General features: G+C 41.4%; 9 protein-coding genes, 1 long non-coding RNA gene and 3 other non-coding genes across 35 annotated transcripts; 5 read left to right on the top strand and 8 right to left on the bottom strand.

Moving 5' to 3' along the window:
- Positions 1-19,965: 19,965 nt before the first annotated feature.
- Positions 19,966-22,366, bottom strand: LOC117901966. The gene has a single exon (XM_034812947.1). It carries the CDS (start codon positions 22,325-22,327, stop codon positions 20,006-20,008), a length of 2,322 nt encoding a protein of 773 aa, XP_034668838.1. The 5' UTR covers positions 22,328-22,366; the 3' UTR covers positions 19,966-20,005.
- An 11,493-nt stretch (positions 22,367-33,859) lies between these two features.
- Positions 33,860-34,287, bottom strand: LOC117901972 (holotricin-3-like). Its single transcript, XM_034812977.1, has 2 exons — positions 34,189-34,287; positions 33,860-34,118 (listed from the first exon to the last, which is right to left on the bottom strand). Exons 1-2 carry the CDS (start codon positions 34,198-34,200, stop codon positions 33,936-33,938), a joined length of 195 nt encoding a protein of 64 aa, XP_034668868.1. The 5' UTR covers positions 34,201-34,287; the 3' UTR covers positions 33,860-33,935.
- Positions 34,288-40,528: 6,241 nt separating this feature from the next.
- LOC117901970 (holotricin-3) lies at positions 40,529-49,508 on the bottom strand. Of its 21 annotated transcripts, none has more exons than XM_034812957.1 (5): positions 49,448-49,508; positions 49,193-49,381; positions 49,130-49,150; positions 40,693-40,725; positions 40,529-40,650 (listed from the first exon to the last, which is right to left on the bottom strand). In XM_034812957.1, the coding sequence occupies exons 1-5, from the start codon at positions 49,457-49,459 to the stop codon at positions 40,573-40,575; spliced, it is 333 nt and encodes a 110-aa protein (XP_034668848.1). In that variant the 5' UTR covers positions 49,460-49,508; the 3' UTR covers positions 40,529-40,572. The 21 variants fall into 21 exon arrangements, with proteins under 21 accessions (XP_034668848.1, XP_034668855.1, XP_034668853.1 ...); XM_034812964.1 differs by having other exon boundaries at positions 49,253-49,381; XM_034812962.1 differs by having other exon boundaries at positions 40,529-40,725; positions 49,193-49,253; positions 49,326-49,381.
- Positions 49,509-57,901: 8,393 nt separating this feature from the next.
- Positions 57,902-59,651, top strand: LOC117901967 (E3 ubiquitin-protein ligase KCMF1-like). Its single transcript, XM_034812948.1, has one exon. It carries the CDS (start codon positions 57,998-58,000, stop codon positions 59,507-59,509), a length of 1,512 nt encoding a protein of 503 aa, XP_034668839.1. The 5' UTR covers positions 57,902-57,997; the 3' UTR covers positions 59,510-59,651.
- Positions 59,652-66,094: 6,443 nt separating this feature from the next.
- On the top strand, positions 66,095-71,909 carry LOC117901048. Its single transcript, XM_034811659.1, has 5 exons — positions 66,095-67,043; positions 67,099-67,247; positions 67,306-67,519; positions 67,588-69,581; positions 70,764-71,909. The coding sequence occupies exons 1-5, from the start codon at positions 66,104-66,106 to the stop codon at positions 71,892-71,894; spliced, it is 4,428 nt and encodes a 1,475-aa protein (XP_034667550.1). The 5' UTR covers positions 66,095-66,103; the 3' UTR covers positions 71,895-71,909.
- A 23,720-nt stretch (positions 71,910-95,629) lies between these two features.
- LOC117901971 (glycine-rich RNA-binding protein blt801-like) lies at positions 95,630-96,098 on the bottom strand. 2 transcript variants are annotated; one of them, XM_034812976.1, is made up of 3 exons: positions 96,009-96,098; positions 95,807-95,953; positions 95,630-95,740 (listed from the first exon to the last, which is right to left on the bottom strand). In XM_034812976.1, the coding sequence occupies exons 1-3, from the start codon at positions 96,018-96,020 to the stop codon at positions 95,636-95,638; spliced, it is 264 nt and encodes an 87-aa protein (XP_034668867.1). In that variant the 5' UTR covers positions 96,021-96,098; the 3' UTR covers positions 95,630-95,635. The 2 variants fall into 2 exon arrangements, with proteins under 2 accessions (XP_034668867.1, XP_034668866.1); XM_034812975.1 differs by having other exon boundaries at positions 95,630-95,953; positions 96,009-96,097.
- Positions 96,099-142,434: 46,336 nt separating this feature from the next.
- Positions 142,435-269,285, top strand: LOC117901965 (protein outspread). 2 transcript variants are annotated; one of them, XM_034812946.1, is made up of 12 exons: positions 142,435-142,749; positions 217,231-217,311; positions 252,729-252,794; positions 255,108-255,684; positions 263,895-264,235; positions 264,271-266,670; positions 266,741-266,875; positions 266,946-267,085; positions 267,707-267,856; positions 267,928-268,042; positions 268,271-268,682; positions 269,053-269,285. In XM_034812946.1, exons 1-12 carry the CDS (start codon positions 142,579-142,581, stop codon positions 269,253-269,255), a joined length of 4,791 nt encoding a protein of 1,596 aa, XP_034668837.1. In that variant the 5' UTR covers positions 142,435-142,578; the 3' UTR covers positions 269,256-269,285. The 2 variants fall into 2 exon arrangements, with proteins under 2 accessions (XP_034668837.1, XP_034668836.1); XM_034812945.1 differs by lacking the exons at positions 142,435-142,749; positions 217,231-217,311; positions 252,729-252,794; ... (1 more) ...; positions 263,895-264,235; positions 268,271-268,682 and having other exon boundaries at positions 269,053-269,188.
- LOC117901973 lies at positions 229,806-239,087 on the top strand. Its single transcript, XR_004649349.1, has 3 exons — positions 229,806-229,816; positions 230,262-230,267; positions 238,814-239,087. It is a non-coding gene; the product is annotated as an uncharacterized LOC117901973 (long non-coding RNA).
- LOC117901968 (alcohol dehydrogenase-related 31 kDa protein) lies at positions 245,008-246,236 on the bottom strand. Its single transcript, XM_034812949.1, has 3 exons — positions 246,095-246,236; positions 245,425-245,829; positions 245,008-245,362 (listed from the first exon to the last, which is right to left on the bottom strand). Exons 1-3 carry the CDS (start codon positions 246,188-246,190, stop codon positions 245,024-245,026), a joined length of 840 nt encoding a protein of 279 aa, XP_034668840.1. The 5' UTR covers positions 246,191-246,236; the 3' UTR covers positions 245,008-245,023.
- Positions 246,344-248,226, bottom strand: LOC117901969 (alcohol dehydrogenase). Its single transcript, XM_034812951.1, has 4 exons — positions 248,209-248,226; positions 247,322-247,444; positions 246,849-247,253; positions 246,344-246,780 (listed from the first exon to the last, which is right to left on the bottom strand). The coding sequence occupies exons 2-4, from the start codon at positions 247,412-247,414 to the stop codon at positions 246,514-246,516; spliced, it is 765 nt and encodes a 254-aa protein (XP_034668842.1). The 5' UTR covers positions 247,415-247,444; positions 248,209-248,226; the 3' UTR covers positions 246,344-246,513.
- Positions 269,286-270,252: 967 nt separating the features above from the next.
- Trnap-agg lies at positions 270,253-270,324 on the bottom strand. Its single transcript has one exon. It is a non-coding gene; the product is annotated as a tRNA-Pro (tRNA).
- A 219-nt stretch (positions 270,325-270,543) lies between these two features.
- Positions 270,544-270,615, top strand: Trnap-agg. Its single transcript has one exon. It is a non-coding gene; the product is annotated as a tRNA-Pro (tRNA).
- Positions 270,616-270,859: 244 nt separating this feature from the next.
- Positions 270,860-270,931, bottom strand: Trnap-agg. The gene has a single exon. It is a non-coding gene; the product is annotated as a tRNA-Pro (tRNA).
- Positions 270,932-288,358: the final 17,427 nt, after the last annotated feature.

Here is a 288,358-nt window from a genome sequence, read left to right as displayed (position 1 = left end):
AGTTTTTTGAAGTCTTAGGGACAGTAACTCGAGGATTCTGGGTAGAGTCTCTAGGCAGAAATTCATGCATAATAGTGTGCTCAGGCCATGCAGCCGGTTCCAAAGCTTGGGATACAAGAGAATCGGGAAGAACAATTTTGAAAGATGAGATATTACGCTTATGTGGCATATCTGACGGCGACTAAAGATAAGAGCTTAGATGTAGTTTGACATCATCCGGTGTGGCTTCGGGAATAAGACGAGCAATTAAGACGATATTACGCTTATGTGGCATATCTGACGGCGACTAAAGATAAGAGCTTAGATGTAGTTTGACATCATCCGGTGTGGCTTCGGGAATAAGACGAGAGACAAAGATTGCTTTGGGGGGGACCACCGCGCTGAGTGGAACTCCAGAAAAACAAGCTGGTGGAGCTACTCCTAAAAGTCTCAGGGCGGGAGCTGAGGAGCTGGAAGAGGCTGCAGATCCATCACCATTTAATGCTAATTGCTGTAGTGGATGCCATCACTGGCAACTGAGTCCGAAGTTAAATTGACAAGGGTATGCATTTTTGAGGCAGCTACTATGTTGTTAGGCGTGAGAAAGGCTGGATCCTCCGATGGCGGTTTGACGTCCATCGGTGAAGGTTGGCCACTAGGAGTAGAAAATGAGTCCATCGGCTGTAGGTGAGAGGCTGGCGTTCAATATTTTCCTCCTTGGTGACTAACTCAAGAGTTTGATGCCCAGAAATTGCGATTCCAAAGTAAGGAACTTCTCGTTGAGAGCATTGAATTGCTTCCGAACATCTTGGAAACCATTCCTCGTTTGTCTCACAACGGTGCGCATTTCCGGCTCAATCTCCCGGCAGGCCAAACATGACCAAGAAAGACCCATGCGTTTAGTTATAAGGTCATTAAGACGTCCTAAGTGACCACCTCCAGCACATTTTGTATGAGCGAAATGATCACAAAGCCAGCAGCTGAGGTAGGAATCAACGTTAATGGTGCCACCAAATTCAACAGCTGTTGGGTCACGGTGCACAGTGAGAAAGAAGACGCACTGAAGACGCAGCAGTTGAGTATGCAAGTACATATGTATGTACATATGTATGTATGAACATATATACAGGGCACACGGCGCAGCCAAGTGACGAAAGCTAACGGCGAACTCCAATAAAGCAAAGCAAAGACGCCGAGATATTAGAATGCAGGCGGCGTATGGGGAGACTGAGAGTGAGAGCAAGAGTGCTGCTCGTGTTAAATCCAGAGAGTGAGAGTTGCAGAGGCGATGCAACGGATTATGCGCGAGAACGGTGAGTGCCAAAGAGCGATGAGTCGATGAGTCAAAGCAACCGATCGAATTGCAATAACATTTTTCTATACAAAAACAATGCAACTCTCCACTGTTAGATGTCTTTACAGATGTTTTTTCGGGAGCCTGTGGCTCAATTCAATTAAAAACACTGAGTATACACAAGTTTTATCAGGTACATATGAAGATGTGTGTAACTCAGATACTTAAGACCAAATTGAGATATTACAATTTAAGTAAGTTAATTTTTTTATTAGGCGAAAAATGCTAGAGCGATGCAGAAACACGAACGGCTTGCTTGAAGCTTGGCTTGTATTTTTTCTCCGAGATAATTGCTTTAAAAATATGTAATAAATATACAAAAAAGCTTTCTTTATGAAACGAAAACAATTTTTTCTAATATTTTATTTACGAATGACTAATTCTAGAAAAAGTTTCTAATCATTTTTTAACTCATGCTGAATTTGTATTCCTTTTATGAAAGTGAATTTTCCATAGCTAAGAACAGAATAATTTTCAATTTAATCATCATTCCTTTTGTCGCCTAAATGGAATATTAATAAAAGTACTTTGTCATAAATGTAAATAATTCCCCACAAACACATTTATGACCCAATCAAGGCAACTGGTTAAAAAAAAATACAAATAAATAAGATAAATCAAGTACCCCCAAAGGGTGAAAAAAATCCAAACTGGGAATCATGTCACAAAATATTGTTTATATTCAGAAAAATGTATTGTTAAATGCACCTGCGGCATAGACATAGAGTGAAAGAGAGATGAACAAGAGGGAGAGAGAGACAGAGCGATGAATAGAGTGACCAGGTGTATGTATTTTCTGTAATTTTGTGACCAAAAACAAGCCGACCCCCGTTCTCATGTGTGTGTAATTTTGGTACAAACATATACATAGATGAGCGAGAGGGCGCTGATGTTTACATTTAGGGAGGGAAAGCGAAAGGGAGAGCGAGCGAGCAAGAGTTTAGTTTTGGGTTTTGAGTTTTGTTGACCATTCAGCCCCTTTGGTAAATAAAAGCTGTAAGCCGTTAGTCAAATATTTGAATACAGAAGCTTTAATGCCATTCCATGCGCGATGTGGAGGCACTTAAGGCTATAGAGCTGCACCCCAACACCCCCACTACCACTGCAACCAGACATACACACACATATGCACATAGTATACGTACATACATACATACTTGCATTGTGTATATGTATGCACAGAAAACTGAACAAGAACGACAAGGACAAGCGAGAAAGTTCAAATTCAATTACCTTTCAAATATTTGCATTTTGCGACACAAACTTTCATCATAATGGTGCACAATGGGGCCCTGCCCTGGCTGCCTGGCTTCCTGCCACTCGAATGCCACTTGAAAGAGCAGCCGCCAGGTTGTGGGTGGGGTAGGAGGGATGCCACTACTACTGCTAGTGCCAGGGTCCTGGAACGATAAAGAACGGACCGACGGGAAGCAGCACTCAAAACAGTTGCCGCTAATGTCGGCCTTCTTCTCTTGCCAACGTCGGAGTGAGGTTCGGCAACGACAATGACGTTAACTTTTGCCGCCTACTGTATCCGTCGCACCACCATTTCCATTCCATTCCTTTCCTCTACCATCCACCCACTTTCAAAACAATTACAAAACAAAGGACACTGCCGCCTGCCAGCAGCCTGCATCGTTGTCGTCGTCGTCGTCGTCGTCCTCGTCCTCGTCGTTGAATGTCGAGCGCATAAAAAATACCTAAATAAGCCAATTTCAAAACAGAAATTGTAGCAGCGCTTGTACCGCTTTCCTCACCGTTTCCCCTCCGTTGCGACAACGCTTCCGTTTCGTCTCGTATCTTGTATCTCAAACCACGGAAACGGATCCATGGCCAGACGAGGCAGCAACGGCGGGCGCAAGGCCTGTGGTTTGGCATTCTTTCAATGCCACTAACTCGGAGAAAAATTACTCGTAGATAAATTATCTGAATGTACATTCGGCTATTTTGAGCCTTTACCAGAAAGTATCTAGATCCTAAAAGATGCATTGAAACTGTTCTTATTAATTTTTAGTGGAGCAAAATTTTGAAATACACTTGTAACAGTGTGAGCATACAGAAGTCTGGACTCAAAACTTGGTTGCCCCATCTCTTATGGTTTCCGAGTGCTAAGCGCTCATACGGACGCACAGACGGACGGACAGACAGGCATGGAAATATCGTCTCGGCTATTGATGCTGATCAAAAATATACATAAATACATGTACATATGTACTTTATAGCAGGGCTCGGGCCGGCCCTATCCCTGGGGTGCGGAAAAATGCGCTGCTGCTGCTGCGCTGCCCTCACGTACACGCGTACTACAGTGATTCGTACCAATACCAATGTTCCGTTTTGCGTGCGTCTTCACACACAAACGCAAAAACGGCTCGTTAATTGTATGGGTGCCGAGCCCTGCTTTATGGGTTCGGAAACGTTTCCTTCTCTGCGTTACATTTTTACCCACTGTTGGAAGCTACCGAGCTTTTTCGGCAACTCTGACTCCCCATTTACAACAATTATTCTCCGTATTTAGTTTTTGATATATTTGTTTATTCGAATTTATACAATTTAAAGGGGCGTGGCCTTGAACTACGATTCGGGTTGTTAAAATGTGCAATGATTTAGAGCTCGTTTATAAAAGTAGGGGGTTCGAGTTGGAATTTTGTAGAAATAATTTGGACTGCTCGGAGAGATGCGCGGCGATCGACAATATTTTAGACTGGGACAAAGAAAAGGTCAAAGCACTGCAATATAAGCAGTACGGAGGGTGCAGGGTGCATACATACATATGTATGCGTGCGCTTCTATGCACTGTGAGAGGGAGCGATGAGCGCGAAAATGCCATATCAATATAAGAGAGTATAAAGAGAGTGTAAATGTAACCAAGGCTAGCTGATTTTAATAACTACATACATATGTATGTACATATGTATTTGCTTCTGCTCCGAACACCCACAAACACAATATACAGTATTTACTCTTCGAGTATCGGGTATAATTATCCCCGCCCCTTTCCGGCCCCACAAAGGATCAAAACTCTCATAATCACAATTTTAATTGTAGAAGAATGTCCATATCTATCAGAACCCCGAATTAAGATTGGCTCAGATCATTATTATAGCTAGAATGAAGAAATTAATTTTCAGTGGCCTCCCACACCCCTTTCAGCAACTTGGCTAATGCTTGCTTGTTGTCTTTCTTTCTCGCTCGCCAACTCTGCCTCATGCAGTGTGTGCCTCTGGGGTGGCGAGCTGAGTTGGTGTGGGAAATGATTTAGATAAAATATTTGGAAACAACGTAAAATACATAAGGTTACATATGTACATATGTATGTATACATGTGTATCACCACCAAGCAAACGGTACAAAAACAATCTGTTGTTGGCTTTGTGCTATAAGTCAGGTTATGCTCTCAGGTTCTTACCGTGACACTCATGTAGAAGTACAGTCCCAGATCCCTTCCCCGGCACACTAACGCGAGGTCGCATGTCTCGTCGTGCTCTCTGGTCTTTACCGTGACACACGCGTCCTAGCGCTGCCCCGCGTGGCCGCTAATCGGGACCACGCTCTCCGGTCGCATTGACTTCTCATATGACATTTCTCATCTAACCCAACAGCATAGGACGCGCCTCTATCTGTCGAAGTTCCTTCTATACAAATTTCTTGTAAGACCCTGACCAGCCCTGAGTTATCACCCCGGCCAGAGAACTTCTCCTCGTTTTTTTTGTTTGAAAACAAATGTTTTCACTTTTACTAAAGAAATCTTTATTTTAAGCCACCCTCCAGAAGCCCGTTAAACTTGCTATTTATCACATACACATACACATCTTTATCGATCTTTATCGCAATAAAATAAATAAATAATTGTATATTTTTCTAATATTTAGTTCTAGTTTTACTAATAATTATTTCGCACAATCTGAATAGGCATGTTAATCTGATGGTAACTTGACAAATTAATTTTTCCCCGCCCCAAATGAAAAAATGTGCAAATGTAGAACACAAATGTATCATCTCCCGTTGGCGAGACATTGAATATTTTATGCAACAGGAGGGGGACCGACGTACACCGTAACTATATTTGCATGCTGAATTCTTAGCCACGCAGCCACGCAAAGGAGGGACCAAGGCCCAGGAGCCAGCACCCATCACCCAGGACCTGCCTTCTGGGCAGAGCTTTCTCTCTGCATGGAAAATGCAGCGGCCAGAGTCGCGTCCCATGTGCGTGTACACCGTAAAATGAGACTCGCATCTGCATATATTGTATGTGATATGTACATACATACATGTACATACATGTATGTACATATAGTATATGGGGAGTGGGTAGGAGTATACGATGCATTCTATGAATGCCCTTTGGCTGAGTAGCATCATATAAAATGCATAGAATTTTCCCTTTAGTCGATGCATTTTGCGAGTCAAATTTAAGTTATGCATATATACTCAACGGAAAGCCAGCAAAAGCAAATGTTGCATAGAGATACCGACAAGAATGAGGGTGAGGGTGATTGGGTACCTTCCTTCAGAGTGTTTCCTCTGCAACAGAGTGAAATGTGACTGAAATCTTGGGCTTGAATTGGCTGCCTATTACTATATGGATATTATGTATGTATGATGTCTAATGCCTGGGCCTACATTTTTTTTCCCCCAGAAGTCAGTATGTCAGTCGCAGCACAATGGAAGCGTAGCTGTCAGCCAAAATGAAGTTGAGCTGAGAGCAAGATGCGCAGCAGTAAGGATAGGGACAGATGTGGATGTAGATGCTAATGCGGAGGTAGAGTCTGGGCGGCTTCTGCTGCGCCTGGGTGACATGTGCAGCCCCGCACAGAAGATGCTGGGCAAACAATAAAGGATAACATTTACACAGCCCACTCACCCAGAGACGCACACACACACACTTACTCGTTCTCTGACAGTGGGGTCATAAAATCCTTTCGGCCAAGTTTGCTTTTGTCCTCGCTGTCATCGTTGCAGCCTCTCTTCTCTTTGCTTCTCTTGCACTACCATTGTCTTTATGCCGGTTTAATCTGCGTCAAAAGGCTTGAGTTATTACAAGCCAATCCACGCCCATTTAGACTGCAGTCTGAGCTCCCATTAACCGCCCACTGGTAAGCAGTGCCTAGTGCCTGTGCCTGGTCTGAGCCCAAGTCAAAGGCTTATCTTTGGTCAACGGCTTTTGTACCTCTAACCTTATCAGCTCTGCTCTCATCGGTTGTCCATTTTGAAGTCCACTAATGAGCGCCCTCAGAAGGCTATGTGTCCAAGGATTCAAAAGCCATTTAATATGTAATGCCTCAGATAAGCGCTAAACATTTAATTGGATGTACGGACGGAACAGAAGCGCGTAAATGAATACAAAAACAAAGAAAGCATTTTGTGTTACCCAACAGACTGGATAAAACAATGTATACAGTTAAATAAATGCATTTTCCACTACAGAATAAACTTTTCCATAATATTTATAAAGTAAAAATATCTGCTTCAAATCCTTTTATAGCCAAAACCCAACATTTTCTGTGTTGTCTGGTTGCAAGTGAAATTCCAAAAACTTAATTGGCGATTACCTGAAAACATTTTCATACAAAAACTACTTACCAAAAAGCCTGCTGGTGGTAACTACAAAATAAGAGAACGAGAAGGGACGTGTGAGACGCTTCTTACGCGTCACAACTTTTATACCCGGCACTCAGAACTACATCAGCCCCTTGGCGGTTATTTGTCAAATTTTACATTTTTTCTTCATCTGTCATCTACATCAACAGCACGGCTCACGCCAACACGCTCCTTTAGCTCACCACCCTCCCCTATAGACACACACTGCAGAGTCGCGGCAGAGGCAGAGGCAGAGAAGTGTCAGGGGCAGAGGCCATAAACAGCGCGAAGCAGAGTGTGAATGCTGAGGGACGGGGTGGGCTTGGACACTGCAAAATAATTTCTTCATTGTGGCTATAATAATGATCCAATCGTATCTTAATCGTATCGTATCTTTGGTGATCTGATAGATATGGTCATTCCCTACGGAATGGCGTTTTTAGTTTTCTGCTATCTTCAAAATTGTAGATTTGGGAGGTTTTCGCCCTTTTGCGGAGGCGGAAGGGGGCGTGGCTTATTTTTGAAATACACTTGCAACAGTGTGAGCATACAGAAGTCTGGATGCAACATTTTGTGGCTCTAGCTCTTATAGTCTCTGAGTACTAGGCGCTCATCAGGACGGACAGACTGACAGACTGACAGACGGACAGACAGAGAGACAGACATAGACTCGGCCATTGATGCTGATCAAGAATATATATACTTTATGGGGTCGGAAACGTTTCCTTCTGTGCGTTACATACAACCGGTTTTCGCACAAATACAATATACCCTATTTACTCTTCGAGTACCGGGTATAATAATATGCATAAAAGTAGCATAAGCTCCAATTAAAATGGAGGGGATAGAAAGGGAACATAGACTGGGGACAAACATTTGAAGTCTTTCGATGGCTTTGTTCTGTCCAATAGCCAAGAGGGAGCTGCCTGCTAATAAACTTATTTCTCATTTCCAATTCAAATGCAAAATTCTGTCCCCTCTCTGTGTCTATCTGCTGGGGAAATTGGCTTATTCCAATCAACTTTCATGAAACAATCGATTCTGCTAATTGTAAGTAACATAAGGCGCAGATACTGGGGAATGGAGGTTTAAGTTCACAATTGCAGCTAATTAACATACGAAATCACAAAAAACTATTCATCAAAGTAGACCCCTGAATACTTAGACGTCAAAAATTCTCCCAAAAATAATAACTAACTTTATTTTATTGTACATAAAAGGATCTTCCATCCAGTCTCCATGGAGGGGGATCAAGAGGCATGAACTACATACATACATACATTCGTTTTCCGATTTACTCAAGCTGGTACAGACGCAAGTGCATCAAACTAAGCAGGAACAAAAACAAACACAATGAAAAGCAGCATCTGCCGGCGGCTGCCAAGCCTTTTATCGATATAAAACTAAAGCTTTATTTCCACACGCAAACAGTTCGTGCTGACAAGTGGTTCCGTGTAATAATTAAATACCTGAAAGTGATTGGTAAGGACACTATTTATGTGGGTTGGGTTTTGCCAATTGCGATCCCTAGACAAAACACCAAAACGAGCAAGGGCGAATTCGCGTCACTGCGAATTCAAAACCCGAGAGCAAACGCAATGAGAAAACGAAGGAGAGCGAGATGAGAGCGTGAGCGGACAACTGATCGGCGAGAGAGCGCTGAGGGGTTTTTCTATCCAACCTCCGACGTAAAAGGTTGTGTGCGAGACCAGACCACGAACGACGCAGATATCTAATTCTTGTACCGTTATACCATATTTAATCACATATTAACCTTTACTTATACTTACTTAACAATAAACAAAAACCCCCACATTTATGCATTCGACAGATGCATTTATTAATAAGGTGGCGACATCCGCTGTGGTGAGGACCATACCACTTCGTTCTCACTGCGCTCTCTTGGCACTCCTTGTTTGCAGTTTTCATGCATACTGACGGATTGTTAACTAAGGAGTGCTGATGAAGTAGAAACGTTACCTTATAAGTAAATTCACCTTTTACAATGTTGGATGACCGAACATCAATTTAGTTATTTCGTCCACCCCACCAGTAGCAACCGATATATTCACTGTACTCCTGGTCTTGGGCATGGTCTGCCTGCTGCTCATCTTCTTCGGCATAGAGTTTACATAGAAGGAGGGGGCAGCTGCGTAACGAAGAAGCCTAACCAAAGCTCTTACATATTTTGATTTTGTTGTTCAAATTTTGCTAAAAGAGCGCGTTGGCGTGAGAAGATATTTAGATGTACATAGATGACAGATGTAGAAAAAATGTCAAATGTAAAATTCGTTATACTGCCTGAGTACCGGGGTTGAAAGTTGTAACGCGTTAAACGTGTCTCACACGTCCCTTCTCGTTTTTGTATGAAGTTTGACAGGAATTTTGATTGGCCTCCTGGATACCTGGCTTTACTTTTCGAGTACTCTCCGAAGCAGAAGCAGAAATTGAATGCGCAAGCGAGCCAACAAATCCACCTCACTCTCGTTCAGTAGAAACCATTCAAAGCGTGGCTAGAAGTTGCTATCTAGAGAAGTCCGTTGCACGTAGTGCACTCAAAATTTGTGGAATTATCGGCTTTCATCAAAACCTTTTGCCTATGCGTGTGAGCTCTGTCGCATTTCTTAAGGACCGAAGTCATGGGATTTTTGGTTCCAATTTCGTTGCACTTTTATTCCGCGTTCAATCCCATGTGCATTCAACCTTGCAACGATTCTTTAAGATAAATAAATTCAAGTATGTACATTTGTTTTTTTAATTTTATTTCTAGTTATCTTCCATTGTACTTATCGTTTATCCCATGGCTATCAAAGCGTTCCCATCAAACCCACACATCCACACAGAGAGAGGGGAAGTACCATTCTGTTTCCTGTATCCTGTTGTGTGTTGTAAAGAGCGAACCCTGTTGGATTTTTATTATCTGAACCATAAATAAAGCCGTTTTAGTTGATATTTGTTAAGTGGGCGTCGGTCACGCCCCCTAAACAGTGGGTGCTGAAAAGGAGATGGATTTTGTGTAGGGTAGTGTGTAGGGATTGGAAAGTATGGCAACTAGCTAAAGAGCAAAATAACCGTGTAGAGCAGTATGTGTATGTTTTTGCAGTTGACTGGACTTAGCTGCCGGGTTTAAATGTCCCCCTTGAGTCACCGCCCGACCCCCCTCTATTGCTGTAGCATTTTTGTGAAGTGCATTGCCAGATAACCAAATGGATGACAGCAGCTGGGTTCTGCAGGAAACTCCACACCCTCTCTCTCTTTCAAGCTTTGGCTTGCCTTCAAGTAGCTCCAACAGAGTTTTTTCTGCATTTTTTTTCTTGGAATGGGAAATAATCCTCGTATTGTTGCTTTATGGCCCATGCAGGCCCAGAACCAGACCCAAGACTCTTGTACCCAGTACTCTTGGTAGTTGTTTTCTTGTGGATATTGCACTCCTTCGACTGGACACACTTGTTTGGGCGAAGGAATAAGTGGATCAAGAGCCGTTTCTGGATCTGCTCACTGTTGATGTATTAATTCTTAAGTAGCTGTACGCTCACAGAATGACTTAGCAGTGGAGACCAAAAGTAATGTTAGAAATTCTCGCTCCCACAGAGTGGCTTAGCAGCAAATCTTCTCTAAAGAGACAATTCTTTTTATACCCGGTACTCGAAGAGTAAATAGGGTATATTGTATTTGTGCGAATAACGGTTGTATGTAACAGAAAGAAACGTTTCCGACCCCATAAAGTATATATATTCTTGATCAGCATCAATAGCCGAGTCGATTGAGCCATGTCTGTCTGTCCGTCCGTCCGTCTTGTTTGTCGGCTAGTTCTCAGAGACTATAAGAGCTAGAGCCACCAAATTTTGCATCCAGACTGCGCACACTGAAACCAGTGTATATCAAAAATAAGCCCCGCCCCTTCCGCCCCCCCGTAAAATGACGAAAACCTCCCGAATCTACGAATTTTGAAGATACAGTAAATCTATAAACGCCATTCTGTAGGGAATGACCATATCTATCAGATCACCAAATTGGGATCCGATTGGATCATTATTATAGCCACAATGAAGAAATTAATTTGCAGTGGCTAAACCCACCCTGTCCAGCAGCTTTTGTTGTTTTTTTCAAATTCTCTCATTCACACTCTGCTTCTGCAGTTGCCGCTTGCCGCTGCCTCTGCCGCGGATCTGCCTCTGACGTGGATCTGAATTGTGTGGCTCTAGGGGAGGGGGGGCGAGCGAAAATAGCGTGTTGGCGTGAGAAGTTATGTAGATGTAGATGTAGATGACAGGTTAGAAAAAATTAAAAATGCCAAATGTTAAAATGGTACAGGTACACTGACTGAGAGTTGTGACGCGTAAGATGCGTCTCACACGTCCCTTCTCGTTATGTCTATTTTTTTGTAAGTATTTCTTTATATTCCGTGCCCTACTGTACTACTTTCTGCTCGTTGCTGCAACAATTTTGCGACAAAATTTAATGACACTTTTACACAAAGAGAGAGCGCGACAGAGAGAAGGGGCTGATAAATGGGTTCCCTCTAGCCACCCAGGGACGAGACGAGGCAGGGAATTAGAGTTTCCAAGTTAAATGAAGTGCATCAAACGTCAGTCGATAAATTTAAAAGAAAAAGCTATTCCCTTGCAAAAATAAAAGCAAATAATGCTGCTGCTGCAGCCTGTCCAGGATGGCGAGACGCGCAAGGCGCACACAGAGGAAGGAGGCACACAGTCAGTCGTCAGGCATCGTGGCAAGGACAGCAAGGAGTCAGAGGCAAGAACGACGGCCAATCTCCGTAGCCCCCGAACCCAATCAAATAAAGGGACCAAAGGAGAGAACTCCCGATTCCATGTGCATTTTTCTGACAGCAGCAGCGCTTCAAACGGAAGTCCAAGTGTTGACAGCGTCCCATCTCTCGCTCTCTCTCTCTCTCTCTCTATCTGTGTGGTGCACATAAAAGTAAAAGATGGAGCGAGACAACAGACGCGGGTATCTCTCCAGATACTTTTCGGCTAAGATGGGTGGACAGGGTGATTGGCTACTTAACTCTTTTGCCAAACTCTTCAGTCAGATGGCTGTCGAAAGGTGGGCGTGTCAGCGTATGTTATCCCCCAGCCACATCCCGCATTTGACCCCTAGACTCTCGACAAACTTTGTCTTTTGCATGCTATCGAAACTTTTATAGAAATTCAATTTCAATTTTTTTTTTAAACCTTCTCGGAATGTTGCATATGTCGCCGGGCCCTATTGAAACAATTGCATTTTTATACCCGGTACTCGAAGAGTAAATAGGGTATATTGTATTTGTGCGGATAACGGTTGTATGTAACGCACAGAAGGAAACGTTTCCGACCCCATAAAGTATATATATTCTTGATCAGCATCAATAGCCGAGTCGATTGAGCCATGTCTGTCTGTCCGTCCGTCCGTCCGTCCGTCCGTCCGTCCGTCCGTCCGTCCTTATGAGCGCCTGGATCTCAGAGACCATAAGAGCTAGAGCCACCAAATTTTGCATCCAGACTTCTGTATGCTCACACTGTTACAAGTGTATTTCAAAAATGAGCCACGCCCCCTTCCGCCTCCGCAAAAGGGCGAAAACCTCCCAAATCTACAATTTTGAAGATAGCAGAAAACTAAAAACGCCATTCCTTAGGGAATCACCAAATTGGGATCCGATTGGATCATTATTATAGCCGCAATGATAATAATTTATCAGTGGCCAAACCCACCCCGTCCTGCTTAAGCGCTGTTTATGGCCTCTCCCCCTGACACGTCTCTGCCTCTGCCTCTGCCGCGACTCTGCAGTGTGTGTCTATAGGGGAGGGTGGCGAGCTAAAGGAGCGTGTTGGCGTGAGCAGTCTTGTTGATGTAGATGACAGATGAAGAAAAAATGTAAAATTTGACAAATAACCGCTAAGTTGCAGATGTAGTACTGAGTGCCGGGTATAAAAGTTGTGACGCGTAAGAAGCGTCTCACACGTCCCTTCTCGTTTTAACATGAGCAGGAGAATACGGACTGTACAGACTGGAACATGGTAGCCCAGCATCACGAACTTTTACCTGTATCTAAAAGTAAAACAATAAATAGCATAAAAGAGTAAATTGTTGAAGCCTGAAATCGGTAAACTCTGAAAAAGGGTAGACGAAAGTTTTGCAAATTTTATTAGTTAAAAGCTTGGTGGCGGCTGATGTAACCTGTAAATGTAACATTAAATTAAACTAAAATGTAAATATCGCCCACCTACTCCTACTTGTGTTGTTTAGTCCAATACCCTTTAAATGGCTTCCTTCTAATCAGTAATGCTCTCTCCCGACTCAAGCGACTCGTCACCATCATTCTTTTGTTTTTTTACGCATAATTGAGACTGATTTCGCGTGTTATTTGCAATATATATTCACGCACCTAAAAATACAGTGAAAGACGTGCACTGCTTATATATTTTAAATTGAACACAAAAATGGATATACAGTTGTTTGCTATTGTGAATCTATACTTGAAACTGTTCCTCCACGGCACTTGGGACACGCATATTATTCTTGTATTTAACAATACTGTTATCGTGGATTCTCTCTTTCTCTTTAATTGGAAATAGGCAATTTACGAGCATTGTTTTCTTTTTTTCATCTTCAAAGGGTTGAGCGAAAATGTGTGTGGGTGTGTGAGTGTAAATAGAGCGTGAAAAAGGAGAGGTAAGCGATTTAATTGCAAGGACATTCTTATTTGTTTTTCTCAGTGTAGTACAGGCTGAAAATGTATCATGAATGTACTTGGATGTTCGTCCAAAATTGGATAAAACAATATTTTGACTTGATACAAGTTTTAATTGTACAAAAATAAATTTTCATCATACATATGTACATATGTATCTTTAACAGTTTTGTTCGGCTATTGGGGATCGTGGTTTTGTATTTCGAGTAAAGTTGCATCTAAATCCGGGACTTAATTTGAGTCTTCTTGGCTGCCATCACCTGCCTTATGTCCGCCGCCTAGAAATAGGCCGGCCACACGGTGTCCTGGGTGCAGGGCTTCCTGCTGTCCTTCTAGGTACATTCCGTTACCATATTTTCATACGCCGTAAATTCCGTTGCAATATTGTCTGCTTCCACCAAATACATATGTGTGAAATGGAACATAATTTTTCTGCTGAGTTACTAGAGCCCGTTTTTTGGCATTTATCCAAAAAAAAAAGGACCAGAGCTCTACAAATTGGCATGAATGTTCGTTAGACTAAAGTAGAATTTCGGAAAAAAATTGTGTCATTCGGACCCCGAATACCTCCCGCCCCACACGAACTAAAACCCATTTACGTCGTATTTGATAAAAAAACGAGAAGGGACGTGTGAGACGCTACTTACGCGTCACAACTTTTATACCCGGCACTCAGTACTACATCTGCAACTTAGCGGTTATTTGTCAAATTTTACATTTTTTCTTCATCTGTCATCTACATCAACAACACTACTCACGCCAACACGCTCCTTTAGCTCACCACCCTCCCCTATAGACACACACTGCAGAGTCGCGGCAGAGGCAGAGGCAGAGAAGTGTCAGGGGGAGAGGCCATAAACAGCGCGAAGCAGAGTGTGAATGCTGAGGGACGGGGTGGGTTTGGCCACTGCAAATTAATTTCTTCATTGTGGCTATAATAATTGTCCAATCGGATCCCAATTTGGTGATCTGATAGATATGGTCATTCCCTACGGAATGTCGTCTTAAGTTTTCTTTTATCTTCAAAATTGTAGCTTTGGGAAGTTTTCTCCCTTTTGCGGTGGCGGAGGGGGGCGGGGCTCATTTTTGAAATACACTTGTAACAGTGTGAGCATACAGAGTCTGGATGCAAAATTTGGGGCTCTAGCTTTTATGGTCTCTGAGATCCAGGCGCTCAGCAAGACGGACGGACAGACATACAGACGGACGGACAGACAGACATGGCTCAATCGACTCGGCTATTAATGCTTATCAAGAATATATAAACTTTATGGGTTCGGAAACGTTTCCTTCTGTGCGTTACATACAACCGTTATTCGCACAAATACAATATACCCTATTTACTTCTCGAGTACCGGTATAAAAACTATTCCTGCTTACGAGGTTCTAAAGTTTCGAAAGTGGCCTTTAATTTACATGCAAATTTGTATTGGCTAAATATACACTAATCAACAACTAAGCCTATCAACATGAGTATGTAGAGAAACAAATGGACAACGTCAAAAAATCAACGTTTTTGCATTTCAAAAATTAATATTTTTGAAACGGCAAGCTAAAACTATAAAGTGTTTGGGTACACTTTATTTATGCATTCATTAGCTGTAAAGAATGACAAAGTTTATTACAACCAGATGTAAGATAATTGAGTTGTGTAATAAAAATAAGCACTACCTCTAAAAAAAGGTGTAAAAAAATAATAGATTTTAAAAATTGTTCACAAAAAATTGCTGCAAAAGAAAAAAACGAGAAGAGACGTTTTAGACGCTTGAAATTTTTAAACACACTTGTAACAGTGAGAGCTTTAATAGTCTCTGAGAAGCAGGCGCTCAACAAGACGGACGGACAGACAGACAGACATGGCTAAATCGACTCGGCTATTGATGCTGAACAAGAATATATATACTCTTTAGGGGGCGAAAACGCTTCCTTCTGTGTGTAAAATGTGCTGTTTATAGAGGTATCCAAGTTTTATTTATATTACTATTCAAGTTACAAGTCTCTCAAATTCTGCTTAGGCCGGGTATCCAGCACCGCGAAATATAAAAATTCCTGTCAAACTTCATATAAAACGATATGGGACGTGTGAGTCGCATCTTACGCTTCAGAACTTTTATACCCGGTACTCAGTACTACATCTTCATTATGGCTTTAATAATGATTCAATCGGATCCCAATTCGGTGATCTGATAGATATGGTCATTCCCTACATAATGGCGTTAGTTTTCTTTTATCTTCAAAATTGTAGAGACTTTCGCCCTTTGTGTGGGCGGAAAGGGGGCGGGGATCATTTTTGAAATACACTTTTAACAGTTTGAGCATACAGAAGTCTGCATGCAAAACTTGGTTGCCCCATCTCGTATGGTCTCTGAGTACAAGGCGCTCATAATGACGGACAGACAGACGGACATGGCTAAATCGACTCGGCTATTGATGCTGATCAAGAATGTGTGTGTGTGTGTTACATTTTTTCCCCACTAATACAATATACCTTATTTACTCTTTGAGTACAGGGTACATCTTTTCCAACTGGTAATAATTATTTTATAATTAGAGATCAACCGATGAAATTCCTGGTGAGTAGAAATGTTAGTGTGTTAGTGTTAGAACTGTAAATACATATGAGTGCATACATATCTTAATATTGTTTGTGCTGACAGCAGTGGAAATTAAATGATATATACAAATCAGATATCACATCCATTTTTTTAACAGAATGGTATGTCTTTTTTACCCTCTCTCTCGCTGCATCTCCTCCCTAGTTATCTCTCTATCCATCTTTTTGCCACACAAATTGCATATAAATTGGGCTCATTGATGACACGGCGAGATACGGTGAGTAAAAAAGTAGCAAAAACACTGAATTAACGTAAAAGTATTTTGTTGGAGCATAAATTTCAAATTCACATTTTTCATATCCCCTGCCCCAATGGTCTTTATGTCATAGCCCAGACGCCCACGTCCACAGCTCCACAGCCATCTCCCTGCTCCGCACATCTGTCAGCAAATTAACAACAAAACTGTAACAACAACTACCTGCAAAAGCAACGACAACTTTTACCTTGTCAAATGACTTGCCGTGTGGCAAGTTTTTACTTGTCTGTTACCATAGAAAAAGGTCCTCCGATTTTGAGGAAAGGTTTGCAACGCAAAGAAGAAGGATAATTCTCTATAAAATTTCTTAAAAGTGTTAGTATTTCTCTGAAAAAGTCTTTCGTTACATCATTTGGATGTGCCGAAATGCCTCATTGAGCTTTGAACATTTTTCATCCCAAAGCATCATCGCAGCTCAAACATGTTTCATTGCTTCGATCACCATCTATCGAACATCGAATATGCTTCATCTATCGAACCTCGAAATGGTTTCATCCGAAAGCCACATCGAAGCTCAAACATCTTTCATCACAAAGTTTCGGCGAGTCTGAAACGAACTTCAACCTTTACACTATCTTCGAACCAATCGATCTGTAAAGTGTGTTAAAACCAACACTACCAAAAATGTCTTCTATTTCTTCCTTTTTTTTTTTGTTTGTATTTTTGAAGACATAGAGAGATGGAGAGAGGGAGCGAATAGTCCTGCTGCTCCAGGACTTTATTAAAACTATATATTTGCATGTTTGTTGCAATTTCGTTCAGCGAAGAAAGGCACGACACGAAGCCAAACTTCTTCTCTTTTGGTTAATGCTAATTATACACGGTACTATTGTATTTTTGGTCGGGAAACGTGCGTACCGCACATAAGAAAACGTTTCCGACCCTATAAAGTATAAACGAATGTACATATGTATGTACATACATATGTATATTCTTAATCAGCACCAGCAGACGAGTCTGTCTGTCCATCCGTCTTGATGAGCGCCTGGATATTAGAGACTTTAAATGCAGAGTCCTCTTTTTGAGTAAGAACACTGATGGTTTATTATACCCGGTACTCGAAGAGTAAATAGGGTATATTGTATTTGTGGGGAATAACGGTTGTATGTAACGCACAGAAGGAAACGTTTCCGACCCCATAAAGTATATATATTCTTGATAAGCATTAAAGCCGAGTCGATTGAGCCATGTCTGTCTGTCCGTCCGTCTGTCCGTCTGTATGTCTGTCCGTCCGTCTTGTTGTGCGCCTGGATCTCAGAGACTAGAGCCACCAAATTTTGCATCCACACTTCTGTATGCTCACACTGTTACAAGTGTATTTTAAAAATGAGCCCCGGCATCTACAATTTTGAAGATACAATAAATCTATAAACGCCATTCTGTAGGGAATGACCATATCTATCAGATCACCAAATTGGGATCCAATTGGATTATTATTATGGCCACAATGAAGAAATTAATTTGCAGTGGCTAAACCCAATCCGTCCAGCAGCTTTTGTTGTTTTTTTACATATTCTCTCATTCACACTCTGCTTCGCGCAGTTTATGGCCTCTGCCCCCGACACGTCTCTGCCTCTGCCGTGTCTCTGCCGCGACTCTGCCATGACTCTGCAGTGTGTGTCTCTAGGGGAGGGTGGCGAGCTAAAGGAGCGTGTTGGCGTGAGTGGTGTTGTTGATGTACATAGATGACAGATGAAGAAAAAATTTGACAAATAACCGCTGAAGTGCAGATGTAGTACTGAGTGCCGGGTATAAAAGTTGTGACGCGTAAAAAGCGTCTTACACGTCCCTTCTTGTTTAATTAAAGATATACATAGTTTATTCCGTTCGACTTGGTTTGGCTTAATTTCACAAATTTTACGTTAGATATGTACAGTACGAGATGGTGGCGGCAGCGTTGCCAATTTAGCTTTTTTCTCACTAGATCTAGCGTTTTGTCAACTGCCAAATGCTGGATAAATTTAGCATATTCTGTGCAACAAAAAAAATTACCAGACATTAAATCACCCCATTAACAAAATGGTTCTAATTGGCGAGATGCTGCGGCATTGTAAATATTACATTAATGCATAACATAGACGAGACATAAAAGGGGACCTAACATTACACGAACACACATGTACTCTCTCTCTCTCTCTCTCTTCCGGCTCGTTCTGGAAGGCTTCTCCGCCTCAGGTGTTGTCGCGGGGAAAACTACCCACCCTTCCATGGTCATTCCAGGACCACCAAATCATTACGGAATGACCCCTTCAGTTCCCCGATCACCTATCATTCGGCTAGCCGAAGGCAAAGAATAACACTACTCGACAAAATCAAACTTTTTTCCCGCTTCGAACCAAAACAACTTTTTCTGATAGACTGAGTTTTTTTTTTAAAGAATTATGGTTTTTTTCTATAGCACAACTTCTTTGTAAAGAATTTTTAAAATTTTTGGTATTTTTTTGTTACGTCTTTTTTTAGCGTATCGCTTCTTTTTTCACATAACTCACGTTTCTTACATCTATGTAGTTGTAATGAACTATAAAGCTGATAAATGCATCTATAATGGATACCCAAAAACTCTTTAAACTTACCGTTTAAAAAAAATTAGTCTTTAAAATCAAAAGTCGAAATCATGTGTCCACTATTTTTTATGAACAGATGCACTAATTGAGCGTCGTTTGAAGTATTGCTCAAAATCTATGGAGAGACGGATGAGCTAAAATTTGTCGAGCATCTTTTTATCTCATCTTTTTAAGGTAGCTAATAAACATTAGCATTAATTACAGTTAGTTGTTTCTTCCTAATCATTCCCTTCCCGCTAAATATTCAAAAATAAATACTTTTAATACTCTTTTCCGACTTTTACGCGTTTTCAACTTTCAGCCAATCAAAATTTTCGAATTTTGAAGCAGTGTTGGTTAATGCAAGTACCGGTGCTGTAAATTGGGAAAAATTTATTGTTGGACGGTGTGATTGGTGTTCTTTGTCACTACAGTACCCCTACCCGGATCCCACATCAACGCTACAGAAACAAAATTAAGCATCGAGATGTTACAAGTGTATGCCCCCTTCCGCAACAATCAGCTACATCCACAATCTTGAAGACTGGAGGAAACTAAAATAGCAGTTCCGTAGAGAAGTGCTTTATTTATCAGATCAGCGAATATGGATCAGATTGGATTATTATTTTAGACATATAGCCTACCCCCACCCCTTCCAGCAGCTTTGTTTATTTTTGTTGCTCATACCATCTCGCTCGCACACTCGCATGTAAACAAAATTTACAGTCTGACATTTGAAAAAATCATAAAATAACATATGTGCGTATGTATACGTGTACAAACATACATATGTATGAATGAACACATATACTGACTGAGAACCGGTTTAAATGTTGTGACGCGTACGACGCGTCTCACAAACGTTTCTCCTCGTTTTTAGTTTTAAAACCTCTTCTCATTAGGTATGCAAACGATTTTCAATTAAGGAATCAACGTGAGAAAAACAAGCGAAAACTAACTATGTAAGGAAAAGGTGTATTTTCTGGTCATCTATATTGGCACAATATCTGTGCTCTCGATGACCGATACAATATACTCAGCTATATTGCACAAATGGGAGTAGGTCTGTATAAACAGAGCATCCCGAAAGTATTTCGAATGATAGAGTTTCGACATGACAATGGATTTGATCTCTTCTATCGGGTGCTCGACATCTTCTGCGGCATAGATTTCGAGCAGTTTCTCCAGATCGGCGGGTGTGAATGTCAATGTACACCGATTCCCTTGAGCTACCGCATCGACACCGTTCTCCTCCTCCTCCTCGACCTTCTGAATGAGACTGATGTAGTAACGCTGCAGCTCTGGCTTAAAGAATGAATCCTCGAGGGTGCATATGAGATCCTGCCACTCCTCGATGCCATTGCAGATGACACCACGCACATAGATGTATCGCGTGCGTTGCTTCTGCGTGTCCAGCTTTTCGATGTTGTCAAGGCTGCATGATGGCTTCACCATATTGACGAGAATCCCTGTGTACATTCCAAAACTCCTCTCGCGATTATCAAACGATTCGATGCTCGTAATGTACTCCTTGATGGTGTTCAGACGCAGATCCCATTTACGTTCGCGTGGCTTCTTCAGTTGCTCGTGCAGAGCCTTGAGCACCTCCAGATCATCGAACCGAAAGCAATAATGGCCGGGATTCAACGCATTAAAGATCTCTCGCTCATCCAATGAGCATTCGTAGGGACAACAGGCGGGCTGTGGCACAATCAGGGGCGACATAGTGCCCAGTCTTGTGGTCAATTGAAACACTTCTTCGGTGTTGCCCTTACATATGGCCGTACAGTGGAGCTCCCTCAGTTTGGCGCTGTACTTCTTGGGGGGCGTACAGCAACCGTGCAGGCGAATCATCAGCGACTCCTTGCCGCTGCAAAAGACTCGGGGCTCCACTGTGAGGGACCACAGCTCCACGGTCACGCCCACCTTTCGTGGCTGATACACGACGACCAGATTGCGGGTCTCCCCATGCGTCAGACGAAAGTTCTCAATGTCAAAAAGGAACTCATTGTCCTTGGCCAGCAGCAGGGAGCCACGATTGTAGTAGAAGACGCCCTGCTTCCACGTGAAGGACAGCGTCTGCTGGCCAATGTTTGTCAGCCGCAGGATGTGCTTGCCACTGCGCTCGAAGGGATCACAGGAGAACTTTGTCAGCAGCTCGTAGCATTCGTTGAGGCCTTCAGCAGCGCCAGCGCCAGCTGGGATGTAGTCATTGCTATTGATACGCAGCCCTACCTGCGCCACTTCAGGCTGTCCTATGGTTGGCATTGGATCCTCCTCGATATCCTCCTCGCATTCGCACTTCTCCACAAAGGGCAACGAGGAGCTTTTCGAGATGGTCTTTAGGGTTGGGGCATCCACAAAGGTGGTCTTGGGCCCACCCCGGAGTCGCTCAACACTGATGCCCGACACTTGAAGGTCGTCGAGATCGGGAAAAAAGTCCAGCACGTTGTGAATGTCACAGAACCGGCGCTTGAGATGCTTATCCAAGATGCTGGACTTTAGCCGGGCATGTCGAAGCTCCTGTCCAACTGCCTCTCTGCCAAGGAGCTCTCGTTTGATCACATTTGGCACCCCAATGATCTCCACATCCTTATAACCAACGCGTTCCGCTTTGGGCAGAGTTTCTCGCAGCTCCTGAATAATCTGACACGTGCAGGGATCCTGGAACTCGCGCAGCGTGGACACGGGCTTGGCCATCAGCCGATCGCACCGCATGCGCTCCGCATACTCCAGCAGACGCTTCACCATCTGCTCGTTGCGGTTATCCAGGGTAGTGCGTCGACTAAAGAGCACCTCCGCGGCATTCTTGCCCGTTACTTTCTGCACACGAAGCTGCAGCTTGCGGCGCCGCTGCATCATTTCTCGCCAGTACTTGAGACGCGTGTCGACATGCAGGTCCTTCTTGGATTTTACCCACTTGACAACGGCCTTTTCGCAGCTGGAGGATGTCATGGAGAAGTCACCTCGTCGCTCCACGAAAATCTGCACAAGAATCTCATCCACCACACGTTCTGTGTACTTGCAAATCGGTGACCTCAGCTGGTCCAAGGCATGTGACTTTGTCGTCACTTTATCGTTGGCACTGTGCGATGGCAGTGATGCTAGATTGGCCAGCGTGAAGCGTGAAAAGTCTGGCAAGACCAGAGTTGTGGCCTTGCGACTCATTATCGATGTGGGCGTGCGATTATTCAAGACCATTTGATCCGAGTATTCGGGATTCATTTTGGTATCGATTTGGCTACGCAGCGTCGACTGTCCCCGTACTTTTCGCTGAGCGGCGGCTTCGTGCAGCCAATTTTGATCATTCATTTTGCACGAGTAATTGTAGAGACGGTCTGCTGTTTGGGTATTTTATGTGGGAGATTTGAAAGACTAGCTTATGGATTAGCTTTTTTATAGGACTATAGACGTCTCGCTCAAGGCATTCTTTGAATCGGATCAAGTAATATACGGCAAGAAAAAATTTGACATAGAGTCTCACTGGATGCCGACCTTTTTTAGTGGCTGCTTCGGCACCGATGCTCAAGAAAAAATGTTCCAGGGTTAGCTGCAGTCGTAGATGCGCATTGCCAAATACTTGGTTTTTTTTAAAACACAAATATGTACATCTGTATACATACATATGTATATAAAACGAGAAGGGACGTGTGAGACGCTTCTTACGCGTCACAACTTTTATACCCGGCACTCAGTACTACATCTGTACATTAGCGGTTATTTGTCAAATTTTAAATTTTTTCTTCATCTGTCATCTACATCTACAACACTACTCACGCCAACGCCTCTTTAGCTCGCCACCCTCCCCAAGAGCAACACACTGCAGACTCACGGCAGAGGCAGAGCCAGCGGCCACTGCTAATTAATTTCTTCATTGTGGCTATAATAATGATCCAATTGGATCCCAATTTGGCGATCTGATAGAAATGGTCATTCCCTACGGAATGGCGTTTTTAGTTTTCTTTTATCTTCAAAATTGTAAATTTGGGAGGTTTTTTCCCTTTTGCGGAGGCGGAAGGGGGCGTGGCTCATTTTTAAAATACACAGGTTTCAGTGTGAGCATACAGCAGTCTGGAGCCAAAATTTGGTGGCTCTAGCTCTTATAGTCTCTGAGAACTAGCCGACAAACAAGACGGACAGACAGACATGGCTCAATCGACTCGGCTATTGATGCTGATCAAGAATATACATATGTATATACTTTATGGGGTCGGAGACGTTTCCTTCTGTGCGTTACATACATTCACTTTGTGCCCAAATACAATATACCCTATTTACTCTTCGAGTACCGGGTATACAAATTTAAATATAATAAAATAAATGCGAGCGAGGATCCAGTGCATGTGGTTCATCGTTGCACAAGGTACTGCTCGATAACTGAGTTCGTTCCGGCCCCCGAGGAGCTGATGGCGTAAATGACGGAGTCGGATCCAGTTCTCGTACGGGCCAGTCGTGTCTCTCTAAGATTATTATAAGTTACTCGCTACTTCTGCTTATTTTCGGTGCTCGTTTGCTTGTCGACGCGGAAGGTTGGTTGCAGACAAAATTTCTTTTCAAATTTTTTCAAAATGTTTATTTTTTTAAAACAAAGACTACTATCATGTAGCAATCTATTAAAATTGAAATTATGAAACAATTATTATGTTTTTTCACATTGCTTTCACATGGTTAATCAGCACACTCCATTGTCGTTGCTCTCACACTTACAGCGAGAGCCCCTACACTCGCACTTTTCCCTCGCACGCTCTGCCTATTTTTGCTGACGAGACCTCCTTATATAGTTCTTCATGGAGCCAGACATTCACACACATGCAGAGAGCAAAAATACTTAGCACCATTATGAACAGTTCGTGGGGAACAAACCCACAGAGAGAGAAAGATATACATATATGTATGTGTGTACATATATGTACATATAGTACAGAAATACTTGCTTAAAGAGTGTGAAAGACAGGGGGAGGTTGCGGCGATAAAAATAGCTTTCCGAGAGAAACTGTGGACTTAAACTATGTACTTTCTGCACGTTTCTGTAGATAAAATCGATAAATTCCTTTTCGTAAAAAGAATTTGGAAACTAATTGACTTGGATTTTGCTAAAAGAATCCCACATAAATCGTTAGCTTAAGCGTGTATCTGACAGTTGTGGTGGGGAGTGGGTGTGTCCGGTGGCAAGACGATTTTGGCCTTGCGCGGCCACTTACTCAAAAGCAAAAAAAATAAAAAAGTATGAACAGAAAATGCAATTTATATGTGATTTTTCCCGCTTTTCTAAAATAATTATTTTGAATTTTAATTATGTGTCGGTCGTGGTCGTCGTCGCCTGTTAAATGTCATTAAATGCGGAACATTTTCAGCAACCCCCTTGGCCCCTCCTTCAGCTACTGCTTACCCACTCAACGTTCCCATCGTGCAGCATTCGTCGTCGTCGTCATCTGTGAATCTTTCAGAGTCGGCCAAGCGTCGACAAACACTAACAAGGCGCAAATATTATGCCCACATTTCCTGGCTTTCAATTTAATTTACCTTAAAAACACACACACGCGAAACATACATACATGGCTTATGTACATATGTATGTACAACCTTGGTGGGCGAGGGGGTGTTGAATTTGTCACTTAACTCGCAGAAAAGGTAAACAAACGCTGGCTGCTAATGCCATTTTTAGAAAAGATTATGCTCCATGAACAATAGTCGAATACGTTATTTGATGTCACTCCTTACTAAGCTTCTTTGCTCTTAATTTTGTCCAGAAAATCTCTTTAATTACTGCCCATATACATATGTGCACTACAATTGTCTCTTTCATACATCCATTTACCATCTTCTGTCCATCTCTTCCGTTTTATATCGGTTTCTCCGACTGATTCTGAGCTACACTCTTACCTTAATTTTGCCATCATAGCCCTTGCTTTTACCACGAAAAATTCCCTAAAGTAAAAGAATTAAGACCCAAGAATAAATATACATACATAAGTCATTTTAAAATTAAAAACTTAACTTGTGTTTACAGCGCAAAATGAAAATTGCAGTTCCAGAGTCGAGTTGAGTCGAGTCGACGCTCAAACCCCCCAGAGATCGCATGTTTTGTGGCGTACCAGTGGTTGGAGGCGGGGCATGTTGCAGAGGCCGGGAAGCTGGTGGCGGTGGCAGGTCTTTGCGCAGTCTTAAAGAATTTTTAATTGCTTTAAAAACAAGTTGAATGCCGTTTTATTTATATTGGTGGCCAGAGTGGTTGATGGAAGGGAGAGGGGTAGTGAGCGAGGGTTGGCCGGAAGGCGATGGCATAGACAAATTCCATTAAACTTTTGGCTCCTAAACTGTGTCAAAGTTTTTGGTCCCGGGGAGTAGGCGCTTCCATGGTCCGCTGTCTAAGGATAATTCACTGGAGAATGAGAGACGAAGATACTGAATTTCTGAGACTCAGAAGCGCGCTCTCTCTCTCTTCTTGCTGGGGGAATAACTTTTTGGGCAAAGTAAACTCAACTCTGAATGAAATGAAAATGCCACAGAGGCAGAGTCCAATAGGGTATAAAAAGTAAGACCAAGGGGGATGGGACTGACTGTGGCTGAGATTCTTGGTGAGCAATCAATTTCTGTTGACGTTGACAACAAGGCAAAAGTCCGGCTAAAGTTAAGCCAAAAAAACGAGAGCGAGGCAGAGACAGATACGAAGACGAAACGAAAGGAAAGCCCCGCCACACAGCATGAGAGAGAGGAGGAAACAAATCAAAGTCGATGTCGACAGGAGATGCTTCTTAAGACGCCTGTCGAATTGTTCTGGGTGTCAGCGCGTTACGCCCTCCCTCCAGACCACCCACCGACCCCTAGCTATATCTCAATCTTAGGTCTGCTACTGCTGCTGCTACTGCGGTTGAAGTGTATTTAAAAGTTTGATTAGTTTTTAATGTTTGTGGAGGGGCAAGTTTCTCAAACATCATCATCTTCATTCGCATCGGCATTTCTGTCTTTACCCCACAGTAATTTTTACAAAGTTTTCCATTCAATTCGCTAAAAATAAATAATCTTAGGGACTTTATTACTCTATTGCTTGCTTATTGACTGCCAGTTTCCCAGTACACCTATTAAATTTTTTTTTTAATTTAATCGCTACAGCGAAATTGGTTGGTTGCAGACGATGAGTCCGCATTCACCAGGTACAAATGTTACTAAAAATTTTGAACTCAAAAAAGAGTTGTTTGTCGAACGAACACTAGAAATAGAATGTTGTTCATGTTTTTCTATGGAAATTTTTGGGGACTGTTGAAATATAATTATTTCGACATTAAACGGCAAGCGTGGGCTACCTAGATAGATACAAATTTCTGATATGTGGGCAATTATTCCATTCAGTTTTAAATTGATTTCCGTTGTTTTCTTTACCAAGTGGTGATGATAGAATTTTGGATTTTCCCTTGCATTTAAATATCATGAACTTGATGGATTACTCAGACTTGCGCTAGTTATACAAAATTGCTTTAAAAACTCTGCCAAATCTTTAATTTTTTTCATTTTCTTAAATAGACATTATACTTTCATTCCATTATTTTTTCCTGAAAGGAAACTCAAATTTCTTTAAGCATATTATTTAGTATCATTTTTGGCTCTCAGCATTCTGTTATTAAACATATTTTAACCAATAATTGCAAGTTAACAAAAAGAAAAAAAGTCTTCCTGCCGGCAACCCATAAAAAGTTACATACAACCCGTAAGACCTATTTTTGTTGCTCCTTTTTTTTGGGGACCCAGCAAATGCAGCCATAAATTATGAATATGAATGTCAAGGTAAGAGCTAAGGTGTTTACGTGTGTGACAGCCAACAGAGACAGAAACAGAGCTGCCAAGCTTGCCAGCCCTCGCTCCCAGGGGTCCAATAATGTTAAGAGGGCCGAGTTGCTCTCTCTGTGCGTAAAAGTAATAAACATTTATGGCAGCTACTTAAAAATGGCAGGTCGAAAAAATTATGATAATGATACGTGACATTTGAAAGCAAGAAGAATTTAGTTAGCACACACTTTCTAGCGCACAACTTTTATACCCGGCACTCAGTACTACATATGCACCTTAGCGGTGGCCTTAGAGGCCTCTGCCAATGCGCGAAGCAGAGTGTGAATGAGAGAATGTGTAAAAAACAAATATATGTAAGCTGCGGGACGGGGTGGGTTTGGCCACTGCAAATTAATTTCTTCAGTGTGGCTATAATAATGATCCAATCGGATTTTGGTGATCTGATAGATATGGTCATTCCCTACGGAATTCAAAATTGTAGCTTTGGGAGGTTTTCGCCCTTTTGTGGTGGTGGAGGGGGGCGGGGCTCATTTTTGAAATACACTTGTAACAGTGTGATCATACAGAGTCTGGATGCAAAATTTGGTGGCTCTAGCTTTTATAGTCTCTGAGATCCAGGCGCTCAACAAGACGGACGGACAGACGGACGGACGGACAGACAGACATGGCTCTATCGACTCCGGCTATTGATGCTGATCAAGAATATATATGTATACTTTATGGGGTCGGAAACGTTTCCTTCTGTGCGTTACATACAACCGTTATTCGCACAAATACAATATACCCTATTTACTCTTCGAGTACCTGGTATAATAATCATAATCGGCAATGGCAACGGCAATAGCAGAAGTATGTTTAAAAGGAAAGCAATGCTTAATCTACAAATCTTATGCATTGAACACTCCGAGAAAATGGAATAGCAAAGAGCATCCATATTTAAATTAAAACTTCGGCAAATATGGCAAATATTTAATCTTAGCAAGTTTAATATGTTAGTTCGATTAGAGGGATTTTTTTAAATAAACAAATACTTTTGAAGTAAATTTGAAGTATTGTTGACAATAAATATGAAAATATTTCATTTAATTGTGAAATATATTTATATTTATAAATATATTTATTTTAGTGTTAAATATTTGTATTTTAATATAAAATTCAGTAAATATGTTGATAATAAATATGAAAATATTTCATTTAATTGTGAAATACGAAATTTATATTGATCTTAAATATATTAATTTTAGTCTTAAATATTTGTATTTTAATTTAAAATATATTTAAAATGTTATAATAATAAATATATTTAAATTAAACGTTAACATATTCATATCAACAATTTAAGTAAAACCCATTTTCTTTTTACAATTTGTGGGCAAGTGACATACTTTTTGCTGGTCACAAATTGCATTGTTACGAAATTAACCGCTACAAGCAAAATTTGTGTGGGGTGTGTGGGGGGAAAGGGGCAGAAAAAACAGTTCTCGAATCCGGGCGCTGCAGCTCCTCAGAGAGCAAGCTGCAACCAGAGTCAGCAGCAGCAAAAACAGAAACAAAAAAAAAAACAGCACGAGCAGCAAAGCACACATCCGGTGTGTCAACTGAATAATTCGTTGCATGCACAAAAGGCATGCATTCACATCCGGTTTCCTGTCATTCTTTTTTTGTTGTATGACAGACACAGACACAGAGGCAAAGGCAAAGGTACAGGCACAGCCATTGGCAGAGTAGGCACCTATCGGATTCAGCAAGGGCCAAGGCAGGGGCAATCACTGCAGAGTGGCCAGCCAGCGAGGTCCCTGCAAATGTATGTCTATGTTGCTGCTGCTGTTGCAATTGTCTTTACGGCGTGTTTGGTATTTGTTGAAACTTTTGTTTTGAATTCCTGTGGCCTTGTCGCACGGCTGCATGAGCCAGCAGTTAAATTTATGTTTGCAACACACAGTGGTACAGGGGTAACTCTCAACGAACAATGAAATGCAACAACAACAACAGCAACAGAAAAAAATGGGTTGAATAAAACTCGGGCTTGGTTGGGTGAGGCATGGAGGGCGATTGAGGCTCATAGGTCGCGTGGGAGGTGCGCCTGCAAAAGCAGCGCATAATCCGCTGATTGCTCCCAAGGTTCAGCTTTCAACAATGAAGGACACCACGCCCACACACACATCCTCGTACATACATCCTCTGAAAGTGCATAGCAAGAGAATGGCCAGACGAGAGCAACAACAACTACGAAAAAAAAATAACAGATAGAAAGAGTGACAAGAAGAGAGTGTTACCGTAGCTATAGAGCTGTCGGGTCATCGGATGGGCTCCTCCTGCATGTTCGGGCGCTACTCTTTCGGGTACATCCACTGTAAAAGTTTTTTTTTGGGCACCGCTGCTGCCGTCTTTACCCATTGGATCGCTGGCAATGCCGCGACGACGTGACATCGCACCTGGCCGGGAATCCCGGTTGAGGCTTGAACTTTCCCATAGACAAAGTTTCCATCGGGGTTGTCCCTAGCCAGCATTAATTTTGCATATGAATACGAGGACTGTGTGGACAACTGGATTTGTCCTTGTTGCTGCCAGGGCTGCTCTTGGTTCTTCTCCTGATTCTACAGCGTACGAGCATTCTGCGTCATGTTTATTACATGCAATACATTTTGCCAAAAAAAAAGGACAAGAAGGAAAAAAAGGACTAAATTAAGAGAAAGCACCTCGGTAAGCCCCGTCCCGTGTGTCAGCCTGGAGTGTAACAAGGCTCTTTACGTTCTCTTCTAAAAGCAAAAAGGATGTAGGGGACACGTGGACAGACAGACGGACACACGGGCAGCCCAGAAGCCGGGGATACCATCTCGATTTTCACATTAATTTCCCTTTGAAGCCTCAGCTCTCCGCTCAATTAGCCGTCGCTGTCGGCTCATTAGCAACACGAGAGGCGCGCGAAGCCCCTGAACCCAGGGACACGCTGAGAGCGTTTGCCAGCTGTTCATACGCAAATCCTGTAAAGGAAAAGCACACAAAAGCAACACGCAAAGAATAAGGTTTTCAATTTTCCATTTCCCACTTTCCCGTCGACATTTGCATGAGTAGATTTCCCGGCTCCCCCCATCGATTATTTCCAGGGGAAAATGGGATGAATTTTTTTGAGGGTCTCTGGTCTGTGTGTGGTCAGTGGTTGTACCAAATGCCAAGGGAGTTTTTAAAAGGCCTAAAAAGAGGCTGGATGAGTAGAAAAGAACCTTTGTTATGGGAGAAGAATTTCAAAAGAAATAATATACAAAAAAGCAAAGACTTTGGGTTACAAAATACTAGAGCGGTTCATTTTTGACAGTTTCTTGCCGGCTCGATGTGTTCTCGATCAAACCGATTAAAGCCGAGTTCGAACTGTTCCGCTGATTCGAACATGTCCGCAAACAGAACTCGTAGTAAGTAATATAAATCTAATAGACGGATGTCTCTGGCAGCTCTCTCCATATAATTGTATCTACATTATTACCTGTTTATCTCTGTGTATTCCCAAATCTGAAAGAATACAAAATGTATCTCTTAATTGCATACTGCACACACATACATTACGCGCAAGTTCGAATGAAAACCATACCCCATTCTGGGCAAAAGTATGCAAGCATCTTTGTGGTTTTCTAAATCATTTTCCATGGACCCCTTCCGTTTTGCTCTTGCTGTGGATAGTGGGGTTCATTAGGCAGGAACGGAGTAAATCAAGCAGTGTTGCCAGCGTAGCAGAAAATTTAAGTATAGAACACACAAACACACCGTACATATCGAAAAACACACACATCGTCGCCCCATGAAGAAGGGGTAAAGTAAAACTGCAAACGTTGCATTTGTTGTGCTCTTTGGGGGCAGAGCACACTGCATTTAAGTAAAATGAATTGCTTACAATTTATTTTTGTTGCTTATCATATAAATTGCACTCGTCTGCAAGTCATTATTTGGCACATTTGCGCTCAATGACTGCACATTGTTTCTGTTACTCCTCCGATCCTCAAGTCGGCAGCCAGTCGCCAACTGTAGTGTTAAATAGGAGTGACGAACTGGAAGTTTCCAGATACAGCAGCACTCTTTCGTGTTGGGCGGTTTGCGCTTGACTGCATCTTTGACCTCCTCCACGCGGAGAGGTACACTTTGGTCTGACACTGGTTTTTGGAGTGAGAGGCTGGTTTTGTGGGGCAAGCTGAGCGGCTCTCTGCTACCTGTAAATGCCACTTGAGCTTTCGAAGAAATACATTTTCAGCACATTTTTCGATATCCATGCTTAATCCGCAATAACTTGTGAAAATTGCATGCTTGATAGAGAGGCCAAAAAGGAGAACACCACAGGAGAACAAACCGACATTTTCTGATAGACTGAGGGCGTTACATTTGTTTAAAGAACTATTGTTTTTATACCCGGTACTCGAAGAGTAAATAGGGTGTAAGTACTCTCTTGTGTAAGTGAATGTATGTAACGCACAGAAGGAAACGTTTCCGACCCCATAAAGTATATATATTCTTGATCAGCTTCAATAGCCGAGTCGATTGTGCCATGTCTGTCTGTCCGTCCGTCTGTCCGTCTGTATGTCTGTCTTGTCCGTCCGTCTTGTTGAGCGCCTGAATCTCTGAGACCATAAAAGCTAGAGCCCCAAATTTTGCATCCAGACTTCTGTATACTCACACTGTTACAGGTGTACTTCAAAATTTAAAATTCGAAAAAAAAATAAGGTACAGTTATAAGGTACTGATTACCGGGTATAAAAGTTGTGACGGGTTCGAAGCCTTCCACACGTTCCTTCTCGTTTAGGAAAATCTTTTTCAAATATAACTGATTGATTCTCAAGGGTAACTAAAGCTGTGAGCCATACATAAGCTAGACGCAGCATTTCAAGTGCTGCTGCGTATGTTGCCCCCTCGACAGTCACAGCAACTATATTAAGTTAATCTCATAGGTTTGACCTACGCTTCCGTGCGACCCAAGCTGCTGTTCTTATCGCTGCTTCTGGCACCCACTGCCGCCTGGAGCTATCAACCAGAGATTGAGAGGTTCAAGCAAACAACCCACACCCCAAGTCCCACATCCCAGACAATCTTGTGCCATGGTAATTATTTCGTGTCATTTGCTGAAACAATTAAACTCATATATTGTCTACAAATAATTTCTAGTTTTACTGCTACTGCTACTGGGGTAGTTCTGCTTTCTCCTGTTTTCTGCTTGGATACTCCTTCTTGATTTGGCTTGCTCCCTGGCTCTTTGCTGCTAATGTTATGGTTAAGAAAACTTCTGTAATTAGTATTGGGGGGGGGTAGATTTTATTGCCTGGGAATTGAAATTTTAGCTTCTGCCTCTGAACCCAAACAGAAATGAAAGCGAAACTAGAGAACTCATAACAGTTTTCCTAACCGTATGGAGCGCCTTCAAAGTAGTGTCCCCGCTGCTGCTGTTGTGGCTGTTGTTGCTGCAGTTGATACAAGCCGGAGGCAAAAGATGGACCATAGCCATAACCAAAGCCACCGCCAAAGTAGTCCTGGGTCTGGGGCTGCTGCTGTTGCTGCGGATACAGCTGGCCATAGGGTCCTGGAGTTCCATAGGTATTGCCACCGAGTAGGCCTCCGTCACCGAAATACTGCGCCGATGTCAATGACAAGGCGCTAAATATGATCGATAGCTAGGGAAAATAAACAGAAATAAGTTTCTATGGCAAAAATCCAAAAAATGTTTTGTCCGATTTTAACTTACAAAATATTTCATGGTATTTGCTAATCGGTTGATGTTCCCTTTGAGAAATACTAATGAGAAATGTTGTACTTGTTTTTGGTGCTCAAACTATTTAAATGAATAATTTGAGTACGGATATTGTTACCTGAATCGTTTGGGATTTACCAGCAGCTGCTACTTGAGAACAGATGGCTGAGAATCCTGAGCATATATTCAGGTACCCTAACCCAAAAAAGGCAATAAAAACTATCTAGCGTGGAATATCCTTATCTATCTCTCTATCTATCATCTATCGATTTAGATGACTTTGTGTTGCTCTTAAGTAGTTTATTGTTTAGTATTTGTTGAGTACACTACTCGACAGAATATAACATTTTTTTCTCAAAGAATCAAACCGACTTTTTAAACTTTTTTTAAAATAAAAAAATTTAAATTAAGAAACCAAACATCCTTTTTCTGAAAGGTATGGGGTCTAGAAATGGTCTGATGATATAATTTTTGTTCTCTCGCAGAACTTTTTCTAAAGAATTACAACATACTGGTATAGTTTATAAGGCCTTTTTTTAGAGATAGCGCTTGCTTTTTTCTTTTATCTTAACTTAGAAATTCTAAGAAGCTTATTATATATATTATTATATATTATATATATATATAAAGTGTACCTAAACACGTTGTGGTTTTAGCTCACCGTCACAACTTTTATACCCAGTACTCAGTACTACATCTGTAAATTAGCGGTTTTTCTCAAATTTTACAGTTTTTCTTCATCTGTCATCTGTTTTAGCTGCCTGTCCCTTCCCTAGAGCCGGACACTGCACGAAGCAGAGTGTGAATGTGAAAATGTGCAAAAAAAAAGCTGCTGGACGGGGTGGGCGCAGTCACTGCAAATTGATTTCTTCATAGTGATCCCAATTCAGCGATCTGATAGATATAGTCCTTCCCTACGGAATGGCGTTTTTAGTTTTTATCTTCAAGTTTGTGGCTGCAGGAGATTTTGCTCTTTGTGGGGGCGGAAGAGGGCGGGGCTCAGTTTTGAAATACAGCTGTAACAGTGTCAGCATACAGAAGTCTGGATGCAAAATTTTGTGGCTCTGGCTTTTATAGTCTCTGAGATCCAGGAGCTCAACAAGTCGGACGGACAAACGGACAGACAGACATGGCTCTATCGACTCGACTAATGCTCGGTTTCCTTCTGTGCGCCCTTCTTTGCCTACTAAAAGATGGACGTTCTGTAAAACCAGCTCTTGGGACAACAACTTTCATCCATTTCGGGGTAGAGATTCTATTCAGAATTCAAATCAATTCAAAATTAAATAAAAGCATTGGCGAAACTTCTATTGAATGTTCATAATAAATTTTAATTTTTGAAATTTTGCATCAAGTGGTGCATATAAATGATACATAAATGAACATAAATCTGTTAAAAAATTAGACGTTCTAGTGATGATGATGATGTCCGCCTCCATGATGACCTCCCTTGCCATGTCCGTGACCATGAGAGTTATGTCCTCCGCCCTTTCCACGACCACCGTGACCGCCACCGCCATATCCTGGTCGATAACCGCCACCATATTGGGGCAATGCCATAGAAGCGGCCAGCAGAGCGAATAGAATTAATAACTATTAAAAAAATTAATATGTTTAAATGAACATTTTTTTGTTGAAGAATTCCGTGTTCGGATCTACTCACCAGACACTTCATGTCGTTGGCTGATCCTTTCCTAATGATATCCTGCAGCAGCTACTTTGGTCTTTATAGCCGAAAACGGTGTTCTCGAGTCGTTACCTGGTTTAACTTTCTTCTACCTGTGGATATACCCCTGATTGTTATCTCTGACCTTCTGTTACGGTTTTTCTGTGAAAAGAATATACTGTTTTCTAGGGAATAATAAAATGTAATCTCACCATAAAATGTTATTAAGATGAACAAAGGAAAACCGAAGCTGTTTATTAGGCTGCGCCAGGACAAAGTTCAATTTTTCAAGCGGACTTCCTTTTATTCTGTTCTCTATTAGTTATTAAAACTACAATATTTTTCGTTTTTATACCCGGTACTCGAAGAGTAAATAGGGCTTATAGTATTTTTGCGAATAACGGTTGTATGTAACGCACAGAAGGAAACGTTTCCGACCTCATAAAGTATATACATACATTCTGGATCAGCATCAATAACAGAGTCAATTGAGCCATGTCTGTCTGTCCGTCCGTCTTGTTGAGCGCCTGGATCTCAGAGACTATAAAAGCTAGAGCCACCAAATTGTTCATCCAGATGGTTGTATGCTCACACTATTAAAAGTGTATTTTTTTAAAATGAGCCCCTCCCCCTTCCGAACACACAAAGAGCAAAAGCTCGTTTATTTTTTGCACATTCTGCCATTCACAATCTGCTACGTGTAGTGTGTGGCTCTAGGGGAGGGGGCGAGCTAAGAGAGCGAAAAGTAATGTAGATGAAAGATAAAGAAAAAATTTAAAATTTGGACAAAATACTGTTAAGGTACAAATGTCTTACTGAGTAGCAGGTATAAAAGTTGTGACGTGTAAGAAGCGAATCACACGTCCCTTCTCGTTCTGATCGGGCATTTAATTTTCATGAGCTTTATGGCAGAACTTTTTTTAAAGAATTTTTAAAGTCTAGTTTTTTTTTTAAGGTCTTTTCATGAAACTTAAGTATCTTGGATCTGGTTGTAAAGAACTTTGTTTATCTGAAAATCTTGTTTATGCAGCTAAAACGTGGACCCAAACACTTTGTGGATTCCCCGTACAGTCTGGGAAATATTAGGCTGTGAAATGCACAAATGTTGATTTTTGTGAGGTAACTTTTACTTTAAAAACTCGGGAAAAGAGAAAATTCCCGATTCGTCTTGCCTTCGCCATGACGATCAACAAATCACAGGGCCAATCCTTGACTATTTGTGGCCTCAATCTAGAAAATTCATGTTTTTCTCATGCTCAATTGTACGTGGCATACTCAGGTGTCGGCAAACCATCCGCTTTATTTGTTCTTGCGCCTGACCAAAAAACAAAGAATGTCGTTTACCACAAAGTGCTTGAATGAAAATCCTATTACCATCGCATTGGATCATTGCAACCTATAGAAGATGCACAGCATAGATTCTTGCAAATATACTTCATGGGCAATATGGAAGAACAACTTGACAGGCGTCAAGGGATCAACACAGCTACGAAGAGAGCAATTCTCCAAGATCTGCAGCAAATGCTTCATGAACATCATGCATTGGTCTGGCTGTTCAAGACTGCTTTAGAGCGCATGCCAAGTGATTGCAAATCGGTCAAGTCAATTAAATACATTTGCAAATATGTCACGAAAGGGAGCGACATGGCGGTTTTTGGTATCCAAACATCCAATCCCAACGATGAAATCACGCGCTATCAAGTGGGTACTTTTTTGTTTCTATCTATATAAACATATTATTTTGTATCATTGTTTTACGTTCATCAAAGCCTAAATTAGTTCAGCTAAAAGGTAACACGACATTCATTGACTGTTAGGCGGGGCGAAGTTCGCCGGGTCAGCTAGTTTAATATAAATAATGGAATACGTGGTTGTGTGTTCCGCTAAGACTTGCAAGAAGCAGATCGCCCACGAACAGGCGAACATCCCATGCGTTATCGCCGATAACGTGGTGCACGCAAAATGTATTGGGTTTTCAGGCCTCGTGGGTGACGCAATTTCAAAGCGCAATGGTCTGCATTACAGTTGCGAGGCATGTCGGTCTGTCGAGAATGACATGGTCACGTTTATGAGGCAGACGCGAAAGGGCTTTAAGGAGCTGACCGTGGGCTTTAAGAAGCAGTACGATCGGCTTCTAGCCATTGAGTCTCAATTCAGCGGTTTTAAACTGCTGAATGAGTCTCCTAGGCGCAAAAAAGTCACTCCTCGTGATCTGCAAGTGCCTGACCCTCGACCGCTCGCTGCTGATCAACTGTCTTCGTCCACTCCGATAGTGCAGCAGCTAATTTCGTTTGCCCCTCCAAGGCAACGACAGCTGCTGGTGATCAAGTTTCGGCTACAGAATCGATCATCTCGGAGAACATGCAGCCAGTTAGTACTGTAGCGTCCGTGTCTGTCGAGTCCGTTCCAAAGCCACATCATATCCCATCTTTTTCGATCCCACCAGTTAATAAACGTCCCGGACCACCGGATATTGCCGTCACAGGTTCCAGATCTGTGGTGCCAAAACCTCTGGTGGGAGTCCCACCAAAGCGGCAAGTTTTTGTCTCTCGGTTTGCCCCTGACCTCACATCTAATGATGTAAAATTAAAGCCGATGGCTTAAAGGTGGAGAAGTTTAATTTCTCTTATGCCAGCGAGATAGTTTCTTTCAAGATTAGCGTATCTCCAACTCAATTCGAGACCATTTGCTCTTCCAAATTTTGGCCAGAGCACCTGATAGTGAAAGAGTTTAAGGCTAAGAAGAAAAATAGGCCCCCCATAACTCTTCCTAGTAGTGAGGCCAGTGCTCCTTCCTCTTCTGCTCCATCCACCTCTTCCCACTGCAATTCCTCACAGTCAAAAAACTAATTTCCCTCTTTGTAGCCTATCAAAATGCTCGCGCCTTACGTAGTAAGCTGAGCACTCTTTTTATGGACCGTTTTACATTTTCACCCCATGTTATTGTGTTTACCGAAACCTGGTTAAAGCCGGACATTATTAGTTCCGGAGTTTTGGCAGATCGGTACACAATTTAAAGGAATGATCGTTCGTCTCGGCGTGGAGGGGGGGTTCTGATTGCAGTAAACTCTTATTTCACGTCGGAACTTTTCATAGTCCAGGTTTCACAAGACTTGGAATTCCTCTGTGTTAGACTGATTCTTCCCGGCCAGTCTATTTATGTCACTTGCTCGTATATTCCACCTACTTCGTATGTATTAATATACGAGCAGCACTTGTCCACCTTAAAAACTGTATCATCCTCGCTATCTGACAAAGACCATTTAATAGTTCTTGGGGATTTCAACATGCCAGGTACTGTTTGGTCTTCGGTTAACGAGTCTCAAGTCAACCATGTGAAAAACTCCTTGGGTCGATTGCTTGATCTGTGCTTTGTCTCGGATCCGACCTTATCGTTGTTAACACGAGCACTCCCGCTCACTATTCCTGAAGACTGCTATCATCCTACTTTCGAAGTGTCGGTAGATATTGGACCTACTGTATCGGATCGTGCGGGTAGGCTATCTGAACGCGTCCGCTGCTTTCGTAAAGCCGAGTTTACGAAGCTCATTTAACTTAATTAGGGATTTTGATTGGTCCGCTCTGTACTCGTACACTGACGTTATTGACGGCACAAACATTTTTTACAATGTACTTGACACAATTTTTGACACGTGTGTCCCACTCTCATGTCCGACTAGATCTGCGAAACCTCCTTGGTTCGCCAAAGAGTTATCCAGTCTAAAGAACCTAAAATCAAGACTATTTAAAAAATCTCAAGAAGTTGGTTCTCCCTCTTCTCTTTCTAATTACTTAATAGCTCGGTCAAATTTCACTGTTCTGAATGCTCAATGCTATAGGAACTACCTCCTTCGATGCAGGATACGTTTTTCACAGGACCCCAAACAGTTTTACAGCTTTGTAAACAGTAAGCGTAGAACGTCCGCACATCCATCCTCGCTATCATTTTTGAATATGTCGGCAAACAATGATCAGGCAATCGCCGATCTTTTTGCACAATTTTTTCAAACCACCTATTCCCAGGAAAGCTACCCAGGCCATATGTATCCATATAGTTTACCAAGGTCGAATGGCATTTTCTGCCCTTTGTTTAATGAAGGCTCCTTACTTCATGAACTTAAATTAGTTAGAACTGACCGAGTTCCCGGCTGTTCCATTCTTCTAGCTTTCCCCCCATCTGGAAGGAATCCTTTATAATTCCTCTCCATAAGAAAGGAAGCAGGTCTGACGCTAAAAACTATAGATGTATATCTAAGTTATCCGCTATTCCTAAAATGTTAGAGAAAATTTGAACTCCGCACTTGCAACATCTTTGCAAATCACTTACATATATCTCCAGCTCAGCACGGATTTATACGGCGACGATCAACAACTAATCTTTTAGAGTTCACCTCCTTTATCATTAAAGGCTTCCAAGGTAACTTGCAGACGGATGTTATTTTCACTGACTTCAGTAAGGCATTCGATTCTGTAAACCACTCTCTTCTTGCACAAAAGCTCGACCTTCAAGGGTTTCCGCCCAATCTGTTGAGATGGATTTCTAGCTACCTGTGTTCTAGGTCTCAAAGGGTCATTTTCAAAAACTCCTTATCTTTACCTGTTATGGTTACTTCTGGAGTACCACAGGGTAGCCATTTAGGTCCCTTACTTTTCACACTCTTTATTAATGACCTGCCTTCTGTCTTAACAAATTCTCGAATACTTATGAATGCGGATGATGTTAAGCTCTGTGTCCAGTATAAGGACATTTCATTTCACTCTCGCTTGCAATCTGATCTCAATTGCTTTCAGTCATGGTGTTGTGCAAATATGTTACACCTTAATGACTCGAAGTGCATTGTAATGACATTTTATCTCTCCAGCCCCTTCCTGGCTCCTTATACCCTCTGCGGTAGTTCTCTTGAGAGAATTACATTGGCTGATGATTTAGGTGTTAAACTAGACCCCAAGTTAAAGTTTTCTGAACACATTTCTACCATGGTGAATAAAGCCATGGGTGTGCTTGGGTTTATAAAGAGGTGGTCAAAGGAATTTGATGACCCCTATATAACGAAGACTCTCTATATCTCGCTTGTTCGTCCGATTTTAGAATACGGCTCATGTGTATGGTGCCCTCAGTACAACATACATCAGGACCGTATTGAATCAGTACAGAAAAACTTCTTATTATTTGCCCTACGGGGCCTCAACTGGGATGCAACTGTGAGACTGCCATCCTACCGTAGTAGATTACTTCTAATAAACCTTCCATCCTTAGTTAATCGTAGGAAAATGCTTGCTGTAATTTTTATGCACAACTTGATCAGGGGGCAGGTAGACAGCCCTGATTTGCTGAGCCGCATATACTTTACGATTCCCATTAGACCCACTAGAAACTTTATTCCTTTGTTCCTTCCACTATGTAGATCGAATTATGCCTCACACGAACCCTTTAGGGTTTTATGCTCGGATTATAATTCCCTCTACCACATTATATGCTCAACTAACTCCCTTCCTCTTCTTAAATCTCTTATACTAGCCTACCTCTCCCGTAGTTAGTTTCATTTTAGTTTTGTCTTCTTTCTGATTTTGGTAATTTTTGCTTGCTTAGCTATAGTTGCTCTAGTTTAGTTGTGTTTAGCTCTAATTTTCCTCGAATATTAGCCTAACATCTATCTTTCCTGCATGCTCGCGACCGGTTCGGCGCCCCTCGGTCGGTTTGGCGGGAGGAGGGCTGCGTTCTGCTGGGTTCCGCGCGTAACAGGCTTTGGTGGCTTGGTGCCGCATGGGCCACTTGATGGTGCAGTCATTGCATATCAACGTCCAGACAAGAGAAGACGAATGAAGCTCTTTTTAGAGGGCATGTTGAAACGGACAATTGTTCGTTTTCTTGTTCTACTTTTAAAACTTGTTAGCCCCATTTTTACCTGAAATACAGTCTAAAGTTATCCCAAGTCCCCCTCTGCCATCATCAATATCTTATATCTCCTGTTGTTAATTCAGAAAGGCCTTTTGTGTACTCTGGCATTTAAAGCATGTTTGGCATATTGGCATGATTTGACAGAAAATCTTTCTTTCTTATTATGGGGTGTCCAAGAGAATAGTTTATGGATGTGTGTTTTTTGGCATATTGTTGAGAAAGAACGTTGTACAAGTAGTAAAAAATTTATCATGAGAAAACTGCATAAAGTATGATCCCGAAACTGCTCGAAAAGCAGCAGTCGTCCACGTATGAGTTGCGATCACACGTAACGATGATCAGACGAGGATCAAACATTTTTGGCCTTGCTTTGGGTTGAAAGTATGTTTGAGGTGTTGTCAAGACACTCTCTTCCAGTAAGAATTTGCTTTTTATACCCTATTTATAAATTCATTTTTATTATATTTTGTCGATCAAGTTTGCTTAATAACGTCCGCCATGACCGCCCTGGTTGTGTCCCTGGCCATGTCCGCCCTGGTTAAATCCAGACTGGCCATGTCCCTGCTGGCCATGTCCACCCTGGTTGAATCCAGCCTGACCGTGTCCTTGCTGGCCGAATCCTTGCTGGCCATGTCCACCCTGACCAAAACCTTGCTGTCCATGTCCACCCTGTCCATGTCCCTGCTGGCCGTATCCGGCAGCGAAGACAGCCACGATCAAGGTGAAGAAAATAATCTAAAGAAGACCGAAAGAAGAGCCTTTTGAAACGAACAGAAACTCCTGAATTTTCGAGGTACTTACGAAGAACTTCATGGTGCTGGGGGCTTTGTTTGCTTAGACTTTTGTTCAAATTCTAACTGATTGTTAATCGGCCGGCGACAAGGCTTTTATAGCAAGCGTTCGAACAAAACAAAATAATAATTACGAGTAGGAACGTGTGAGACGCTTCTTACGAGTCACAACTTTTATACCAGGTGCTCAGTAAAACAACTGTACCTTTGTTGTTTTTTTCAAATTGTACATATGCTCTACATATGTTATCTAAATCTACATATGTCACTTTTCACGCCAACACGCTCTTTCAGCGCGCCCCACCCCTAAAGTCGCACACTTCACTAAGCAGAGTGTGAAATGAGAGAATGTGTAAAAAATAAAAAAAAGCTGCTGGACGGGGTGGGGGCCACTGCAAATTAATTTCTTCATTCTAGTTATAGTAATGATCCAATCTGTTCCGAATTCAGTGATCTGAAAGATATGGGTTTTCCCTACGGAATGGCATTTTTAGCAGATTCAGCTCTTTGTGGCCGCGAAAGAAGGCGGGGCGAAATTTTGAAATACACTTGTTATATTGTGAGCAGAGAACAATCTGGATGCAAAATTGGGTGGCTCTATCCCTTATAGTCTCTGAGATCCAGGACAAGACGGACAGACATGGCTGTATCGACTCGGCTATTGATTCTGATCAAGAAAATATATACTTAATGGAGTCGGAAACGTTTCCTCCTCTGCGTTACATACATCCACTTTTCCCCACAAATACAATAAGCCCTATTTACTCTTCAAATACCGGGTATGATGAAACAAACAAAACAAATATTGTTTTGCATATTATACGAATAAATTTATTGCCTATTAATTTGCTATCACTGGCACTGAAAGACGAACGCAAAGGCATGTTCGTTTTGCTTTAGATTCATTTTCCGTGATGATATTACATTTTCTATTGACAATGATTTGACACTTGGGGTCGCGTGACCTGCCATTCCGGCTGTTTGTTTTAAAAACAAACGAAAAAAAACGAGAAGGGACGTTTGAGACGCTTCTTACGCGTCACAACTTGTATACCCGGCACTCAGTACTACATCTGCAAATTTTACATTTTTCTTTATCTGTCATCTACATCAACAACTCTACTCACGCCAACACGCTCCTTTAGCTCGCCACCCTCCCCGTGAGCAACAAACTTCAGAGTCAGGGCAGAGACTCGGCAGAGACTGAGGCAGAGACGTGTCAGAGGCAAAGGCCTCTGCCACTGCGCGAAGCAGGGTGTGAATGAGAGAATGTGCAAAAAACAAATATAAGCTGCGGGACGGGGTGGGTTTTGCCACTGCAAATTAATTTCTTCATTGTGGCCATAATAATAATCCAATCGGATCCCAATTTGACGATCTGATGTATATGGCCATTCCCTACAGAATGGCGTTTAATGCGTTGTCATCTTTTGTGATCTTTATAGAATTCTTTTAGGCAGCAACTGCATTCAGTGTGGCAGCGTGTGCCTAAAAGTATGCGACAAAATAAAACCCAAAAAGATGATCTCTCATGTGAAAAATTCAAGATGATTTATAATCTTTTTGTCGCTATGCACTTTGTAAAGGATATCCATAGAATACTTTTATTGAGATGTGGAATTTTGGAGTGTGCAAAAATGAAAGCTCCTGTTGTCCGATATATGTAATTAACACCAATAGTTTTTATTTTCAAGTGGTTAAGTGGGAGAGACTGCATTAGTATGTTCGAAATTTCTGTTCGAGCTGCCCGAACCGAAGATTGTATGGAACGAACATGTCCGAGCCAACATTCAATTGTGTGTACGCAGAACACGTACGGTCATGGCGATCGTCTTGTTCAGGCATTTTTTCGCTTTTTATCAGATCTACTTTTTTTTTGTGTTCTGTGTTTTCTGTCCGTTGCTCTCTTTATGTTAATAATATATGTAGGTATCTATTTTAATAAAAAATGTATTTAAGAGAAAAGAAAAACAAATTTACAAATACTTTGATCTGAATATAAATCTGGAAAAAAGGCAAAAAACAAATCCTGAGAAGGCAGCTGAAACTACAGACGGTACACGAGTAGTCTAAGTTTTTTTATTCAAAGATGTTACCTCCAGCCAATTAAATGTCCCATTCCTCCGATTTAAAGATCTCGGCTTGCGACTCGATGTGCACTGGATAATAATGGATAATGTGCACGGATAATACTGGCTTTATAGCGATGTCAGAGCGATATTCCTGTATATGTACATATGTACATATACTCGACGGGTATTGATAATTATATTGTATTTGACTCTAGATTGTGATGAAATTGAAAGTCGGACCAATGCTCTTTGATGCTAATAATTAATTATTTTTCTTGTGGGCATCCTTTTTATCGTCTGTGGTAGAAGGATAATACGAATAGAAATTCTATCTACTAATGACGACGAGAGCTTATATTCACAATATCATTTGGATTATCCAAATCAAGACGATTTCCGATGTCTTAGGGGCTATTTTGTAAATTTGATTGTAGTGTCTGTGGCAGTGCTTATTGGAGGTGGTGTGTCGATTTTTGGGACAATGTCGGGACTCGAAGTTTATGACCACCAACACCAACAACAACATCACATTTTCTGCATGGAAAATAATATTTACTCTATGGCGAGAATTTTCTCTAAAATTAAAGTAAATAAATCAATGTGTAGAAAAAATGTTACAACATAAAATTTACTGAAAATTATACAAATATACAATTATTCATATGTAAGTACGTACATACATGGCAATCAATATCATCCAAAAATTATATTTACGATTTATATACTATAAATTGGTTTTAATTCTTATTTTTAATTGTTTCAGTAGAAATTTTAGTTATTTTTAATATAAATTTTCAAAATAAAAAATAAGTGTTAACTATGATTTTTTTAATAAAAATAAAAACAAACAGAGGTTTTTTTACTTTTATTTTAAAATTTGTAAAAAATAGTTATTCCGTAAGTTGTATTTTAAAAGCTGAAAATAAAAGTTAAGTAAAAGCTATAACAGATTGGTTTGTTATTATGAATCTATGCATATTCCTGATCCATGAGCTAATACCTTTCCTGTGATAAATGGCATGTCCTTCAAGGACAAATATTAAGGGTTTTACTATTTTTCTTTATATTTAATTTTGAGCTTTCATAATTTGCTGCAATTATTGGCAAAGGTCATAAATTGTATTCCCGCAATACAAGTCAGCGTTGAAAGGGCATTTTCGGCACCGAAAATTGTGCTTTCGGACCTGCGCTGCAGTTTTTCCGCAAAATTCGTTATGAATGTTTTTAAAACTGAACAAATATTGAATAAATTTTAAATTGAATTAAATATTGAAAGTATTGAATACTTTATATAAATAAGTTTTAATAATTCTAAGATTGCAGTTTTTGCTTTAAAACTTATAACAGTTACGGTCTCTGGTTTTACTCACCAATATTAATACCCGGTACTTGAAGAGTAAATAGGGTATATTGTATTTGGGGGGAAAAAATGTAACACACAGAAGAACATTATTATTGCCAGAATAAAGAAATTAATTTTCAATGAAAAACCCACCCCGTCCAGCAGCTTGTTTTAATACTTTTTTGCACATTCTCTCATTTAACACTCTGGGGCGAGCTAAAATATCGTGTTGGCGTTAGAAGTGATTTAGATGTAGATGACATACATATGTATTTAGAAAATTTTTAACATTTGATAAAAACGACTGAGGTACAGATGTACCACTAAGTACCGGGTATAAAAGTTGTGACGCTTAAGAAGCGTTTCACGCGTAATTCTTCGTTTTTTATTTATTAATTATATACATATTTTATTTTCGGTGCCACATAAAACAACTTCCCTCACAGAAAGCATTTTTATTTAGCTTTTTAGAAGGTTAGTCAGAGTTTTGTGATCTATTAACCCCGATGTATGCCAGACATATTAACAAATTCGGATCCAATTTTAGAAGGTTTTTTCGGAGGCTTCTTATGTTTTCCAATTTTAGAAGGTCCGTGACGATGTCTATAACTGTCTTCATGATGTTCGTTGCTCGAATCATCGCCATCGTCCTCTTTTTCATCTCGTTCATTCCGTTTAGGAAAGTTATTTCCAGATTTCACCAATTGCCAGTTCTATCCTCCGAGGCTTGTACCATATGCTTATCCTAAAGGATAGCCGTACCCAAAATAATATTGTGGGGCCTCAAGAGCAGCAGTCGCCAAACAGAATAGGATTATTAGCTGAAGAAAATATTTTATTGGAAATAACTTATCGACTTTCTCGAATGATTTTCTCAACTCACCAATAATTGCATTTCGTCGGAAGACTGTCACATGAGACTGGAGGAAATGGAAACCCATTTATACTTTTTAATAAGAACTAATACTTTTAGTATTAATTGATTTCCCAGAACACCGAATGAACCTGAATTCACAATAAACTCTTATCTGCTGTTATCATTTCTTCTCTGATCTGGGAACAAAAGCACTCCAAAAGTAGTCAATTTTAAATCATCAATCGAAATGAAATGATTGGTGAGTGGAACCTTAGGTATTGCTGAACACTTTATACAAATTATATATTTCCTTGCAGAGGAGTGTTATTATTGTCTTGGTATTTGCGATATCCATTGCGGATTGGGCAGAAGATAGCCGATGACGCTCCTCAACTCATTAGGACCAATCCTCCACCAGTCTACAAACCTCCATAGAGTCTCGAAGCGGTACTCGAAACGTAAATAGGGTATATTGTATTTGTGCACAAAGTGAATGTATGTAACGCACAGAAGGAAACGTTTCCGACCCATAAAGTATATATGTACATTCTTGAGCAGCATCAATAGCCGAGTCGATTGAGCCATGTCTGTCTGTCCGTCCGTCGGATGTAGATGACAGATGAATAAAAAATGTAATATTTGACAAAACACCGCTAAGGTGCAGATGTAGTACTGAGTGCCGGGTATAAAAGTTGAGACGCGTAAGTAGCGTCTCACACTTCCCTTCTCGTTTTATCTTCAAAACTGTGGATACAGCAGATTTTCGACCTTTGCGTGGGCGGAAGAGAGCGGGTTGAAATGAAATACACTTGTAACAGTGTGAGCATACAGCCATCTGGCTGTTAAATTTGGTGGTTAAATTTGACGGACGGACAGACACACATGGCTATATCGACTCGGTTATTGATGCTGATCGGAAACGTTTCCTTCTCTGCGTTACATCCATCCATTTTTCCACACAAATACAATATACCCTATTTACTCTTTGAGTACCGGGTATAAAAAGGGAATAAGAATAAAGCACATTTGAAAGAGCATATTGAAACGGACAATTGTTTGCTACTTTTAAAACTTGACATCCACCTGTTTGGTTGAAATAAAGTCAAAAAGTGGCCCCAAGTCCCCCACTGGCATCTATCTCTTATTGCTAATTCAGAAAGGCATTTGTATACTTTGGCATTCATTTGTTGGAATGATTTGACAAAAAGTCTCATACAGAAGAATGGTTTGAGATTAAAGTACGGCTCCAATTTGATTTATTTTAGAATTCCTTATCGCCTTTCTTATTGGGTGCGCAAGGGAATAGTTTATGGATGTGTGTATTTTGCATTATTGTTAAGAAAGAACGTGGCAAAAGTAGTAAACAATTTATCATGAGAAAACTGCATAAAGTTTGATCTCGAAACTGCTCGAAAAGCAGCAGTCGTCCACGTATGAGTTGCGCTCACACGTAACGATGATCAGACGAGGATCAAACATTTTTGGCCTTGCTTCGGGTTGGATGTGTGTTCGAAGTGTTTTCAAGGCACTCTCTTCCAATAAGAATTTGCTTTTTATACCCTACTAGCTGACCCGGCGAACTTCGCACCGCCTAACAGTCAATGAATGTCGTGTTACTTTTTAGCTGAACTAATTTAGGCTTTGATGAACGTAAAACAATGATACAAAATAATATATTTGATGAATGATGATGAAAACATACATACAGAATGAGAATAAAAAAAAAATAAAAATAAAAAATAATAATTAAGTACTTCAAACTCATGTTAGGAAAAAATTATTGAAAACTATGTTGTGCAGATTGGGAAAAAAAAAATAAAACTCGGATTAATTCATTAATAGGATTTTCATTCAAGCACTTTGTGGTAAATAACATTCTTTGTTTTTTGGTCAGGCGAAAGAAAAAATAAAACGGATGGTTTGCCGATACGTGAGCATGCCACGTACAATTGACCATGAGAAAAACATGAATTTTCTAGATTGAGGCCACAAATAGTCAAGGATTGGCCCTGTGATTTGTTGATCGTCATGGCGAAGGCAAGACGAATAGGGAACTGAATTCGTTTATACTCAAAGGGCATATCCGTCGGGATCATCGGAATCCTTGGAATAAGAACTTCCTCATCTTTAAATTTTCCTTTAAGTATCGACGCGTGAATCACATTGCTCATCAGTTTTCTTATCACCAAACGCGTTCCATTACACAGTTTTGGTTGGTTTAAATTTCTAAGCATGATGACTACCGAGCCAACTTTAAATTTTAAATTGTGCGGTGGTAAACCAGGCACATCCAAGGAGTTTTAAAAATTTAGTTGGATAATTAGTGGCTTCTTCTTTGTTTGTTACACTATCGATAGATTTGAATGAATACAGAGTACCTACCATTTGATTTTGAATTATAAAATTGAGGTCATCTACATCTTTACTTTTAGCGGCCAAAATTGCTCGCTCACTTAACCATTTAGTATTTTTGTGGTTAGCAATGATATCCGGGAATACTTTGTTGATAAGCTCGTCTTTTGATGATACGAAATTGCAAAAATTTGGAGGAAATGAAATCAAACCGCTCGATTTGTCAACAGGAACACGGCCATTACCGATAGTCAGCAATTGCTTCGAGAAATCATCAGCAGATAGATCGTTCAACAATGCAACTCTCATATTTACAGACAGTTAAAGTTTCTTTACATATCGTCACAAATTTGATGCTTTGAGGCAAGCGTTTATTTCGTCGGCAGCAGTAGATCTTGGAATGACTGGTAGTGTTTGTCGGAAATCGCCAGATAATAAAATCATTGCAACCCCAAAACATCTCGAGTCATCTTTTAATCTTTTAATGTTCGGTCTAGTGCTTCCAATGCGCTTTTGCGCCATTGTGCATTCGTCCCATATGATGATATTTGATGCTACTAAAACTTTGGCCATTGCGGAGTGTTTCGAAATGTTACGTGTCGGTTGTTCAGTAGTTTGAAGGTTTAGTGGCAATTTTAACGCTGAGTGAGCGGTACCGCATCCGTCTAACAATGTGGCCGCTATTCCAGAAGAAGCAATTTCTAATGACATGCAAAATCAATGACATGAGGAATGTCTTCCCAGTTCCACCAAGGGCATCCAACTAAAAAAAAGGCGACATTTCCATCATCAATTGCATTAATCAGAGTATCATAGACTTCCCTCTGCTTAGGATTCAACAGAGGTCCAATGGCAATTTCACTTTACCACTAAGGCAGCACAAACCAGGCGTTTCACCAGCAAACTTCAATGCTCCACAAGATTATTCAAAGATTATTCCTCTGTTCATCTGTACGATAAGCTCGACGATTTCTTGTTTCTAACCTAGCCGTTTCACGGGCTGCCTCTCTTTGCTCTTGTGTTTGAGAAGCACGAATTAAGGCCCTTCTTTGCTCCATACTAACGCGGCGCTGTTCTCGTGCAATTTCTCGTTCTCCATCAGATAATTGACTCGCGATATTCCGTTGCCTAATTGCATTACGGCTTCGCTGGGAAAGATTAGATCTTCTAGGACGCGGCATTGTTATTAAAATGTGCACTCGCATAAAACCACCAAATATAATAACAGTGCCTGAACTTTCGAGACATAGACAATAGCTCAAAGAGTATTTAACCACTACGTATGAATAGATTATCAAGAAAAATCATAGACAACCTATAACAAAGACATTTACACTTTTGTTAACCTGTAGATTTTTTTTGCTTAATCTTATAACTTTTACCAACTGATTTTTTATTCCCTAAATTCCGTTCCTTTCCGATGACTTTATGTTTTTACTGTAGAATAAATCTTAGGTGTTATTTTCGGGAAATAAAAATTAAATAATTAATAAATAATTTTCTAGATTTATAAATTCATTTTTATTATACATATTTTGTCGATCAAGTTTGCTTAATAACGTCCGCCATGACCGCCCTGGTTGTGTCCCTGGCCATGTCCGCCCTGGTTAAATCCAGACTGGCCATGTCCCTGCTGGCCATGTCCACCCTGGTTGAATCCAGCCTGACCGTGTCCTTGCTGGCCATGTCCCTGCTGTCCGAATCCTTGCTGGCCATGTCCACCCTGACCAAAACCTTGCTGGCCATGTCCCTGCTGTCCGAATCCTTGCTGGCCATGTCCACCCTGACCAAAACCTTGCTGTCCATGTCCACCCTGTCCATGTCCCTGCTGGCCGTATCCGGCAGCGAAGACAGCCACGATCAAGGTGAAGAAAATAATCTAAAGAAGACCGAAAGAAGAGCCTTTTGAAACGAACAGAAACTCCTGAATTTTCGAGGTACTTACGAAGAACTTCATGGTGCTGGGGGCTTTGTTTGCTTAGACTTTTGTTCAAATTCTAACTGATTGTTAATCGGCCGGCGACAAGGCTTTTATAGCAAGCGTTCGAACAAAACAAAATAATAATTACGATTAGGAACGTGTGAGACGCTTCTTACGAGTCACAACTTTTATACCAGGTGCTCAGTAATACAACTGTACCTTTGTTGTTTTTTTCAAATTGTACATATGCTCTACATATGTTATCTAAATCTACATATGTCACTTTTCACGCCAACACGCTCTTTCAGCGCGCCCCACCCCTAAAGTCGCACACTTCACTAAGCAGAGTGTGAAATGAGAGAATGTGTAAAAAATAAAAAAAAGCTGCTGGACGGGGTGGGGGCCACTGCAAATTAATTTCTTCATTCTAGTTATAGTAATGATCCAATCTGTTCCGAATTCAGTGATCTGAAAGATATGGGTTTTCCCTACGGAATGGCATTTTTATTTTTAAATCTTTATAATGTATCCATCTGTGTATCCACAGCAGATTTCAGCTCTTTGTGGGCGCGAAAGAGGGCGGGGCGAAATTTTAAAATACACTTGCAATAGTGTGAGCAGAGAACAATCTGGATGCAAAATTGGGTGGCTCTATCCCTTATAGTCTCTGAGATCCAGGACAAAACGGACATACATGGCTGTATCGACTCGGCTATTGATTCTGATCAAGAAAATATATACTTAATGGAGTCGGAAACGTTTCCTCCTCTGCGTTACATACATCCACTTTTCCCCACAAATACAATAAGCCCTATTTACTCTTCAAGTACCGGGAATGATGAAACAAACAAAACAAATATTGTGTTGCATATTATACGAAAAGATTTATTGCCTATTCATTTGCTATCACTGGCACTGAAAGACGAACGCAAAGGCATTTTCGTTTAGCTTTAGATTCATTTTCCGTGATGAAATTACATTTTTTTTTTTTGACAAAGATTTGACCCTTGGGGTCTCGTGAGCTGCCATTTCGGCTGTTTGTTTTAAAAACAAACGAAAAAAAACGAGAAGGGACGTGTGAGACGCTTCTTACGCGTCACAACTTTTATACCCGGCACTCAGTACTACTTCTGCAAATTTTACATTTTTCTTCATCTGTCATCTACATCAACAACTCTACTCACGCCAACACGCTCCTTTAGCTCGCCACCCTCCGCTAGAGCCACACTTTGCAGAGTCAGGGCAGAGTCGCGGCAGAGGCAGCGGCATCGGCAGAGACGTGTCAGGGGCAGAGGCCATAAACTGCGCGAAGCAGAGTGTGCTGCTATAAGCTGCGGGACGGGGTGGGTTTGGCCACTGAAAATTCATTTCTTCAATATGGTGATCTGATAGATATGGTCATTCCCTACGTTTTTAGTTTTCTCTTATCTTCAAAATTGTAGATTTGGGAGGTTTTCGCCCTTTTGCGGGGGCGGAAGGGGGCGGGGCTCATTTTTGAAATACACTGGTTTCAGTGTGAGCATACAGCAGTCTGGTGCCAAAATTTGGTGGCTCTAGCTCTTATAGTCTCTGAGAACTAGCCGACAAACAAGACGGACGGACGGACAGACGGACAGACGGACAGACAGACAGACAGACAGACAGACATAGACTCGGCTATTGATGCTGATCAAGAATATATATACTTTATGGGGTCGGAAACGTTTCCTTCTGTGCGTTACATACAACCGTTATTCGCACAAACACAATATACCCTATTTACTCTTCGAGTACCGGGTATAAAAACAAAGAAAGATTAGACAAATGCCTAAATATTCATCCGTATGAGTACACATACATTTTATTCAGGGATGGTTTATTATACCCGGTACTCGAAGAGTAAATAGGGTATATTGTATTTGTCTGGAAAAGTTGATGTACATACATACATATGTAACGTAGAGAAGGAAACGTGTCTGACCCCATAAAATATTTATAGTGTTGATCAGCATCAATAGCCGAGTCGATACAGCCATGTCTGTGTGTCCGTCCGTCTGGTTAAGCGCTTGGATCTCAGAGACAATAAGAGCTAGATCCACCAAATTGTTGCATCCAGGTGGTTCTATGCTCACACTATTACAAGTGTATTTTAAACTGTAATATGTAAAACGAGAAGAGACGCTTCTTACGCGTCACAACTTTTATACCCGGCACTCAGTACTACACCTGCATCTTAGCGGTTATTTGTCAAATTTTACATTGTTTCTTCATCTGTCATCTACATCACCAACACTACTCACGCCAACACGCTCCGTTAGCTTGCCCCCCTTCCCTAGACCCACACACTGCAGACTCACGGCAGAGGCAGCGGCCGCAAACACTGCGCTAAGCAGAGTGTGAATGAGAGAATGTGCAAAAAACAAAAAAAATCTGCTTGAAGGGGTGGGTTTAGCCACTGCAAATGAATATCGTCATTCCCTACGGAATGGCGTTTTTAGTTTATTTTTATCTTTAAAATTGTAGGTTTGGTAGGTTTTCGCCCTTTTGCGGGGGCGGAAGGGGGCGTGGCTCACTTTTGAAATACATACAGAGCATACAGAAGTCTGGATGCAAAATTTGGTGGCTCTAGCTTTTATGGTCTCTGAGATCCAGGCGCTAATAAGGACGGACGGACGGACGGACGGATGGACGGACGGACGGACAGACAGACATGGCTCAATCGACTCGGCTATTGATGCTGATCAAGAATATATATACTTTATGGGGTCGGAAACGTTTCCTTCTGTGCGTTACATACAACCGTTATTCCCCACAAATACAATATAGCCTATTTACTCTTCGAGTACCGGATATAGTTACAAATGTATTACTGAGTACCGGGTATAAAGTTGTGACGCGTAAGAAGCGTCTCACACGTCCATTCTCGTTACCGCATAAATTTGGTAGTATAATGCGTTGACATCTTTTGTGATCTTTATAGAATTCTTTTAGGCAGCAACTGCATTCAGTGTGGCAGCGTGTGCCTAAAAGTATGCGACAAAATAAAACCCAAAAAGATGATCTCTCAATGTGAAAACTTCAAGATGATTTAGAATCTTTTTGTCGCTATGCACTTTGTAAAGGATATCCATAGAATACTTTTATTGAGATGTGGAATTTTGGAGTGTGCATAAATGAGTAAAAAATGCAATATTCCAAATGTAAGCTCCTGTTGTCCGATATATGAATGTATGTAATTAACACCAATAGTTTTTATTTTCAAGTGGTTAAGTGGGAGAGACTGCATTAGTATGTTCGAAATTTCTGTTCGAGCTGCCCGAACCGAAGATTGTATGGAACGAACATGTTCGAGCCAACATTCAATTGTGTGTACGCCGAACACGTACGGTCATGGCGATCGACTTGTTCAGGCATTTCTTCGCTTTCTTATCAGCGATTGAGTTTCTTATTTTCTGATTTATTGACATATTTTTTATGAATTATCTTTAATCTCTTTTTTTTGTGTTCTGTGCTTTCTGTCCGTTGCTCTCTTTATGTTAATCATATTAATCATATTATGTTAATCATATATGTACACACCTATGTCTTCCTCTCTCGCACTGAAAACTTTCTGTGCAGTAGTGCGCGCTCTCTACTTAGCGGTCGCTGCAACTGTTCTTCGCTCCTTTCTCCGCTCATATTCTTTCGATTCCGCTTTTTGGCACAATGCACTATGGGTAAAAAGCCCGAATTTTTGGAATTAATGTAATATTTTGTGTTAAATATTTGAATGCGACTTAAATTTTAAATATCAAGATAGAATAAAAATGGTTTTAGAAGATTTTTACGGAGTACCATACATTTTTTTGCGCTTGTGAAAAAGTGCGGGCACACTGAGCAACTTGCAGTTTTAATTGTAACTCAATTTCAAAGTTTAAATAAAAGTACAAATATGGAAATAATTGGTCGAGGTATTTCAATTAATTGCTAAGAAATGTTTTTGGATAGTTGTGTGTAGTTTTTTAATTGTCCAATGTTTTCAAGGTTCAAGTTACATGTTATTAGCCAATTATTACACAACAATTATGAGTTCATTTATGCAGAGCTGCTGGAGGTCTGGACCAACAACAATCGTGAAGCAGACTCAATAAAATGAACTGTAGAAAGTTTTGGCGAAAACTGTCTAACTAAACATGAAACTATTACAATTTAAATGAAAATTATCCCATTTATTGCTTAGTTAAACAAGTACTAGGCGAAATGCAATTGTACGTTGGAGCGAATCCAATCAAATAACTTTTAAGCAAACAATCATTCAATCAGTCAATCAAATACATTTTTTTCGAGTTCTAAAACTTTTTAAAGGATCTTTAAAGGATAATAAATGTAGGAAACGAAGGAAAGAGAGAGACACGAAGCGGTCGTAGCTTTGTCGTGTCTTCGTCTGCAGAGAGCGGTCATAGGCTCTGAGAGAGCCGATAGCGAGAAGGAGAGATCAGGGGCGACTTCCCCTCGTACTCAAGCAGTCAGGCATCGTTTTGTTAACGAGCATAATTAAGAATACTATTCTGTAACAAATGTAAACTTGGAGCTACTTTAATAAATATAAGTTCAGCATTACTTGATAAATGTTCACATTGCCATAAAGCAATATAATAAACAACTACATAAATACGACGTAAGTGGGTTCCAATTCGTATGGGGGCGGGAGGTATTCGGGGTCCAAATGACATATTTTGTTTTCTGAAATTCTACTTTGGTCTAACGAACGCTCATGTCAATTTGTAGAGCTTTGGATTAATGCCAAAAAAATTACCCATGGTGGTCTGATTGCTATTTGTTTTGAAAAAATAATTTTTTTTTTTATTCTTAATTTATCTATATTCTATTTATTATATAAATATGGAATACGTGGTTATGTGTGAAGCAGATCACCCACGACCAGCCAAGCATCCCTTACTGGCTCTGCGATAACGTAGTGCACGCGAAATGTATTGGGTTCTCTGGCCTCGTGGGTGACGCAATATCGAAACGTAACGTTTTGCATTACAGTTGCGTGGCATGTCGGTCTGTCGAGAGCGACATGGTCACGTTTATGAGGCAGACGCGAAAGGCCTTTAAGGAGCCATCATGAATCAATTATATAAGGAGGGCCCGTCGTCGGCTGCGTTCGTCGTGTCATTTCCTCTTAGAGTTCCGTGCTTATTTGCTTGTCGACGCGAAAGGTTGGGCACGGACAATTTTGTTTTCGCATATATTAACCCTTCCCTAGGCACAATATGATATTTTCTTTTTTTCAGCAAGAAAGTTGCAATTTATTGCAACTATTCCCGGTACTCGAAGAGTAAATAGGTTATATTGTATTTGAGCGGAAAACCGGATGTTTGTAAAGAATAGAAGGTCTGTCTGTCCGTCCGTCTGTCCGTCCTTATGAGCGCCCAGTACTCAGAGACCATAAGAGATTGTGCAACCACGTTTTGCATCCAGAATTTCGCACCGCCGCCTTGCGCCCACGCAAATGTCGAAAATCGGCTATATCCAGAATTTTGAAGATAAGACAACTAAAAATGTCAATCGGTTGAGAAGGACCATATCTATCATATCACTGAACTGGGATCAGATTGGATAATTATTATAGCCAGAATGAAAAAATTCGTTGGCAGTGGCCTTCCTCGTTTGTTTCTAGGCCTGTAGCGGGATTTCGTTGTTTCACATGCAATATCCATCTTGTCCCTTCCAGTACATTATTTGATATTGGAGAGCATCATATTATCGGTGTGTATCAGCAAAGAACTAAATATTATTATTTCTTCTCTGAATCACAATTTCTTGAGTCGCTGTGCGATTGCAACATTATCAACATTAGGGGCATTGAATCTACGTATGTACGTGATCACCATCTGTTGTTTTATCAGGACTGATGACAATCGAATGATTGTCACTTTCCATCTTGTGCTTGTGGGATTTTAACAATTTCAATATTTCAGTAGGTTATCCAGCTCCCTGACTATGCCCCTGACCATTGCCGAATCGAGGTTATGGTAACCGCAACGTACATCTACACGATTGGCAAGAGCGCGATTTGTGTCCTCACGACCCATGAGGAATATTTGTAAAAACAATGAACCCATTTTGTGGCTTACTTTTCCTTTGATTTTAAATGAGGATCTGTATTGCTGAACATTTGTAGCAGTATTTCTGACTATTTCTGTTTCTCCGAACGATGTCAATCGGGTGCATGAATTGAACATTTGAATGGACCTCAGAAAGACGTTTGAATCTGAATCCGTGCCGATGAGCATCAATGGTTCCGTTGGTGTCTCAATTTCAGTTAGTTGCACTTTTCCTGATTTGACTCCAGTTTATACTTGAGCGCGTGAAAATGGGGACATGCCTCACGCGCATTTTCGTTACCTTGTTCAATTCATTCACTTGTTGACTTGTGCGAAGGTCTATGTAGGACCCCTTGCGTCTTGCAGGCATTGATCACTGTATCACACAAGCAAATTGACTCAATTCACAAAAAACTTAAAAACCGCAGACTAATATTAGATGATTTCGAGAACACAAAAGTTGGCACATGTAAGAGTAATCTTTTGAAAATTGAGCGAACTTTATTTTATGAATGATCTTTTTTGAATAATCTTGACAATCGTTCTTATTTCTCTCCTAAGCTAAAACCGCGAAGCTGCGCTGTCAGTGACGCCGTATATGTGTGTACATATGTACTATATATATGAATATGTATATTTATGGGGAAAAGTGGATGTAACGCACAGAAGGAAACGTTTCCGACCCCATTGAGTGTATACATATATTCTTGATCAGCCTTTTTTAATTACTGCATGGCTTTGGGGGCGTCTTTGGATAGATTTAATTTTTGCAGTGGTTGCCAGAGAAACAGAGAGATACACCTCAAGTGGAGCACTAAAAGGACTAGTCTGTAATTTTTGGTATTCGTGTACTACCATTTTCATTTGCTCCACATACGAAAATTCTATTTATTTAAATATTTTATACATTCATCTAATGTTTCAAAGCAAATCAAGACAGCGACGGCGGACAAAAAACAACAAATTGCAATACATTAAAAACTGAACACTTTTGCATGAGGAAAATCCTCCTCATCCGCAACAAATCTCAGCTTGAGCAGCGTTTTGCCAGCGTTTTAATTGGCAAGGGTTTTAATTACTTTCGAAGTCGCGTCTTGCCGTCAAAAGATTTATGCAAACCCATCAGCTGTTGGGAAATAGTTCGAGGGGTACGAGGAGGAGCAGGAACAGTTGTACAGTTTTCCCCACAAAACATTATGACCGAGGTTTGCAGCTAGCAAACGGACAGGACGTTTCTTCAATCTGCTTAAGCTCGGAGAAACCACAGGACAGTTCGAGGTTCGAGGACTGCTTTTGGGTTAAATAAACTTCAAATTCATTAGACCATTTCGGGTATTAGAATTAGACAGACACTTAATATACTTAATGGTATACGTTTCTTGGTAAATTAGTGGTAAGTCTTAAATTGGTAAGTCAGCTGGACGTTCTTGGTTCTTATGATTTATCGTTGTATTTAATTGAATTAAAACACATAGAAAAATGTTGAAAATTCAACTTAAAATTAAAATTTAACGAAATAAAAATGAATTTAATTTAAACTTAAAATAGTAATATACAATAGCAATAAACAAACATTATCTCGTCCAATTCGTTGAATTGTTCTATGTAGTCTACTATTTCCCATCAATATTTTATGACTTCATCTTGCTGGAAGTGTTTCCACAAACAAATTGAACAATTCAAAAAAATAAATAAAATATAAACACAGACGAACTTTTTTTTGTGTCAAAAACTGACAGCTCACAGAAAGGAAACTTGATCAAAAACACTAAAGCCTCGATTAAAAGGTAAAGTGTACATAGTTATAAATAGCTTAAGTCCGATTCGCAGACCTACTCAATATGCAATAAAAATGGCATCAGTGGAAAGTTCTCATTAAACGTGAATTTGTACCTAACAAAAAGGAGTTATTTAATAAAAAAAAAGGAAAAGAAAGCGTTTTGTTTTACGTCTAATGCAAAGCAAAGTGACTCCAACCAACAACGCAAAGCGCTGAGCCCGTCACCTGTGGCCATGGACGTGGACTCTTCCGCGTCAAAATTCAGACAGACTACGGCCTACCAAAAGCCAATGGGGTCGGGGTGGCGAAATAATCCCGGTCGATTCAATTTGGTCAACGGAACGAATAAAATCACCAAAAAATGTCTGCTGTCGATATTCGGCACAACAACCCCTTTTTATACCCGGTACTCGAAGAGTAAATAGGGTATATTGTATTAGTGCACAAAGTGGACTTACAACACTTTATGTGCAACTCTATTCTGCAACTCACTAGTCTCACTAGAATAGAGCAAAGCTCGCATTAATTTGCTAAGCTGCTGTGTGAGAGAGTACTTTTAAAATAATCGAGCAGCACTAAATTTTATGTCAGTTGCTCGTTACCGTTTTTATGGAAATTCAAACCATTCTGTCTAGTATTTCGACATATATTTTATGCTGCCAGAAAAGTGGTGATAAAAAATAAACTGAGTATCTGGTGATTGCTGAACGTACGACAAACAAAATGCCACAAGGCGACGGGGCCGCCATGGGCCATCGACATGTCCTGTGCGATGGATGCCAGCGACACGAGTTCCCCGGCCGCAGATATTGCTGCCTGCGTTGCCCCAACTACGATCTGTGCGGCGAGTGCTTCGATCAATGTGTCCAAACGGATCACCATCTGATGGATCATCCCATGCAGCTGATCATGCTAGAGCCGCAGCATATGCCAGAGCTGCTGAGTGTCAGCGGGGCAATGGAACAGTTGAACTTGTCCAACTGCTACACCTGCCCGTACTGCAAGGTGATGGGTAACACGGCCAAGGGCCTCATCCGTCATGTGTACGGGTTGCATAGCGAGGACGACAGGCATGTGGTGTGCCCCATGTGCGCCTGCCTGCCGGGCGCCGATCTGATGACAATGCAGAACCTCTCGCGTCACCTACTGACCAATCACATTGACTATGCGAATATCCTGGAGCCACATACGCCACCGCTGACCAGTCTGCCTCAAGACGCGGTCACAAGCTCGCGACAACTGCGACGCCGATCTCGCGGTCATCTACGCCATCTTTACCAGGAACAGAATGCTGCTTACTTCCAAATGGTTAACGCCGGACAATTCGCTGCAGATGAAACACTGCCCGATTTGTCCAATGTGCTGATAAGCCATGATCTAATGAATAATCTACGCAATCTCTACACCGACGAAGCGATTGTCATCATGATGGGGCAAAGAGCAGCTGATTCAGCTTTGAGACCAACTGATAGACTCAGTTCGACTCCCAACACTCATATTCCGGTGAATCCGCATGCTGAGAAACGAAAGAAGGAACGCCGCCCCAAGATAGATCGTTTTCTACTCTCAAAATGGGTGGCTGCTGAGCAAAATCAGTGGGAAATGTCGACGGAAGCTAGCAAGACGCGTGAGCAACAGGCTTTGTTCACCGAACATATACTCCTCTCGATGCTGTGCGAGGAGCAGTTGGAGCTGTCGGGGAAAGACACAATTGAAGATACACTGGACATGAAGCTGTCCAAAACAGACTCAATCGCAACTATCGAACCCAATCTATGCAAGATAGAGCAGTACTTGAAAAGTGAAATGGATCAACAGACCCTGGAAATTAATAAGGACAGACAACACTTGGAAACTGGAACGGAGAATCGCGAACAGCCTCGAGAAAAGGGAACGGAAGTACAGCGCCTAGAAATTGGAACAGATCTACAGCTCCTGGAAACTGGAACAAATCTACAGACCCTAGAAACTGGAACAAAAATTAAGCCGCAACAAACTGGAACAGACCCAGTGCCACTGAAAACTGAAAAGCATACTCAGACCCTGAAAACAGGAACCGGTTCCACACCCAAGATATCCAAGATCATGTCATTGATGGCCGTACCTTGGACTCTGGTCTGGACAAGCGCTCAGACTCCTGATGTTAATGGATGTAAGAAGTTCATTCAATTGATGGGCGCCACTACGGAGGAAACCCAAGTGGATGAAATGAAGAATATGGAGACTGTCGATTGAGTGCAACCTACAGAACTACAACCTCTGAGCTACCCGATTTGCACAAAACACCTGAAATTTATTCTAAAATTTAAGTAACAATTCTTTTTGGTCTTTCTAATATTTTGGATGATTTTGTAATTGTAAGAAACATTATTCCGACTAAACTATACAATAAACAAATAAATAATAAATACAAATCTTTCTCATTTAATTTTTTAATCCGAAGAAGTTGTATTCTATTTTTACCCGGTACTCGAAGAGTAAATAGGGTATATTGTATTGGTGGCAAAAAAATGTAACACAGAAGAAAGCGTTGCCGACCCCATAAAGTACATATATATATTCTTGATCAGCATCAAGAGCTAAGTCGATATGGCCATGTCTGTCTGTCCGTCCGTCTGTCCGTCCTTATGAGCGCCTGAGATAGGGCAAGCAACTTCTGCATGCAGACTTTCGTATCTGTTACAAGTGTATTTCAAAATTTAGCCCCGTCTCCTTCCACACCCACAAAGGTCGAAAATCTACTGTATCCACAATTTTGAAGATAAGAGAAAACTTAAATGTCAATTTGTGCGGAAGGACCATATCTAAGGGATCACCGAATTGGGATTAGATTGGATCATTACAATAGCCAGAATGAAGAAATTAATTTGCAGTGGCTAAACCCACCCCGTGCAGCAGCTTTGATTATTTTATACACATTCTCTGATTCAACACTCTGCTTCGTGCAGTGTGCGGCTCGAGGAGTGCCGAGCTAAAATAGCGTGTTTGCGTGAGAAGTGATGTAGATGTAGATAACATATGTAGAAAAAATGTTAAATGTAAAATGTTGAAAAAAAAACCGGTGAGTACCGGGGATAAAAGTTGCCTAACTCGTTTTGTATTGCTTTAAAACCTGATGTTTGCTTAACCCATTAAGGGAGACACTAGCTTAAGTTGGGAGTTCAAAACACTGAGAAGCACTAAATATCTCTCCCAAAAATTGAACTCACAAATCACAAATGGAGCTTGAATTGAATATTATTAACTATTTCCCTGTCCACTAATGGGTTAAAAAGCCATCGTATGCTCTCATTTTATAGCTTCGACTCTTTCTCTTTCCTATATAACTGTCTTGCGGTCTCTTCCTGTCTGTGGCTCTTGTTCTATTAAATTTCCCTTCCTCGGCGCTCTCGTTGCGCGGCAATTGTAATGCCCGTCTTCCGGTTTCCTGCACCTCTCCTGGTGTCCCTTTCCGGCCATCCTTTGCTGGCCAACTATTCGTAGATATGGCAAGACTAGAGGCAACACCAGCACTCCCATTTTCTGCATTGGTGTTGGTAATTATTTTATGGAGTTTCGCAGACGAGAGCGTTAGCTCCACCCACCACTACTTCTCCTACTACTCACTGTGTGTGTGTGTGTGTGTTGTGCAACTTATGTTTACCAAGTGCGAAAGTGGAAACGTGCTGCAAACATGAAGTTCTTGTGCACCCACTGCCACTCTCCGCACTCCATGCCACTCCTGCAACGTGTTGTACGCTTTATAATAGGATTTGAATACAATGGCATTGTAATGAAATGTACAGCAAACGATGGGAGAGAGTTTTGTGGTTGGCTCACTGGAGAAGATGCTTCTGCTAGTGCAACTGCTTCTGCTTTTCTCCTGTGTCCATTGGCAGAGTACAAGCCAAACATCTGTTCCGCCTTTGTCCGTTTGTCGTTTTGGCCGTGCAATTCCAGTTGGTAATTAAAAGTACAGCAAAAGGCAAACAGTAGCAACAGCAGCAGCAGCGGCAGCACACATATTAAATAACCATTTTACACGTACGAGAGACTGCTGCTGCTGCCTCCATATCCTGCTAATGGCCAAAGCGCAGTCTTCCAAATGCCTTAACATTGGTTTTTATTCGAAAGCAGAACACTTTGGAGTCGCTCTTAAAGCTCCCATAATTAATATACATATAATAATATAATAAAATAAATATATTCCAAACCCAGAAGCTATGGACAGAGAATTCATTCCAGCCAATCAATCAACGCCTGTCGGACCTTTGGTTGGTTAATATCTCAAATAAAAGTAATTGAACTTTTGTTTTTATTACCCATTCGCGGCCAATTCAATCCGATTTTCCTTTGTGCTAATTAACGGAGCAAAGGACGCTCTGTGAAAAATTGTAGAGACTACCACGCAAGCGATTCGCTTACGAAAATTACAGGCAGGGTACCAGGGTACCATTGCTCATTAACCCATTTAGGGGTCGAGCTACCTAATTGCGCTACCATTTTCCATTACCATTTACCCCACTGGCTGTCAATGAAAACTCGTTCCATTTTCGTTTTTATTTATGTTAATTTTCTTTTATTATATTTTTTCCTTTTGCTATATTTTTTTAGAGCGTATAGAGCTGAGGGGCTATGCTCAATTGCTTTTGTAATCAATCAAAGTCAGAAGCATAGGATAAAGATATAGGAAGAGCATCTGAATGGGGATGAATGGTGGTGGTGGGGTAATGCAGCCAACCCCTTTTTCTGTGAAACGTAAACTGGATTGTCATATGTGTTTGTGTGTGCTCTAGATCATGCTAGTGCCGATGCCCATGCTCTTTGTTATACCCGGTACTCGAAGATTAAGTAGGGTATATTGTATTTGTGGTGAAAAGTGGATGTAAGTAACATACATAAGGAATCGTTTCCGACCCCATAAAGTTTACAAATATATTTTTGATCGTTGAAATTATTGAAGGTAAAGTCACCAAATTTTGTATGAAAACTCATGTTATACCACACTGTTACAAGTGAATTTAAAAATTTCACCCGCCCTATGCCGTAATCACAATTATAATAATAGATATATAAGAGTAAACAAAAAATGCATTTCTTTATGGAATGACCATATAGATCATTATCATAGCCAGAATGAAGAAATTAAGTGGCTACCCCTACCCCGTCCAGCAGCTTTGCTTATGCTTGTTTTTTGTTGATCATTCTCGTCCGCACACTCTGCCTCATGCAGTGCTTCTCTAGGGAAGGGTGATGTAGATGTCAGGTGTAGAAAAAATATAAAATGTCAAATGTAAACTTCGAGAAAAACCACTAAGGTAAAATTTACTGACTGAGTACCGGGTATATAAGTTGTGAAGCGTATAAAGCGTCTCACAAACGTTCATACTCTTTCGTATTTCGTGTTGGTGTTTGACGTGACACTTGAGCGACACTTGAAGCCCGATAATTGATATTGTGTGCCGGAGGCGGTGGATATGCCGAGGGCGTGGCCACATGGGTAGGTGACTGTGCTAGCCTGGTGTTGGATGCCTCCGTAATTGCCGTTGACAGGTTTTGGCGGTTTATGCTAAAGTCATTGATTCTTAAAAGTGTTGTGGCTGGGAGTCAACTAAGTTTTGCTAAAGGAATATGAATCCGAAGAGGGGAAAAAACGGTGTAAATATATCGAGTCTATACTTAGATTATTTAATAAACAAAATAAATGTCCCATTCATGTCGATGCAGATTACTGCTTGATTGGAGTTTCTCTTAAATGAGTTACCAAATTTAAAGTGTCGATGAGCATCGACAACTCATAGAAATAGATAGAAACAAAATAAGTGCAGATTGCTGCTGTTTCGAGTTTCACTTTAGAGAGTTTATTTCTTATGGTTTTTTGTTGGCATGCTACCAAAATCAGAGAGCCGATATTCTATCCATAGAATATAAGTTTTCCATGGTACAAGCTTACTCTCTCCAGCATACACTATCGACCCCACACTTAAAGTTTTTGAATCAAATAAGTTGATCAATATGTAGTATAGATTTTGAACACACACACACGCACACACATTAGTGCTAACTGCAGTCTCCAGAGAGGAGCGAGGACTGGGTACATGATAGGTCGGTGCGGTTGGTTTCTAAGGAGAACCACACTCAATTGTCAGCAGAGATATTTCTTAACCATTAAGTGGTACCGCAAATCAAGTGCAGGAATTGGACTTGCAACTGGACTGCAATTCATTACGGCATGGATCATTAAAGGGCGCAGGGGCAAGAACTTTGGAGCAAAGACAAACCGCACGTAAAGTGGCCAACATGCCCAAAACAGGCGTCACCTCGGAAACCCCAAAACCATAGCCCAGAATCAAAGCAAAAGGCAAGGCAGTCACAATCCACACAGTTCTCCCCAAAACTGAAAGTTTGAGCTGCGTACAAAAGAGTTTTCCCCATCGCCCCATCAAGTAATGGATGGAATGAAAATTGGGTGGGTGGAAAACAGGATTGCAAAGTGGGTTTCACGCTGCTTTTCAGATCCATTAAGCACTCAATGATGATAATAATAATGATGATGATGATGATAGAATTCATCAAACATTAGAGTACTTGAACTCGCTTAAACTTTGATAACGATAAAGATGCCGTTGCTTTAACTGATGATGATGATGATGATGGTGTGTGTCGGGAGCTATTTAGTTTTTGCGAATATTTAATGTGCAGCAGAAGCATAATTCAATCTGTCATTCGTGTCAGTGAGAAATTATGGCACAATCCGCGATATCGAGGGCCAAATCCTTTTAATGTCAGTGCTCTCTACATACTTTCAGCCTTCACGCCTTCGTTCCAACCCTTCTCAAACAAGCAACAAGAAAATTTGTTAAGTCGATTCAGTTGATAAAATTTCAGACTGAGACTGACATCTATTAAGCAACAGAGGCATTAATATTAATTTATTAATGCAATATACGTTCCTCCCAGATATGTATATGTAAAACTTTGGAATTTTTCGGTAATTATGTTAGACTTTTTACCGCCAAGGTCTATGACATTTTAATTAAAGCGGCAACCAAAAACCGCAGACAGGATGTGTTATCATCATAGGGCGGCAGCCCACAGAAACAAAATTACAAAGAATAAACGTGAAGAAAGCAAAAGTTTTTGGGTGACAATATCGACGCACTTTTATGTGGAAAGTCTCGCCTGCCACATTGTTATCCGTATCTTGAATGGAAGATGCTCTATACCATAGAGATGGCAAAAAGAAAACTATTCCAAGAGTTTTGACTTATCCAAAGTGTACTTTTTAGCCATCTCTAGGGTGTGAGGTTGTATGTGGGTTTTCTTTTGCTTAAAGTATGATTGCAAGTGTGAAAATATATATGCTAAACGTGCCCCACCAACGTACTTCTGTCTGTGTGTTCCTCCCCAACCTCTTTCCGTTGTGCTCGATGCGTTTTTGTTTTATGACGCGGCGACGTGCTCGCAAAATGAAAAGCACTTGGCGGTCCTCTGCTGCTCCACTCTCCATCCAGGCAGACCGTTCACCAGGCCCCGTCCGTAGTCTCTACACATTCTCACAGTTGGTCGTCCACACATGCTAAATCGTAAAATGCCTCATTCTCTTGCGTTTTTTTTCTCTTTGCCTTACTGTTAAAGTTTTGTTACACTTTATTTAAAGGGTATGTTTAATAGATAGAGCGATGGAAGCTTTATTTTTTAAGTACCTCGTTTTATAATTAACGATTGTTTTACTGATCTAATTTCTAAATATTTTCAATTAGATTCATTAAGATTCATTCATTCATCTCATGCAAAATATGTTCACAAAAAAGTTTAAACTTTTCCTGTTTGAACACTTGGTTCTCGAAAAACCTTAGTTTTTGGAGATCCTAAGCCGGTAAGAGTATTCCCTTAACAGTCGAAAGGACACACACTTATGTATTTACTTTGCTTTCTTTTTTTATAGGAATGAGTATCCTCTATCTTTTTTATGCGACGTGCGCTCTGGCCTGTAAATGGTTGGTCGACAACCATTCCATTCTTATTTGTTCGAACAATTTAAGAAATTATTGCCTCCCATATCACCTATCATCCATAGAAACGCAACGTAGAGCAGAGAACGAGTCCATGCCCTGCCATGGCATGTGTAAAGTTTATAGTAAATAAAGTATGATTGTCTATTGTCGAATGCTGTCGCTGTCTTTTGGTGGTTTATAAAAAAACAACACTCAATGTTTTGCAATCCCTTGTCAGCTCCTTGCTTGTACTGTGCTCTTTGAGTTAATTTAATTTGATTTATATGGATTTTGTGAATGGAAAATCGAAATGCAAATTGGGGTTCGGGGTTGGTGGGGAGGGGAAAATGCTTAAGCCTTGTACTGTATCGCTCGCTCGTTGATGATTGTGAGTGTGGGGACTGTGTCCTTCTGAATGATGTTGTTGTGTGGTCATTAAATTTCCAGCTGTGCCGCCAGGCTTTTGTTCCTTATTGCGCACTCGTATTTGAAGTGTACTTTTTTGCTTTTTGCATACACAATTTGCAATTAATTTAAAACAATTATGTCGGACGAACAGACGAACAACAAAAAATAAAAAATCAACGCTGAATTCAATAAGAAAAACGAAAATATTCTGTGGTTAAATGTCATTTGTTGCCTGTCAACCGCACAGTTTTTCTGCCGCAATTAACCAAGAGGATGGATGAGATTTTCCGGTGTCCTTTAGGCTCTCTGACCACCTGGGTTCCCCAGGATCCAACCCATACTCATTTCCCCTTGAGTCAAATGGAAATAAATTAAAACAAACAAAAAATGTCTACACAAATATGGAGATCAAAATATTGATATATTTTTGTATTATGTTTGTATTATGGAAATGTTCCTATTCCTCATTATGACATCAATATCGATAATGTGGTTGATGGATCATCGTAGTAGTGCTCAAAACGAGGGAAGGAAATGGGATCCCTATAGGTCCCAATGGGACCTAGAGGAGGAGAACATTGAACCAGCAATATACAATCAATCGACTCAATACTCAATGTTAGTGTTGGAGAGTGAAATGAATCCATTCCAAAGAATACCCGAAAGATATCGCAACTTTTTGAATTGGGACAACCAAGTGCATAATTATCAACGCATCAAAAGACACTGGGATCCTGCCCACAATGAGAGCCTCGACTATCGGGAAAACCTAAGTGCATTTCCCAGCATGCGGAGCAAAAGGAAAGGAAAAGTTGAAAAGGTGAAGTATCCTCTAAAACCGCACATAGAGTACAACCGTCGTCCGATGTATGGAGAACTTTATCACATTATCGTCACATTGCCCTCGCTTGGCCGTGAGAAATTTGTAATGAACCTCACGGTCAATACGGGGGACTATCTGATCGATGAGGTAATCGCTGAGCCCTGGGGTAAGCCAAATCCCTGGCATTACACCACCAGATTGCCATCGATATTGCAAATGTATGGCATTCGTGTGGGCAAACTCCCGTACAGACGTTGCTACTTCTATCACACGCACGCCAGTTACTTCAATTCTCTACACCGATATGTGTACATCACGATAACATCCTTCAAGGATCGCAGCAAACTACTGGCTCGGAAGGCCAGACGTGACATTACCATAGTGCTGCCGCGACACATGCACTGTGACCCGTTTTTGAATCTACCCTTCTGCAAGGATCCCAATTTTCCCGTAGATGTCTCACCCCGCTCTCATTTGCAATTCTTTGCCGAGCTGGGAGACGATTGCAAGGAGTTTGAATACGATCATATTGATTGGAACTTTTACGATATAAGCGAGAGACGTAATTACAGTTTTTACAATTATTTAATGTAATGCTAAATCTATTTGACACTTAGATCTGATTGGACACGCCGGTGTTAGCAAGGGTCTGGTGCTCAAGATACCACCATATAAGGTCAAGTTCAAATATACTGTAAGCATGGGACGCTATAGTTTTCTTTTGCGTGCAAATGCACTAATAAATGGCGTCAATTGTGTGGCAAGGGTGAGTATTTAAAAAACTTTTTGTAGAATACAAATCTCAAACTTAAACACAATTCCAGTGTTACGTGAGAATGGTGGCAGTTCATGTGGAACCGAGAATCCAGGGTAACATTTATCGACGTGTCAATGCAGCGCGTGAGATTATTTTGGATGGAGAGAGAAGTCGAGACAGATCGCGGGCACGCAAAGATGATTATTCAAGGATATTCAGTTGGGGCTGTTTTAGCAGAGGTGATCCCAAAAATAAGTACTGCAGGGATAAAATGAGTACTAGTGAGTGCGTTATGAATGCAAGCCAAAAAATTCCTATTCCAATAATCCTTAAATTCCATATCCCACAGAGTCAGTGATGAAAATACCAGCGAACTCCTTACAGCCTGGGAAATTCTACAACTACAGTTTAACATTGTTTTCGCGAATAGATGCCCGTGTGAATGCCACGGACTATCAAATGCTGGAGGTGGTCAACGAACGTACAATCACGCCGCACATACGTTGCCGTAGGAATTGCTATTTGGATGTCTTTGCGCCCATCGATAGCATCCACTTGATGGCTGAATGTTTTGATTGCGATGCCAAGATTTTTAGCTACAAGTGGTATGTTCATACAGATAAATCGCATTCAATGGAGTCCCCATATTCGTATCTCGTTTATCGATCCAACGATGCGGAGCTGCAGATTCGACTAGAGATCATGCTCGTTGATGGGATGTCGGGGGAGGCGCATCTAAAATTGAGACGCAACGATGGCCCACAGAATGGCGAGTGTATAATATGGCCAAATAAAGGATTGGAGGCCTACACATCCTTTTACGTGGGCTGCACCGACTTCCGTACGAACTATCCTCCCCTACAGTTTAGATATTCAATCAGACTGGGTGTTATCGACTCGAATGTGCCCTACAGCCTGTTCAAAACAACACTACCGGCTACCAAAAAGCTATATGTATCGATATGCGATTACCTGGATATGTGCGTGGACGTTACACTCATGGTCAAAGTGCTTAAAACCGATAAAATCGGGATAATAAACGTAAACAATACGCTCAGACACCTACTTAACATAAGGGACTACATCAGCAAGATGCCATACATGCTGAAGCATGGCAGATGGAACAAGGCCTATGTCATAGCACTGGTGGCCGCTCAGAGGATTCATTCCGCCAGCGAAGGCAGAGAGATCTTTGCCCACCTCAATAGGGAGGCCATCATGACGGGCACACAGATCGAACAGCTCTCCGTATTGGCCGCTCAACTGATGAGGCGTTTGTCGCCCATGGACTATCGTGGCGCGGCACTGATTTCGAAAATATTCACCCGCATGAGCCTGGCGTTCGAGGAGATAATTGAGCAACTGGAATGGCTGCATCGTGCGGCGTACAACTCGCTTACCGATCAGCACATGTTCTTCCTGTACACGCTGGCCTCGCGAACGGAGATTCATGCACCGGCACAGTGCAAGACATACGATGATAATTGCAACATGGGACAGAATGTGGGGCTGGAGGAGAACCTGGAGATGGAGGTGGATCCGATCACCCTGTTGCGCATCAATTGGTGGCTAAAGGTCACATGGTATCTGTACAAGTGCATCTATTACCTGGGTGTGCTCGGCACCAGTCGACACCATGCCTACGATGAGGCGATGACAGTGCTCCAGGGCGGCATAGCCTATCAGATGAATGTCACGGAGATATCGCATTCCGTCGTCAATTTAACTGTCGATACCATCGATGGCATACACCATGTTCAGATCTCGACGGCACTCATGGAGGAACTGGACGACCTACTTCGTGGTCGCACCATTCTCTTTCAGATCATATCGCAACAGAATGTTCACAACATGTACTGGTGGTATCCGGAACCGTTGCCCTCCGAGACGAATGTGCTCATTGTTCATGCCTACAGCCCTCTGTATAATTATCCCATGGGCTCCCGCTTGCCGCTCAAACATCCGTTGGTTTACTACATGAACATTTCCGACTTCAGTGCGAATCCAGAGTTCGTCAAATGGATGGCGAATAGCACCATTCAGAGTGCCTCGCACATACACTACTATACGATTCCATTGAGATCGCGAAGTGTGCTGGCTGTGCGCATTGTTCGTGTCACAGATCCCATACGTATTTCCATGAGTTTGAATGAGAAGCCAAAGCTGCACGAAATCAGGGAAAAGGCTTGTCTCGTAACACCCGACATGAAGGGTAAACGCATTTGGATGACCAATAATTGCCCAGATAAAGCCATCGCCTATGTGGGTGTACTAAGTGATAAGTATAAGCTCAAAGATGAAGAGCATACACATGAAGATGGGTCGAGAAAACTTCAGCTAAAGGTAAGTGGATATAAAGACGATTTTATTACAATTTTTAACGCAATTTAGATTACGGATATTCACTTAGTTTTCGAAAGGATTCAAAAATTATTTTTTTTATTTTTATTCAGATTTCGGCAAGTTCTATTTCTTTTCTTACATTTTTTAATTTTTAATAGAAATTTAAATATGTTATACATATGTACTACATATGTAAATATTCATGTCCGATACTTATTTGTCCGATAGGTTTTTTTTTTGCAATTACTTAATTCTTTTTAAAGAGTCTCACAACTTTCCCTCTCCTTTAATTTTTAATTTAATTTTTGTTAAATATTTCTAGATTTGTCTGTATTTTAGCAGCAATATTTTGTTTCCATTAAACTATTTTATACCCGGTACTCGAAGAGTAACTAGGGTATATTGTATTTGTGCGAATAACGGTTGTATGTAACGCACAGAAGGAAACGTTTCCGACCCCATAAAGTATATATATTCTTGATCAGCATCAAAAGCCGAGTCGATAGAGCCATGTCTGGCTGTCCGTCCGTCCGTCTGTCTGTCCGTCCGTCTTGTTGAGCGCCTGGATCTCAGAAACTATAAAAGCTAGAGACACCACATTTTGCATCCAGACTTCTGTGTACTCACATTGTTACAAGTGTATTTCACAAATGGGGCCCGCCTCATTCCGTCTCCGCAAAAGGGCGGAGCTACAAAGCTACAATTTCAAAATATCATCAAATTGAGATCTGATTGGACGCACCCTGTCCCGCAGCTTTTGTTGTTTTTTTCACATTCTCTCATTCACACTATGCTTCTGCAGTGTGCGGCCTCTGCCTCTGCCGTGTCTCTGCCTCTGCCATGAATATGCAGTGTGTGGCTCTAGGAAAGGGGGGCGAGCTAAAAGGAGCGTGTTGGCGTGATTGTAGTGTTGTAGGTGTAGATGACGGATGAAGTAAAAATGTAAAATTTTACAAAAAACCGCTAAGGTACAGATGTAGTACTAAATGCCGGGTATAAAAGTTGTGACGCGTAAGTGTCTCACACTTCACTACTCGTCAATTATTACATTTTATTCAAAGTATTTCTTACTTGCTTAAGAATACAATTAATGTATCACTAATCTCAAGTAATAGTTACTAACGTGCTAACATAACGAGAACTAATATCTATATTTTCTTCCCTCATCAACATCCTGTGTAGCATATAGTTAAGACATTTTTAAATTACTCGGTTCTTCTAGAGACATATCAGTGTAACTCTTGGGCGAATCGCTCGTTGAACCCGGGTTGGAGCACAGATCATTGCACCACAAAATTGGACAATGAGAATGGAATGTTTGTGAAATGCACCTGCGATATCCTGGGACCGCTAGCATCGCGCATATTTCCCGTTGTCGCGGAACGATACATTACGGTGATGGTCCTGCCTATACTGGAGACGAATTGGTATATGTTTACCATGTTCCTGATGCTGTTCCTACTGCTGATGGCTGTACTGCTGTCGTATATTGGTCGGATGGCCGCCCATCAGCATCGGCATGTGCAGGAGTGTAGGCACAAGTCGGTGCGCTTCAAGGAGGACATGACATTTGATTCGGAAAAGGATTTGCTTGTGCTGGTGAGGACGGGTGGCCAGGAGTTCGCCGGAACGACATCCAATATCAAGTTATACTTCAAGTCGAGAGTGGGCAAACAGTCCTCGTATATCATATCACAGGATCCGGCCCGTCCGCGTCTCGTACGGAATAGTATCAATAAAATCACATTGCCTGCCGGCACCGTTAAAATACCCACCCGCCTGGCCTTTGGCATCGAACGGAATGGACGGTATCCGCGTTGGTATTGCCGGACGGTGACTATTATCGATTTGAATAGCGACATGGAGCAGCTATTTATCGTCGAGCGATGGATCGAGGATGGACACACGCCCTTTATTCGCTCCCCCTACTTCACTCGGTCCGCCAATGAAAGGCCCGTGCTGTCGTGGACGCGGCGTTTCCGCAACAGCTTCGAGCAGCGTTTCCTCAATTGGTTTCTGGTGAGCCCCATGACGGGGCCCTGGTTGAGCCGCAATACCCTCTATACGATGACACGATTTGAGCGCTCCTGCGTTTGGATTTGCAATGTCAGTCTAACGATTCTCTTGGTCAGCCTCTACTTTGGACCCTCGCCGTTTGAGGCGGTGCCCGAGGAGGTCCTCAAAGAGGAAAAGAGGACAACCGTCAAAATCCATGAAGTGGTTGCTCTCGGCGTTTATTCCGGGGTTATTGGCATCTGTGTACTTTTATTCTTTGAATTTGTGATCATGCGCTTGCTCTGGCGTCGTCATTGAAAATTAAAAGAATGCCACCTGTATCCCTATCATTGGGTATGTCACACTGTTCCTGGTTTACGGCTAATGGATTTTTCCACGGCTAATTACCATTACTTAAGCCCAGCAGCCGGACAGCCAGGGAAAAACCACTCACACACACGCACAGGAGAAAATGTAAGAAAAATTACATTAAAAATTATTTCTCAGTTCGGTTTTTTTTTTTGCTGAAAGAAAACTATGCTTATGGTACTTTAATTATTTTAAAAGTTTTTTTAGGTCCTTTTTGGCTTAGGTGTGGTATGCAAATGGAATTTCATAGTCACACCATTAACACTTTTTTTCTGTGTTTGCTGCTTCGCCTTCTGCTTCTTGTGGTCCTCTGTCCCTTTTTCCATATTTTTTGTGTGCCGCTTTTTCTCTTTTGTGCATATTTCAAAATAAAAATTCATTTAATTAAATGCCACACCAAATGCTCGCGAAAAACGTTTTCAACGTGTGATATTTTATGCCAGAAGTCGGGCTAGCCCTTTTTATACCCGGTACTCGAAGAGTAAATAGGGTATATTGTGTTTGTGCACAAAGTTGATGTATGTAACGCAGATAAGGACCCCATTTCCGACCCCATTACGTATATATATTCTTGATCGGCATCAATAGTTTAGTCGATATAGCCATGTCTGTCTGTCCGGCCGTTCGTCCGTCTTTCAAAATTTCGCCCCGCCCCCTTCCGCCGCTGCAAATCCCAAAAATCTGCTGTATTAACAATTTTGAAGATAAAAAAACTAAAAACGCCATTCGGTAGGGAAGGACCATACCTATCAGATCACAGAACCGGTCAGATTGGATCATTATTATAGCCAGAATGAAGAAATTCATTTCCAGTGGCTAAACCCACCCCAGCAGCTTTTTTTAGTTGTTTCACATTCACACTCTGCGAGCTAAAAGAGCGTGTTGGCGTGAGAAGTAATGATGTAGATGACAGATGTAGAAAAAGTGTAAAATTTAAAATTTAAAAAAACCGCTAAGGTATGTACATACAGTAAGCACACATATTATTCGTACACCATGATCAGCCTAATTTGAACACCTATAACTTGGCGTGCGGTCAACGTAAACAGAAAAAGTTAATTTTGTATCAAAGATCAACATATCTTCTATATGTTAATGAAAAAAGGTTTTAATTTTCTTCTATGATATCCTTATAAAAATTAACTTAAGCAAAACATAAATTTTTTCGCACATAAATTATTCGTGCATCCGTCCAATTTTTTAAGTAAAATTCAAATATTAAAGGTAACATGTACAATGACAATTTTTGTTTGGTATATTTGGTATTGGTGCCTCATGAATAAATATTGACTCCCTCGATTAAATTTTGGGCGTCCGTGTCCTTTTTTACAAATATTTTTACACAGGCTTCGTGCAACTCAAGTTAACTAACCGTAGTGAAATTTTCAGCTAAATGTTGTTTTAAATGAGCCAGATTTGATCCAAAAAAGATACATTTTTGTGTCATTTTTTTGGCTGGGTCAAGTTTGGCTTCGAATTATGACCAAATGGAATGACACATGAATGCCAATTGTCAATCAAAATATAGTTAATTAACACTTTTTCATATTCACATAAAATAATTCGCACAGCTCCAGTTAAAAAACAACACGGATGGATCTTTGATACAAAATTAACTTTTTCTGTTTACGTTGACCGTACGCCAAGTTATAGGTGTTCAAACTGGGGTGATGATGGCGTACGATTAATATGTGTGCTTACTGTATGTACTACTGAGTACCGGGTATAAGAGTTGTGACGCGTAAGAAGCGTCTCACACGTCCTTTCTCGTTTCCATTTCCATCTGTCCAGCTGTTCTGTTCGCTGGGGTTTCTTATTGTCGCTCTGGGTAAAGCACAGGGCAGGATAGCCCTGAAAAATGCATTTTCACAACCGGGATTTCCAGGGGTGACATTATAAATAGGTTACCATAAAAATAAACATACAAGCATTGAGTGTTGGTAGGTGTTTTTTTTTTTTTTTTTGGTGCAGGTGCAGGTGCAATATTACATTTAAAGGGCAAGTAGAAGCAAATACAGTGTAGCAGTCGGAACTCGAAGAGTAAATAGGGTATATTGTATTTGTGGGGAAAATTGGATGTACATATGTAACGCCCAGAAGGAAACGTTGCCGACCCCACAAAGTACATACATATATACTTGATCAGCATCAATAGCCGAGCCGAAAGAGCCATGTCTGTCTGTCCGTCCTTATGAGCGCCTAGTACTCAGAGACCATAAGGGCAACCAAGTTTTGCATTCAGACTACTGTATGCTCACACTGTTACAAGTGTATTTCAAACGAGAAGGGACGTGTGAGACGCTTCTTACGCGTCACAACTTTTATACCCGGCACTCAGTACTACATCTGCAACTTAGCGGTTATTTGTCAAATTTTAAATTTTTTCTCCATCTGTCATCTACATCAACAACACTACTCACGCCAACACGCTCCGTTAGCTCGCCACCCTCCCCTAGAAACACACACTGCAGAGTCAGGGCAGAGTCGTGGCAGAGGAAGCGGCAGAGACGTGTCAGGGGCAAAGACCATAAACTGCGCGAAGCAGAGTGTGCTGCTATAAGCTGCGGGACGGGGTGGGTTTGGCCACTGAAAATTTCTTCATTGTGGCTATAATAATGATCCAATCGGATCCCAATTTGGTGATCTGATAGATATGGTCATTCCCTACGGAATAGATTTGGGAGGTTTCGCCCTTTTTGGGGTGCGGAAGGGGGAGGGGCTCATTTTTGAAATACACTGGTTTCAGTGTGAGCATACAGCAGTCTGGTGCCAAAATTTGGCTGCTCTAGCTCTTATAGTCTCTGAGTATTAGCCGACAAACAAGACGGACTGACGGACAGACGGACAGACAGACATCGCTCAATCGACTCAGCTATTGATGCTGATCAAGAATATATATACTTTATGGGGTCGGAAACGTTTTTTGCTGTGCGTTACATACAACCGTTATCCGCACAAATACAATATACCCTATTTACTCTTCGAGTACCGGGTATAAAAAATGAGCAGTGCTCCCTTCCGCCCCTCAAAGGGCGAAAATCTCCCACAGCCTCAATTTTGAAGTTAAAAGAAGAAGATAAAGATAAAAATGCCAGTCCGTATGGAAGGTCAGATTGGATCATTATTATGGCCAGAATGAAGAAATTAATTTGCAGTGGCTAAACCCACCCCGTGCAGCAGCTTTTTTTATTTTTTGCACATTCTCACATTCAAACTCTGCTTCGCGGGGGGGTGCGAGCTAAAAGAGCGTGTTGGCGTAAGAAGTAATGATGTTGATGACAGATGTAGAAAAAATTTAAAATGTAAAATTTTAAAAATACCGTTAAGGTCCAGATGTTCTCCCGAGTACTTACCGGGTATAAAAGTTGTGACGCGTATGAAGAGTCTCACACGTCCCTTCTCGTTTTTTCTGTTATGTCCAGAGCATATTAACCTTTGAAGAAAGAACTTTTTTACACACCCGAGTATTTCCCTGCATAATCTGAAAACCCCTCATTCATCTCGTCAGGAAAAATTGCTTAAAAATTCTCTCATAGCTTTCATTTCAATGCATTTTTCATCATCCACTCCAATATGCAGCAGCCTTTAGGCAACAAACCAAAACGACAATGGCATACCAGAGTCCCCTCCAACCGCCCTACCGATAACGACTCAATCTGTAACCAGTTCCGATTTTTGCTTACTTTGTAGTTAGGCATAGATTTGCAGCTTTTTTAGCTTTGCTTCCCCCCGCTCTACCTCGTCGTCTCTGCACACCATTTTTTCCCCTATTGTGTCGGTGCAACGGAAATTGTAAGTACTAGAGCACACAGCCTCTTCCACTATTCCACTCTATGGAGAGGCCCAAGAAGAGACGAAGCTGAATTTTGTCATATTGTTGTTGTTTGGGCAAGGTACTCTCGTTTTTATAGGGGGTATTTGCTCGGGTTGAGAGGTGTATTAAATAAGGGAATGGTTTTGTAACATGACAGGTGCAGTTCCGTTTAGCTTTAAGCTGAATGTTTTGCTGCCGAATTTCCTTGTTATTGATCGTGAAAGAGATGCGTGTAGTAAGCTTGAAGGTTTGGCTAAATTTTGTATTTACAAGCACTCCAAGCAGCGCAAGCAGCGCGATGCTCAAACCTGAAGCTTTTCTTCAAAGAACATAAAGCAGTGGTGCAAACAGTTTAAACAGTTCGCCGCTAAACCCAGAAGCTTTGGTTCATTCTCCATGGCAAATCAGCGATCAATTTCATAATGGCTATGAAATTCTACCTTAAACCTCTTTTTTTTTTGTATTCCGTCTTATTTAGCGGGTATTTAAATAGTTCAGAGTATTTTCATAGTTTTTTTTGGTTGCGTTTTGGTCTATGCGTTTTCCTTACCCCCAGCCAACAAAATTGTAACCAGTTTTTGGCATAGTTCGCCACGGGGCATTTTGGGAGCCCCCACATTTTTGGGCACTGTTTGCATACGTGCCTGATGTGAAATTGTCTGGGCGCACTCCTCAAATCATTGGCTGTTCTGGTCGGGCCCATGACCCATGCCACACTGTATCCTGCTATTTTCTACAGCTCACAATCCGTATTCGTCTTTCGCAATTTTTGTGCTTGGGCTGTGGCAGTTTCAGCAGCAGCGCAACATGTAAGTGACACAATCGAAATGGAAAACGACATGGAACATGGCAACAATAACGATGGGGGTACAACATCACCAGCAACAACAACAAATAACTTACAACTTGTGCTGCAAGGATGAGGATGTGGCACGCCCATCCGTTGCCCACCTTTGCGGAAATTGAAGTGTGAAATCTGTGAGTGGATTAGTTATCCTGAGAATTTGTGCTGTGTGACAAATTTTCTCCCCTGATTTGTGTGATCAGTTCCACACTCTGCCCGTCGGATTATGCCACAAAAGTAGAGCGGAGGAATGGGAGTGTAAATGTTGCAGGAAAGCTTCTGGTCTCTCTCTGGAGGGATTCAAGATGCAGTGCTGCTGGATCTGTAAATGCAAGCTTGTATGGGTTGTTTCAGTGTGAGTTGTTTGATTTGAAAACAGCAACTCGACGCGACGCGACACTACAGTGTGACAGTGGCACATGGGCAAATTCAAGTCCAAAAACCACACCGCTAAATGTTGCAGAGTGAGTGACTGTCGGTTGAGCCAGCAGAGAAGAATTTTCCAGTGAATTTTCTGTCTGCTTAAAACAAAAGAGATTTACTGGATGGCTAATGATGAATAATATTTCACTTTTAAAGACTTTAAATTTAATAGACGAAGATGTAGATGGGCGTATGCCTAATTTCGGCTGCAGAAGCGAAAATCCTCAGCTGCAGATGTTTCGAAGCACGAATTTAATCAAGTAACTTTTCACCAAGAAAAGCAAAATACAGACGATGGAGACGGAGGAGAGATACTCTGACTCAGAATCAGACGAAGGGAGAACTCAGCAACAGAAATGGGAAAACGAAGGAAGCGGAGAGGGCCATTTTGCTAAGGAAAAATGCATAAAAAAGCGATTAGGAACGTGAGACGCTTCGCACGCGTCACTACTTTTATACCCGAATCTCAGTACATATGTACATACATATGTATGCATGTATGTACATTCATACGTACTTACAGTGGGGAGCAATGATGAGTACATGTTCACAATAACTGACTTTCGTCGCCCATAACTTCTAAACGCATAATGCAAACGTAACCAATTTTTTTTGTAGATGTCAATCACTTTATCCTTAACAAATAGGCATCACCAGAAAAATACAAAATAGCGAAAAATAAATAACTAAAAAAAACTCGCATGTACTCATTTATGCACATTTCGTTATTTTCAATTATTTAATATTTCAAAATTTTCTAATCAATACGCTTGCAGATTTGATGTTACATATTTTTTGTTTATATTCTAGTAATACTAACATCAAATTAAGACATTTTTTATAATAATCGAAGCAGATTTCATGAATTTATTAAATAGTGCCAATGTTGTACCTAAGACAGAAGAATCAATATCTAGAAAATGTAAATTTTATTGTGTAGCTCACTGAAAATGGCTATACGACAGCTACTACTGCTGAAAAACATGGCATTAGTCAATCGGTGGTGATCAGAGTGGAAAAAAAGCGAAATTTTGTCCCGAAACAGCAAAGCCAAGGTCGCCCTAAGGCGCAAGCAGACCCAAAAGCCACACTTATAATGTCGAAAATTAGTAACAAGGACTTTCTAAGTCCAAAGAGGTTCTTTTCGCATAATACTATCAATGTTGTTTTAGATGGCCAAGTATGGCCATTGTGCCACCACCTGAAACATCCTCACATCAATTTACATCTACCGGCATTTTTCATGGTTTGCTTGATATGATGTCCTTGAAGCCTTTTTTCGGTCTTACGCTAACATTACTGCCACCCATATGAATATTTGGACTCATCAGACCTGATAACACGTTTTCAATCATCCGTGGTCAAATTGTTATGCTAATATGAAATTTTCGGGTTTGCTTTACCATTATTTACCTACCACGTGAAAAGTGCCGGTAGATGTAAAATGATGCGAGGATGTTTCAGGCTGTGGTAAGATGGAAATACTTGACCATCTTGACCAACATTGATAGTATTATGCGAAAAGAGAATCTTTTGGACTTAGAAAGTCCTTGTTACTAATTTTCGACATTATAAGAGTGGCTTTTGGGTCTGCTTGCGCCTTAGGGCGACCTTGGCTTTGCTGTTTCGGGACAAAATTTCGCGTCTTTTCCACTCTGATCGCCACCGATTGACTAATGCCATGTTTTTAAGCAGTAGTAGCAGTCGTATAGCCATTTTCAGTGAGCTACACAAATAAGTGAAAATAACGAAATGTGCATAAATGAGTACATGCGAGTTTTTTTAGTTTTTTATTTTTCGCTATTTGAAAGCTTCACATTTGTATTTTTCTGGGGATTCCTATTTGTTAAGGATAAAGTGATTGATACCTAAAAAAAAAAATTGGTTACGTTTGCATTATGCGTTTAGAAGTTATGGGCTAAGAAAGCCAGTTATTGTGAACATGTACTCATCATTGCTCCCCACTGCAAGTATGTTTGTAACCTACCTGCAGTACCAGAAAACATCGATGACAATGTAAGATAGCGCGTAGGTTAGGATTTTTTTTCTCTGCCGCTGCGGCAGCCGAGCAGAATACGAAGTCAACGCGTCGATCAACCCAAAATCTTTGTTTTTATACCCGGTACTCGAAGAGTAAATAGGGTATATTGTATTTGTGCGGATAACGGTTGTATGTAACGCACAGAAGGAAACGTTTCCGACCCCATAAAGTATATATATTCTTGATCAGCATCAATAGCCGAGTCGACAGAGCCATGTCTGTCTGTCCGTCAGTCCGTCTTGTTTGTCGGCTAGTTCTCAGAGACTAAGAGCTAGAGCCACCCAATTTTGCATCCAGACTGCTGTATGCTAAAAATTAGCTCCGCCCCCGCAAAAGGGCGAAAACCTACCAAAGATACAATTTTGAAGATAAAAGAAAACTAAACGCCATTCCGTAGGGAATGACCATATATGTATATCAGATCACCAAATAAGGATCCGATTGGATCATTATCATAGCAACAATGAAGAAATTAATTTGCAGTGGCTAATTCTCTCATTCACACTCTTCTTCTGCAGTGTGCGGCCTCTGCCTCTGCCGTTCCTCTGCCACTTCAGTGTGTGCCTCTAGGGAAGGGAGCGAGCTAATAGAGCGTGTTGGCGTGAGAAGTGTTGTAGATGTGGATTACAGATGAAAATAAAATTAAAAATTTGACAAAAAAAACGCTAATGTAGTACTGAGTAAAAGTTGTGACGCGTAAGAAGCATCTCACACGTCCCTTCTCGTTTTCTTAGTTGTTTTGTGTTTCCTCGCGGTGGGTTTGCCGTCGCACCTTCCGTGCGTTTCGAGGACAAATACATATACCCTATTTACTCTTCAAGTACCGGGTATTAAAAACTGTTTTGGGATATTATCTGACTATGCATACAGATGTGTGAGTGTGAATTAGTATATATGTACATATGTATATGTGTGTGTGAGTGAATTTATATATCTTTTAAGTACGGTCATCACCAGCTATCTGCTTATCTTTTAGCAGCATAAATGCCATGGAAATTTGGCTTTTACAATCATTTTGATGCCAGATGGCAGCAGCGCGTTACCTTAGCCCTTAAGGTGTACACTTCCCCGTTTCGGGCATCTACCCTTTTGTTTTCTACTCATTTATTTGATAGCTATTGTTTTGGCTGGTGCATCTTGGACCTGCCTTTCAGTTGGATCCGAACTTTGCCGGCCAAGGGCTAAAGCGGAAAGCCAAGTAAAACATTAAATAAAGGCAGCAGCAATTAGTGTTAAATAAAGAAATCATAAAGTGTAAACAGAATTTTTCAAGCGCAAATAAAATGCAGGCAAAAAGCAGGGTGGGTCAGCGTTGAAGAAGAGAAAAGTGTAGAGCCAGAGACCTATTATTTATAGCTTTCATTGTTTCATGGCATTTAAAAAAGAACGACCGGAACGGACCGACAGCAATCAGTTTAAAAAGCATTTGGCTAAATAAATTAATTTTTGCACACAAATATTGTAAACAATGTCCCAGACAGATAGAGACTTTGTCTATGCATACTCCTGGGGTTTGTCGAGGATCACCATGTATGTTGAGATGAAGTGTCAATTAATAAGAATAAATGTCAGCCCATGATGTGGATAACAATTTCGAAGTGAAAATGTAAGAAGATTGTTAAGAATTTATTGTTGCTTTCTATTGGGAATTTTTCCTGTATTTAAGACACAGACTACACATAAAATTTATTTACGATAAAAAATCATACTAAAAATACGATTTAATCACTTGTCACTGCAATGAATAACCCATGTGTGGGCAAGATGTTTTTCTTAGCAATAGAACGGCACCCTTATACTTACATACATATGTACATATGTACATATTTGTTCCGGCTGCTGGTGTTCTTTTATTTTTGTCCCAAGCTGAGTACCCTTTTGTTACTGTTTACGCCAAATTAGCGCAAAGGGCTTATGGCCAGGAGCAATAAGTATTTTGTATAACTAAAATTAATTTGTGGCACTAAGATATTGAATTGTTGCATTTAAGACATACTCACAGAAGTTTGTTGCTAGAGAACATACATGTAATATGTGAATATCGATAGAGAAAGATAGAGAAAGAGGAAGAACTTGCATGTAATAGGTGAATATCGAAATTGAAAAGAAGAAGAGTATTAAATTGATTGAATTCCGTCTCGGTCCAACCAGCAGCACTTGGCTTTTTACTTCGAGATTTTTATTCCAAACTGGTTGCGAGGAGTTGCGGAAACAGTTACAGAAGAGGGAAGTGTAACACGCTTCGTACGCGTCGCAACTTTTATACCCCTTACTAAGTAAGTACATATGTATATATCTGTGGTATACCTTGTGGTTTTTTTCAGATTTTACATATAACATTTTTCTACATACATACATAAGTCATCTACATCTACATCACTTCCCACGCCAACCCGCTCTTTTAGCTCGCCCCCCTTCCCGCCACCCATCTGTCCTTTTTGACGCCTCGTTTTCAAAGACCGTAAGAGACCATAAGACCATAAGTCACTAAAGTTTGTGTGAAGACTCATATGATATCACACTGAATCGGATTATTTTCAAAAAAATTCAGTCCCCTACCGTCCCCACAACGGACAAAAATCTGCTGCATCCCCAATTTTGACGATTTTAAAACCCTATATGCAATTCCAAAGGGAATGACCCAGATATCTACCAGATCACCAAATTATTATTAGTGTTGAACTTGGTTCAAGGGCAATAGAAGAGATGGGATCACCGGCATTGAGAGGGACTTCATAGGCCAGCTACGCTGAGCAGTTAGTTAAGAACAACCGTCGGCAGCGTTAGAGCGTACAAAGAGTGCGTGACTGTGGAGCATAAAATCTGAAATAATTCGAGGGATCACGGATTTAAAGCTGACCAGCGGGACAGTCCAGGGGATTTTTATCCGCAACCAAAGAAAAAGTGAGTCCGTTCCAAAGGGGGAGAATCCCAGCATATAATATTGTAAAACCCATAGAGAATTTATAGAACGGTGTGTCTTCCTGTATTTGGTCAGATTGAAATTGATCGGGCCACGGGATCCAGGTCACGCACCCTTCCCTTTCTTATGTTAATTAATCCTTAAGATTAATAATGCCCCAAATTTAAATTTATATTTTCCCATAGAATCCCTTCAGCCAAAAGTGCTCTACCATGTCTTCATTCTATTAAATTTACATCAAATCTTAAGTAAATTGCACAAATTGAGAGACAATGCCATGTCATAAACGTACATATACCAAAAAGCGTGTCCCCATGCAAGAATCTAAATTAATTTATGACTTCAATTCGCAAAAAAAAAACCAAAGCGAAACTCAATAAAATATGAACAAACGTTGATCTCCAGTCAGGATTGCATGCATAAAACCATCAGTAAAAGCCACAGAGAACACCAAAAATGAGGAGGGACGGATGAGACGCTTCTTACGCGTCACAACTTTTATACCCGGTACTCAGTAGTACATCTGTTCCTAGGTAATATTTTCTCAAATTGTACGTTTTACATGATCCAATCTGATCCCAAGTCGATGATCTGATAGAGATGGTCCTTCCATACGGAATGGCATTTTTAGAATTCTTTTATCTTCAAAATTGTAGATACTGCAGATTTTCGCCCTTTGTGTGGTCGGAAGGTGGCTAGTTTTTGAATTACACTACTGATGCTGATCAAGAATATATGTATATGTATATGTATATACTTTATGGGGTCGGAAATGTTTCCTTCTGAGCGTTACATACATCCTTTTTTGTGCACAAATACACTATACCCTATTTATTATTCGAGTGCCGGGAATAAAAAGGAGAAACTTATATATTCCTACATATTTATATATGCACGTACATCTAGTACTATATATGTAAGGTAAGAGTTTGTCTGTTGGCTTTTACTTTGAAGCGAAGGAACGTTGGGATGGTCTGGGGTGGTGTGGCATGGGGTAGACAATATTTCTGGTGGGAATCACGTAACGAAGTGCATTGTTAAAATACAATAAAATTGCAATTTTGCGTTCATGTTGCAATGTGGCGTCATATCCCCTTTCCTTTAGTTTTTCAAGAATTTTGTCATTTCGTAGTTCTGCAAAAAACTAAAAACTCTTTAGCACCACCCCCCGCCCTCAAACAGGAACATTTTCTGCGCTTTCCTATGCACACTCCATGGATTTAAATGCACGGAATCCAAGATTCATATATATTCAAATAAATATGGAAGTATTTTGGGATCATAGAGGGGCATCCCGGAGTTGTCTATGGGCTTGTAACAGAACAGAGTGCTTGATATTTGTATACCCGGTACTCGAAAAGTAAATAGGGTACAGTGTATTTGTGGGCGAACGTGGATGTATGTAACGCACAGAAGGAAACGTTTCCGACCCCATAAAGTAAATTTATTCTTGATCAGCATCAACAGCCGAGTCGATATAGCCGTGTCTGTCTGTCCGTCTGTCTTGTTTGACGCCTCGTTCTCAGAAATCATAAGGGCTAGAGTCACCAAATGTTATGTGAGGACTCATGTGACATCACATTGAATCAAGTTGGTTTCGAATTTGGCCCTGCCTCCTTCCGCCACAACAAAAGGCGAAAATATGCTGATCCACAATTTTGAATATAAGAGACCATTGCTATCAGATCACAGAACTGGGACTAGGTTGGATCATTAATATAGCCAGAATAAAGAAATTACCCGGTCCAGCAGATTTGCTGATGCTTATATATGATTTCTCATTCTTTCTCCCTCGTACAATCTGCCTCATACATTGTGTGTCACTGGGCTAGGGTGGCGAGCTTAAAAGGCCTATAGGCGTGAGAAGTGATGTAGACGTATATGAAAGATGTAGAAAAAATGTAAAGTGTTAAATTCGAAAAAAAAACCCCTAAGGTACAGATATAAACAGTTCCGGGTATATACGTATAGTTTTATTTTTATTTTTGATTTTGGTAATTTAGCTTGCTCAAAGAGCTAATCTTTTAGTTGCGTTTAGCTCTAATTTTCCGCGAATATTAGCCTAACATCTATCTTTTCTGCATATTCGCGAACGGTTCGGTTAAAGAGCAGCGCCCCTCGATCAGTTGGTCGGGAGGAGGGCTGCGTTCTGCTGGGCTCCGCGCGTAAGAGGCTTCGGCTTGGTGTCAAATGGGCCCCTTGATGGTGCAGTCATTGCATATCAACGTTCAAAGCTTAATATTTCCCAGTGTTTGGGTACACTTTATAGATGCATTTTATCATTTTAGAATGACAAAGTTTATTACAACCAGCTGTGAAAAAAAGAAGAGCAACCTCTAGAAAAAGCCTTACAAAATATACCAGTTTTTTATAATTCCTTAAAAAGTTCTGCCATAAAAAAAAGGTGAACACATCATTTTTAGGCCACATATTTTTCAGAAGAAGTTGGTTTAGTTCCTTGAGGGAAAATCTTGTCGGGGTAGTGTTATTAGCATTAGGTTCAGCTACAATCTAAGATATATGTACATAGAATTTCGGTTTAGGTGTAGCCACAAGGATAAGCTGTTATTTATTTATATCTTATTAGGTATAAAATATAATATTCAAAGTAATGAATTGTTAAGAGATAATTCTGCAATTATTGCTGGATTCATTAAAGAAATTATAATGTCAACATTTTTCCTTGAATATAATTAATAATAATAATAATAATATAATATAATTGCCAAATAATATTGCAAGTGCACCTATAGTGGGCTTAACTATGTGTAAGTATACGTACTATAAGTATACTACTCGGTTAGGGAGGACCGTATCTAAGAGACTACCGAATTGGGGTCAGATTAGATCATTATTATAGCCAGCACTATTTTTTGAATTTTTGCACATTCTCATATTCACACTCTGCTTCGTGTGGTGTGTGGCTCGAGGGGAGGGGGGCGAGCTAAAAAAAAACGTGTTGGTACAGATGTACTACTGAGTATCGGGTATAAAAGTTGTGACGCGTAAGAAGCGTCTTACACGTCCTTTCTCGTTTTTATTTTCACTATTGTCATTGCCGCAGCTGGCAAAGTCTTTGTTCTTTCGTTGCAAGTGGCCGGGCGGAGAGTCGAATCCAGTCGAGTAGAGACGCAGCGCAGAGTCTGAGCAACGAGCCGTGAGTCTGGGTCTGTACGGGTACGAATTTTCGTACGTTTGGGAGCGGTTGTGTCGGGAATGGACCTGGCCATCCGCTTTTACTGGATTTAAGTTTAGTTTCCATTGCCGCTTGTCGCTTTGCTGTTGTGTGCTGTTTGGACAGCGTATCCACTTGCAAGTTTCTCCTCTCTCTGGCCATATTTCTGCACTCAATTGTCCTTCTGTGCATTTTGTAGTCGTGTCACTGTTTATGCTCGCACTCTGCTCTGCTCACTTTCTCTCTCTCTCTCTATCTCTCTCTCTCTCTCTCTAACTCTCTAACTCTCTCTTTGAGTGTTGTCCCTACGGCTCGTTGTAAAATAGAATGCCTTTGTTTGTTCGCGCAATAAAAAATGATTACTTATATTTCCGTGCCACATAAAAAAGCCACGTCTAACATGAGAAATCGTTGTCATTCTCCCTCTTCTCCATCTTTCTCTCGCTTTTGGGTTGACTCTTTCCCGCTGCAACGTTGACCGTAGACCTGCAAAATGGGAAATGCATTAGTAGTTTTTGCAGTTGCCAGGAAGTCCTTGAAGGAACTACTGTAATTGATATCAGCGTTAAAGTCAGCATTGGAGAAGGGTTATATATGTCGAAAATTCTATCACTACAATTATTTCTTGCAAATTCTGTAATTTTTAGGTATTTCTACGGTTCCTGTTTGATCGTAGCCAAGCCAAATAAAAATCTGCCTAAAAATCCCCACAGCTGTGTCCATTCTAATGTATAATTTGTGCCATTTCCCTGCCATTATATTTTTTCCTTCAAATGCACAAAAATATGCCCCGCCTCTTCTTTCTCTTGTTTTTTGCCGGTTTATTTGTTATCTTTTCCAACCTTTTTATTTCGGGGAATCGCCCAACTGTCTCTCCGTTTTATGTCAAACCGCATAGGGCCACAAAACAGAAGTCAGAGCCGCGTGTCTCTTTGGTCTTTTGGGTCCTTAATCCTCGCTGCTAAGCGAAAACTTTATGCACCAAATTGTTTTCACCTGCTGTACCCCAAAAATTTATAACACCTAGCCCACATTTCTACTTTTTCTTTCTTTTTTTGCAGCTCTTATTTTTATTTGTATAATCCTTTCGGATATGGGGGCCAGGTCCAGGGCCAGGACCACGGCCAAGTAACTTTTGCGGATGACAGAAAGCAGCATTGGAGTGTGCGAGCACATGGATTAAGTGAAAGACACAAGAATACATGCCACCACAATCCAGCCACCTTCGCACAGTGGGATACACAGGTTTTGTCTACTCTGTTTTTGTTTTTGTGACTGTTACTGCCGCATCTTTATACTTTGCATAATGTTTGTTGAGGCAATTTTTACGATACACCGAGGGCTCGAGGGGTCACCGCCTAATGGCCGACGCACTTGTTGTATGACCAACGGCTGGCTACTTGACGAAAATCGGCAGAGTGGTGAGAATTTTTGAATGGCCCTCATTAAACGACCTGATATTATATATTAAATTTAGCAAAAGAAACCAGGAACCAGGAAACCAGAAAGAAAAGGAAAGAAATAACTTTTGCTGCATAAAAAAGTTGTAAATATTTTTATGCCTGCATTAATATACAACGCCAGCCACAACCACTGTAGAGGAGGGGTGGGTTTTGGTCCAGGATGGTGTGGAGGAGGGTGCTGCTGCTGTAGCTGCTAATACCACCGCTAATAAAATCTTACTGCAGCAGTGTCCCCCCTCTGCCACTGATTCAGCTTCAGCCTTCTCTTTCCATTAGAGAGCCATGAAGCCCAGCTGTGTGCAGTCATTTTTACTGCAAGCTCAGGCTACAGAGTGGGCAATGGTATAGGGTCTAGGGATATGGTTATGTAGGGGTTCTACACCTACGCTCCCATTGTCTAGTGGATGAGGCGTGGCTGAAATCTAGTTGAATGGCAAAAGGCCAAAAGTGTTGAAGTGCCTTAATCTATCACTGAACTAGTTTCAACACCATGAAATGTCCAGCAGGAATGACGACCGATACTCGAAGTGTAAATAAGGTAAATTGTATTTGTGGTAGAAAATTGAGCATTTATAGCCGAGTCAATATAGCTATGTCTGTCTGTCTGGCCGTCTGTTTTGACGCTTCGTTCTAAGACTCTAAGTCACCAAAGTGTGTTTTAAGACTCATGTGATTTCACACGGATGCAAGTGTATTTCAAAATTTCACCATTTGTCTGAGTACCGAGTCTCACGCTCCTACTCGTTTTAATTGAGCCTTTGTGGAATTTTTGATTTAGCGAAATAACCCAAATAAAAAGATAGTTTTTAGATTAGCATGCTTAAAAAAAAAATTATGCAAAGATGTCTTCCGTCTTAATTTATCTTTTAAATATAATTACTTCAGCTGCAATTATCTGTTCCTCAGTTTCTAATTTTCCTACCATGAGGTAGGACCGTAGGACCTACCGTGGGCTACGTTTTCAAGACGTTACAGAAATCCATTTTTATTTTAATTTTATTTGATCTTTTAAAGAGAATTCCACTTTTTATTATTTTTTCTCAGTTTTAAGACTCCACTCATGGGGCTACCGTTTATTGAGATCATCTTATCAGAAATATAAATAGGGTATATTGTATTTGTGGTGGGAGAAATGTGGGTAACGCACAGAAGGAGACGGTTCCATCCCCATAAAGTATATACATATGTATGTATACTCTTGATTAGCATTAATAGTCGAGTCGATGTCTGTCTGTCTGTTTGTCCGTCTGCCGTCTGTCCGTCTTGTTTGATGCCTGTTTCTCAGAGACTATAAAAGCTAGAGTCACAACATTTTGGGTAAATTCTCATGTTAGTTTCCGAACAAATTCTATCGTGGATGGCCTGCTGTATATCACAAGTTTGTTTTAAAATTTCGCATGCCCTCTTCCGCCTCTAAAATGGTTGAACAATCTCCCACAGGCACAATTTTGAATATATGTAAGAGAAAACTAACGAGAATGGACGTGTGAGACGCTCCTTACGCGTCAAAAGTTTTACACCCGGTACTCAGTATATCTGTACCTTATTGTTTTTTTAATTTTACATTAGACATTTAAAATGTTGTCTACAAATGCATCTACTTCTACATCACTTCTCTACATCACGCTCTATTAGCTCGCCATCCTTCCCTAGAGCCAAACACTACACGAAGCAGTGTGTGGAATGAGATAATGTGCAAAAAACGGACGGGGTGGGGATATGAAGACATGAAGAAATTAATTTACAGTTTCTTCCCCCACCACTTCCAGCAGCATGGCTCTGGCTCATGCAGTGTGCGTCACTGGAGAGGGCTAAAAGGGCGTGTTGGCGGGAGAACTCAGTTAGGTGTAGATGATAAATGTAGAAAAAATGTAAAATGTAAAAATCGAAAAAAAAACGGTCATTTGTCAAATTTTACATTTTTTCTTCGTCTGTCATCTACATCAACAACACTGCTCACGCCAACACGCTCCTTAAGCTCGCCACCCTCCCCTATAGACACACACTGCAGAGGCAGCGGCAGAGGCAGGCAGCAGGACGTGTCAGGGGCAGAGGCCATAAACAGAGCGAAGCAGAGTGTGAATGCTGCGGGACGGGGTGGGTTTGGCCACTGCAAATTATTTCTTTATTGTGGCTATAATAATGATCCAATCGTATCCCAATTTGGTGATCTGATAGATATGGTCATTCCCTACGGAATGGCGTTTTTAGTTTTCTGCTATCTTCAAAATTGTAGATTTGGGAGGTTTTCGCCCTTTTGCGGAGGCGGAAGGGGGCGTGGCTCATTTTTGAAATACACTTGTAACAGTGTGAGCATACAGAAGTCTGGATGCAAAATTTGGTGGCTCTAGCTCTTGTAGTCTCTGAGTACTAGGCGCTCATCAGGACGGACAGACGGACAGGGGGACGGACGGACAGACAGACATGGCTCAATCGACTCGGCTATTGATGCTGATCAAGAATATATATACTTTATGGGGTCGGAAACGTTTCCTTCTGTGTGTTACATACAACCGTTATCCGCACAAATACAATATACCCTATTTACTCTTCGAGTACCGGGTATAAAAACACCAAGCTACAGATACTGACTGAGCATAGTAAAAGTTGTAAAGCGCGCGAAGCGTCTTACAAACGTTTCTACTCATTGGTTTTTTGTATGAAATATTTTGAAATGTTATGTACATATGTATGTATGTACATATGTACATATGTATGTCCAATGTTTTCATGATTATTCCCTAATATGGAATACTTAAAATATTCTTTATATATTTTGTAAAGCTGATATTTGTGATTCTCCAGCTGTTTGAGACCTGCAATAAAAGTTCTCCACAGCAAATTTCTGCTGTACAAATATGTTTATTTGCCACTTCCTACAAATTCGCTTCCTTTCTATGCTTGTCATGTGTGTTTTGTTGCTTCAATTTGTATATATGAGAGGAAATATGAGAGGGAAAACAGCAATTTTGCGGAGCGTTACGTTTATTATAATATTCGCCAGGGCCTCCGAGACAGTACTCCAGAATACATGACAGCTCCAGAGGCTGTCTGTCTGTATACTTGACAGAAGGTCTTACTGAAGGATTGTGTTGTATGTTTGTGTCGCTGTCTGTTCCTGCTCTTTCTCTCTCTCTCTCTCTCTCTCTCCGTATCTGTTGGCCTGTCAGTTGTGTTGGCTTTTGTTTTGGTAATTATTCGAGATTTTGTTTGTATTTCATACATAAATAAATCAACAAAAATTACGACTCAAAACTATACATAAATGCCAAGTCATACATGTCACGATGTCTAGAGAGCAGTGTAGAGAGAGAGAGAGAGATAGACAGAGAGAGAGAGAGAGAGATAGAGAGAGAGAGAGAGAGAGAGAGAGAGAGAGAGAGAGAGAGAGAGAGTGAGAGAGAGGGGAGAGAGAAGAGGAGTGAGAGACTCATTCAAGTTGGGCACTAAAATGCAGACTGCCTATCATTAGCACTCCTCTCTTCCTCTCTCTCTCTCCCTCTCTTTCCTCACTCTAATTTAATATCAAACAAAATTTGAAAATAAAAAAATTACCATGGCCAACAACTTTTTGGGGAGCCGCGAGTCCTTTATGTAAATTGGTGCCAAATTAGTGAAGGTAGCTAACGAAAAACCTCTAAAAACACCAAAGTAAATTCAAGCAAATCCCCCCCACAGGTAGAAGGCAAAAAGCAAACGCAAACACTTTGAGGTTACTAAAGTTAGGAGCAGTTTATCCTCCGGAGACCAAGGGTCTGTCATAAAGATCCATTAGATGGCAACAAACGGCAGAGCGAAAAAAATGCGTTTAAGCGACAACATCAGCCGTCACATCATCTTTTATTTTGTATTCAAATTGAATGGCAAAAGTGCTTGACCTGCGGGAAAGTTTTTCAAGTATATGAAACAAATCAAGGCAGACGGAAAATCTTTGGGATTGCCTTAAAAATGCGTAGAAGGTTTTATATCGAAGAGTACAATTAAGGGAATATTTATTTGGTGACCTCATAAACTTATACATATAACTCTTATAAGGTTGTGCTTCGAAGTTAATCGTGGGAATAATGTATCTGGTAATGATTTCTCTCAGAAATTAATCTGGTTTCTTTTTGTATAATTTCCATTGACTTTTAAACAGTTTTGTAGGTCTAAACCTCATTATGAAGTACGTTATATGAAAATTATATATATAAAATATAACATGATCAACATGTGACTCCATTTGAGCTTTTGCACGATGGGCAAAACGCCCTAATTTTTGGCATTAATAATACAAATAAAACAAGACTTACAAATTTACACGAATGCTTGTTAGACTGAAGTAGAATTTCGAAAAATTGTGTCTTTTCGACCACGCCTTCCTGCCGCCCCCATACGAACTGAAACTGAATAAATACGTCGTATTTATTATAAAAAAATGTATTTAAAAGTTTCAGTATGATTAAAGATCTTTTTAAGCAGTTTTTAACTTTAAAAAATATATTTATTTTATATTTATTTGATTGATTGATTAAATGATTGATTGGTTAAATGTAATTTGATTTGAATCGCTCCAACATACGATTGCATTTCGCTTAGTATTCTTGATCAGCATCAATAGCCGAATCGATTGAGCCATGTCTGTCCGTCCTTCTGTCTGTTATTCCGTCTGTCTTGTTGAGCTCCTGTATCTCAGAGGCTTTAAAAGCTAGACTAGAGACTAGAAGTAAATGTAGATGACATATGTAGAAAAAATGTAAAATGTCAAATGTAAAATTCGCAAAAAAAACATACATACTAAATGTTTACCGGTTAAGAGTGTTAAGTTGTGACTCGTAAGAAGCGTCTCGAACGTCTCTTCTCGTTTAATATTTCGCATCGAGCTAACATTCAACCTGCAAGTTGTTCAATGTTTATCGCATTTCTTACAATGCGAAGCTCCTCTGAATCAGCAGATTTTGAAAATGATCACAAAAATAAGGCTACTCCGTAAAAATCTTCTAAAACTATTTATATTATTTTTTGATATTCAGAAATCAGAAAATCAAAGTCGCATTTAAACATTTAACACAAAAAAAATACCTTCATTCCAAAAACTTAGGCTTTTTACACATAGGTAGTGCTTTGGCTATTTTTAAGTTGAGTGGAAATAAAGATTTTCTATCCCTACCCATTTAAAAGAATTGTATTCCCATAAAAACAAAGTTTTGCAAGCTCACGTTACTCACTGAAAATCAGTGCAGTTTATGATTAAAGCGACTCACTTCTCAAATCCATCTCCAACGATAAACTTGATGCTTTGAATAGAAAATCCCCAACCACACACATGCGCACACAAATTGTTTTGTTCCTCGAGTTTAACAGAAACTCATTAAGGGTTTCCACATTTAATTCCCTAATCCATAACATAAAATGCTTCCTACACTCTAAGGCTCAAAACTCCTGCTGTACCTCTCCACTCCTATCCTTTGTTCCTTCCTTCGATTCTATGACCCTGCAATTCTTCCTCCGGTTGCTTCAATCCTTGCCACAATCGTTTGTCTACTAATCCCCACAGCACGCTTTTCTTATGGACCCTCAAAAACCCTCTGCCTGAGAGACTGCTTTCTATTTCTGTGCTCCGACGACTGTCATCAACGATTGTCGTCGTCGTCAAAATTGTCGTAGCCCTCGCGCCTGCAGTGCCTTGCCGCCACCACCGCATGGAGCCAACAATTAACAATTAAAGCCCCAAAGAGCACAACTCAATTCTGAAATACGCGGAGAGAGAGAGAGAGAAAGAGCAGATAAGCAGAAACACAGAGATAGGAGATGGGAGATGGTAGATGGCAGATAGACAACTGCAATGGCAATTTCATATACATATAGTATTCCCATCTGGGAATCCAGAGAGATTGTTGGTGCAACAACATTGGGCAGAGGACAGTGGACCGCCGACCTTCCCCACCGAAGTGTGGCAAATTCTTGTCTCTTTCGTTCGCCTCCTCTGTGTGGCACTTACAATACAACTAAAAACTTGTTACGCATTTAATTGCAATTAAAAAGTTGTTTTGTAGTTACGAGTGTTGTTTGTGTTGGTGTGGTGGATCCGCTACGAAATTGTCTCCAATAACAAAACCCAAAAACCAAAAGCCAAGCAAATGAGGAGGAGGAGGCAGGATCTCTCCGCCCCCCAGCCACACACACAAAGATGAAGTCATCAGGAAAACGCGTGGAAAAGAAGCCAAAAGGGTTTTTAGCCGCTTAATTGCTTTGGCGGGATGGGATTCCCCTTTCTCTCTCTCCTGATTTTAACGATAGCACTCATTCGAATTTTCTGGCGATTTTTGGTTTAAAAACTTTTCCCATAAGAATTGGCCATGGCCATCGTCGCGATTTTCCAACACAAAACCTTAACACGGGCATCTTCAAACAGCGAGAGATGAGTGGAAAAACAGGGCGAAAAGTTTACTCTTTGGGGTGTCATAAATGGTGATGTTTTCATTTGAATTGGGCAACTACGGGAGTCCTGCAACTAATTGTGGCCCTTCACTTGGGGAAAGGAAAGTTTGGGAAGCAAGGGATTTACACGCATATTAAAGCGAATCAATGTTTTACTTTCAGCGAAACGAACTATGAACAATGAACCATCGTTTACAAATCATATAATTACCGTTTTAAGCTGCTCCCTAAGCTAAGAAATGAATGGAATTTTAAGTAGCATTAATATTCAATTACCTTTTCATCGTTGCACTGTAAAAAGTACTGACTGATTTGGGTACATTTTACATTTCTAAATTTCTATTCTAATTTGTAATTTTGTATACCCGGTACTGGAAGAGCTCAAGCTCAAATACCATAGAGAACAAAAGTGGATGTACATACATATGTAAGGGCAAAGGGCAAAAATCTGGTTTATTCACAATTTTGAAGATAAGAGAAATCTAACGGGTAGGAACGTGTAGGACGCTTCTTACGCGTCAAAACTTTTATACCCGGCACTCAGTAGGACAGTGGTGGTTTTTTTCCAATTTTGAAATACACTGGTTTCATTGTGGGCATACGGCAGAGCACTGGAGGAAAAATTTGGTGGCTATAGCTCGTATAGTCTCTGAGAACTAGCCGACAAACAAGACGAACAGACAGACAGACAGATATAGACTCGGCTTTTGATGTTGATCAAGAACTTTATGGGGTCAGAAACGTTTCTTCTGTGCGATCCATACATCCACTTTTGTGCACAAATACAACATACGCTATTTACTCTTCGAGTACCGGGTATAAAAACGCAATTCCGTAGGAATGGCCATAAGTATCTATCATATCGAGTCCCGAATGGGGATAAGATTGGATCATTATTATAGCCAGAATGAAGAAATCAATTTGTAGTGGCTAACCCCGCCCCGTCCAGCAGGTTTTTTTATTTTTTGAACATTCTCTCATTCCACACTCTGCTTCGTATAGCGTGTGTCTCTAGGGGAGGGGGCGAGCTAAAAGAGCGTGTTGGCGTGAGAAATGATGTATGTAGATAACAAAAGTAGAGCAAATTTAAAATTTAAAACTGTAAAAAAGCCACTAAGGTACACACGTACTACTGAGTCCTGCGTATAAAAGTTGTGACGCGTGCAAAGCGTCACACGATCCTACTCGTAATATTAACATTTACGATGATAAGCTATGACTAGTTTTGGTGATTTGCTAAATAAAAGCTCAACCAAACAGATCGAATAGATTCTCCTGCTGTTGCTGCTGTTGACCTCCTCCTCCGCCATTCTGTTCTTGCTCTTGCTGTTGTCCCTGAAAGAATTCAATGCCACCGCCAAAGGGACCTCTCAGGATGACACCTTGCTCCTGCTGTTGCTCCTGATGCTGCTGGCCGCCACCAAAGCCGCTTTGTTGTTGCTGTTGCTGTTGTAGGCCGCTACCAAAGCCGACCTGTTCTTGCTGTTGTTCCACTCGCTCAAACTCCCTTATGATGCCACCAAAGGGTCCACCAAACTGCGCCGTTGACAAGGCAAACAAAACCACAAATACAATCACCTAAAGGGTAGATTAGATTAGGAATTGTTTTTTGTCATAAATTTTGCCTGAACTTGCCATAAATTTCATTATAATTTGATTTCCCGCTGGCGATCTGCTATGTTCGAAAAACTTCCATAAACTGCTTGGCTTTATGCACGTTGCTCTCCCATTTATCTCCGTTTTTTGTGACAGTCAAAACTGGTCTTAGACTTAGCTCATGGATCAGTCTAGTGCTAAGGGGATTCCTCGAATTGATAGATAACGAGGAAAGACGTGTGGTACGCTTCAAACGCGTCACAACTTTTATACCCGGTACTCAGTATATCTGAGTATATCTCTACCTTAGCGTTTCTTTTCCGAATTTTACATTTTATTTACATCTGTCACCTTCACCTACATGACTTCTCACGCCAACACGCTCTTTAAGCTCGCCCCGAAGCAATGTGTGTAATAAGAGAATGAGCAAAAAATAAGCAAAGCTGCTGGAAGGGGCAGTCTGGAGGCAACATTTGGTGGCTCTAGCTTTTATAGTCCTGAGATCTAGCCAACAAGAAAGTCGGATAGACGGACGGACAGACAGACAGATATAGACTCGGCTATTGATGCTGATCAAGAATATACATATGTACATATATGCTTTATGGGGTCGGAAACGTTTTCTTCTGTGCATTACATACTTACATCCAATCCTCTTTTGTGCAAAAATACAATAACTCTATTTACTCCGCGAGTACCGGGTATAAAAACAGGTTTTTTTCGTAGTTCCTCTCTCGCGCTTTCTGCCTCTAACGCTGGAATCTCGCTCTGCTATCTCTGTGCTAATCAAATTAAATGTTCATTTATGAACACTCGCATAAAAGAAATCATGAGTCATTGGCCAGAAGCATTGGAAATGTTGTTTGATTTTTATTTATTTTATTTTGCAGTCTTAAAACGTTTAGGTGGATAAACAAGTACCTCCCAGAGGGTCTTTCAATGGCATAACCACTTCCGGCAGCTCAGTTATCTTAATTTTTTGTTTAAATACTTAGAAGATTGATTCCTGCTGCTGCTGTTGTTGCTGCTGCTCACCACCGAATCCTCCACCGAAGCCGCCAAAGCCACCTTCCTGCTGCTCCTGTTGCTGCTGCTGTCCCCCAAAACCGCCACCGAATCCTCCGCCGAAGGCTGAACTCTCCTGCTGCTGCTGTTGCTGCTGCTCGCCACCGAATCCGCCGAAGCCGCCGCCAAAGCCAGCACCCTGCTGTTGCTGTTGCTGCTGCTGTTCACCGCCAAAGCCTCCGCCGAATCCACCAAACTGAGGCAGGCAGTTGGCCAAAGCGAACAGAGCCACAAAAACGATCACCTAGGGGTAGCGAGTAAATCAAACATAGTCCTGAGAGTCAACCAACGAAACCAACCAGAAATTTCATTGTGTTTTAGGAGGTTTTCTTGTTACAGACGTTTGGAAACTATCTTTAGTACTGAATCGCTTCTGTTCAAATCTTTCTCTATTTATACGTTTCAAGACGAACTTTCTTGGGTTCTTTGCGCGCGCGCGCTTTTGAAGTAAACCTGTCCCCAAGGCCCCCAGACACCTGTCCAGACGTTTTTTGGGCTTCCCTCCTAAGCAGATCACTGACCAGCCAGACAGACATACTTACATATGTACGTTTCTCTTTTATTTTAGCTAGTTTTTTCTTGTTTTGGTTGAGTTTTGATTTTTTTATATAGTTGACGTCGCTGAACATGCAGCAGGTGCGTGCTTGCTCCACACATAAATATGGATTTTATAGTTTTTCAATCTGTATTTAAAACAGTTGTTGTTTTGTTGTTTAACACACTAAGTGTGTTAGGCCCTGAACTTTTCCACTCTCAACCCCCATATATGGAGCAATTTTTGTAACAGTCTCAGCCCTTCCTTGAGAAAGTACGCAAATGAATTATAATTGGTGTAGAGAAATAAGTGGTTGTAAGTTTATTACAAGTCGTAGATATTATTAAAGATAAACTTTTTCTGTGTGAGCTCCGACAGTAAGTATTTCAAAAGTGAAGTCAATCGCTTGACACAAGAGCCAAAGCAAAAGCGAAATTCCCCCAATATATGCAGAGGAGGACAGATATCAGAGATAGATCCAAAAGGGCAACACTTCTGGACGCCAAAGAGGGGTGGGTTGTGTCTGTGTCTGTGTGAGGCAACTAAGTTTTCGAATACGTGTTGTCTTTAACTTTGGCTTTTAACCTTGGCATTGGGGGAGTTGTCCTTTTGGTGCGCATTTAGGGGTAAATGAATTTATCTTCCTCATTTAGTTGCTGCTAATTTATTTTTATTGTTATTGAATTTGTTTGTAACCTCCGCCCAGAAGGGTATCTCTAAGTAAGAGATTGTGAGCAGCATTTTATGGCATTGCCTTGTATTGAAGGACTTTATTTGACGTTTGCTTTAGCTTGCAACTTGCTTTAATCTTCAAAAAGAACACTCGAAAAGGTTTCCTCTAATCATAGGGCATCAAAGTCTACCCATGAAAGTGTTCAGTAATTTTCCTTTACTTTGCAGTAAAATGCCTAATGAACCCTTCTACTTTTTTTTGGAGTCCAAATTGTAGAGCTCTGCAGGCCACACTGCCTGAGCCACGTCGCGTGTCACATGTTGCAAGCATATTCAGACTGCGCCTGATGGTGGCCCGACACGACAGTACCTTAGTGCGCCTTGCATTCAAATTTGTTTGAAATTTTATTTAAATTACCGACAATTTTCAATAATTTTGTTCAGATTATATTCCATTAGACTTTTGACTTAAGCGTTACATAATCAGACTTTAAAGTATGCTTTAAGTTAAGCGTGGCTTAAATCTTGCATCGAAATGCAATTTCTAGTTGATATGGGATCTAATGGAAAATGGGTGCTTGGTTCGGGAAAAGTCATACATACGGAAATATGCTGAAGATGGTCTAATAAATACTCTTAAGTACTAAGAAGTATATGTTTTTATATTTTCTGTATTTTGTTATTCCTTCTGTCTTAGAGCGTCATTTATTGATTATTTTTAGCTTCTTTGTAGAGTTTAGCTTCCATCCGCTGACAGCATATACGATCACAGAATAACGTAATAGAATGAAGTACAGTCAGACAGGACTCCCACCTAACAGCTAGAGGAAACCCGACTACGTTTAAATTTAAACTTTTTGGCTTGGGTAACTTATTCGGTGACTTTCGTTCGGCAGGCTTCGGCACTGGCACCCCCGTCGATGCGATGTCTGAGGTTATTGGGGTTCCTACTGGAAAGGCAATGCATTAGCCGTAGCTGTATTTTATGCCCCCAGTATCCAGGTAAAAAGGAGTTTTAAAGGAGGTGTAAGTGTGGGTGTGTCTATCTTCCCATCCATATGAATTTCACATGCTTAAGCCGCAAACTTATGTGAGCGCACAGCTTGAAATCCACGCTGCACGAGAACTTAACTAGAAACTAAAACCCACAAGAATAGAAAAGCATAGAAAGAGTATAAGAGACAACGACTGCAAGGTACCTAATAAATGGATAGTAGAGAAACGGAAGTGGAACTCTTTTTAGGAGTACTACAAAGATGTATCAGGCAAGGAGTTAGACAGCCAAAGTGCTTGCTTTAGCCAAGTTTAACATTTAGCATATGTACATTTAGTTTGCAGACTATTTCCCCAAAAACATCATAACCTTTCCTCATCACAATTACCAGGTATTTTAAATGCTAAAGAAGATTGGAGAAAGGCAGAAGTAGAGTAGTAGCTACTGGTTTCTGGGATACTATCTAGTGCTATGAACTTTGCTTCTGACTGAGCTGAGCCTCTTGCTGCATCTGCTCCTGCGCCCACCTTAAATCGTCCTGCTCCTGCGTCTTCATACGAGTGTTCACTTCCACATAGTCGTAGTCGTCGTCGTCGTCACAGCTGCAATTTTGACAGGAGCTTAGGACTTGGAACTCTCTCCAACAATTTTTGAACCAAGTCAATGAGCAATTGACTGCCAAACACCCAACCCGTGCTGCTTCTGCTGCCATCCCCACTTTCGGAGGCAACTTCCTTGCAGTCCTCTCTAACTTCCTCCTGGCATCTGCATATTTTTGCGCAAATATGTTTTATTATGGGTTAGGAAAACTTTTTCACTGCCTCCCTTACCACACACCCTCACCCTGTCACTCGTTCAGGGTTGAGGGAAGTTTCTTCATCCACACACTATTTTCTGTCTGTATTTTTTGTCAAGTGCACTTCCTACTTTTTATACCCGGTACTCGAAGAGTAAATAGGTGAATTGTATTTGTGCACGATGGATGTATGTGGATGTATGTAACGGACAGAAGGAAACATTTCCGACTCCACAAAGTATATGTACATATATATTCTTGATCAGCATCAATAGCCGAGTCTGTGTCTGTCTGTCTGTGTGTCCGTCCGACTTGATGAACGCCTTGAGATCAGAGACTGAAAAAGCTAGAGCCACCAAATTTTGATGCTCTAGGGGAGGAGGGCGAGCTAAAAGATCTTATTGGCGTGAGAAATTATGTAGATGTAGATGAAAGATGCAGAAAAAATGTAAATTGTGAAATGTAAAGTTCGAAAAAAACCACTAAGGTACCACAGATTACTGAACACTGGTGAGCAGCAGCAACAGCAGCAGCAGGAGAGTTCAGCCTTCGGCGGTGGATTCGGTGGTGGTTTTGGGGACAGCAGCATCAGCAACAGGAGCAACAGAAAGGTGGCTCTGGCGGCATAAATGAGTACCGGGTATTAAAGTTGTGACGCGTACGAAGCGTCTCACACGTCCCTCCTCGTTGATGGATGTTTTTCCGCCAACTATTTTGGAAACACAAACGAAAATGCAGCGAGAAACAGCTCGAGATTCGCCAGATATTTTATAAGTTTAAAGTTTATGGAGGTCGTTTTATGAGCCTGTGTGCGTTCGTGGAATGGATTTGCCGAGTTTAGACATAACACTGGATTTTCTACACTCTCTTTCCGTTTGTTTTAGTAAAAGATTTTGCAGTCTCTTTTTATACCCGGTACTCGGAGAGTTAATAGGGTATATTGTATGTGTGCGAATAACGGTTGTATGTAACGCACAGAAGGAAACGTTTCCGACCCCATAAAGTATATATATTCTTTATCAGCATCAATAGCCGAGTCGATAGAGCCATGTCTGTCTGTCCGTCTGTCCGTCCGTCTTGTTGAGCGCCTGGATCTCAGAGACTATAAAAGCTAGAGCCACCAAATTTTGCAACCAGACTTCTGAATGCTCACACTGTTTCAAGTGTATCTCAAAATTTTCCACACTAATACAATATACCCTATTTACTCTTCGAGTACCGGGAATAAAATTGACATAAGGATAAGATTTCTAAAAGGGTATTGTCATCGGTCTCGTTGTGTCAATATTACCGCTTAATGTTTTGTTTTTACAAAATGTCTCTTTTTGTAAGTTTTTCTTGCCAGCGTGTTCTTGGGCCCAACGACACCTGCAGCTCTTTTAAAAGTCTGAAAGTAGACACACATATGTTTGTACATATGTATAACATTTACACTCCTGCTCAAAAAATACCATCACTTCATATCTAGTTTTAATTCATTCTTATATATGCAATGCAATAGTTTTACATGCATAACAAATAAGTGTTAAAACTATATTATACCAATGCAGATTATAACTAAATGAAATGTATACAACTTAAAGTACAATTTATAACGAAATTGAATGAATTAATCATCTTTATCTTGGGTTCCTAAGCGCAGCAGAAGAAGGTGTTGGATAGAATCATTATATCCTATTCCTATGTTATTCTTCAGGTTGGGTGGGTCAAGAGGGAAGAGCATTAACAGCTTGCTCTGCACACTCGGTAATTGACCTAAAGTTCCGTCCGGGTGGGTAGTTCCGATCCAAGTTCGCGTAAATTTGTCTACGATTTTGTTAGGTAACGGAGTTTGTTCAGCACAACACCCACCCCATTTTCCCTGAGTCAGGCCGGCACCTCTTAGTAAACAGATAGTGCTGACGAGCCTACACCTCCCGTGTCCGTTACAGTCTACTGATTAATCCTTTGATTATACATGCTGCTGCTATTCGGACTCTTAGCCGCGCCTCTTACTATCTCTCTATTATAGTTTCTAATTATTTCCACCAATCGTATCCACTTACGTTGAATTTCCGCCTCCATAATTGTTGTACTCCAGCTGAACAAACTCCTGAGTTAATCATCACCTAAGTGCGCCCGCACTTTGGTCCCCGCCACGCCTCGCCTCCCCTGTCCACCTTCTCCTTGTTCTACGCTCGAAGATGATGTCGCCTTGGCCCCGTTGGGGTGGAAGATGCCGGATGCATTCTGCAGCAGAGGGAGCAGAGGGCTCTTAAAAGTTTAGTTTTAATTAAAGGAAATTTGCGTGCGTGGCACTTGATTTGTAGCTCTCTCCAGTGTTTCCTCGCGTGTGTGTGTGTGCAGTGTGGCCCTCATAAGGAAGAAGAAAAAAATATAAATATAATTGAAAATTCTAAATTGCAATTGCCGCAAGTGCTCTTGCAAAGCTTCCAGGCTGTAGAGCTGCTGCAAGATACAGCTGCAGATGCCACAGTTACCAAAGTTTTCTCCTTAGATGCAGGCCGTGTCTTGCCGCCGCCTCCTCCTCCTCAGGTGTGCAGGCCACCACCTTCCTTCTGTCTCTCAGTCTCTCTTGTAATTAGAAGCAAATGCAAATTTACACGTCGAGTGTATGTCGGGGATGACGGAAGTCATTGGCAAACGCCGATTCCCGGGGCTAGCAGTGGCCCGGAGAAGTTTCTTCCACTCCTGCTGTTTGTCTGCCTTTGTATGTGCCAAGATGTTCCGGGTTGGGGCGGTAGGTTGGGGTATGTGGTAGGAGATACGAGTACTATAATGAGAAAAGTTTTAGCAGGCAAAAGGGAATACTTTGTTAGGTGTTACAGAAGGCTAACTCGATTTTCGGGCAGCGGATGCCCCTGTCTTTTATGATCCAAAATCATGGATGGAGTTAGATTAGAGAATTGCTGTATGTGTGGGTTATGCAAATACACTGCTCTTCCTACAACCTCTTTAATCCTCCATCTCCATCAATGATTTGCCGACCAAAAGTCTAAAAAATTGCATTTAACCCAACTTTGCCTTTTCAACACACACTTTCAAGCTAATTAACACATCATATAACTTTTATCAAGTCTATAGAGGTACCCCCATTCCCTATGCCATATAGATTCGTGATAGCCAGGAGCTCACCCCGCCACGACACACCGCAGACAGTAATTTCTACTTTCCTCCTTCGACCATAGAAATGCACTTTATTCATGGGCAAATTAATTACCGCAAGGCTATTAATCAACAAAAGGCGAGAGATAAGCGGCAGATAAAATACGCGTCCGTCGTTGCTGCCACCGTGGGTGCGGGGGAGGGAGGGAGGTAGGAATCAAGTTAATTTAGTGTATCAAAAGTAGCCGCAGTAGTAGTAGTAGCAATAAGTTGTAATGGGCACAAAATGTGATAGACATCGGGCCCGAATCCTTTCAGCCGTGAAATGTCCGAAAATGGAAATGGAAAATACAATTTTCTCGATGGAGAGAGAGGAGGGTCCCTCCATCCTCCATCCACTGACTTATAACTGATGGGCAACAAGTGGAAATGAATGGAATGGCTGGTAGAAAAGTAATTAAAATCCCGAGCTTGTTAGTTGAACGGTAAACTTTTTCATATTTCAAACCAAATTAGAAAGAAAAAAAAGAAAAAGACAAAAAATATGAAAATGGTTTGGGAAAAGCTCCCCGATGGTCGGTTACCAACCAACCAGATTTAGCCCAACGTTGTCAACGATGTGATGACTTATAAACGGCATTACACTCGAACGCATTTCCCCATTCCATTTCCTACTTCCTCACAATTTGAATGACATTCGTGTGCCAGCACCCCATACCTTTACTGTTTTTGGATATACTTGTACTTCTTAGTGGGCCCTGAGGTTCCGCTGGGTGTGTGAGGGGGCAACCACAATTAAATGAGATTTGATATTGACACGAATCATGCGCCTAACTAACCCCAACAAATGGGGGCGTTTGTTTTTGATATGTTTACGCATTCGCATCCTGTGTGTTTGGTCGCTTTTTAAATGAGCAATTTTTTCTTTCAAGTTTTAGGCCGCATTCATACACACATATATTGAGAATAATTAGGTAATATTTAAATCTACAATAATGCTTGGAAGTTCACAGAGTGTAATTGCTATATTTTGGAAGTTCACAGACCTTGCAAAGGTACTTATTTTTTCAATTTTTGCTTTTAAAATTTGGGATTAAATGATTTTTATTGTTTTTGTGAACTATTTGATACATTTGAAATATACACACAAAAGATCAACTAAGCTGATCTTTTGTGTGTATATTTCATATCTATATCTGTTTCTATATGGACTAAGCTGCTGATTCTAATAAAGAAATAAATAGGTTTTATTTATTTTGTTGATGCTTTCTTCTGTTACTCATGCACATTTTATATTATGATTTATACCCTTTAACTCGTACTGGTATTTCGCATTTCTATCTGTCTTTCTTCCATAGGGTTGCAGATGCAGGATCCATATGCAGATGTCTCAAAATGCCTCCTTTGAGCCATTAATTTGAATGTAGTCAATCCAGTGGTAAATTAATTTCAAAGACGAAACGAGAAGGGACGTGTGAGGCGCTTCTTAAGCGTTAACACTTTTATACCCGGTAATCAGTTAGTTCATTTGTATCTTATTGTTTTTTTCCAATTTTACATTTGACATTTTAAATTTTTTCTACATGTCATCTCCACTTACCTCTAAATCTACATCACTTCTTACGCCAACAAGCTCTTTGAGCTCGACCCCCTCCACTAGAGCTGCACACTGCACGAAGCAAGGTAACAGAGAACGTGGAAAAAATAAAAAAAACGTTTCCTTCCTGCGTTACATATGTATGTACATCCAATTTTCCACACAAATACAATATACCCTATTACTATTTACTCTAAGAGTATCGAGTATAAAAATACTACAGATAGTTAATTTTTTCCAGGCTGTGCTTCCTTATACAAATCCCCCAAACATTAAACCTTTAATTCGACATCAATCGCGCCACCTGTTCCCGTTTTTCGTAACATGGTCCCCGTATAAGAGTTTCAATTGTGACCAATAGATGGCACTGTGAACAAAAATCTCGCCTTGTCCGATTCTGCTACGGCGTGGTAGATGGTGCCAGTGTGCAATAAGGATATTTGAATTCAACGAACTGGCGGGCCGGGCCGACATATTGAAATATTTATTAAATTGTTGCTTTCTTAGCTCAGCCCGGAATTTTAGTAAACACCGACGTCAATTTTAAGAACATCGACGGCAATTTCATAATTTGGCGCCAGTGGGAAAAGTGGCGCCATGTTGTCAAATACCAACAAATACCAAATGTTGGTATTTAACCAAAATTGTCCAAAAGGGCTGCAAAAAATGATTCGGTATCGATACTTGAAAAAGGCGGTTTTATTTGTATTTCATATGCAATACTGATAGTAAAGCGATGTGATAATTCAATGCATGAAGCCGTTTGTCCTGACATAGAGGCACATTTCCGGTGTGCTGCTAAGCTCTTCTGGATCAAGTGCTCGCCCTTGCTAAATTGGTTTAATACCGGCTGACTCACTCTCGAGGTGGCGACGGCGTTGGTGAAGCTGGATGTCAAGCTTCGGCTGAATTTTGCGATTGTGCATTGTATGACTCTTTGGCATTTTTTGCTCCGTGCCTTTGCATTGATCCTTCGGATCAGTCGTCGACGACTGAGAGAAATGATCATCAATTGGGGGCTCTGGGCTTTTTTAGATTTTGAAAAGACTTTGACAAGTCCAAATATATATATAAAAGAAAGTCGTATTTGTTACAACACTTATAACTTGAGAACGGCTGGACCGATTGCCATGGTTTTTGATTTGTTGGATTTGTTTCCGTCCCGAGTAGCAGAATACATCTTAAAAACAACTTATGGCCTGTTTGTTGCGGCCTTAAAGCCAAAACTTTATTTTTTTCAGAAGACATCATGTGTGTGTTCAGAAATTTGTCTAAAAAGTTAATTTGTTCATTTGTTGTTCATTTGTATTTGTTTAATCATATTTAATATTTGTTTTATTTATTTGTTTAATTTTGTATTAATCATTTCAATAACAATGCCGCGTCCTAGAAGATCTAATCTTTCCCATCGAAGCCGTAATGCAATTAGGCAACGGAATATCGCGAGTTGGAAGCACTAGACCGAGCATTAAAAGATCGGCGCAATGACTCGAGATGTTTTGGTGGTGCAATGATTTTATTATCTGGCGATTTCCGACAAACACTACCAGTCATTCCAAGATCTACTGCTGCCGACGAAATAAACGCTTGCCTCAAAGCATCAAATTTGTGGCGATATGTAAAGAAACTTCAACTGTCTGTAAATTTGAGAGTTGCATTGTTGAACGATCTATATGCTGATGATTTCTCGAAGCAATTGCTGACTATCGGTAATGGCCGTGTTCCTGTTGACAAATCGAGCGGTTTGATTTCATTTCCTCCAAATTTTTGCAATTTCGTATCATCAAAAGACGAGCTTATCAACAAAGTTTTCCCGGATATCATTGCTAACCACAATAATACTAAATGGTTAAGTGAGCGAGCAATTTTGGCCGCTAAAAATAAAGATGTAGATGACCTCAATCTTATAATTCCAAATCAAATTAATTGCCAATATTGGTCCCGCCACCAGAGCCATTGTGCTGCCTGCTTTATGGCGAAACTCTAGAATCATCTAAAAACAAAGATGTAGATGACCTCAGTCTTATAATTCAAAATCAAATCGTAGGTACTCTGTATTCATTCAAATCTATCGACTGTGTAACAAACGAAGAAGAAGCCACTAATTATCAAACTGAATTTTTAAACTCCTTGGATGTGCCTGGTTTACCACCGCACAATTTAAAACTTAAAGTTGGCTCGGTAGTCATCATGCTTAGAAATTTGAACCAACCAAAACTGTGATAAGAAAACTGATGAGCAATGTGATTCACGCGTCGATACTTAAAGGAAAATTTAAAGATGAGGAAGTTCTTATTCCAAGGATTCCGATGATCCCGACGGATATGCCCTTTGAGTTTAAACGAATTCAATTCCCGATTCGTCTTGCCTTCGCCATGACGATCAACAAATCACAGGGCCAATCCTTGACTATTTGTGGCCTCAATCTAGAAAATTCATGTTTTTCTCAAGGTCAATTGTACGTGGCATGCTCACGTGTCGGCAAACCATCCAAACCATCAAACCATCATTTGTTCTTGCGCCTGACCAAAAAACAAAGAATGTCGTTTACCACAAAGTGCTTGAATGAAAATTCTATTACCATCGCATTGGATCATTGCAACCTATAGAAGATGCACAGCATAAGTTCTTGCAAATATACTTCATGGGCAATATGGAACAAGAACAACTTGACAGGCGTCAAGGGATCAACACAGCTACGAAGAGAGCAATTCTCCAAGATCTGCAGCAAATGCTTCATGAACATCATGCATTGGTCAGGCTGTTCAAGACTGCTTTAGAGCGCATGCCAAGTGATTGCAATTCGGTCAAGTCAATTAAATACATTTGCAAATATGTCACGAAAGGGAGCGACATGCCGGTTTTCGGTATCCAAACATCTAATACCAACGATGAAATCACGCGCTATCAAGTTGGTACTTTTTTGTTTCTATCTTTATAAACATATTATTTTGTATCATTGTTTTACGTTCATCAAAGCCTAAATTAGTTCAGCTAAAAAGTTACACGACATTCATTGACTGTTAGGCGGTGCGAAGTTCGCCGGGTCAGCTAGTTACCCATAAAAATGTTCTCCAGAATCTGAAGCCCTTCTGGATCTGAAATGGGATCTGAATCACACCCCATCCTCGATTTCGAGGATTTCGAGGCACTTTTAAAGTGCAAATATATAATTTGTTCCGAATTTTATGTCAATAGCCGAGTCGAAATAGCTATGTCTGTCTGTTTATCTGTCTGTCCGTCTGTCTTGTTTGATGCCTCGTTTTCAGAGAATATAAGAGCTGTTGTCACCAAAGCTCATGTCAAATCACACCGAATAAAGGTTTTTTAAGAAAATCGCCAAAATCCAAAATGATTCGAGATTTGAGCTATGAATATTTCCTAGTATATACATATATTGGACTAGAATAGGTTCAGTACTCACTTTCGAATAGCAACATTGAACTGTTGGCACCGAGGACGAAGAAGGGACATCAACGAGACGTACAACCATGTTAGGCAGCCCAGCCAGAAACGGGAACTGGAGCGAGGGAGAATCAAACCTATTTGTACACCTGGAGGACTACAGGAAGCCGTTTTTTTGGTTTTCAGCAGACCGACTGTGGCGTCGCTGAGAGTCCAACAAATAGGAAGCATGGAGATCCTCAGCGCCTTAAAGAAGGTGCTAAAGCGGCTGCATAAGTGAAACCTGGATCACAACCTGATGACCGTTGTCGCCGATGGCTGCGATGGCAATGCGATATCCGTTCTGTACGACCTATATCGTTTGAGGGACTGAATATGGCGATAATATGGCATTGGGATAATATATAATCGGACATAACAGGACGCGTTTTAGCAGCCGATCCAGGACCTAGCCTCAAAGCTATGTATCTAAATCCGACTTGATCGGTAGCAGAAGGCACTTTTCTTTATCATATTTTGCTTTGCTTTTTTATTTATAATTTCATTATGCGCAAACCTCTTGAATAGAGTACTTATTTGATTACTCAGCAAAGCCAATGGAAAAATCAAAACCAATTCTCTCGGATGTATTGGTGTATGCAAATTTCATGGTCAAATGATCAAATGGTTCACTGTGCCAGCCAGCCAGCCAGCCATTGGGATGGGGTGTCATGGGAGTTACACCCAAACCCAAACCAAGATCCATGTGCAGGCCTCACCACCCCCTACCAGTGCCAGTGCCAGTGCCAGTCCACTCTACTCAGTGGATAGATGCACCGGAAAAATCGCTTGCATGACTGCGAGCAGCTATGAAGCAGAGGAGAAGTTGGTACTGAAGAAGTAATTGCGGCGGCATTGCCTGTTGCAGGTCTGTGTCTTTCTGTGTGTTGCTCCAATTGTGGTCTTCCTCTTCTGTGTGGATCGATCAACTGTATTCCGATTTGAGGATCGCCACACGCACCCATCGACTGGTCATGCAAATCGTTGTCGTCCCAAGACGCCGTTGCGCCACTTGGCCATGCTCCATTCTGCTAACTCTTTCTTGCACTCAACCATGATCATGATCATGTAGCTCTACGCTTGGCTACCATTCGAGGTTGTACTTTGGGGCGCCACTTGCTGCTGTTGCAACTGCGGCTGATGCTGCTGGGCGTTGCAACTTTCGCATCAGCAGCACAGCAGCAGCTGAGTGCGGCAAAGCAAAATGTTGACCTTAATCGATTGTCATTTAGGCCCAGAGATTTTCTTTTTTTGTTGTCCCTCGAACGGGCAATCGATCGTATTGGAAAGGTTCTGTCGCCTCATTTGCGGTGGAAAAACTTTTACTGAAAAGCTGTCAAGTCATTTCTGAAACATCCAAGATCCGTTAAGAATAATGTCTCATAATATAGTGATTTCTGTCCCCCTTAACTCTCTCTATTTCTCTTTCTAACCTATGTATGTCTCATTCTATCTCTAGCTATCGCTTCAATTGGGTCAACTATTGGAAATTTATTTTTTCTTGCCAGAGAAGTTCATTCTCATGGCCCCGCAAGAAATGTGTCAAGTCATGTTGGCGCCTTAGGCACTTTTTAAAGTATTTCATTTTTCTCTCGTTTTTAGTTTGAGGTATTTTTTGCCATGCAAATTTACTCTAATACGACGTACTAAGACGTACAGGAGGCAACGAGGCAACCAACCAACCAGTTTCCTTCTTGAAATTGTTTAGAACGCAATGCAGCGGACGACGCCATTGACCGGCGGGGGGACAACCACCGCCAGCACTAGCAGCACCACATCATGTGGCAGGCCACAAAGTAATCATTTACACCTGTTGCCAGGATTAGCATTCATTTAGGGGGAAATGAGTTTTCCATGTGGCTTTTTAAAGGGGATCTTCTCGAATCGTAAATAGGACACGGTCCATGGTCCATTTTCCACGTATTTCTTCCTCTCTCTCTCTCTCTCTCTCTCTCTCTCTCTCTCTCTCTCTCTCTCCCTCTCTCTCTCTCATGTGGGAATGTCAAGCGTTTGGCTGCTTGGCAAGCTGCTTTGGCATTTAAAGGGGACGCGGGAATTCGTCAATCAAACTTGTCCTGAATTTTGAGGAAGGCAATTACTACTAAAACGGGGAAGGAAGTCTGTTAAAGAAAATGTACCATTTAGTTCTTTGTTTTTCTCTATTCTACTATTTTTCTCTACTATTCCTAACTCGAAGCAGTTTCGCCCCCCCGAAAGCGATCCTTAAACCACATTAGGCAATTTACAATAGTTCATAAAATCAACTGAAGCGCTCCGTAACTATCTTAATGGGTTCTTAAGAGCTGGCAATGCCAGAGTTTGTAAAATTAAAACAAACCAACAATCGGCATTCAGCCGAGCAGAACGCTCTATAATTCTCTATAAAATTAGAATGTATCTCCTACCTTTTAAATTACATCACCTACTCCACGTTGCTTTATATATGGTAAATGATCTGGCTTGATGCCTTGTGCCTGGCTAGGCTGTTGCCCACATGTATGGCGGAACTTGCTTGGTGATGTGATTAGACTAGTTTTTAATTTTTATGCTGTGTTTAAATATTTTGTGGCCACACCTAGACCGAGACTCTGAGGCGGAGAGCGCCAATAGAACGATACGCCGCTCATGCACTTGTTTCGAGTTAAGGTAAATGCAGCTGGAAGCCAAATTTAACGATGACATAAATACTTCAGATAACGAGCAGCAGGTGAGGCCCGATCGAGCGAGTTTGTGAGCGAGTTTCCCTCAAACGATGAAAAAATATATATAAAAACGAGAAGGGACGTGTGAGACGCTTCTTACGCGTCACAACTTTTACACCCGGTACTCTTGTCTGTACCTTAGTGGTTTTTTCAAATTTTAAATTTTTTCTATATTTGACGACTACATCTACATCACTTCTCATGCCAACACGCTCTTTTAGCTCGCCCCCCTCCCCTAGACCCTCACACTGCACGAAGCAGAGCTGGACAAAAAATTAATTTCTTCATTCTGGCTATATTAGTAATCCAATCTGGTCCCAATTCGGTGATCTGATAGATATCCTACTGAATGCTGTGTTTAAGGCGGAGAGTGGCAAGATAGTATGAACTTATCTTCAAAATTGTGGATTCCGCAGAGTTTTTCCTTTTGTGGGGTCGGAAGGGGGCGGGGCGAAATTTTGAAATACACTTCTAACAGTATAGGCATACAAAAGTCTGGATGCAAAACTTGGTTGCCCTATCTCTTGTGGTCTCTGAGTACTAGGCGCTTTTAAGGACGGACAGACGGACACGGCTATATCGACTCGGCTATTGATGCTGATCAATAATATATGTATATACTTTATGGGGACGGAAACATTTTGTTTTCTGCGTTACATCCACAAATACAATATACCCTATTTACTCTTGGAGTACCGGGTATAAAAAGGAAAACGACAAAATGTAAAATCAGTAAGAGTCGCTTCGCTCCTTGAAAGTTGCAGCATTTGTACGTTTAATTAAGAGCTGGAGGTCTACGTTATTCAAAAGTGCAGACATTGGCAATTGCAAATTGCATTGAGAGAGCTTATCAGAAGATGTATGTGGAATACCTTTAGCGAGGATTGACTTGTGGATAGAAGAAGGATATGATTCTTTTTGTAGAAGATCCCAGATTATGCTGAAGACTAACCCAAATTTTCGTAGTGCTAGAGAAACTACAAAGCATGATAAGAACTGTCATCTTAAAGATTCTTCCACAGCAGTAAATGACATATAATAAAGAAATAAAGCTATCCTAGCACGAAGAGGATACATTTTTCGATTACCCTTTTTTTCGAATATTAATTTATGTATATGTATGTATATGGACAATGAGAACTATGTTTCTTCGGCTCGTTCAATAAACAGCGAGACAATCTGCATTGCTGCACCTTCTTTTGCTTTTGGCCTAGACCAATGCCCATATTTTTTTAGTTGTTGCAGTTTGTTCAACATAATTTTTACCTGCCCGCCTGGTACCAGAAGTTGCTGTTGTTGTTTCTCATGTTTGATTCTGCTGCTGCTGCGATGGTATCTGGAGCAATAACACTACTCGACAAAATCAAACTTTTTTTTCGTTTCGAACCAAAACGACTTTTTCTGATAGACTGAGGGCTTTACATTGTTTAAAGAATTATGATTTTTTTTATGGCAGAATTTTTTTTTAAGAATTTTTCAAAGTCTGGTTTTTTTTTGTAACGGTGTTTTAGAGGTAGCGCTTCTTTTTTCATTTAACTTAAGTGTCTTACATCTGGTTGTAATAAATAAGTAATTTTTTAAAGCTAATATATGCATCTAATATCCCCAAAGAAATACAAAAATTTTAAAAATGTACCTCTTGGAGGGTTGTGCTTCCAACTGCCAGAGTATTTCTGGCTTCAGACTCGAAGAATCCTAAAAAAAAATACTAAATTTAAAAAAATCCTAAGCTTTGTCGGTATTTAACGGAAAAATACGGGTTTTTTTTGCGTTTTTAGGGTTGGTTGAACAATTTTAGCTCAGCCGTCTCTCCATAGACTCTCAATTAATGCACCTCTTCATAAAAAAATAGTGGACACATGATATATTTTTTTTTGACTTTCCCCGACTTTTTAAAGTCAAAATGTCATAAAAAATACCACACAAAAATCAACATTTTTGCATTTCAATGCTCAATATTTCCCAAACGGTGAGCTAAAACCACAAAGTGTTTGGCTACTCTTTATAGATGCATTCATAAGCTTTTAAGAATGACTAAGTTTATTACAACCAGATGTAAGGTACTTGAATTGTGTGAAAAAAGAAGAACTACCTCTAAAAAAGCGTTAAAAAAAAAAACAGTTCTACCATAGAAAAAAAGTATTATCAAGCCATTTCTAAGGCCCATAACTTTCATAAAAAGTTGGTCTGGATCGAAGCGGCAAAATCGTGTCGAGTAGTGTAATCATGCAAAAACCACAGTTAAATGAAGTCGCGCATGAAAAGTGCAGGCAAAATGAAAGCAAAAAGTAAATATTGTTGCGAAAAAATCACATGGATAGCAGGAAAAAAGGAACGAGACGCTGGATACCCTAAAAGATTGGTGGAAATAGTGCTTAGTTTTTCATATGGCAGCTTAGGGGAAACTATGTCAAATAAATCACCACCATCCACAGAATCAAATAGAAGGACACCCTGAATATAAACCAATTCTAGACTCCCAATGCTTCGTCCCCTTTATGGCAAGACCTCTTCACAAAATCATCATTCCCCACAACGTGGAAAAGGGTATATAAATTAACAAGAGAAACGTAGTAATTGCTATAGTCAAGCTAGATGAAAGAATTTCTTTGGAAATTATATTTTACAATTTCAGTGAAAATGCCTAAGAATTAGGAGTTTGGAGCTTGCCCCGTTTTAATCATCGGTTGCATGCAACATTGCCACGCAACAGCCACTGCCACCACAACGGGAATATGTTGCAGATGAAGATTCAAGCTGTAGCTGCGGCTGTGCCCCGTTGCTGTGGCACACACGAGTGAGCAACAGCAGCAGCGGTAGCTGCAAACCAGCTGAAGTGATTCGCCTCTCCGTCGCATCGCCCCACAACCACTGCACTGGGTGCTAGTTGTTTTTTGTTTTGTTTTTTTCTGTTTTGGGTGTTGTCTTGTCATTATTTTGTTCGACGGGGTATTAATCAGTGAAACCGCTGAGACGTGGAGAGGTTACAGATTCTACCTCTACAGGGGTCTACCTCTTTCAATCGCCACCAAGTTGTTGGTTGAAGTGTTAGACTCTTTTCCCCATTAATTAGATATATTAGATATTCTAAGAGCACTTGGTCAGTCTAGTATTTTTACTAGTATTTACAATACTTACAACATTTATTTACAATATTATTTTCTGGCTTTTTTCCTTTTTACGAGTATTTACTATTTCTCTGGTAAAATCCTTCAGAATTATTTCTAGTACTCCTTGTATACTACTTTTACCTTCCATCAAGTATATTTTCTGTTACTGCTCTCAGTATTTGTTTATAAATTCTATCATTGTTACTAACCTAGTCTCCCTACCCATTTTGCACATACATATGTATGTACATACATATGTACATACATACGGGCCCACAACTCTATATCTCTGTCTTCTGCAACAATTTCCTTCTCCCTGAACGTCTGACTTCATTTAATTATAATCATTTCTCATTTTGTTATTTCTCCTAATTTAAAACGAAACTCAAACGTCGTGCTACGTTAACGAGAATTAGATTTATTACATTTCTGTAATTTAAAATCGCGAAAAAACAACAAAAAAAGTTGGGAAGCAAAAAAATTGTGATGAAATTTGGAATTTTTTATTTTTTATTCACTGTTGCCGCCAGTTAACAATGTTCTATGTAGATTTATGGCAGCCAATTGACCCAAGCCGCAAGTCGCAGAAGATGCTGGGCCAAGAAGCTGTCAATTGTTTGGGGAGAGCGTGGGGCAAGACTGGGTGCAAATTGAAATTGAGTTTCCAAACGACTAAAGAAAGGCTTACGAGAAGCGCTTTCAGAGCCTGCCTCGAATGGGCGTTGGTTTTGATGAATTTTTAATAAACGATTTTTGCTTTGCCGTTTTTGTTTTTGCTGTCAATTCGTTACTATATTTATCATTCAATCTGACTGTTTTCTGTCATTTTAAAAAAGGAAAAGAACACCTGGCCGGTTTAATGTATTTCCTAGTATTTTATCCCGTTACTGTCTACAGTTCAAATAACACTACTCGGCAAAATGCAACATATTTTTCCGCTTCGAACCAAACCAAATTTTTCTGATAGACTTTAGATTTTAGAATTTTAGTATTTCTTTTCCAGTACTTTTCGAGTGTGAGGCCAGAAATTCTCTAGCAGTTGGGCGCGCAACCCTCCAACAGGTACTCTTTTTGGATTTTTTCATTTTTTTTTTATGATTGGTTGAACAATTTTTGCTAGCCGCCTCTCCATAGATTTTGATGAGCAATACTTCAAAAGATGCCCAATTAATGCACATGAAAAAAAAATAGTAGACACAGGATATATTTTTGTAACTTTTCCTGAGTTTTCAAAATCAAAACATCGTGAAAAATTCCGCACAAAAATCATAATTTTTACATTTCTAAGCTTAAGCCTAGTACTCAGATCGAAAAACACGCTTGCTAACAAACTTTGCAATCTATTTTTCTAGCAGCGGATTGTTACCAGAGGTGAAAACCGCATTCCGTGCGGTTACACTTCTCAGCCATCTGTGTTGTCTTGTTTACCTTTTTGAAAATGTGTGAAAATTGAATAAAAAGTTAATAATAAAACAATGAATACAAAATTGATCAATGCAGGAGATTGCTTTTAGTGGGATTGGCGGCTCTTGCATTAGCGGAGGAGGAAGACAATCAACGAAATAAGCTCCGACAACTTTTATTAAACCCAGGAAAGAAACCAGGACGGCCTATACCGTTGAGTATTATAAATTATATAAAAATGTGGGAATAACATCTGCAGCCTTCTTTGATTGGTGGAGCAGCAAGGCCGTGCCAAGGAATATTTGCGGCCGTGGCAAATTTGTAAGACGGCCCCTTTTTTTCGATCTGAGTACTAGGCTTTAATATTTTTCAAACGGTAAGCTTAAACCATATAGTATATGGTTTACATATATAATGGCTTATTACAACCAGATGTAAGATACTTAAGTTATGTGAAAAAAAGAAGCGCTACCTCTAAAAAAAGGCGTTAAGAAAAGAAAAACAGATATTAAAAATTCTTTTAAAAAAATGTTCTGCCATTGAAAAAAAAATCATCCATCATCAAATCATTTCAAATAATTGTATTCCCTATATTCTTCAGAAAAAGTTAGTCTGGATCGAAGTGGCAAAATCATGATCATAGCGGAAAAGATGCGAAATTTTGTCCCGATACGGCAAGTCCAAGACGCTAACAGACCCAAACGCTAGACTTATAATGTCGTAAATTAGGAACAAGACTTTCTAAGACCCAAATATGGTGGCCATCGTACCACCATTCAAAACATCCCTACACCATTTTAAATCTACCGGCATCTACCGGCATTACTAGAATATAAAAAAAAATATATATTTAACGTCAATTCTGTGAGCAAATTGTTGATTAGAAAATTTAAAAATAACGAAAAGTGCCAAATTGAGTACATGCGAGTTGTTTTGGCTTGTCATTTTTCGCTCTATTAAAGCTTTTAAATTTGTTTTGTTTTCATTGCCTATTTGCTAACAGTTATATACAGTTATAATACAGTTATTATAACACGAACAAAATTGTGTGCTTTCCTTCATTCGTATAGAAGTTATGGGCGACGAAAGTCAATTATTGTGAACATATACATACATACATACTCATCATTGCTCCCCACTGTATATAAAAGTAAAAGTTTTCTTCTTAATGACAAGTACTCCCCATGTAATCGTTATCCCTAGCATCTAACCAATCATAGTGTCACTGTCTCTTAACCTAAATTCGAAAACCAATTTGGTTCATTTCACTAGAGCATTTCCACTTGCTATCGCACAGCGCCAGTGCATCGGCGGCGGTGGCGGCAGCTTTCAAGGGATTCAACCATCGCGAGTATTCGAGGTTTGAGGGTAATTAAAGTAGAGCCCGTGGCCTAAGCGCATGCTGCACATTTTCTCCGAGCAATTAAAGCGGCAATGAGTTCATCATATGGGGATACCATAGACTTTCCTGCAGCACTGTAGTACGCCCGGCCAGGCCCGCTTCTAACGAGCGAAAGTGTTGTAAAATATGTTGTTCTCTTTTTAGTGCTCCCTCGATCTCTGCTGTGTGTATGTGTATCTCCGATTTGTTCATGCTTATGCTTTAAGCACTTATTTTTATACCCGGTACTCAAAGAGTAAATAGGGTATATTGTATTTGTGCACAAAGTGGATTTATGTAACGCAGAGAAGGAAACGTTTCCGACCCCACAAAGTATATGTATGTATTCTTGATCAGCATCAACAGCCGAGTCGATACAGCCATGTCTGTCTGTCCGTCCGTCTGTCCGTTTATCTTGTTGAGCGCCTGGATCTCAGAGATTATAAAAGCTAGAGCCATCCAATTTTCTTCCAGATGGCTGTATGCTCACACAGTTACAAGTGTATTTCAAAATTTCGCCACGCCTCCGCAAATCGCAAAAATCTGCTGTGTTCACAATTTTGAAGATAAACGAGAAGGGACGTGTGAGACGCTTCTTACGCGTCACAACTTTAATACCCGGCACTCAGTACTACATCTGCACCTTAGCGGTTATTTGTCATATTTTACATTTTTTCTTCATCTGTCATCTACATCTACATACATCACTTCTCACGCCAACACGCTCCTTTAGCTCGCCACCCTCCCCTAGAGCAACACACTGCAGAGTCAGGGCAGAGGCAGAGGCAGAGACGTGTCAGAGGCAGGGGCCACAAACTGCGCGAAGCAGAGTGTAAATGAGAGAATGTGTAAAAAACAAATATAAGCTGCGGGACGTGGTGGGTTTTGCAAACAAGACGGACAGACGGAAGGACGGACAGACAGACGTGGCTATATCGACTCGGCTATTGATGCTGATCAAGAATATATATACTTTATGGGGTCGGAAACGTTTCCTTCTGTGCGTTACATACAACCGTTATTCGCACAAATACAATATACCCTATTTACTCTTCGAGTACTGGGTATAAAAAAGACTTATGTAAAACGCCATTCGGTAGGGAAGGACCATATCTATTCAATCACAGAATTGGGTCAGATTGGATCATTATTGTAGGCAGAATGAAAAAATTAATTTACAGTGGCAAAACCAACCCTGTCGAGCAGCTTTTTTTTTTTTTTTTTGCACATTCACACTCTGCTTCGGGTGGTGCGGCTCTAGGGGAGTGGGGCGAGCTAAAAGAGCGTGTCGGCGATGACAGATGTAGAAAAAGTGTAAAATTTAAAATTTGAAAAAAACCACTAAGGTTAGATTTACTACTGAGTACCGGTTATAAAAGTTGTGTCGCGGAGGAAGCCTCTCACACCTCACGTCCTTTCTCGTTTCACGTTATTTTATTGTTTTTCCAGTTCGATATTTTAATTGCATTTTTGTAAATGTTGTTGGGGGCTTGGTCGCGCTCCAATTTGTTGACAAACCATTTATTTTGTGTGTACATACATACATATGTATGTACATACATATGTGAACGATGCGTCACAGTTGATTGAGTGGTAGAGAGAGTGGCAGTGGAGTGGAGTGTGCGGGCCAACCCCTCCAGATGGAGTCCAAAAGGAGCGGGAAAAGCCGCTTTCGTGTTATTTATGTACATATATATGTACATATGTATGTACATACATATGTACATATGTATGTATTTAATTAATTTTGAGGTTTCTTTCTTTCTCCTTTTATTTGTCTTTGAAGTGTAGAAATGTCTTAAAAATCCAATGCAATCTCTCATAAAAACTTGTTGAAAATCGTTTTGTCCAACAACACTAAAAATTACAAACTGTTACTTTCATTTTCGCATTGGCAAAGCACAGCCTTTCCGTTGCGAACGAATGGCATATACATATGTATGTATGTACATATGTACATATGTAGATGCATTTTCCCCTACCCCTATCCACAATCACAACACGAAAATGTTCATTGTCTCAGGGAGACGTTGCTACTGCTGGGAGAGCGTTGTGGCATTTGCAGAAATGTTATTAAAAGGGTTTTTTCGCTCGAAAATAATTGGTTTATAATTGTCATTGGTGTGTGGCAGAAAGCAGAAACAAATGCAAGAAATTTTTAATGTTGTGGGGGCATTCATGAAAAGTGCAAAAATCTTTGAAGAGGAATGAAAATTATGGAAAGGCGCTGCTGTAAGCCCAAAAGTAGAAATCGAAAGGGCTGCTGCTGATGATGGGCTGATTAATTTAGATGGTTATGGAGTACCAGTGCTATACCACAATAGTCCAATATGTACAATATGTAAATGTACTTTTTTCGATTGATGGTGATGCTGCGGGATGCTTGGATGTTCTGCCTGTCTTAAATACAGGCAATAGCTCGTGCTGCACCCAAAACTCTTGCTGCAGAACATAAATAATTTATTCAGATGATAATAACAGTCTAATTAAATGTGTTGATTTTTAAAATAAACATAAAATGAAACATAAGATACGAGTAGTTGTGCGAACCATAGTTTGTAAAGGGTAGAATAGGAGGATGCATTGGTTGCATTTCCGAAGAGGATGCAATACTTATTGTGGACACTCCATGGCATAAAAACATATATTTCATAACTTTATAGATACATGCGTACATACATATATTTATAAACCTATCCCTATAATGCAGTAGAATGCAGCCTTCTAATTATAATACACGAAAAACACCGAAATATCTTCAATGCTTTTTGCATTAACTACTAGAATTCCCCTCAGTATGCACTCGTATTCCCATAGCAACTACTCACAAATATTCATTCCCTACCAGAACTACATATTTATGTATGTACATACCTCGTGGCATGTTGCATGCTGTATTTGCTGTTGTTTCTCCATCAATTCATCCATCAAGTTCACATTATTTCCAGAGCATGGTGGTAGTTGCAGAGAGTTGGAAGCGGGGGGTTTTGTGACATTTGCCACTGTTGGCGGCTAAAAACAAATCCGATTTGCCAATTCACAGCACGATCATCGATACAAGTGGCCCGGGCAGTCAGGCATCAGAGACCCCTCAACAGTGGAAATTTGTGGTCCGTCCCATTGCAACAGCGTTAAGGCAGCAGCAAAAGAGCAGCAGATAAATGGCGAGGGGGACCGAAAAATGGAGGGAATGGAAAAGCGAAACATAGCTCTCTGAAGTGTCCATAGAGCTCTTGCAGCTCTTTTAATAGACTCTCGGACTGCGCCCACGGCATGCCCCCTAATGCAGCACCTATTCCCCCATCTGGCAGTCGTACGCACCGGCATGCAGCCCAAGTTGTGGTAGCTGGAGTCTCTCTCTCCCTCGTACGCATCGGAAATTGGGTGCGTCTATGCAAAAAAAAAGTGACAAGTGACTCCACCAGCGCTACATACATATGTAGGTATGCATATGTACATATGTATGTATGTACATACATTTATGTATAGATACTTAAATAGATATACATACATAGGTTAATATCTGTATAAATGTTTGTATCTTTAGGTGAAATCGCTTGACGCACGCCTAAGGCATATGTTCATGAGTTTATTATAGCTGCTGCTGCTGCGATTTGCCTTTTATTTTTTGGAGCCGCCGCATTTTATACGCGGTACACGTAGAGTCAATAGGGTATACATATGTATGTATTGGTGGTAATGGTGTGGTGGAAGTAAAGGTTTCCGAGCTTATAAAGTATATATTCTTGATCAGCATCTAAAGCCGAGTCGATATAGCCATGTCTGTCTGTTCGTCCGTCTTGATGGGCGCTTGAATATCAGAGACTATAAAAGCTAAAGCAACCAAATTTTGCATCGAGATGGCTGTGATTACAAGCGTATTTCCAAACTTCGCACCGCCCCTTCCACCCCCGCCAAAGATCGAAAATTATCTATATTCACAATTTTGAAGATAGGAAAAAACTAAACTACGCAGTTCCGTAGAAAATGTTCCCAAATAAGGATCAGATCGGATCATTATTATTGCCAAAATGGCGAAATTCACGTTAAGTGGTTGCCCCTACCCCATACTACCATACCTGATGTTGCTCATACTATCTGATCTGGGGAGGGGAGTTGTGATGTGTACGAAGCGTTTCATACGTCCCTACTCGTTCTTTGATAGTTTTTATCGTTGGACTCGAGGAAAGGTCTGTCCAACAGACAGACTATGACTCCCTCAGCCCCCTTTACCGCTGGCTGCTTACATTTGAAACATGTTTAAAATTTATGATTAACACACGTGCATTCAAATGTCTGTTGTGTTGTTTTTGCTTTAAGATTTCTATTTGTTTATGTGAATAATTTGTATGTGGATATTGTCGATATTTATAGTTCATAATGCAGAGGGGAAACGGGTGTGCTGTAGAGGGAAGGGGTGTGGGTTAATGTCGGTTTCAGAACCTTAGATCTATGATTGAGGACTGTCTTGCTTGATTTTGTAGCAAATAACTGCTTGAATATGAAATGAAATGGTTAGAGAATGGGTTTTTTATGATGGATATAAATACAAACTATACATACATGAATGCAAGATATTCGTTTGGAAAGTGTATTGAAAATTATTTCCCTGGGTAATCCATCTCAAATATTGAATGGCAAAAAGTATCGACCAAACATGTATACACATTCCAACATTCATAAGGGTTTACATACATATGTACATTTATATATGGTATACCAAACGAAAGAGATTGAAGATTAGATCACAAACCTAGGTTAGCTTACAGCGGCCGGAACGCTCTACATGAGCCGGCTTCGCCCCGTTGTGATACCGCAGGAGGATCTTTCCTATTTCCGCAGTGTGGACATGGGGTTAGCAATTATTCCATCCTGATGCAAACATTATGTTTGCTGTCTTTCTGGGACAGATTGTAGATCTTTGCGAAATATCAGTAATAAAGGGCGTGCCCGAGTGTTTTAGCAGTGCGCTGCCGAGGGCCGGGCAGGAGTAGAACAGGTGTTCCACTGTTTCCACCTCTTCCTCGTGTCTGCAGCTGCGGTGCCAGTGTGTATATACTTTGTCCAGTTGATTTTTGATAGTGCAGGCCACAACACTGTGAATAAATAGAGTAGTATGTGTCTAACTATAGATCTATTGGACTATGCTTAGCCTCATGACCCAATTTAGACCGACAGCCTTTTTGCAAGTGTTGATATGGAAGCTCTCGAGAGGATATTGCGAAGCCTTGCGGCTTCTTTATTTTATTCGATCTCTGAGCAGAATTTATGCCAAGAGGCTCTTTTTGCTCTACTGGTTTCCTTTATTATAGGCTTGTAGTTTCTGCAGGTGCTCTGCAGTTTTTCCGTAGGATATATATTATTTTTACACCGGGGGGGTTTCTTTTTCTACCTATGTTTTTTCGAGGTGCATGCTGCCGTGAAGGCCTTGTTGCATGCTTCCGTGAATATCTCCACCAGACCGTTTAGGTCGTCCTGAGTGTCAGCACCATCATGAGTGCTATCGGAGGAAATAGTTCTTCCAAGGTTGGCCATATTTTTCCAGTTGGATTTCCTGAGGTTAATAAGGTCTGTGGGTTTGGGGTTCTAGAGAGCTAGTACTGTCTCGATCATAGGTAGGTCAGAGAAAGAGTGGTCCTCTGGAATGAAGGTGGGGTCATTACCCCGATTACAAATTATAAGATTGGAGTTGAGGATGAAGCTGAAAAGATACTCACTTCTTACATTCATGCCCGAGCTCCCCCACTGAGTGTGGTGAGCGTTGGCGTCGTAGCTTATAAGCAGGCCCAAATCCGTCCTCTCGCCGTCGCTGGCTAGCTTGCGGGCGATCACTTTCCTCGCGAGATATGTAGGAGGACACCAGTCTCAGGTGCTTTCTTTGCTGCTCCAGGCTAACCGCCGTCTTGTCGCCGTTGTTTAAGTTAAGGAGCAGAAAGATATTTAGAGGATTTCTGGCAATAATTTTACCATATTTTTGAGCAGCTCCTTCGTCACTAGTTTACAGACCTTGTCTCCCACCACCGGAGGCTCCTGGGTTTGGACTATGTCCGCTCCGTTTTTTCCAAGCGGAGTATTAAGGTAGCTGCTGCTCCTTTACAGTGGTGGAGATTTATTTGTCGCCCTCGCGCGCATGGCCTCAAAGTCATGCATCAGCATGGTCTCCGAGGAAAAGCCGTCCTGGTTCCACTCCAGCTTATCGTCCGTTGCCTCGATCTCCGTTGTCGACTGAACGCGCCTCGGCCGCTAAGTCGGACTTGGACACCTTGTTGGTGACTGAACTCAAAGCGAAGTTCGGTTCACCTTTAGTTGCCTAAATCAGGGCCAGCGGCTCCTTGTTTAGAATGACCACCACCCGGTTTGTGGAGACATGTAACATCTCAAACGTACAACCTTCCCTGCATCTTCTTCAGAATGCGCTTCGCAACCTTCATGGAGGCATTAGGCACCTCTCTACAGTCTACAGCGACGAGCTTTGCCCCAGGGAAAACCTCACCAACCTGCGATACCGATATCGCTCTAACTTTGGTATTCGCAGACTTTCATTTGTTTGGAACCCTGGTACCATTCCATGTCCTTGCAGACTGGGGGCTGACCGGGCTATTTCTCCCTGATGTCGAAGCAGCGGTCTGCCAGTGCCGCTTCCACCCACTTCCACTGATTCCAGGGAATCTTCGCCTCTACGCTGCCTTTATCGAACACACACCTATAAGCGTCCTGTCCTTGGCAATCTGCGCTAAGGAGACGTTTGGCAGAACTCTTGAATTTAGGAAGTACGTTCGATGCCCACTCGACCTTTTTGAGCCATTGCTCAGATGGGCTGGACATCTAAGTGGCATATCGATTCCAGCACTTCACGTCTTGGCGTAAGTGTAGGGTTTGGCTTGGGCACTGGACGATGGCAAGTCGCCCCCGCAACCTTACCAGCAGGAAGAGCAGCTGCAGGGTTGCATAGCCACTCCGCCAAGCTATAAGTTTTGGGAGCCGATTCACCACCTACCCCAGGTCCGGGATGGCCCTTTGGGCTCGCTACAGCGTCTTCGGCCGCACAGCATTTCCCTTCTATGCTGCGGGTTAGGCCATGCCTCTGGGCCGTTAACTTTACCTTTTTGAGATTACTCCCGGTTGGCAGTTTGGAAGCGCAAGACTCATTTGTTCTTGTTCTTCCAATTCTTCCATAGGTTTCCTTCGGATATCTGATAAAATTTGATAAATATTAATTTGTTTAGCATACACACATACAACCGTAAACACACACATATGTATTTACATATAAATATACATATGCATACTCTTATGGGTATGTCTTTTTTTATTCGAGATATTAACATACATTTTGTGTGTGATTGCACCACTCTCCAAAATTTTTATTTACGAATCGAACCAAACCAACTTTTTCGTTGAAACATTCAAATTAAAAAAAAAACGAGAAGGGACGTGTGAGACGCTTCTTACGCGTCACAACTTTTATACCCGGCACTCAGTACTACATCTGCACTTTAGCGGTTATTTGTCAAATTTTACATTTTTTCTTCATCTGTCATCTACATCAACAACACTACTCACGCCAACACGCTCCTTTAGCTCGCCACCCTCCCCTAGAGACACACTTTGCAGAGTCAGGGCAGAGTCGCGGCAGAGGCAGCGGGAGAGACGTGTCAGGGGCAGAGGCCACAAACTGCGCGAAGCAGAGTGTGAATGAGAGAATGTGTAAAAAACAAATATAAGCTGCGAGACGGGGTGGGTTTAGCCACTGCAAATTAATTTCTTCATTGTGGCCAAAATAATAATACAATCGGATCCCAATTTGGTGATCGGATAGATATAGTCATTCCCTACGGAATGTAGGTTTCGGAGGTTTTCGCCCTTTTGCGGGGGCAGAAGAGGGCGGGGCTTATTTTTGAAATACACTGGTTTCAGTGTGAGCATACATCAGTCTGGATCAAAAATTGGGTGGCTCTAGCTCCTATAGTCTCTGAGAACTAGCCGACAAACAAGACGGACAGTCGGACGGACGGACAGACAGACATGGCTCAATCGACTCGGATATTGATGCTGATCATGAATATATATACTTTATGGGGTCGGAAACGTTCCCTTCTGTGCGTTACATACAACCGTTATTCGCACAAATACAATAAACCCTATTTACTCTTCGAGTACCGGGTATAAAAAGTTGGTTTGATTCGATGCGGAAAAATGGTGTCGGGTAGTATTATCAGGTTTTGGCGATTTATAAACTTCAAATTAGAATTTGGAGTTTCTCCGAAAACCCATAATCCATAAGTTGTTTAATCGACAAAATGAATATCACTTTGGGTGCAGTTTCAATACGAATATATTCCATATATATTCCACATATAAATCGTAAGCCAATGTCCGTCAATCTATCAAACATACACACGCAGTCAGTTGGTGGGAAGGGGGACTCTCTCTGCTGTTATGACAAGTCGCTATCAAAAAGTGAATCGCCTCTTCCACCCACCATTAAACGAATAAAAAAATGACAGGGGAAAAAAAACTCCAAATGCAAAAAGCGTTTTCGGTTTTATCGGGTGGGGAGGCGGGGCTGGGCATTTTTTGGCGTATGTCAGGCAACCTAGAAATTCCAACCTAGCACTAGAGGCAAAAAATAAAAGCAGAGCCTAAAGCAACATAGCCAGAGAGACAAGTACGAGACAGGGGGCTACCGCTCTTACACTTCTTCACTACACAAAAAACACCACTCCAATGACTACTTGACTCCCCTCCCTCCTACGCAAGACGAATGAAAGACGATACAGTGGTGCAAAGCTGAGCGGATTTTGGAGTGGAAGTGTAAGAGATTTGTGGAATGAAAGTGTGACACTTTTGGAGGAAGAAAGTATAGCATGGCTGTGGTGTTTTTTTCGACTTAATTTCTTGTGAATTTACAATTTTATATTCGTCATAATTATGGGTACTATTACTAATATTACTAATAAAATGAAAATTCTACCATTCAGTTGTGCAAGTATATTTTTAAAAGATAATTTTCAAATGTCTCAAATATAGTAAGTCTGTGTCGATTAACAATTCTTACACTAATTTGTTAAACTATCAACATTGAATGTCCAAAGCCTCAAATATTATTAAATTTCATTTTTTTGTTAGTTTAATGATATGGGCAACATTAAGCTTTTACATTATTCTTTGTCAATTTGTTCTCTAATAATTAAGCAAACTCCGAATACTTTGGTAATACCACTTAAACATTTCCAAAATATTATAAGAGTTTTCTCCCCTGTAAGCCTGTCCAAAATATTTTAAGAGTTTTCTTCCCTGTAAAGCCTCTCCGTTTTAAACCACTTCCGACCCATTTTCAACCCACTGTAACCCATCCATTTTAGTAGTGTATAATTTTTTCCACCTCATTCAGTCAACTAGCCATTCATTTGGCACGTCTTCGGTCTTCATTCAGCTTCAAAAGTGAGGGAGCCACAGCGAGTGGTGGTGGGGGGAGTGGATTCGGCACAATTCGCCAGTCGAATATGCATATGCATGCGATGTTCTCTCGCCATTTGCAGTCGATGTGAAATGGTTTGACTGACACTGCTGACAAAACTGTGAAATGTTTTCTCTTTTCTATTAATTTGATGTTTGCTCTGTTTTATTTTCCTATCGGTGCTCATGACATCTGTGGCACGCCATAACGACAGTCCAGCAGCTACTTCTAGAAGTGTTCAACCAATTTTCACAGTCCAAAGTTTCAGCAGCGGCAATGCAGCTGCAAAGACAATTTGAATAATTAAAAATGCATCTACAACGAGTCGCAGTGCGAGTATGAGTATCTGCCAAGCAAAGTGCATCGCGTATGTAGGGTATATTGGACTCAAAGTTTGTAAGTAATATAAGGAGAAAAGAGTGGCTCAAAGTTGCTAGTTAACATGAAGAAATAAGATGCATGGTTTCTTCATTCATTGATCTTTTTTACTTTCTCCTGCTTTGATTTATCAGCTGGCTCGCTACACTTTCGAACCCTACCAAAGGCGTTCTTTCAAGTATTTGATAATTGTTTCATCCGCTGTAAAGTAGAGGCCGCCGCTTCATCAACTTGACCCAAACACCTCATCATGTCAGAGAATATCACTTTAAAACGATTTAGAAATTACGACTTAATCGCGTGCTGCTTGACCCAACAAAAACAACGACAAAAGCAGCAACACAACAAAAGAAACCACAACTCCGACAATGACAAACATAACTACTACAACTCTGGAAGCAGCGCCACAAACATCTCAAGTTCAACCCAATAATTTTTTGAACAACAACAACGGGGGGACACTGGTGTCTGTGGCGCTGTCTGTTGCCAGGGGGGTGGCGGTTGGGGAAGTTTCATTGATATTCTTAGCGCTGCCTTCAAGTCGGTCTATCCGGTCACTGTAAATGTTTATCTAAACCTTAATTAACACTTTTTGAATAGGAGGGACTTGTAGGAATAGGAATGTCAATAGGTAAACGAGGGTTCGATTGTGGATGGTTGGTTAAAAATATATGATTAGTTTGTGGGACAGAAATTTGTTGAAAATGTAGTGCTTATTCTGGTAGAGTTATCTATCTTAACATGCAAGCATAAATGAGCATTAATTACGTAACTCATTAAGGGCTAATGAATATTCAAATACCCAGGAAAATTATAAAACTTTTCAAGCATTTGAAGCACTGACGTTTGTTCGGTTCGGTTGTGGCAGCCAGATGAGAGTTTAACGCTCAGCTTGGCTTGTGCCAATGATAAAACTTGAAGAATTTTAGAATAATTATTTTTGTTAAGTAAAGAGGAGAGGCGGATCTATAGGGAGAATTTTCAAACGGCATAATCTTTCGTTAGTTATGTACCTTAAAAACTGCACCTCTGAAAATATAGGGTTTTTAGTGGACAGAAACAATTTTTGTCTATGAAACTTTGAAGATGTACCTAATGAAACTTAAAATAGTATTGTACAGTATTTAGTGTTTTATGATACAAGTTGTGGATGCCATTCATTGTATTAGTGCATATTGTGTTTGTGGGGAAAATGTATGTAACGCAGAGAAGGAAGCGTTTCCGACCCCATCAAGTAAATATATTCTTAATCAGCATCAATAGCCGAGTCGATACAGCCATGTCTGTCTGTCCGCCCTTATGAGCGCCTGGTACTCAGAGACCATAAAAGATTAGGCAACCAAGTTTTGCATCCAGACTTTTGCATGCTCACACTGCTACGAGTGTATTTCAAAATTAAAAATTTGAAGATAAGAAAAACGAAAAATGCCATTCCGTAGGGAATGACCGTATCTATCAGATTGCTGAATAATTGGATACTTTTTATAGCCAGAATGAAGAAATTAGTTTGCAGTGGCTACCCTCACCCCTTCCAGCAGCTTTTTTTTTATTTAGTTCACTTTCGCTCATTCCACACTTTGCTTCGTTCACTAAGGTACAGATGTACTACTGAGTACCGGGTATAAAAGTTGTGCCGCGTAAGAAGCGTCTCCCACGTCCCTTCTCGTTTTGATTAATTTTGCTGAAGGAACTGGAAAGAACCCTATAAAATACCTCTCATAAAGACATCATAGAGAAGACTATAAACTACTGGTATAAACAAATTCCGCCCAATATGCAATTTCTGAAAAATATCTCTCTCTCTCCCAGTGGAGCTTAGCAACAAAGATTGAATGTTCTGCTCTTGTATTTGCTGCTTGGGCATTTTCCAAAATTTCAACATTACAAATTCCTCTCAAGAGGAGTAGGAGGTGGAGGGTTCCCACAAACTCATGCATCCATCATCCACAGTAATTGGTTACATTTTTTTTTTTTTTTTTTGTTCGTGTGTTGTGTTGGATTTTGTAACACTACCAAAGCAATCAATTGTCCCATTAAGTTCCCCTTCCTCTGGATGACTGCCATTGCCTGTGCCTGGCTGCTACCTTCCTGCCTGCAGTGCCCTTTTGCCACTTGTTTTGCAATCGAAAATTAGTTGTTCGACTCAAAGTTACCATGCAACAGGTAGCAGAGGTAGCAGCAGAAACAGCACACACACGTGTTGGATATTGACCATTGCACTATATTCGGTACGGTGGGATTGCCTCATACCCCCTAAGAAAAAAATGTTGTAAAAAGTAAAAATCATAAACTGCTAATTGCATTCAAATGCAAATCCCAAAAAAAAAGTAGGAGAAGTTTTTCGAGAGATTGGCGTAAATGGCAAAAGTGCTTGAGAGTTTGAATTGGGACCGAGCAGAAGACATTCGCTGTGGACAGATTACACTACTCGACAAAATCGAACTGTTTTATTCCTCAAGGAACCAAACCGACTTTTCTGACAGATTTGAGGCATTAACATTTTTTGTTTTTAAGAACTGCGTTTTCCTTGTTATCTTGTTTTCAGATGTAGTTTTTACATAACTTAAGTATCTTAGATCTAATTGTAATGAACATTGCTAATCTGAAAAGCTATATTATGCAGCTAAAAATTTAACCTAAACACGTAGTTGTTTTAGTTTACCGTCTGGGAAACACAAGGCTTTCAAATGCAACAATTATGATTTTTGTACGGTATTTTTTACGAAATTTTGACTCAGGAAAAGCCGAAAATTGTATCCGGAGTTCTTTATTATTTTGTGTATAGGTGCATTCATTATGTCAACCAATTATATCTCAGCCGACTCTCCATAGATTTTAATGAGCAATACCCTGAACAACGCCAAATTAATGCACCTCTACACGTCTTTTCCTGAGTCAAATTTTACACAAAATACCACACAAGAATCATAGTTTTCGCATTTTAATTGTTATTTTTTTCCAGTCGTTGAGCTAAAAGCACAAAATGTTTAGATCTACTTTAAAGATACATTTATAAAATTTTTAGAATGACATAAGATCATTACAACCAGATGTAAGATAATTAAGTTATGTAAAAAAAAGAAAAGCTACCTCTAAAATAAGCGTCAGCAAAATATACCAGTTTTTAAAAACTCTTTAAAAAAAGTTCTGCCATAGAAAGAAATAATATATCATCAGACAATTTCTAAGCCCCATATCTTTTAGAAAAGTTAGTTAGGTTCCATGAGGGAATATCGTGTTGGTTAGTGTTATAAAGAGGATTTTGGATTGCTTTCCCAAAGATTCAATTAAATACGCATATACTTTTTATGGCATTTTTATGGCCTTTCGGTTTCGTAGCATAGTTTAATTTGTTTTACAGACATTACTGCATCTATCAATTTCTTGTGCAATTTTATGGCGGCTTTCAATTTGTTTTAAACTACTAACTTTAGCATCCGTGAGTCAGCAAACAAAAAAAAACTCGTCATCGAGAGTCAGTCTGGGAAGTGCTTGGCGATATGCCGGTTACCAGCCTACCCAAACCGATATCCTGCTGTGTTCTGGTTATTATATGATTTATGTGCATCTGCGGCAGATGCAGATGTACTTCGCTTTAACTTAAAAAGAGAGTGGGTCAAGTGCAGTCAAAAGTGAAATTAACATTTGGCTGCCCTTGGTGCATCGAGAGTACATGCGAAAAGATCACAACAAATACTAGGGTATGCTGTGGGCATAATGATATTTCAATGTAGGAAGAGATGCTAGAGGGAAATGACACTCCCACTTAAATCTTTAAAACTGTTAGAACTCACTTGATTTTGAATGCAAACACTGCAACCATCTACCATCTTTGGTAAGGTGGTACAGGGTATTCCTAAAGACTTAGAACCTAATCTGGTCGTTCTCCCAACTGAATCGTTCTAGTTACTGCTGCAGCATCTGTTTTTCATGCCGTTCAGCTGCAGTTTGGTTTGACCAAATAAATGTTTGCCCCCAGACGATTCATAATTGATTTCTGTTTTATAATCTAACAGCAGGTGCTCGAAATTGGAGCAGCAATACCCACGTGATTCAAACTCTCAGTGGCTAAGTGGCTGGAGTATCTACGACTGGGCGTAAAAATTGCGTGTTTGCGTCTCACTGCAAACTGGCTGTTGCCTTCGATTCCACAAACAGAATTAAAGAAAAAATACAAAATTCAACATTGCTGAATAAATCATTGTTAATTTGGCTGTCATGTCAAATAAATCATAGTACACGACAAAAATTAAACGCAAACGCGACGAAAAAGTGTTGAAACTCCTCGTGGACCCAAAAAGAGATGCCATATCCTCGAGACCAACACAGATCCCACAATATCCACACATAAGTATGTACATATGTATGTATGTACATATATGTACACAGAAAGAAAATATGTATTAAAATAATTCAAAACAAAAAACGATGAAAAAAAAAAAAAAAAAAAATGGCACAAAAATTAAAAAAAAATCGTAGAAATATACTAATAAAATTTATATAAAGAAAAAACGATTCAAATAGATAGTTCGGTTCACCTCGACAAAAAGTATACGCAACGTTCGCCTGTCTGCCTCCAGTGGTTGTTCCAGTGTTTCCCTTGCCCCGCCTTTAGATATCATGGTTGTGTGACGACTTTATTTGCAATTTTCAATTTTGCTTTTTCCATGTTAGTGAAACGCGATAGAAACGCGATTTCCTAGCTCAATGGCCTTCCTGCCTGCCTGAAGACGTTGTTTGCTGTAGTTGCTGCTGCTGCTGCTTTTCGTTGTTGTTTGTTATTATTCACGCGCTTAGAGTCAATTATCAAACACCGTCAAAAACGAGACCACAGCGGGAAATAGCTGGAGGAAAAAAACTAGCTGGAGGGAAAACACAACGAAGTAGAAGGTACACTGAGGAGGAGAAATACAGGGCGGTAAATGGCAATATTTTATGGGGTACGGATCCATTTGTAGGCTAATATTGTTTTTATTGACATTCCTAGTGACTACGAAAGGTTTAACGATATCATGATGACTTCTGTTATACAAATGAAACATTACAAAACAGAAGAGAGAAAACATTGTCAGCTTCTTTGTTTCTTATTCACAATATTGCATGCACTCTCTTTATTGTTATTTTTCTATATCTTTGCTATATCTGTTGATTCCTTGACTCCCATTAAATATTCATATTACTCGTCCATCTCCTTTTTGTTCAGGGAGTGTATCATCCTCGTAGATTTTCGGAAAAAATAAAGCCGCTGCACTGCTTACGAAACGTGCAGGAAAACAAAGTGGCAGTCGACGCTTAAGAGACGCCAACAGACTTTGCAGCAAAAATTTCACTTTCACAAAAAGGTCTATGGACGTTATTGCCCCGAAAACACCTCTGTCCCCCTCGCTGCCGATCCACACCATGGGCCTGGCGTGAGTCCGCGAATCGCCGCCAAATTGGTACCAGACGTACCAGACGATTTGCGGCATTTTTCCTTCAGCATTTGGTTGCTGTTTTGCCTGGAAAATTGTTCGCAGGTGGTTTCCATTCAGACAAGCCAAAATGCTTTCCTTGAGGCTTCGGCTTTGATATTGGTTTTCCTCTGGTCAGTTATGGAGTCGTTGTCGTCGGCGTCTCTATGTGACGCCCAAAAGTAACAAAACTATAAAACTATAAAAATTTAGATATACATATGTACATACATATGTATATACCGAAAAATGTGAATTTTTAGAAGACGGTTGTTCACCTTTTGAGGAAGTGTTTGCCAAAGAAATTATACATGTTTTGGACAGAGGAAATTATTCCTACAATTTTGAAAACCATTAGTAACACAGTCAGCGCTCTACCCCCACTCCTCCTCTATTCCAGTGTAGCCTAACATTAACGCATCTTACGCCAACGATTTTTTAGCTCGGCCCCTTCCCCTAGAGCCTCTCACTGCACGAAGCCGAGTGTGGAATGAGAGAATGTTCAAAAAATAAAAAAAGCTGCTGGACGGGGCGGCGGGCTGGTAGCCACTGAAAATGAATTTCTTCATTCTGGCTATAATAATCATCCAATCTGACCCCAACTAGGTGATCTGATAGATATGGTCATTCAAAATTTTGGACGCAGCAGATTTTCGACCTTTGTGGAAATTTGAAATACACTTGTAACAGTGTGAGCATACAGCCATCTGGATGCACTATTTGGTGGCTCTAGCTTTTAAAGTCTCTGAGATTTAGGCGCTCAACAAGACGGACGCTGATTGATGCTGATTAGGAATATATGTATACACTTTATGGGGTCGGAAATGTTTCCTTCTGTGCGTTCCATACATCCAATTTTGTGCACAAATACAATATCCCCTAGTTACTCATCGCGTACCGGGTATAAAAATAAACATCTTGATTGGCTTACGAAAGTGGGAAATTAAAAATAGATTAATCAAGCAAAAAACGACAAAAATCTAAAGTTAATCAAAGTTTTATGGCATGTTTAGTTCAGTGTTGCATAGAGCGCTCAAATATATTTTCGATTGTAAAATGTTAAATGTGTTATTTTCAATGTTTAAAAGTACTAAATGTATATAATAACATATACTAATTTGAAATTTATTAGATAGCAAATTCTAATCTGTTTTAATATTCCCTTCTCTTTATCTTTAACTGCTGAAATTCTGATGCGACACTGCTGTAACTTATGTCAGTACTTTAGTTTGGCAAAACATCAAAATATCACCCCCTCGCACATATAAAACTCGCATCCGCTTAGGAATAATTTTTGGAAAATCATAAAAATTGAAACTCGACTTATACCCAATTTTTAGTTTTCCTGCAGTCTTTTATGTATGGTATGGCTCGCTTTCTGCAGGGAAAATTAGCATAGAAAAAAGTGAAAGTGTTTGCAGCTGCAGTGCATTTAATATGTAGCAACACTACCTGACTGCCTGCCACACAACTGCTTGGGGCACACCAACCAGCAACAGCAACAACAACTGACATCATGTGCTGCATTTAGACTTCGCCCATATCCCCCAACTCAGGGTCCCCGGCCGACACCCTTCTTTCGCTCCACATACCCACCTAAATTAGCCATGAATCGAGGCTTCACTTGCTGTCAAAAGGGCGCAAAGTGTGGATAATTTTTGTTGTATCTTTTTTTCGGTCTTTCTCTGAAAAAAATACTCGAGAGACTCGCGATATGGAAAGTGCCAGCCCACGCGGAGATTAGGGAGACCCGAAGGGGCTGTTGTGGTTCCGAGTGGGCTGTGCCTCAAGTTCAGGCTTTGATTTTCAATTCGGTTCACAATTTGCATGGCTAGACGAGATACTCATTAACCTATGTACATAAGTGATCCAACAAGAAGCATGATCCATACTTTGGTCACACACACCGAAAGAAGGCGTGATCTCCTATAGATGGTAGTAACTGCTGACTGCTGCGGCACTTGTTGCACGTTCCGGGTGAAAGGGAATCCACCAGCCAGCTATACTACTCGATGGGCAAACATTATGGACTAATTGCCGTGTGTATCGGTTAATGGGGATACATGGGACTTGAGTTTGGGATAAAATTTGCAATACTTACCCCCGGAGCAAGTGTCTGTGAGAATTTCCATGTTCCGGCGGCTTGCCTTATGTTTTATTATACCCGGTACTCGAAGAGTAAATAGGGTATATTGTATTTGTGCGAATAACGGTTGTATGTAACGCACAGAAGGAAACGTTTCCGACCCCACAAAGTATATATATTCTTGATCAGCATCAATAGCCGAGTCGATTGAGCCATGTCTGTCTGTCCGTCCGTCCGTCTGTCCGTCCGTCTTGTTGAGCGCCTGCATCTCGGAGAATATAAAGGCGAGAGCCGCCAAATATTGCATCCAGACTTCTGTATGCTCACACTGTTACAAGAGTGTTTCAAAAATGAGCCCCGCCCCCCTCCGCCCCCGCAAAAGGGCGAAAACCTCCCAAATCTACAATTTTGAAGATAAAATAAAAACGCCATTCCGTAGGGAATGACCATATCTATCAGATCACCAAATTGCGATCATTATTATAGCCACCATGAAGAAATTAATTTGCAGTGGCCAAACCAACCCCGTCCCGCAGCTTATATTTGTTTTTTACACATTCTCTCATTCACACTCTGCTTCGTGCAGTTTGTGGCCTCTGCCTTTGACACGTCTCTGCCTCTTCCTCTGCCGCGTCTCTGCCTTGACTCTGCAGTGTGTTGCTCTAGGGGAGGGTGGCGAGCTAAAGGAGCGTGTTGGCGTGGGTAGTGTTGTTGATGTAGATGACAGATGAAGAAAAAATGTAAAATTTGACAAATAACCGCTAAGTTTCAGATGTAGTACTGAGTGCCGGGTATAAAAGTTGTGACGCGTAAGAAGCGTCTCCCACGTCCCTTCTCGTTTATTTGTGTATAGGTGCATTAATTTAAAAAATATTAAACAGCAAAAAAACCCAAACCATGTCGGTATTTAACGGAAAATTAAGGGTTTGGAAGGTTGGTCAAAGATTTTTAACTCAGCCTCCTCTCTCCATAGATTTTAATCAGCAATAACTTAAACGACGCGAAAAAATGCTTCTATCCAAAATAACAAATCCGCTAGGTCGCATTCTCACTGAGATCACCCTCTCAACCTATGTATATCAAAGTACATAGGAAGCATCTGCAGCGATATCGAGATCAACTCCGAAGCTTCACGTATGCGTAAAGTAAGACAACACCAAAATTGGGCTATCTGAAGATCTCTGATAAGTCATGGCCGACAAGCAGCTATAAATCGCTATATCCCCTCCTTAACACACACTTTTAAGACTACTACTATACGACTTCCCTGGAGTGCATGTTGAAGAAATACTTGACTTGATCACTTCGGTAATTTAGCCCGCACAGAATTTTAACTAACACAAAAAAAAATGCTGCAGTAGGTTTGGAAAAATATTAAGGGAAATGGGTTTTTTTTTGTCATTGTGAACGTAACGGGAGAGGGGTGGGAAAGGTGGGGGATTGTGGTAGGTGTACGCGAATATGCGGTAGACACTAAGCTCGTGACTCGATTGACATTTGAATGAGAGTGGGAAATGCGCAAAACAAGCGACCAAAAGTTTCCCCAAACCGCCAACACTCCCGCCTTAGCTCTACCAGCTTGATGGAATCAATATGCGGTAATGCATTTTTCAGCTATGTGCTTGCAGGTATTACAACAACAGCAGCAGCAACAGCAAGTGGGCCAACAATGGGCCACCGAAAACGAAGCCATTATCATGCAATATGTTGCAGGCAGCTCCACAGCTACAGCTGCAACGCTGCCAATATGCAACCGTAAAACGGTTTTTTTCGTCAATTGCACAAGCGGCAGGCAGGCAGTCAGGTCGAAAATCGAATTCAAATTCAAAAGCAGCTAATTAGTTTAAAAGGTCCTCTCTCTCACTCTTTGCGGTCAATGAACTTCTATCGCACACCTTTTATTCACGCTCTCTCAGTTGATATATGTATGTTCTCTTGCTCTTCTTTACTTTCTTATCAGAGGGGAAAGAGCAGTCCATCATTGGGGTACGTCTAGGGGGCTGGGAATCCTAACCCAACATTGATCTGTAGTGGTGGGAGGTATCCACCAATGGTCGGGGGCACCCTTCATGGGGTTTCATTCGACTTCGATGATAACTACTTAAAAATACTCTAGAATGTGAATACAACAAATAGAGGAAGTTCCTTCCATTCGCTTCTTCTCCAAGTGCCTATACCCTCTCGCATGATTTACCTTTGATGCAACGGGTCACAAGAAGAAGTAGAAGGAGAACAACAACAGCTGCCTGTTGCCTGTGTTCCTACTACTTGGTTTTCCTTTTGTTCTACCTTTGAGGGCCAGCGCCAGGCATTTGTCTTCTCTTCTTTTCCCATCCCATCTTCTTTTGGGCCCACGTCCCTGCCTACCCCTGCCGACACCACACGATAAGCAAAGCAGTCAAAATATGTTCATACATATGTACATATGTATATGATCGAGTGTGTGGCTCCTACTCCTCCAGAAATTGTCAGAACCTACGAGAATCTCAATTAATCAATTTCTCCAAAATCAATTCTGCCAGGGTGTCAAAAGTATCTACCTCGAAAAGGTGAAATCTTAGTCATAATTTTCTCTCTCTCTGTGTCTTTGAACTTGAGGATTTGTTGTCGAAGGTTGTTGCTAATGCATCGTGCTGTTAATTTTACGCGGTACTCAAAGAGTAAATAGGGTATTTATTTGTGCACAAAGTGAATGTAACGCACAGAAGGAAACGTTTCCGACCCCATAAAGTATATATATTCTTGATCAGCATCAATAGCCGAGTCGATTGAGCCATATCTGTCTGTCCGTCCGTCCGTCTGTCCGTCTTGTTTGTCGGCTAGTTCTCAGAGACTATAAGAGCTAGAGGCACCAAATTTTGCCACCAGACTGCTGTATGCTCACAACCAGTGTATTTCAAAAATGAGCCCCGCCCCCTTCCGCCCCCGCAAAAGGGCGTCTACCCCCTCCGAAATCTACAATTTTGAAGATAACAGAAAACTAAAAACGCCATTCCGTAGGGAATGATCATATCTATCAGATCACTAAATTGGGATCCGATTGGATCATTATTATAGCCACAATGAAGAAATAATTTTCAGTGGCCAAACCCACCCCGTCCCGCAGCTTATAGCAGCACACTCTGCTTCGCGCAGTTTATGGCCTCTGCCCCTGACACGTCTCTGCCGCTGCCTCTGCCTCTACCGCGACTCTGCCCTGACTCTGCAGTGTGTGTTTCTAGGGGAGGGTGGCGAGCTAAAGGAGCGTGTTGGCGTGAGTAGTGTTGTTGATGTAGATGACAGATGACTAAGTTGCAGATGTAGTACTGAGTGCCGGGTATAAAAGTTGTGACGCGTAAGAAGCGTCTCACACGTCCCTTCTCGTTTTTGTATTAAAAGGAAAGCACATTGATAAAATGATACATGTTATTAACCAACTATTATAGAATCATGTGGTATTAATGCTTTTTTTTCCGATGAATCCAACGAGCTTGAGGTGGCTCAAGGGGGCCTAGCTGAGGCCACCGGACGGGTCGCAGTTTGCGGATAGTGAACGGCCTACCTTCTTTAGGTAGGTCAGCTGTGAATAAGCGGAAATAAACAGCCCCGAACAGCCAGCGGGTGTTCGCGAAGTAGCAACACTGACGATGCGCTTGTGGTGCCGCCTCGTATAAGTAGCTCACACATTTCCCCTCCCCACACAACACCTACCCACATCCCACCCACCCACCTCAAACCGGGCCGGACTAAGGTGTCATTCGACCCGTGCCGAGAGTCAGTCTGGCTGGGGGCCCGGTATAAAAACTAACCCAGTCGTGAACGGAGAGCTCAGGGAAATGGCAGCCCCCTGTTCTAATGATGCCTTACCTGGGCAACGCGGATCTCTGCCCGGGCCGACCGTTCCCCTTCTCTGCATCTCGTGGGATCAGAATGTACAAAGACAATAATTATAAAAAAGAAAAAAACCAAAAAAAAACAAATGAGAAAGACACTCCCCAAAGGTCTGAAGGGAACAATCCCAAGCAGGGTAAGGCAGCGGCCCAAAGGCCTGGCCTAACCCGCTCAATAGCAGGAAAAACCTGCCCGGTGGACAGCGAGGGTGCGAGCCCGTTGGGGCCCCACTCAAATCCTGGAGTGGGTGGCACAGCACCCCCAATACTGACGCCTTGGAGAGGCAGCTAAGCAATATTGCGGCTGCCCGACCTTCTGGCAAAGTAGAGGGGGAGGCTGGGCCATTGACCAGCGCAGGAGCCAAACGCTTCACGTATGCCGAAAAGAGGAGTGCAGAGCACATACTCCGTCGGCAACATGCAAGCACAGATGCCAGCCCATCAGAGGACTGGCTGAAGAAGGTGAAGTGGGCCTCGGAAGTGCTTCCAAACTTCAGCCTGGAACCCCACAGACCGCCCCAGCAACCGAAAAGGCAACGCTCGCAAGAGACGCCTGGACCAGCTGCAAAGCGATCCAAGATACTGCCAAACGTGTCGTTCGCGCAGATTGCCAAGGAGAGGCGTCGTCGACAAAGGCAGCGCGGACGGAAGAATCCCGAGGAGCCAGTGGAAGTGGGTGGAAGCGGCATTGACCGACCGCTGCTTCGAGCTCCTGGACAAGGACCCTGGCCCACCTCTAGTCTGCAAAGACATGGGATGGTTTCAGGGCAACACCAAAATCATAGCCTGCGAAGATGAGCGCTCCGTGCAGCTATATAAAGCAGCAGTAGCGCAAGTCGGTGAGGTTTACCCAGGCGCTAAAGTAGCAGCAGTCGACTGGAGCGAAGTGCCCAGCAGACCGAGAGCGAGAATTTGGGTGCCGGCCTCCATTAAAGAGCCAGAACGCATCCTACTAATGTTGCAGCGATGCAACCCAAACCTTCCAACAGCGGATTGGAAGGTTGTGAAAGTTGAAGCGACGCAAGGCCCCACAAACCAAGCCTTGGTCGTGCTCAACAAGGAGTCGCTGGCCCCGATAGAGGCAGCCAAAAATGAGCTCAGCTTTGGGTTCAGCTCGGTCACAGTAAAGGTGTACAAGTCGGACGCAGCGGCCGGGGCGCGTCCTGTCGACAACACAGTCGAGCAGGATGCTGCCTCGGAGATCGAGGCACCCGACAACGAGCTTGAGTTGGCCCACGAGGGTGACTCCCTAGAGTCGGAGTAAAGTAGTGGCATATGCAGACGACGTTGTCCTAATGTTCACGGGAAAATTCCCACAAACACTCTGTGATCTTATGACCACAAAGCTTGCTCGATTGTCAGAATGGACAAGATCGTGCGGATTAGGTGCAAATGCCTCGAAAACGCCACTCAACCCCCGAACACTTAACAAATGTAGGTTAACCTTTAGCGACAGTGCCAGTTACCTTGGGTTGGTAATAGACAGGAAGTTAAATTGGAACCTAAACACAAAAGAAAGAGTGAAGAAGGCCACAATGGCCCTATACACCTGCAAAAAAACCATCGGACTAAAATCTGGCATGAACCCACGTATAGTCCAATGGATATACCAAGCTGTAGCCAAACCAATGCTGCTCTACGGAGTCACAGTATGGTGGCCGGCTCTGTCAAAAAAGACAATCACCGCTCAACTGGCAAAAGTCCGACGAACGGCCACTCTTTGCATCAGTGGCGCTCTCCGCACCATAGACCTTGCAGGGCATAGACCTTGCAGGGAAGGAACAGGCAGCAAGGGCAGCAATACGTCTACGAGACTCGGACCTAGGGACACTAATATAGCACCTCATAGGACTGATTATTGCGTTCCGAGAGAATACACAGCTACCCCCTTCGAGGCCGTAATCCCCCTCAGAGAGGAATGGCTCGAGGGCACACCCGGCCCAAAGGGGGCCATAAACATCTTTACAGATGGATCCAAATTAGACAACAAAGTTGGCGGAGGAATCTACTCCGGACATCTAAATATGAGGCATGCATTTCGCCTTCCAGACCACTGCAGTGTCTTCCAAGTGTCTTCTATAGTGACAGCCAGGCGGCACTGAAATCACTAAACGCGATTTCGTCGAATTCGACCACAGTGGCAAATTGTCGCAAATCTCTACACGAGATGGCAGGGCAATATGTTATTAGCCTAATATGGGTCCCGGGACACCAGGGCATTGAAGGCAACTGCATAGCAGACGAGTTGGCCAGATCTGGCACTACACTCCCCCTTAATCAAGATAAGGAGGAAACATGTATGCCAATGGCCACTTTCAAGCTCAAAATAAAGGAGTACTATACCCTGCAAACAACCAACAGATGGCAAATGGTCCCAAGATGTCGCATCACTCGACAAACGTGGCCAGACATTTTGAAAAAACGCACCGCTGAACTATGTAAACTCAGCAAACATAGGTGCAGTGTAGTCATTCGCTCTCTCACAGGGCATTGGCTGATAGGCAACCACGCAAATAGACTGGGTGCCCCCCATAACGACTTCTGTCGCAGCTGTAGAGACGAGGACGAGGAGGAGACAGTAGAAAATCTGTTCTGCTCCTGCCCGGCTCTCAGTAGAAGGAGGCTAAAATATCTGGGCTCACCTTTTCTTAATGACATTTCAGAAATGGCTTACTATAGGCCCCAGGAAGATAGCAAACTTTGTGAGAGCATCTGGATGGGAGCACTGTTAACACCCTGACGAACGGGAGGAGACGAGGAAAAGATCCAAGCGGAATCACAACGGGCCGAAAACGGCCTAAGTGTGTCGGGATTGTGAAATTCCGACGGCCGCTTCAACCTAACCTAACCTAATGCTTTTTTCCCGGTTTTGCCCCTTTTCGGAAAATTTTAATATTTGCAGTTCATTTACATATGCAGCGCTGCTGAAGGTCTGGACCAACAACAATCGCGAATCAGACGCAATAACATGTTGTTCTGTAGAAAGTTTTGATGAAAACTGTCTAGCTAAAGATGAAATTATAACAATTTAAACGAAAACGAGAAGGGACGTGTGAGACACTGCAGAGTCGCGGCAGAGGCAGAGGCAGCGGCAGAGGCAGCGGCAGAGGCAGCGGCAGAGGCCATAAACAGCGCGAAGCAGAGTGTGAATGCTGCGGGACGGGGTGGGTTTGGCCACTGCAAATTAATTTCTTCATTGTGGCTATAATAATGATCCAATCGTATCCCAATTTGGTGATCTGATAGATATGGTTATTCCCTACGGAATGGCGTAGCTATCTTCAAAATTGTAGATTTGGGAGGTTTTCGCCCTTTTGCGGAGGCGGAAGGGGGCGTGGCTCATTTTTGAAATACACTTGTAACAGTGTGAGCATACAGAAGTATGGATGCAAAATTTGGTGGCTCTAGCTCTTATAGTCTCTGAGTACTAGGCGCTCATCAGGACGGACAGACGGACAGACGGACAGACAGACATGGCTCAATCGACTCGGCTATTGATGCTGATCAAGAATATATATACTTTATGGGGTCGGAAACGTTTCCTTCTGTGCGTTACATACAACCGTTATCTGCACAAATACAATATATGTACCCTATTTACTCTTCGAGTACCGGGTATAATTATCAAATTTATTGCTTAGGTAAACAAGTACTAAGCGAAATGCAATCGCACGTTGGAGCGATTCCAATCAAATTTCTTTTAACCAAACAATCATTCAGCCAGTCAATCAAAAATATTGTTGTAAAGTTCTAAAATGTTTTTAAGGATCTTTTATCATAACTAATCTTTGGAATACATTTTTTCTATAATAAATACGACGTAAATGGGTTCCAGTTCGTATGGTGGCGGGAGGTAGGCGGAGTCCAAAAGACTAAATTTTTTTGTCCTATATTCTACTTTAGTCTAACGCATGGTGAAATTAGTAATTTTACCATGGTCTAAAGAACATTCATGCCAATTTGTAGGCTCTAGCTCTATTTTTTGGATGAATGCCAAAAAAAACGGGCTTTTTACTCATAGTGAATTGCAGGTAACATGTGTGAATGTTGCAAAGCAACATGCTGCGAAAAGCGAGCAGCAATGTTCTCCAAAATTTGGCACGGAATAAGCAACACTTAGTAGGAGGGATGGATATCCTCTAATATAAGAAATTTTGGAAATCAGTCTTCAATTAAGGCAAAAACAGTCCATCTGTGTTGGTAAGCCATCTCAACAATATTATGCATATATCTATTTTATTTACACAGAAGGCAAATGAAAAGGTTAATATTCATTTATGGAAATAGGGTATGAAAACGCCCTTATGGCGGAATGGCGTTGCATTCCGTCCCCACTTGTTGACCTTTTTAGCATTAAACATTATTTGAAAACATTTTAAAATAGTGAAAACTAACCAATCTTGTGGAGAATTGATTGATAAATAGGATAAAATTATAGTTGTAGCGCAAAAATTCCCAAATAGCTGGTAATATCAAATAGAATATCAAAATCGAGGAATTTGATTCGGTATAAGTAAGTGTGCACGTATATTTGTTTGGGTATATTTCCGTGGGATTTCTGTGCTCACATTTGGGACGCAAAAACGAGGAGAGAAAGAGAGGAACTGCTGACCTAATCCTCTCTCTTGCTGTCCTAATCCTCTTTCGCATGTAACGACAAGGTATGTCCAGCAGGTGAAAAGGACGAAATTTTGTTAAGGATCTCACCTTTTTCGCACCTGTTGCAGATCACATATAATAGACCATGATGGGCCATGAAAAGGATGATTGAAAAGGTGTAATCTACCTTGCATACCTGGAATTCTTGTGACGTATTTACCTGTTGTCGACACCTTAGTTTTTTCAAAAATTTGTTCAACTGCGCGGTTGTGTTGCGGACGCCGTGCCCGTTTCGATTCGATATGAATTAAAATAATGCAAAATTCGAGCCAAAACTAAGTTTGGCGCTTTGCTTTTTGTTGAATATTCGGAAAGACGACGGGCTAACAACGGTTCAAAGAGTTGGATATAAATCTGATCCAATCCACGCACAAATCGAAAGTTTATTCGTGGAACGATCAAACACAACGCGACGTGAATGAATGGAGAAGTAAAGCAACAGAGAAACGAATCCAATCACATATCAATCTACCAATTAAAGGCAATTATAATTAGTATTATACACATGCTAAAGTGATAACGCCGAAAAAAAATTCAAACTTAACTTGCGAAAGTGGCGCGCGGACGAATTAAACGAACTAAAAAAATAAATGGCGCGAATTTAGTAATATTTACGAGCTTTACGAGTGTTTATCTGTCGTCGGCGTTTTCGACGAGGCGAAAACTAAGAAATAACAAAAATCGCTGTGTTTTTAGAGTGTGCGTATGCGCATTCTCTGCGCTCCGCGTGTGCATCGGTGTGTGTTTGTGTGCCAAAGCAAAGAATCAAAAAAGCAAAGCAAAAATTGAATAATTGCAAGTTTTTGTGTGTGGGTGCGAGGTGCATGTGCGTGTGAGAAGTACCCCAAAAAGCAAGTTAAAGCTGATAAAAAGTGGTAAAAATAACAAAAGCGCAAAAGCCACAAAAATAAATGCAGATCAAAAAAAATCAGTGCAAACGCATAAGCAAACAATTGCAAAACCAAAACTACATACAAATAAGCTTAATAATATTAAAAAATAATCAAAAGAAAATCATTATCAAATAATAGCTAATCATTCAAAATATTTATAATAATAAAAATAAAGTAAATTCGAATTTCAAGCAAAAGTGCAACAACAACAACCACGACACAATGCCCGTTCTCGTCTAAACACCGTAATCTCTCTCTGTACTCCGCTTCTTAGTACAGCTGTCCATCTGTCCCCTCTACCCACTTCAATACCGTTATTTCTGTGCTTCATAAAATGTCAACAATAACAACAACTGTGGCCACGCCACCCTCAACAACGGGTGGGCCAGGAGGGCGCACTGCCGATTGTCGTAAATTCTTACCGAATATCTTCAATAAAAGCAAATGCAGCCACTGCTTCCGTCAAAGAGAGGAGCATTCGACCGCCGCCTTGGAATTCAATAGGGTGAGTTAACCGTGCAGACTCCAGCCCTTTATCAAGCTTTGATGCTCAGTTAAATTAAAAAAATAGTGCTTTTATTGAGTTTTTGTACCCGGTACTCGAAGAGTATATGTATGTATATGGTACATTGTCTTTGTGCGCGCAAGTGCATGTAAATATGTACATACACACACTCCCAATCATTGGAATAGACTCAAGAATTTTCAATTTGAAAATATGTTTAAAAAATGCAGCTACGAATGATAATGGAAAAAATATATTTTTCCATTAATCAGGACTCTATTCCTTATTTAAAAAGGAAAGAATTAGACTTCTAAGTAAAAATGTTTTTTTTATGAATTATTTTGTGTCAGTACCCCGTAAATACGGCCAGCTTTAGCGATCACTCAAATAGACTCAACTAAAATATTAGTCAAAATCTTTCAAAATCTTTTTAATGCATTTTTTTTAAGATTTTTGAAGCTTAACTAATAATGTTTGTGGAAAACTTTTTTGGAATTGGTTGGTAAAGTCCTTAATTACATTAAAATTAAAGGAATTTCAAAGGGTTCAATTGAAGCTCGCTGCAGACCTGTTTGATGCAATTAGGTAATGGTTTAACATCTTCAAATTGTTGACAAGACTCAGACTTTACGTAAAAGCTATTCCCATACGATCCCTGTAAAATTCTGATCAAGGGAGAAAAAAAACTTCAAACTTAAGTGAAAATTTTAGGCTTTAATCCACTTCCTTATCAATATACCGTTATATTTCATGGGACTAATCTGTTGAAACTAGCCATAAAATGGACAGAAATGTTGCGAAATCTCAGAAAAGGACTTTGGGTGTCAAGTGCGCCATTAAAATATATGATACCTGTAGGCGGCCCTTGGTGAATTAAGAAATAGGCACACATTCGGATTATTATTTAATAGTTCTTCTTTTTAATAATTCCTTCTGTATGCGACCGGTCCGCACGATGAGTACAATCGAAGGTCCCCTTCCTCCAGCAATCCCGATCACCCGCTTATCGATAGTTCTTAGTGATCTACTTAACCTATTGGTATCTCCACTCGATGTATCGGTGTCGTGGACGATACCAAAGCGCGCTCATTCAAAAGATATAATGTTAAAAACAAATAACCTGCTACATCCTGGTTCCCTCAGGACTATTGTAGCGAGTCAAAAAATGTTCTTCCTTTGTTCTAACACACAATAAACGAGGAGAGACGTGTGATACGCTTCTTACGCGTCACAACTTTTATACACGGTACTCAGTTCATATATATTTGACACATATATTTTGACATTTTACATTTTTTCTACATATGCCATCTATGCCATCAACAAGCTCTTAGCTTAGAGCTTTTAGCTTAGAGCCGCACACCACACGAAGCAGAGTGTAGAATGCGAAAATGTGGAAAAAATAAAAAAAAAAGCAGCTGGGCGTGGTGGGGATTGCCACTGCAAATTAATTTCTTCATTTTGGCTATAATAATGATCCAATCGGATCGGTGATCTGATAGATATGGCCATTCCCTACGGAATGGCATTTTTAGTTTTCTCTTATCAATTGTGTTCAAAGCAGATTTTCGACCATTGTGGGTGGGCGGAAGGGGGCGGGGCAAAATTTTGAAATACACTTGTAACAGTGTGAGCATACAGAAGTCTGGATGCAAAACTTGGTTGCCCTATCTCCTATGGTCTCTGAGTACTAGGCGCTCATAAGGACGGACGAACAGACAGGTATGGCTATATCGACTCGGCTATTGATACTGATCAAGAATATATATACTTTGTGGGGATTACTCTTGTGGGGTTTGAAACGTTTCCTTCTGAGTGTTACATTTTTTCCCCACAAATAAAATATACCCTATTTACTCTTTGCGTACCCTGGTCTGAAAAGAGGCTCCACCGTATTTGCTACTCTGAACATATCTTTATTTAGTCACAAATTTTGTGCTGTCTTTTGCTTTGTTGTTTTGTTTGTAAAAGAAATTTATGTGCTGTTCTTTTTCTGTTTCTTCTGTACCTATTTAGGAATGCTCTCCATAATTTTTTTTTGACATTTGAGAAGTTTTCCTGTAGATAAATTTATGTATCGGGATTAGTTTTAGAATTTTGTTTTGTTTTTTTTTTTTGTGAAGAAGTGAAAGACTTTTTGTTGGTGCAACATTCTGGAATCTGTGAAATGTTGACAATTGTGTGTAATTTCGGAGGAATATGTGATTTTGATTTTTCCGTTGCTTGTTTGTTGTTGTCATTCTTTCTCGCTCGCACTCTCTGCCTCATGCAGGGGGGGTCAGCTGAAGATGCGTGTTGGCATGAGAAGTGAAGAAATGTAGATGACAAATGTAGAAACAGTGTAAGTTGTAAAATATAAAATTCGAAATCGTACATCTCTGCTGATGTATATAACTAAGGTTACAAACATGTGAATGTAAATGTAAATTTACATACATATGTACATATGAATATACTGACTGAGTACCGGGAATTAAATTTGTTACGCGTACGAAGCGTCTCACGTTCCTCCTCGTTTTTATGAAATGGCAATTTCTTAAGTTAAATTAAAGGAATGATGTTCTTCAAATCAAAATATCGACCACTTAATATCTTAATAAACACCTTTAAGTTTTGTTGGTAGATCTGACACACTTTTTAAACTAATTTCAGAGAAAAAAACAAACTTTTGATTAAGATTTACACACTAACTTGTTTTAAAGGCATCTTGTTTCGCGACAAAGGGACAACTCTCGCTTTATCGTGTTTTTTTCATTGAAATCTGGTCTTAGAATTTGAGGAAACAAAATGCCACCGAAAATACAAATTAAAATAACAAGAAAACCAATCAAAAAATTTGGAAGACATAAAGAGAGAGGGAGAGAGAAAAAAGATAGCCGAAAGCAGAAAGAAAGTGAAAATCGTTTAGAAATTTAACAACGCAATCTACGCCCGAACCATAGATCTTCCTCGAAAACAACGCCAGAGATTCAGAATAGTTTTCAGAGTCAAAGGTCTCGTGGGTCTCCTGAGGCCCTGCAATGGTAATCGTAGGATATTTGTATAATTTGTATTCAATAAGCAAATACATCTGTAGATGTATTTCTTTGCCCCATCTGCTGCTGTTGCATGTTTTTTTCTGCCAGATCTCTATTATGTAAAAATAGAACCCTCTTTGTGGCCGGACTCTTCTTCTGGGTTTCCGCTCTCGCCTCCAAAATAATAGCCATAAAACACCAACAAAAATTTGAAATATTTAGAGTCATTGGAAAGTTCTATGCAAATGAGATCAAGTCACTAGAATGAACAGAATTAGAGAAGAGAACTTGTATACAGATAAACAATGAAGATTAGAATCCATAAACGGATAGAAGGCGTCTTATCTTTATTGTTTCCTCCCCAGTATATTAGAACATGCTCTTGAAGGAGATCCTAATCGTTAGTTATAATTAAACCCTGTACTCGAAGAGTAAATAGGGTATATTGTATTTGTGCACAAAGTGGATGTATGTAACACACAGAAGGAAACGTTTCCGACCCCATAAAGTATATATATTCTTGATCAGCATCAATAGCCGAGTCGATTGAGCCATGTCTGTCCGTCTGTCAGTCTTGTTTGTCGGCTAGTTCTCAGAGACTATAAGAGCTAGAGCCACAAAATTTTGCATCCAGATGGCTGTATGCTCACACTGTTAAATTTCAAAAATGAGCCACGCCCTCTTCCGCCTTCACAAATGGCGAAAATCTCTCACAGCAACAAAAACGTCATTCCGTAGGGAAGTACTATATCTATCAGAACACCGAATTGGGATCAGATTGGATCATAATTATAGCCATAATGGAGAAATTAATTTGCAGTGGCTAAACCCACCCCGTCCAGCAGCTTTTTTTCACATTCTCTCATGTACTCTCTACTTCTAGGGGAGGGGGGCTAGGCAAAAGATCCTGAGTACCGGGTATAAAATTTGTGACGCGTAAGAAGCGTCTCACACGTCCCCTTCTCACTTTTTTTTGCTGCGTTTTTTCCGTTTTGGGGGCACCTCCTGCTGCCTGTCTGTCAGGTCATTAATTCATATGTCGTATAATTTCTGTGTGATTTTTTTTTGTGTTGTTTTTAAATAATTTGTAACCCTAATAATTCGTGCTCTCATTCGTCTTTCGATGCTCAGTCGAAATTCGTTCTCATTCTCTGATTTTTGTAAACTTAATTTTATGGTTTATTATTCAAGAAATGTTTTATTATTGCCATTGACAGGCAGGGCAGGCCTGCCTGACAGTTGCTTTTTTATAACTTTTTATAATTTTTGAGTAGCAAAACGCAATGCAAAGTGAATTATTCGTTTGTCAAAAGCAAATTTCTCTAGAAGTTCTTTTATTATTTTATTCTTTAGTCATTTTTAATTGATCACCAGTGAATATTTTATGAAAGTAAAAAGAAGCCTCAGGCGTAAGCTGATTTTTGTGGGCGAATTAGCCTGTATAAATTGAATTTTTAGACAAATTTTGTTTTCTAAATGCTTGACATGTGTTTCCGATTGTGAAATTGCCACTTAAGCGGAGTATTGTATTTGTTAGAATTTAATTTATTGAGCAAGTTCACAGAACAGAGAGAGAGAGAGAGAGAGAGAGACCTTTCTTCCCCAGAGACCACCGTCTGAGACACAAACACTTGACAGCCGTGAAATAAATAGAAAAGATTGGGAAAAAGACTGGCTTTTATCCGTATAAAGTATGGCAGTAGCTCTAGCCATAAATTATTGTGCCAGTATTTCCTATAATTCTATCTATAAATAAACCTGGAAATATTAACTTAACCGATGGGATCGAAGCTAACGTCAAGTGCTAAAGACATTGGAAAATGTAAATAAACATTTATTATTTTTGTGGAGTGCGAAAGTCATTTGAGTCAATAATTCATTCTCCTTCTCCAGTGGGTTGAACAACTGTGTCAACAACAACTGTCCCTCTGTTTGTGGCAAGTGGCAAGTGGCAGCAGGGGAACGGAAGTAGAGCTCACGTGAGGGTCACAGCTGGCCCACAACAGAGAGGAAGTGGGGGAAAGCCAAGGTAGAAACCCTAACTGGTATGAACTATTATTTATTCGAGGTGTTCTTAGAGGAAAGTGAGTGAATGGTGGACTTTCTTATGAAAATAATCTATTAATTGAAAATATTAGAAATATAATAGATATAAAGAAATAAATATATACAAGAAGCCCATCATCCACACAAAAAACTTTCTTATATACCAAGCATATTTTCATCAAAATTTAAAATTTAGACACTGGAAAGGGAGAGGCATCTCTTTATATCTGTGTTTGTTCCACATTTCAAAGAGCGTTGTGCCCCTTCTGTACATGCAGCAGTTTCTGTAGATGTATTTCCCTGCCCCCTCAGCTAATGTTGCATGTTTTTTTTCCTACCAGATCTCTTATATGTAAAAATAGAACCCTCTTTGTGCCCGAACTCTTCATCTGGGTTTCCGTTCTCCCATAGGGCAATTAGAAGACGTCAGCAGCCAGCAGCATACCTCCTCTAGTTGCGGCTACTCAACGCAAAAGACCTCACAGGCGTCCTACCACATGCCCAGCTTGTCCCGCTCTTGTGCCTGCCCCATCCTTCAGAAGTTGTTCTAAATTTAGCATCACTTTTGCTTTTGTTTGTGTCTTTTGCAATGTCGCATTTGCTTTTCAGGTTCCAGGTTGATTTTCCTGTGCCACATAATTGTGTTGCCATTGTCTCTCTGCCTCTGTCGATCTCTGCCCCAGAACGAAGGCTAATGAAGCCGGCAAAAACGTCCCTAACACGGCTCTCGAATTACCTTCTATTCGATGGAGTCTCGAGTCGTTGATGCCCGCCGAGGTGGTCGTTAGGTGGAGTTTCCTTTGTAATTTTTCGGTTCAAAAAGGGGGTAATGTAGGAAACAACACTATAGTCCAAACGGAATTCCAAATCCAATTATTATAAATTTGTCCCTACACTCGAAAGCTTAAACAACTCTACATTCTGTGACCTCATGAAGAAGATTATGATTTTGGCATTGTTAATAGTTCAGATCAAAAGAATTTGCAACATTTGCAGGCAAAGAAACATCACATCTTGCAACTCGTAGTAATATTGTTTTTTTGGCTTATTCGGCGCTGAGGCGCGTGACTGGACGCCCCACCAGGTGCCCTGGCCCCGACAAGCAGTGGCCCCCATGCAGCCCAATTGCAGTAATTGTGATTCTGTTGCTGTTGTTGTGGTTGTTGGTTGCTCTGGTGGCCGTCTATTTGTCTGGCAAAACAATTGGCAGGCAACAGGGGCACAACACAGTGGAACAAAACAGCAAGGGAAAATAGTTGGTAATTTATATTTTACAACTTTAAAGAAGATCTTTACTTTTTTTGGCAGGCAAAGAAGCAGCAAAACAAATTCTTAAAAATTCCATAATGTGCCACTGCTGCCCCGAATGGGGTGTCATTTCGGGCGACTGTTCTCTTCTGTTTGCAGTGCCTCTGTCCATTGTTGTGTGATCCTAGGTGCTGCATAGGCAGAGGCCTATCCCACCAGATAGATCTCAATTGGTCCCCGGGGTGTTATTGAGCTATTGGCAGCATGCCACAAGAGACGAGAAACGAGAGACGAATCAGCCAAGGAATCAGTCGAGACTTGGTCTCCAGTGGAGTGCTCTGCGGACTTCTCTACTTCTTCTCCCATTTCATACCATGAGAGGTTCTCTAGACCTCAACCTCATTCTCATTTTCTTCAGTCGCCCCTCGCGTGGTCGCCTATTGCCCTTTTGTGGTACCCGGGGTCTTCCTACTCACTCTTCCTCCTGCACCTCTCTGTGGCTACACCTTGCCACTCCCCGCTGCCCCTCTTTTCTTTGACTTTGTAACTCCACTTGCTGCCCCCTCTTTTTGCCTTGGCTTTGGGCCAAGTTCTTCTTCGTGTTGTTTGTCAGAGAAGTATACACATAATAAATATTACTTTTGCAGTTCCATCCTGCCCCAAACCCCAACACTCCTCTGTGGCATGCCTCCGCCTCGTTGCGACGTGCTCAAGTGCCAAAGCCCCAACGTTGATTGATTGTTTGGCATAAAAATTGTACAGAGTCTCGGAGTATCTTTGAAATTTGCATTTTTGTAGGTTAATTAGTCGCTCGTTCGAGTGTCAAGTGCATTGAACCCTTGTAAACCTGTGACATCTATCTATAGTTTATGTTTTTCCTCAGGTTTCATCTCACTTTCTATCTGTAAATCTGTTGAACATCGAAGGCAACACCTTTGGGAGCATCATGAAAAGCATAAAAAGAAGAACTACAAAGAACTTAAGACCTGATAAACAACCGAGAACAATAGACCTATCTGATAAATACATACGCTTAGCCTGCAAAAGCAAAAGCAAACAGCAGTCTGCTGGTTTCCCTGCTAGAAGATACTTTATTTTTTTGCTTTTGTGGATCAGTCTAAGGCCAGGCGCAAGCTACCGTCATAATCCAAAAGAAAGGTATGAAAAGTACACTCGCTTTCGCCTTCCAAAACGAGGAATAGATCTCAAGCCTGCAAGGGAAAACCTTTTGAATATGTTATTTTCGTTAGATTTTGCAGCTCAATTCGCATGGAACTAGAATATGTACAGCCTTTTTTGAGGCAGAGCTATTTGAGTCTCCAGGGATATATGAAAAATATTTCATTGCTGAATGTAGAATGTAGAAACAGCCATAGTGTAGCCATAGCCAAAGTGTTAAAAATAAGCTTAAAAAATCACCCACCGCAAAATAATTGGACAAATATTAATTGTAATGTACTTTCAATGAAATGCTACGATAAAAATCGGTATTATTTGATAGTAATTAGAGGATAAGAATAAACACTCAGTAATAAACACTAAGTAATGGTCAGCGCAGTGAAATAAGAAGGGGAACGCAATTTTCGCTTTTAAAGAGTATCCACCCCAGGCCTCCAGAAAACTGCCTGTGGCTAGTGGATATTCCCCCCTCCTTCTCGCTGTACGCTGCTCTGCTTCGCCTTATCGCTCTCTAACTTTTGATTACATTTCGATCGACTGCTCTGTTTTGTGTATGTGTATGTGTTGTGTATGTGGCTGCAATTAGCATGCAAAGGAAGGCCGTAATTGTCTGCATACTCCTCCGCGACTTTGCCAATCGCTGCATGTTTTTCTCGTTCTCTTTGTAATTTATTTTGGTTTTTGGTTTGTTTTGTTTTTGCACGCAGCCGTGTCACAATTATCATCACGAACTTCTCTGTCACTCAAGAGAGAGAGAGAGATAGCGAAAAAAGAACCAAAGACAATGCCCGCTAGAAATTTATATCTGCTTCCCCTACCACTGCCTTCCGCTATGTTCTTCTCTTGGGTTCTCTTACTACCGCATCACAAAGACAACAAATCATCAATCATTCCAGCAGCAACATTATCCCAAAGGAAAAGTTAAAGCTTAAACCAAATCAACTTTTTAACGCCAACAGCTTCGTTATGCAGCAGCTGCTGCTGCACGGCTTTAGCTATTAGATGTCTTCATACAACAACAAAAAACTAGTGGAAGTCGGCAAAACATCTCTGAAATTACGATCTAAGCGAGGGCTGCTGGCATCCACTCCCCAAACCCCAGGTCCCGTCGCCTTGTTGATCTCCAGATCTTCCTTCATGATCTCCCCGCCTCTCAAGAGTTTAGTTTATAAACTACCGGCGACATCATCCGCTGCTGCTGCTGCTTAGGCGGCATTTTATTTTTTGCTACTATTCTTTTTTTTTCTACCTATTTTATCTATTTCGCTATGCCTTAATTAAGTCGGTTCTGCCGAACGACGGAAAGACAGTCGGCGAGAGCGAAAGTTAATATTGTGGGAATATTGCATTTTGATTAGGTCAAAAAGGTTAATGAAAACCTCAAAGAAAATAATCGGTAGAGAAGTATAACTTTTTATATAATCGGTATCTACTTAAAGCGCGATAATTAATCGATAACCCAAGGAAATGGCAAAATACTTAATGTGCTCTAACGATTATATTTCGATGATAAAGTTTGATACAAGAAAATGTCCTTACATATATACATATATTAAACACAAAAGTCATTTGCTTCTTTCATATTTAAAAGAACAAGTTAATCCTTCTCTCCAATCCCTAGCCCAATGTATTTTTAACCACTGTAATAAAGAGAGAACCATCTATGCATCTGTTCATGCCCTCGTGTGCCCGGTGGCTTCCTTCGTGTATGTCTCCTGCTGTTGCAGCTGCAGTTTCTTCTGCTGTTCAAATTGAAAGCTAATTCTGTTCAGTAGCTAAAGGTAGTTCCACCATCCATTCTCCACTCCAATCTAATCCATCCTCCACATTCAGCATTCAACGTCGAGAGACAAACATCCACTTGTTTTGCTGTGGAACTGCAGCGATTTTGCCACTTCATATATCAACCATCATCAAGGGGCAGGCAGCAGAAGATCTACGAGAGCGGTGTGACTCTCGTCCATGACTCTGTTATCCCCATTGTTCTTCCCCCCTTGTGACATTTGCTGCATAATTGAATTCTTATTCTCTTCCACTCGTCGCTCAATCAAGAGTTACATTGCCGTGGCTCCCTGCTGTTTACCTCTTTAGCTGCCACGGAACCCACTCCAACTTCATTCCCTTTGCTAAGTTCCAGTTCAAATTCCCAGCGCAGTGGAGCCATCTATAGAGTTATGGCATCTTTACACATGCCACCACCTCTGGGACAGTCAGAAGCACATATCAACAAAGAGATGGAGATAGAGAGACTGAGTGAGTGGCACAAACACCATTAGATTTGCCACAGATACGGGAGCGGCAGGCATGCCAGAGGCATACAGAAAGGAACTTCGCAAATTCTCTGGCGGAAAATGATGACGTGTTGACGGAAGGGCAGCTTGACTACAAATTTGTTGATAACACTACTAGACAAAATCCAACTTTTCTTCCGCTTCGAACCAATCCGATTTTTTCTGATAGACTGAGGGCTTTAAATTCATAAAAAAAAAATGATGCCATTGAAAAAAAAGTAATATCATACCATTTGTAAGCCCCAAAAAATTTTGGTCTGGATCGAAGCGGCAAAATCGTGTCAAGTAGTGTAATTATCTTTCTCTCTCTATCACTCTGCAAGGAACTTGTTCTTATTTGGAAAGTAATTTTCATGAGTTCAACCCCACAATTCCTTATGACCTTATACCACGAGTATTTTCTCGCTTGCCAAATATTTGTTGGTGAGCATATTTTAGCACTACCCAAAAAATAAACGAGGAGGGCCGTGTGAGACGCTTTGTACGCGTCAGCTCTAGCTTTTATAGTCTCTGATCTCCAGGGGCACATCAAGTCGGACGCACAGACGGAGACGGCTATATAGACTCGGCTATTGATACTGATCAAGAATACATATACCCAATGGGGTTGGAAACGTGTTCTTCTGAGCGTTACATACATCCCCTTTTTATCAAAACTACAATATATCCTATTTAGTCTTCGAGTACAAGGTATAAGAAGTTTGCAATCAACCATAAAACGTTAACTTCATGTATTTATAAAGTTGAATTTTTAATACCCGTTACTCGAAGAGTAAATAGGGTATATTGTATTTGTGGGGAATAACGGTTGCATGTAACGCACTGAAGGAAACGTTTCCGACCCCATAAAGTATATTTACATTTCATCAATGACGAGTCGATAGAGCCATGTCTGTCTGTCCGTCTGTCCGTCCGTCCGTCCGTCTTGTTGAGCGCCTGGATCTCAGAGATTATAAAAGCTAGAGCCACCAAATTTTGCATCCAGACTTCTATATGCTCACAATGTTACAAGTTTATTTCAAAAATGAGCCCTCCCCTTTCCGCCCCCGCAAAAGGGCGAAAACCTCCCAAATCTACAATTTTGAAGATAAAAGAAAATAAAAGAAGCGCCATTACGTAGGGAATAACCAGATGATCAGATCACCAAATTGGGATACGATTGAAGCATTATTATAGCCACAATGAAGAAATTAATTAGCAGTGGCCAAACCCATCACGTCCCGCAGCTTATATTTGTTTTTTGCACATTCTCTCATTTACACTCTGCTTCGCGCAGTGCCGCGTCGCTGCCTATGCCGCGAGTCTGCAGTGTGTGGGTCAAGGGAAGGGGAGCGAGCGAAAGGAGCGTGTTGGTATGAGAAGTGTTGTAGATGTAGATGACAGATGAACAAAAAATGTAAAATTTGACAAAACACCGCTAAGGTGCAGATGTAGTACTGAGTGCCGGGTATAAAAGTTGTGACGCGTAAGAAGCGTCTCACACGTCCCTTCTTGTTGAGGGCTAAGATCGAGTGAGAAGCGTGTGGAATGTTGAGCCTGTTGCTTGATCAATAAATATTTGAAATCAAATAAATCGGCAAAATCACCTGTCAAAAAGCGAGAGCTGTGTGAAATGTAGCCATGAAATAAATAAAAATATCTTGTGATGTTTTAGATAGTTTGATAATATAAACTTTTAAGGTTTCTTATATTTTATTTATTCGTTTTAATTGATTTCTTTATTTTTAAGTACATGATTGATGATGATTTAAGCTGATTGATGTAGATATTAAGATATTTTAATATTAATATTAAGATTTAAAATGCAAAAAAGGTTATTTTTTGTGAGGTATTTGTTACGAAATTTTGACTTTAAAAACTTAGTCGTGCCCAAAATCTATCAGAAAAAGTTGTTTGGTTCCTTGAGGAAAAAAAAGCTCGCTTTCGTCTACTCGAACACTACTGTGTTATTTGATATAATTGATGTATAGCACCTTTCACCATAATTACATTAAGCTAAGAGGAATATCATTCACAATTTTTTTTTATTGGCCTGCCCTTCCATCCTGAATGATCCTAAGGCAAACACTGCGCAGATTTTTCTAGCCCATTTGTTTGTGTGTTTGGGCCGTCTTGACAGCGATATGTACATAAATTGTGTCTTGTATCTCTCTTTTGCTGCCGCGACCCTTCGCTGTATATCTATGTCTCCACCGCTCTCCATCATTGTATCTAGCTGTTTTTTGTTGGTGTGCGGTCAAGGTGATCAAGGCGGCCCAAGTCGCGCTGCGGCAGTCGAACAACGAGTCAAGTCTTCGGATCAATAGGAATCACCAGGCAGCAGGCAGGCAGGCAGGCAGGCGGCAGTCAGCAGGTGATGGAACCGGGGTGCGGCCTGTAGTTCACAATGGAGAAGGAGGGGAAGTGCAGCTGAAGCTCTCTGCAACACCACATTCCAGGTAGAATTTTCAATTTTATGTTTTGCGCGTCTCTCGTCGGTTTCCAGTGTTGTTTGTTTGCTTGATTTTATCTGCTAGATAAATCATCTAAAATACATTTCATTTATTTGGCAGTTTAGAATTTGTATACCCGATACTCGAAGAGTTAATAGGGTAATGGCGTTTTTAGTTTTCTTTTATCTTCAAAATTGTAGATTTTGAAGGTTTTCGCCCTTTTGTGGTCTCATTTTTGAAATACACTTGTAACAGTGTGAGCATACAGAAGACTGGATGAAAAATTGTATGGCTCTAGCTTTTATGGTCTCTGAGATCCAGGCGCTCAACAAGACGGACGGACGGACGGACGGACAGACGGACGGACAGACAGACATGGCTGAATCGACTCGGCTATTGATACTGATCAAGAATATATATACTTTATGGGGTCGGAAACGTTTCCTTCTGTGTGTTACATACATTCACTTTGTAAACAAATACAATATAACCTATTTACTCTTCGAGTAAGGGGTATAAAAAATGTATTTATAAGCAATCATTTAGTCAAAAACTCCGCCGCCAACGCCACAACACATGCTAAATTACGTAGGTGAACATGATAATTTTCGTGACTTTTGCCTGTGTGCAGACACTCCTAAAGACCCCCTCTATAAGGACGGCAGGCCCCTCCCCACAATAGATCAAATTTTCGCAAGCCGCACCCTAAAAAATAAAAAAAACGAGAAGGCACGTGTGAGACGCTTCTTACGCGTCACAACTTTTATACCCGGTACTCAGTAGTACGTCTGTCCTTAGTGATTTTTTAAATTTTACATTGACATTTTAAATTTTTTCTACATATGTCATCTACATCTACATTTACACACTTCTTACGCCAACACGCTCATTTAGCTCGCCCCCCTCCCGTAGAGCCGCACACTACACGAATCAGAGTGTGGAATGAGAAAATGTGTAGAAAACAAAAAAAGCTGCTGGACTGTGTGGGTTTAGCCACTGCAAATTAATTTCTTCATTCTGGATATAATAACGATCCAATCTGATCCCAATTCGGTGATCTGATATATATATGTAGATTCCCTACGGAATGACGTTTTTATACCCGGTACTCGAAGAGTAAATAGGGTATATTGTATTTGTGTGGATAACGGTTGTATGTAACGCACAGAAGGAAACGTTTCCGACCCCATAAAGTATATATATTCTTGATCAGCATCAATAGCCGAGTCTATGTCTGTCTGTCTATCTGTCCGTCTGTCCGTCCGTCTTGTTGAGCGCCTGGATCTCAGAGACCATAAAAGCTAGAGCCACCAAATTTTGCATCCATACTTCTGTATGCTCACACTGTTACAAGTGTATTTCAAAAATGAGCCACGTCCCCTTGTGCCGGGTATAAAAGTTGTGACGCGTAAGAAGCGTCTCACACGTCCCTTCTCGTTAGTTTTCTTTTATCTTCAAAATTGTGGCTGTGGGAGATTTTTGACCTTTGCGGGGGCGGAATGGGGCGGGGCTAATTTTGGAAATACACTTGTAACAGTGTGAGCATAAAGAAGTCTGGATGCAAAATTTGGTGGCTCTAGCTCTTATAGTCTCTGAGTACTAGGCGCTCATCAGGACGGACAGACGGACAGACAGACATGGCTCTATCGACTCGGCTATTGATGATTATCAAGAATATATATACTTTATGGGGTCGGAAACGTTTCCTTCTGTGCGTTACATACAACCGTTATTCGCACAAATACAATATACCCTATTTACTCTTCGAGTACCGGGTATAAAAAAGGGGAGTAATAAAGCGAAATGTAAATCGAATTTCAGTCAGATATTACTGTAAATTTGTGTAGGCTACAATGCAAATAAATTTGATGGTGGGGCTGTATGGTGCAAAAGGGGTAAAGGGAGTTGTCAGGGCGTACAAACTTGAAGCTGCCAACTTGGGTGCAAAAAATGAAATGCAATTTTCTGCGGATATAGCGTTGAGAGAAATGGAAATTAGTTTCAGTGGAAGAAGGAGTGTAATGTTTAAGTGTTTAGGGGATCAGAATATGATAAAATTACGTCACATTTTATGAATGTTATTCTATCGTTCTATTTTGGTGTAAATACTGGTGTGCCATAATTTTCATTGGTATTTAATTATGAAAATACAATTGAAATCAATACAATATCTCAGATTTAAAATCAAAAAATTCCTTTAACTTTGTTATACATTAAATAAAGATTTACTTACATAGATTTTGTTCTGTTATAGATAGTGGTGCAAAGATAAACATTTTGATGTTAGCTAAAATTTGCATAATGTAGTTCAAGTGTTTAATTTTAACTCATTGATGCCAGCCTTGAGAAAGCAATATTTGCAATGAATGTATTTGTGTAACTGTATAAATTACAGTACCACCCTTTCGCGACATTTTTAAAATAAATATCAAAGGCTGCAACTTTTTACCAAAAATTCAAAAACCTTAACAAAAAGTGAATTCTTTTCTACATTTTTCAATATATTTTCTGGCGCATTTTTAATGCACCATTTTCCCTACGCGACTCCGCAATCTGTGACGAATGGGAGTGGGTGGGAGTACAGCTTCCCAGAAACGACAACGTGTGCACCCAACCACCTCCTGTCCTGGACTCCTCCACGGTAAAAAATGTGCAATTTTTGAGTTTTGTTTTCGATATGTTTTTCCGCCTTCCTCGTACTGCGTACGTACGAGGCGGTTTGGGTCGATGTCGATTGCTGCTGCTTCCAAATCTTGGCGACAATTGGAAAGAGCCAGGGCATAGTGGGTGCCACAATGTACATACATACATATGTGCAACAATGTCTGTGTGGTGTGTGGAGTTTTGCGATATGCGAATTATCAACTATTCTTGAAAAATATTTAGGTGTTTGCCATACTTGTATTTGTGCAGAAATAGAGCAGCTGCTCTGCACATCACACACGTCTCTTGCATAATTTTAACGACTTTTTTACTATTAATTAAAGATATTTTAGATATACATATTTCTCGTTTTACCGTATTTGGGGTGGCATGCCACATGAGACACACAACAAACGTTGACTTGCAAATTGGCGTGTCCCTAATTTTTCTTTCATTTATCATAGGCAGCAGCAGCCAACAGCCAACAAGCAGCAGCATTTTTCTTGGCCATAATTAGTCGACTGTTGAAATTTCAAACAACAATCTTTGTCGAATCAACTATCTTTAACCCAAAAAAAAAACAAACGTAAAGGGACGTGTGAGACGCTTCTATACCCGGTACTCAGTCAGTAAATCTGTACCTTAGTGGTTTAAAACGAGGTATAAAAACGAGCCAAAAAAAAGCTAGAAATGTCTTCTTATTTTGCAACAAGAGATTGTTGAAAATAATGAAGATAAAGAGATGAGGAGAACAAAGATGGCAAGACGATGAAGAGATGATTATGATGATGGGCTACTACTGATGATGTATTTTGGGGCTATATTTTGCCCTTAACCCAGCTCGTTTTCTTTTTGTGGTGGCTGTGGGATTTAAGAACGTATAGGAACACGTACACCATATGCGTTTTTCACATATCTTTACTAATTTCTTTTGCTTCTTTTCTCATTTTTTTACTTCTTGTTCTCTTTTAAGGTATGTACGAAAACCATAAAAATACGTTCTACATCTTTCTATGCGGAATTGAATGATCATCATGTGAGGAGGGAGCTTTAACGCAGAGTTTGAGAGGCTCTTAAGGTATTTCTTATTTTTTATGGTATAGGAATGGGGATATGGGTTGGAAAATCAACTTTAAGTATGGCTAATGGGGGAAGTTTAAAAAAAAAAGCGGATGGTTTTCCATCACCTTCAGAAGTCCTATTGGGGATCCTGTCTACTTGAACTTCTTGGAAATGTTAAAAAACATAAAAATATTGTAAAGGCTATTGAACAAAACAGCTAAGGTACAGATGTAGTCTGAGTACCGGGTACCTTCTCGTTTCACTTCGCCCCTCTAAATATTTTTAATAATATTTTTTCCAGTCATCATTTCCATTTAATGTTTATGCATTTATATTTTATAAGTATTTTTTATCGCAGCCCGGCGTTAGCTTTATGTAAAAGCGGAAATCTGAGGGCAGGTCCCTGGGTCATAAATAAGGCAAATAAATTTTAAATGAATAACATTTTAAAGGGCAACAAAAAATGCTCCTAAATAATATGGACAAACGAGCAGAAATTAATTAGGAATTAAAAAAGAAATGTAACAATACAAATTCTGCTTTTCATTTGCCGAAAAAATTGTATGAGATTAGGGGGACATTTGTTGGTCAACTTGTATTATTTATTTAATTATTTTTATAATTTACAATTTCATGAATTTTTGGGAATATATTTTTAGAGGTTAAGCAATCATTTTTGAAATGTATTTGCCATATTTGGCTCAATATTTCAACTACTGGAACTCAATTTTTCAAATGAATATACGGAATTTCTTCGTTTATTAATCGAAAAAAATTTAATTAACTTAACACTACGGCAACGCCCACCACAGGCGCTCCAAAAGAATACAGTTTTTATACCCGGTACTCGAAGAGTAAATAGGGTATATTGTATTTGTGCGAATAACGGTTGTATGTAACGCACAGAAGGAGACGTTTCCGAGTGCCGGGTATAAAAGTTGTGACGCGTAAGAAGCGTCTCACACGTCCTTTCTCGTTTTGAACTGAACTCCACATTGCAATGTGGGCAAAAAGCTTGTTTTTTTGGCATTAACCAAACAAAAAGAGCTAGAGCTCTACAAATTGGCATGAATGTTCGTTAGACTAAAGTAGAATTTCGGAAAAAAAAGGTAATCATTTGGACACCGCCTACCTCTCGCCCCCATACAAACTGGAACTGGAACATTTACGTCGTATTTATTATAAAAAAAGGTATTCAAAAAATTAATTATTATAAAAGATCCCTTAAAACATTTTAGAACTTTTAAAAAATACATTTGATTGACTGATTAAATGATTGTTTGGTTAAAGGAAATTTGATTGGAATCGCTTCAACGTACAATTGAATTTCGCTTAGTACTTGCTTAACTAAGCAATAAATTGGATAATTTGTGTTTGAATTGTAATAGTTTCATCTTTAGTTAGTCAGTTTTTGTCAATACTCTTGAAATTAAAACATTTATTGCGTCTGCTTCACGATTGTTGTTGGTCCAGACCTCCGGCAGCGCTGCATGAGTGAACTCATAAGCATTTGCAAAATTTAAAATTGTTCGAAAAGGGGCAAAAAGCATTAACACCACGTGATTCTATAATATTTGGTTAATAACAAGTAACTTGAAGTTCTGTGCAGTGGTGTGCTGTGCAAAAGTAATATTCCACAGAAAACACGTGCAATTGTTAGTACCAAGCTAAAAAGACACGAACAAAACATTGGACAATTAAATAACTACACACAACTATACAAAAACATGCATTAACAATTCATTTAAATACCTCCACCTGTTATTTCCATATTTTTACTTGTATATAAACTTTGTAATCGAGCTACAATTACTGCTGCAAGTGCTCAATTTTTGCCGCACTTTTTCACAAGTCAAAGTATCTCAAAATCAGCCACAAAATCTCACACAACTATACAAAAACATGCATTAACAATTCATTTAAATACCTCCACCTGTTATTTCCATATTTTTACTTGTATATAAACTTTGTAATCGAGCTACAATTACTGCTGCAAGTGCTCAATTTTTGACGCACTTTTTCACAAGTCAAAGTATCTCAAAATCAGCCCACTTTAAAAGCGCGCAAAAAACATATGGTACTAAGTAAAAATCTTTTAAAACCAGTTTTGTTCTATCTGGATATTTAGGAATCAGAAAAGTTGAGTCGCATCCAAATATTTTAAACACAAAAAATTACATAAATGCCAAAAATTCGGGCTTTTTACCCATAGTGCCTTGAAGGAAATAATGTCAATTATTAATTTTAACATATGTTTCCTTTTTCCGTTTTCTGCAGTGCCGTTTTTTGGAGCTGCAAATTTGCACGTTCACTGGATTTCGGGTCGCGTTTACCTTTTCACCGTATTATCAGTTATTAACCCACTTCAGCCACATGAAAGAAAGACAAGAGAAAATAAATTTCGTAAAGAAACAAAAACAGCAGAAAACAATTTACAGAACCTAGAAAAAAATGTAATAAATCATCAGAGCGAATTGGGCTAATGTCGTGTCGTAGCGTCCTTCCCTCGCCCATCATTCACTTCAACATTAATTTGATGCTTGAACTGAATCTACCAGCCAAGTGTGTGAAATGAAAGTCAAGAGATTCGTTCGCATTATACACTCATATTCTATTAACACAAATTAAGTAATATTCATTATATACAAGAAATTATTCTTGTTTGCAAATTCTTCATCCCTCATTCCTGGGGCTTGGCCTTTGACTTGAGTGAATACTCACGCTTATTTGATTCGATTTTCATTGCATTTCATTAAATTTTCATTCGAATTGACAAATGTGGCAGCTGCCAGCTTCACATGTGTGTGTGTCTCGCAGTAGGAGTGTATTTCTGTGCCCCACTTTATTGTCATTTAATTCGTTTAGTAGGCGGTCTGAGGGGCACGCACGTAGGCTGAGATGAAAGATGCTGAAAACTTAATTTGTTTAATACTCTTAATCGGAATTTGCATAAAATGTAGACATATTCTTATTACGGCACAAGCCATGGTGCTGAGCGTTAAATTCTCATCTGGCTGCCACAACCGAACCGAACAAACGTCAGTGGATCAAATGCTAGTAATGATAATTACATAACAGCATGTCCTGTCCAGCAGCCTGCTTGGGATTTTCGGATTCAACAACCGATAAGAGGTAACTGAAATATGATTGCCAAGTACCCAAAAGAGGAAATTTAATAATTGTCTGCAAAAGTCATATCTTAAAAAAAAAAACACGGATCAAAAAAAAATAAATTCTTATTTCGTTACAAAGCTCATAAAACATAACCAATACCCAATACAAAAAGTAGAGAACTCACTATACTAAAACATAGTGAATATTGAATAAGTTTTTGTGTTGTTGTTGTTTGCATTCGTAATTTGAGCTTTAACGAGAAGACGTGTAAGACGCTTCTTACGCGTCACAACCTTAATACCCGGTACTCAGAAGAACATCTGTACCTTTTGGTGATTTTTCTCCCCTACCAAATGGCGTTTTTAGTTTTCTTTTATCTTCAAAATTGTGAATACAGCAGATTTTCGCGATTTGCGTGGGCGGAAGGGGGCAGGGCGAAATTTTGAAGTACACCTGTAACAGTTTGAGCATACAGTCATCTGGATGCAGATACAGAACCAGGCGCTCAACAAGACGTATGGACGGACGGACAGACAGACATGGCTATATAGACTCGTCTATTGATGCTGATCAAGAATATATGTACATATGTACATATATACCTTGTGGGGTCGGAAACGCTTCCTTCTCTGTGTTACATTTTGTCCGCACAAATACAATATATGTACCTACATATTTACTCTTCGAGGGCCGGGTATTAAAAATAACAAAATCAATGCTCATTTCTAATTGTTTTTGTGTGTGGAGTTTTTTTTGCGTTTGCTTTTGGATATGCTGTGGAATTTGCGATTTAACAAGGTCTATTTACATGCATATGTACTTACATATGTGCAGCAGAGCCACCGCACGGACGATTATCATTTAAGATTGGAGAAGTTGTTAAACAAATTGATTCGAATATTGAATTTTATCGATGTCTCTTGCACGCGCCAAGTCTGTTGGACATTGGAAATTTGTGGGACTCGACGGAGTCGAGTGAGTGTGAATGAGTACCGATCACAGTACACTCGGTTCAGGGCACAATCTCTTTTCACAGACGAAAATCAAAAGGCAAGGTAATCGAACTGTATTGTAGGTACATATTGTATCTTTCAATCTGATAGTGCGCACGCTGTGTGCTTCCGCACTTTGGGAACCAATTAAGAAAGTTCATGCATACATGAATACTTACACACATACATACATACATACATACATACCACGAAACACCCAAAATCGGTAAAAGAACAAACACACACCCAACTAAAAAGAGCTGCGGCATATTATCGGACTTCCGTTCTGAGAAATCTTCTTTCCCAAGGTTTTTACACAGTAATTGTGATGCCTCTCTTTACCTCTCTTTCTTTTCTACTTCTGCCTCTCTTTTCTACCATACAGCATAAATCAATATCCGAAGTGGTATCAATAAAATTTTGAAATGGTCTGAAAGGGGAGGGAAAAAAACAATTTGATTTTTACATATTTGATTTGTGAAATTTTTAAGATTTGATTATTGCGGACTTTGTTGCAGAGAAGATAAGTAGTGATGGTAAGGACAGTTCTTTGCCACCTCACTATAAATATATACATATATCTGTATTTATTTAATTTTTCGGCTTTTATTTCTACATATGTACATACATATGTACATTAATTTTATAATTTTCTAGCCAAGCTTGTTGGAGGCATCGCGCATATTCGTTCATGTTCCTGCATGTTGTTTGCCGCATAGAAACCCGACACGCTATCATCTCTACCCAAGTACCGTTCGTTGTTGTTGCCTGGCGCCCTTTTTTCAGGTCAATTTTCGCCCAGATCCACTGTGCCCCCCGCCCCAATTCGCTCATCCAGAGATTCTTGATTCACCTCCGCTCCATCGTCTTCTGCTTTTTGCTGATCATCATCGACATCGTCGTTTGTGGATTGGCAGGGGGAAACGGTGGGGCGTATGTGTATGTGTGTGTCTGGTAGTGTAAGTGAGAGTAATCGCTAGTTGTAATCTTTCAGCTCTTCGCTCCTCTCTCTGTTGTGCTCTTTACCAATACTTCAGGTCGTTTCTGTGTGTCTCCCCCCATTTCTTCATCCTCTGTCAATGGAGCTGCTGTGCCGCCTCGCCCCCTCTCTTCCTGAGTGCTGCTGCTGTTTGTTGTTCTTGTATTTGCTGTTCATCTTCTTCTTCGTCTTTTTCAGGTTGTTGAACTTCTTCTTCGTGTTCGTATTGCTCCCGCTCTGCGCTTCTGTTGGTGCTATTGTTGTTGCCGTAGTTGTCGGCGGTGCTGTTCCCTCAATCGGTAGGGTAGGGTCTGTGCGCTCGTTTGTTTACTCTCTCTCTCTGTCTCTCTCTATCATCTAGGTATGCATAGAGTTCTATTATAGAAAATTATATTATTATTATGTGTACTCCACTCACGGCAGTCGGCTGGCTGGGTCGTCATTACCCTGTGTTTGAGGAGTTTCTGGGGTTTATTGAACAGTTTGTAAACGACAAGAACTATTTTCGACCTTTAAAAGTAAAACTGGGTGGTTCTGTCTTAGAATCTAAAACAGTCCTTCCTTAAAAATCGATGTAATACTCTTAAATAATGCCTTTACATGCTAATAACTAAGTTAGAATGTGCTTTTGTTTCCCAAAAATGTTTCGAAGTATTCAAAGATTATGTACATACATGACAACACGATTCTTCTTACCTCCCTGCATATTGCATGTTGTTCCTTCTGAAGTGAATTTTATGTTTGGAGAGGAGCGACCTTTTTTTTGGTACCCCATAATTGTTTTTTTTTGGGATCTGCACGCAGAAGTGTGAAATTTTAAATATCCTAAGACTTGTTTCACGATCAGCAAATTGTAGGTTTGAGCAGATATTGAAATTCGTGCACAAATTTCGTTGTAAGAAGATTACATTTTGGTATTTTTAGGGAAATATACGGGTATATAGAGAGAATGTTATTATATTTAATGATGATTCTCTGAAAGAACATTCAATTACGGAATTCTCTCGTAAAATGACTCCAAAAATTGATCGGAAATGATTGATGCCATGGTATCTCCTTATATCACTCTGGTCAGTTTAACAAACACAAATTTCTTCCGCACATCTGTTGCTCCTCCGTTATCGGGATTTGTGGGCGATCTTCAATTATCGCATCCGAAATAGCGGCCATAAAATCAAAATTTATTAAAGTTAGAATCAGCGTGAGACAGACCCCCAGACAGAAGACATCGCGATCAGAGAAGGACGACGACACACAGTTCTTATCATGGATGACCTCTGAGATATTTAAACTGTTTTATTGTGTTACCATAATAAAAAATAGAAATACTTGACGCTCTGCCCTGTCTTTGGCTCTACCTCTCCCAATCCGCGTTGGCGTTTTTCATGGTTTTTTGGGTCAATAAAAAATGCTGACCTTTTTTGTTTGCCGTTTAGAGGGCCCTCGGAAAGCCGGCCAGCCAGAGCTCTGGCGCTAACAGGTTTTCCCGTACATTGTGAAGCTATTAATTTCGAAATGAGTTTTGCTCTAAGAATTTCCAATGTGGAAGAAAGTGTTGAGCGGAGGAGAGGAAGGCCATTAATTGGTAGACGGGGAAGATTTGTTGGTTGATTGATAGACAGTTGGGGTAGACTCTTTATAGAGTTTATGCTGGTTTAATAGGTAGAAAAAGGACTGGAAACACACAGATCTGTGATAGAAAGAATGTAAAAAAATGGAGATTGAATTGGAAAATTTTAAACTTTCCAATCAGATATCGGGAAATGTTCTTACATTATGCATTAAACACACAGAATATTCATAAAAATTTTTTTTTTCTTAAACTTGTCTATCTATGTCTCAATGATTAAAGAATGCAAATAATGCAAATCGTACTAAGATCTCTAAAGTTTTATATGAGGACCTATCAGATCTTGTTCCTAGGTTAATCTACCACAAAGAAAACCTCCAATATTTCCAATATGTATGTATGTCACTTTAAAACCAATGCAATTGCATACAAATTCCAACTGCCATTCTCGTTATTTGCCAAATACTATTAAAATATGTTGATTTATGACAACGTCGATACAAGGTGTCTAGAGGGCGGAATATTTTGAATCTCTTACTCTAATCAATAGTACATCAAAATGGACACGTACCTGGACCTGGGTACCTGAGACTGGAACCTCCATCGGACATCCACTCATGACTAACGAATTACGAACAGCTGTGTCCGAATGGTCCCACCAATTGCCACAAAAACGAGAAGGGACGTGTGTGACGCTTCTCCCGCGTCACAACTTTCACACCAGGTACTCAGTCAGTTTATCTGTACCTTATTGTTATACCCGGTACTCGAAGAGTAAATTGGGTATATTGTATTTGTGCGGAAAAAATTTAAATGATTCTGGCAATATTGATGATCCAATCTGATCTTAATCCGGTGATCTGATATATATGATCCTTCCCAACGGAATGGCTTTTTTAGCTTTCTTTTATCTTCAAAAGGAAGGGAAGGGGGCGGGTCGAAATTTTGAAATACACTTGCAACAGTGTGAGCATAAAGCCATCTGGATGCAGATCCAGATCCTGGCGCTCAACAAGACGGACAAACGGACGGACAGACAGACATGGCTATATAGACTCGGCTATTGATGTCGATCAAGAATATATATACTTTATTGGGTCGGAAACGTTTCCTTCTGTACGTTACATACAACCGTCATTCGCACAAATACAATATACCCTATTTACTCTTCGAGTACCGGGTATAAAAAGTAATGACTTATTTGCACGATCGATTGATTTGGAACACGGGTGTCGAAAGGAGTCATGGGCAGAGAGGCATGCACGCGTGGTATGCAAAAAAAAAAGATCGGGAGTTTGACCCATTCTCGAGAGGGGAAATATTATAATGTAACCTCCAGATAGACAGAGAAATAAATCGAGAGAATTAAACCCATTTAACTGTAAAAACTCATTGAGAACGCACATAGCACTCGTCTTAATTTTCTATTTTTTATTCCATTCAATCATTTTCCTCTTTTTTGCTTCCCTCCTTTTATACCCGGTACTCGGAGAGTAAATAGGGTATATTGTATTTGTGGTCGGAGCAATGCGCGTATCGCACAGAAGAAAAGGTTTTCGACCCCATAAAGTATATATTCTTGATCAGCATCAATAGTCGAGTCGATATAGCCATGTCTGTCCATCAGTCCGTCCGTATTGATGAGCGCTTGAATATCAGTGAAAAACCACAGTAAACAAAATTTTGCATCAAGACCGCTGTGATATCACACTGTTAAAAAAGTATTTCAAAATTTCGCCCTGTCCTTCCAAAAGGGCGAAAATCGCCTATGTACATTCACAATTTTGAAGATTAGAAAAAACTATACCACTCATTTCCTTAGAGAATGGCCTTATTATCAGATAAAGATCAGGTTGGGTCATTATTATAGACAGAATGACGAAATTCATGTCCAGTGCCGACCCCTACGTTTCCAGCAGCTATGTATGTTTATTTATTTTGCTTATCTATCTTACTCGCACACTCTCCCTCGTGCTGGGTGCGGCTCTGGTGTAGAGGGAGCGGACAAAAACGGCACGTTGGTATGAAAAGTTATGTGTGTAGATGACAATGCAGAAAAAAATTTAAAATTCGAAAAAATCATTAGGTTACATAATTGTAAATACATCCATACATATGTATCACACCAAGGTTACATAAATATATCCATATGTACATATATACTGACAAAATACCGGGTATACAAGTTGTGACGCGTACGAAGCGTCTCACAAACGTTCCTCCTCGCTTTTTCTATTTATTTTTATCTTTTCTCGGTCTCCGAATGACATTTAGACCGCATGCGTAAGAAGGCTCTGAGGGGATATAGATAGACAGTGTGAGGGGTGGGGGCTCTTGTTGCTTTCAGGGTTAACTGTGCGTAGGCTCCTTCATCGTACACTCTTTAAATATTCAAATAATTTCCCATCAAAATTAAATCAAGTTTCAAGCTAAATTAAAGGGAAGGAAACGCGAATGAATTTAAAGGGTGGATAGCATAATACTCTCACATTATTTAACACACAAAACGTATTTAGAATTGGAATTGAGCTGCCGTACCGGCTCATACCAGCTTTTCTTCTCTTATTTCATATCTATCCCGATATAAATTAAAGTGCATATGTATGTAAGTATGTGCATAATATCTATATTAAAATTTTTTCTGTTGTCTCTCTCTACAATGTACATTTATCCACTCCTACCATTTATTTCACACTCTTTTATTTCCTATATAAAAACTCCTCTTTGTCTTTGAAGTGTCTTTGCTTTGTTTTCAGTTTTTGTGTTGTTTTTCGAAACGAGCTAAACGTGTAACGTTGGCCATTTGTTTGGTAATTTGTCAGAACAATCCGTCAGTCCCACTCCTCCATACATTTTTAGAGATCACAGGCGAAAAAAAAAACACAATGGGAAATCTTTTGGAAAACCCTAATGACATCACAGCAGCTGGTGGTACTCTTACTTCACTAGAGTTAATTTCATTTTCCGCTTGACAAACGGGCCTCTGCCGCCGATCTGCCTGCCGACTTGTAGATTATATGCTTTTTATCTTGTTGGTTTTTTTTGTTGTGTTTTGTTTATTTTCCACTTCATTAATTCGCGCGATGACTGTGTCGTATTGCTCAACTCTTCACAGATCGCGGCCTCCCCTTATCACTTCTTTTGCTCTCCTAGTGTTATGTAATTTCCTCGAAATTGTAACTACTTTATTCGGTATCTTTATTTGCCTTTCTTATTCGTATTCGTATACGTTTTTTGTATATCAATTAGTAGCATTCGAATGCTATCACAACAAATGCGATTTGCCTTGGGATTCAAACTCGGAATCGAATTGGAATCGTTGGCCCCAAGCCATCGAGTGGGTCCAATGACGATGCTTGCTCCTCCCTAATCGATATTGCTGTTCATTCACTTTTTTTTAAGACCGCCCATCTCATTCGAAATAAATCATCATTATGCATACAAATTTTGATGCGATTGAGAGTTTTTTTTTCGAACTTGTTGGATGGAGGAAAATGCGAATGGGGAAGACATAATATAGAGAAACCTGAATTTAAACCAATTTGGATGGGGTTTCTGGAAGAAAATATATAGTTCTTGGTATACATATGTTACAGGAGATGCTTAATGAAAGGATTCAAGAAAATGGACTATTAGATCTAGGAACAACCAAACACACTCTGAACCAGATGGGATGTGTGAGACGCTTCTTACGCGTCACAACTTTTATACCCGGTAATAAGTACTACTTATGTAATTTAGCGGTTTTTTTTTTTTTTTCAATTTTTACATATTTTCTTCATCTGTCATCTACATCTACATCACAAAAACAAGAAAAAGCTGCTGGACGGGGTGGGTTTAGCCACTGCAAATTAATTCCTTCATTCTAGCTATAATAATGATCCAATCTGATCCTAAGTCGGTGATTTGATAGATATGGCCCTCCTCTACCGAATAGTTTTCTTTTATCTTCAAAATTGTGAATACAGCAGATTTTCGCGATTTGCGTGGTCGGAAGGGGGCAGGGTGACGTTTTGAAATACACTTGTAACAGTGTGAGCATACAGAAGTCTTGATGCAAAATTTGGTGGCTCTAGCTTTTATAGTCTCTGAGATCCAGGCACTCAACAAGACGGACGGACAAACGGACAGACAGACATGGCTATATCGACTCGGCTATTGATGCTGATCAAGAATATATAGAGTTTATGGGGTGGAATCGTTTCCTTCTGTGCGTTACATACATAAAATATTTAAATTATTTAAAGAACAAAATAAATTATATATATATATAAAAGAAAGTCGTATTTGTTACAACACTTATAACTCGAGAACGGCTGGACCGATTGCCATGGTTTTTGATTTGTTGGATTTGTTTCCGTCCCGAGTAGCAGAATACATCTTTAAAACAACTTATGGCCTGTTTGTTGCGGCCTTAAAGCCAAAACTTTTTTCTGAAGACATCATGTGTGTGTTCAGAAATTTGTCTAAAAAGTTCATTTGTTCATTTTTTGTTCATTTGTATTTATTTATTTATTTAATATTTGTTTTATTTATTTGTTTAATTTTGTATTAATCATTTTAATAATATTTTAATCTCATAAATATGAGAGTTGCGTTGTTGAACGATCTATCTGCTGATGATATTTCGAAGCAATTGCTGACTATCGGTAATGGCCGTGTTCCTGTTGACAAATCGAGCGGTTTGATTTCATTTTCTCCAAATTTTTGCAATTTCGTATCATCAAAAGACGAGCTTATCAACAAAGTATTCCCGGATATCATTGCTAACCACAAAAATACTAAATGGTTAGTTAAGTGAGCGAGCAATTTTGGCCGCTAAAAATAAAGATGTAGATGACTTCAATCTTATAATTCAAAATCAAATCGTAGGTACTCTGTATTCACTCAAATCTATCGACTGTGTAACAAACGAAGAAGAAGCCACTAATTATCCAACTGCATTTTTAAACCTTTTGGATGTGCCTGGCTTACCACCGCACAATTTAAAACTTAAAGTTGGCTCGGTAGTCATCATGCCTAGAAATTTAAACCAACCAAAACTGTGTAATGGAACGCGTTTGGTGATAAGAAAACTGATGAGCAATGTGATGAGGAAGTTCTTATTCCAAGGATTCCGATGATCCCGACGGATATGCCCTTTGAGTTTAAACGAATTCAATTCCCGATTCGTCTTGCCTTCGCCATGACGATCAACAAATCACAGGGCCAATCCTTGACTATTTGTGGCCTCAATCTAGAAAATTCATGTTTTTCTCATGCTCAATTGTACGTGGCATGCTCACGTGTCGGCAAACCATCCGCTTTATTTGTTCTTGCGCCTGACCAAAAAAACAAAGAATGTCGTTTACCACAAAGTGCTTGAATGATAATCCTATTACCATCGCATTGGATAATTGCAACCTATAGAAGATGCAAAGCATAAATTCTTGCAAACATACTTCATGGGCAATATGGAAGAACAACTTGACAGGCGTCAAGGTATCAACACAGCTACGAAGAGAGCAATTCTCCAAGATCTGCAGCAAATGCTTCATGAACATCATGCATTGGTCTGGCTGTTCAAGACTGCTTTAGAGCGCATGCCAAGTGATTGCAATTCGGTCAAGTCAATTAAATACATTTGCAAATATGTCACGAAAGGGAGCGACATGGCGGTTTTTGGTATCCAAACATCCAATACCAACGATGAAATCACGCGCTATCAAGTTGGTACTTTTTTGTTTCTATCTATATAAACATATTATTTTGTATCATTGTTTTACGTTCATCAAAGCCTAAATTAGTTCAGCTAAAAAGTAACACGACATTCATTGACTGTTAGGCGGTGCGAAGTTCGCCGGGTCAGCTAGTATTCACTAAATAAACAATACCCATGAATAAATAGTAATTATAATTATAATTATTGCATAAAACCCGGAAAGGTTCATGCTGGGAGTAATTTGATCTACATATGGAGAATCGGATGGGGCGGAAAGTACGGGTTGGTCTGGAGGGAACCGAAAAATCGATTCCTCCCAAAAGCGTTTGGGAGTCCACGATCCCGAGAATGAGCTTATGCATGAATACTACCCCATTGCAAATTCTGCGATGGTGTAAAGAGGGTAGGTCCAGTAGCTTTAGCCTAGATAGGTATGGTGGAAGAAGTCTGTTAGAGTCCCAGATTAGATGTCTAAGGGCGAATATTAAAAATTGTTTTTGAACGCATTCAATAATAATTTGTTGCTCCTTGTATTGTGGACTCCACACACAAGAACAATACTCCAATATCGGGCGAACCAACGAGACGTACAGTGTTTTAGTTACATACGGATCCTCGAACTCTTTTGACCAACGCTCAATAAACTCAAGAACTCCCGTAGCTCTGTTAACAATTGAAGCAATATGGCTATTAAAACATAGCTTGTGATCGAAAAGGACTCCTAAGTCATTTGATGTGGAGATTCGGTCCAGAACATGGTGTCCTAGAGAATAGGAGACTAAATGTGGTGCACAGCGGTGAAAAGTCATAAGTTTGCACTTAGAATGGTTCAAGAAAAGTAGGTTATTCCAACACCAAATGCTTAATTCATCAAGGTCAATTTGTAGGCGAGTATGCAAGTACCAGTCGGAAAAGGAACGAGAAGGGACTTGTGAGACGCTTCTTACGCGTCACAACTTTTATACCCGGCACTCAGTACTACATCTGCAACTTAGCGGTTATTTGTCAAATTTTACATTTTTTCTTCATCTGTCATCTACATTAACAACACTACTCACGCCAACACGCTCCTTTAGCTCGCCACCCTCCCCTATAGACACACACTGCAGAGTCGTGGCTGAGGCAGCGGCAGAGTCGCGGCAGAGGCAGCGGCAGAGACGTGAGGGGCAGAGGCCATAAACTGCGCGAAGCAGAGTGTGCTGCTATAAGCTGCGGGACGGGGTGGGTTAATTTCTTCATTGTGGCTATAATAATGATCCAATCGGATCCCAATTTGGTGATCTGATAGATATGGTCATTCCCTACGGAATGGCGTTTTTAGTTTTCTGTTATCTTTAAAATTGTAGGGAGGTTTTCGCCCTTTTGCAGGGGCGGAAGGGGGCGGGGCTCATTTTTGAAATACACTGGTTTCAGTGTGAGCATACAGCAGTCTGGTGCCAAAATTTGGTGGCTCTAGCTCTTATAGTCTCTGAGAACTAGCCGACAAACAAGACGGACAGACGGACGGACGGACAGACAGACATGGCTCAATCGACTCGGCTATTGATGCTGATCAAGAATATATATACTTTATGGGGTCGGAAACGTTTCCTTCTGTGCGTTACATACAACCGTTATCCGCACAAATACAATATACCCTATTTACTCTTCGAGTACCGGGTATAAAAACAAATTTTACCGTCATCAGCATACATTAAAGTAACTGAGTGCAAAATGACTTGGGGCAGGTCGTTCACAAACAAATTGAAAAGAAGCGGACCTAAATGACTTCCTTGTGGAACTCCAGAGGTTACTTTCACAAAATTCGACAAGACATTGTTAAACAAAACACGCTGTGTGCGATTCGACAGGTACGATGATATCCAATTTACTAGATTTGTGGGAAAACCTAATAAAGAGAGTTTATGGGTCAGCAGAGTATGATTAACAGAATCAAAAGCTTTACTGAAATCTGTAAAAATGACGTCAGTCTGCAAGCCACTTTGAAATCCTCGGTTGATTAGAGACGAGAATTCTAAAAGGTTAGTAGATTTTGATCGAAGTCTAAAAAAACCATGTTGCGACGGGGATATAATGCTAGAACATGAGTGTTGCAATGGTAGAGTAACAAGGTGCTCGAGCAACTTCGGAATGGCAGATAGTTTAGCAATACCACGGTAGTTTTCGATATTAGATCTGGACCCTTTCTTGTGAAGAGAAATAAGGTAGGATTCATTCCAGATCATGGGGAGGCGAGAACGCTCCAGGGATAAATTAAATAAAATACAGCTCGGAACTTTATCTGGACCCGCAGAGAAACAGATGTCAATTGATGACAACCCTTCGAAGACTGTACTTTCTTCAAGGAAGGGAAGAAACACGTTATTAACATGAGGTAGATGGTATGGAGGAGTCATAAGTATCCGAGGAGTACGTCGATTGAAGAAGGTGGCAAATAAATTTGCAATTCCTTGGATTCCTTAACTGAAGGGAGGAAGGGAACGCGTTAGACTTGCGTTTTGAGTTGACGAACGAAAAGAATTTTTTGGGATTACTACGGAAATTTGTGCCACATAGGGAAAGATATACGTTATAACATTTTTTAGATTGAATATTGAATATTGAGCAAAGACAGACAAAGAACCAGTTATCTGGTACTTTTTGTAGAGCCGTGATTTTTTATTTTTTAGGTAAGACAGATACTTGGAAAACCACGGAGGCTTAGAGGAAACAGATACGGTGACTTCAGGGACGTAGGTATCGAGGGCAGAGTATAATTTTTCATAAAACAGATTGACAGTAGTCTCTATATGTGATGAGGACTGAAGAAAGGACCAATCAACTTGCGAGAGATGTAGACAAAGATCGATAAAATTAAAATGGTGTTAGTAATAGAGACCTCGAAAAATTAAGATAAAGTAGGATGATGCGGATCTTCGGGAAAAGATATCGGATTGCCTCGTTGTACGAGAAGCATCGCTGACAAACATGAGATCTAACAGTCTATCTCTATTATTTCTGACAGAGTTAATTTGGGCAAGCGAGACGTCAGTTACCCCCTCAACGAAATCATGTTGACTTCCAGGTAGCAACATGTTTGAATCATCCTGTTGCCAAGATAGAGATGGGATGTTGAAATCACCCATGACTAGTATCTGATTAGCACAGCCCAATCAGAAACTACAGATCGAATTGCAGAAAGGTGGTTCAAATAAACAACGGCATCAGATTTGGGAGGGATATAAGAACAGGTCAAAAAGATATATGCTGTTCCAATACGGATTTAGACTGCAACGAATTCGATACCATGGATGTTGTTAAATGGAAACAGCTCGGACGCAAATGCCGTTTTCACTGCAATAAGAACCCCACCAGCGAATGATGGACGATCCATTCTATAAGTGGTGAACTTGTGGACGAGAATTTCGTGATCGGAGACAGAGGAGTTAAGCCAGGTTTCAGTTATGGCGATAGCGTCGAATTCAAAAGAGGCACTGTCCGTATGTATTTTAGAAAATTTACCTAAAAGACTGCGTACGTTCCGATATTGGGTGGAGAAATGGCTCCTTAGTTTTTTGAAGTCTTAGGGACAGTAACTCGAGGATTCTGGGTAGAGTCTCTAGGCAGAAATTCATGCATAATAGTGTGCTCAGGCCATGCAGCCGGTTCCAAAGCTTGGGATACAAGAGAATCGGGAAGAAAAATTTTGAAAGATGAGATATTACGCTTATGTGAAAAATTGGCACAGGCCATGGTGCTGAGCGTTAATCTCTGATATGGCTGCCACAACCGAACCGAACAAACGTCAGTGGTTCAAATGCTAGTAATGATAATTACATAACAGCATGTCCTGTCCAGCAGCCTACTTAGGATTTTCGGACTCAACAACCGATAAAGATAACTGAAATAAGATTGCCAAAGTACCCAAAAAAGAGAGGAAATTTAATAATTGTCTGCCACTAGAAGTAGAAAATGAGTTCATCGGTTGTAGGTGAGAGACAGGCGTTCCACTAAGGAAGACCAGGAGTAAGTTGTTGTTCGGTTGAGTTTGAGGCCCAGAAATTGCGATTCCAAAGTAAGGAACTTCTCGTTGAGAGCATTGAATTGCTTCCGAACATCTTGGAAACCATTCCTCGTTTGTCTCATAAAGGTGCGCATTTCCGCGTCAATCTCCCTGCAGGCCAAACATGACCATGCCTTTCGATATTAATTCATTAAGACGTCCAAAGTGACTACCTCCAGCACATTTTATATGAGCATAATACCAGCAGCTGAGGTAGGAATCACCGTTAATAGTGCCACCAAATTCGCATATCTTTGCACTGCAGATAATAGCCATTTTCAACAGCTGTTGGGTCACTGTGCACAGCGAGAAAAAATACACTCTGAGAGCACAAGCTAGATGAGAGACCAGGCAGCAGCAGCAGCAGAACGAGCACGACGATCAGCAGTTATGTATGTACATATGTATGTACGTATGTATGTACATTGTACATACATATATACAGGGCAGACGGCACACCGAAGTGACGAAAGCTAACGGCGAACTCCATTAAAGCAAAGCAGAGACGCCGAGATATTAGTCCATAAACGAAGAATGCAGGCGGCGTATGGTGAGAGGGAGAGCCAGAGTGCAGCTCTCGTGAAATCCAGAGAGTGAGTAGGCAGTGCAACGGATTATGCGCGAGAACGGTGAGTGCCAAAGAGCGATGAGTCGATGAGTCAAAGCAAAGCAACCGATCGAATAGCAATAACAATTGTCTAAACAAAAACAATGCAACGCTCCACTGTTAGATGTATGTATGTATGTTTATTCGGGAGCCACAGAAAAATTATATGTTAATAAATCAATTTAAAACACTGAGTATACACAAGTTTTATAAAATATGAAGATGTGTGTAATTCAGATACTTAAGACCCAATTGAATTAATTAGAGTTCATAAGTTTCTTTTTTTGATTAGGCGAAAAATGCGAGAGCGATGCAGAAACACGACCGGCTTGCTTGAGGCGTTATCGACTAAGATCTACTCTAATTTTCCCTGCACGCCTTCAACGATTGTATATCTTTCTACTCTCTTTTTCAATTAGCATTCATTCATTCAGACAATCAATCAATCAAAATTTTCGTTTTCAATTGATGTTTTTTTTTTCTGATCGGAAAAAAAGAGTTGTGCTCCCAAAACCATGATCAAGAGATCTGTTGGGGGGGGGCCGACAACCAAGAAGAGAAAAGTGTGTCAGTAGCGGGTGTGTAATGAGAGGAGTGGAGCGGAGTGAACTGGGAAGCCCCGTTGTCTAATTGATGTATGATCACTGTAAAACGAGGAGAGTGGAGCAGATCGAGGGCACACCGGGAGCAGATCTCAGGGGGCCTATACAATATAGCCATGACCCTAATTTATGCAGGGAACACCCACTGATCGACTGACGGCTTTTTAAGCTTTTGAAGTTCGATCTCGAGTTAATCGTTTTTCGTTACTTTTCGTGATTTTATTCTTGCTTTTCAATGAAACGCACAGAGTTTGTGGTCTGGTCCAAAGTTGCAACAAATAGCATGTAATAAGAGGCTCTATGAGGATTAGGGAATGATCGATCATTTCCCGATTTACCATTTTTGGGCTGCACTAACTCATTACTAATTAGATCTCTCTCCCCCTTTGTCTCTGGAAATCCCTTCGCCAAAACCTGCTTGTACTTTTACCTGCACTTTCACATAATGTTTGTGTCTATTGAGTTTATTGTCTCAAGTGGCAATAATAAATAATCGTAGGATGTGAAACAACAAACAAACCACATTCACCATTGTGTTGAACCATGTTTGGGATGGCCGGTTCCGTTCCTTTCGGCCAAATGCAAATTTGTGTAGAACCTTCAAACCTTCGAATGAATTGAAACGAACTGCGTATAACTTTTCCACACAAAGACAATATACCCTATTTACCTTCGAGTACCGGGTATAAAAACCTGAAGCCGAATGGCACCCTGCCAATACCCAATTTTTGCTTTTCTGTAGTGCTCAGTCTTCTCTCTCGCAGTCTTCCTCTCGCTGCTTAAAACTATTTTAATTAGAAATTATGCAAATGGTGTCGTTTTATGTTGTGGCAGTCGCCGACTCGAGGCGGCTTACGTTAGGTTGCTTCTGCTGCAGACACATGGAATCCAGAGGTACAAGAAGTTCCACCAGCTTATATTACTCCCCCTTTTAATAAGTTGGTAGAGAGGTGGGACCAGTGTTTTGGGGAGGCACATGTAAACAAATAAAATGTTACAATCCGTGAGGTAAAATGAAAAATGTACCTTATAATACCTATCCCTAAAATTCAGTATTTTCCACGTTTTATAATTCTCTTCAAAACCTTCTGGATAGCTTATACCCAAAACCCACTCAAACCCACCTCTGTTGCAAGGGCCCACAGCAGCCTCCCTGCACTGGAATCAAGTTAGCAGACAAGCTGTCTGAAAATTTTGTCATATTAGCCTGTTCAAAAAAGTTTTTCTTTTCTGTATTATTGTTTGTCTGTGGTATTTTTCGAGGCATGCCGAGAAACCAACCGCCTTTCCGAGGTTCACATAAAAGATATAAGATCGTATTGCGCTTACGTTGGCTGGATAGAGTTGTGCAACAATGGGCTAAAGCCAAAGCTCTCTGTTGACACACAGCAAAGTTTCTCACATTAAGAGACTATAAAACCAAAGACAACAAAAACAAAAGGCAAAAACAATTGCATTTGGTTGTTTTTTCACACATTACCTGCTTAGAAAAATCTATACCTCAGAAGAAAAACAAGAAGGGACCGGCACTCAGTACTACATCTGCAACTTAGCAGTTATTTGTCAAATTTGACATTTTTTCTTCATCTGTCATCTACATCAACAGCACTACTCACGCCAACACGCTCCTTTAGCTCGCCACCCTCCCCTAGAGACACACACTGCAGAGTCAGGACAGAGTCGCGGCAGAGGCAGGGGTAGAGACGTGTCAGAGGCAGAGGCCACAAACTGCGCGAAGCAGAGTGTGAATGAGAGAATGTGTAAAAAACAAATATAAGCTGCGGGACGGGGTGGGTTTGGCCACTGCAAGTTAATTTCTTCATTGTGGCTATAATAATTTGCTGATCTGATAGATATGGTCATTCCCTACGGAATGGCGTTTTTAGATTTCTTTTATCTTCAAAATTTTAGATTTGGGAGGTTTTTGCTCTTTTGCGTGGGCGGAAGGGGGTGGGGCTCATTTTTGAAATACACTTGTAACAGTGTGAGCATACAGAAGTCTGGATGCAAAATTTGGTGACTCTAGCTTTTATAGTCTCTGAGATCCAGGCGCTCAACAAGACGGACGGACAGACGTACAGACAGACAGACAGACATAGACTCGGCTATTGATGCTGATCAAGAATATATATACTTTATGGGGTCGGAAACGTTTTCTTCTGTGCGTTAGATACAACCGTTATTCGCACAAATACAATATACCCTATTTACTCTTCGAGTACCGGGTATAAAAAACGCCTGAGGGCTGTTTGAACTGATTGCTTTTTTTTTACCAGATCCGAAAAATATCTTAAAAAGTTCAGTAAATATGTATGTCCATGAAAAATACTGCAGCAAGTTAAATGTCAAATGTGCAGAAAAAACAGAGATCAGACCCAGACTTTTTCCACCGAAATAAGAGTACAAACTGCAAGTACGAATGCGACTAAAAGTAGTCGTAATACTCGTACAATTGTATTGTTTTACATTGCCGCTGTTGACTCTGTCGTAAGCTGTTTTTGCAAATTGTATAATAACAACAATTACAAGATGCAAAAAACAGCCACAAAACAAGCAAAATTTTAAGAAATACAAAACAAAGTCGCGCCCACGATCCCCCGCCTCCTCTTTCTTTGTGAAGGTTGTCGTTGTTATTAGCCTCAACAACTTAATGTTTTTATATCCCCTAGATCTGGTCGACCTCACTTGACTTTTTTTCACCATTGATATAGCAGCAGACAGCAGCAGCAGTAAACCCACTCAATAATAATAAAATATAAAAGAGAGAGAATTGTGTTATGGAGAGATGAGCTCTCGGCGATATCTGGGGTGAAATATATATATATATTTATGTATCCAAAATGTTGGATACGCAGGATAAGCAGTGCTGCCGAGCTTTTTTGGCAACACTGACTCGACATTTACGACAAAGGTTGTCCGTATTTAGTTGCTAATATCTTCGTTTAGCTCAATTATGACAGTAACGGGTTCGCGTTGGACATTTGTATGTAGAAATATTTGGAATTTGGAAATATCTTGGATAATTAAAACAAGGGTTTTTATACCCGGTACTCGAAGAGTAAGCTACCCTGCTGTATTGTATTTGTGCACAAAAGTCGATGTTTGTAACGTATAACCCATAAAGTATATATATTCGTTATCCCGATATTCCCAAATATATACAATACAATATACCATATATCATTTCAAATCCCATCCATCTGCAATGCAGTTTTTTATCTTTTTAGAGTATCTTCCTACACGACTGTTGAAGTTGTGCTTGTTGTTTTTACAAATTCTGGTTTTATGCATGCTTTATTATATATTATAAGGAAAAGAAACCATTTAGCTAGCGGTTAAATTTATGGATACCAGAGATACCAAAAAGCGAGGGCGAAAACAAATTATTCAATTATCAAAAAAATCAATGGGTATCCAATTGTCTATCCCAGAGCGACTGAATGGAGCAACTTCATGAAGAGTGTCATTGGGGTGTCGAGGGAGAAGTTGTTCTAAAAAAGAATTCACCCAAGAGGAAGGCGTGTTAAGGTGTTCTGTCGCAGAACCAAAGACAATATAGAATACTTTTATTGTCTTTGGCAGAACCATTGGCGGCAGTTCGCAAATCATTTTCTCAATTATCTTGTCCGCTTAATTTTTTTTTATAGATAACGAGCCCCACCACAAATGATTTCCACAATTTATGAAAGACAATAATTATGTCATGTCATACAAAAAACGAGAAGGGACGTGTGAGACGCTTCTTACGCGTCACAACTTTTATACCCGGCACTCAGTACTACATCTGTACATTAGCGGTTATTTGTCAAATTTTAAATTTTTTCTTCATCTGTCATCTACATCTACAACACTTCTCACACCAACACGCTCCTTTAGCTCGCCCCCCTTCCCTAGACCCACAAACTGCAGACTCACGGCAGAGGCAGAGCCAGCGGCAGAGCCAGCGGCAGAGCCAGCGGCAGAGCCAGCGGCAGAGGCAGAGCCAGCGGCAGACGGCCAGTGTGCGGCCACTGCGCGAAGCAGAGTGTGAATGAGAGAATTTTCAAAAAACAAATACAAGCTGCGGAACGGGGTGGGTTTGGCCACGGAAAATTAATTCCCTACGGAATGGTCATTCCCTACGGAATGGCGTTTTTAGTTTTCTGTTATCTTCAAAATTGTAGATTTGGGAGGTTTTCACCCTTTTGCGGGGGCGGAAGGGGGCGGGGCTCATTTTTGAAATACACTGGTTTCAGTGTGAGCATACAGCAGTCTGGTGCCAAAATTTGGTGGCTCTAGCTCTTATAGTCTCTGAGAACTAGCCGACAAACAAGACGGACGGACGGACAGACGGACAGACGGACAGACAGACAGACAGACATAGACTCGGCTATTGATGCTGATCAAGAATATATATACTTTATGGGGTCGGAAACGTTTGCTTCTGTGCGTTACATACAACCGTTATCCGCACAAATACAATATACCCTATTTACTCTTCGAGTACCGGGTATAAAAACATAGCACGAAAAGATACCGAATATGGCAGTCGCCGTCACGTCGCATGCGAAAATCAATTAGGCATCAGCAGCAGTCCCTATTCGCAAAAGTATCTAATGGATCGTCGAGCCATGAAGAAACTATATAAAGAGGTCTCGTCTGCAGAACAATGCTCTAACAATGCTGTCAATAAGTGCGAGTGAAAGGGCTCTGCGTAGTAAGTGCGAGTGAAACGACAATGTAGTGTGTTAAAGTTAAAGGGTTAACCCTTTGAAGGCAAACAGAAAAGAAATCGAGCTCATGTTTGTTTTACAATTTGACAAGCAATCACGCACTGAACTCTATGGGCGCAAAACGAAGCGAAGGCAGCCGACGAGACAACCTTGTATAATTTTATCATGGTGTGGCTATCTCTGACCGAGATCGGGCACCTCCACAGGTTGAATCGCGACTTATCGTGATCGCAACGTCAGCGACTTCGGTTGCGTCTGCTGCCTGTGTCGCCTGCCTGCCTGTCGCTTACGGTAAAAGTCCAAAGTTATTACCAAAAGCTGACAAATTACGATTGAGGTCTTTAAAGTGTGGCTTTCGATGGATCGTTGCGGAAGTGCAAAAAGATCTGTGTTGTTGCCCGAAAGTCGTCGAGCCATCAGCGTTTGGGCGCTCTAAACAGCGTTCTCATCATAGAGTCTCCTCCTCGGCTGTGACTGCTCTAACGCGCCTCGTGAAAGCTTTAAATTTAAAAAAATAACTAATCATATCAATGTCCAGAGCGTAGCGGTTACCTGTCAATTTATGGTCTCCCTCTGCCTCTTGTTCTCTCTCTTTCTTGGTAAAGAAGAAAATATACTCTGGATGTCTCGTAGAAAAAATGTAACTGCCGACAGCCACCATTCTCCATGATCGGTAGGGAGGCGGAGAAGGTACATTGGTAGATTGGTGGTGGAGTAACTGGCTTTCATGGCCGCTTAACTTAGCGCCAAGTTACGACATATGTCTAGTATATTGTATTTGTGCGAATAATGGTTGTATGTAACGCACAGAATGAAACGTTTCCGACCCCATAAAGTATATATATTCTTGATCAGCATGAATAGCCGAGTCTATGTCTGTCTGTCCGTCCGTCTTGTTGAGCGCATGGATCTCAGAGACTATAAAAGATAGAGTCACCAAATTTTGCATCCAGACTTCTGTATGCTCACACTGTTACAAGTGTATTTCAAAAATGAGCCCCACCCCTTCCGCAAAAGAGCGAAAACCTCCCGAATCTACAATTTTGAAGATAAAAGAAATCTAAAAATCTAAAAATCGCCATTCCGTAGGGAATAACCATATCTATCAGATCAGCAAATTGGGATCCGATTGTATCATTATTATAGCCACAATGAAGAAATTCATTTGCAGTGGCTAAACCCACCCCGTCCCGCAGCTTATATATGTTTTTTACACATTCTCTCATTCACACTCTGCTTCGCGCAGTTTGTGGCCTCTGCCTCTGACGCGTCTCTGCTTCTGCCGCGTCTCTGCCCTGACTCCGCAGTGTGTTGCTCTAGGGGAGGGTGGCGAGCTAAAGGAGCGTGTTGGCGTGAGTAGTTTTGTTGATGTAGATGACAGATGAAGAAAAAATGTAAAATTTGGTTATTTTTCAAATTTTACATTTTTTGCAGATGTGCAGATGTAGTACTGAGTGCAGGGTATAAAAGTTGTGACGCGTAAGAAGCGTCTCGCACGTCCCTTCTCGTTTTTTCTGTATAGCATAAGGAATGCTTTAACATAGCAGAATGGGAATAGGGAGAATTTTACTTGAGGCATTATATCTTGTCAGAGTATCAGATATCAGTGGGGGATTAAAGAACGTTTAAAAATGCCGACGAAGGAAGAAGGGTAGGGAGGTTGGTAGTCTTCTAAGTTCTATTTTTCTGTTTGCCTAAAATTTGTAATTTGATATTTCATATTGTAAATATAATGAGAAGGAATGAATTATTGATTTTTGATGTGTAATAATAACAATATGATCATTTGCTCTAGTTTATGATAGTTTTGTTGTAATTTTTCAAATAATTTTGCGAATGTTTTTCTGGTGTTTTTACAGTTTCATTTACAACAGGTGCTCTATTTAAAAATTCATAAAGTCTGCTTCGATTATTATGAGAAATGTCTTAATTTGATGTTGGGATTACTAGAATATAAACGAGAAGGGACGTGTGAGACAACTGTTATACCCGGTACTCAGTAAAACATCTGCCCCTTAGAGGTTTTTATCAAATTGTACAGTTTTTCTTCATTTGTCATCGACATCAACAACATTTCTCACGCCAACCCGCTCCCTTAACTCACCGCCTTCCCAAGAGCCACACTCTGAAGAGTCACGGCAGAGGCAGGTACTCGGCAGACGCAGAGAAGCGGCAGAGGCAGAGGCCGCACACTGCAGAAGTAAAGTGTCAATGAGAGAATGTGAAAAAAAGAACAAAAGCTGCTGGATAGGGTGGGTTTAGCCACTGCAAATTAATTTCTTCATTGTGGCTATAATAATGATCCAAAATGGCGTTTTTAGGCGTACTTTTATCTTCAAAATTGTAGCTTTTTAGGTTTTAGCCCTTTTGTGTGGGCGGAACGGGGCGGGGCTCAATTTTGAAATGCACTTGTAACAGTGTGAGCATACAGAAGTCTGGATGCAAAATTTGGTGGCTCTAGCTCTTATAGTCTCTCAGAACTAGCCGACAAACAAGACGGACAGACGGACAGACAGACCGACAGACCGACAGACAGACCGACAGACATAGACTCGGCTATTGATGCTGATCAAGAATATATATACTTTATGGGGTCGGAAACGTTTCTTTCTGTGCGTTACATACAACCGTTATTCGCACAAATACAATATACCCTATTTACACTTCGAGAACCAGATAATAAAAAAAATTTTGTATTATGCGTTTAGATTCTAAACTTTATGTACTCACCAGTGCTCCCCACTGTACATTTCATTTATGTGAAACCTAAATATTTATTTAACATTCGCATCTCATCAATCATCATTTTCCACATCATTTGTCACACATTTTATGATTTAAATAAAAGTGAATCAAAAAAGAGAAAACGTAACAGCAGAATTAAATCAAAAGGATGCTCTCTGCCTGCCTGCCAGAAAGGGTTAATTGGTTCCGACAATCGAGAGACAGATGAATGTCGACAATGAGTCTACAGTGCCAGCCTCTGCCCGTGTCCCTACTCCAAAGTTCATTGCTAGCGCTCTGGCTACAACAGCAAGTCAACTCGCGGACAGGAGTCTGTCTACCGCCGCCATTTGATATCTGGCATCCAAAAATTACTTTGCTTTTTTTCTGTACATCTTATCTTTCCGCTGAGCGGACACTTTTTTCCAACGGGCGAAATGAATTTGTATATTTATTTGCTTTTTTTGTTGGGAACTTTGACTGTCTTGTTTTCTGTCAAATTAAGCAAATTGCGCACAAAAAAAAGAATGTTTAAATTTGATATTTAACCCGGAATGCAGGGTTTGGCCCTGTCTGCATCCTCTTTAACCCCAGAGTGGTACCATCTTCACATTTTAATATGTATTTTGCGCTCATTTCGGGGCAGAAATAATTGTACATTTTTCGATGCAGCCGCGTTCGCCACCGCTGCCTTTGCGCGCAACTGCCAAAATAATTAACATTAAATGTGTATTTCTGTATGTCCCCCGAGAGACAAAGTCTTACGAGCTGTTTATTTTTACTTATTAAGAGACATATGTATGTATGTTTTTTTTTGTTTTTTCTGGCGGCTCCATCATCTCCCGATGTGACACCGATTTTACTGTTTGCTGTTTGGGATTCTGCGGTTCCGTGAAATACAGATACATTTATGCTAATTAACGAATTAACCCAAAAATGAATAAACGCCAAAAGAATGAAGTTAAATATGAGGCGGAGACAGCGGTAGAACTGGGGATCTGCAGAAACAGATCTGTGGATCTCCAGAGAATGAGATCGATCCCCTGCAATCCCCTTTTTCTTTCGAATCATTAATCATCTTTAATCTCTTTGCAGAAAAGCTAGGGTGTATTTGGACTTTTTAATTTTTCAACACATTTTATACCCGGTACTCGAAGAGTAAATAGGGTACACTGTATTTGTGCGGGAAAATGTAACACTAAGAAGAAAGCGTTTACGACCCCATCGTACATATATTCTTGATCAGCATCAATAGCCGATTTGATTTAGCAATGTCTGTCTGTTTTGAAGATACAAAAAAAACTAAAAACATCATTCTGTAGGGAAGGACCATATCTATCAGATCACAATGCACTTTGGGATCAGATTGGATCATTATAATAGCAAGAATGAAGAAATTATTTGCTACGCCCAACCCGCCCAGCAGCTTGTTTTCATTTTTTGCACATTCTCTCATTCCACACTCTGCTTTGAGCAGTGTGCGGCTATTGGGGTTTGCGAACTAACAGAGCGTGTTGGCATGAGAAGTGATGTAGATGTGGATGACAGATGTAGAAAGAATGTAAAATGTAAAATTTGAAAAAAAAAACTACTTAGGTACGGTATGTCCTACTGAGTACCGGATATAAAAGTTGTGACGCGTAAGAAGCGTCTAACACGTCCCATCTCGGTTTTTAATAAATAAATGGCTATGGACTTTATTCTGCTTGATCTATAAATTTTAGGGCAAAGATTATTTTTTTAAGAGTAATGTCTCAAGTCTTTGTTGTAGTTTTATATTCCAAATGAAACATCTGTAGCACCAGAATGTCTAGCAAGGAGCTTCCGGTTTCTGGACAGACTTTCGTGCTTATAATTTCCGTTTTAAGAACCCATCTCTAGCTCTCTCTCTCTCTCTCTCTCTCTCTCTCTCTCTCTCTCTCTCTCTCTCTCTCTCTCTCTCTCTCTCTCTCTTCCATCCATATAACCGACTTAGCTTCCACTCCATCCCGGCCTCAAGCTTGTAGCGTTTTTCTCCTCTTTCAGGCTAAGAATTTTCTTCAAGGGGCTTTCCTCCATACCATCATCATCTTATCCCCAACTTTTTGTAATATCTTGCTCTCTTCCCTCGAACAAACATTGTTGTTGTCTTATGAAATTTCATCCATTTGCCGTCTTTTTTGTCTGGGCCCACTGTCTGTCAGCCTTCTCTGACGTTACTCTCCTCTCTCCACTCTTTAAAAGACTACCCGAAAGAGCAAAAACTATAACCTACAATTTGTTTTTCCTCTCTCTGTCTTTGTATCTGTCAAGATTGGCTGGCAAAAAAAAGACGTCTCTTCGTCTGAGGAAAGTGAGGACAAAAAAATCTGCATTTAATACAAGCGCAGACGATGCGTCATTGGGTTTTACGAGTACAAATACTTTTCTCTGTGACTATATGTTGATAAGTACATATATCTGCTATATATAGAGTCGTATATGCTATAGCTTTCTGGCAAGTGCAATTGCTGATCGAGCAGTTGACACTCTGCGACCCCCTCCCTTCTCTACCCTGTTTGTTTTTGTTAGGGAGGGACAGAGAGAGCGGCCGCCATACATAAAGTTGCTCATAAATTATTTGCTTGTTGTGCTGCGTTGCGGCTTTTGGCTGCCGCGCTTTGCGATTTTATAATGTTGACCCTTGTCTGGAGCCACAGTCAAGAGTCAGATTAAGAGGCAGAGCCGGAGCGGGGGTTCAGGGCAGGGCCCATACGTCTTTTTGGACAAACTTGAAGTTTTTATTGTACCTTTCTGAGTTTTTGGAGTCGTGTGTTAAAGTTCAAATGTGGACCCATGCCACCACAGCACACATGTGTCCCAACAGATACTCGGATACACATTCATGGAGTATCTCAATCTGAACGTTGCAGGTATGAATGTACAATGACCCCCTTGCAGCAGGGGCTCCTCTGTGGCAGGCAGCAGGCTGTCCTCTGAAACAGGGATCACTCTGTACTTTTACTTTTGTTTGTCTTTGGCCTGCTGCTGTTGTTGTTGGGTTGCCCCAATGAATGTACACATATAAATTATATATGTATATGGTTCGCGGGGGATTAAATGCATTTTTATTGGTCTTTGACTTCACTTGCAATATTTAATCCCTCTCTACTTATTGTATCGGTAAGAGAATGGATAACAGGGGGAAGAATGAGGGTTGGTACGTGCATATGTACATATGTGTATTGGGTGGGGTTTGAGGATGATCATGTAACGGTGGAGATTGCTTGTGGTGTAGGGTATTACTTAATGCTGGAGAGAGATAATTGCCACACATTTACAGCTTTCCTTCGTCATTAAACTTTTACCTGTGACTGCCAGTACTCCATTCTATTTTCTAATTTACTTATGCTTCTATCTATATCCATCTCAAAGTTCATTGCCTTCTCTTCCATTTTTACAGCTTTCATTGTCGAATCAAATCCTGCATCTAATCGTCACTTATTTCCCCCATTCATATGGAACCTATATTCTTTGCAAGAATATCCATCCTCCTGCACTTTCTAATCTCTTTAATCCTAAGTCATTTCACCAGTGATTGGGGAACGAAGCGCACAAAAACCCAAAGATACACAGATACAATGTGGTGCAGAGCAGGGCAGGCCCTCTCCGACGAATCACAGAAGTCACAGAGAAATAAAATAACAAAAATAGTTCGGTTTAGCACAAGACACGAATCTGTATCGTCGGGGAGATATTTAAAGTCCTTGCGTCCTAAAATATGGTGTGCGGAATTTCCATTTAAACCAAATTAGGCAAAGGAATATTTTTTGTGTTCGCTTGAGGCCAACCCGAGGAACGGAGGCCCAACAGAAAAAAGCCACAACTACGCGAAAGCTTTGAGAGTGGAGTGGAGAGTCTGGGACCCTGGACGTATGACTCCTCCTTACGCGAATGTTAGTTTGATGCGAAAACAGAACCGAACCGAGCCTCTGCTTAGATATCATCATCATTGTGGTTCTGTTTTGGGGTTTGTTCGTTGATTCTTTGGCTCTCTGTCTGGTTGGCTGGCATCGCAGATTGTCTGTGGAGTTTGCAAAAGTCAATCGCTTGATTGACAAGTCGGTTTTCAGTCCAGTCCAGCCCCCCAGTCTGTCTCTTTTTCCAGCCCAGCCATCGTTTTCCTTGCAGAAAAGTGATCTTGTCTACAGTTTGATTCCTTATGCTGGCTGCTGGCTTTACTTCCTGCTCGCTGGACAGGATTGAACGCGACATTCCATGAGTCCAAGATGGAGGCATGCCACATGCCACATGCATGAGAGGAAACCCATTAGATTGGTCTTTACGAGAAAGTTTTGCTCTGTTGGTTTTCTACTTTTTGTTTTCTTCTTTTCTGGGATGAATTTTTTCATTTATGCACATCTTTTTTTTTATTATTTGGTTTAGTTTGGTTCTTGGTGTGACTGTGACCCACTTTTTGTCGGGGGATATTCGAACACAAAACACATTTGTCCACACGACAACGCACCCGAAAGTGTTGATTCCCCCCCACCACCAGACCCCCATTCACGAGTTCGATTTCGGTCTCTCTTGGTAAAGTTCAAAAGCATTGTTTTCCATTGAACAAAGAATTCTGGTGAAAAACAGCAGTTACTACAGGGCAGTGATGTGTGTGAGAGAAGGGCAGTGTAGCGCGGCGGGGTCTGAGGGCAGAGTAGAGAAGTACCCACCAAAAATAATGCATGTGTGCAGTGATCTATGCCCCGTCTGTTGGTAATGAAGCTAACGATATTATGGGTAACATTTAGAAGAAATAGTTAAAAACTCCATAACTTTATTAGGCTCAAATAAATGGCACTCTATTTTTTATTATTTATTTTTTATTATCAAATACTGTATTAATCAAATCTATTAATTCCCCAATTTCTTTTTCCATAGTGTATCCCTTGGCTTTAAATCTTTTCGTACGGAAAATCATTTGTTTTTTGGTCATTATTTTACAACGGCTTTTGTTTTATTATCCATTTCCATGCCACAATGCTCCATTGTATTTGTTACTGTGTTCCTGTTGTTGTTTGCCGCGCGCCCCATTTAAGGGCCCCAACAATTTACAATAAAAATATTTATTATAGTTTTCCAAATGCATTCAAGACATTCCACAAATAACACAAAACAGAAAACGTCGCCTGTGCTTAATATTTCTTTTGATTAATTTCCGAGAGTGTGAAAATGGAAAGTGTCAAAGTTGGTGGAGGTAGCTGCAGGCAGGGAGTAGGATGAGCTAGCGCTCCAGCCAGTGGATGTCCAACTAATTAGCCATGATATATTAGCTTAAAGCCATGGCTAAGACTAATATAGAATGAAATGCATGTAATTAATGGGACCAAAAATCAAGCAATTATGACGCCTGAGCCACGAGAGCAGCAAGTTTGAGGAGTTTGAGGAGCAGCAAGTGGAAAACTTGTTTCGACCGGGCTAAAATTGTAATTACAATCGTTATAATTCCCGCTCTTTCCGGCACTACGCAATCGTAACACCAGTCCCCAAAACACTATTCCATGACCGCAAGTTGTTTTTCCAATAGAATATTTGACTGAATTCTTTGATGAAACGTGACGTGCAGGGAATACTGTAGGGCGTCGGTGGAAGGTACAGCCTCCGATTGGCAGCAGTGTCAGCGGCAAAAAGCAACACCTTTTGACCTAAATGTCATCGTAAAAGCATTTTAAATTCATTGAATCGATCTACGAGAACAGCAGCAGAGCAAAAACGGCAGCAGCAGCAACAGTCCACAGCAACCAGTTGCAGTTTTTTAAAAATTTAAAAATACGTAGGAAAAAGAAATACTGATTCGTGTGGGGAATAGATAGATATTGTACATAGATATAGATATAGATAGCAGCAGCAGCTGCAAACATAAAAGTTAATTAAAGGTCTGGCGAGTTACGTCGAAAGTTGGATGGTCTTACGAAATAATAGGTAAGAGAAACGATTCAAGAAAATGCGTGACAAGGATATTCCGGTGCCTTTCACTTATGGTACTTTCTGCAAAGTTGTTAAGCTCATGCTCCTTCTCCCCTTCTATTCCCCTACAATCTAAGGGAAATATAAATAAATAAATTACACAACTTGCAATTTCCAAGCTCTCTGGGCTCTGGCTTTTTCTGATTGTTGGTGCTGTTTTACGCTCTACTACGTTGGTGTTTGCCCGCTTTTGGCGTAGTTATTGTTGTTGTTTGGGACAACTATGTTGACTGTTGGCTGTTGGCTAATGCTGTCACCAAGAAACCACAACAGAGGGAGAGAGTGAGTAAAGCAGGCGGGAGATAGTGATGGAGGCTAACTCCCATCGTACATACGGCAGCAGCCAGCCGCAGCATCGTCGTTATCCATAGCTGGCTTGTTATTCAGTTGGACTGTCGCGCTGGCGCTCTGCCGTTCTGTCGCTCTGTAGCTCTGCCTACCATCGTGGTTAGTCTCCTCTGTTTTCCATACTCTTTTGCAGAGAGTACTATGAATTTAGCAGTGTTTATAATGCATAGAAGTAACACAAGATAGATAATTTTTTATTGATCGATTTAGCCCTAGCTTTTATGAAAGCGATTTTTGATTAAAATCACTATTTTCAATCTATTTGTAGGTGTTTGCAATTTTAGGTTATTTTGTTTTTGTTCCTGTTGTTGTATTTCATTGTAAATTTGTTGTACATTTACCAAGTATTGGTGTACTCTTACCAAAAGCTGGCTTGCATATTTTGAGTAATTTTTCTTGGGACTAGTAGATTATTCTTAGTGTTGTTGTTCTTATAATGGTAAACTTTTCCTTAGAACTCTTGTTCTTTTTCCAGCTGTTGGGGTAATTTCTATTATCGTTGTTGTGATTTTTCGTACTGCGTTGATTTTTGATTGCATTTTTTTAACATTTGGTCTACTTTGATTAATGTTTTATCTGTTGTTTTTGTTGGATTTGTGGTTGAAAATGCTATTGCAAGTTGTTGTTGTTTTTAGATGTTGTTGTATTTGTCGTTGTCGTTGGTTCTACTTCTGCCGCACACACAAATTGAGCAATTCCAGCCAACAACAACTCCTACTTCTAGTTGACAAGCAGCCAAGTGGTTACCGTTTCTATTCTCTCTTCCGTCACCTGCTTTTCAAACAGTCGAAAGAGAAAAACATTTCATGGAAAAACCTAACCAGCCTGGTCTGGCAGCCAAACAACCAAAAACAACAACCAGGCTGTCGGCCAATAAAACTACAGCCAAGCCAATAAAAACTACAACAACAACAGCGAACCAACGAAACCATTAGGCAATATCAAATACGGTCATAAGTCTTGGTAGCAGGTTCTTTGCTTGCTTTGGTAATTTATACTTGAATACTCTTCTGCGCCCGCTTCCACGAAACTTCTCGGCCAGGCGGCAACGACGATAAGTAGCACGTAGCAGTGGCAGTGGCAGGCTGCAGCAGCAATACTTGTATGTACTGGAAGCAATACTACCAACAGCGCTCTCTATTGGTAATGTTTATTTTCCACTATGCGGGCTGCTCTAGGGGCCATATCACACATGTTCAGGCAGGCGTTCTGTATTTTGTACAGTGTGTGGGAATGATGGAACAGAACAGTATATAACAACTAGAGAATATATATTAGATTTTTAGGCTGTTTAATTGGCTGATTTAAGTATTAGCTTTACTTCCTATGCAGTTTGTTATTCATTTGTGTATGTGTACAACCCACTCCACTACATTTAAAATGTTTAGTTCAACTGTTCTATAATCCGACTTTCTTTCAATTGTTGTGTTTCCATAGTAAGAATTTAATTTTAGCTTCTTTGCATACCTTCAGAACTCGCATTTCCAATCTGAGACACCTTTCACAGCTCTAAAATACTTTCGAATGTATTTCGTGCGCATAAGTCACGTTCCACTCCACACTTCCCAGTGTCTTCTAATTCCCTAAGTTCCACTCATAGTTTTAGTTTCATCCTAGTATTTTCTTCTGACTGCTCGACTGCGCCTTCTATTCCATTCCTCTATGGCTGTCACAGCATTTATGATGAATTTGCGCTGCTTTGACATCTGGCCAAACAGGCAGAGAGAGAGAGAGCCAGGACCCATAAAGGCATTGCTTACCGAACCGGTTCCCCCCGCTGGCCTTCAAATGACGATTATCATCATCAGCATAAAAATAAATTTCAATATTGTATCATTTAACGGTTCCCAAAACTGCAGTTTTCCTTCCCCGCCACAGAAGACACAAGAGAAGATGCTGCGAGAGTTTAGTTGCAAAAAAACAGAAGATGACTTCGGGTTGCTGTTTGCTGCTGCTCCTCCTGTTTAGCGGTCTGGCACTCATCACACATTTTTCCATCCAGAGTTTCTTTTATTATACCCGGTACTCGAACAGTAAATAGGGTATATAGTATATGTATATAAGTATTTGTTTTCGAAAGTGCGTGTATGTATGTATGCATGTAACGCAGCATGCTATTGATGCTATTGATCAGCATCAATAGCCGTCTCGATTTAGCCATGTCTGTCTGTCCGTCTGTCCGTCCATCTTGATGAGCGCCTGGATATCAGAGACTATACAAGCTGGAGCCACCAAATGTCCCCCTTCCACCACCACAACAAAGAGCGAAAATCTGCTATATCCACAATTTTAAAAATAAGAGAAAATATAAAATGCAATTCCGTAGGGAATGATCTATCATATCTATCAGATCACCGAATTGGGATTTGATTAAATAAACATTATAGCCAGAATAAAGAAACTAATTTCCAGTGGCTACCCAGCAGCTTTGCTTGATACATATGTACATATGTATCACATTAGGTCTATGCAATGTTTATGTTCGAAATGTATGTATGTACATACTTACATACATATGTACTGACTGATTGCAGGGTATAAAAGGTGTGACGCCTACGAAGCGTCTCACAAACGTGCCTACTCGTTTCGATTGCAGTTGCTTCAATGCTGCCAAAAGACTCGACTCTCTAGTCGACTCTGTGGTAAATTCACTAGGATATCAAATACAGAAATCAACTGTCATGTTGTATGTCAATGACGGAAGTCTTGCGAATTTGTTGGCCGGCCTGCCTTCCAGACTTTAGCTACAAGAGGCCATCGGCTGCATCTTCTCCTCCTTCTTAGTTTTCTGATCTTTTTCTTATTTTTTTGTGTTGCTGTCAGTCTGGAAGTGTTCTGGCGCGCGCAAACCTGATTCTAGCGGTACTTCGTTGCGTCTCTCTCTATCTCACTAATCTTTATTACTCTGAAGATTCGAAAATTAGTATGTCGTCGTAAATAACAGCGAAAGTATGGGGAGCCCTCTACAGGCACACGTCTCTCAGAGATTTTCTCGATGCCTTTGACAAAAAAAACGAGAAGGGACGTGTGAGACGCTTTTTTACGCGCCACAACTTTTATACCCGGTACTCAGTACTACATCTGTTTTTTTTCAAATTTTAAATTTTACATTTTTTCTACATCTTTAATAAACATCTACATCACTTCTCACGCCAACTCGCTCCTATAGCTCGCCCCCTCCCCTAGAACCACACACTGCAGAGGCAGAGGCCGCACACTGAGCGAAGCAGAGTGTGAATGAGAGAATGTGCAAAAAACACATATAAGCTGCAGGACGGGGTGGTTTTAGAAACTGCAAATTAATTTCTTCATTGTGGCCATAAAATAATCCAATCGGATAGCAATTTGGTGATCTGATAGATATGGTAATTCCCTACGGAATCGCGTTTTTAGTTTTCTTTTATCTTCAAATTGTAGGTTTGGGAGGTTTTCGCCCTTTTGCGGGGGCGGAAGGGGGCGGGGCTCATTTTTGAAATACACTTGTAACAGTGTGAGCATACAGAAGACTGGATGCAAAATTTGGTGGCTCTAGCTTGTATAGTCTCTGAGATCCAGGCGCTCATAAGGACGGACGGACGGACAGACAGACATGGCTCAATCGACTCGGCTATTGATGCTGATCAAGAATATATATACTTTATGGGGTCGGAAACGTTTCCTTCTGTGCGTTACATACATTCACTTTGTGCACAAATACAATATACCCTATTTACTTTTCGAGTACCGGGTACAAAAACAACAACAATAAAAAAACCTTTATGTAATGCCGGGCAACACGAGACGTTTTTGGGTTTATTGCACCGAAAGAAAAAAGGGGGCCATAAAAACTTACCAAAAATGCAGCAGTTTCGTTTCATTACACTTGTCCCACTGACACACTAGCTACCGAAACAAATATATAACTGGCACTTAACCGAACACCACAGAGACCCCAGCAACAATAAAGGAGCAGACAGTCGGACACACATCGTTGCCGTACTCCTACTTACATACATCTATGCATGGACTTGGGATGAACTGGGGCCTGAAGTGCCATAAAAAGAAATATTACATGGAAAACAATACGACAATGCGACAATGCGGGACGTGCAAAGTCTTTGTTCCAGTTGGAAATAGAATATGACAGTCACATGTTGCATGAAAAACTTTCGTGTGGTGTCAATCATTTTATCACAAGTAAAACGAGGAGGAACTTGTGAGACGCTTCGTACGCCTCTTAACTTTTATACCCGATACTCAGTCATCATACATGTACATACATGAATATACAATTTTGCATTCAGACTGCTGAGATATCACACTGATACAATTGTATTTAAAAACTTCGTCCCTCGCACTTTAGTCCTCACAAAGGGAGAAAATCTCTCATATTGAAAATTGTTGGAAGATTAAAGAAAACTAACGAGTAGGGACGTGGAGACGCTTCTTACGCGTCACAACTTTTATACCCGGTACTCTGTACTACATCTACCTAAGGGTTTTTTTTTCAAGATTTTAAATTGTTTCTTTTTTTGTCATCTACATCTACATACATCACTTCTCACGCCAACACGCTCTTTAAGCTCGCCCCCTCTCGTAGAGCAGCACACTACACGAAGCAGAGTGTGAATGCGAGAATGTGCAAAAAAACAAAAAAAGATGCTGGATTTTATTTATTTATTTATTTATTTCAATTAAAAATGATCTGCTAATTATGGAATAGGAATAATAATAAACTAATTATATATGTACAAGAGAGAAAGGAAAGATACAATTTACACATTTTCTAAACTGAGGTAATGATAAATGTTAAATATAATTTTTTCAAGGGATAATTCGGGGGATATTAAATGGTACATGTAATTATAATTATTGCATAAAACCCGGAAAGGTTCATGCTGGGAGTAATTAGATCTACATATGGATAATCGGATGGGGCGGAAAGTATGGGTTGGTCTGGAGGAAACCGAAAAATCAATTCGTCCCAAAAGCGTTTGGGAGTCCACAATCCCGAGAATGAGATTATGTATGAATACCACCCCATTGCAAATTCTGCGATGGTGTAAAGAGGGTAGGTTCAGTAGTTTTAGCATAGATGGGTATGGTGGAAGGAGTCTGTTAGAGTCCCAGATTAGATGTCTAAGGGCGAATATTAAAAATTGTTTTTGAACGCATTCAATAATAATTTGTTGCTCCTTGTATTGTGGACTCCACACACAAGAACAATACTCCAATATCGGGCGAACCAACGAGACGTACAGTGCTTTAGTTATATACGGATCGTCAAACTCTTTTGACCAACGCTTAATAAACGCTAGAACTCCCTTAGCTTCGTTAACGGTTGAAGCAATATGGCTATTAAAACATAGCTTGTGATCGAAAAGAACTCCAGTTATCTGGTACTTTTTGTAGAGCCGTGATTTTTTATTTTTTAGGTAAGACAGATACTTGGAAAACCACGGAGGCTTAGAGGAAACAGATACGGTGACTTCAGGGACGTAGGTATCGAGGGCAGAGTATAATTTTTCATAAAACAGATTGACAGTAGTCTCTATATGTGATGAGGACTGAAGAAAGGACCAATCAACTTGCGAGAGATGTAGACAAAGATCGATAAAATTAAAATGGTGTTAGTAATAGAGACCTCGAAAAATTAAGATAAAGTAGGATGATGCGGATCTTCGGGAAAAGATATCGGATTGCCTCGTTGTACGAGAAGCATCGCTGACAAACATGAGATCTAACAGTCTATCTCTATTATTTCTGACAGAGTTAATTTGGGCAAGCGAGACGTCAGTTACACCCTCGACGAAATCATGTTGACTTCCAGGTAGCAACATGTTTGAATCATCCTGTTGCCAAGATAGAGATGGGATGTTGAAATCACCCATGACTAGTATCTGATTAGCACAGCCCAAAGCAGAAACTACAGATCGAATTGCAGAAAGGTGGTTCAAATAAACAACGGCATCAGATCTGGGAGGGATATAAGAACAGGTCAAAAAGATATATGCTGTTCCAATACGGATTTAGACTGCAACGAATTCGATACCATGGATGTTGTTAAATGGAAACAGCTCGGACGCAAATGCCGTTTTCACTGCAATAAGAACCCCACCAGCGAATGATGGACGATCCATTCTATAAGTGGTGAACTTGTGGACGAGAATTTCGCGATCGGAGACAGAGGAGTTAAGCCAGGTTTCAGTTATGGCGATAGCGTCGAATTCAAAAGAGGCACTGTCCGTATGTATTTTAGAAAATTTACCTAAAAGACTGCGTACGTTCCGATATTGGGTGGAGAAATGGCTCCTTAGTTTTTTGAAGTCTTAGGGACAGTAACTCGAGGATTCTGGGTAGAGTCTCTAGGCAGAAATTCATGCATAATAGTGTGCTCAGGCCATGCAGCCGGTTCCAAAGCTTGGGATACAAGAGAATCGGGAAGAACAATTTTGAAAGATGTGAAAAATTGGCACAAGCCATGGTGCTGAGCGTTAATCTCTGATCTGGCAGCCACAACTGAACCGAACAAGCGTCAGTGGTTCAAATGCTAGTAATGATAATTACATAACAGCATGTCCTGTCCAGCAGCCTACTTAGGATTTTCGGACTCAACAACCGATAAAGATAACTGAAATAAGATTGCCAAGTACCCAAAAAAGAGAGGAAATTTAATAATTGTCTGCAAAAAGACAGATCTAAAATAAAGTTGAAACACGGCTCAAAAAAAATACAGCCATCTGGATGCAACATTTGGTGGCTCTAGCTTTTATATTCTCCGAGATCCAGGCGCTCAACAAGACGGACGGACACACGGACGGACGGACAGACAGACATGGCTCAATCGACTCGGCTGTTGATGCTGATCAAGAATACATATACTTTATGGGGTCGGAAACGTTTCCTTCTCTGCGTTACATACATCCGTTATTCCCCGTTATAAACACAATACACCCTATTTACTCTTCGAGTACCGTGTATAAAAACGCAGTTTCAAATTATGTTAAATAGCTCTTCCCGTACTCGTTGGCGTACTCGTCGAATGACGACGACCCATGTGGCGTATTCCCAATGTGATGGGGATGAGTAAAAATAGGCAAAAAGGAAATAATGTTGCACACCGCCAACGCGTTTCGTTGCTTTTCGTTGCGGCAGTGTGTCCCAGTTTTTCGATTCTCGACGTTTGAGCAACTGATTTTTCCAGTGAATGAAATGTGAAACCAGTATCCAGGCCATAAATAGACGAAACGCTGAACCGTTTCTGGCTCGACACGGTTGCTTTTGCTGATGCTGCTGTGCTTCCATTCATAAAAATCTAAACAGAAACAGAATGGTGTATCGCTTTGGGTTGTGTTGGAACTCTCTCTCCGTTTTACCGAACCAACTTTGTAATTACATCGACCGGAATCGTTCCCAAAACCATATACGTTCATGCCTTCATACGTAAGGCGGGTGGCACATAAGGCGGCCGCACGCCTCCAATTTTTTTTGTAAATAAAGTCATTTGTGCTAGTTTTTTTTTTCTGCTCAATGAAACAACATTGTCTGTGGCGCGTCCAGCACTCTCCCATTTATCATTCACTGAAAAATTGAAAACTAACTATTTTTCAAACGCTTTTCTTTATCTTATTTCAGGTAAGCGAAAGACACAACACACCGAAAACACGTACCACCGACTGAACAGGCTACTAACCATGAATGATAATGCATTTCCAAGCAGTAGCCTTATCGGTAAAAGAAAATACAACAAATACAAACCGTTAAATATATACCATAAGCTTTTAGATAATTAAGAACTAAAGATAGCATGCGGGTGGGGAAGCGTTTAAGCAAAAGCATAGTAAAATCCAGTAAGTCCTAAGGTATATTTGGTTAAAAGGGTGTAATGTACGCGGGTGCTAGGAATTTATTTTAAAATGTTAGAAATGTATGTTGAATGACTGTGAGAGAGATTAGTTTTATCCAGGGACCGTATATAATGAGTATTATTCTTATTTTTTTCTTAAATCATCCATTTAAAGTAGCAGCACAGAAGAAGTAATAGGAGCAATAGACTGTTCTAAGGATAAACTATGCAAGTCCACCAAACTAAAAATTATTTAAAAAATTATACAAAATTATAAATAAAAATTTTTTGAGTAAAAAAAAAATAAAATTAAAAATTATATAAGTTAAATTTTAAGTTTAAGTTAAACAATTAAAGTATTAATATTATAATTAACCTTATAGATTATAGATAGATAGATAGATAGATAGATATATAGATTATATCTTGTTAGATTATATTGTAGCTACAGCAGAATCTACAACAGTGCTAAAAACGCTTATAAAAATAATTGCGTCAGTCTTATTTTTTACGAAAAAAAAATAATTTCTAAATATTTCATTAATTCATCATAAAAATGTATAGAATATCATTAACATTATTTTTAAAATTGAAATTTGACTTTCAGCCATTAAGTCACATAAATTTTAAAAATCATATTAATCGTTTTTAGCCACAAATAACTCGGGGACTCGCAATTTAAGTTTTAATTTAAAAAAAATCGTCCCGAAATTAGAACCCGTGGTTTCTTTTTAAGAGCCGCCAATGCATTCAAATGGTCGGTTCTAATATCTAAACTGTATTGCTGTATTTGTTTAAGAGAAAAGCATTGATAGCTTCGAGTTGTTAGGTGTATTTCTCTGTTAGTCCGAATTCGAGGAATTTTGAGAACTTATGCTACATAAGAGTAAAACTATTTTCAGAATACACTGTAACTCTTTGTAGCTGCTTAACCCATTGTTAATACCACATGCAGTGAGAACCAAATTTCAGATAATGGTTTTATCTCTTTTATCTGAGACTTTCTGACATTGAAAAATTTTGCCAAAGCCCATGTTTTCGATTTATTAATAACCAAAAGCCCTTTTTATACCCGGTACTCGAAGAGTAAATAGGGTATATTGTATTTGTGCGGATAACGCCCCCTTCCGCCCCCGCAAAAGGGCGAAAACCTCCCAAATCTACAATTTTGAAGATAACAGAAAACTAAACCAAAAACCATTCCGTAGGGAATGACCATATCTATCAGATCACCAAATTGGGATCCGATTGGATTATTATTATAGCCACAATGGAGAAATTAATTTTCAGTGGCCAAACCCACCCCGTCCCGCAGCATTCACACTCTGCTTCGCGCTGTTTATGGCCTGGCCCCTGACACGTCACTGCCTCTGCCGCTGCCGCTGCCTCTGCCTCTGCCGCGACTCTGCAGTGTGTGTTTCTAGGGGAGGGTGGCGAGCTAAAGGAGCGTGTTGGCGTGAGTAGTGTTGTTGATGTAGATGACAGATGAAGAAAAAATGTAAAATTTGACAAATAACCGCTAAGGTGCAGATGTAGTACTGAGTGCCGGGTATAAAAGTTGTGACGCGTAAGAAGCGTCTCACACGTCCCTTCTCGTTTTTCTCTTCACATGTGCAGCACAGCAGTGCCAGTGCCAGAGCAGAGCCGCAGCTTGGGTTTTTGGTTTATTTGCATAACTTAACATTTTCTTATCTAATCGGCCCAAGTGCACTAAAAACGGAAAATCCGAAATAAGTTCAACCATACTGTAAAATACAGATACAGAGATATAACTGACTTTCAGCAGCTGCAGATAGAGGATAACCATAGCCAAGAAGCCCCCTCCTGGCCACACCCTTGACTTTTTGTCATATTGGTTGAAAATTCTATTCAAATTGGAGAACAACTTTTGCGGTGTATTTTTTTCATTTATGCCGCCGTCACCTTCGCCCTATTATTTGTGTAAAAGTAAAAGTACTCTCTTGTTAATTCTTTTTCCCCCGGAACAATGTTAAATGTCAAACATTTCTAATGGGATAAAACCTCTAGGAAACGTTAGTGGAAATCTCTGATCAAATAAACTTCTATGCGATTCGATCGATGAATTACGTGGCTGTGGCTTCCATCAAGTTCACTTTCACTTAGTGTCAACGGTGGATGCCACAGCTGAGGCTGAGGCTGGCTGCCTTTGACGACGACGACGATGACAATCATCGATCTTCATCGGTTGAATCGACTTTCTGCGGCAGTACCTTTAACCGTAGTACCCCGATCGATTCGCGCAAACGCGAAAATTTATGTGCAAAAGCAAAACTTGACTCTGCAGACCGCAGATGCAGGGGCCTTTGCGCTGTCGAAGGTTCGTTGCCATTTGACGACGCGGCCGATCGGTCCAACTATCAACGATCTCTCACACACAGACACACAGTAAAAGACACAGCCAAAGCGCTTTTCCTCCATTAGTATCAGTATCTTTTTCCCCCCTTTTCACTGCCGTTTCCGTTTTTTTTTATTTTAAATTAAAAACGAAAGTAGCTGTGATTCGCCCGCCGTCTGTCTTTGGGTCTTTTGGTCTCCCCTTTGGTCTTTGGGCTTGCTTGAAAATGTATGCAGTCTTGCAATTATTTCTCCTTTTTTTGTATTTTGTCTCCTGTTGCCAGTTTTCTCGCGTTGCAAGACGCCTTGTTATGGCTCTGCATTATACAGATACTCGTATATCTTTTGGCTAGCGTGGAGAAGGCAGTTCCAGAGGAAGTGACTGTAGCTGTGGATATGGCAAGGAAATGCAACGGAATAATGTTATCAAGGTTAGGGAAATAGTCAAAGGTTTGTAGTGTGATATTTTCATGAGCAATGAGTAACAGGAAAAAGGCAAGAAGAAAGTAGAAACTGTTTGCTCGTTTGATTAGTTTGAGAGAAAATTATACCATATATTTCCACTTGCAATTAAAGCTATATGTATGTTTGTATGTACATACAAATGTATGTATGTACATATATCTGAGATTACGTCTTCCTTCATAACCGTTCCATGATGTTCCATCTGCCAAGGGTAACCTCATAGTCGTTCAAAACTCGTTTAATTCCACAGCCTTGCCCAAAAATTGTTCCACAGCTCTGTGAGGCAGCAGATCCCTGTGTCGGCTCCTCTCTTGTTAAGTTACTCAATTGGCATCGAGTTGTTAACCTTTTTGGCGGCACCCTCGCCCTCAAAAGTTTTAGCATGGGCCTTTGGATCGCTTTTCGATCGGTTTTAGGTTTTTTTTTTGCTGGCGAGGAGAGTTGCGCATGAGGTTCCCCCCCGAAGCGTTGACATTTAATGATGAATTTGACACACAAGGGCACGACATCGAATCATTTCGTTGTTGATCTTGTTGTTTTTTCTTACCCTTTTTCATTCTCTCTCTCCCTGTTTGTATTATTGCTGACTCCTGTTCTCTCTGTTTGTATTTTTCCTTGAAATCCGGACAGATGATTAATATCGAGTGATACCTTTAAAAAAGATCAATCCAGGTGGTCCTGGGGTCCGATTTTTCGTCGTTTTTCGATGATTGCTGTTGATTGGTAATGTAACCAGGGATAACTGTGTCCTGTAATGGAAGGGGAGTTGGACACACTGTGAGGGTAAGGAAGTGTTTCAGGGATTGGGGCACTGATGTATTATTGCAGGATGTGATTTTGGGGATATTATTTGTACAGAGATTTGTGTTTTCTGTAACATTAAATTAAAATGTAATTAAAATATATCTAAAGATGGCTTTATATTGTAAAAACCCTTACAACTAGTGTGACCATATTTTAGTTTGTCATCATTTTGGTCACACTTTCCCTTGTAATTTAAGTACGTTTTTTCGCTTCACTTTTTAAAATTTCCTCTCCAAACGCATGAGATATGTGCATAGGTCTGGTCAGACTAACATAGACAACTTTCCATTTCAGTTTCGCATTCTTTTCGCTTTTTTTTCCTTCAAAACTCTTTGTGCCGTCTCGCTCCGCTGTGCCTGTGACTGCTGCTGCCTTACCGTCAAAGTATTTTATGTGTTTATACCCGTTACTCGAAAAGTAAATAGGGTATATTCTGTTTGTAGTCGGAGCAATGTGCGTAACTCACAGAAGGAAACGTTTCCGACCCCATAAAGTTTATATATTCTTGATCAGCATCAATAGCCGAGTCGATTGAGCCATGTCTGTCTGTCTGTCCGTCTGTCCGTCCGTCCGTCTTGTTGAGCGCCTGGATCTCAGAGACCATAAAAGCTAGAGGCACCAAATGTTGCATCCAGACTTCTGTATGCTCACACTGTTCCAAGTGTGTTTCGAAATTTCGACCCTCACCCTTCCGCCCCTACAAAAGAGGGGCAAATTCAGCTACATACATTCACAAATTAAGATCAGATGGGATCATTATTATAGCTAGAATGAAGAAAATCATTTGCGGCTTGGTTAATTTTTGCTCATTGTCTCTCGTGTGTAGCTCAATGGGTGGAAGGCGAGCTAAAAAGGAGCGTTGGCGTGAGAAGTGATGCTATTGACTTTGTATGACATATGTGAAAAAAATTTAAAATTTAAATAAATGATAAGGTTACATCAACTACATGCATACATATGTACATATGTATTACACTAAGGTTACATGCAGACATACATGTGAATGAATACAGGGTATACAAGCTGTGACGCGTTCCAGCGTCTCATAACGTTCCTCCTCGTTTTAAATGCATTTCTAAATGAATTGTAATACCGATGAGGCTGACTGTCTATCTGTCTGACTGTCTGTCTGTCTCTTTGTCTCTCTGTATGTCGATAGACACGACCTGTGCAATGTCTATCACCACAACACGTCGAGTCGACGCTGTGGAGGAAGTCTTGAAAACTCATGTGCGGCAATAAAAAAAATTGTACTTCCACCAATACATGTGCACGATTTCCCACTAGCCAAGTATCCAGTCCAGCCAGTATTTTAAGACGGTGGACGTCGATACAGAAATTCCGAATCGGCTTTCAAATGAAGAGGCAAACACCATAAACCATGCGGCACCAGACTCCACGCAGCAGAAATCTCCACATAAAATTCGAAAGATGATGAAGCTTAACACCTCTGATCCTATGTGTCTCTCTCGCTCGATTGAAAGTGAAATGTCTCTAAACTATTTATTTTTAATTTTTTGTACATTTCTTTGCTTTAACGTCTGCGTACGTCCATAGTATTTTTCGAAAATTAAAAAGAAGTACTCGGCTGCACTTTTCTGTATCTGCTCTGGACTGGACTGTGGCCTTTGTGAGGTGCCTTTGCGTGTGGTCACCGCCTCCCAGATCACAGATTTCATATGACGTTGAATTTCTTTCATTTCCGTTATGCATTTTGTACCTAACGTATTAATAAGGTTTGTGTGGTTTCTTTTTAAAACGAAATTATGCCTTAATTGTTGCGTTTTTTGTGAGCTTTTAAATTTTGGTATGTAATTTGATTTTGCTGTTGAATACAATAGAGGAAGGGAAATCGTAGGGGGGGACACATTTTGGGTTGATTACACGATTAAAGAGAGCGAGATTGATGTTTTGGGATCTATAAATGACGGAAATTGTGTGTGGTATTGTGTGTAATGGAAATAGTGGAGGGAGAGTATGTTTATATATGTATATGTACATAGTACATGTGTATGTTTATACATACATACATATATGTATGTATGTACATACATATATCGTTAAAAAATTAATTCAAGCAGATATTTGTCGATCACTTTCGTTTATACAAGTTTTATCTTTTTTATGAGCGGCTTCCACTTTTTGTTTGCAAAATACACCCATTGCCCACTGCCATCTTTATTTATTAATTACCCAACTTCCCCTGAATTATTTATTATCCATCTTCTCCTGCCATATGTATGCCTCCCTTTTTAATTGTATTATTATTTATTTTTAAAATGCCCTTTCTACAGTGCATAATGATGACTAATTACCGAGGCCTAAACGATGTGACACGATGGTGATCGGCAGGTGATCTCAGCCGAAAAACCAGCATGATTTGAGATGCACATGCACAGTGGGTTCCCATCGAGCGAAAGTGAAAACCCACTAAAAGAAAAAGAAGGAAAGAAATGAAAAGACAAAAACAATAAACATATTTCCAATAAATTGTTGGTTTTTATTTTCGTTTATTTTTTATGGCGTGGAATATTACACAATGGGGCACGTCGCGGCGCGGCCCCATCCAATTCAATATTATGTATGTTAATAACTCCGAGGGTCGCGAGAGACTTCACATGATGAAACTTTCTTACTCTTTAGCAGAGGAGGCGAACAGCGTTCGAAATTCTTGGGCAGAACTGGTCGGATGGTATACGATTCGATTCGATTGGGGTGGGGATGGGGGATCGCTTGCAGCGAAATTTCGGAGTGGACCGGATCGTAGGGACTGACAAACAGACAGACTGACTGTCTACCTATCTCCCTCTTTTTGTCTGCACTCTGTATTACTCTCTCTGACTCTGTGTCTATCTCTCTCTCTGACCCTCTCCTGCCTCCTCTCTGTGTTTTAGCCCACACTTCGATCCGCTTTTTCGTAAATGGAGCTTGAAGCGCGACAGCGCCGCATGCGACCCACCGACCGATCGTCGACCGCCGAAACACAACCGCAACTCTCAACGACGACAGACGATGACGACGGACAACGACATTCGCTTTCATTTCCATCTGTAGAGGCTGCAGTTGCCGCTGCCGCCGCTGGTCAGTCACATTTGCTACGCAGAGCCATGCCATGCCATGCCATACCATGCCATACCATGCCTTACCATGGCGTGCTGTTCCATGCACTTGCCACTCGCTGCGCAATACTTCTCTTTCACTCTCTTCTCCCCTTTTCCCGTGCTACTGCTTTCATACAGCGGTTCATCGGTTGTTGCACTTGATGTTTGTCTCTCTCTATCTTCCTTTCTGTGTTTCGTTTCGTTTTTGTTGTGCAGTTTTCGCTTTCGATTTCTTTTGTACTTTCGATTTTTGATACCCTTGAAAAAAGCTCTAGGTGTAAGGTATTATCGGTTGTGCGGTGAAGTTGAGTCTGAAAGTACAGAAAGGCTTATGGAGAGCAAAAGATTTAATTAAAAAATATATTTCGCTCTGGATAAGCTAATCTCTCCCACTGATTCCCTTTCCACGGCTCCCATGGGTCTGATCTGATGGCAGGGGCGCCTGTCTGTTTACCCTTAAACCCGGAGACCCAGAGCAGCTCCTTCCTTTAGCAGTCACTCAACCTGTGTCTTGGTTTATCACTTTACCACTTTCTTCGATCGCAGCGGGGACTTAATAAGCGTGCGAAACTTATCAATCATATTTCATGTCGGAGACACACATATGGCATATGCCATGCCTTGCTGTATACTTATATTTATGAATGAGCAAAGATTAGCCTTACCATTGCTTTAATCGCGCCTAAGATCAACGGCAATGGTGACGCTGACAGCCCTTTTTTAGTGGCTCCACTTTCATTTTTATTTCAGTGGAAGGCTGCGTTCGCTTTTCGCGACTGTGACGATCGATTCATGGTCATCGAAGAAAGTTGTTCTCACATTAATTACAAATATACAGACCGAGACCGAGACAGAGAGAGACCTCCTCATCGATTGATGGAAGTAATTTATAACTCAGTAACAGCAACAGAAAAAAGCTTTAAAGTTTCTCGGGTAAAATTCATCGTTTTCATTCATCAATTGATCCGAGTACGAGTACGAATACCACCTCGTACATACACTCATTTGTCTTACTCAATCTTGTTTTTCTTAATTTCTGGCCCACTTACAGAGGAGAAATGAGGATGGGACTTTACATTTCTGATGGTTCAATATATGAATTTATGCACTGTAATTTTAACTACAAAGGAAATGCCGAAAATACCAATAAGACAGAAAGAAGTTATGCAAAATAAAATGTAAGAAATCATTGTTGCATTGTATAATTTTTTGAGAATTTTTGTGCTCTCTTTACTAGAATTTTTAAGTCTTTTCTTTCAATTTACAGGATGTTTTCTAGGGAATTTTGATCTTGCCTTTTTTAGGTAATTTTTATATTGCTTTTCTGGGAATTTTTTTGAATTTTTAACCACAAAAATGTGTTTTATAAAGTTTGTATACAACGAGCTTTGTGAAAAACGTCAGAACTTTTATACCCGGTACTCAGTACATCAAATTTAAAATTTTTTCTTTATCTGTCATCTACATCTACAACACTTCTCACGCCAACTCGCTCTTTTAGCTCAAACCCCTCCCCTAGAGTCGCACACTGCAGAGGCAATGCAGAGGCAGAGGCCGCACACTGCGAGTGAGAGAATGTGCAAAAAAACAAAAAAAAAAGCTGCTGGACGGGGTGGGTTTAGCCACTGCAAATTAATTTCTTCATTCTGGCTTTACAATACAATATACCCTATTTACTCCTCGAGTACCGGGTATAAATATAATAAATGCATAAAAATGGGCCTAAGCAAAAAATTCTTCAATAGTAGAAAACCTGTAGCCGAATAGCAACTAATAATTTAAGCTGCCACTGGATGGATATATTGAGGAACAGATGGATGGATAGTTGGACGAATGGATGGATGTGGCTAATGATGATTTAGTCTTCTGTTGTTGTTGTTTGTGGTTTGATGATGGTGTTGGTGTTTTTCTGCTGCCGATTGCCGATGGCAGCCGCAAAACTTAGAAACACAGCAGCGAAACAACAGGGAGAGCATTACACATCTGTAAATAGACAGACTTAAATAAAAAAATACAGCCATATGCGCTGGCCAAAGCCATAGCCACAGACGTACATAAGTGGCCGGGCTGAAGTTAAAGTTGAAGAAGGCTGAAATTCAGTTAAAAGCCCAAGAGATTCAAACAAGAGATCCCCAAAGAGATTGAAGCTGCAAACAACTTTCCACTCGACAGCCAAAAGCTAGTTTTGTGCCCGCAACACATTGACCACATCCACAAACCAAACACTTGTGCGTATCGTACAAATACAAAGATACGCAGACACTAATGTCCATATGTATATGTACATATATGTATGTGCTTGTGTGTATGTATATGTTGCAGGGGATGCCACAAATTGTTTATCTGTCAATCGGTTTTTGGCATCTTAGCAACAACAAGCAGTTGAGCAGGCAGTCGGCAATCCAAGCCAAAAGTAAAATTTTCCTCCGGCCCCGCTTTGGCCGATTTATGGCCACAGTATTTCAATTCAGTTAATAGCCCCGTGTTTGGCCAATAAAGCAGCGGACGAGCCGCTGCTGAGCAAGTGAGTGAAAAACGTGACTTTTGATTTGACATTTTCACAGTCATAAGTACGATCCCCGCCGCCGCTCTGCCACCTGAGATGTTTCTCTTATCAAATTAAATCGAAAACAAGTTGGGTCTCTCATGCAATTTAAATTCATTTGCGCTGCCTCTAAGGCTTGCCCACTTCCATCTTGAATGTTTTGAATGTCATCTCGAAATGGCTAAATGTCAAAATGCATCATCATCATCATCCGCAGGCAGTCGCATCTTTCCCCTACCTCCTACTGCTTCCGCTAAGTGAGTCATTTGGTGGCTCCTCTCTATCTGTGTTTTATTATTAATTTTAAACTAACTGAATGAACATTCTCTCTTCTCCGTTTACTCTTGCACGCTTGCGCAATAGACGATGGAACCAGTAAGTATTCATGTATTCGTGTACATTATATTGAGTATTGAATAATGATAGTAGTAAGTAGTAGTGAGAAATCGATATTCGTTGTTCTAGTCGTAGATGGAGAGACCTTTCATATTGTCTCTGCCATAGGTCCTTTGATTTCCTTTTACTGCATTCGTTGATTTTTGTTGTTGATTAATATTTTTGCTAGAGAAGACTTTCAGACCTTCAGACTGTCGCTGATTGTTTCTTTGTGCTTTTCTCTTCTTTTATAATCTCTTATAATGTCTCTTGAAATATACTTAAACTTAGACTTAAAACTTAAACTTAAACTAGACTTAAACTTTTTCCACTTATTTATTCGTCGATTTTTATAAATATTTCACAAAACTGTAGCGTATATTCAACTGTTTATGGTTCTTTTTCTAGGACAGATATTTTTTTGAAAAATTGTTAAAGCCTTTTGTATTTTTTAAAGATTTTTTCGGACTTAGAGTTAAGTGTTTTCATACCCGGTACTCGAAGAGTAAATAGGGTATATTGTATTTGTATGTATGTATGTATGTATGAAACGCACAGAAGGAAACGTTTTCGACCCCATAAAGTATATATATTCTTGATCAGCATCAATAGCTGAGTCGATTGAGCCATGTCTGTCTGTCCGTCTGTCCGTCCTGATGAGCGCCTAGTACTCAGAGACTATAAGATCTAGAGCCACCAAATTTTGCATCCAGTTTTCTGTATGCTCACACTGTTACAAGTGTATTTCAAAAATGAGCACCTTAGCGGTTATTTGTCAAATTTTACATTTTTTCTTCATCTGTCATCTATGTCCATCAACAACACTACTCACGCCAACACGCTCCTTTAGCTCGCCACCCTCCCCTAGAGCCGCACATGTAGAAGCAGAGACGCGGCAGAGGCAGAGGCCGCACACTGCGCGAAGCAGAGTGTGAATGAGAGAATGTGCAAAAAATAAAAAAAAGCTGCTGGACGGGGTGGGTTTAGCTCCTGCAAATTAAAGTCTTCATTGTGGCTATAATAATGGTCCAATCGGATCCCAAATTGGTGATCTGATGGATGTGGTCCTTCCCTACGGAATGGTTTTCCCGTTTTGCCGTTATTCGCACAAATACAATACACCCTATTTACTCTTCGAGTACCGGGTATAAAAAATACCAGATATTAAAAATTCTTCAAAAAAATGTTCTGCCATAGAAAAAAACAATAACTCAATAAACAATTGCAATTCCCGAAATCTATCAGAAAGAGTCGGTTTGGTTCCTTAAGGCAAAAAAAAGTTCGATTTTGTCGAGCAGTGTTATTAATGTGCAATGAAAAGATTGAGATTTATTGAATCTAAGAGGGATAACACTTTTATAGTACCGGGTACAACAATTCTGTCTACAACTACAGTACAGTATTGTGCTTAAATTAATTTCTTACCAATATAATTTGACAGGAATTCCAGGTCTTTGAGGCTTTTCCACCTGAAACTCCCGATAAATACAGCATAGCCACACTTCACCTTGGAGTCCAAACTAAAATGACAGTCACAACCTTTTGATTTGTCATTAGGCTTCGTCGTAAACGTAAACAAAAACGTATTCTTTATTTCGTGTTTGAGTTACTCATTCCATTCGCCAGCGCCATCGCCTCAGCTGTCAGATCTGACCCGATCAATCAGCTTTAGCTTTTGTTTTTTTCTCTCTGCATGTCGTTTCGCACTTGGCTTCATTAGCTTCTTAGGGCTGGGCCCCTCGACCACCATACTACCTTTGCGCAGCGCATTCAAAATTCTGCACACGCAAGGTCTCTCCAATAACCATTGCCACCCACTCTACTACCTTTTGGAAAAATCCTCCATTTGTGTGTCAGCGGCGACATGCGCGATGCATAAATTTCCAACATGTGTGTTTGGGCAGACCAGAAGTCGGGTGTCTTAAAGGAAGTCAAGTTGAACGCAAAGAATTCAATTTTTATGGAGTTTCAATAGATAGAAGCTTTAGTTCGTTGATTTCTAGCTCACCAATACATTCCTTTACCCATAAATTATTCTTCTTCATTAACTTAAACTTATTTTATTTCCTGATTTTTTTTGTCACCTACCGTGTTTGATGCATATGTAACCTTATGACTTTCTCAAATTTTTCATTTTCTATTTTTTTTACATCTGTCATCTGCCAACATCCTCCCCCAGAACCACACACTGCATGGAGAAGAGTGTGCGGGCGAGAAAGTATGACAACAAAAAACAGACATTAGCAAATCTGTTGGAAGGGGTGGGAAAAGACACTGAAAATTAATTTCTTCAGTCTGGCTATAATAATGATAAAATCAAATCCCAAATCCCATTTCGGTAATCTGATAGATATAGGCATTCCCTACGGAATTGCGTTTTAATTTTTTCTCCTATACTTTCAGAATTGTTGATACAGGAGATTTTCGATCTTTATGGCGTCGGAAGGGGGCGTGGCGAAGTTTTGAAATAAACTTGATTCAGTGTGATACCCCATGAGTCTGCAGCCAAAATTTGGTGACTCTATCTTTTTTGGTCTCTGAGACGTCAAACAAGACGGACAGACGGACGGCCAGACAGACAGACTATATCGATGGCTATATCGACTCGTCTATTGATGCTGATCAAGAATATATATACTTTATGGGGTCGGAAACGCACATTGTTCCGACCACAAATACAATATATTTACTCTACGAGCACCGGGTATGAAAAAAAAAAAACTAAAACTGAAAGAAAACGAAAAGGGACGTGTGAGACGCTTCTTACGCGTCACAACTTTTATACCCGGCACTCAGTACTACATCTGCAACTTAGCGGTTATTTGTCAAATTTTACATTTTTTCTTCATCTGTCATCTACATCAACAACACTACTCACGCCAACACGCTCCTTTATCTCGCCACCCTCCCCTAGAGACACACTTTGCAGAGTCAGGGCAGAGTCGCGGCAGAGGCAGCGGCAGAGACGTGTCAGGGGCAGAGGCCATAAACTGCGCGAAGCAGAATGCGAGAATGTGTAAAACAAATCGCGTCACGAGCTGCGGGACGGGGTGGGTTTGGCCTCTGCAAATTAATTTCTTCATTGTGGCTATAATAATGATCCAATCGGATTCCCTACGGAATGGCGTTTTTAGTTTTGTGTTATCTTCAAAATTGTAGATTTGGGAGGTTTTCGCTCTTTTGCGGGGGCGGAAGGGGGCGGGGCTCATTTTTGAAATACACTGGTTTCAGTGTGAGCATACAGCAGTCTGGTGCCAAAATTGGGTGGCTCTAGCTCTTATAGTCTCTGAGAACTAGCCGACAAACAAGACGGACAGACGGACGGACGGACAGACGGACAGACGGATGGACGGACAGACAGACATGGCTCAATCGACTCGGCTATTGATGCTGATCAAGAATATATATAAACTTTATGGGGTCGGAAACGTTTCCTTCTGTGCGTTACATACAACCGTTATCCGCACAAATACAATATACCCTATTTACTTTTCGAGTACCTGGTATAAAAACAATTTTGAAGACAACTGTGACTCATTTAGTCACGATTTTTTCCACTGATTTTTTTAAAAATTTTTCTGTTTGGTTTCTGCATTTTGTTGTTGTTTTTATTTGTGCAAACAACAAGACGACTACGACTGGCATTGATAATTTACGAGTATTGTAAGCAGCGGTAGGGGGCTTACAGACTGGTCTACGTGTGGTAGCCAAAACGGGCTTTAAGCCTGATTTTTTGTGTCGCTGTAATGTGGAAAAAGTAGATCGCAAATTGGGGATCGTGTGAGTCTAGTCGTTAGAAGGTTGTCTAAGACCTCAGACCCATTTCTGTCACTTAACTTCGCTCTCGGACCCATTGAAATTTATGTGGAAAACGTGTCGACTGACTTGAACCTGATGAAAGCCTGACAGCGGCTGTTCTATTGCTATTGCTACTGCAACTTGCAAAATCAGTGACTACTGCAACTTGCAAATGCATCGGCAGCAACTTGCAACAGTTGCAAGTCTCTCACTCATTCTCTCCATCTCTGTTTATCTATTTCTATTCCCTATTTGAATACAAACGTGCTACTTTTCACATAAATCAATGTTAATGGCGCATTTAAACGACCCACTGCCGAACAGCAACAACACCACACAAAATATTATAAAAATGCAAAGAAACCAAACCAAACGAGAAGGGACGTGTGAGACGCTTCTTACGCGTCACAACTTTTATACCCGGCACTCAGTACTACATCTGCACCTTAGCGGTTATTTGTCAAATTTTACATTTTTTCTTCATCTGTCATCTACATCAACAACACTGCTCACGCCAACACGCTCCTTTAGCTCGCCACCCTCCCCTATAGACACACTCTTCAGAGTCGCGGCAGAGGCAGCGGCAGAGACGTGTCAGGGGCAGAGGCCATAAACAGCGCGAAGCAGAGTGTGAATGCTGCGGCCACTGCAAATTAATTTCTTCATTGTGGCTATAATAATGATCCAATCGTATCCCAATTTGGTGATCTGATAGATATGGTTATTCCCTACGGAATGGCGTTTTTAGTTTTCTGTAGATTTGTGAGGTTTTCGCCCTTTTGCGAACGCGGAAGGTGGCGTGGCTCATTTTTGAAATACACTTGTAACAGTGTTAGCATACAGAAGTCTGGAGCCTAAATTTGGTGGCTCTAGTTCTTAAAGTCTCTGAGAACTAGCCGACAAACAAGACGGACAGACGGACGGACGTACGGACGGACGGACAGACAGACATGGCTCAATCGACTCGGCTATTGATGCTGATCAAGAATATATATACTTTATGGGGTCGGAGACGTTTCCTTCTGTGTGTTACATACAACCGTTATTCGCACAAATACAATATAGCCTATTTACTCTTCGAGTACCGGGTATAAAAATACAACAACAGATAAATAAAGTTAGCCAGACGTAATTGCAAACGAGACAGCCAGGCTAGGACAGACCAGACCAGCCAGAGAAACCCCAAAATATGTGTACAATGTCAGTGCAAGAAAATACATAGCGAAGAAATACACATAAAAGAGTTCATTTTGGAATGAACGTCTAACTGGGTAGAGAGTTAGCTGTGCGCTCTCTTGCTACCTCATATTGTGTTTTTTACAATTAATGGCCAAAATTACATTTAAAAACAACAAATCATGCAAAAGATATATGCTACTTACTCTCAACTAATAGCTAAACAGTTGTCTGAGTGCCCATAGTGCAAGCAAAATCACTTTTAAATTTAGTATTTCATCCCGTGCTGCTACTATTTCCACCTTTGCTGTATTTTGCATACATATAGTAGGGGTAGGAGTGGAAATTTCAGAGCAGCAGCTGGGATTAGAGACCTCCATGGAGGTGTAGCAGGAGTTGGAGGCGGTCTGCTGTTGTGGCAGTAGTAGTAGCTCTGGTTGTAGTGGGAGGTTTTTGCTGTTAAGTTGTTTGTTTGATTGTTTGAGACCGAGTGGAGCGAAGTGGCATGGAATGGAATGGAATGGCGGGTGGGAACTACCGTGTTACACATTTCGTTTTAATTTTCGGGGGATTTAGCTGATTCTCTGTTTTATTATATCCGGTACTCGAAGAGTAAATAGGGTATATTGTATTTGTGCACAAAGTGAATGTATGTAACGCACAGAAGGAAACGTCTCCGACCCCATAAAGTATATATATTCTTGATCAGCATCAATAGCCGAGTCGATTGAGCCATGTCTGTCTGTCCGTCCGTCTGTCCGTCTGTCTTGTTGAGCGCCTGGATCTCAGAGACCATAAAAGCTAGAGCCACCAAATTTTGCATCCATACTTCTGTGTGCTCACACTGTTACAAGTGTATTTCAAAAAAGAGCCACGCCCCCTTCCGCCTCCGCAAAAGGGCGAAAACCTCCCAAACCTACAATTTGAAGATAAAAGAATATTAAAAACGCCATTCCGTAGGGAATTACCATATCTATCAGATCACCAAATTGGGGCATTATTGGAGCTTTATTATAGCCACAATGAAGAAATTAATTTTCAGTGGCCAAACCCACCCCGTTCCGCAGCTTATATTTGTGTTTTGCACATTCTCTCATTCACACTCTGCTTCGCGCAGTGTGTGGCGTCTGCCCCTGCCGTTCCTCCGCCACTGCCATAGCCGTGGCTAAAACCACCCTGTCCCGCAGCTTATATTTGTTTTTTGAACATTCTCTCATTCACACTCTGCTTCGCGCAGGCCTCACACTGGCCATCTGCCGCTGGCTCTGCCTCTGCCGCTGGCTCTGCCTCTGCCGTGAGTCTGCAGTGTGTGAGTCAGATCACCGAATTGAGATTAGTTTTTATCATTAGTATAGCCAGAATAAAAGAACTAATTTGCAGTGGCTACCCCCACCCCGTCTAGCAGCTTTTTTTTATATTTTGCACATTCCCTCATTCCACACTCCGCTTCGTGCAGTTTGCGGCTCTAGGGTAGGGGACGAGCTAATAGCGTGTTGGCGTGAGAGAGATGTAGATGTAGATGACACATGTAGAAAAAATGTAAAATTTGAAAAAACCACTAAGGTGCAGATGTTCTACTGAGTACCGGGTATAAAAGTTGTGACGCGTAAGAAGCGTCTTACTCGATATTATTTTTTATAGGTAATCTTTTTAATCTTTAAAGCAACACCCAAGCCCCTTTACTGCACCCAACATGTTTTTTTATTTTTGCCACTCATTTTTCATTAATTACCAACTGATTCCACAACCGACCAGAGCGCCTGATGCTGCTGCTCGCAAATTAAATGCTGCAGTTCAGTGTGGGGGTTCAATTGTATCGCACATTTTGCCGCCACTTGGCCCTCTCATTTACAGCTTTGTCAAGGAAAGAGAAAAATAGTAAAAGAAAACAAAGGAAAAACTAGACCAGAAATAACGGAACCAAAAACCCGACAGGCAGTAGCTTAATGGCGTGTGGGGCGCGACTAACGACCAAAATCTACTTTAAAAGCAGCCCCAATTGTCGCTTATTGTTTGTTGGTTCCAGACGTGTGCAAAAGGCTAAGATCCTTATATTCGATATGTATGTATCTGTGTATCTATTGGTTGGCTATATACACAGACCGCCAAAGTGGTCGGGTAGTAATTTATTTTATTTGTACACAAAAAAGACAGAAATACCGCCACACAGCCGCGGTGCCGGCAGTTAAATTGGCACACGGCATTAACATTAGTCATAGGTTATACGTATAGTTATGGGCAAGCCAAAAGCATAAAACAAAAACGTAAAGAACAAAGATACATAAATGTATATTTTAGTGCCAAACACACACACAACAAATTAAGTTGCAGTGATAAGCTGAGAACGAAAACAACCGACAAAAAGTGGGCTAACAATTTTGGGTATTTTTTGTTAGCTAACAAAAACCAATTAAATATTTTTGTTGTGCTTTTCTTTTGGTCAAAAGATAAGCGAAGATATGATAGCTGATTTGTGTAGACGGTTTTATACCCGGTTCTCGAAGAGAAAAGAGGGTATATTGTATTTGTGGTCAAAAGTGGCTATACTATGCACTGCACTGAAGGAAACGTTTCCGACCCCATAAAGTATACATACAGTGGGGAGCAATGATGAGTACATGTTCACATTAACTGACTTTCGTCGCCCATAACTTCTAAACGCATAATGCAAACGTAACCAATCAATCAAGATATCAATCACTTAATCCTTAACAAATAGGCAATACCAGAAAATAATAAAGAAAATAAAAAACTAAAAAAACTCGCATGTACTCATTTATGCACTTTTCGTTGTTTTCCCTTATTTATTATTTAAAAATTTTCTAATCAACAATATGCTTGCAGATTTGATGTTTAATATTTTTTTGTTTATATTCTAGTAATAGTAACATCAAATTAAGACATTTCTCATAATAATCGAAGCAGATTTCACGAATTTATTAAATAGTGCCTATGTTGTACCTGAGACAGAAGAAACAATATCTAGAAAATGTAAATATTATTGTGTAGCTCACTGAAAATGGCTATACGACAGCTAATACTGCTGAAAAACATAGCATTAGCCAATCGGTGGTGGTCATAGTGGAAAAGAAGCGAAATTTTGTCCCGAAACTGCAAGTCCAAGGTCGCCCTAAGGCGCCAGCAGACCCAAAAGCCACACTTATAAGAACTTTCTAAGGCCCAAAGAGGTTCTTTTCGCATAATACTATTAATGTTGTTCTAGATGACCAAGTATGGACATCGTGCCACCACCTGAAACATCCTCACATCAATTTACATCTCCCGGCATGTTTCATGGTTTGCTGGATATGATGTCCTTGAAGCCTTTTTTCGGTCTTACGCTAACATTACTGCCACCCATATGAATATTTGGACTCATCAGACCTGATAACACGTTTTCAATCATCCGTGGTCAAATTGTTATGCTAATATGAAATTTTCGGGTTTGCTTTACCATTATTTACCTACCACGTGAAAAGTGCCGGTAGATGTAAAATGATGCGAGGATGTTTCAGGCTGTGGTACGATGGAAATACTTGGCCATCTTGACCAACATTGATAGTATTATGCGAAAAGAGCATCCATTGGACTTAGAAAGTCCTTGTTACTAATTTTCGACATTATAAGAGTGGCTTTTGGGTCTGCTTGCGCCTTAGGGCGACCTTGGCTTTGCTGTTTCGGGACAAAATTTCGCGTCTTTTCCACTATGACCACCACCGATTGGCTAATGCTATGTTTTTCAGCAGTATTAGCTGTCGTATAGCCATTTTCAGTGAGCTACACAATAATATTTACATTTTCTAGATATTGTTTCTTCTGTCTCAGGTACAACATAGGCACTATTTAATAAATTCGTGAAATCTGCTTCGATTATTATGAGAAATGTCTTAATTTGATGTTACTATTACTAGAATATAAACAAAAAAATATTAAACATCAAATCTGCAAGCATATTGTTGATTAGAAAATTTTGAAATATTAAATAAGGGAAAACAACGAAAAGTGCATAAATGAGTACATGCGAGTTTTTTTTGATTTTATTTTTCGCTATTTAAAAGCTTTAAATTTGTATTTTTCTGGTATTGCATATTTGTTAAGGATTAAGTGATTGATATCTACAAAAAAATTGGTTACGTTTGCATTATGCGTTTAGAAGTTATGGGCGACGAAAGTCAGTTAATGTGAACATGTACTCATCATTGCTCCCCACTGTATGTATGTATGTATGTATATATTCTTGATCAGCATCAATAGCCGAGGTTATATAGAAATCTATATATTTGCCGTCTCTCCATAGATTTTGATGAACAATACCTTAAACAAAGCCCAATTAATGTACCAATCAATAAAAAAATAGAAAACACAATATATAATTTTTTTTATCTTTTCCCGAGTTTTTAATGACTGCATTTTAAAGCTTAATAGCTCGGGTCCATTTTTTAGATGCATCAATATGCTTTTCACATAAACAAAGTTCTTTACAACAAGATCTAAGATACTTGGGTTATGTGAAAAAAGAATCCGGTACCTCTGGAAAAATGCTTTAAAAAAAATACCAGATGTTAAAAAAAAAAAAAATGGCATAAACCATTTTAAGCCTCATATTTTTGGTCAACTTGTTATTTTTCATAACAAGTGGGTTTCGTTCCTTGAGGAAAAATCGTGTCGGGTAGTGTTATCATATCATTCAACACTTAGTATCGTGATAATTCAATTTATATTCTTTCTCATTTCTCTTTTCCTTAGGCTTCGCGAAAGGTCTCCAAATGCGGATATCTGTTTGTGGCACCAGATTGGGACTTTAGCAATCCATTGTACAGAACAAAGGTGAGTTCTTGGCTTTAGCTGTGGTATCGTATTGACACACTTTAAAAAAGATGGCTTATCGATTTGTATTTCCATGAATTCGTCTACATATTTGCATAATTTGAGATAAGAATTTGTTTTAGTAATTTTGCGGCTGGTATTGCGAATTTCAGGTTAATTCTGTGGCTGAGTCATTTTAGCAGGTGTTTTTCTTATTAACCTATATAACCACCAACAAGTATCTGCAACTGACTTTAAGATTAACCTATCTTTGAGTTTAAAGCATTAAATATAAGATACACTCAGGAACTCATTCACCAATTGACGTTTACCTAAACTCCCATCAGGAACTAATTCAACAATTGACATCTTCAAGCAATAAACACTTTGAGACTGAACTTAATGACCGCTGTGCAGCAGATAGACTGAGTCTGAGATTTTAACTATTGGAAATCGAACTATTTAGAGAAGAGACTCTGACTGCGACTTGACTCCTCCTCTAAGGCCGCTTAGACTCTGCGCATGCGTAGAGTTGGCGAACCAGTTCTGCTTCTGGGAGCGGAGGTAAGAGGTGGTCTTCACACCTTGAATGTGCATTAAGGCTAACCAAATTTTCAATGTCCACTTTCCCAAAAAAATGCACCATAACCGGGCGACTGCCTGCCTTCCGTCTTTTCGTTGGTACAAGTAAATCCCATAAAGCAAATTGCTTACGCCTTGTCCGCTTTGGTGGCCAGCACTGAAAACACTTGAGAAAATATTTGAAAGAAGCAACGCACAAACAACGAAGGAAAGTGCCCCAAGAGAGAGAGCGGGAGAGAGAGAGAGAGAGAGGGAAGATAGTAAAGGAGTGGCGGAGGAGGACTGCTGTTTGGAATACCAGGGTAATGATGACCGGTATGGCACTTCTCTAGGCTGCAGTTTGTAGTTGTCCAAGCAACGCCTCTGTCACATCCTCTTCTTCATTCCCCATATCCTTCATTGTCGTCACTCTCTCGTGGCGATTTGAATCTCGACCAATTAGCGAATGATGTAGCGACGTGGCGACAGTCGCAGCAGCCCCTAGTCCCAGTCTAAGTGCCAGTTCGAGCAGCAGCATCGTTAAAACCAGCAAACGCTCGGCGACATATGCAAATGGTTTCAAACAGTTACAAGAGTTAACTCAGCAGCAGCAGCAAGCGGTGGAAAGGAGCAGAATTTGGGGAGGTAGAAATGCTGGCCGAATGGTAACCTGGCCAACGCTTGATGTGTGGTTGAGCGACGGGCTACGACGGACTCCGACGACTCCGACGACGACGACGACGATGATGATGATAGTAATAAAAGTGTGCGCATGCGCATGAGCCCAGACCAGACCACTGCGCGCACTTCTTTGTTAACAACATAAATTTACGTATGTTTTCAATAGATGGACGGACAGGTATTTACTTAACATTTGCAGAAACCACAGCTACAAAGTAAGCATGAACCGGATGTGGCCACCAACCAGCTGGTTAGAAAGAAAGAAAGCAAAACGAGAAGGGACGTGTGAGACGCCTCTTACGCGTCTCAACTTTTATACCCGGCACTCAGTACTACATCTGCACCTTAGCGGTTATTTGTCAAATTTTACATTTTTTCTTCATCTGTCATCTACATCAACAACACTGCTCACGCCAACGCGCTCCTTTAGCTCGCCACCCTCCCCTATAGACACACTCTTCAGAGTCGCGGCAGAGGCAGCGGCAGAGACGTGTCAGGGGCAGAGGCCATAAACAGCGCGAAGCAGAGTGTGAATGCTGCGGCCACTGCAAATTAATTTCTTCATTGTGGCTATAATAATGATCCAATCGTATCCCAATAGATCTGATAGATATGGTCATTCCCTACGGAATGGTGTTTTTAGTTTTCTGCTATCTTCAAAATTGTAGATTTGGGAGGTTTTCGCCCTTTTTCGGAGGCGGAAGGGGGCGTTGCTCATTTTTGAAATACACTGGTTTTAGTGTGAGCATGCAGAAGTCTGGATGCAAAATTTGGTGGCTCTAGCTCTTATAGTCTCTGAGTACTAGGCGCTCAACAAGACGGACGGACGGACGGACAGACGGACAGACAGACAGACAGACAGACAGACATAGACTGATGCTGATCAAGAATGGGGTCGGAAACGTTTCCTTCTGTGCGTTACATACAACCGTTATTCGCACAAATACAATATACCCTATTTACTCTTCGAGTACCGGGTATAAAAAGGGCGGTTAGAAGCAGGAAATAAATTTCAGCAACTATCTAAGAGATACTTTCTTTTGATGGTTTTTTCTGCAAGATTTAATTGTACACACAATTTAATTAAATTAAAGAGCAGAAAAATGGCTATGGTGAAATATTTCATATGCGAAATGGGAAATATTTGTAGGAATTATTAAAGATTTTGGACAATCCAATGTCTTGAAATTTAAGAGAAACATTCTTAGGTAGATTGCAGATAATTTTAATAATATTTCTCTGGTAATTCTTTTTTAATTTTAAATTAAAAGTCAAGAGAAGAAAGTATTTAAATTAAGATGCCCAACATTTTATTTTGATTAGCCATTTAAATCTAGTTGTTAATATTCCAGTTTCTCCAAAATATAAATTTTTAGTCGTGAAACTCCCAATTTCTCGAATTTGCCAAAAAGCGTCGTTTGACTCTGATTAAAACTGAAAGTCTCTTCTGAAAACATGAGTGTATGTAAAAATCTCTGTCAAATATTGAATCGCAATTAATTTGTCGTTCTATTATCCCTCTATTGCATTCGTTTCACACATATTAATCCTATGCTGCCTAGAAAGTATCTGCTATCATCATTAACCGTTCCTTTTGGGCCTTGCTGCAAATCCACAGCTCTGGGCTATGGGTGGTTACCCACAAAAGTGCCCGCTGCCTGCTCCCTTTCTTGTGCTTTCTGCTGCTTTGCCGCTGCTTTCCTGCCACAATTTGTGTGCCCCACTCGTACAATTACGTGCTCTCTGGTCAACACAACACTCTCCTGCCCCTTTTTTTAGGTGATGCTGCAGGTGCAACCAATTTCTTATTATCTCTCTGCCTGGCGCTACGACTGAAGGTCTCGACTCCGTCTGGACTTGGATCTCATTTGTTTTGGGTCTTTGTTGCACCTGAACTTGAGACGACGGCCTCAAGGTGTTTTTCATTTAGTTTGGATTTCTGCTTGAGTTAAGTGCGTTGTTGATCTGTCTCTTTCTCGTAATACTTTTTGATTATATAGCAACATTATCCTTTAATGAAATTATTTCTATGGAACAACACTCATTTGCGGGTCCATCTGGTAACTCTGGTAACTCTCTTTGATAACTCTTTCAGAGTTAAATCTCCCATCGATCCCACTCGATCATTCTCCCTTGACATAAGTTGACAATTAAGTTCAGAAAGTAATTACAAGCAGTTTAGTTCGATTCTTGTGTGCTGACACCATTTTTACCATAATTTCCTTTGACAAGTTAAATACGACAGTTTTTGCTGGTGGGGTATCCCCTGCAGATAATTTATCATACAACTTAATATTGATTACGATTATGAAAGGGCAGGCATGCACAGGAAAAAACAGAAAAACACTCCACCATTCTCCCTTTTTTCTGCTGTTGTTGTAAGTACATCTCACTCTTGTGTCTTGTGGCTGTATCTTGTGGATAGGAAAACGGCAATAAACTTATGGCTTGGAATTATGCAGATTTGTATCGCCTCGCCAACTTTTCTGCATAAAAAGTGCATAATTTCAGCTGGCAAAAGCAAAAGGAAAAACCTGCTTGAGAGATACCATTTGCCGGGGGGACGGGGACATAAGCGCGCTGGATGAGCAGCAAACCGATAAGAGTGTGATGCTGCTGGTTTCTCTATGTATACCGCAGCAGGCCGGGAGGGGTGTTGGGGCTTTACGTGAGGACAGGCCTTGAGTGAAGCAGCGACAGGAGATACTGGAGAGTAGGAGACGGTTCAATATATGTACAAACCTGCAGCAAGTGGCAAAACGGAAGTGTTTTACTCTCAGGGCTATACTCAGGGTTTCTGCCTGGTAATTAAATTAATAATCACAATCATCATGAGTGCACCAGAGCAACAGAGTAGATCAGAGCCACATAGCCACCGTTGCAGCCCATGTTTTAGTCCTGCTTTAATCCATTTTGTTGAGTGACAAGTTGGGCAAGGAGTGTTCGTCGTTGGAGTCGGTGCCTCGGGGGCCTGCGCAGTTTTTTCTGTGCCTTTTTATTAATTAAACCAGGAAGCGTTTTTCTGGACTGCCTCCACGGGCAGTCTCTCTCTCTCGCAGCTGCTGCTCAGGAAGATCTTGAAAAATATGTATAAAAATTATGCACGCATTAGTCTGCCTCTCACTCGAGCATCCAGCCGGGAGGGAGATAGCAAGACAGAGAGAGAGAGAGAGAGAGAGAGAGAGAGAGAGATCACCCTGGGCTTTATTAAGGAAGTGTTTTTCTTTGTGGTTGCTTCGGTGGGCGAATTACACGAAATGTTGCAAGTTCATTTTGTTTTTTAGCTAGCGGTACAGTAATGGCTTGTTGCAGCGCTTAATGGCCTGCCCCACCCTACGACAGAGAATCCGCTATAAAAATTGTATACAACATATTTTTTCTACGACATTTAACGCGTGATCTTCTTTTGGGTCTACAAAAGCCCATCAGTAGCGCATAGTCGCGCAGGCCATTCTTATTTCCTCTCTCAAAAAGGAACCTAATTAAAAAAAGCCGCTCGGGCTGAGCGGAGGTGAGAACTACAGATTAAATTACAGATCTACCGATCGTCGTACTGGGCTGTGTAAGCTCAAAATGGTTTTATCCGTAAAAAAATTCATTAGCTTCAATTAGTGCATGATCGAATTGGTTTTGCCCCACATTGATTGAGTTCTCTAGAGAGATTGCTGCCGCAGAAAAGTCTGTGGGTGTTTGTTGATTGCTTGGTGAAAACGGAAATGCAAACTGGAAATGGAAACTGGAATGTAAAGCCAGACCGCGCAGTGCGGGTGATCATTAATCCAGAACTTATGAGCATTCAGTCTGGTCTATATGATAAATATAAATCTATCACGCCTGCTATCGATCGATAACGATTAAGTGTGGAATAGTTTACCGCCGTTTTCTTATCCACAAGATACCCCTAGATACACAGCCACAAGATACAAGATACAAGAGTGAGATGTACTTACAACACCAACAGCAGAACAAAATTAAGAAAGGTTTTTATACCCTGCTGGAAGAAATGGGAGCCAGGGTCTGGAGATTAATTTTGACATTCTGGCTATGACAATGATCCGATTTGATCCTTATTCGGGGATCTGATAGATTTACAGAACTGCGTTTTTAGATTTCTTATATAAGCTTGTAGATGGACTTGATTTTCGCCCTCTTGTGGGTACGAAATGGGGCGTGGCGAACTTTTGAAATACAGTGTGATATTACAGCAGTCTTGATGAAAAATGTTGTTGCTGTAGCTTTTATAGTCTCTTATATCCAGGCGCTCTTCAAGACGGACGAAGAGTCGTACTGACAGACAGACAGAAGGACAGACGGACAGATAATTTTCAACCGTCAAATTGATTCTGCCCGCAAATTCTTGGAAAATCGCGATCCATAGGGAATACATTTGTCGATTTTAGGAGTAGAGATCCGTAAAGGTTACCTAGCTTCCTAGGAAGCTAAAAATTCCAAAATAAAATTAAAAAAAAAAAGAAGGAACGTGTGAGACGCTTCCTACGCGTCACAACTTTAATAACCGGTACTTAGTAAGACAGCTGTCACTTATTGTTTTTTTTTTCGAATGTTACATTTGATATTTTACATTTTTCCTGCATGTGTCATCTACATCTACATCACTTCTTAATCTCTTTTAACTCGCCCCCTCGCCTAGAGCCGCACACTACACGAAGCAGAGTGAGAGAGAATGAGAGAGTGAACAAATACCCTATTTACTCTTAGAGTACCAGGTATAAAAAGATCTTCAGCAACCCCCCGACACTTATCCCCATACACAAACAATCCGATATAGTTGATACATAGTATACCCAATCGATTTTAAACTAATAACAAATTTTTCTTGACATTTAACAAATATGCATGTGACGACTGCTCTGCTGTGGGATTCGAGGAACATACTTGGCGATACTCGGGTGCTCGTGTACCGTGGAGCAAGTTGGTTAATCACATGCACAGAGACAAAAGCAGCTAAGTTGCACATTTGCACAGCGAGAGCTGAACAGAGAGGAATAATCGAATGGAATGAAATGAATGAATGAACTGAGTGAATGACTAACTGAATGAGTAAGCGTCAGACAGCGAGGAAGCTGGTTGCAGCAGCAGCGAGCGAGTGTCTCCCACCGCTAATAAATAGCTTTAAGAATAACAATACAATAAATCTTTTGGTTGCTCTCTGTGGGTAAAATTCCCTCCTGGCCATAAACTGCAATTGAAGCGGCTAAAAGCAGCCGTCGTCGTGGTTGCCAATCTTTTGAACGGAACTTAAGTCGACCTTGGCTTGTATATATACTATGCATATTACACTACTCGACAAAATCGAACTCTTTTTGTTCCTCAAGGAACCAAACCGACATTTTCTGATAGATTTGGGGCATAACTCTTTTTTGGGGAATTTAAAATAACTGGTATTTTTTGTTCATACTTTTTTCAGAGGTACCGGTTCGATTTTGTAGATAACTGTAGTATCTTTGATTTGGTAAAGAACATTATCCTTCTGAAAAGCTATTTGATGCAGCTACAAATTGGGCCCAAACAGTTAGTTGTTTTAGATCATCGATTGGGAAATATAACGCTTACAATAATTATATCCTGTGTTATTTATTTTCTTGAGTATAAGTGCATTTATTGAGCGTCGTTAACCAACCCTAAAAATATGAAAAAACCCAAAAAAATATATTAAAGTAAAAAAAATATGTCGGTATTTGACGGAGGATTGCTCAACCAATTTTAGCTCATCCGACTCTTCAGAGAATTTTATGAGCAATACCTTAAACGGCGCAAGATGAATGCACCAGAAATAAAGTACATAAGATACATATATTTCGATATATTTTCCTGAGTTTCTCAGTCCAAATTTCATAAAAAGTACCGCACAAAAATCATTGTTTTTGCAATTTAAAGCGTAATATTTCCCAGACGGGCACGCTTTACAGATGTATTTATCAGCTTGATAGAATTACAAAAGTCATTACAAGCAGATACATAAGTTTTGTGAAAAATGGAAGAGCTACCTCTAAAAAAAGTTCTGCCATAAAAAAAACGAGAAGGGACGTGTTGTACGCTTCTTACGCGTCACATCTTTTATACCCGGTACATGTTTTTCTACATATGACATCTACGTCCACATCACTTCTTACGCCAACACGCTCGTTTAGCTCGCCCCCTCCCCCACACCAAACCACACGAATCAGAGTGTAAATGTGCAAAAAATAAAAAAAAACTGCTGTACTGTGTGGGGTTTACCACTGAAAATTAATAAATTAATAATTAATCCAATCTGACCCCACTTCGGTGATCTGATATATATGGTCCTCCCCTACCGAATGACGTTTTTATACCCGGTACTCGAAGAGTAAATAGGGTATATTGTATTTGTGCACAAAGTGAATGTATGTAACGCACAGAAGGAAACGTCTCCGACCCCATAAAGTATATATATTCTTGATCAGCATCAATAGCCGAGTCGATTGAGCCATGTCTGTCTGTCCGTCCGTCTGTCCGGCCGTCTTGTTGAGCGCCTGGATCTCAGAGGCCATAAAGGCTAGAGCCACCAAATTTTGCATCCATACTTCTGTGTGCTCACACTGTTACAAGTGTATTTCAAAAAAGAGCCACGCCCCCTTCCGCCTCCGCAAAAAGGCGAAAACCTCCCAAATCTACAATTTTGAAGATAGCAGAAAACTAAAAACGCCATTCCGTAGGGAATGACGGATCAACAAATTGGGATCCGATTGGATCATTATTATAGCCACAATGAAGAAATTAATTTTCAAACCCACCCCGTCCCGCAGCATTTACACTCTGCTTCGCGCTGTTTATGGCCTCTGCCCCTGACACAGCTCTGCCTCTGCCTCTGCCACGACTCTGCAGTGTGTTTCTATAGGGGAGGATGGCGAGCTAAAGGAGCGTGTTGGCGTGAGCAGTGTTGTTGATGTAGATGACAGATGAAGAAAAAATGTAAAATTTGACAAATAACCGCTAAAGTGCAGATGTAGGACTGAGTGCCGGGTATAAAAGTTGTGACGCGTAAGAAGCGTCTCACACGTCCCTTCTCGTTTGTTTTCTTTTATCATCAAAATATGTGGATACAGCAGATTCTCGCGATTTGCAGGGGCGTAAGGGTGCGCTGCGAAAATGTTACCCACAAATACAGTATACCCCTATTTACTCATCGAGTATAAGTTTTAGTTTTCTTTTATCTTCAAAAGTGTAGATTCGGGAGGTTTTCACTCTTTTGCGGGGGCGGAAGGGGGCGTGGCTCATTTTTGAAATACACTTGTAACAGTGTGAGCATACAGAAGTCTGTATGCAAAATTTGGTGGCTCTAGCTCTTATAGTCTCTGAGATCCAGGCGCTCAACAAGACGGACGGACGGACAGACGGACGGATAGACAGACATGGCTCAGTCGACTCGGCTATTGATGCTGATCAAGAATATATATACTTTATGGGGTCGGAGACGTTTCCTTCTGTGCGTTACATACATTCACTTTGTGCACAAATACAACATACCCTATTTACTCTTCGAGTACCGGGTATAACAAGAAAAACAGACAAAAAGCAACTGCAGTAACTCCTCTAAATTTATATGTTAATTAGTGTGGCGGCTGCATGCGGTAAAACCGCAAAAAAGCTAAAGACTTGCGACGAGCGACTCGCGAGTGATACGTTTGTAACTGGTGCCTGTCCACGTTGCAACCCACGTAGTTCCTCTCTGCTGCTTCTGCTGATGCAGCTGGTACTCCTCTTTTCGTTTCACCCACCCACCAGCAAAAAGGTGTGTTAATTGATTGCTTGCTGAGACTTCTGGGTTCATTGCTAACGGTGTAAGAGAGACCACCAACGCCACAAGATTTCAACACTCAAAAAAGGGGAGAACCTTACAACAAAAAGAGAGAATGTGTGAGACGCTTCGTACGCGTCACAGCTTTTATACCAGGCGCTTAGTTAGTATATTCTTATGTCCGTACACATACATATGTATTTTTATGTATGCAACCTTAGTTTGATACATTCGTACCATACATATGTAGCGAAAGTGGAAACGTTTCCTTCTGTGCGTTACATACACCCACTTTCGAGCACAAATACAATATATATAAGGAATACTCTTCGAGTACCGGGTATAAAAGTGAGAATCTTACAAAAAGACAGCATTAATCATTAAGCTGCGAAAAGTCATCTCCTGTCTCCTGGGAGATTTTAGCAAAAAGTAGAGACAACATCAAATTCCTTGCCTCAAAATTGTTTTTGTAGTCATATATCACAAATGACGACAGCCGATGCCCGAGACCCTTGTCTTTTTCTTAAAAGTATTTTTTCTGCTTTGCTATGCTTTACCGTGTGATTGCCAATGGAATATGGCCGCAGTCGCAGTCAAAGCTTCCTCTTCTGCCAACCTGTTCTGTTTGGTGTTCATCTGAATACCCAGTGAGTGTACCAGGAGCCGTGTTTTCAGGGAACATACCGGAAAATTTGAATTTTCGCTTTCATTTACAATGTTAAACCCATTCAGATAGATTTCTTCGACATGTTAAACTTCATTGTACTTGTGTTATCCATAGAACTTCCGACGCATACTCAAACAAGTTTTAAAAGAATCCAATTAGAGAATATCCCCTAGTCAGGCATACCCCAATTCTATCGTTCTTACTTTGTTTTTGTGTCTCGCTTTTTGATGCTTTCCATTACATAAAATAACGTCAGCAGAGACGGTGCGGGCGGGTGGGCGGTTGTGCGGTGAGCGGCGAGGCTGAAGCTTACGTAGACTGAACGTCTAACGGGGATGACGTTGACTTGGAGAGATCGCAAATTGGATTTTAACGCCGTCGTTGAATGAGTGTGAGATGGCATGGGATGGGATGGATGGCAGCTGGTACCGAGCCTAGCGGTTGCATTGACAAACTGTCAGACAGACAGACCTAGTCGGAGGCTAAATTTCTAACTGTGGAAATTTTGGAACTGTGGGGCCGTCACAGCCTAGTGGCTAGCCTTAAAGGTGGTTTTGACGATACGTCGGACTCACGGATTCATGTGTACGTGTGACGCTTACAATCTCATTTCACGCATACAATCTCAATAATTCACAGAATATCGAGTCGATTTAGATATTTGCTCAAAGTTATGCGCTCGGAGCTTTTCAGCTATGTCTCTTTCGATCTACCCTCAGCTATGATCCAAGATCACATGAAAGCTCTACGTGAGTCAGACTCATCCTCTAAGAACTCCTTTATACAATGATTGGTTAGTTTTTTTTTTATACCCGCTACTCGAAGACTTAATATTGTATATTGTAGTTGTGCTCGAAAGTGGATGGATGCAACGCACAGAAGGAAACATTTCCGACCCCAGAAAGTACCCCAGTAAGTATATTCTTGGTCTGCATCAATAGCCGAGCCTATGTCTGTCTGTCCCTCCGCGTGTCCGTCTTGTTTATCGTTATGCAGTCAGAAACTATATGAGCAAGGGCCACCATCATGACTGCTGTGATGTCACACTGAAACAAGTGTATTACAAAATTTCGCCCCTTCCGCAACAACAAAGGGCACAATTTTGAAGATAAGAAAAAACAGAAAACGCGATTAAGTAGGGAATGACCATATCTATCAGATCATCGAAGAAGATCTGAAGAAATTAATTTGTAGTGGCTATCCTCACCCCTCTCATTACACACTTTGTTTCGTGCCTTTGTTGTGGCGAAGGGGGTCGCTGCGAAATTTTGAAATAAACTTGAAACATTGTGAGCATACAAAAGTCTGGATGAAAAACTTGGTTTCCCTATTTCTTATGGTCTCTGAGTACTAGGACAGACAGACAAATATAGACTCGGCTATTGAAGCTGATCAAGAGTATTTATACTTTATTGGGTCGGAAACATTTGTCTTCTGTGCGTTACATACAACCACTTCTGTGCACAAATACAATACGCAGAGGCCTCTATCCCTGCCACTACCACTGTGCAAAAAACAAATATAAGCTGCGGGACGGGGTGGGTTTAGCCACTGCAAATTAATTTCTTCATTGTGGCCATAATAATAATCCAATCGGACCCCAATTTGGTGATCTGATAGATATTGTCATTCCATATGGAATGGAGTTTTCTTTTAACTTCAAAACTGTAGGATTGTGAGGTTTTCGCCTCATTTCGGCTCATTTTTTAAATACATTTGTAACAGTGTGAGCATACAAAAGTTTGGAGCCAAAATTTGGTGACTCTAGCTCTTATAGTCTCTGAGTACTAGGCGCTCATCAGGACGGACAGACGGACAGACAGACATGGCTCAATCGACTCAGCTATTGATGCTGATCAAGAATATATATACTTTATGGGGTCGAAAACGTTTCCTTCTGTGCGTTCAATACATTCACTTTGTGCACAAATACAATATACCCTATTTACTCTTCGAGTACCGGGTATAAAAAAAAAATAATAATAACAGATAGAGCCATCGAATTTTGCCTCCAGACTGCTGTGATATCACAGTGACTTAAGTGTATTTCCAAATTAACACTGCCTCTTTCCAAGCCACGAAGGCCGAAAAATCTGCTGTATCCACAATTTTGAAGAGATTACTTAGGGAATGACCATATCTATCAGATCATCGAATTGGTATGAGATTGGATCAATTGGCAATAATAAAGAAATTAATTTGTAGTGGCTAACCCCACACCGCCCAGCAGCTATGCATATTTTTTGCACATTCTCTCATTCTACACTCTGCTACACTAAGGCAGACAGATGTCCTACTGAGTATCGGGTATAAAAGGTGTGACGCGAAAGAAGCGTCTCACACGTCCTTCTTCGTTTTCACTGTGCTATGCCAAATATCTTTTGATTGACTTCAAAATAAGTTTTTTAAGTGTTTCATCGCTCTATACATAAACATTCATTCCTCACATGTTTTCACATTCATGCTGCTACTTTTTTGATTAATTTAAAATTTATTTCGCAAGAGCCACTCACTTGCTCACATACATTTCTCAATAGCCATTTGTGGCTGAGACAAGGCTAACCAATAGACGCCCCCACACTCATTCCAGTCAGCCATCTGTTTGGCTATCCATCTGTCTGTTCGGTCTATCTGCAGTCCAGCCAGAAAACAAGCTAAATTTATGATCCAAGCCTGTGGCATCCGTCATTATGCGACTTGTCTTGTCGTTGTCAGTCGTTGTCTTGTCTTTTGTCTCTCTCCTTAAAGGGCTGCGTCTATACATACATATATTCAAAGCACAGAGAGAGAGAGAGAGAACGCCATATAATAAACGCCAAAGAGCATCAAAAGGCAGGGTAAAACCAATGGAAAAGGGTAAGGAACTCCCGAGAGAGATGTCCGTGTTATAAATGATAATTCCCTCCGTTCCCAAACCCGACTACAATTCCAAGTTGAACTGCGAGCTTTTGAGCCACGGCAAAAGATCTAAGTCCCATGTTGCACATCACAAAGTTCCATGTCTGTCTACCACATCTGTCTGTCCAAATGTTGTACGGCCCAAGCACTCTCTGTGCCTCAAAGAGAGAGCGAGCGCGAGAGAGAGAGAGAGAGAGGGAAAGGCATAACCTGCTGCATAATTTTTCACTCAAATATTGCATAATGATTGACAATTCATTATGCCACATCCACACTGCTAACAGCTCTCTTCTTCTCCTTTTGGTAAAGGAGTAGGGGTTTTCTTTCTTAATGGCTTGCCAGAGTAGGAATATCCCTGTGGAGTAATAAGGAAGTGAAGTGCAGCGAAGTGTAGTGTGATTCTTGCCTATAAATAACTTATTAATAATATTTTTTTCTTGTCTTGTTTTCCCTTCTTTAAGGTTAGTGAATATCAAGAACAAGCGATACTTTTTAGAGATCCAAAGACACACACTTGAGTAACCAACTTGATTGAGGCTCAGTTCAGTTCTCTCAAACCAAGGTCAATCGTTTAGTTTAATTGAAAAATCCACAAAGGTGTGACTGCAACAACAAAAAATCATGAAAAATCTCGCGAGCTTTCAAAAACAATAGAGAAACCCCTCAACGCGACTGCAACTGTGTGTCTCAAAGACACATGGAGGGGCACTCGTATTGGTATTGCACAACTTTTTCGGTCGTTTCGCGCACCTGTTGCTCGGTCGGTCCATTCTGCTGTCGGTTGGTCGCAGTCTCAGTCTCGATGCCGATATCTCAATGTTAAACTAAAGCAATTAGTGGGCCCATTATGGTATTTTCTTATCCGATTTTTGTTTCAATTAGTTTGATTTTTTTATGGTCCTCTTGGCTCTGGGCCTTTTGGACACTTGGCTCTCCCGTAATTAGCCCCCAAAGTTAAAGTTGAGTTCGAGGAACTCTCCTGGAGCTGTCGGAGATATTTGTGCAATCTTCTGGCTAAGAAATGTTTGGAACCACTTATTGAAACACATTGCAGGAACTCAATCCAGAGCTATGTAGATCTTACGGTTAAACTAGGTCTTTGGTTTGGAAAATAGTTCCATTCCCATTCCTCATTTGACTCATTGAAGCGCGTCTATTACGTGTCTATTAATAGAGAACTAGTTGCCGTGCGCATGAACCTAATTCTGAAGGCTATGATCCATAAATTACATCAAAAAACGAGGGACGTGTGAGACGCTTCGTACGCGTCACAACTTTTATATCGGGTAATCAGTTAGTATATCTGTACCTAAGTGTTTAAATAGGGTGTATTGTATTTGTGCGAATAACGGTTGTATGTAACGCACAGAAGGAAACGTTTCCGACCCCATAAAGTATATATATTCTTATTCAGCATCAATAGCCGAGTCGATAGAGCCATGTCTGTCTGTCCGTCTGTCCGTCTTGTTTGTCGGCTAGTTCTCAGAGACTATAAGAGCTAGAGCCACCAAATTTTGCATACAAACTGCTGTATGCTCACACTGAAACCAGAGTATTTAAAAAATTAGCACCGCCCCTTTCCACGCCGTAAAAGGGCGAAAACCTCCCAATCCTACAATTTTAAAGATAAAAGAAAACTACAAACTCCATTCCGTAGGGAATCTATCAGATCACCAAATTGGGAACCGGTTGGAGCATTATTATAGCCACAATGAAGAAATTAATTTGCAGTGGCAAAACCCACCCCGTCCCGCAGCTTATATTTGTTTTTTGCACATTCTCTCAATCACACTCTGCTTCGCGCAGTGGCAGAGGCCTCTGCCTCTAACACGTCTCTGCCTCTGCCGCGTCTCTGCCGCGTTTCCGCCCTGACTCTGCAGTGTGTTGCTCTAGGGGAGGGTGGCGAGCTAAAGGAGCGAGTTGGCGTGAGCAGTGTTGTAGATGTAGATGACAGATGAAGAAAAAATGTAAAAATTTGACAAATAACCGCTAAGGCGCAGATGTAGTACTGAGTGCCGGGTATAAAAGTTGTGACGCGTAAGAAGCGTCTCACACGTCACTTCTCGTTTAATTTTACATTTTTCTACATATGTATGTCAGAGAGAAGCAAAGCTGCTGGAAGGGGTGGGTATAGCCACTGCAAATGTGTTTCTTCATCATGGCTATTATAATGATCCAATCTAATCCCAATGATTTGATTGATATGGTCATTCCCTGTGGAGTGGCGTTTTTAGTTTTCTTGTATATTCAAAACTGTAGCTCTGGGAGATTTTTGACGATTTTTCTCGCTTTTGTTTGTTTTGCGTTGACCAACACTGGCTCTTTCAACATTTCATTGCGAAAGGGAAAAGAAAAATTTGACTATAAAAATGGGTTCAATGAACTGCAAGTTAACGCGGTCGACGACGAAAACGACGACGACAAACAATCAACGTCAATTAATGGGCAAACACTGATTTACGATCTTTGACGAGGAGGTGGTATTAAGTTGCTTGTTGCACGAGGCATGGCTTGGATTGCACTTCTCTTGCAACCGCAAAAGCACTTTTTGGAGTTTTTTCACCCATCGAACGGAACGAAGCGAAAGGGAATGGACAGTCCACGGGAATGGGGCTCCATTTCAAAATATATATATTTTTGCGACGACTGCAACCTGTGGGCTTGGGTAACATCATATTTTAGCCGAAAAACTTGTTGAAAATTCCAAAGCACAGCAACTTACAGAAATCACACACACTCGCGCACACAGGCCGGCTGCCACCAAAGGTCTAATAACTAATGGCCAAGAGCCAAGAGTGCAGTGCAGCGTGAAGCAGTGGAGAGCGTTTTCTTGCACATAGAATCCAGGCAGGCAGGCAGGGAGAAGCAGTCGATGAAGGTAGGCAAGCTGCAGAGGCACCAGCGACAAGGAATACGAAGGCAAACAGGATTTTCAAAACTCTTAAACAAATCGCGAAAATCTGCCATATTCACAATTTTGAAGATAAAAAAAAACTAACGAGAAGGGACGTGTGAGACGCTTCTTACGCGTCACAACTTTTATACCCGATACTCAGTAGGACATCTGTACCTTAGCGGTTATTTGTCAAATTTTACATTTTTTCTTCTTCTGTCATCTACATCTACAACACTTCTCACACCAACACGCTCCTTTAGCTCGCCCCCTTCCCTAGACCCACACACTGCAGACTCGCGGCACAGGCATAGGCCGCGCGAAGCAGAGTGTGAATGAGCGAATGTGAAAAAAGCAACAAAAGCTGCGGGACAGGGTGGGTTAGGCTACTGCAAATAAATTTCTTCATTGTGTCTATAATAATGATCCAATCGTATCCCAATTTGGTGATCTGATAGATATGGTCATTCCCTACAGAATGGCGTTTTTAGTAAGACGTATGGTTGCAAAATTTGGTGGCTCTAGCTTTTATAGTCTCTGAGATCCAGGCGCTCAACAAGACGGACGGACGTGCAGACAGACATGGCTCAATCGACTCGGCTATTGATGCTGATCAAGAATATATATACTTTATGTGGTCGGAGACGTTTCCTTCTGTGCGTTACATTCACTTTGTGCACAAATACAATATACCCTATTTACTCTTCGAGTACCGGGTATAAAAACACCAGTCGGTAGGGGAGGACCATATCTATCAGATCACCGAATTGGGGTCAAATTGGATTAATTATTAATAAATTAATTAGCAGTGCCAAAACCCACCCTTTATTTTTATTTTTTGTAATTTGAAATATTTAAAATTTGAAAAAACCGTTAAGGTACAGATGTACAGTTGCGAAAAAAATAATAGCACCACTACAACACATTTTGTTCTTGGACAAAAAAAAAGCAATTACTGTTGCGATTTTTTAAAATTTTTAGTTTTTTCATATAGTTAAGTATTCCCCATTAACAAACAAAGTGCTGCCTTTCTTCAAAATTCTGTCTTTATATTTTTTTTTTTTGAACTTTAAGAAAAAATACCACGAATATGGCGAAAAAAATAATAGCACCGTTAGCACTATTTTAAGTGAATATCCGTAATTTCGCGGAATTGACTTTGTATAAACCACGTATTTATTAGTTTTAACTAATATTTCATTGTTTCTATCATAAAAGCTAATAATATTCATTACAATAATACGTGGAAAGCTCTGAATTGCGAAAAAGCGCGACCCTTGCAAAAAATTTATGTTTGACGTAAAAACTTACAGAGAATTTGGTCAATTGGTAGGCAGTTTAAATAAAATGATTAAAAACGCCATAAACTATGAAGAAAAGTGTAAAACACGTGGATGAAAACGATCTATGACCCCTTTTAGGGTCAAAAGGCTGATTCGCGAGAGCAAGAAGGTTCCCTTCAAGCCTGCTATCGAGCTTAAAAAAAGAGCTAAAAATAAAAGCGACGGGCTAGAAAGTTTGAAAATATCTTAGACAACATAGCCTAAAAAAGCCTGCTGCCCAAAAAAAATCGCACTTTTAAACGCCAGACAAATTACTAAGCACATGATGTTTGCAAGGGAGCATGCCAATTGGACATCCCCATAATGGAGCATAAATTTTAATGTCAGATGAGTAAAAAGTGTTTTATTTACTGAAAAGGGATCTCGATCATACTTAAGACGTTCAAGGAACACCAGTACACCAAAGAAAACCATTAAAAATAAAAGGTTGAATTTAATGGTATGGGCCTGCTTCTCTTACTATGAAGTAGGGCCAATACATTGACTATAAACCATCATGGATCAGCACGTGTCCTTGAATTTCATGGAGACAGTAATGCTACCCTTTGCAGAATACGAAATTCCACTCGTATGGGTCCTTCAAACGGAAAATAACCCCAGCATGATAGCAAAGGAATGGTTCGGGGCCAACACTGAACGTGTTAAAGTGGCCTGCACAGTCGCCTGACATAAAACCCATCGAAAATCTGTGGTCCGACGTCCAGAAGGAAGTTGCTGATTCCAAACCAACCACTGTCGGATCCCTTTGAGAACAAATTTAAGAGTCCTGGTACAAAGCTCCCCAAAAGCTATGCCTGGACTTAGTGGATTCCATGCCAAGACGCTGCGCAGCTGATGTTGCCAAAATAGGACACTGAACTAAATCTTGAATGATGAATATTGATTTAGAATTAATAGTTCAAAAGTGTTAACTAAGAAATTCATTACTTGTTGGTCATTTTTTAAATTTTAAATCCATTTTTCAAAAGTGGTGCTATTATTTTTTTCGCCTAATTTTACGAGTCTCTCTAAAGTTCCTTAAATAACTTAAAAGCCTTACAAAAAAGGTGATTTTTTTGTTGTTCCCAGATTTGTAAGAGTCTTCCCTTTCTAAAAATGTGCTTAAAGTTTCCTTAAAGTTAAAAATGTGAGTTGGGCAACTATTTGAAAATTGCTTGTGGTGGTGGTGCTATTATTTTTTTCACAGCTGTACTTCTGAGTACCGGGTATATAAGTTGTGACGCGTAAGGAGCGTCTCACACGTCCTTTCTCGTTTCCCCTGTGTGTGTGCTCTGGTTGCAACGAGAGCCGATCGTAAAATTTTACTCCACGAAGAACTCTAACAATAGTTGAGGAAAAATGCGTGGTGAAAGGCTCTCTCCTCTCTCTCTCTCTCTCTCTCTGGTTGCTCCCAAGGGGGAATACCGCGTTCACCAATAAAACATGCTGCCAGGCCATGCCCCACATACCATCTCTACCCCTGAAAAGCGTGTGTGTGCCAGTCCGAACCCACCACTCTATTTCGGGTCAAGTTGTTCTGACATATCCATGCCAGCAGAAACAGACAGCAAACATAACAATTCTTGCAGCAGACTACCCATTACCCAATCTCCTGCCCTGCCACCGCCATTGCCCCAAACTCTGAAGATCGGTGGCAACCAAAATTGCTGCCTGCCTGTAAATGACGCAAGGCAGCGCAAAATGTTGCGAGAAACTGTTGCGGCACCTTTTTTCTCTCTCTAGTATCAGGGGGCTGAATCATCCGAGGTAAGAGGCATCATCAGGGGCAGCAAACTACAACAAAGACGTTCTAAATGTTACGTTATATTATGGCCATTGTTGCTGTTGTTGCTGCTGCTGTTGCATGGTGGCTTTTCCGTAACTCTTCTTTAGATGCGCCTCGAATTGGCGCATCTTTGGGGCAAGGCAAGGCAGCCTGCCAGGTAGTAGCTTTTGTAGCTGCTTTTGTGGTGCTTTTATTATGTAATCAGCAGATAACGGCATTTAATGGCTGAATGAGTTTTCTGGACAGTCCAAAGAAAAGACAGTAAAGGTGAATATAGCGCTAGAGAGAGATAGAAAGAGAGAGGAAGGTATAACAATGTTTATTTTTTTCGTTTTTCGTTGCCTTTTTTGCCTTTTCGATAACTTTATTTTGTTGTCGGAAAAGGGGGTGGGGAGGTGAAGGATCCCACTCCCGTCGACGTGTGGCGTTAATCGATTTGTACCCAGTGTTGCCCATCAAAAATTGATATTACCAAATTATTTCAAAATTCGCCGAAAACGCTTTTCCGTTAGACTTTCCACTTTTGGGGGCAGGTGTCTTCTGTTTTTTGTTGGAGGCTTATGAGGAATCTCGAAATTGAATTCGAAATGGTTATTATTTCGATGGAGCTGTTGATTGGATGAGGATTTAATTGAATGAATTAATAATGGATGGATGGTTCCGCCCGACAGGTTTCGATTTCATTATACCCGGTACCATAAAGTATATATATTCTTGATCAGCATCAATAGGCGAGTCGATATACCATGTCTGTCTGTTTGTCCAGAGCTCTGTCTAGAGCCACCAAATTTTTCCTCCAGACTGCTTTATGCTCAAAAATTAGCCCAGCCCCCTTCCGCCCCCACCAAAGGCGAAAATCTCCAACAGACACAATTTTAAAGATACGAGCAATTCGGTAGGGAATGACCACATCTATCAGATCACGGAATTGGGATTAGATTGGATCATTATAATAGCCAGAATGAAGAAATTAATTAAGTGGCTACCTCCACGCCGTACAGCAGCTATTTTTATTTTTTGCACATTCTCTCATTCCACACTCTTTTTCGTTCAGTGTGACACACTCTAGTGGAGGGGGGCAAACTAAAAGGGCGTGTTGGTGTAAGAAGTGATGTAAATGTAGATGGCAGATGTAGAAACAATTTAAATCGTAAAATGAAAAATTTGAAAGAATCACTCGGTACAGTACCGGGTACTGAGTACCGGGTATAAAATAGTGACGCGTAAGAAGCGTCTCACACGACGTTCCTTCTAGTTTAATTTGTTGCACATTCTCTCATTCCACACACTGCTTCGTGAAGAGTGCGGCACTATGGGAGGGGCCGAGTTAAAAGAGCGTGTTAGCGTGAGAAGTGATATAGATGTAAAAGACAAATGTAAAATATTTAAAAAGTAATTTGCACAATTTGAAAAAAATGGATTACTTTTGACCACATTCTAACTTTTCATATTCTCTCAAGCTCTCCAAAAGTTTCCATCAAACAGTTAAAAATATATGGAGTTTTCCAGAAATATTTCATTAAATAAATAAAAACGAGAATTGTTATGAATAAATATAAATTTTATCATTCGATACATTGAAATATGTCACCTATCAACCCCTTCCGTCCATATCCGAGTAGCCGAGAATACTTTCCCATATTCCTCTTGTTCCAAGCATTGCACCGATAAAGTATGTAGAAGAAAGAAAGGGGGAAGATTAAAGGAAAGGGGCAGAGCAGCAATGAGGAGGATGATCGGGAAATCCAATGTTCCAGCTACTAATAACAGTAAACAGTTGAACTACTGGCCAAGATTAATTTAGCGATTGCCTCACATCATCATGGTCATCGTCATCTCTTGTGGAAATCAATAGTCAGTCCCCCCTACTGCCACGGCCACGATAAAGTGTGGAAGGGTGCAAGGGAAATCAAATGCAATTCCCCCGACAGCACGCAAAGACGTTGGCTGGCTGCCTGGGTGGATGGATAGCACAGCTCCTGACTGTCTCTAGTGGCTTGGCTTAGATCACTCGCGCTTGTGGCAGCCACAAGAAAAACAACAACAGCAACAACAGATCCACCAGCAGCAGAAGCAGCAGGCAACAACAACAATCTGACGATGACGGCGACACATGCTATGGGTATATAGTAGAATAAAAATGACTTCCTGATTTTGTTACATGCACCCATGGACCGACCGGTCTGCTACAGTACACTCCTCCTGCTGCTGCTGCTGCTGCTCCTCCTCCTCTTGCTGCTCCTCCTGTCTCCTCTCTACTTCTTTTGAGAATATTGCTTCTTTTCTACATTCGTCTCTCTTGTACATACAAAGTGGTTAGTGCCTCCAAGGCTGAAAGGAGCTGCATGGATAGACAGAGCGGGCAGGGAGGGAGATCGCATTGCGTGGGCCAATCCCCCCCTACAACCAGCCAGCCAACCAGATATGATCTCAAAAAGAGCCCAGAAACACGAGATTCACGAGATATCCCCTCCCCCTATCCCAATCGAAAAGTGTCAATGTACGCAAATTTACAAAATGTTATTTTTGTTTGTATTTGTGAGTTTTGTTTTATTTTTTTCATTCCTATTGTCAAATATTCTGCGTACTGCTGCTGCTGGCACTTGTTGGAATCTTAGATCTGATTATCAAAGATCTGTAGCTACTCCTTCTACTCCACGTTCAGAAATTCTCTTTTCTGGGGGTTCTCTTTTGTAGCACTTAAACGGTCAAAACCCGGAGGCAGCGAGGCATTATTTTTGTTGTTTCCTGCAATTTTTCTTCATGTTTATTTTTTGCGCTTACTGCATTTTGTGCGGCATTTACAGCTCGGATCGGCTCTATGCACTAATATCTATCTGTGTGTTGTCTTTACGGAGCTGCAAGTTTCGAGCTTCAGTTTGGATTTTTCTGTGTCAGAGCACCGAAAAAACTCCAAAACCGTCGCCGAAGCCAGGCCACAGGCACTCGCACTGGCACTTGTCGTGATTAGTTTAGAAAAATGTTGGCTATTAATTTTCTGCCTTGAGTAACACTTGTTATTTGGCTTCGCCTTTCGCATAATCTTGTTTGACCGCCTTGCGCTGTGTGTTTGCCTGTAGCTGGATAGCCCCGTATAGCCCCCATAGATAATCTTTATGCGCTGCTCTGCTCGGAGTACGGAGTCGGAGAGTACGTGGCGGCCATACAAATGGGTCTGACTTTTTTAAGAGTCGATTCTGTGTCTGTGTGTGGATTGTCTCTCTGCGCAACATGTGTTACATGTGTTTTTATTCTGTCTCTCCGAGTCTGTTATGAAACTATTTTAATAGTCGTGAAATTTTCCCAAGGTACTATTGGCAAAAAACCCAACATATTTGGCATTAATGTAATTTTTTGGTGTAAATATTTAAGTGCGACTTCAATTTTCCGATTCCTGAATATCAAGAAAGAATACAAATCATTTTAGAAGATTTTTACGGAGTACCCTTAATTTTGTGCTTTCAATATCAGATGATTTAGTGGTGCAGATGAACCGCTTGCACCTTTAATTTTAGCTCGAATTCAAAGTTTAAATAAAAGTGAAACAATATACCCTATTTACTCTTCGAGTACCGGGTATAAATATGGAAATAGCAGGTCAAGGTATGTAAATTAATTGATAATACATGTTTTAAGATATTTGTGTGTAGTTTGTTCAGCACACCGCTTCTCAAAGGTTCATGTTACATTTTAGTAACTTACTAATATAGAATCAAGTGGTGTTAATGCTTTTTGCCCGTGTTTGCCCCTTTTCCAGAACATTGCGTTTTGTAAATGCTTTTAAATTCACTTATGCAACACTGCTGGAGGTCTGGAGCAACAACAATCGTGAGCAATGAAATGTTGTACTTTAGAAAGTATTGACGAATACTGTCTTATTGAAGACAAAACTATTAGACTACCAAATGTTGCCTCCAGACTGTTGGGATATCACACTGATGCAAGTGTATTTAAAAAGGTTCTGCCATAGAACAAGCCATAGTTCTTTAAATAAATTTAACGTTTATAAAGTCTCAGTCTATCAGATTAAATAGGCTTGGTTTCAAGAGGCAAAGAAAGTTCGATTTTGTCGAGTAGTGTTGTCAGCGTCTGTGCTTGGATGGTTCCCATCGAAGTAGGTGGTGGCTGGAATAGCTCCTCCCCCACCGATTCATGCAATTGCATAATCACCAGCGCGGCTGCAGTCTCTGTTGCTGCTGTCTATTCGTGGCGTGGCATGCATCCGTCAGGTTAATTAGCAAAATACCTGATGACCTGGAACGTATTGCCATTTGAACAGCATTTTCTTACTTTACATACCCGGTACTCGAAGAGTACATTTGTTCAAAAAAGTGGATGTATGTAACGCACAGAAGGAAACGTTTCCGACACCGTCTTGTTGAGCGCCTGGATCTCAGAGACCATAGAAGCTAGAGCCACCGAATCTGAGTACCGGGTGTTAAAGTTGTGACGCGTATGATTAATGTATGATTAATCTCCAACTACTGCCGTGAACCGGTCGGTCCATTGTTCGGTTTGTCTGTCGGTCGCATGCTATTTTTTGATCAGAGAGAGAGAGAGAGAGAAAGATAGAGAGCGTTGGTAGAGGTGGGTGGGAAAAATTAGCTTGTAGGGAAATTTTTTGCAAGCTTAATGAAAGTTTGATGCTCTCCGAGAAGGGATGGTTTGAGAGTAATTAGAGGGAAATTTGTGACGATTATTATTGGTTAAAAAATCTGCTTTCTCATTTTATGTGACCAATCGATTATCGACCAATCGATTACTTCCTGCACTTTTAAATGTCTCTTCCATCTTCTGCCCCATCTTCCTGCTGCTTCCCTGGCTACCAGCCTGGCAAATTAATAGTGTGCCAAAAACAGAAAGACAAAACGAAAAAAAAACTTGCAACCAAAGGAAAGAAAATAAAACGAGTACTCAGTCAGTATATACATACATACAAATGTATGTTAGCTTATGTTTTTACACCAGGTACTCGATGAGTAAATAGGGTATATTGTATTTGTGCGAATAACGGCTGTAAATATGTAACGCACAGAAGGAAACGTTTCCGACCCCATAAATTTATAGATCGGCACACAATTTACAGGAATGATCGTCCGTCTCGACGTGGAGGAGGGGTTCTGATTGCAGTAAACTCTTACTTCACGTCGGAACTTTTCATAGTCCAGGTCTCACAAGACCTGGAATTCCTTTGTGTTAGACTAATTCTTCCCGGCCAGTCTATTTATATCACTTGCTCGTATATTCCACCGACTTCGGATGTATTAATATACGATCAGCACTTGTCCGCCTTAAAAACTGTTCTTCCTCGCTATCTGACAAAGACCATTTAATAGTTCTTGGGGATTTCAACCTGCCATTTACTTTTTGGCCTTCGGTTAACGAGTCAAATAACCTTGTGCCCATGTCACGACATGATTTTATCGATGGCTTATTAGACCTGTCCCTGTCTCAAGTCAACCATGTAAAAAACTCCTTGGGTCGATTGCTTGATCTGTGCTTTGTCTCGGATCCGACCGTAGCGTTGTTAACACGAGCACTCCCGCTCACTATTCCTGAAGACTGCTATCATCCTACTTTCGAAGTGTCGGTAGATATTGGACCTACTGTATCGGATCGTGCGGGTAGGCTATCTGAACGCGTCCGCTGCTTTCATAAAGCCGAGTTTACGAAGCTCAATAACTTAATTAGGGATTTTGATTGGTACGCTCTGTACTCGTGCACTGACGTCATTGAAGGCACAAACATTTTTTACAATGTACTTGACACAATTTTTGACACGTGTGTCCCACTCTCATGTCCGACTAGATCTGCGAAACCTCCTTGGTTCGCCAAAGAGTTATCCAGTCTAAAGAACCTAAAATCAAGACTATTTAAAAAATCTCAAGAAGTTGGTTCTCCCTCTTCTCTTTCTAATTACTTAATAGCTCGGTCAAATTTCACTGTTCTTAATGCTCAATGCTATAGGAACTACCTACTTCGATGCAGGATACGTTTTTCACAGGACCCTAAACAGTTCTACAGCTTTGTAAACAGTAAACGTAGAACGTCCGCACATCCATCCTCGCTATCATTTTTGAATATGTCGGCAAACAATGATAAGGGAATCGCCGATCTTTTTGCAACATTTTTTCAAACAACCTAGTCCCAGGAAAGCTACCCAGGTCATGTGTATCCATATAGTTTACCAAGGTCGAATGGCATTTTGTTTAATGAAAGCTTCTTACTTCATGAACTCCAATTAGTTAAGCCGGTATTTTCACCGGGCCCTGACGGAGTTCCCGGCTGTGTAATCAGGTACTGTGCCGAGTCTCTGTGCGGACCTTTGCTTAAATTATTCAATCTATCCATCCATTCTTCTAGCTAGATGCGGGGAACCCCATCTGGAAGGAATCCTTTATAATTCCTCTCCATAAGAAAGGAAGCAAGTCTGACGCTAAAAACTATATGGGTATATCTAAGTTATCCGCTATTCCTAAAATGTTAGAGAAAATTTTAACTCCGCACTTGCAACATCTTTGCAAATCACTTATATCTCCAGCTCAGCACGGATTTATACTGCGACGATCAACAACCACTAATCTTTAAGAGTTCACCTCCTTTATCATTAAAAGCTTCCAAGGTAACTTGCAGACGGATGTTAATTACACTGACTTCAGTAAGGCATTCGAATCTGTAAACCATTCTCTTCTTGCACAAAAGCTTGACCTTCTAGGGTTTCCGCCCAATCCTTTGAGCTGGATTTCTAGCTACCTGTGTTCTAGGTCTCAAAGAGTCCTCTTCAAAAACTCCTTATCTTTAATAAAGCTATGGGTGTGTTAAATAAAGCCATGGGTGTGCTTGGGTTTATAAAGAGGTGGTCAAAGGAATTTGATGACCCCTATATAACGAAGACTCTCTATATCTCGCTTGTTCGTCCAATTTATAATACGGGTCATGTGTATGGTGCCCTCCGTACAACATACATCAGGACCGTATTGAATCAGTACAGAAAAACTTTTTATTATTTGCCCTACGGTGCCTCAACTGGGATGCAACTGTGAGACTGCCATCCTACCGTAGTAGACTTCTTTTAATAAATCTTCCATCCTTAGTTAGTCGTAGAAAAATGCTTGGTGTACTTTTTATGCACAACTTGATCAAGGGGGATGTAGACAGCCCTGACTTGCTGAGCCGCGTAAACTTTACGATTCCCATTAGACCCACTAGAAACTATATTCCTTTGTTCCTTCCAATGTGTAGATCGAATTATGCCTTGCACGAACCCTTCAGAGTTTTATGATCGGATTATAATTCCCTCTATCACATTATATCCTCGACTAACTCCCTTCCTCTTCTTAAATCTCTTATACTAGCCTACCTCTCCCGTAGTTAGTTATACCCGGTACTCGAAGAGTAAATAGGGTATATTGTGTTTGTGCACAAAGTGAATGTATGTAACGCACAGAAGGAAACGTCTCCGACCCCATAAAGTATATATATTCTTGATCAGCATCAATAGCCGAGTCGATTGAGCCATGTCTGTCTGTCCGTCCGTCTGTCCGTCTGTCCGTCCGTATTGTTGAGCGCCTGGATCTCAGAGACTATAAAAGCTAGAGCCACCAAATTTTTCATCCATACTTCAGTGTGCTCACACTGTTACAAGTGTATTTCAAAAAAGAGCCACGCCCCCTTCCGCCCCCGAAAAAGGGCGAAAACCTCCCAAATCTACAATTTTGAAGATAGCAGAAAACTAAAAACCATTATCTACGGAACTGCGCTTTTAGTTACTCTTATTTTCAAAATTGTGGAAATTCGAAATTTTTGCTCTTTTGCGAGGGCGGGGCAAAATGTTGGCAAAACACTTGTATCAGTGTCTGGATGTAAAATTTGTGGGCTCTAGCTCTTATAGTTTCTGAGTACAGAAAGATGGACGGACGTACAGACGGACAGACAGACATGTCTTTATCGACTCGGCTATTGATGCTGATCAAGAATATGTATATGTACATATGTATGTACATACATATATGTACATTCTTTGTGGAGTCGGAAACGTTTCCTTCTGAGTGTTTCTTCTTTCGAGCACAAAGAGCAAAAAAGAGTTATAAATGAAAAATGCGTAACAATTGCACGGTTCGCTTACAGTGACTAATCGATTTTTTGAATTAAGTTGCGCCGCTGCGGAAAGGAAAGCACATCTTGCAAGAGCCAACAGACAGACCGATGGATGGACGGATGTAACGGAGAGTGCGAAAATGGTCACTTGGAAATGGTCTGCTGGAGCTGCGGCCTCCTTGGATTGCATAGGATTCCGTGGGTTTGAGTCCTCAAATTGTGGTACGCTTCGTATTGTTGCAGCAAAAGCAGTCGTCGTCTGTGGCAAGGCTATCGATTGTTACGAGTCGAGTATTCCGTGCCCTTGCCCCCGACTAAAGAGCAGGCAACCAAAGATCCAAGACGACAACGCACTTAAATTGGCAGTATGCCAAGGCGGCATATTGTGGGTCCCCTGGTCTTCCTTCTGCCTCTCCCTCCAGTCTTGGAATGAGTCGGCAGATTTGTTTGTTTTCACATTAAATTCTCGGGCAAGCGAACGTTCGATGGGGTCTCTCTCTAGTATGTGTCTACTGCGGTTGGAAATGTGCCAAAGTTCAATGCACGGCATTGCCATGGCGAAATAACGTATCGATTCGGCATTTCGCATAGTTATGTTTGAGATGGCACTAGAAGTGGAGTAATGCTAGCCAGAGAAAACCCTCAAACGCGGCTGTGGATATGAATTTACAGAAGGGAATCTAAGTCAAAAGGTTTCGACTGACTTATGAAAAGTTAAGAGATTGGAAGAGAGACAATTTTTAGAGAGGAAACGAGTGTTTTCCTGGAGATCCCAAAAACGTAGTAGAATGCGCCATATTTGCCAAGAGTCCCACCGATATGAAATATAAATATTTCCCTCAAATTCCAAAGAGAACAAATGCTGCCACCCTCCTCTGTTCATAATCTATTAATAGCACTCGTAGTACCCATCCAATCCAAGGCATACTTTCAGGCGCGCCTTCATATGTGTAATTTTTCACATGACCCACAAGTATATCAAATCTTTAGCCATACCACCTTTTCTGTCACATTTGATACTTTATTTACAAATAATTTCCGATACTCCTTATCGCTGTCCTGATACAAACTGTTCCTGATTCTCGTCATCAGTGCTCTGCATATAGTTTAAAAACTGATCGGCCATATGCCAATACCAGTGTAGGGTCACCAACTCCAATCCGCCCTTGTCGGCAATCCAAATCTGTCCATTTTCCGATCTTTCAATGGCAGTTACTATATTCTGGCCGCAGACGGCAGTCGATTGGCAGGGTGCACGACGCAAGCGATCGGCAAAGGTTTGACCGTACTCCAGAAAGGCATTCAGTTCCCGATCGACAAACACTTTGGTGGGGCCACAGCAGACGGCCATGACAGCCACACCATTTTGGGTGTAGTACAGGGGATCCTATATAAAACAATAGATACTTATTAGCGTACAAAAAGCCAATGTAACGATCTTCGACTCACCGCTAGACTTCTGGTGAACCCAATCACACCAAACTTTGAGGCACTGTATGCACAAAAGACTGGCGATGGATCCAATCCTATGACAGAGGTGACATTCACGATCAATCCACCCGATCCGCCCATCTTTCGGTCCATGTAGGGCAGCACAGTGGCCACGGTGTTCATCATTCCGGTCAGATTTGTATTGATGGTGGCATCAATGTTCCGCTCATCGCACAGGGTTGCTCCATTGATTAGTACATCGATGTAGTCCATCTGGACCATGACCTCATCGAAGTACTTCTTCATCTCCTGTCGGGCCATGGTCACATCGAAGGTCCAGAAGAAGATCTGTGTGCTGTGCTTAATGGATTGAAGCCGAGCGATGGCCGGTTGGTTTTCCACGCTCTGGAGGATTGCCAGTTTCTAGAAAAGGTACCAACAGACGAGTACATTCCTTTGTATCTATTTTTTTATTCTGCAGCAATAATCCATAATCGAAAGTATTTCCCTTAAGAAAAATAGATCACTCTAAAACTAAACTTAATTGTAGCCACGAACAGAAAAAGTCAGCGAAAAAATTGAGTGCAAAATTCATTAACTTAATTAGTTTCGACAGTCCCGCAGCTGAGAGACTTGTTTAGGAACTAGAACATAGATCTCTGTTCCACTCTCCACACACCGCACTCACCGCTATATTCTTGGTCATGAGAACCTTGCTAGTCTCCAGTGCAATGCCACCGCAGTCAGCTACATAGCAGACATGCTTACCCGTCAGATCGTACATTATTTTTCCTGCTTTTCTTGACTTCTTTTCTATTACTAAAGTTACGTTTTGTTGTGTGAAATCGATAGAGCTATTGGCCTGAATACAGTGCCCCTGCCACTGGCATTATTTATCTATTTTTAATTAAAAGAGAGCTACTGCGTATCTGCTTTGTGTTTAAATTTCTCAAATATAATTTTTATTATCATATTCAAAACGGGGTTCCATTTAAAGAGAATCAAATCAGCCTTATTGCCATATGTAGATATATACGTAACAATTGAGTGGAAAAACGAAGCTAAAAGCTTAAAGCCATTGAATGCATTGTGGTGCGGGTATCCCGTTTAGATGCCCGAATCCCAGTGCTTGGTCCATGTGATGGACTCCAGAGTTCCCAAGTCCAATTTCCAGATGGCACCATTCTTGTTCAGCTCAATGGCCTTGACAAAGTTCTCGGCACACTGCTGAGAGGTCTGGGTGGGATGCTCCAGCAGCTTCTCCGCCACTCTGGGCTCCACATCCAGCCACGAGTTGAATTTGTGCACCAGAGTGGTCTTGGTGATGCCCGGATTCACAGTGTATGCGGTGACTCCAGTGATGGGTGCAAGTTTCTAAACGATTTGGATAAGTTAAGAATTAGTTTCTGCGAATAGAGAGATGTGATGAGAGATGCGCTTACCGCCAGGGAGCTGGTGAAGTTAACCACCGCCGCCTTGCTGCCAGAGTAAACGGGCACCTGGTAGATGGCATTAAAACCGGTAACGGAGCCAATGTTGCAAATGATGCCACCTGGGCCGCCCTTGCGCTTGTCCCAAAAGTCCAGAATGGCTGTGGTGGTGTTGACCAGGCCAGTGTAGTTAACGGCAATAGTACGCTCAATCTGATGATCGTCGAGGATGCCAGCACCGTTTATCAGGACATCGATGGTCTTGATCTGGGCAAAGATGGTCTTCAGGAGTTTGGTGGTCTCTGCGACAGGTACAGTCACATCATAAGGGTAGAAGGTGACGGTCACCTTGGGATTGATTGCCTTCAGTTCGGCAATGGCCGCTGGATTGTCAATGCGATCCAGGATGACCAGATTCTATAAGGGGAGGATTTGGGATTAGTTTTTCCATAGAGTCTATGGAAATAGATTTCCCTCTTTCTTACCTTCAGATCTCGCTTAACCAACTCCCGACTGGTGTCCAGGCCAATACCTCCCAGACCAGCCACGAAAACAACATTCTTGTTTGTAAGTGACATGTTGAGTCTTTTGCTTTTGTAGTTCCTGACCTGGAAATCGGGGAGGATGGTTCAACGGTTTGTTAGATTTCTGCTGGTTTCAGTCTCTTATTTATAGGGAATTTATTTCGTTTCAAAGCAAAGCTCTTTCACGCGAAAAGCTTATTTCGCGTGAAGGAAGCTTTTCGTTTCTTATCTCTCGCATTACGTGTCGTTCGATTGCGTCTTCACAGCGTCTCGGTTTCGGATCGCTTTGTTTTGGTTTTATGCCGGTAAATGTATTTTAATACGTGTGCCTAATCAGTGGCACTACTCTTACATCTGTATATGTTTGCGAGTGTAGTAAATTATGTCTATGTTTAGAGTTCAGGTTCTTGAGGAAAAATACTGCGCGTCTGGGGATCTATCAGAGTCGACACGCGCGCTCCCTGATACGACCACACAGAAAGTGAGGGCATACATATTCTGAGCAGGGGTGGAGGAAAAAGTGTAAACAAATTAATTGGACAAGTGCCAGAACGATTTCCTAGTCCGCCAAATCGAGAGAATTATTTTTATAAACTGCTCTGAGGGAATACGTCATACGATTGTTGATATGTACTATTTTTACCGTTCAAGGTCGGGTTGATGGGTAGTTTATTGCAGTTAAATTCACTGAAACTTGGAGTATTTTGTATTTTGTCAAAGTCAGGCTCGAAGCTTCTGCAATCGAAAATCGAACATTAACTTTACCTTCCCGTGCTCGAATCCTCTCTCAGTGGAGTCGAGCATGATATGCCTGTCGACTGTACATGGAATACAGTTACTTTACTTACTTGAGCGAAACAGTAGATTTGAAGAAATGCTGGGGTCCGCCTACTGCACCTGGCAACTGTACTGAGACAATAATCGCTGTCCTCGCAATGTGCGGTGCCTTAAATACACTTCTGCCGCGCCTCTATCAACGCCTCTATATACGCAAACGCAAACGCGACGCCGGCGCTGCAATAATTTGTAATAATGTAAAATGCAAATACAAATATTCAAAACCAACGAGAAGGGACGTGTGAGACGCTTCTTACGCGTCACAACTTTTATACCCGGCACTCAGTACTACATCTGCACTTTAGCGGTTATTTGTCAAATTTTACATTTTTTCTTCATCTGTCATCTACATCAACAACACTGCTCACGCCAACACGCTCCTTTAGCTCGCCACCCTCCCCTATAGACACACACTGCAGAGTCGCGGCAGAGGCACAAGCAGAGACGTGTCAGGGACAGAGGCCATAAACAGCGCGAAGCAGAGTGTGAATGAGAGAATGTGAAAAAAAACATAGATAAGCTGCGGGACGGGGTGGGTTTGGCCACTGCAAATTAATTTCTTCATTATGGCTATAATATTGATCCAATCGTATCCCAATTTGGTGATCTGATAGATATGGTCATTCCCTACGGAATGGCGTTTTTAGTTTTCTGCTATCTTCAAAATTGTAGATTTGGGAGGTTTTCGCCCTTTTGCGGAGGCGGAAGGGGGCGTGGCTCATTTTTGAAATACACTTGTAACAGTGTGAGCATCCAGAAGTCTGGAGCCAAAATTTGGTGGCCTAGCTCTTATAGTCTCTGAGAACCGACAAACAAGACGGACAGACAGACAGACGGACATAGACTCGGCTATTGATGCTGATCAAGAATATATATACTTTATGGGGTCGGAAACGTTTCCTTATGTGCGTTACATACAACCGTTATTCGCACACATAGAATATACCCTATTTACTCTTCGAGTACCGGGTATAAAAAAAAGTGTTTGCTTAGAAAGTCGAAGAGCATGATACACTTTCTGAACGGTAGCCAGCAGTGATTCTTTCCAGTGATTCGATATTGATCAAATTTGATTGAGGTATATTTAATAATATTAGAGAGACTGGAAATTTCATATCTTATCTGTAGATTTTGCTGAAGAATACGTTCAAAACTATTTTCAATGTCGATATGCTCTTATGGAAAAAATCACAAATGATCTGCCGCAATGTGCAGAGCGCCAACAAATATTTTAATTGTCGGAAGGGGGAAACAAGAGAGAGAGAGAGAGAGAGAGAGCGGGAGAGAATGGCAAGACCACAGCGCGAGAGAGAGCAAGAGCTTTAACCTTCAGTGAATGTCAAGCAGCGTAAGAGCAGCAGAGTGTGGACCTTTCGTAGTTGTTGCTTGGCTTGGCAATTGAACTTCGGCTTAATTTACACATTTACACATGGAAAGAAGATAGTGTGCTAGGGGAGAAGGGGTTCTGCGCTAGACGGAGGAGCGGGCCAGATCTACTCGTATAGAATCAGCCTAGAAAAACACACACTACACGCCCCTAAGACGCAACTCATTAGCAATCGCTTGCTTGTCGGCTTGTCTGTCCGTCGAACAGCAGAAACCAAGCCCACTTCAGAGCCACTTCAAAAATGCACGTATGTATGTACATATGTAAGTAAAAGAGGAGAACAGAAAACAGCTACAGTTAAATGTTAGTTAGCCCATTGGTGGTTGCCAAACGTAGAGGTGAAGCATGGGAATACATCGAATCATAAATATATTTGTCTATCCATAAATTAACAGAAAGGTGTTAACATCTAAAGAAATGTTGTCTTCTATATTTATTTCCCAAATGATCCATTTGTCGTTGTTCGATTCTACTTCTACCACAGTGCGCCATCAGTGGGTTAAGCGAAGTAAACGGAGCCCAGGGCGTGGTGCTTCACAACGTAGGGCGGCACGAGGGATGCGATCTAGAGAGAGAAACAGATAAGCATGCGGAAGAAATGAGCGTTCAATTTGCATATGAAATACGAGTAGTAGTTGTACGTACTTGAACCTGTTTATTGATGTAAAATATACACAAATTTATGTATGTACATATGTAAATAGGTTATGCACGTGTACTCGTATATATGGGTTACAATCTAATACATATATAGAGTTCGACTTGGCAATGGAAACTGAAATTTGTAAGCACTTTCTGGATGATTCTTTGCATCAAGTCGGTCGATGCATCAGCATGATATCTCTGACGTTTGTAAAAGTGAAATACATACATATATTCCATTCTAATTATTATTCCATATTCATTAATCGTTTTGGCCCCCACTTGGGTTATCGCGTCGTGTGCCGCAAATCATGTGCAGAATGCATGTTAAGGGAAATCCTGATTAACGTAAAGGTATTATATGCAATACAGGAATACCCCTACCCATTGACCCACTAATCAAAGCGGTTGCCTTTTCGCTGGCAACTACTGGTACAACTAATCGAACGGTACTCCATACACGCAACATCGTATGACTGTTTCAGACATCGGTTTGGTACGGTTTTTTCCTATCAGCAGACGACGCTGACTAAACATCTCAATACGAAAACCCCCCAGACATTGAGTACAGTGGCTTATCGCGGGATGTTGCGGCATATGTACATATGTAAGTGTGGCATGGCCCCCGGGACGGTGTGGTCACTCTGCCGATGACATTCAACCTCTGAGGGGTAACGACGCCAGCAGTGTATCTGTCAAACCCGATTTATGTATACCATGAATGTACATATGTATGTACATATGTATGCACAATATGTATGTACATATGTATGTACATATGTACATATGTATTCTCGCATGTAGATGTCGCGTCGTTCCTCTAGCTAATTAAGCCACTGGCACTGCCTTCCCGCTGTCAGTGTTGTGTGTGTATGCCTCTTGAATCGAAACTGGGGCTTCTAAACGGCACTGGCTAAGCGGCTTACCTACATATGTACACATAGGCACCACACGGTACCCACTGCCAGAGAAAGGCGGGAAGATGGTGTGCCGTTCTACATGCGTGTTTTTTCATTCCATCTCTTTTTTTATGGGAAAGCATACATAATCTAATTTACAATTCGACCCATTTGACTCCCCTTTTTGTGTATTCTCTCTAGGAAATCAACCTCATTTGACGTGGGGGCGTTGGGGTCTCTCAAGTCTCTCTCTCAAATCAAATCCGCACAATAATTGAATCATATTTTTTGCATTTCCAATGGGTAAATGTTACGGATTTCCATCAAAAATAATGCAATCAGCCATCATCACTAGTACATTTATGGCAGTGTCTTGAATATAACTATAAAGCTTGTTAAATTATGGTTCTAAGTGGTTCCTTCCTTGTAACTTTTTTTATTTTGGATCTTCTATACTATAGAATCTATAGGAATTGATTGAAATGAATCAAATGTACCTTAGCGGTTTTTTCAAATTTTACATTTAACGTATTAAAATTTACAGTTTTTCTATACAATACACATATTTCTACATTACTTCGAGTACCGGATATAAGAAAGAACTAGAGCGTAAAGTGAGAAATGGTGATGTCTCTTGATTATTCGTGTGCGCGAGTTCTCTCCTCTACTGCGAGACTCCATATAAATAAAAGACTCGACACACCTAACCAAATACACACATGTACTGCGATTACTCTCCTTCCCCTTCCTTCAGATTGTTACATAGGTATTGCTTGGTGTTGAAGAGAAATTAACTTTGGGGAGTTGCAACTTGCAACGATGCTGTACCTTGAAAAACATTTCAACGTCATCTTCGCTGAAGGCTGAGCTTAATTTGCTATGACTTTTAGCAATTTACATAAACATCAGACTCACAGCAAGTCAAGTCCTACGCAGCGTTGCAAGGCATGGCCTGCCACGTAGGCCTGGGCCCATTCGCTGCTATGATTCTGGCCACAGAATCAGCAATAACAATCAGAATCAAAATCAGATCCAGATTTCCAAGTCTCCCCCTCCTCGTCACAGCATCCAAAAGCGATGTGTGGAGCTCGAGAGCGAAGGCGTTTCGGGCTTGGTTACCCTTTTATGGCAATGACAACAGCAGAAAATATTTATATGAAACGAACGAATTATAAAGGAATTATGATTTCTGTCGGGGGCGTTGAATATAATTTACCCTTTTTTTTTGCTGTCCCCTACAGGCCGCTATTTCATAAAGCGACAATGCAAATGCTGCGATAAGGCGACTGCATTATGATCACATGCCATGATCACATTATCTCATCGGTGGAGGGGAGAAGACAGCTTTGAGAGACTACCAATATAAGCAAAAGATCTGGAGAGATTCACATCGAGAGTAAAGAGAGTTAAAGTGGATTGTTTGGCAAAGATCTTGGTAGATAGATCTGTACATGTTAAGCTTCAGAAATCGGTTTATAATAATGAGAGTGTTAGTAAAATATTTAAATAAGCGGAAAAGCTGCTTACATTGTTTTTTTTTATGATAATTTCTTTGATACTCTTTCATTCAATACTAATTGGTATCCGATTTCTTTTATTTCAGCGCTGGCAGCGACGATGGTTTGTCCTTTATGATGATGGTGAGCTTACATATTCGGTGGATGATTATGTGAGTATTTGAATTAAGATTCGATTGAAAAAATGAACAATTGTATAGGCATATAAAAAAGCCCATACAAGTGTACAAACAATTGTTATTTTAAGTACATAGACATTCTTGCTTGTTTGAATGCCCCCTAAAGTGGATCTTTTGCGATAAGAAATATTCATAAGACGAGAAGGGACGTGTGAGACGCTTCTTACGCGTCACAACTTTTATACCCGGCACTCAGTACTACATCTGCAACTTAGCGGTTATTTGTCAAATTTTACATTTTTTCTTCATCTGTCATCTACATCAACAACACTGCTCACGCCAACACGCTCCTTTAGCTCGCAGCTTATATTTGTTTTTTGAAAATTCTCTCATTCACACTCTGCTTCGCACAGTGGCCGTCTGCCGCTGGCTCTGCCGTGAGTCTGCAGCGTGTTGGTGTGAGAAGTGTTGTAGATGTAGATGACAGATGAAGAAAAAATTTAAAATTTGACAAATAACCGCTAAGTTGCAGATGTAGTACTGAGCTCCGGGTATAAAAGTTGTGACGCGGAAGAAGCGTCTCACACGTCCCTTCTCGTTTTAAATTAAAACGAGAAGGGACGTGTGAACTTTTATACCCGGCACTCAGTCAGTGTACCTGTACCATTTTGTTTTTTTATACCCGGTACTCGAAGAGTAAATAGGGTATATTGTATTTGTGCACAAAGTTAATGTATGTAACGCACAGAAGGAAACGTTTCCGACCCCATAAAGTATATATATTCTTGATCAGCATCAATAGCCGAGTCTATGTCCGTCTGTCTGTCTGTCCGTCTTGTTTGTCGGTTCTCAGAGACTATAAGAGCTAGGCCACCAAATTTTGGCTCCAGACTGCTGTATGCTCAAACCAGTGTATTTCAAAAATGAGCCACGCCCCTTTCCGCCTCCACAAAAAGGCGAAAACCTCCCAAATCTACAATTTTGAAGATAACAGAAAACTAAAAATTCCGTAGGGAATGACCATATCTATCAGATCACCAAATTGGGATATGATTGGATTATTATTATAGCCACAATGGAGAAATTAATTTTCAGTGGCCAAACCCACCCCGTCCCGCAGCATTCACACTCTGCTTCGCGCTGTTTATGGCCTCTGCCCCTGACACATCTCTGCCGCTGCCTCTGCCTCTGCCGCTGCCTCTGCCTCTGCCTCTGCAGCGGCTCTGCAGTGTGTGTCTATAGGGGAGGGTGGCGAGCTAAAGGAGCGTGTTGGCGTGAGCAGTGTTGTTGATGTAGATGACAGATGAAGAAAAAATGTAAAATTTGACAAATAACCGCTAAGTTGCAGATGTAGTACTGAGTGCCGGGTATAAAAGTTGTGACGCGTAAGAAGCGTCTCACACGTCCCTTCTCGTTTTTTTTCGAATTTTACATTTGTCGTTTTACATTTTTTCTACGCCTATCATCTACATCTACATAACTTCTCACGCCAACACGCTATTTTCGCTCGCCCCCCTCCCCTAGAGCCGCACACTTCAGATCCACGTCAGAGGCAGAGCCGCGGCCAGCGGCAACTGCAGAAGCAGAGTGTGAATGAGAGAATGTGAAAAAAACAACAAAAGCTGCGGGACGGGGTGGGTTTGGCCACTGAAAATTAATTTCTCCATTGTAGATATGGTCATTCCCTACAGAATGGCGTTTTTAGATTTCTTTTCTCTTTAAAATTGTAGATTTGGGAGGTTTTCGCCATTTTGCGGGGGCGGATGGGGGTGGGGCTAATTTTGAAAATACTCTGGTTTCAGTGTGAGCATACAGCAGTCTGGAGCCAAATTTGGTGGCTCTAGTTCTTATAGTCTCTGAGAACTAGCCGACAAACAAGACGGACAGACAGACATAGACTCGGCTATTGATGCTGATCAAGAATATATATACTCTATGGGGTCGGAAACGTTTCCTTCTGTGCGTTATATGCAACCGTTATTCGCACAAATACAATATACCCTATTTACTCTTCGAGTACCGGGTATAAAAAAAGACCGTCCAGGCGAGTGCTAGCTAATTATGGCCTTGCTCTTGGCCTCGACAAATGATTGTTGGACATATCTTATCGCCTAGAGCCAAAAAGTGGCACATCAGACTAGCTCAACAAGCTTTTACCAATGCGAATGATTATAAAAAAAATGTTGAAAAAAAGAAACCAGAAAGAGAGAACCGAAGAAACACGATGACTAGCTAGTTTATTCGTTTAAATATTTCCGAATTTATGGCTTAAACTTATTTAAAAGTGTCTCATTCTATACCCATAACGAATGTATTTTTATTCTGTTGCTCCTTTTTTTTTTACAGCCCGAAACCATACCGCAGGCCTGCATTGAAATGACCAAAGTGCTGGAGGTGACCGGTGCCGTGGAGGTTACAGGACACCCCAATTCCATAGCCATAACCGCACCAGAGCGTGTCACCTTTGTAAAGGGCACCAGCTCCGAGGAGTCGCAGTGGTGGCTTAACATTCTGGCTGCCTTTCCTAAATCAAAGGGCCGCCACAAGCGCAGTGCCACGCTGCCGGGCGGCCAGGTGGTTGGCAGCCTCCGGCAGTCGAGCAACATAGATATGTCCACAAAGTTGGGCAATCGTCACAGCTCGTACCACAAGGACACGCTTACGGCCTCCCAATCGGCGGGCAATTTGTTGAGCAGCCTCGATCTGAGTCCTAGTTCCACGAATACTGGAGGCTTATCCACGGTGACCAATACGCAAGGCACTGTGGACGATGATGAGGAGGATGATGGCGTGGAAACGGGCGAGGATGTCGACGAAGATGATGAGGAGGATGTGCAGCCAAGGCAATCGAATGCATCGACCAGCTGCCTCATCGGACAGGATGAGAACAATCGAAATGCGGGCAACGAGATCACAAATCGGGGTGAGTAAACTGAGAAATGGGAAACGAAAATATAATTGCTAATATATTAAAGATTTAAGGGGATATTTTGATATCTCCAAGGGACTCTTGATAATTTTGGGTACTTTTTGATTGGAACAAAGATCCCAAAAGCTTTTCAAATTAAACGAGAAGGGACGTGTGAGACGCTTCTCACGCGTCACAACTTTTATACTCAGTACAACATCATCTTCCCCTTTAAGGTTTTTATCAAATTTTACATTTTTCATCATCTGTCATCTACATCTACAACACTTCTCACGCCAACACGCTCCTTTAGCTCGCCCCCCTTCCCTAGAGCCACACACTGAAGAGTCACGGCAGAGGCAGAGACGCAGCAGTGGCAGAGGCCGCACACTGCAGAAGTGTGAATGGAGAGAGGAGTGTGAATGAGAGAATGTGAAAAAAACAACAAAAGCTGCGGGACAGGGTGGTTTTAGCCACTGCAAATTAATTTCTTCATTGTGGCTATAATAATCATCCCAATTCTGTGATCTGATAGATATGTTCATTCCCTACGGAATGGCATTTTTAGTTTTCTGCTATCTTCAAAATTTTTTAGATTTGGGAGGTTTTCGCCCTTTTGCGGAGGCGGAAGGGGGCGTGGCTCATTTTTGAAATACACTTGTAACAGTGTGAGCACACAGAAGTCTGGATGCAAAATTTGGTGGCTCTAGCTCTTATGGTCTCTGAGATCCAGGCGCTCATAAGGACGGACGGACGGACGGACAGACAGACATGGCTCAATCGACTCGGCTATTGATGCTGATCAAGAATATATATACTTTATGGGGTCGAAAACGTTTCCTTCTGTGCGTTACATACAACCGTTATCCGCACAAATACAATATACCCTATTTACTCTTCGAGTACCGGGTATAAAAAAGTGTTACTGGAAACCTTTATACTTATAAGAAAGTTAAAACGGTCTCTGCTTTATACAATACTCGTATATCAAATCATACCCATGTGTAGATCTAATTACGCCCAGCATGAACCTTTCCGTGTTCTATGCAATAATTATAATTACGTGTACCATTCAATATCCCCCGAAATACACCTTGAAAAATTGTGTTTAACATTTACCATTCCCTAATTCAGAAAACTTGCAAATTGTATCTTTCCTTTCCTAAAATGTTCGAGAAAATTTTAACTCCGCACTTGCAACAGCTTTGCAAATCACTTATATCTCCAGCTCAGCACGGATTTATACGGCGACGATCAACAACCACTAATCTTTAAGAGTTCACCTCCTTTATCATTAAAAGCTTCCAAGGTAACTTGCAGACGGATGTTAATTACACTGACTTCAGTAAGGCATTCGAATCTGTAAACCATTCTCTTCTTGCACAAAAGCTTGACCTTCTAGGGTTTCCGCCCAATCCTTTGAGCTGGATTTCTAGCTACCTGTGTTCTAGGTCTCAAAGAGTCCTCTTCAAAAACTCCTTATCTTTACCTGTTATGGTTACTTCTGGAGTACCACAGGGCAGCCACTTAGGCCCCTTACTTTTCACACTCTTTATTAATGACCTGCCTTCTGTCTTAACAAATTCTCGAATACTTATGTATGCGGATGATGTTAAGCTCAGGGTCCAGTATAAGGACATTTCATCTCACTCTCGCTTGCAATCTGATCTCAATAGCTTTCAGTTATGGTGTTGTGCAAATATGTTACATCTTAATGCCTCGAAGTGAAAAGTACTGACTTTTCATCGCTCCAGCCCCTTACTGGCTCCTTACACCCTCTGCGGTAGTTCTCTTGAGAGAATTACATTAGTTGATGATCTTGGTGTTAAACTAGACCCCAAGTTAAAGTTTTCTGAACACATTTCTACCATGGTAAATGAAGCCATGGGTGTGCTTGGGTTTATAAAGAGGTGGTCAAAGGAATTTGATGACCCCTATATAACGAAGACTCTCTATATCTCGCTTGTTCGTCCGATTTTAGAATACGGCTCATGTGTATGGTGCCCTCAGTACAACATACATCAGGACCGTATTGAATCAGTACAGAAACACTTTTTACTTTTTGCCCTGCGTGGCCTCAACTGGGATGCAACTGTGAGACTGCCCTCCTACCGTAGTAGACTTCTTTTAATAAATCTTCCATCCTTAGTTAGTCGTAGAAAAATGCTTGGTGTACTTTTTATGCACAACTTGATCAAGGGGGATGTAGACAGCCCTGACTTGCTGAGCCGCGTAAACTTTACGATTCCCATTAGACCCACTAGAAACTATATTCCTTTGTTCCTTGCAATGTGTAGATCGAATTATGCCTTGCACGAGCCCTTTAGAGTGTTATGCTCGGATTATAATTCTCTCTATCACATTATATCCTCGACTCACTCCCTTCCTCTTCTTAAATCTCTTATACTAGCCTACCTCCCCCGTAGTTAGTTTAATTTTTGACTTTGATAATTTTGCTTGATTAGCTATAGTTGCTCTAGTTTAGTTGTGTTTAGTTCTAATTTTCCTCGAATATTAGCCTAACATCTATCTTTCCTGCATGCTCGCGACCGGTTCGGTTAATCGCGCCGCGCGTCATGCGGCAGCGCCCCTCGGTTCTGCTTTCTGCTGGGTTCCGCGCGTAACAGGCTTTGGCTTGGTGTCGCATGGGCCACTTGATGGTGCAGTCATTGCATATCAACGTCCAGACAAAAAATGTATTTTTATTCCTATTTCATAATTATCAGGGCGGGTCTAATTTTTTGAAATACACTCGTATCATTGTGGCAAAATTCAGTGGCTCTAGCTTTCATCATCTCTGAGAACTAGCCGATAAACAAGACGGACAATCGACTGATCCTGATCAAGAATATATGTAAATACTTTATGGGGTTGGAAAAATTTCCTAGTAAAAAAGTTGATAAAGTTATTTTTACTGTAAGCAATCTTCCGTATCTTTTGCTCTGTTTATTGCTCCCTTAACACAGCCATTTTTTTTGTTGTTGTAGTCAATTTTTGCGAGTTCCATCCGCAGTTTTGTTCTCTGTTCGCAAGAGTCTCACGTATCGGCTGCTATAATTTTTATGATCATTTATGGCTTGCAGCAATCATAATTATCAACTCCTTGCCCCAGACGCCGACAGGAGGGGGAAGGTACAACAGACAGACAGACAGACAGACATACAGTTGAAGGATTGCAGGGCTGTCTAGCGGGTACAGCAGCATCAGAAATGGGGCAGGCAAAGGGATAGGGACAGGGGGCATGGGGAATGGGGAATGGGGCATGGAGCAGTGCGTGCAGCTAGTTAAAGCCACAGCCACGAAATTAAACTTGAGGCTGAGGCTGTTGAACAAGCTGAGGCTGAGGCTGGGGCTGGGGCTGCTACGAATCCCCTCCACTACTTAGGATCGTATAATGGTAGGCTTCATAAATTTCTTTAGATGCTATAGCAGACACACAAACACACACAGAGTAGAGCAGACTGCAGGAAGGTCTGGATCTTGTTGGGTTCGTTGGTTGCTGTCTGATGTCTGCTGCTGCTCTCCTGTAAGTGCAGTTACTGTGAATGTTCTCACATACATTGCTTCAGGTTACTTGTTCATGGAAAAATGATATTCACGCTTAAATTATAGTGTGTCTGCCGCACAGATTCGTAGTTAGGGAGGCAGGCACACACATAGAGCTCTGCATTGGACGGGGGGGACCCTTTCATGATCTCCCCAACCTCTATTTTTCCCAGTCTCTCCGTTGCAAATTCAAGGTTCAGTCCCCCACAACAAATGGCATTATTCCGTTGATAAATCGCCAGTTAAATACGTGAACCAGTTCGAATTGTTCGGCGGATCTTCCCTACGAAATGGAAAGCGAAAATTAACCATCTTCACAGATCCACAAGGAAGGTGGTAAAAGATGCATTGCCCCAAGGGGGCTGCATTGAAGAAGAGTAAATATTTGAATTATAGAACAATCATTTTTACTAGCAACTTAATCCGGAGAAGGAAGGTAAGTGGGTTTTTTCACTGCGTCTTAGACAAGAATCTTAGACTTTTATTCTATTAATGAAATGCCACTGCAAACCGCACACTTCTTGACCTTCAAGGGCCATTTACTTGCTCTCTAATATTTTCAAAATCTAAATCCCAAAAATATTTCCATGTTTCATCCCCGAAAGTAACACTCCTTCATCCTCCATCGTTCTTTGACAGAGCACACCAAACCTACTCTGCAAAACCTTCATCATAAGCCTGAAAGCCAGAGACAACTACCGCTTCTGGCTGCCGGTCTCCACACTCTCTAATGTAAAGCCTTGCACATTTTCCCCCCATTTCCCCACAGTCTCCACTGTCGCGTTTCTTTTTCGATTAGGGAGATACACTGCTACACTAGGAGGTACATACATATGTATATATGTCTCTGTGTCGGTGCAGAGGCGAAGATCAGTTACCGCGCTACAGTCGCGGACTGTAGGGCATTTTCTTCTAGACATCTGACCATACAGCCAGCCAGCTTTTTGCTGGTGGTGCTGACACAGACTAATAACATTCCATCAATAAGCAAAACTTTGCGGCAAATGAGGCAATTCATTGGCCGCGCGCTCTCTGCCTTTTGGCTGAAGACATTGCTGAATGGAGTTGGGATTTTCTGTTCGGAGAGTTTTCTTATTCGTAGCTGCCTTTAAAGCTCTTAAAATGCACATCGACAAAGATTATAAACTGTCTAAACCTAATAGCCGTCGGGCAGAGTGTGAGCGAGAGAGAAGTGTTCCACACGTTGAAATATATATTCCAGGAGACCCAGCACAAGATTGTCCCCTCCGGGACATGTTTGTGGTTCAAGTGTGGGTCTATCTGTGGCAGGGACTTATAGTACTTGTGTAATGGACAAAGTTTCACGGCAAAGTGAATAATTACAGCTGAGCGCAGAGAGAGGAAAGGGCATTCTTCTCCTTCCATTACTTGTGCAAAAAGGTGACGAAATGGAGAAGAAAGAGGGAAAGAGAGCTTATCAAACAACAAACCAAGCATCAACTGAGTGCAAGATTGTATTACAAAAGGCAAATTATAGGGGAGAGGCAGCAGCAATAGGCAACTCTCTGTGGCACTTATGATGGCAACATTGTTGCCACAGCCAGACCTCAGTCATCAAGGAAGGAAGGAAGTAAGGAAGGGACCCCTCTTATCGGGTACTTAAACTTAACCCATGCTCTTTTTCATAGTATATCAAACCTTAATTACAACCATTTTGCAACATTGTCTGTGTAGTGGAGTGTGGAGTTCCATTAGTTCATTATCAATCTATTGAGAAACCTAAACAGCCACAAAAAAAAAGTATAGAAATTGAGAAGAGTGGAGTGGAGTGACGGGAGGGGCTTCCCCCAGCCTCGACAACTTCTGTGCAAATGCAAAATGACAGCTGCGCAAGAAGAAGCCAACGAGAGAGACTCAGAAGGAGGAGGCGTTGCGCAGGCTAACGATGCAAGTTGTACGATTTACGAGACTTGCAACACACACACATGCAGGAGGAGTAGCAGCAGCAGCAGCAGCAGCAGCAGCATCGCTCGTACCGTCACCACCATCACCAATAACCAATCAATATTCATAAGTGCAACGACTTGCAAGCACAATTTATGCATCCTTGTGATGAGTATGAGGATGGGTAGGGGCAGATGGGCTGTGGCTGAGGAGCTGGGGCAGTTAGAAATTTTTCAAAGTCATCCTGTGAGGGGTACCCGAGGCAAAGGCAATTTTCGCTTTCGTTCGCCCAAAAGGCAGTGGCAGAGGCAGTGGCAGGAGCCGAGGCAACGGCAGGTAAATCAAATTGCATTTTGATTATTTATTGCGTCTGGGGTGGAGAAGTCGGGCGGGGGGGCTCGGGAATATATGTCTAAAGGCGACTGCACCGATCCGATGGTAGCATCATCGAGTGGGTTGTGCAGAGTGCGCTTAATTGTGGCCATAATTAATCAAGTGTTTGTTAATTAAAGAAATGAACACAAAGTGTACCAACAAAAAAAACTAAAAGTTTTGCTGCTTCCTGCTGGAGATCGCTCTTCAACGGTTCGCGAGGGTATGCGGAGTTCGAAGGGACTCTTAAGCATAATTATAGGTCTCTGGCCAGTCTACAGGCTACACTCCCATCCGTGTGATGCGCCATCCCATACATCAGAGAACACTGTTTTTATCAACTTAATTACACTTAGCACCTTACGCGTCTTCCCTTTTGTGTTTTTGTTCTCTTTCTCTTTCTCTTTCTGTTTCTGTTTCTGTTTCTGTCCTCTGCTGTGCTCTGATTTGATCGCGAACTTGAAAGCGCGCAGTAACAGCCACAATAAATATTAAATGGTGCAGAGCCCATCAGCATCAAGGGCATGCTGCAGGAGCATCAGAAAGGAGCAAAGCTGCGAAACAAAGAGCCCCCAGATAGAAGAGCCGAAGACGGGATAGGGGTTTACAGGGTGAAGGAATGCAAAGGACAAAGGACCTGTAGAGTGGTGGAAGAAGAAAGGATTCGCTTGAGTATTCCTCAAAGATTTGCTGAATAGTTTCTACAGTTTTATTTTCTTTCTGCCCACTACTTTATGGATACAAATTTCTCCTTCTCTGATCAACATTTACCTTCCACAACTCTCATAATTCCCTTTCTGATATCCCACAGCCCACACGGAAATTGGATACTTTACTTCTCTACTCAACTCCCAGGATCACTCACGCTTCTCCACTGATCATTGCCACTAACATTTCACACAATATCAAAGGATCTTCGCTCAGCAGTGCAATCTGCCTTGTACAAATTAGCCCTAGGCTCTTTTCCTGCTGTCCTCCTTCATGGATAATATTGTATCATAGGCATTATAAGTTGCATTGCTGACATAGTCGCCGCATCGTTTGGGGGCCCACTCCTTGGGGTCCAGCCGTCTTTTGCCGACAAGTCGATCAATTAAAGGCATAGCCCCATGCCCCGTACCCATCAAGCCGTAACTCCCTCTCAGCCACAGAGCTGCAGAGCAAAAGCATCCTCCAGCCCCTCCAGTTAGCACAGTAACCTTGAACCTACTCGGCTGCTGCTCTGCTCTGATGAGCTCCTCCGGTGAGTCAGTCCCCAGGCCCCCTTCCTATCAGAGAAGGTTTTTAGCTGTAGCTGGGGTTCAGAGGCTGCTGCTGCTGCCTCCTTTCGCTTTTGTTGCCATTTGGTTTCTGGTGCCTTTCTGGTGCTGCAGAAAACAGCTCAATAATCTAGATAAACGCCGGACCAGCCGAAAAGCAACCGCCAACCTGTTCGACTGACCGAATTGATGCGCACTCAGAGACGACGGGTCTCAGTGACTGGCTGACTGGCTCTGCTTTTTATGGTCAGTCGGAAATTTGTATCGTAATCATAATAAACTTTAAATGTGTGCCTCGTTGGAGGAGGGAGCAGCAACAACAGCCAGCCAGTGGCACATCCACATCCACACACAGAGAAACAGGCCCACGGAACAGGTCGAAAGTCTAAATATATATTTTGTAATCATATATTTTATGGGACAAGTTCGAAGCGAAGACTGCGTCCTCTGATGCCTCTGAAGCCTCTGAGGCCTCTGATTTCTCTTATGTCTCTGCTGATGCTGCTGCTGCGATGATGGTTCGTCCTCTCAACTTCTCGTGTTAATAAAATTATGCCACTCTCTGCAGCTTCTCTCTCTCTCTCTCTGTGGTTTTCGCTGTTTATCGCGATCCAAAGGATCCCCTTACAATTTCTGGCCCTATGCTGGACATAAATATTGTTAGGGGTGTAGACCACGGGGATCCACCACGATGCTGCGTCTAAGTTTATTTTCATTGATTTGGTCTCTGCCTAGTAGAAACCACAGCCACTTCCGCTCAAACATGCTCATATTTCAAAGTATTTAATGAAGACGTTGGGCCAATTATGAAAATGTAGGGAAGAATGCGTTGGCTCTGCGTTCTGAGGCCTCTCTGGCTCGCTTTCTGTTCTTTTACGTTGTTCTAATTTATTTATTCAATAAACCAAAATTAATGTTTCTGTGTAGGGTCTCAAGTTTTGACTGGATTAAAGTGAAAACTAAAGAGCTGCTTGTGAATGAATTAAGAAAGTGTTTTTTGAGGTTTGATTGAACAGGAATAAGCCTTGAAGAAAAGTCTCAAGTCTCCTATCAACAATAAATTCCGTATGATTAGACTCCCCTTTTAATATTCTCCCAATAACTAATCCAAAAACCTCTACACCTGTCTATGATCTTTCACAGTTTCACAACCCACAACATGCCTGCTCATTGAGGACATGCGCAGGGATGAGAAGACCAGCGAGGACATTTCCAACAGCATAACGAACCTAAGTCAACAGCAGAACAAGCGCTGGTCCACGGCCGTCAATAATGCGCTGAACAATCAGCATCATTACCCGCATCACTCCCATGGACAGTACCAGACATCGCGGGACGAGACGGATTTCCAGGTCTCCACCGGCAACAGCAACAACAAGTCCCAGAGCAATTGTGGGAGCGAGAGACCAAAGTCATTGCCACTGGCGGCCAACTCCACGCCGGCCATCGTCTCGGCCATAGTCAAAAAGATACCCACGGTGATGGTTTCCCAGCAGCAGCAGCAGCAGCAGCAGGGGAGAGCCACCTGAAGACACAGCCAACGGCACGGCTCCAGCTGCAACTGCACCTGCAAGTGAAGCCAGTGAAGCATTACCAGCACGAGAGAGGGGATCCGGATGGAGGCTGCAACATGGACGAGCTGTGCGCCAACTACATGGCCAAGACGGACGAGCGGCGAGCAGTCAAGGGCGGGATCAAGTCATCCTCCTCCTCCTCCTCCTCTGTGGCACACAAGCCCGCAGCCAAGGGCGCCACGGAGGAGTCGCTGAATGCCAAGAAGGGCTGGCTGATGAAGCACGACAGCCGCACGGGCGAGTGGTCCAAGCACTGGTTCACGCTCAGCGGTGCGGCTTTGTTCTACTACCGCGATCCACTCTGCGAGGAGCGGGGTGTCCTCGACGGAGTCCTCGATGTGAACAGCCTGACGAATGTGCTGCCAGAGCCGAGCGCCAGCAAGCAGCACGCGTTCCGGTTGATCACCTGGGACAAGCAGCGCCTGCTGCTGGCGAGCCTCTCGCCCAGCTCCCGCAACAGCTGGCTGGCGGTGCTGCGCAGTGCCGCCAGCCTGCCCCAGCAGCTGGAGACGACGCCTGCGGCGGCCGCCAAGCAGACGGACATCGAGCAGGACTTCATCAAGGCGCAGCTGCAGCCTGTGGCTGTAGCGAGTCCGGCCACCACGCCGGGCACACCCGCCGGAGCAGGCGGACCCCCCCACTTCTCGTCCGACGAGGAGTACCGAACCGCATCGGAGGGCGGACGTAGGGACAGCCTCGACTGGGGTTCCCCGCTGTCGCCATCCCCGCCCGTCCTCCGCAGCTGCCTGCGCAACCGCAGCCTCGCGAGCCTCCACAAGCGCAGCCGCAGCTCCCCGCCCAGCTCGAGGCGCAGCACCGTCGACAGTGTGGCCAGCGATGAACTGCCACTGCTGGTTGTGCCCGAGGAGCTGCTGCAGCCGGAGCGAGAGCTCAAGCAGCAGTGCGAGACGCTGCGGGCAGAGGCCGCGCTGCGAGAGGCACGAATGTCGGAGCTGTTGAGTACGCTGCAGCGGACGGAGCAGCAGCTGACGGCGCGGCTGCAGGAGCAGCAGCAGCAGCAACAGCTGAATGGAGAGCTGGCCAAGGCCAAACAGAGTGCCGCCGAGCTGATGCACAGCCTCAGTCTGCAGCTGTCGGAGAGCCAGTGCAAGATCAAGCAGCTGGAGGATCGCCTGGCGCAGGGCATCGAGGAGAACGAGAGCCTGTACAAGCGGCTGAGGGAGCTCCGGACGGAGGGCACTGGCAGCCAGGTGGCCAGTCTCAGCAATCTGCAGCGCCACAAAATAAAGCGCATGGACTCGCTGAGCGACCTCACCACCATCAGCGACATCGATCCGTATTGCCTGCAGCGCGACTCCCTCGCGGAGGAGTACAATGAGCTGCGGTCGCGCTTCGAGAAGGCCGTGAACGAGATTCGGGCCATGAAGCGGGAGCTGAAGCAGTCCCAGAACCAGTACGACGCCCTCGAGCTGGCCCAAGCGGCGCTGCAGCAGAAGCTGGAGCGCTGCCAGCTGGAGGATGGAGCGCAGCTGCAGCTGATGGCCGCCCGCATCCAGGATCTGACACTCAAATACAGCAGCTCGGAGCGACAGGTGCGAGCGCTGAAGCAGAAGCTGGTCAAGTCCGAGCGACGACGATCTCTGTCGCTCAAGGGCAAGGAGCAACTGGAGCTGAAACTCAGCGAACTGCAGAGGGAGACCATCGAGAGGAAGTCGGTGGAGAGCGTCAGTCCGCCCACAGAGTCCGCGAGCAGCGAGTCTGCGAGCCGGTCCCCGCTGAACGGCCATCTGCTGCAGCGTCTGCACAGCCTGGAGCATGTGCTGCTGAGCAGCAAGGAGCGCCTCGAGCAGAGTCTCTCGCAGCTGCAGCAAATCCGCGCAGGACAGAGGAGTCGTCGCTCCGTTTCACCCATGAATGACAGGAAGGACGGCCTGCGGCAGCTGGAACGCGCCCTGGCCGAGACCTGTGTGATGGTCAGCGAGCAGCTGGAGTTGACCTGCGTCCAGGATGCCTGCCACAAGTGCTGCGACCTGCGCCAGCGGGTGGAGAAGCTCTCGGCACTGCAGCAACAGACTGAAACGGATCTGCAGCGCAGCGAGCAGCTGCTGGAGCAACGCGAGAGCGATCTCGCACAGGCCCTAGAGAAGTGCGCCAGCCAGGAGCAGGAGCAGGAGCTACTCCTGCGACAGCGCAGCGAACTGAGCGACGAGCTGGGCAGGCAGCAGGACCGCTGCAAGCGCCTCGAGAAGCGACTGGAGCTACTTGAACGGGAACATGGCAAGCAGTTGGAGTGTCTGCGCGAGGTGTACCACAACGAGCATGTCAACGCGGCCGATGAGCAGAGCTTCCGCAAGCGCTACCAAATGGAAATCGAACAACTGAGGGTAAGTGTACCCCTATGTGGATCGTAAATAAAATATTCTGGCATAAGCAACACCATCATCTCTTGGTTAGACGCTCTGCGAGAAGGGGCTGAGTGCCATGGAGACCTCCCATCGTAGAATAACCTGCGATCTGGAGCAGCAGCACAAGCTGGAAATTGAGCGACTGTTGGCCGAAAAGGAGACCGCTCTGGCAGAGGAAACGCAGGTGGGAAAGCCCCGGGAGACTTTTGTGAGCCCAAGGAAATGCTTAAGTTGGATTGGTTTTCTGTTTTTAGGCAACGCTCGCCGCTCTGGATGCCATGCGAAAAGCTCACCAGAGCGAGGTGCAACGTGAGGTGGCGCGCTTCAAGCAGGAGTTCCTGAGACAGGTACAGCGGGGAGAACACATTCGGGGCGATGGCACCACGCTGAAAGAGTGAGTAGAAATGCATTTATTTGTTGTATATAACTTGGTGGGACAGTTGCTCAATGCGCCTTTGACAGCAAACAAACTTTGAACCCTATGAAAAAAGAGACACGAAAATGTACGACGTATTGCCCTACGATAGCACATAGCTGCGATAATGTGTCATCTTTCTGATCTATTGAATCATACGTGAAGATTCTTAGCCTGGAAATACTTTCAAAATACCCGCAAAAGAGCTACCGCTGCGAAAAACCAAATAACTTTGATGATCATTTCTTGGCCAGAAAACAACGAATATATTGGAATGATTCGAATGGTTCCTGCCGATACCGACACTCTCCTCAACCACTACCACGCATGTTTTCAGAGCGAACTTAACCATTTGACCATTCCTATATATTTACAATACTTGGATTTTAGGCAAACGAAATGTTTGTTCTTTCTCGTATCACTTAAAGAATATCTGTGATTGATCAAGTGGAAGCTAAAAGCAATTATAACCGATTAAAAAGTCTTTCGAGTGTGTATTGTGTGTCAAGGACGATTAGAGTGAATCCTTCCAAAGTTCTGGAGGTGCTTGCTTATGGCTGACTAACAGCTAACTATTATTCCCCCTTAAAATATGTGCAGAGAGGAGCTCGAAGAACTTCGACTGGAAATTCTATCGTTCTCCGAGAAATACTCGATAAAATGTGTGGAAAACGCCGCTCTGGAGGAGCAGCTGCACCTGGCCAACAGCAGATTGAGGCACTTTCAGCAAATGCAACAACTGGAATTGAGGTGAGACAATCCCCACTTGCAGATCCACATCCATCCACATGTAACACATGTAACACTTGCGATACCCACAGAAATAGGCAATTTCGTGCCCATTTGGCATCGGAGGATCCAGCCAATGATGTGCACTTTGTGCAGGGCCTGACCCCGGATCACTCCAGGGAGGGGGCCCACTGTGAGGATAGCGAGGTAAGGAGAACATCCTCGTAGCTCACACAATCTCCCATCCAACATCCAACATCCAACAATCAATTAACGCTCGACGATTCACACTTGTGACTAACTCCTAAACAGCGACAGGCAACAACTAATCCACTTTGTTACCATCTTCCCACTATCCAAATACCGATTACACAACACAAACAACACCAACCAACACCAACCAACCAACCAACCAACCAACCAATCAAACAACAGCCTGTACCATCCGTAGCCGTACCCGTACCCGTACCTGTACAGTGTGCACCAGAAATAGTGGCCAGTGAAAGCAGAACCACAACCACATTGGGAGCCAGCAGCGATTCCGAGTCGATACCGAATCCCCTGAACCCAGTTCCAGCCCCAGCGACAGCGACAACGCGAGAAGCCAATGAATACGTGGAGCCAAGCCTTTTCGTGATACCCTCCCATATGCTTAATTGCTGCCCAATGCCCGCCGCAAACCGAAACCAAAACCAAAACCAAGATCAAAAACGAAAACAAAAACAAAACCCTTCTGATCAGATTCGTGCAATCCAGAGCGAGTATGCCGCGCTCGAGGACGGCTACGAGCCGTGCTACCGGCCGTTCGATATATTTGCCATTTATCAGAATCGTTTGAGCTTCCAAGGTAAAATTGCAAATGCATTCTCTTCACGCTTCTCTTCGACGCTTCGGGTCACCGTGCACCGCGCACTCTCTTCTTCACTGTACACAACACCTCTACACAAAGCTCTCTCTCTCTCTCTCTCTGTCTCTCTCTGTCTCTCTCTGTCTCTCTCTCTCTCTGTCTCTGCCTCTCACCTCTCTGTATCTGACTCTGTGTCTGTACCTTCCCCCATCCCATCACTACTCCTTCCCACTGTTTTTGCGTTTCCTCCACCATTAACCAGATATTTGTTTGGCCTCCACTACTAACCCAAAGATGCGATTCTTCTGCTTATGTTTCATCGGTAGCTAATCTCGGTGTCTCTGTTCTCTTTATCTCCCTTTAATTTCAGGTCTAAGAGGCAGCTCCACGTTTGGCAAAAGTCTGCGAAAATCCACTGCACAGACATCACCAGCATCATCGAAACTAACAGCACCACCAAGATGTGGCACCCATACAGCACCGACAACCAATCCAAATAAGCCAAGTCACAAGAAAATGTTTAAAACGGCTGCCGTCATTAGCATGCAAATCCACGAAGAAAAAGCACAATGAACAAAATTAAAATTCAACTGCAGAAGAAAATGCAAAAACAAGGAGCAAACGACAAAAAAAAACAGAACCAGTGGAACAACCAAAGAATAATTAGTGCGAATAATAAATAAATAATTATAAATATTTAAAATATATTATTAAATAAACAAGCAACCAAATCAAAATCATGCGGCACAAACATCATGATGTATGTATGTATGTACGTACATATGAACATATGGGAAAAACATCTATCTAACAGAGCGCAAAACTGGTTGAGCAGATAATAAGGCATACGGAATACCATAAAGATGATGATGCTGGTGATGCTGCGGCGCAACCCCCATACCTGAAATTGACTGAAAGAGAGAGCTACTCCAAACGGGAGTTCCAATAAACACGACTGTTCACCCCCCTCCAAGGTAAACTGGAAGGGACGTCGAGCAATGGAGAACACACAAAAACTAGCCCCCCAACACGGCAGCACTACTGATGCTGATGCCGATGCTGCGTCATCATGAAACCACTATTTTGGGCCAAATTTATGTATTTATCATCTATCTATTCTACCATTGTATCTGTATGTTATTCTATTGTACGTTTACCCAATTCTCTATGTCCACAAAATGTGTCATTTATTTATGATTATGTAGTTCTTAGGTCTTTGAGTATATAGTACTCTTGGCAAACAGATCTGCTCTAAGTTGCTCCTTCGCCAACTTGTTCTGTTTGTTTCCAGATTTTTTCTGATGTGTATTTCCGCCACTGCGCGATTCCTGACCTACACCGGATTCCGCCGGTTTTTCAGTTGCTCCGGCGGGGCTAGAGCTGAGCTCGGTACACGGGTCAGGTTCCACACCAAATTCCACCTAAATTAATGCAATTTTAATCTAGATAAATAGGCGGGGCGAACAAAAAATGTTAATATTATTTACCCATTAAGTCGTTATTTGTGCAACAAAAATAAATTCTATAACCAATGTTTATAACAAAAACATACAAAAAACGTGTTCCTCTTGGGCTCGTCCGGGATTTGAACCCGGGACCTCCCGCACCCTAAGCGGAAATCATACCCCTAGACCAACGAGCCGGTTAGCGTTCGGCCGCCCAATAGTCTTTTTCGGCTCCCACAAGCACTGAAGGGGTTTTAGTTCCATGGCCAAAGAGTTCCATCAAACTATTTGATTTTAAAAATTGTCTCTTATTGTGTCGCAGCTAGTTTTTTGTCTGAAAATCACAGTAAAACTATATAAAAGTCAACAAAATTTGACTTGTTTTATAATTCGATGAATTTCAGTACAGATCAACCGGCTCGTTGGTCTAGGGGTATGATTTCCGCTTAGGGTGCGGGAGGTCCCGGGTTCAAATCCCGGACGAGCCCAAGTCAAATTGTTTTTTTTTAAATATTTTTTGTCATAACTGCCTCAAGCAAAAAGAAGTCGCCCAATAAAGAAGACACTTTAATTACTCAAACTAAAACGTAGGAAGTTATTGGCTCTGTAACGTGGACTGAAGCCAGAGAGAATATTTTATTTATATTTGCATAATCAACAATTATTTATTCAAATTTTAGCTTTTAAAAACTAAAAAAAAACAAAAAAAACAGAAAAAAATGTATTACTCTTGGGCTCGTCCGGGATTTGAACCCGGGACCTCCCGCACCCTAAGCGGAAATCATACCCCTAGACCAACGAGCCAGTTGAACACTGCCTGATTAAAATGCGTTTTGTTATGGCAGCCACTCCATGTGCAAGTGCATATAAAGCTTTTGACTGCGGAAGAGTCAAGCTTTAAATGAAATTCGTAGAATATCGACCAAAAAACGAAAGCGCAATGAACAGTCTCGGACTCATTACAAGCCATTTCCAGTCATTTCTGCCATAGCCCGCATAGATACTGAATAAATGAGAGAATTCAGCAGACAGAGGTGTGTGTAGTGCGAAGTCTCTATGGTCTCGCAGAGAAGTGGTTAGTTGGTTCCAGGCAGTCTGCCGCTGCAGCACAATTCCAGTAAAAAGAAAAAACCAACTCAGCAGAAACACGCGCGTAGCTGGAAGCCAGAGTCACATTCCTTAAATGTCGACTAACGTTCCCTTGGGACGTGCGATTGCAGAGACACACAGACGCAGACCCTTTGGAGGAGATTTTAAAATGCAGAATGTATTTGCTGTTATGGAGTTTTTCCTAGGAACTGTGGGATCTTGGACAGCGGCGTTGGCCTGCTTTGGCAACTCAACCAATCGACACATGGAGTTGGGCTGTGTTCAGTTTAATTTAGTTTAGTTTAGTTCCTTCTGCACGCATTACCTTTTTTGTAATCCCTGCCGTCCGAGTGTGACGTCACATTGAGGGAATGAGTCGATCTGCGCAGATTGGTTTTAACTTTTACCAATGCGAATGGGTATCTGATCGCATTGTCATTTCCCTCGTTCCAATGCCTAAATTCGCATAATTGTTATGCTACTTGGGAAGCCTCCACAAAATGTTGACGACTAAACAAAAGCGAAACAGACAAACGAAAACATTGTTAAAATTAGTGAAAATTACAGGCCGCCGTTTGACTTTTGAATCACGATTTTCACATCATGGGCCTGGCCATCTTTTTTCTCTTACCCTTCCGTTGCCTTTCTTTGGGTTTTCTTTGGACTGCCTGTCCCTGACCCTTGATTTCGAGACTGTTTGGACAGACAGCAGCAATGTAGTGGACCAAAACAAATATTCCTGTGTGGCGCTTTTCTTTCAACTTGAAAATGGCTGGCAATCCATTTTATTTGATTATCGCTTCAGCTGCCGGCGGTTGCTCTGCCTCCACGGTTGGTGTGACGTGACGGCATCGAAATTACTTAATTCGCCAGATTGGATAAATCGATGTTGCTGATGGCAGATCGTAGGATCATCAGAGCCGGGTTAACCGGCGGTCGTGAGCAGGTGGGCGAGTGTCACTGATGGTTGGGTCATGGAACCCTGAAAGTGAATGAAAGCTGGGAATGATGCTGTGGAGCATTTCCAGGGTGCAATTACTAGTTCAGAATGTGGGTCATTCTCAGTGTTTCCTGGGTGTGCTCTGATGCACTGCTCATCGACAAGACCATCAATACGGAGCATGAACGGGTGGAAGTCATCCGCTTCCTCAGTCCAGTCCAGTCCAGTCCAACCCGATCGAATCATATCCTCCCCGGCAATTGCTGGCCTCTACTTGAGCAGCGCAACTGCATGTTAGCCGGCAAAGACATCATTACCATGGTGTACACCAGCAATTACCAGCTAGTTGTCCATGTCATTTTCCATCAACTATATGTATATAATGCCACAAGCGGGGAGCTCTGATTATTCCGCATCTGTGATACGCAGCCAGAAGGGGGCAAATGGGCATGGGGAACGTGTAACTAGAATGGGAATGATAATGTGTATTCTCGAGATCTACTTGAAAACATCTCACATTTCCTACCTACCTGTCTGCCTTTGAACAGAGTGCTCAAAATGTACTTCAGATTGTAGATCTCATAATCCTTCTTGCCATATAGGGCTTGGGTTCAGTCCAATTAGAAGACCTCAACAGTTGCTCGTGGCAAATTTAACAGAGCAAAGCAATTTATGGCGCAGAGTCTGAACCCTTCCCAACTAATTAAACACTGGCTCGTAAACTGTTATGATATACCATAAAAGATACACGACACTAAATCTTTTTGACTTCAACTTCAAAGGATTTCGCTGGACTCTTTCTCTCGCTCTCGCTCTCGCTCTCGCGCGCTCCTTATTCGTTTGTTAACAAGCGCCAAAAACGAAAACACCGCAAATTAGAACAAACCCATCACGATCGATTACATTAAATAATTCTGGTGCTGCCTCGTTCGTCCATGTGCATCTTTTGTTCTCTGTGCGCTGCAACACAGATTCTAACAAACAGCGACAACATCAAAGGGGCGGCCCAGTGCAATGGGGTAAAGGCAAAGGCAAAGGCAAAAGCAGGAGCAAAGGCACCCAAGAGCCACGACCCACTTGGCCTCGGCTTGGGAACAGGCAACAGGGAACGTGGCAAGCGGACCGGCAACCGGGCACTGACTTGACTTCATTGAGGCATAACGTTCGCCTCGGATTCGCCTTGGACTCGGATTCTTTGGTCTGTTATAACGGCCACGGAACCGCGCGCCCCAAAACAATGCCACAGCAGCAGCCGTGGCAGTGGTAGTGGCATTATCCACTCCACAACATGCGCAGTGGCACAAACGGTAGCTGGCGATGACGTTGCCCCGCTTCTTCTCCACAGCTGGCAACATGTTGTTGAAAAGGGAAAATTATTTCGTTTCGTTTTGATTCGATTTCGCTGTGTGCTGCTGCCTACGACTACCAATCCGATTCCGACTATCTCAGGGGATATTATGTTTTGTGGCTGTTAACATAAATTTATACTGCCTTTAAACTAATTGACAATGACAACTTCTGTGGAGCAGCAGCAGCAGCAGCAGCAGCAGAGGCATGCCGCATGCTGGCCCGACCTGGCATACTTTCCTAGTCCAATCATCCTTGTGGCGGACTGTCATCGGCCTGGTATGGGCCAGAAATCTCTGCCTGGCTCCTGGCATTTTACGAGTGCCAAAGTCTTCGCATCCCACAAAGCATTCACCAAATGATTCTGGATAAGTTGAACATTTCATTCCATAAGCAAGTTAACTGGAAGGGAGTACTGTAGGGATTATCGCAAGGGATTATTGTAGGGCATTAAGGGTAAGGGGACTAGCAAGGTTTTAAATTATTCTAATTAGGTTTCGCTTATGGGAAATCATCATCCTTCGCGTCATTAGACACTTCTCTGCCCCAGTGGAACTGTAAGCCCCGTTTGTTGAGCAACTGTTCGCACATTATCCGCTGATGAATCGTCCACATTGACAACTGTTTTCGCCAGACCTCAGCTGACTTCACCAGCCTCCCGAATTCACTGGCTGTACGATGGCTGTTGAGATTCAGTTATATTGGATTTTCCATTTTCATAAGCGTGTCCGATCATCAATTGTCATTAGTGAAATTAAAAGCCGGCGAAGATAAAGTGCCGTCTGTCAAGGTGGCCGGAGGAAAGTTTTTGGTTGGGCTCTCTGTGTGCCAACTGCCTTGTTGCCTGCCTGCCTGGTGGCAGATCAAGATAGTGTGTGGCAATTGATGGATTCGGGTAAGGAGCAAACAGAGGAACGACCAGAGGAGCAACTGAAGACCGAAGAGAATGAGTGGCCACCGCCAAAGAGGCAGGGAGTTAGGCCACTACTGAGGAAGTCGACAACAAGTTGTAAGAACAAATAAACAATTGGTAATTGTTTTGAATTGGAAATGGAAATGGCAATGTCAGGGGAATTAGAATTGGAGATGCAGTTGCAGTTTCAGAGCCAGAGTTGGAGGATTGCCAGGCAGCCAGGCAGCCCGGCAGCCCGGCAGAGAGACACAGAGACCCGGTGACACACATATCCATCCATTTTCCAGGCAGAGGCACACACCATCTACATGCATACATCGTACATCTCTCGTACACGAGCTTGGAAACCGAAAGTCACCACCGAAAAGATAATCATCAAACGAGACTTCTTCAGACTGAGAGACTCGGCGGAGGCTCCTCTGCTCTCCTCTCCCCTCCTCTGTTCTCCTCTCCTCTCCTCTCTTTTCCCAGTGTCTGGGCAATCGTGTGAAACATAAATGCGCCCAAATTGATTTTTAAATGCTCTCGGGGACCCCTCCGGCCGTTACGATACCGAGAGAGACGAAGAGAATGACCCAGCTCAACCCTCTGGGAATTGGTTTGTTGTGCTGTGCTGGAAGAGAAGAATCGAATGCTATGACTCCGACTCTGTCTGACTTGACTCGACTGTCCTCTCCTTTCTGCTTCCTCGATAGTGTGCCTGGGGCTGTCGTATTACGCAGGCCCCGTTTTTGGCTGTGCGACGAAACAACAAAAATCTGTATACTATTTAAGGCAGCAACAATTTGTTCGGCTCACGTTTTTGGCTCGAACAGGCCCACATATTTGGCTACGATGCGCTTATCCCATTGCAGGAGTGCCAAAGGAGAGCCCCAAGAGAGAAAGGCCAAGGAGAAGGAGGAGGCTACACATGGAGAGAGAGAGCCAAGATCGGCCGCCCACAATGAAAGGCTAGGGCTATGCAGATGGCAATGGCGATGGCAAAGGCGAAGGCGAAGGCGTTGCTGGTACAAATTCCAAGCTGCCTTGATACGAAATCACAAAGACATTGCAGAAACATCGGATGGGATCGGATCGGAACGGAACATCGGACAATGGGCCACCTAAATGAACCGATCGTAAATTGTGAGGTAGTTGGACACACAGTCAAAAAGATCCCAGCCCGAGATGGTGCGGTCCGAGGGGTGAAGTCATAAATTTGTCGACCGTTTCTGGTTTTTTTTTTTTTGCTTCGGGTTAACGGACAAACTGCGTACGTGTGTGTGTGTATGGGTTAACGTAACAGGGCACGCCCCCACAAAGGGACGTGGCATGGTCAAGATCCTCTCTGGACTCTGACTCTGACTCTGTAAGGAAAGTAGCGGTAAGGATTGCCTGGGTTTGGGAATGGGTCTGGTCTGGGGGTAGTTCGAAGTTTTGTCAGCGATGGACATTTGTCGGAAGGTTTCTCTCTCAAGCGAATGCAGTTTAAAGATCGTTTTAGTCACTACAAAATTCGAATGATTAGTGATAACGCCTGATCATGCTGATCATGGATTGAAATTGTATGATACAGATGACATTTGTACGAAGTGATCCATAACAGACAGATAGCTGCGTAGAGCTCGTTTCACTCACTGTATATGTGTATTCAAACGGTTGTTGATTCACCTACGATCGTTGATGAAGGGCAAAGTACTCAAAGATCATTCAACCATAGGCCTTGATCATGGATTGACAGTGTTTGAGCCGCATCCTCTTTCGTGCGTTAGGTATGAGCATAAATCAAACCAAGGATCCGGAATAACAATCGTTTCACTCCTTTGGCACGTATATTCTTACGAGCAGTGATAATTCGCAGCTTCGCTTGGGTAAATTACCATGAAGCGATACTCGTACCTTTATCGCTGATTGTTGATCGTCGAACGCTGATTGCAGCTGATCGTTGATCGGTAGCCAAAACCATTAAAACTAAACCACTGGCTGCTGGGGGCCCAGGGGTCGTCGATCGCAGATCACTAATCAAAAATGTTCTCCAGCCCCAATGGCAACTTCAGGCAGAGAGAGAACCCCCAAATCAAGTGCCATAGAGAAAATGTCGGCCCAAAACTTTAATAAGCAGTGGCCCAGCCATAGCCCAGGCTCTGCTCTGTCTTGATATTTTTAATTGAATTTTAGGCGCTTTGCCTTCGGCCTGCCAGGCAGAAAAACTGGCAGAAAAAAAAACCAAACAAATTATGACTGGGTGTGGCTAAGAAATTCTTCAAGCAAATGTCGAAACATAAATTAATATGCAGGCAACTACCAAACAGCAATAGGCGGATCAGACTACCAGCCAGAGGAGAGGGCTAGTACGGGGAAGCAAGAGCCAGACCAAGTCAAGGCAAGGCCAGTAGCCAAAAGCCGGACAAAGTTTGTTGGCTTTGCAACGGAGAAACTCCACGTACTTGGCTGTGGCAGCAACAAGTGCAACATGCTGCTCAAAAACATTTTCTAAAATAAATCTCCTACTCGTAGTTCTTGCGACAAGTGTGTGCCCATGCGTTTTATATGTACAATTTTTAATAAGGTTTATGGTGTTCTAGCTGATCAAATAATTGGACTAAGTTTCAGCTTGCAAGTCGCAGCTCAGTTGAAAATCTGCAATCTTTATAGGTTTCTCCAATTTCTGTTTAATTGAATTTGGCCTCTCCTGTGCTCTGATTCAAGGGTATGCCAATATTTCACATACTCCGGCCAGCCGCTTTCTTTTCATGATTATTTTCATTTTTTGTCGAATTTTCCTTTTGGGTGGTGCAGCAGTACCATGAGCAGGAGCAAGAGCAGCGGCAAATTCAATTCGATTTCCTCCTTTATGTTGACGAAATCTATTTAAACTGTTGCGCCTATGCCAATCGAGGTGGATTCTCTGGGCTTCGCTTATTGCGCAGTTGTTGGTGATTGTTGGTTATTGCTTGTTGTTATACCCGGTACTCGAAGAGTAAATAGGGTATATTGTATTTGTGCGGATAACGGTTGTATGTAACGCACAGAAAGAAACGTTTCCGACCCCATAAGGTATATACATATATTCTTGATCAGCATCAATAGCCGAGTCTATGTCTGTCCGTCCGTCTGTCCGTCTGTCCGTCTTGTTTGTCGGCTAGTTCTCAGAGACTATAAGAGCTAGAGGCACCAACTTTTGGCACCAGACTGCTGTATGCTCACACTGAAACCAGAGTATTTCAAAAATGATCCCCGCCCCCTTCCGCCACCGCAACAGGGCGAAAACCTCCCAAATCTACAAGTTTGAAGATAGCAGAAAACGAAAAACGCCATTCCGTAGGGAATGACCATATCTACCAGATCACCAGTATGGGGCAGTATTGGATCATTATTATAGCCACAATAAAGAAATTATTTTCGTTAATAGCAGCACACTCTGCTTCGCGCAGTTTATGGCCTCTGCCCCTGACACATCTCTGCAGCTGCCTCTGCCTCTGCCGCGACTCTGCAGGGTGGCGAGCTAAAGGAGCGTGTTGGCGTGAGTAGTGTTGTTAATGTAGATGACAGATGAAGAAAAAATGTAAAATTTGACAAATAACCGCTAAGTTGCAGATGTAGTACTGAGTGTCGGGTATAAAAGTTGTGACGCGTAAGAAGCGTCTCACACGTCCCTTCTCGTTCTTTCTTCTGGTTGTTGAGGCAGCTGCTCTTGCTGTTGCTGTTGCTGTTATTAGATGTTTGCAGCGGTGCAGGCCTGCTGCCTGGGCGTTTAACTATTATTATATATTGGGATGTTGCTAGGCATTCGTTTGATTTTGTGTTCTTTTTTTTGTTTTAGGCCGCAGCCTCTGCAATTTATTCAACAGTCTTGTGGGTTGCAAGCCTCGCCACCGCTGTTGCCGTTGCCGAGACATTTATTGCCAGTGGAAGTCGAAGCCTCTTTCTGGCTTTTTGTTTGTTTTTTTTTTGTTTTGTTTTATTTCGTTTTTCCCCCCTGCAACTCAAATTGCCTTTTGCGTAGTCGTTGTCGGGTTTGATCCACTAAACCAATAAAGCCCCAGACCTGACCCACTTTCCGCACCAACTCCATCCAATTGCTCCATCGCCATATCATCCCTCCCCCCCAATGTGGCCTGCTGCCTGCTTGTTATACGATTTCTGTGGTAATTATAGGAATAGAAAGATGCCTAGAAAAAAGTGGTCCAAAACCTACACACAAGCAATTTGCAACGGATATTTATATCTATTTTGACTCTACAAATTGCAAATTGAAGAGCGAGGATCACGGCTCGTAGGGGGATAGATAATTGGGCGGCGATATGGGTTAGTTGGGTGATACTTACTTCCCACATGCGAAAATACTTATACCGACAACTGATGGGGAGCGGTGCTCGTTTTTGATGATATCACTGTACGCACAATTCGGTGCATCTTGCTAAAGAGCAAAAAAAGTAAAGATACTAAAAATAGTATCTGATGCTTTTCAAAAATACACATATGTACATATATACTCCATAGGGCCCACTCTCGCGCACAAATCCAATACACTCCATTTACTCTTCGAGTACCGGGTATGAAAATAGCTTGTTTAATAACTAATAATATGTTTAATAACTTTTAGGGCCATCCCTTCACAGTCAGAAGCCAACATAAAAGTTATGCAAAGGCGTTGTAGGACGAGTTTCCTTTTCGTTACGCGAACACCAAATATTTATAGATCCAAATCCCCCAGGGAGCTTTCGAATACTTCCGAATACTCCGGCGTTCCAGCCTGTGGTAATTGTTTCTTTTTATAAAGTATCTTTGAATTATGAATGCCCCAGGTGCCCGACGGTAGCCATGTAGATTTCTGGCGCTCTTAACTGCCTATTTATGGAGCAACTTAGCGGAGTCCACCAACCAACAACCAACCGGCCGGCTGTAACCAGAAACCAGAGTTAGGGACACAAACTGCGTCGTGAGTTAAGTATGCCAAGTTGGCGATCTATTAGAAGATATGCTAAAAGCCCGCTCTAAAGTGAGTGGCTTGCGACTCGGCAGAGAGTCGTCTCCCAGAGGCAGGCCCCCATCCCCACATCCCCACATCCCGACTTACCTGGCAAACACTTCTGTTAATGACACTCGTCTTGCGGCTCCTTGGCCAGTGTTAATATGCGGTCATTAGCCAGGCTCGGTTCTCTGTGTGGAGAGACGGACTCCACTGTATTCCATGCGGACGCCTTCGCTGCGCTCAATCAATTTGCCTCTGTCGTGGGTTCTTTTCTCTTTAACGCGCCAAGGAGGCAGGCAAAAGCCTTTCCACACACTCACAATGTATTGTTAGCTCACAATAGGCTTTTGTTAACGGTTAAATTACACTTGATGCTGCCTTTTAGGCTAATGATGCGTATGGGAATCGAGAGAAAGAGGCTCACAAATACTTGATTTGGGAGAGAGAGAACTCCCCACAAGAGACTGAACACAAATGCTAATTAATTTGCACTTGGGCCTCCGCTCTTTGCTGATTTGTTTATGCAAAAATGATGCCAACGCCAATGCAGAAGAGGCAGAAGCTGAGGCCGAAGACATAACAATAAATTATGAACACAAAAGTGAATTTTAACAATGGGAAAAATGGGAAGCAGTGCAGGTGCCCCGGACACTATCGGCTAAGTGATATATATTGATTGGTTCTTTGGTTCTCCAAGCTAAAGAGGTTGTACACACCTCCACCTCCACGTCTACCCCATTAACAAACGCAAAAACACATCCAATCCTCAGTCTCATTCTCCACTGGTTGATGGCATTGCTAACCCAATTTCCTCGCATCTTTGTGGCCGAGCAAGGGAAACTGCGTGCGATTCGAATTTCCTTTTCCTTTAATAGCCATTGGCCACTCAACGGCACTGCAGACTGGCGGACTGGCAGACTGGCACACACCTGCCGAGTGCGGCCAACAAATTTCACTTATAGCCAATTTGCTAGCAATGAAATAAAATACTTCTCTTCCTTTTGCTCTCCCGTTTTGCCGATAGCCAAAAACCTGACCAGAACGGACTCCAAGCAGCCAGGAAAGTGGTGGAGTGGAGCGGAGAGAGGGAACTGGAACTGGGAACGGCAGCCAACTGAAGTCGACATGTGCAATAAATAAATTGCGAAATTTATTTGGCGGCACTTACGCGTCGCTTTTTTTCATCGACTGCATTTTCCATAGTGATTTATTTGCATCGATCGGGACGATGCAACGGGCAGATGATCGGAGCCGAGGTAAATATATGGCTTGAAAATATCAATAAGAAATAATAAAATATTCTATGTTATGGCCATGGCCAGTGATGGCCAGAGGTGATAGCCAAGGCAGCAAACTTATCTGGTAACAGGTGGAAGAGATGACTCCAAGTGACTCGAAGAGAAGATTAAAAAATCTTCAAGGGAACGGATTCTATTACGAATTGGGTGGATTTTATAGTTCAATGAACAGGGAAGTTATCATACAAGGAATTTAAGGATAAGCAAAAATATATTGAAAATCGTACACATTTTACAGACCCTTTTGGCTGTTCTACTGTCTGTTATTTCCCACTTTATTTCCTACCAGTTCCCCTCCTAAAGTAATTCTTAAACTATTGAAACCCAACGGATCTGCACATTGCCCTGTTGTACTGGTGTACCAGTCACTGTATTCCAGCCTCCATTCCAGCTGAAAGTCACTGATTCAGTTGTGTCTGCTGTTGCTGCTGTTACCAGGTGCAGAGAATCTCATTCTTTCAATGGCGAATCAACTCGGAACAGCTTCCAGCTGCTTTTCCTCGAATCTCTCTCGCGGTGTGTGCATGTGTTCCTGTGTGCCAGTGTGTGTGTGTGTGTGCGTCTGTCTCCCACCATGACGCGTCGGCCTTTCGGGCATTTTCAATTGATTTTCAAATTTATCAAACAGGAAGCATCTCTTGAGCGGAGAGAACACGTTGGAAGTTCACGCGCTCTGGCAATGACTGGCTTTAGCTTTGGCTTTGGCTCTGGCTCGCGCGGCGTGTCCATTTAACGGCATTTTACGGCGCAGATCGTCCGACTGGAGGAATGGGCAAGTGACCATGCCAACTGTCCACCAGCTGGCCACATTGTAGACAGCGGACAGCAGCCAAAGTGTTTTCTGTCTTCACTGATCGATGTGGCGGGCGGTCTGGCTGACAATTTGTCAATCGCTCTCCGCGCTCTACTTGGCTAATTTAACTGCGGTTTTAATTAGCCTGCCTCCTCGCTTTAAGACTCTCGGGGTAGGTGACGAGTGAACGTTATTAATTGGCCTGCTTTTATCAAACGACTTCAGTGGCCAAGTGTCAGGTGACAGCAGCCAAGTATGCACTAGATGGCGGTGCCAGGGATTGTGCCAAACACTTCCTGGGCAGAGTGATTTTTAAGGCAAGGAAAGCTCATCTTGTCATACAAGAATTTGTCCTGCTACCGTCCCCCAATATTAATTCCCTGACATCAAAAAGAAAGCATCGGTTCTAGGTTTAAGCCATTTTTATTTCCGTCACAAATTAATGTTCGTGGCTCAGGTTCAGCCGATGTCAGTCGTAGATCATTCGTCGTTAGCACCATCCGCATCCTAAGCGAATGCTTCGAGCTTAATTCTTATAGAAAAAATATAATTAAATTGTTATACCCGGTACTCGAAGAGTAAATAGGGTATATTGTATTTGTGCGAATAACGGTTGTATGTAACGCACAGAAGGAAACGTTTCCGACCCCAGAAAGTATATATATTCTTGATCAGCATCAATAGCCGAGTCTATGTCTGTCTGTCTGTCTGTCCGTCTGTCCGTCTTGTTTGTCGGCTAGTTCTCAGAGACTATTAGAGCTAGAGCCACCAAATTTTGCATCCAGACTTCTGTATGCTCACACTGTTACAAGTGTATTTCAAAAATTAGCCCCGACCCCCTAAAACGCCATTCCGTAGGGAATTAATTTTAATTAATTTCCAGTGGCTAAACCCACCCCGTCCCGCAGCTTATATTTGTTTTTTTCACATTCTCTCATTTACACTCTGCTTCGCGCAGTGCCGCGTCGCTGCCTCTGCCATGAGTCTGCAGTGTGTGGGTCTAAGCCAGGGCTCGGCACGGCCCTATCCCTGGGGTGCGGAAAAATGCGCTGCTGCTGCGCTGCTGCTGCGCTGCCCTCACGAACACGCGCACTACAGTGATTCGTACCAATACCAATGTTCCGTTTTGCGTGCGTCTTCACACACAAACGCAAAAACGTCTCGGTAATTGTATGGGTGCCGAGCCCTGGTCTAAGCTAAAGGAGCGTGTTGGCGTGAGTAGTGTTGTTACTGTAGATGACAGCTGAAGAAAAAATGACAAATAACCGCTATGGTGCAGATGTAGTACTGAGTGCCGAGTATAAAAGTTGTGACGCGTAATAAGCGTCTCACACGTCCCTCCTCGTTTTTTATATTTTCCATAATTTTTACGGATTAAAGATGTGTGGCCCGTGTCGATCGTGCAGTGGACCGTGCTTTATGGGGTCGGAAACGATTCCTTTTCTGCACGGATCCACTTTTCCAAACAAATACAATATTCCGTATTTACTCTTCGAGTACCGGGTATAATAAAATAAATGGGGAGACATCCTTGATATGAAAAAAATGTAGAAAGTAAGACCATAAGATGATAAAAAAATGCGTTTTATTTGTTAAAAGCAAGATAAATTTATTAAGAAGAACATACTTTTGGGGGCTGATACATAAAAACCATTGGCATACTTTCAGGCGGGACTTTGTATTACAAAAAGCTTTAAAAGGCAACTCCTTGCGCCCGAGAGGTAATGACCTCAATGCAAGGAATAAACTCAAAAGATACAGAACACTCTTTCACTAACGAGGACACGTATCCCGTCTGGATTCGGTTGGAAATGTTTAGAAATTATAGTTATGGAAATTGTATCCTTATTCCATGATGTCCTTAAAGCGAAACTGATTGAGTATGATCGGGGAAGTTACCCTGGATACGAAAAGGAGTGGAAAGCCCATATCAGATGATAAATGGCGAAGTTAAGGCGCATTCGAAAATCGCACTTACTTTCATGGCAGCCAGCACCAAATTTGAAAATATTTTGGTTTTCCGCCAGTTGAGCGTTGTTTAAATGGCCCTGACGCGGTCCTTTTTCTTCCGATCAGGACATTTTGGGTGTCCTCCATATTATAGCATCTTTATGAATGTTTAATGTAGTATTTAGGGGCTGATCAGGGCGTTTCATGGCTTCCTGTGATCGGAAATAAATTGTTGATTTGATTTTTGTTCTTTAAAGTAGACCATGGATCAAGGTAATTTTCTCCAATCATAGAAATATTGATTTCCCCTTTAGTTTGTTACGAACCTGTTTTTGTATTTGGGCAAGGCCGGCTAGCCAGTCATTCCAGGGCTGGGTTCTTCCCAGGCCCCCAGGTCGCACAATAAACCAGCTGTTCGGACATCTCGAACAAACAAACGATAATTCAACGAGAAGGGACGTGTGAGACGCTTCTTACGCGTCACAACTTTTATACCCGGCACTCAGTACTACATCTGCAACTTAGCGGTTATTTGTCAAATTTTAAATTTTTTCTTCATCTGTCATCTACCTTAACAACACTACTCACGCCAACACGCTCCTTTAGCTCGCCACCCTCCCCTAGAGCCACACACTGTAGAGTAAGGGCAGAGACGCGGCCGAGGCAGAGACGTGTCAGAGGCAGAGGACACAAACTGCGCGAAGCAGAGGATGAATGAGAGAATGTGTAAAAAACAAATATAAGCTGCGGGATGGGGTGGGTTTGGCCACTGAAAATTATTTCTCCATTGTGGCTATAATAATGATCCAATCGGATCCCAAATTGGTGATATGATAGATATGGTTATCATCACAGTTATAACACAGTTATAACTCAAGCATATGCATATACCCGGCGCATAACATATACATAACCGTCTCTCTGCTGTCCAACTGTGGGCAGCGCAGCGATCAGACTTAGGCTTACTTAGAACCTAGGACAAATGTAAAGATCAGAATCAACTGAACGTGGGAAGCGGCACCTTCGCTGCTCCCAACCAAATAAACGATACTAAATCTTAAAGTGAAAAAGTAATACATATCCTTACGTATCCTTATAGTTTCCTTCTGTGCGTTACATATGTATGTACATTCACTTTGTGCACAAATACAATATACCCTATTTACTCTTCGAGTACCGGGTATAAAAACAAACCAACGGACTTTACTCTAAATCTCACGGACAATCATCTCTCCGACGCAGAACGACTACAAATCTCCTCTTTTCCCCAAGTGTAGCGGCCGATCTCCGTTTCGCCGCTGTGGTCCCCTTTCCCCCCCATACTAAACACACTAGCAATCCATATCAAACGTTATAATTACACTTCAAAAACTTAACACATATTTAAATATAAATCCCTACACTAAATACTGGTGGCGCGTCCGCCTACTCCCGCCTTCTCAACTTAATTATTGGGTGGAAATAAATATGTGGAGTGTAAATAAATATATAAATAAATAAATAAATATAAATACGAATACTACATTTAAATGGTTACATCAACATAAATATATATGGGGACGGTTATTAAGTTAAATATTAAATATTTATATATATGTACATATATGTATGTATATGTTTATGTATGCATGTTGGCGTTTATGTATTTATGGTGAGCGTATTTAATTGTGTATTATTTATCTGTCGGTGTGTGTTTATGTGGCGTATTTATTAATTAATTTATTGTTGGTGGCGGCGCTGCTGAGGCGGGCAGGGGGATGGAAATTTGGACAAATCCAGGAGCCAGCCTGTTTTATATTTTCCCTAAGAGTTTTAAAAATATTGAATCTGTGATTCTTTCCCTTTGGAATGGACTCACTTTATTCAGATAGGGATACCAAAAAGTCCTCTCGATTATCCAGCCGGGCAGTTTATTTTCCTTTTCCCGATTTGGTCCCGATTTTCTTCTCCACGGTCACACACACAAACGATCTACCGCTGCCGATATTTATTCTTACTCGCCACACACTACGACCTCACAGACCCCATCCCCCCACCCGTACTACAGTCAACCCTTCTTTAACAATAATTTTAAAATTGAATTTCATTTATTTGTTTCATTATTTATTTATATTTATTTATTATTTATTTATTGTAAAGAACACTAATGTCATAATATATACTGGACAGTTCTGCGTCCTTGTCCAGGTCGTAACAAGTGGCAAAAAAGTATGAAAAGTATTTATTTTTGAGTTTTTATTTCAAAGTGAAGGAAGGAAGGGAATGAATAGGAAGAAACAACTAACTTAACATAATGCTAATGTTTATTAGGTTCTAGTCCCTGGGGTCCGTCAAGCTCACCATCATGCTCAGCACCCAGCTGAAAGTTTGAATGGCATCCGACGCGTTTGACAATATTTCTGGATGAGTTGTATTAATTGTCCGGAATACCTCCCCAATATTGATCTTTAGTGATTTTCCGAAATGCTCCATCCTTCCACTATGCAAGTGCGTCAGCCTGAATGGGATTCCATCCAGGGCCAACTTGCGTCGTACAACAGCCTGAATTTCCGTCACCTCCTGAACGTGGACGGCGTGCACATTGGCGTCCTGCTCCCAATTGTCCCCATACGTCCGGGTACATAAGCCCGTGATGGCTGTATCCCAATGGCGGTATTTATGCCACATTCTTTCCCGCAAATGATGGAGCTCGTAGAGGACGGGATACCTCTGCGCGGCGTACATCGGTGCCTCGTGGTTGGCAAAACAGCCATCGGCGACAACGGCAATCAAGTTGGGATCCACGTTACAGATCTCCAGCATATCTAGCACCTTCTTCAGGGCGGCGAGGATCTCCATGCCTCCTAACTCCTGGAGTCTCCGCGATGCCACAGTCAGATGAACGGTACGGTAGTGGGTGCCATCAATATGGCATAAAGCTATCTCCAACGCCTTCCAATTGCTGTGCTGATCCTCTCTGCCAATGGAGGAGAAGTGGTACTCGTCCGTGACCAAGAAAAAGGGCTGCCTGTAGTCCTCAAGGGCCCCAAATCGGTTGATTTAGCTGTTTTTGCGACGCCCGCTTAACATGCTTGCAAGTCCGGTTGATGTCCCTTTCTCGTCCTCGGAAAATGTCCAGATCAATGAAGATAGTCCGCAGTGTCCTTAGATCCATGTTGCTATTCGAAAACTGAATACTGAATACTATTCTGGTCGATTCAGTTTGGAAATTCCACCAGAACACTTGTAAAACTGACCCGTAATAAAGTAGTTTGTGGTCGACGTTTTTTTTCGTAAATTTAGGGATTTTAGGTAAATTAGTTACATTATTTTCTGTGCCATTCAATAGGCAGGCTAAACTCAGGTGGTTATGCGTATATATTCTGGTATAACCGAACATGCAATAAAAATTATGTGTGAAAAACCCGCTACAATTTAAATTGTGTGGCAAGTTCAACAACCTGTAATACAAAAGTACTTCGAAAGATTTCCCTGCCCAGAACAAGATCAGATCTAAGATTTACTTCCTATTACTTATTATTATTCCCGCCAAGTACTTTGAAATTCTATTTCGAAAATAAATACTTTTAATACTTTTTCCGACTTTTTACGCGTTTTCAACTTTTAACCAATCAGAATTGTTTTTCCTGTTTGCGCTCTCTTTCTCTCCTTTCGCTTTTATTTTATTGCCAGCGCTCTCTCACTCTCCAAAGTCGTAAGGAGAAGCGTCTCCACGTTCCACAACGTTTAGGCGCCCTCTGTGAGACAAACGGCGAGTTGAGAGGGCAAATTTATAGCAAAAAGATGCCATAAACGCGAGTTGCGGTGTCGTTTGGCATAAGTTGTAGTTCTCTGTTCTTTGATACAGATGGCGCTTATCTACATTCAGAAACAATGTTGAGGATTAAAACGGAGTACATTCAAATTGTATACTTAAGATTTAAGTTAGCATACACCAAAAACAAAGGTGAATTGCTACAAATAAATCATAACTCTACCAAAATATGACCGTTTTTCTTAGAACCTGAGTTGGCCTAAACAACAATTGTCAAAATTCAATTTCAATTCCTTTTACATCCCGCATTTCAAACTGAAGTGAACTTGTGCTTTTCCTCTCGGAAATCGCTGGGCGCTCTATCTATCTACGAAACTATCTACGATTGAAGCATCATCGGGCCGGGAACCGTGCCTCTCGCCGAACCAGCACCGCAAACTGACATGCAAATTAAAAAGCATATGCCTTGACTCCTAATCACAAAGCACTTTCATTGCGGGTCGCCCCACACCATGCCAGCCAGAGAGCTCTACCCCTACCCCCCACTTGATGGGTGGCTTTTCTTCCGCCTGTCAGACGTCGCTGCCGTCGCCTTGTCCGCGCTCACATCCGCGTCCGCGTCCCGCCACTGCCTCTGCCTCTGCCTCTGCCTGACGTTGACATTGATGTTGGCTGTTAGCTGTTAGCTGTTGCCTGTTTGTTGGATCCCCGCCTGTTGGCTGTTCACTGCAGTCTGTTGCCCGTTTGGTTGTTGCTTTTGGTCGATGTGAGTGGTTGGCATTCGGTGCGTGATGGATTTTTGCAGTACTCCCTCCAACGCGGAGTCCATTGCCGCGCGACTCCGCCCCAAACGGTGCAAAGAGCCAACTTCCCTCCCCTCCCCCACCACACCACACCACCCGAAATGATTAATGACACTTCAAGTGACTTGCAACAAAACCAAGTCAAATTCTCCCCCATAACGAGAACCTCAGCCAGGAGTAAATTCTGTGGCTGCTACACTGCGGGGACAACTTTTTCCATGTGTGTAGAACTTGGACTCATCCAATCTTAAGGTTGTTCTCAGTGTATTCTTCACAGTGGGTGTCTCAGTCGAGAGCCACAAATTAGTCCCAGAAAACGAGGAAGAGACTCAACTCTGACTCTGGCTCTCGAGGACTCCCTCTACCACTCGTACATCCATCCTCTGTCGC

The sequence above is a fragment of the Drosophila subobscura genome, chromosome U, assembly GCF_008121235.1.
Source record: "Drosophila subobscura isolate 14011-0131.10 chromosome U, UCBerk_Dsub_1.0, whole genome shotgun sequence".
Classification (NCBI taxonomy): domain Eukaryota; kingdom Metazoa; phylum Arthropoda; class Insecta; order Diptera; family Drosophilidae; genus Drosophila; species Drosophila subobscura.
Note: the sequence above shows the minus strand (reverse complement) of the source record. Positions and strands in the feature narration are given on the sequence as shown.

Excerpts from the sequence above, each read along its gene's own strand:
- LOC117901966 (XM_034812947.1), bottom strand. The coding sequence starts at position 22,327 with ATGAATGATCAAAATTGGCTGCACGAAGCCGCCGCTCAGCGAAAAGTA.
- LOC117901970 (XM_034812952.1), bottom strand. Across the intron at positions 49,151-49,192 it reads AGCAAGGATTCGGACAGCAG|GGTGGACATGGCCAGCAGGG; the intron begins GGACATGGCCAG and ends GGATTCAACCAG. Across the intron at positions 40,726-49,129 it reads GTGGACATGGCCAGCAGGGA|GGACATGGCCAGCAAGGATT; the intron begins CATGGCCAGTCT and ends TTTGGTCAGGGT.
- LOC117901967 (XM_034812948.1), top strand. The coding sequence starts at position 57,998 with ATGCCACAAGGCGACGGGGCCGCCATGGGCCATCGACATGTCCTGTGC.
- LOC117901048 (XM_034811659.1), top strand. The coding sequence starts at position 66,104 with ATGGAAATGTTCCTATTCCTCATTATGACATCAATATCGATAATGTGG. Across the intron at positions 67,520-67,587 it reads CAGGGATAAAATGAGTACTA|AGTCAGTGATGAAAATACCA; the intron begins GTGAGTGCGTTA and ends CATATCCCACAG. Across the intron at positions 69,582-70,763 it reads CGAGAAAACTTCAGCTAAAG|CATATAGTTAAGACATTTTT; the intron begins GTAAGTGGATAT and ends CATCCTGTGTAG.
- LOC117901965 (XM_034812946.1), top strand. The coding sequence starts at position 142,579 with ATGTCAACAATAACAACAACTGTGGCCACGCCACCCTCAACAACGGGT. Across the intron at positions 217,312-252,728 it reads ATCCATTGTACAGAACAAAG|CGCTGGCAGCGACGATGGTT; the intron begins GTGAGTTCTTGG and ends CTTTTATTTCAG. Across the intron at positions 268,683-269,052 it reads GAATCGTTTGAGCTTCCAAG|GTCTAAGAGGCAGCTCCACG; the intron begins GTAAAATTGCAA and ends CTTTAATTTCAG.
- LOC117901968 (XM_034812949.1), bottom strand. The coding sequence starts at position 246,190 with ATGTACGATCTGACGGGTAAGCATGTCTGCTATGTAGCTGACTGCGGT. Across the intron at positions 245,830-246,094 it reads TCATGACCAAGAATATAGCG|AAACTGGCAATCCTCCAGAG; the intron begins GTGAGTGCGGTG and ends TACCTTTTCTAG. Across the intron at positions 245,363-245,424 it reads GGTTCACCAGAAGTCTAGCG|GATCCCCTGTACTACACCCA; the intron begins GTGAGTCGAAGA and ends TGTTTTATATAG.
- LOC117901969 (XM_034812951.1), bottom strand. The coding sequence starts at position 247,414 with ATGTCACTTACAAACAAGAATGTTGTTTTCGTGGCTGGTCTGGGAGGT. Across the intron at positions 247,254-247,321 it reads TGGTTAAGCGAGATCTGAAG|AATCTGGTCATCCTGGATCG; the intron begins GTAAGAAAGAGG and ends CTCCCCTTATAG. Across the intron at positions 246,781-246,848 it reads ACTTCACCAGCTCCCTGGCG|AAACTTGCACCCATCACTGG; the intron begins GTAAGCGCATCT and ends CAAATCGTTTAG.